Source organism: Podarcis filfolensis (genome assembly GCF_964270895.1).
Source record: "Podarcis filfolensis genome assembly, chromosome: 10".
NCBI classification, from domain to species: Eukaryota; Metazoa; Chordata; class Lepidosauria; order Squamata; family Lacertidae; genus Podarcis; species Podarcis filfolensis.
In genome coordinates this window covers 75128790-75343522 of record NC_139612.1, presented here as the reverse complement: position 1 = coordinate 75343522, position 214733 = coordinate 75128790, and the positions used below count along the sequence as shown (strand labels likewise).

At 46.6% G+C, this 214733-nt stretch overlaps 3 protein-coding genes and 3 long non-coding RNA genes across 10 annotated transcripts; 4 read left to right on the top strand and 2 right to left on the bottom strand.

Moving 5' to 3' along the window:
* The first annotated feature begins 2080 nt into the window (after positions 1–2080).
* Positions 2081–13898, top strand: LOC310743162. The gene is made up of 2 exons (XR_014538838.1): positions 2081–2232; positions 13151–13898. It is a non-coding gene; the product is annotated as an uncharacterized lncRNA (long non-coding RNA).
* Positions 13899–25336: 11438 nt separating this feature from the next.
* Positions 25337–84670, bottom strand: LOC310743140. 3 transcript variants are annotated; one of them, XR_014538803.1, is made up of 3 exons: positions 83499–84661; positions 26004–26416; positions 25337–25951 (listed from the first exon to the last, which is right to left on the bottom strand). It is a non-coding gene; the product is annotated as an uncharacterized lncRNA (long non-coding RNA). The 3 variants fall into 3 exon arrangements; XR_014538804.1 differs by having other exon boundaries at positions 25337–25959; positions 26013–26416; XR_014538802.1 differs by having other exon boundaries at positions 25337–26416; positions 83499–84670.
* On the top strand, positions 49270–137790 carry LOC310742958 (uncharacterized protein). Its single transcript, XM_083572915.1, has 2 exons — positions 49270–49395; positions 135247–137790. The coding sequence occupies exon 2, from the start codon at positions 135428–135430 to the stop codon at positions 137099–137101; it is 1674 nt and encodes a 557-aa protein (XP_083429041.1). The 5' UTR covers positions 49270–49395; positions 135247–135427; the 3' UTR covers positions 137102–137790.
* On the top strand, positions 94956–148037 carry LOC310743014 (uncharacterized protein). Of its 2 annotated transcripts, XM_083573049.1 has the most exons (4): positions 141920–142029; positions 143036–143208; positions 144954–145098; positions 145996–148037. In XM_083573049.1, exon 4 carries the CDS (start codon positions 146146–146148, stop codon positions 147268–147270), a length of 1125 nt encoding a protein of 374 aa, XP_083429175.1. In that variant the 5' UTR covers positions 141920–142029; positions 143036–143208; positions 144954–145098; positions 145996–146145; the 3' UTR covers positions 147271–148037. The 2 variants fall into 2 exon arrangements, with proteins under 2 accessions (XP_083429176.1, XP_083429175.1); XM_083573050.1 differs by lacking the exons at positions 141920–142029; positions 143036–143208 and adding an exon at positions 94956–94993.
* Positions 148038–159220: 11183 nt separating this feature from the next.
* LOC310744093 (uncharacterized protein) lies at positions 159221–161509 on the top strand (the record flags this gene model as incomplete). Its single annotated transcript, XM_083574835.1, has 3 exons — positions 159221–159224; positions 159741–161305; positions 161466–161509. 2 exons carry the CDS (start codon positions 159221–159223, stop codon positions 161015–161017), a joined length of 1281 nt encoding a protein of 426 aa, XP_083430961.1. The 3' UTR covers positions 161018–161305; positions 161466–161509.
* A 20350-nt stretch (positions 161510–181859) lies between these two features.
* LOC310743166 lies at positions 181860–184289 on the bottom strand. 2 transcript variants are annotated; one of them, XR_014538842.1, is made up of 3 exons: positions 184136–184289; positions 183515–183692; positions 181860–182304 (listed from the first exon to the last, which is right to left on the bottom strand). It is a non-coding gene; the product is annotated as an uncharacterized lncRNA (long non-coding RNA). The 2 variants fall into 2 exon arrangements; XR_014538843.1 differs by having other exon boundaries at positions 181862–182304; positions 183520–183692.
* Between the last annotated feature and the right edge of the window lie 30444 nt (positions 184290–214733).

Here is a 214733-nt window from a genome sequence, read left to right as displayed (position 1 = left end):
GCACTGAGTGTGGAACGAGCTTTCGTCATAGTGGAAGCCTTAGACAACATGAACGGACTCACACAGGGGAGAAACCATTTAAATGCATGGAGTGTGGAAAGGACTTCAGTAAAAGTTCACACCTTAGATCACATCAACAGACTCACACAGGGGAGAAACCATATAAATGCATGGAGTGTGGAAAGAGCTTTAATAATAGTGGAAACCTGAGAAGACATCAACGGACTCACACAGGGGAGAAACCATATAAATGCATGGAGTGTGGAAAGAGCTTTGGTGAAAATGGAAGCCTTAGAAGACATCAACAGACTCACACAGGGGAGAAACCATATCAATGTATGGAGTGTGGAAAGGGCTTTGGTGAAAATGGAAGCCTTAGAAGACATCAACGGACTCACACAGGGGAGAAACCATATCAATGTATGGAGTGTGGAAAGAGCTTCAATTTCAATGCAACCCTTAGAATACATCAACGGACTCACACAGGGGAGAAACCATTTAAATGCATGGAGTGTGAAAAGAGCTTTAGTGTTAGTGGAAGCCTTAGATCACATCAACGGACTCACACAGGGGAGAAACCATTTAAATGCATGGAGTGTGGAAGGAGCTTTAGTGATAGTGGAAGCCTTAGAGAACATCAACGGACTCACACAGGGGAGAAACCATTTAAATGTATGGAGTGTGGCAAGGACTTCTGTCGGAGAACACACCTTAGACAACATCAACGGACTCACACAGGGGAGAAACCATTTAAATGCATGGAGTGTGGAAGGAGCTTTAGTGATAGTGGAAGCCTTAGAGAACATCAACGGACTCACACAGGGGAGAAACCATTTAAATGTATGGAGTGTGGCAAGGACTTCAGTCGGAGTACACACCTTAGAAAACATCAACGGACTCACACAGGGGAGAAACCATATAAATGTATCAAGTGTGGAAACAGCTTTAGTAATAGTGGAAACCTTAGAAGACATCAACGGACTCACACAGGGGAGAAACCTTTTTAAATGTATGAAATGGGGAAAGAGCTTCAGTTATAGTGGAAACCTGAGAAGACATCAACATGCTCACATCGGTAAGAAACAATTTAAATGTATGGAGTGTGGAAAGAGCTTTAGTGATAATGGAAAACTTAGAACACATCAACGGACTCAGACGGGAGAAACCATTTAAAGGTATGGACTGTAAAAGGAGCTTCAGTCAGAGTGGAACCCTTGATTTATGTCAACAAACTCAAACAAAAGACAAACCATATAAATATCAGGAAAGTAGATAGAGGTTCACTGTTAGTGGAAGTTCAGAATCAACAGACTTATGGACAGGAAGAACTTTAACAGTTGACGCCCTTCAAACCATCACAAACTCAAAGAGGAGAAGCAGTTTATATGAAAAGACTGCAAAAAGTGCTTTATTTATAAGGAGTATTTAAGGAACATCAAGGGACTCTCACATGAGAGAACCCATTTAGATGTATGGAGTGTGGGACGTCTTCCTCTCAGAGTCCACTCTGATCAATAAACTCAGCCGGAAATCATTCCTAAAAGCATGAGGTATATGTGAAGTTCTGGTGTTTATATGTAAAACTGCATAATAATGAAATAATGAAGGCAACATCTCACAATAGTGAGTATAATTTTAGATGAAAGTACCTTTGGTTTTTGCACCAAACTCTCTCACCCCCCCCCCCACCGCATGATCTCCCAGCACTGCTTCTTCACCAGAACTTTATCGCTGCCTCCTGCCCTGCACGTTCTGAAGAAAACTTGGAATACTGAAATTGAATGGGAGATTTTCCCCCAAGCCTAATTTCAAGAGGGGGAAGGAGGGCCTGCAGGTACCAGGGAAGTCTCCTGGGGGGCTCATCTTCACTCATGAACCCCATGGGGCAACCCCAGAGCTCCTGCTCATTCTGGGGTTTGAGGAAGATAGTATTTTTCCATAGTCCCAGAAGTTTTGATTCAATCATGCTACTCAGGAGTTTTCCTACCAGAGGACCACAGTGCTGTGGCTGTTGTTGTTGTCATGGACTGGTTGGTGAGGGGGGGGAGGCACCAGTTGGGGGACCCACAAGGGCAGAAGGCTCAGAGCCCAGGGACGGGTGGGGGGATGAGCCGAAAGAGGGAGAAAGGGGAGCAGATCGGAAGGGGAGATGTTGCAAGCTGAGGAGGAAACAGGGTTTGGTGAGCTGGAAGAGTCTGTGGCAGAGAGCAGTTCAGACTCAGAGGGAGGAGAGTGTTAGGATATTTCCGTTCCACCTTAAAAGGGAGCAGGGTGTTTGTATAACAGCCTGCGCATGTCCTGTCTCACAGGATGTTTATGTTGTCTGTTCCTTTCGTTTTCGGCTGTTTGCCTGAGCAGTTGGAGCAGACGGTCATGTCTTCTTTTGTTCTGACCTACGCTGAATAAACTGTAAATATGCTGTCCTGCTGTGCAACTTTTGCTGTGTGAATTCTGCTGTTAGAGTGTGCACAAAGCCTGAGGCTTTGTGTTGCTAAATTGCTGGTACTGCGTGACTACGGGAGGTCGATGGATCGTCCGGCAAGGAGCTCGGGGGCTCAGATGGACTTTATCTCCCTGGCAGTATCCCAATATTGGGAGACCCAGAGAAGGCCGTCAGCTGAGGCATCCATAGAGATTCCCCCTCCTGCTGCAACCAGCTCCCCTCTCCCCTGGTCTAGAGCACACAGGGAAATCCACTTCAGACCCCATGAGCCTGTACATGATATTAACAGGTGTTTGGTTTTTTGTCCCAACATGCATCCCTTTAATCTTATTGATAATGAACTGTATTTTCTGCCCATTCACCCTGTATGGAGAAGGCCCTTTGGAGCTCCTTGCAATCTCTCTTTGTTTGAACAACCCTGGACAATTTGCTGCCATCAGCAAACTTTGCCCCCTCCCTGCTCCCTCCTAAGTCTAGATCATTTATGAACAAGTTGAAAAGCCACAGGTCCCAATACTGATCTTGAGGGGACTCCGCTTTCTGCTCCTCTCCATTCAGAGAACTGTCAGTTTACTCTCGGTGTTTCAGAAGGAGGGCTGCCTTCCTGGTGGTGGGATGGTGATGAGCCGAAAGAGGGAGAAAGGGGAGCAGAATGGGAGGGGAAGTGTTGCAAGCTGAGGAGGAAACAGGGTTTGGGGAGCAGGAAGAGTCTGGGGCAGAGAGCAGTTCAGGCTCAGAGGGAGGAGAGGAGGGGGCCAGGAGACCCAGAGGAGGCCGGCTGCTGAAGCATCCAGGGAGACTCCCCCTCCTGCTGCGACCAGCACATGCCTCTGAGTCTGGCGGTTAGAACTCTTAGAATGTGGGGATCCCATTTTTCAACCAAAGCCAAAACCCGCCAGCCTTTTCCCAGGTCTTTCCTGACCTGACAGTCGTTCGTCTTCTCTACGAAGGACGCTACAAAGTCCTTCTCCCTCCCTTTACTTACCATGGGGTCCCAGCAACCTTTTCTGCCTCTTACACTCTAGGGAAGAGAGTCCCTTTCCATTGGACGCCTGGCAGCCCAGTGCCAAATCCGGCTGCTCCAGAGAGAACGGAAAGGAACTGTAAACGCCCTTGCGCTCTGACGCACACCAGTCACTTCCTCCCGGATCTTGGTGCTGTGGGTGCAGCTGCATTTACGAGAAAAAGAGAAATTGGAAAGTGAGCCCAAGTCCCTTGCTATCCAAAGTGGCCACTTGGACGAGCATTGGGGTATCTTCCTTGGGAAAAAGGGAAAGTTTCAAATCTCAGGTTCCCCGACAGGGAATGAGAGCTTTGATTGGCGTTCTCCCCTTGCAGTTAATTGCCCCTCTAATTGCAGAACCCCAATTCTCCCGTTCTCCCCTCCCCCTCCTCGCTACCTCTTGCCAGGAAGGCTGGGAGTGAAGACCGTAAGCAAAAGAGACAGCAAAGGATGAGAATCTGGGTTGTTGGGTGTTTCAGAGAAATAACAGAGGCCAACCAGAGACTATTGAGAAGCAAAGCAGCTAGTAAGCCTGATCTTTATTGATCTGCTGCAGCAGGGTGCTCCCCTGAGGAGGATCCCAAACGAAGGCGTGCCTGCCCTTATATAGACATTTTAAACTCCCTGCCCTGGAGCTGAAGACCACCCCTCCATACATCACACATACATCACAGAAGGGGTGTAACCCCAGACCACCCCCCACAAACATCATACCTGCATCACAGAAAAGGCGGTCTGCAACAGAAATGTGGATGTTGTCATTTTTCCTGTCTGCCCGGTTATCTGATAATGCCTTATCTGATTCCCTTTCCTGGTAGTCTGGCCATTCCTTTGAGATGGTGATTTCCCAATTCCTGAGACAATGGGAAGGTTCCTTCACCCCCTCCCTCCTTGCAGAGAAAACATTTGGTCAGATTGGGAGTCAAAATGGTTTCAGGACGGTCTTCCTGAGCTGCTCCAGACATGTGGTCGACATATCTATGTATGTTCTTTGTTGGTACATTTATGAACATTTATTATATATATAAGACCTTAATTTTTTTATTACATGATTCATCCAGTCCAGCCTTTTGCATGATGAATTCTGTATTTACGTTAAATAAGGAGGGAGAGAATATACAGCCTTGGCGTCCTCCTTTCCCAATTTTGAACCAATCAGTTGTTCCATATCCAGTTCTAACTGTAGCTTCTTGTACACAAAGAGATTTCTCAGGAGACAGATGAGGTGATCAGGCACTCCCATTTCTTTAAGAACTTGATATAGTTTGCTGTGGTTGACACAGTCAAAGTTTGTTGTATAGTCAATGAAGCAGAGGTAAATGTTTTCTAGCTTTCTCCAAAATCCAGCGCATGTTTGCAATTTGGTCTCTGGTACCTCTGAGCCTTCGAAATCCAGCTTGCACTTCTGGGAGTTCTCGGTCCACATACTGCTTAAGCCTGCCTTGTAGCATTTTAAGCATAACCTTGCTAGTGTGTGAAATGAGTGCAATTGTGCGGTAGGTGGAGCATTCTTTGGCACTGCCCTTCTTTGGGATTGGGATTCATGTGTGGCAGGAACCCCCCCCCCCCAATTATTCAGTTTGTACAAACCCGACACACACACACAACACACGCAACACTTCTGTTATAAATGCATAGAAAATCAGCCGTACATTGGATCTTAATATACTGTAAATGAATGGGAGATTTCCCGCCAAGCCTAATTTCAAGAGGTGGAATGAGGGGCTGCAGGTACCAGGGAAATCTCCGGGGGGGGGGCATCTTCACTCATGAACCCCTGGGGCAACCCCAGAGCTCCTGCTCATTCTGGGGTTTGAGGAAGATAGTATTTTTCCATAGTCCCAGAAGTTTTGCTTCAATCATGCTACTCGGGAGTTTTCCTACCAGAGGACCACAGTGCTGTGGCTGCTGCTGTTGTCATGGACTGGCTGGTGGGGGGGGGGAGGCACCAGCTGGGGACCCACAAGGGAAGAAGGCTCAGATCCTGGGGACTGGTGGTTGGATGAGCTGAAATAGGGAGAAAAGGGAGCAGACCGGAAGGGGAGATGTTGTAAGCTGAGGAGGAAACAGGGTTTGATGAGCGGGAAGAGGCTGGGGCAGAGAGCATTTCAGGCTCAGAGGGAGGAGAGGAGGGGGCCAGGAGACCCAGAGGAGGCCGGATGCTGAAGCTTCCAGGGAGACTCCCCCCCCCCTGCTGCGACCAGCACATGGATTCATGTAATGAATCCTCCCCAGAATGATTTTCTTATTCCAAACAATGCCCATTTTAGGAGAAATGAATTGTTTTAAGGAATGGAAAAGGGAAATATCTACATTTATATGGAGTGGAAAGAAACGGAGAACTAAACACCCGTTATTAACAGATAAAAAGGAGAGAGGAGGTTTTGCATTGCCAGATTTGCAATTCTATCATGCGGAGGCAGGATTGGTTCGAATAAAAGACCTTACATTTTTTATTACAGGATTCATCCAGCCCAGCCTTTCGCATGATGAATTCTGCATTTACGTTAAATAAGCAAGGGGACAATATACCGTCCTCCTTCTTGTTCCACATAAAGATTTCTCAGGAGACAGATGAGGTGATCAGGCACTCCCATTTCTTTAAGAACTCGCCATAGTTTGCTGTGCCCAACACAGTCTAAGGATGTTCTGTAGTCTCCATAATCCAGCGCATGTTTGCAATTTGGTCTCTGGTACCTCTGAGCCTTCGAAATCCAGCTTGCACTTCTGGGAGTTCTCGGTCCACATACTGCTTAAGTATTCTTTGGCACTGCCCTTCTTTGGGATTGGGATTCATATGTGGCAGGAAACCCCCCCCCCCTCAATCACTCAGTTTGTACGAACACAACACACACACACTCACACTCACACACAACCTGTTGGTTTCTATTTCCCTGTTCTATTTCCAGCAACTGCAGTCACAAGACAATTGTGTACAGAGTTACTGTTGGGTTCCCACGTGAATGGGAGACTGGATGTGACGTACACTGGTTTCCTGTTTTTCACTGTTCTCTCGGTTTCTTTGTGTCGAGAGAGTTGCTTCTCTGCTCTCACAGAGGCAGGATGCATGTTTGTATGCTCTCAGCATAGCTTGTAAATAAAGTCAGCATGTGGCACATTACCTGCTTATCCTTCTGCTGTGTGACGACGCTCTGCTTGGGCTCAAGATAAGACGAGCCTGTATCAGCTTCAGATGGGCCGAAGCTGGTCAAAATCTCACACGACATACGCAATGCTTCTGTTATAAATTCATAGAAAATCAGCCGTACATCGGATCTGCACCGTTCCACTTTTATTTTGCACCATGAGCGAAGGACTATCAAAGGGGGGAGACTTGGCACAAGGCAGCCAACACGTCCGCAGCGAGCCCGTCCCAGTTGGCATGCCAACCTTGATGGTCCTGGACAGAAGATCATTCCACTCACAAAGGACCTGCAAATGGAAGTGGATTCAGTACGGACTGAAACACAGGACAGTGACCAGCCCTTCCCTCCGGGGGCAGGAAACAGTGAACTCCCCTTTGTCCTCAGGAATGTAATCATGGGGGAGGGGAAAGAAGGAACCGGACAGGTGAGAAGACCCTCAGGTTACCACCACAACTCCTCCTCCTTCAGAGAAGTCACACTTCTCTGAGGTCTCTCAGCCCCACTCACCTCACAGAGTGTTTGTTGGGGGGGAGGAAGGGAAAGGAGAATGTTAGCCGCTTTGAGACTCCTGAAGGGGAGTGATAAAGCGGGATACCAAATTCAAACTCTTCTTCTTCTCCCTGAGCCCCTCCTCTTTGTGATGTGTCATTGATGTGGTCATGATGTAGTCCTGGGGGTGTAGCATGGGGGATTAGCAGCTAATAAAAGTTGAGGTCTTCTTTTGTTCGGAGCTTCCATCTTGTTCCACCTGGTGGCAGGTGGGAGTCCTGTGGCGACAGTCTTCAATCAAGACCTACTGGCTGCTCTTTTGCTCTGCTCTTCCTGGCTGGTCTCCTTGTTTCTTGTCCAAGGGATCCCTCAGATTTTGGAATCCGCTTCTGGCTCCAATTGTATCGGCTGCTTTTCTGAGCCTCTTGGCTGTTGTGCATGGACGGGGCCTGTGTCCACGGTCATTGTCCTGGCCTTAGTCAGAGGTTGGGGTGGGGAGTTGGGATTTGGGGGGAGTCGTTTAGCTGCCCCCCCCGTTCCTGCTTTGAACAGCACCAAGACCTAAAACACGGAGGGATCTAAGCTCGTGAGGTGGGGGAGGGGAGGATGTTGCAATGCAAACCTTGTAGGAGGGACGGGACCCACTTTGCAGCTGGATCTCCGGGATCAGCCCCTCCCCCACTCTCCTGATCCCAGAAGGAAGAGGGGAGGGGGGAACCTTCTCCTCCCCCCTCAATTCTTTCCCTCCCCTCCCGGCACCTCCTCCTCTCACCCCGCCCCCACAACCCCAGATCCCGCCCCCAAACATCCCACCCCTTCCTCCTCCTCCTCCAATCCGGCTTCTGCTCCGGGAATGGGGGGGGAGCCCCCCTCCCAACCTCCCTTCTTCTCCCGCAAGTGGAGCTTCCACTCCGGATTGCTGCTCCGCCCCACAGCTCTAGGGGAGCGCTTTCGGAAAGGGGAGGGAGGAGGCAGAGGACCCCCCCCCCCCGTGGATGTTGCAGGAAAGGAGAATCGGGAGCGAGGACAAAGAGGTAAATGGGTCACGGGGGGGGAAGGGGGAGAAAAGGACCCAGAGACCCCTCCAGCTCCCCCAAGCGCCTTCCGTGGGGCCTGGATCCTGCACGCGTGCTGCCAAGGGGCGGAGATGCGGCGCCCACCCACGAGGACTCCCTGGCCCCGTTTCCCCCGCGCAGGCATCCCTGGGGCGCGGAGAGAAGCCAGGATAGAGACCCCCCTGTCCCCCCTTGCTCGTCTTGGGGGGCTAAAGGGGCGGAGAGATGGGGGGCGCCTGGCGAGGGGTGAGCCAAGGGGGCGTCTGGATGCAGGGGAGACTCCGGGAGAGACGAAGGGGACCAAGGGGGGGGAGAGCATCCCTGGGGCAAAGAAGCACAGCATGGGGGGGAGATAGGAGGACCAGTCTTTGGAGAAAAGTCTCCATCGTGGCTTCCTTGGGAAATCTCGGGGTGGGCGCCTTGGCTTCTCCCTCCCGCCCAGGAATCGACCCCCCCCCTTCAAGGCGACCAGGGAGGGATCCCTGGAAAGTGGGGGGTCCAGTCCCCCCACCCCTCCTTCCTGCAAGCTCCATCCTCTTCCCACCCCATGAGCCCCCATAAGCCCCTGCCCAGTCCAGCCATTGGTCCCCTGGAGAGGAGAGGAAATCCCGAGAGGAAGAGGGGAGGGGGGAGGCCTTCTCAGAAGCGGCTCTTGGTTTCCGCAATCCCACCCAGGAAGCAGCCAGAAACCTTTTCCTCTCCCTCAGGATTCCATCTTTATTGTCTTTTCCACTGTGTATGAGGATAATGTACACCTGTCATCAGAAACAGGGGTGCAGAGTCCATGGAATGGCTCTCAGGATCGATACAGAAGTTGCACCTCAAAAGCATTTCTGTTCCTCTTACTCTTTGTAGGCAATGTCAGAGTGACTGACAAGCTGAGATACAATCCATCATCATCCGATGACAGTGACTGCCTGAATCTTCCCAGTCAAAGGATCCATTTTCAGGATAGACAGTGCCTGTGGCTGGAGGCTCTACACACCGGGTGTGCCTGTGCGGTCCCAAGACTGCCAGTATTAGCACAGGTGAGGTGTGTGACCTCCCCAAATTTACAGACTGTATGTGAATGAGAGTTTGTGGGTGGGATTATAGTTTACGGCAACCCTGTGATTTTCTCCACCCATAACATTTCGTGAGCTGATATTGCAGTACAAATTCCAAATTAACAGCAAAAAATCACATGATAAAAATAATAGTGCAGTGGTACCTCGGGTTAAGAACTGAATTCTTTCTGGAGGTCCATTCTTAACCTGAAACTGTTCTTAACCTGTGGTACCACTTTAGCTAATGGGGCCTCCTGCTGCCACCATGCGATTTCTGTTCTCATCCTGAAACAAAGTTCTTAACAAAAGGTACTATTTCTGGGTTAGCAGAGTCTGTAACCTTCTAACTGGGTTAGAAGTGTCTGTAACACAAGGTACCACTGTAGAAGTTCTAGTATTAGTATCTTCCCCCAGCCACTCTGGGCAGCTTACAGTACATAAAGGTAAAGGGACCCCTGACCATTAGGTCCAGTCGTGGCCGACTCTGGGGTTACGGCGCTCATCTCGCTTTATTGCCCAAGGGAGGCAGCGTACAGCTTCCGGGTCATGTGGCCAGCATGACTAAGCTGCTTCTGGCGAACCAGAGCAGCTCACGGAAAGGCCGTTTACCTTCCTGACAGTACAGTACATATACAAGACAGTAAAACATCCAACATTAAAAACCTCCTGATACAGCTGTCTTCTAAATGTCAGATGGTTGCCTACGTCCTTGCCCTCGGAAGGGAGGGCATTCCATGGGGCAGGAGGCCCTCTGCCTGGTTCCCTGGAACTTCACTTCTAACAGCAAGGGAACCAGCAGAAGACCCTCAGAGGCGGACCTCCCTGTCCGGACTGAGCGATGGGGGTGAAGATGCTCCTTGAGGTCCACAGGGCCGAGGCTGTTGAGGGCTTGAAGTTGCAGATCTTGCTCCTCCATAATGATCGATGTATAGTTAGCAGAGTAGGAACAAACACAGAGGCAGCAAAAAAATAATTCAGCTGAGAAATTTATTACTGAAGACAGATAAGCATAACAGGATCCAAAAAATAGCAAAAATGTAACTCACAGTAAAATCCTGACTTAGCATACCAAAACAGCACTCAAGTAGGAAACACACAAGCAGAGTAGAGTAATATCAGAATATGAAGTGGGAGCAGGCGCATTTCAATACTGCAATTTATATATAATTCAATGTCAGAAATTATGCTGTGTTATTAAAGATGATTGAGCATTATGAAAGGTTCCTGATGCATTACTACCATTTGACATACCATTTTCATTTCCTAAAAATTGGGAACACGGGGAGGACATGGGAGAACGTAGCAGATGTTGAAATAAGAGAAGGTGCTAATGGCGGTTGATGTGTCCTTTTTTCCCTGTGTTCTCTTTCCTGAAACCCAAACAGGATTTCCTTTATGCCCACTCTGAAAAAGGTGATGGAGAAGACAGAATTGCAGGGGACAGGACCCCTTTTGTTTCATTAGGAATAGCCATTAAAATGTGTGAAATGTGGAATATGCTTCACTGAATGAGCACACATAGTTCACATCAACGAACACAAAAAGGAAAGAACCCATTTAAAAGGTATGGAGTGCGGAAACAGCTTCTCTTTCAATGCAAAACTTAGAACACACCAGCGGACTCACAGAGAGAGAAAACATTTTAAGTACAGGGAGTGCGGGAAGAACTTCAGTCAGAGTGGAAACCTGAAATTGCACAAACGGACTCACACAGGGGAGAAACCATATGAATGTATGGAGTGTGGAAAGAACTTTAATAATAGTGGAAGCCTTAGTAAACATCAACAGACTCACACAGGTGAGAAACCATTTAAATGTATGGAGTGTGGAAAGGACTTCAGTCAGAATGGAAATCTTAGATCCCATCAACGGACTCACACAGGGGAGAAACCATTTAAATGCATGGAGTGTGGAAAGAGCTTCAGTCAGAATGGACACCTTAGATCCCATCAAAGGACTCACACAGGTGAGAAACCATTTAAATGTATGGAGTGTGGAAAGGACTTCAGTCGGAATGGATTCCTTAGATCCCATCAACGGACTCACACAGGGGAGAAACCATTTAAATGTATGGAGTGTGGAAAGGACTTCAGTCAGAATGGACACCTTAGATCCCATCAACGGACTCACACAGGGGAGAAACCATTTAAATGCATGGAGTGTGGAAAGAGCTTCAGTCAGAATGGACACCTTAGATCCCATCAAAGGACTCACACAGGTGAGAAACCATTTAAATGTATGGAGTGTGGAAAGGACTTCAGTCAGAATGGATTCCTTAGATCCCATCAACGGACTCACACAGGGGAGAAACCATTTCAATGTATGGAGTGTGGAAAGAGCTTTAGTGAAAATGGAAGCCTTAGGAACCATCAACGGACTCACACAGGTGAGAAACCATTTAAATGTATGGAGTGTGGAAAGGACTTCAGTCGGAATGGAAACCTTAGATCCCATCAACGGACTCACACAGGGGAGAAACCATTTAAATGCGTGGAGTGTGGAAAGAGCTTCAGTTTCAGTGAAAGCCTTAGACAACATCAACGGACTCACACAGGGGAGAAACCATATAAATGTATCGAGTGTGGAAAGAGCTTTAGTAATAGTGGAAGCCTTAGACAACATCAACGGACTCACACAGGGGTGAAACCATTTAAATGTATGGAGTGTGGAAAGAGCTTCCGTTTTAGTGGAAACCTGAGAAGACATCAACAGGCTCACATCGGTATGAAATGATTTAAATGTATGGATTGTGGAAATAGCTTCAATCGGAGTGCACACCTTAGAAATCATCAACGGACTCACACAGGGGAGAAACCATATAAATGTATCGAGTGTGGGAAGAGCTTTAGTGAAAATGGAAGCCTTAGAAATCATCAATGGACTCACACAGGGGAGAAACCATTTAAATGCATGGAGTGTGGAAAGAGCTTCAGTCCGAGTGGAACCCTTGATTTTTGTCAACAAACTCACACAAAAGACAAACCATTTAAATATCAGGAAAGTAGATAGAGGTTCACTCTTAGTGGAAGTTCAAAATCAACAGACATATGGACAGAAAGAACTTTAAGAGTTGAAACCCTTCAAACCATCAACAACCTCAAAGAGGAGAAGCAGTTTAAATGAAAAGACTGCAAAAAGTGCTTTATTTATAACGGAGTTATCAAGGAACATCCAGGGACTCTCACCTGGGAGAACCCATTTAGATGTATGGAGTGTGGGACGTCTTCCTCTCAAAGTCCCCTCTGAGCAATGAACTCAGCAGGAAATCATTCCTAAAATCATGAGGTCTATGTGAAGTTCTGGTGTTTATATGTAAAACTGTATAATAATGAAATAATGCAGGCAACATCTCACAATAGTGAGTATAATTTTAGATGAAAGTACCTTTGGTTTTTGCACCAAACTCTGTCACCCCCCCCCACCGCATGATCTCCCAGCACTGCTTCTTCACCAGAACTTCATCGCTGCCTCCTGCCCTGCGCGTTCTGAAGAAATCTTGAAATACTGAAATTGAATGGGAGATTTCCCCCCCAGCCTAATTTCAAGAGGGGGAATGAGGGGCTGCAGGTACCAGGGAAGTCTCCTGGGGGGCTCATCTTCACTCATGAACCCCATGGGGCAACCCCAGAGCTCCTGCTCATTCTGGGGTTTGAGGAAGATAGTATTTTTCCATAGTCCCAGAATTTTTGATTCAGTCATGTACTCAGGAGTTTTCCCACCAGAGGACCACAGTGCTGTAGCTGCTGCTGTTGTCATGGACTGGCTGGTGAGGGGGGGGAGGCACCAGTTGGGGGACCCACAAGGGAAGAAGGCTCAGAGCCTGGGGACTGGTGGGGGGATGAGCCAAAAGAGGGAGAAAGGGGAGCAGACTGGAAGGGGAGATTTTGCAAGCTGAGGAGGAAACAGGGTTTGGTGAGCGGGAAGAGTCTGGGGCAGAGAGCAGTTCAGACTCAGAGGGAGGGGAGGAGGGGGCCAGGAGACCCAGAGGAGGCCATCAGCTGAAGCATCCATAGAGATTCCCCCTCCTGCTGCGACCAGCTCCCCTCTCCCCTGGTCTAGAGCACACAGGGAAATCCAGTTCAGACCCCATGAGCCTGTACATGATATTAACAGGTGTTTGGTTTTTTGTACCAACATGCATCACTTTAATCTTATTGATAATGAACTGTATTTTCTGCCCATTCACCCCGTTTGGAGAAGTCCCTTTGGAGCTCCTTGCAATCTTTCTTTGTTTGAACAACCCTGGACAATCTTCTGCCATCAGTAAACTGCCCCCTCCCTGCTCCCTCATAAGTTTAGATCATTTATGAACAAGTTGAAAAGCCACAGGTCCCAATACTGATCTTGAGGGGACTCCGCTTTCTGCTCCTCTCCATTCAAAGAACTGTCTGTTTACTCTCTTGGTGTTTCAGAAGGAGGGCTGCCTTCCTGGTGGTGGGATGGCGATGAGCCGAAAGAGGGAGAAAAGGGAGCAGACCAGAAGGGGAGATATTGCAAGCTGAGGAGGAAACAGGGTTTGGTGAGCAGGAAGAGTCTGGGGCAGAGAGCAGTTCAGGCTTGGAGGGAGCAGAGGAGGGGGCCAGGAGACCCAGAGGAGGCCGGCTGCTGAAGCATCCGGGGAGACTCCCCCTCCTGCTGTGACCAGCACATGCCTTTGAGTCTGGCGGTTAGAACTCTTAGAATGTGGGGATCCCATTTTTCAACCAAAACCAAAACCCGCTCGCCTTTTCCCAGGTCTTTTCTGACCTGACAGTCGTTCGTCTTCTCTACGAAGGACTCTACAAAGCCCTTCTCCCTCTTTATCCCATGGGGTTCCAGCAACCTTTTCTGCTTCTAGGGAAAAGAGTCCCTTTCCATTGGACGCCTGGCAGCCCAGTGCCAAATCCGGCTGCTCCAGAGAGAACGGAAGGGAACTGTAAACGCCCTTGCGCTCTGACGCACACCAGTCACTTCCTTCCGGATCTTGGTGCTGCCGGTGCAGCTGCATTTACGATAAAAAGAGAAATTGGAAACCGAGCCGAAGTCCCTTGCTATCCAAACTGGCCAAAAAGGTAAAGTTTCAGATCTCAGGTTCCCCGACAGGGAATGAGAGCTTTGATTGGGGTTCTTCCCTTGCAGTTCATTGCCTCTCTAATTGCAGAACCCCAATTCTCCCGTTCTCCCCTCCCCCTCCTCGCTACCTCTTGCCAGGAAGACTGGGAGTGAAGACCGTAAGCAAAAGAGACAGCAAAGGATGAGAATCTGGGTTGCTGGGTGTTTCAGAGAATCCCTCCCACAATCTTCTCCATTCCTAGACTCACGTCCGCATGCGCTGCTCCTGGCCATCCCAGGGTCTTTTGCTAGATTAATTTATGGCCTGGGGCTGAAAATAAACTACCAAAAAACCAAATTACTGACAAAAAGCCTCACAATGGAATAAAAAAAAGAACTTCAAGGAGAAACAGGCCTGGAAATTAAAAATAAGGTTAACTACCTACTGATCTGGATTTCAAATAAAAGTTTAAATTTATATGAGGATAACTCTAGTAAAGTATGGAAAGAATTTTTTTAAAAAAATATGGAAACCTGGACCAAACTCCACCTCTTGGTTGTGAAAATGAATATCCTCCCCAAAATGATTTTCTTATTCCAAACAATGCCCATTTTAGGAGGAATGAATTGTTTTAAGGAGTGGAAAAAGGAAATATCTAGATTAATATGGAGTGGAAAGAAACCAAGAATTAAACATCAGTTATTAACAGATAAAAAGGAGAAGGGTGGTTTTGCATTGCCAGATTTGGAATTCTACCATGCGGCGGCAGGATTGGTTTGGATAAAATACTGGATTACACTAAAAGATACGGACCTATTAGACTTGGAAGGCCACGAGAATCGGTCTGGATTCCATGCTTCTTTAATATACGAAAAAGTGAAGGGGATTTTTGAGCCATGTGATAAGAAAATCGTGATATAAAATCGGGAGTAAATATAAAGGAATACTTGAGCCAAAAATACCCTTGTGGACATCAACAAGAGAAGCCATATACTCTTATTAGAATAGTTACAACTAGCAAAACTGATGGGAAGAGTCAGAGGAGTATTGAACCAGAAAATATTGGGAGAATGGAGAATATTTGAGGATTCTATAAGATCATATTGTGCCAACCACACCATATTAGCAGAACTTGAGTGATACTTGTAAACACAACAAATACTGTTTGTGGAGTAGACCGGAACAACATTAAAGAATATAAAACTTGGTGGGGGGGGGGACAACGGCAGTATAAACAGTACAATGAGAATGAACGGAAGCCTCATTTTGTCACAAGTCTTTTTTATTTAATTAGGAAGTTTAAGTTTTTTTATGCACTTAAATCTGCTATTTCTTCTTTGTTTTTCTGTATTTTCTTCTTTCCTTTTTTCTTCATTGTTTTTTCTTTAATTTTCTTTTTTTGCAGTATGAGATGGCAAATTCTTTATATATGTGTGTAATTTAAATCAATAAAGATTATATTAAAAAATAAGTCAACTTGTGGCTGGCCTGATCAAGCGTTGCTTCCTCTGGTTAGCCCCGCTGAAACTCCAGTTCTTTCCAGACCCTGGGGTCACTAGAGGACTGGTGGCTCCTCCTGGCAAATGGTCTGGTGCGCGCTGGATCACCAGTCCTTCCTTGTCCCCAGAATCGGGCAACCAAAGGTCCCATCTGGGGTGCCATCTGTTGTAAACAAAAGCTGCCCTTCTTCCCTTATGGGTGACACAAGAGCCCTTTATAGAGTCCCTTGTAGGTTCTCCATCGGTAGGAGAAAACAACAGAGGCAACCAGAGACTATTGAGAAGCAAAGTAGCTAGTAAGCCTGATCTTGATTGATCTGCTGCAACAGGGTGCTCCCCTGAGGAGAACCCCCAACTAAGGTGTGCCTGCCCTTATATAGACATTTTAAATTCCCTGCCCTGGAGCTCCAGACCACCCCTCCATACATCGTACAGACATCACAGAAGGGGTGTAACCCCAGACCACCCCCCACAAACATCATACCTACGTCACAGAAAAGGCGGTCTGCAACAGAATAGTGAATGTTGTTGTTTTTCCTGTCTGCCAGGTTATCTGATAATGCCTTATCTGATTCCCTTTCCTGGTAGTCTGGCCATTCCTTTGAGATGGTGATTTCCCAATTCCTGAGACAATGGGAAGGTTCCCTCACCCGCTCCCTCCTTGCAGAGAAAACATTTGGTCAGTTTGGGAGTCAGAATGGTTTCAGGACTGTCTTCCTGAGCTGCTCCAGACATGTGGTCCACATATCTATGTATGTGCTTGGTTGGTACATTTATGAACATTTATTATATATACAAGACATTGTTAAGGAAAATCTAGGTGCGAGGCTGCTCTGCCACCCATCTCGTCGGACTGAGTCCGCGGTTCCCTGCAGAACAAAAGGAGCGCAGCCAGAGACCGGAGCAAGTTGGAGAAGATCCACATTTATTGCGCAACATGTTCAAGGCAAGATTGAACCCCGAGGATGGGGTGACATGAACTTTTAAAACTTCCCACCATTACCCCAGATACAGTTCAAAGGCATCATCACTACATCATTGCTACATCACAATTACATCAGAAAAGGGGTGGGTTACACGGGATTAACATATGGAGGAGGGAGGGGGAAACATGCAGAGTTGGAACATGTATTGAAAGGCACGTTCTGAGTACCGGTGGTAAGAGAACAATGGGGTCTTAGTTTGCATAGTCTGTCACCCGGCCGAGCCTGGAGGAAGGGCTAGACTGGGTGATTTGGCATCAATGAGGTCTTTCCTGGGTGTACGTGACCGTGACCTCCCGCTTGAGGGATTATGGAAGGTACTGGGCAGTCTTGAAGTCCTGAGGAAATGGAGCAGTTTGGCATTGAAAGCAAGAGAATCGGTGGTACGGGTGATTTTGTATGAATTTTTTTTTTTTTTAGCCCTTTGAAACAGTGGCAGCTCATTTGGGAAACGAATTGCTACATTGTATCAATTTTGATGGGCTTAGCAAGGATACGAGGTGTCAGTCCATTCTTCTCAGAGCAGGGAGCTGTCAACAGCTTGTCAGAAGGTAAAGGAGGCCTGCAAGAGCTGACGCTGCAGACCAAATGCATTGTGCTGATTGGCTGGAGGCTGCGTTGGGTGCAGGCTGATTGGTCAGGACGCTCCCGTAGGCAAATAGTCTGTTCATTCATAAAATACGCTACTCGCTCCTCTGGTCTACCCAGGGAAAGGGCACTTTATTTTGGGGCTTGGGTTTTGCGTGGTGCTTAGTGCAAAACAGTGAGGGGGCTGAGGGGTCCTTGTAGGGCCGGGCGCCCTTGAGGTCATCGCCTCGAACTGATACGGAAGGGGGGGCATATCTTCTTCACCTTCTTCTTCGCTACAATATATAAATTTATTTCCAATTGTCAATGTCAAAAGGGACTAAAATCTATAAAAGTCATAGAAAATCAACGTGCCAATTTGCTCAATTTCTCTAGGACTCCATCCCACCTCCCCTGTCCTCCATAATCCCTCAAGCAAGGTGTCAAGACCCTAATCCTGTCTGCCAAGCCTTTCCTCCAGGAAATGCCAGTACATGGACCATTGTCTTCTCATCAGGATGTGCTTATCTGCGCATATCTCCAGCTCTGCATATTCCCCCCTCCCTCCTCCATGTGTTAATCCTGTGTAACCCAACCTCTTCTTAATGTATTCATGATGTAATCTGTGTAACCCACCTCTCTTTAATGTATTCATGATGTAACTGGGATGTATTTTGCACTGTATTCTGGGACATGGAGGGAAGTTTCAAAAGTTTATGTCAACCCTTTCTCGCTGTTCAATCTCGCCTTGAACCTGTTGCGCAATAAACGTGGATCTTCTGCAGCTTACTCCTGTCTCCGGCTGAGCTCATTTTCCTCCGCAGGGACCCGCGGACTTAGTCCGACGAGCTGGGTGGCTGAGCAGCCTCGCACCCAGATTTTTACGGTAACAGATGGCGCCCCACGTGGGGCTTTGCGGTTCTCCTTTGTTGCTGACCGGGGGCCCTGAAATCATAGAATCATAGAATCATAGAATCATAGAATCATAGAATCATAGAGTTGGAAGAGACCACAAGGGCCATCGAGTCCAACCCCCTGCCAAGCAGGAAACACCATAAGAGCACTCCTGACATATGGTTGTCAAGCCTCTGCTTAAAGACCTCCAAAGAAGGAGACTCCACCACACTCCTTGGCAGCAAATTCCACTGTCGAAGAGCTCTTACTGTCAGGAAGTTCTTCCTAATGTTTAGGTGGAATCTTCTTTCTTGTAGTTTGGAACCATTGCTCCGTGTCCGCTTCTCTGGAGCAGCAGAAAACAACCTTTCTCCCTCCTCTATGTGACATCCTTTTATATATTTGAACATGGCTATCATATCACCCCTTAACCTCCTCTTCTCCAGGCTAAACATGCCCAGCTCCCTTAGCCGTTCCTCATAAGGCATCGTTTCCAGGCCTTTGACCATTTTGGTTGCCCTCCTCTGGACATGTTCCAGTTTGTCAGTGTCCTTCTTGAACTGTGGTGCCCAGAACTGGACACAGTACTCCAGGTGAGTCTGACCAGAGCAGAATACAGTGGCACTATTACTTCCCTTGATCTAGATGCTATACTCCTATTGATGCAGCCCAGAATTGCATTGGCTTTTTTAGCTGTCGCGTCACACTGTTGGCTCATGTCAAGTTTGTGGTCAACCAAGACTCCTAGATCCTTTTCACATGTACTGCTCTCAAGCCAGGTGTCACCCATCTTGTATTTGTGCCTCTCATTTTTTTTGCCCAAGTGCAATACTTTACATTTCTCCCTGTTAAAATTCATCTTGTTTGTTTTGGCCCAGTTCTCTAATCTGTCAAGGTCGTTTTGAAGTGTGATCCTGTCCTCTGGGGTGTTAGCCACCCCTCCCAGTTTGGTGTCATCTGCAAATTTGATCAGGATGCCCTTGAGTCCATCATCCAAGTCGTTGATAAAGATGTTGAATAAGACCGGGCCCAAGACAGAACCCTGTGGCACCCCATTAGTCACTCTTCTCCAGGATGAAGAGGAACCATTGATGAGCACCCTTTGGGTTCGGTCAGTCAGCCAGTTACAAATCCACTGCGTGGTAGCATAGTCAAGACCGCATTTTACCAACTTCTTTACAAGAATATCATGGGGCACCTTGTCAAATGCCTTGCTGAAATCAAGGTAGGCTACATCCACTGCGTTCCCTTCATCTACCAGGCTTGTAATTCTGTCAAAAAACGAGATCAGGTTAGTCTGACATGACTTATTTTTCAGAAATCCATGCTGACTATTGGTGATCACAACATTCCTTTCTAGGTGCTCACAGACTGCTTGCTTAATGATCCGCTCCAGAATCTTCCCTGGTATTGATGTCAGACTGACTGGGCGGTAATTATTTGGGTCCTCTCTTTTCCCCTTTTTGAAAATAGGGACAACATTTGCCCTCCTCCAGTCTGCCGGGACTTCGCCTGTTCTCCAGGAATTCTCAAAGATGACTGCCAGTGGTTCTGAAATCACATCTGCCAGTTCTTTTAATACTCTTGGATGCAGTTCATCTGGCCCTGGAGACTTGAATACATCTAGACTAGCCAAGTATTCTTGTACTATCTCCTTAGTTATTCTGGGCTGTGTTTCCTCTGCTGAATCATTTGCTCTAAATTCTTCAGGTCGGGCATTGTTTTCTTTATCGGAGAAGACTGAGGCAAAGAAGGCATTGAGGAGTTCAGCCCTTTCTGTGTCCCCTGTTTGCATTTCACCATCTTCTCCTCTGAGTGACCCCACTGTTTCTTTGTTCTTCCTTTTGCTACGAACATACCCATAAAAGCCTTTTTTGTTGCTTTTAACCTCTCTAGCAAGCCTGAGTTCATTCTGTGCTTTAGCTTTTCTGACTTTGTGTCTACACATGCTGGCTATTTGGTTGAATTCCTCTTTGGTGGTTTCCCCCCTTTTCCATTTTTTGTACACATCCTTTTTTAATCTTAACTCAGTTAAAAGTTCTTTAGATAGCCACCCTGGCTTCTTTAGGCACCTTCCATGTTTCCGTCTCATTGGTATTGCCTGAAGTTGTGCTTTTACTATCTCCCTCTTAACAAACTCCCAGCCATCATGAATTCCCTTTCCTTTTAGTATTACTGTCCATGGGATCTCACCCAGCACTTCCCTAAGTTTTATGAAGTCGGCTTTCTTAAAGTCGAGAAATTGAGTCCTAGTATGCTTGGCTGCTCCTTTCCGCTGTATAGTAAACTTCAGAAGAGCATGATCACTCGCACCTAATGATCCTTCCACTTCTACCCCACTAACCAGGTCATCAACATTGGTTAGGACCAGATCTAAAATGGCTGTTCCTCTTGTTGCTTCTCCCACTTTCTGGACAATGAAGTTGTCTGCAAGGCCAGTGAGGAATCTGTTTGACCTTATGCTCTTGGCTGAGTTTGACCTCCAACAAATATCCGGGTAATTGAAGTCCCCCATTACTACTATCTCCCTTCCTTTTGCATGCTTGGCCATCTGTTCCAGGAAGGCATCATCTATGTCCTCCGTTTGGTTTGGGGATCTATAGTAAACTCCCACAATGAGGTCACTGTTATTCTTCTCTCCCTTAATTTTGACCCAAATGCTCTCACTTTGGCTTTGACGTTCTAAATCTTGGATCTCTTCACAGGTATACACATCCCTGACATATAACGCCACTCCTCCTCCTTTCTTGTCTGGTCTGTTTCTCTGAAATAGATTGTATCCCTCCATTATTACATTCCAATCGTGGGACTTATCCCACCAGGTTTCAGTGATTCCTATTATGTCATATTTAGTTTGCTGTACCAAGAGCTCAAGCTCATCTTGTTTATTTCCCATGCTTTGCGCATTAGTGTACAGACATTGAAGTCCATTAATCATTCCCCCGTGTCTCTTATTTAAGGATTTTTTCCTCCCACCACTAGGTCTGCGTGCTGTTTGCTCCATTCGGTCTATGACATTTGGATGATCATCTTCATCAATTGATAGACTCCTACCTTCAGGAGCACTGTCTCCCTCCCCCACATTAGTCAGTTTAAAGCCCTCCTGATGAGGTTTCTGAGATTTTTTGCAAAAACATTGCTCCCAACCGTTGTGAGGTGCAGCCCATCGCTTGCCAGAAGTCCATCTTCAAGAAACTGCACTCCGTGATCTAAGAATCCAAACCGTTCCTGTTTACACCATTTGCGAAGCCAGTTGTTCACTTCCACTAATTTTCCCTCTCTCCCTGGGCCACGTCGTTCAACTGGGAGGACAGATGAGATGACAATTTGTGCATTTAATTGCTTCAATTTCCTGCCCAGAGCCTCGTAATCTCTTTTGATCTTCTGGAGGCTATTGCTTGCAGTGTCATTGGTTCCCACATGAACCAAGAGGAAGGGGTATTTGTCAGTGGGTTTTATGATTCCTTGCAGTCGTTCAGTTACATCTTGGATCTTAGCCCCGGGGAGACAGCACACTTCCCGAGACATCTTGTCAGGCCCACAGATCACTGCTTCTGTTCCCCTCAGTAGGGAATCCCCTATCACCACTACACGCCTCCTCTTAGGTCTGGTCGGGGTTCTTCCGTGAGCTGTCTGTTCCAAGGTCGCCTGCACATTCCCTGAGGACTGACTTTGCTGCTCGTCTTCATATACCTGATCGACTGTAATGAGGGAGAGATCCTCAAATGGAGTCTGCTCTTCGTCTTCCATGCCAGGGAAAAGGACCTCAAAGCGATTGCGTATTTCTAAACAATTGGAGCGAACCCTGGGCCTCCTACTTCTTTGAGTCACGTTTCTCCATATATCTGGCTCCTGTATTGGTGAACTAGCCTCCTTCTCAGGGGAGTCTCCTGTCTCCTCTTTGGTGGAGATCTTCAGCCGGCACTGGGCCATTTTGCCTGGGAAGATCCTTTGGACCCCCGGCCATCTTCCGGGCGGTAATCGAAAGCCCCAGGAGTTCAGCCGGGGAGCAAAGAGGGATCCAGCCGGCTTATTCATCGATCCCGGGATCATCATAGAAGACACGTGAGTATAAGGAAAAGGAAAAATCCAGTGCACTGGTGGGAAGGGGGTGGAAATCTCCTGGCAACTGAATTCTCTGCCCTCCTCTCTATCGCTCCTTCTTACCTTTCTCTCGGTCCGGTTAGTGAGAGAGACCGTGGACCACTGCTCGACCCGAAAGGGGGGTTCTGAGCTCTATCTCTTAACTCTTAAAACCCTCCAGCCAGCCGCACCAATTGGGAGTCCGAAAGTAAGACGGAGAGAGCCGGCTTGAAAGGACAGCCGACTCTCCGCAACGGACATCTCAGTTGAAAGCAAGGGGTTGGAGTTCTTCTTCCAAACTTCCCTAGCGCCCGGCAAGGGGGCGGGAAGGGGTCTTGCTTTCTATCACCAATCCCAGCCGCACTGGTCGGTGCCACGTAACACGTGTATCGTGCGTGAGCCCGCTTCCAAAAGCAAGGGGGATTTTCGGTTCAAAACTCTATCCAGGGACTACCCGATCTGGCACCGCACGGCGCGGGCGTTCAGTAGGGCCCCTTTTCCTGAGATTGTGATGATAGGTAGGAGGTTGCCAGGAGGGATAGCCCATGAGGAATTGGGCGGGATCGGCAGAGTGGAAAGGAACCCCAGGTTATTAAATAGGAAATAGGAAAGGAATAGAAAAAGGAACCGAGTGGGTGGAGCTCGTTAAACCGCTAGGAAGTTGCCAAGCAACAAGGAAAAGGAAAACCCTAAATAGCCCCCTGTACAAGTTACCCAAATCCTAATCAACCCCTCTCTTTCTCCCTTCTCTATCCCAGACACCCCCTCAAAAAAAGAAAAACAACAAAAAAGCAACAACAGCAATGCATGCATATATAAAGGGGTACCCAGTCAACCAAGCGTTGTGAGCCCTGCCAGTTTGATTAACTGGTGGTGTGTTTGAAGAGGCAAGGAAGCTCATAAAACCATGTGGGACCTTCCTACTAATTTCACTTAATGAAGCCAAAGGAAGCGGCCCAACTCCTTGCGATAACCAACTAAAGAATGAGAATATATATGTTTACATGTTGTCTGTTATGTGTGTTGTCTGTTAATACATATATGAGAATATGTATGTTTACATGTTGTCTGTTATGTGTGTTGTCTGTTCCTTCTGTCTCTGACAGACTGCCTTTCTTAAGTGTGCATAGTTTAAACTACAAGCTTGCTTCAAAATTTAAATCTAGGGAAGCCATGCTGGACCTTATCAATCTTAAAACAGAAAAAACAAAAACAAAATAAGAATGAAGGGTGCAAATGTTTGTTATTTGAGAGAGGCTCCAAAGAGTCTTCCTCCGAGTAGCTTAAGTGAGGAGTATGATTTTAAGTTGATGATAGATAATGTTATGTTGCAACCTTTGAGTTTGTGATTCTACATCCGTGTTCCAGTCTTTTTTCCAGTATTTTGAAATGTGCTGTGAAGAAACTAATGTTTCTGCTGCAAAAGCCTAGTTGAGCCAACTGCTCTCTCAAGCTAAAATGCAGTGTATGTATTTCATTAAGCACATGCCTATGAAAATAGGTGTTCCTTCTAAGAAAATTGTTAATAAAAGGTAGAAGCTTTGATAGACAACAATTGTCTATCTATAGAGTCCAGTCCTGATATCAGTCTCTAAGATCAGCCAGGGTTTCCTGGCTCCTTATTGGAAAATGCCTCCCCCACTTGTTTCAGTCTCTTTCAGGTCCCCCCCCCCTTCTTACTTCTGTGCCAAGTGAATTTACTCCTGAGTAAGCTTCCTTCAACAAGGGAGGGGGGCACATTCTTTGCTAAAAGTACCCGACATCTCACTTTCCTATGTATCGTTAGTTTTAAAAAAAATAATCTTAATTAGGCATACTATTCCTATGCAAGTTCAGAAACATTATTAACTTTTGTATCCCTTTTAAATCAAATCCAGGACATCATTTCTCTAGGAACTTGCACTCTTAGTCTAAGGAAGTAAACTCTCACTCAAACTAGCTTCAAGATCTGCTAAAAGGGTTCTGTATAAAGCTGGGTACTTTTATTTTCCTCTTCCTTAGTACATGATAGGAGCATTGATTGTGCTCTCTTCCCCAGTAGTGCCTGTGTACATAAGTATGTGTGTGTCTCTTTGGTAGTACAAATCTTGCTGTGAAATCTTGCTGTGAACCCTATATTTTGGAGGGTTGCACTAGATGACCCCAGGGTCCCTTTCAACTCTCCCAATTTGTGGCTGTGTGGAAGGACATGTGTCCGCAAGCATTGGAGGGTAATTCTTAAATTCTGGTGTGGTGATGGAGTTGAAATTCAGCCTAGCTTTGCTCTTTAGTTTTAAAAGGTGAGAGGTGAAGCTGTGATGTTTTGAAGCACAACTGGTAATATCAAGCATTTGAGTGATTACAGTGTTTATCATTTTGTCTACTATTTAAAAATCAGACTTCAAAGTCAATTCAAAGTTTAAGCACATACAAATACATATGGGCCTTGACCAATCCTGTAAATAAAGGGCAGGAAAAAATTTTTGTCTGCAAATGGTAAGGCTGAAATGTTAAAAAATCCTATGAATTCTGACTCTCTGGCCATTTTTTCCCATATATAAGGGCGTGGCATTGTTCCGCGAATGACCAGAGGGAAATCACACAAAATGATAGCCCTTTCCTGTAAATAAAGGAAGGAAACATGATCCCTTAGAAAATTTCTAGCTTTGGTAAATGCTTGAATTGCAGAGTTTCTTGTTTTGTTTTAAATCTAACCCTATTTTTAAAAATCTACTCCTTACCCTTCATTTCCTTTATTCAAATGGTAATTTAGCCAAAAGATTCAACATTTTCAATAGTATAAAAGGTTTGCTGAGACATGAACTCTGCACATGCACAGAGGCTAGATCAGCTAAAAAAAGGAAAAGAAAAAGAGAGAGAGAGGAAGGAGGGGGGAGAGGAGGTTTGGAGAGCTTGGGCTGCAGGGAGAAACTTACCCAAATTTCCTTATGTAAAACTTGGAACCATTGAGGGAAATCACCCTTAATGTGTCCTTTGCTCCAGGGGCTACGTAAGACAAAAGAGTTAAGTACTGGACCGTCAAAGTCAGGAGGTTGCCAAGTTTCAAATCTTAACATGCCAAATTCTTTTCACAGGTAAATATCAAAGCATTCCCTCCCCTCAATGGGATTTAAATCACAGACTTTGTTTGTGTGCATTTTAGGAACAGCATTTCCTGACAGGCTTCTCACATGAAATAATTTTCCCTTTTAACAGGATATGTGAACCCCGATAACAAAGTGTTTGTCCCTTCTTTTCTCCCACAGCAACTTTCTTTCTGTTCTGTGAAACAAGTCTGAATCCCTGCTATATTAGTGACTTCCATCTCTTTGCGGCTTTGACACTTTTAAGTTACAAATAATCTGTTTTCATTTATTTATGTCTATGAAATTAATCGAAGCACAACCAAACATTGTTTGTGGAATGGTATTTGTTTACCTTTTGCCTGAGCATTTCTTATTAATTCTGTCATTTTGGCTAGTTCAAGGTACTTGCACAACTTTAAATTGCCATTCATTTTTCTTGGTATTAAGTCATTTCCCAGTATTTTGCTATTAACATCCTAGCCGATATTGTCACATCAAGAAACACTCTTTTATTTTCATTGTTACTTCAGATTTCTTAAAATTGTGTGTCTTAGCATTTATTTATGGTTCCTCACAGGTCATTGTGTGTGTGTGTGTGTGTGTGTGTGTTTTATTATTATTTTAACCTTGTATTTTTTTTACAGTTCTCTTTCTCTACATATGGAGTAATTTTTTATTTAATAATATGGGAGGGAGACGATAAAAACCAAAGTGAAGGAAAGCAAACAAACTTAGCAGGTAATAACAGTAATTATATGGAAATGTGATAATAATATTGAAATGAATAAAATGCTTAATCCGCTAAGATTTTTATTATTTGCAGCTTCCCACGGAAACTGAAGGACATCCTTTTTGCCTTTCGCCCCTTCCCTTTTCTAACTCTGTCTTTTAAGTCCCCAAAACCCTGCCCCTTACAGGATATCACTTCTACAAATGTGTTGCTACAGATCCAATGAAAAGCTTCGCCACCACAAGACCTGCAACAACAACAGACACCAAAGTTTTCAAAGTGGCCACAGCTATCTCTTTCAAAGGATATAGACTGCCAGGGGAGTGGGGCTGACAAAGGGGGGAGGAGTTGAATTGCAAGGACATTTTCTCACTTTTGAACCTCAAGACTGCTCCGGCATTGAGAAGATACATGCGTAAAAATATCACAATTGTCTCAAGATATGCAACTGATACTTAATTAGTTTGTTTTGTATTATGTGTTATTACGTAGGAATGTTGAAATGTGTCTGACAGTGCGTTATTTCCACAAATGGGGGGGGGGCTATTTTTGTGGCTATTTTTTGTGTGTAGTTGTTTTTATGTTTAATGTCTTATTCCTTACACCCCAGTGGAGGATTCTCATACATTTTATGCCTTTTAACAGATCAGGCTATTATGTAGTCCAATGTTTAGAATTAGATAAATTTATAACCACATTTCGTTGTTTCACCTGGCACTCTGCCAACTTCCCTAACCATTTTAAAATGTGCTAAAACTCACTTTACCAAGGAGGAGCTTCAGGAAGGTGTATATGCTTTGGTTTAGCAGGAATAATCCCTTATAGAGTTAAATTGACTTATTTGGACAAGTGTCCCTTAAGAATGGTTTTGCTTTAACAGATTGGTTTGAAAAGTTGAGAACCATGGGGCAAGATAAATTCAAATTGGACTCAGTTTGAATTGGGCAAGTGTATCCAGGCTGCAATTAGCTTTTTGGTCCTTAAAGTGCAAGTGAGCAACTTCCCATGACTGCAAGACCAGAGCCTATAATAATAAAATCCCATAGAATGGCCAAGGCAAAGACATTTCTCTTATGATGTGTCCAAACCTGTGCCAGCTGTGGTGAGTGCCAGGCAACATGGTTAATATGAAAGCCCTAAGTGGATTCACCAGGGATTGCCACTACTGTGACACCATGCCGGTGGGAGACCACAGAAGAGCTACCTTCGCACCTGAGAACACAAAAACGGTGGAGCAAAAAAATCAAACTGCATTTTTTTCCCAGTCATTAGTGGACCTTCCTGCTAAATGTAAAGCATAGACCACTATTGAACAAAATACAACAGGTGTTTTTTTATGTGATATCCTATATCCAGCTATCTGCACTACTATACTTGCAAATGACCTTAAGAGGCATGGCTTGCAAGTCCCCTTCAGGTTTGCACAAACCCACACATCTGGTACGGTGGATACCAAGTTATTATTTAGTGCATATCTATATAACATACACGTACATTGTATTGGTCCGTGTTGCTCCCTACTTTGCTGCCCTGCTCAACCCACCTCCTTTTCCATTAGAGCCTATTCCCACTCACAGGGCACCCCTACCTTCACCAAGATTTAGGGTGCGGAGAAAAGATTTGCAAGTTCTTACAGAACTTTAATGCAAATCTATCTCCGAATGGGGGACTGATACGGAAGGGGGGGCATGTCTTCTTCACCTTCTTCTTCACTACAATATATCAATTTATTTCCAATTGTCAATGTCAAAAGGGACTAAAATCTATAAAATTCATAGAAAATCAACGTGCCAATTTGCTCAATTTCTCTAGGACTCCATCACACCTCCCCTGTCCTCCATAATCCCTCAAGCAAGGTGTCAAGACCCTAATCCTGTCTGCCAAGCCTTTCCTCCAGGAAATGCCAGTACATGGACCATTGTCTTCTCATCAGGATGTGCTTATCTACGCATATCTCCAGCTCTGCATATTCCCCCCTCCCTCCTCCATATGTTAATCCTGTGTAACCCAACCTCTCTTTAATGTATTCATGATGTAACTGGGATGTATTTTGCACTGTATTCTGGGACATGGAGGGGAGTTTCAAAAGTTTATGTCACCCCTTTCTTGCTGTTCAATCTCGCCTTGAACCTGTTGCGCAATAAACTTGGATCTTCTGCAGCTTGCTCCTGTCTCCGGCTGAGCTCATTTTTCCTCCGCAGGGACCCGCGGACTTAGTCCGACGAGCTGGGTGGCTGAGCAGCCTCGCACCCAGATTTTTACGGTAACAGAACCCTCTGAAGGCTTCTGGGAAGGGGGTTGACAAACATGCCCCCCCTTCCGTATCAACCTTAATTTTTTTATTACAGGATTCATCCAGTCCAGCCTTTCGCATGATGAATTCTGCATCAACGTTAAATAAGCAGGGAGACAATATACAGCCTTGCCGTACGCCTTTCCCAATTTTGAACCAATCAGTTGTTCCATATCCAGTTCTAACTGTAGCTTCTTGTCCCACATAGAGATTTCTCAGGAGACAGATGAGGTGATCAGGCACTCCCATTTCTTTAAGAACTTGCCATCGTTTGCTGTGGTCGACACAGTCAAAGGCTTTTGCATAGTCAATGAAGCAGAAGTAGATGTCTTTCTGGAACTCTCTAGCTTTCTCCATAATCCAGCGCATGTTTGCAATTTGGTCTCTGGTTCCTCTGCCTCTTCTAAATCCAGCTTGCACTTCTGGGAGTTCTCGGTCCACATACTGCTTAAACCTGCCTTGTAGTATTTTAAGCATAACCTTGCTAGTGTGTGAAATGGGCGCAATTGGACGATAGGTGGAGCATTCTTTGGCACTGCCCTTCTTTGGGATTGGGATTCATGTGTTGCAGGAAACACATGAACTCCTCTTTGTCCTCAGGAATGTAATCATGGGGAGAGGAAAGGAGCAACCAGGCAGGTGACAAGAAGAAGAAGAAGAAGAGGAAGAGGAGGGGTTTGGATTTGATATCCCGCTTTATCACTCCCCTCCAGGAGTCTCAAAGCGGCTAGCATTCTCCTTTCCCTTCCTTCCCCCCCCCCAACAAGCACTCTGTGAGGTGAGTGGGGCTGAGAGACTTCAGAGAAGTGTGACTGGCCCAAGGTCACCCAGCAGCTGCAGGTGGAGGAGCGGAGACGCAAACCCGGTTCCCCAGATTACGAGACTACCGCTCTTAACCACTACACCCCACTGGCTCTCAACCAGACACTCAGGTTACCACCACAACTCCTCCCTCAACCCCTCCTCTTTGTGATGTGTCAATGATGTAGTCATGATGTAGTCTTGGGGGTGTAGCATGGGGGATTTGTTGTTGTTGTTTAGTCCTGTCCGACTTTTCGTGACCCCATGGACCAGAGCACGCCAGGCACTCCTGTCTTCCACTGCCTCCGCAGTTTGGTCAGGGGATTAGCAGCTAATAAAAGTTGGGGTCTTCTTTTGTTGGGGGCTTCCATCTTGTTCCACCTGGGGGCAGGTGGGAGTCCTGTGGCAACAGTCTTCAATCAAGACCAAGCCTACTGGCTGCTCTTTTGCTCTGCTCTTCCTGGCTGGTCTCCTTGTTTCTTGTCCAAGGGATCCCTCAGATTTTGGAATCCGCTTCTGGCTCCAATTGTATCGGCTGCTTTTCTGAGCCTCTTGGCTGTTGTGCCTGGACGGGGCCTGTGTCCACAGTCATTGTCCTGGCCTGAGTCAGAGGCTGGGGTGGGGAGCTGGGATTTGGGGGGAGTCGTTTAGCTGCCCCCCTCCATTTCTGGTTTGAACAGCACCAAGACCTAAAACACGGAGGGATCTAAGCTCGTGGGGTGGGGTGGGGGAGGATGTTGCACTTGTGGGGGGGGGACCCCTCTTTGCAGCTGGATCTCCAGGATCAGCCCCTCCCCCGCTCTTCTGATCCAGAAGGAAGACGGTAGAGGGGAAACCTTCCTCTCCCCCCTCAATTCTTTCCCTCCCCTCCCGGCACCTCCTCCTCTCACCCCGCCCCCACAAGCCCAGATCCCGCCCCCAAACGTCCCACCCCTTCCTCCTCCTCCTCCAATCCGGCTCTTCTGTCCCAGGAATGGGGGGGGTGAGCCCCCTCCCACCCTGCCTTCTTCTCCAGGACGTGGAGCTTCCACTCCGGATTGCTGCTCCGCCCCGTAGATCTAGGGGGGGCGGCTTTCAATGCTGCAGGAAAGGAAAGGAGAATCGGGAGCGAGGACAAAGAGGTAAAGGGGTCGCGGGGGGGGGGAGAGGGGAGAAAAGGACCCAGAGACCCCTCCAGCTCCCCCAAGCGCCTTCCGTGGGGCCTGGATCCTGCACGCGTGCTGCGAAGGAGGCTTTCCTCGCAGGGCGGACCCCTCACCCGTTTCCCAAGGCTCCGCGCGGGCCATGAAAAGGTTAAGGGGCGCGAGAGACGCCTGGATAGAGACCCCCCTGTCCCTCCCTTGCTCCTGTCGGGGGGGCTGCGAATGGAGAGGTGTGGCGCGCAGGGCGTGGGGTGACCCGAGCCAAGGGGGCCTTTGGGTGCAGGGGAGACTCCGGGAGAGATGGAGGGGGTCAAGGACGTGGGGGGAGAAGGGAGGGGGCATCCCCGAGGCAGGGAAGCGCAGCATTGGCAGGGTGGGTGGGGGGGAGATAGGAAGACCAGTCTTGCGGGGGGGGGGCGTCTCCATCGTGGCTTCTTCGGGGAATCTCTGGAGGGGCCGCCTTGGCTTCTCCCTCCCACCCAGGAATCGGCCCCCCTTCAAGGCGACCAGAGAAGGATCCCTGGAAAGTGGAGGGTCCTGTCCCCCCACCCCTCCTTCCTGCAAGCTCCATCCTCTTCCCACCCCATAAGTCCCTGCCCTGTCCAGACACAGCGGTTCTGCCCAGTCCAGCCATTGGTCCCCTGGAGAGGAGAGGAAATCCCCAGAGGAAGAGGGGAGGGGGGAGGCCTTCTCAGAAGCGGCTCTTGGTTTCCGCAATCCCACCCAGGAAGCAGCCAGAATCCTTTTCCTCTCCCTCAGGCTTCCATCTTTAATGTCTTTTCCACTGAGGATGAGGATAATGTACACCTGTCATCAGAAACAGGGGTGCAGAGTCCATGGAATGGCTCTCAGGATTGATATGGAAGTTGCACCTCAAAAGCATTTCTGTTCCTCTTACTCTTTGTAGGCAATGTCAGAGTGACTGACAAGCTGAGATACAATCCATCATCATCTGATGACAGTGACTGCCTGAATCTTCCCAGTCAAAGGACCCATTTTCAGGATAGACAGTGCCTGTGGCTGGAGGCTCTACACATCGGGTGTGCCTGTGCAGGCCAAAGACTGCCAGTATTAGCACAGGTGAGGTGTGTGACCTCCCCAAATTTACAGACTGTGTGGGAATGAGAGTTTGTGGGTGGGATTCTCTTTTACGGCAACCTGTGATTTTCTCCACCCACAACATTTCCTGAGCTGATATTGCAGTAAAAATTCCAAAATAACTACAAAAAATCACACGATAATAATAATAGTGCAGTGGTACCTCAGGTTAAGAACTGAATCCGTTCTGGAGGTCCATTCTTAACCTGAAACTGTTCTTAACCTGTGGTACCACTTTAGCTAATGGGGCCTCCTGCTGCCGCCGCGCGATTTCTGTTCTCATCCTGAAGCAAAGTTCTTAACCCAAGGTACTATTTCTGGGTTAGCAGAGTCTGTAACCTGAAGTGTCTGTAACCTGAGGTAACACTCTAGAAGTTCTAGTATTAGTATTTTCCCCCAGCCACTCTGGGCAGCTTACAGTACATATAGGTAAAGGTAAAGGGACCCCTATGGGATGCAGGTGGCGCTGTGGGTAAAACCTCAGTGCCTAGGGCTTGCCGATCACATGGTCGGCGGTTCGAATCCCCGCGGCGGGGTGAGCTCCCGTCTTCGGTCCCAGCTCCTGCCCACCTAGCAGTTCGAAAGCACCCTTAAGTGCAAGTAGATAAATAGGTACCGCTTTATAGCGGGAAGGTAAACGGCGTTTCCGTGTGCTGCGCTGGTGCTGGCTCACCAGAGCAGCTTCGTCACGCTGGCCACGTGATCCGGAAGTGTCTCCGGACAGCGCTGGCCCCCGGCCTCTTGAGTGAGATGGGCGCAAAACCCTAGAGTCGGACACAACTGGCCCGTACGGGCAGGGGTACCTTTACCTTTACTAAAGGGACCCCTTACCATTAGGTCCAGTCGTGGCCGACTCTGGGGTTGCGGCGCTCATCTCGCTTTATTGGCCGAGGGAGCCGGTGTACAACTTCCAGGTCATGTGGCCAGCATGACTAAGTCGCTTCTGGCGAAACAGAGCAACGCACAGAAACACCATTTACCTTCCCGCCGGAGCAGGACCTATATATCTACTTGCACTTTGACGTGATTTCAAACTGCTAGGTTGGCAGGAGCAGGGACCGAGCAACGGGAGCTCACCCTGTTGTGGGGATTCGAACTGCCGGCCTTCTGAATGGCAAGGCCTATGCTCTGTGGTTTAACCCACAATGCCACCCGCGTCCCTACAGTACATATACAAGACAGTAAAACATCAAACATTAAAAACCTCCTGATACAGCTGTCTTCTAAATGTCAGATGGTTGCCTACTTCCTTGCCCTCTGAAGGGAGGGCATTCCATGGGGCAGGAGGCCCTCTGCCTGGTTCTCTGGAACTTCACTTCTGACAGCAAGGGAACCAGCAGAAGACCCTCGGAGGCGGACCTCCCTGTCCGGACTGAACGATGGGGGTGAAGATGCTCCGTCAGGTCCACAGGGCCGAGGCTGTTGAGGGCTTGAGGTTGCAGATCTTGCTCCTCCATAATGATCGATGTATAGTTAGGAGAGTCAGAGAAAACACTCAGAGGCAGCAAAGCTTAGAAATTTATTACTGAAGACACATAAGCATAACAGGATCCCAAAAATAGCAAAAATGTAACTCACAGTAAAACCCTGACTTAGCATTCCAAAACAGCACTCAAGTAAGAAACAGACAAGCAGAGTAGAGTAATATCAGAATAGGAAGTGGGAGCAGGCGCATTTCAATACTGTAATTTATATATAATTCAAGGTCAGAGTAACCCTGGGACTAGATAACAAGCCTCCAGGTGGACGTGCCCCACCTGCCCTTCACGTTCCTCTTCCACACGGGCAGAATCTGCCTTCTGGACTGTGGGATTCACGGTTGTTCTCCTCCTCTCTATCCACCAGGGCTTGACTTCAGGTGCAGCAGAATTCCCCAGCCCCCCAAGGATTTGAGACCCATCAGCTTTCCTCACCTGGTTTAGCCGGCCGGTTGCAGCCCTTGCTTGAAGCCCTGTTGCATGCTGACAGCTTCTGGAAGCCACAGGTGAGAGCTGAGTGCAGGGTGGGGACCAAGGGTGGAAAAATGACCCCAGAAAGTGCAGGACATGTTCCACACCAAAGGAACTACTGCTCCCCAACAGCCTATGACATCTAGATTCAGGTAGGTAGCCGTATTGGTCTGACACAGTTGAAATAAAAAATTTAAAAAGAGTCCAATAGCACCTTAGGGACCAGCTAATTTTGTTCTAGGTATAAGCTTTCGTGTGCATGCACACTTCTTCAGATCCACTGACACAAATGTCACCAGACCCTTGTATATCGTGGGAGGGTGGAGTGGGGTTTTTCTCAGAAGGGTACTCCTACTACGATCTCCCACTACCCTTCACTATATGAAGAAGTGTGCATGCACATGAAAGCTTATACCTAGAACAAAATTAGTTGCTCTCTAAGGTGCTGCTGCTGTTGTTGTTTAGTCGTTTAATCGTGACCGACTCTTTGTGACCCCATGGACCAGAGCACGCCAGGCACTCCTGTCTTCCACTGCCTCCCTCATGCTGGTAGCTTCGAGAACACTGTCCAACCATCTCGTCCTCTGTCGTCCCCTTCTCCTTGTGCCCTCAATCTTTCCCAGCATCAGGGTCTTTTCCAGGGAGTCTTCTCTTCTCTTGAGGTGGCCAAAGTATTGGAGCCTCAGCTTCAGGATCTGTCCTTCCAGTGAGCACTCAGGGCTGATTTCCTTCAGAATGGAAAGGTTTGATCTTCTTGCAGTCCATGGGACTCTCAAGAATCTCATCCAGCACCAGAATTCAAAAGCACCAATTATTCAGTGATCAGCCTTCTTTATGGTCTAGCTCTCACTTCCATACATCACTACTGGGAAATCCATAGCTTTAACTATACGGACGTTTGCCGGCAAGGTGATGTCTCTGCATTTTAACATGCTGTCTAGGTTTCTCATTGCTTTTCTCCCAAGATCCTAAGGTGCTGCTGGACTATTTTTATTATTTTTTTACTTCAGCTGTGTCAGACCAATATGGCTACCTACCATGAAGTACAGTTATCTCCTTGCCTTGAATATCCTGCTTTTCAGTGCGAGATTAGGATAGTCCTCTGTCAGAAGACAAGCAGAGGATCAGGCAGCACATCATTATTATAAGGAGCAATGGGGGTGGGTGTTTCCGCCTGGGATTCCCATGTGCCAGCTGCTTTCCTTCTGCTTCTCCTGCTCTCTCCATGCAATGTGAGGCATGTAGACAGAGGTCCATCTCCAAGAACAGGAGCTTCCCTGAGCACCCATTCAGCTGACCCCAAGCACCAAGCCTTGTCACTAGTTCTCTGACTGACCCAGACCACAGTCCCTAGAAAAGATGAAGGCCTGGGTCTCCCAAAATGATCTATATGGACCTCCTGAGGTCAGCGGGACTGTGCAGGTGATTCATGAAGATCTAGAGGTGGAAATGGGGGCAACCACTTGATTTGAAATGCAGTCCCACAGGACAACGGTATTCCAAGATCATGCTGTGTTATTAAAGATGATTTAGGGTTATGAAAGGTTGCTGATGCATTACTATCATTCGACATCATACCATTTTCATTTCCTAAAAAGTGGGAACATGGGGAGGACATGGGAGAATGTAGGAGATGTTGAAATAAGAGAAGGTGCTAATGGTGGTTGATGTGTCCTTTTCCCCCTATGTTCTCTTTCCTGAAACCCAAACAGGATTTCCTTTCTGCCCACTCTGAAAAAGGTGATGGAGAAGACAGAATTGCAGGGGACAAGGCACCTTTCGTTTCATTAGGAATAGCCATTAAAATGTGTGAAATGTGGAATATGCTTCACTGAATGAGCACACATAGTTCACATCAACGAACACAAAAAGGAAAGAAACCATTTAAAGGTATGGAGTGCGGAAAGAGCTTGTGTTTCAATGCAAAACTTAGAACACACCAGCGGACTCACACAGAGAGAAAATGTTTTACATGCAGGGAGTGTGGGAAGAACTTCAGTCAGAGTGGACACCTTAAATTGCACAAACTGACTCACACCGGGGAGAAACCATTTAAATGTATCGAGTGTGGAAAGAGCTTCCGTTGTAATACAAGCCTTAGATCACATCAACGGACCCACACAGGGGAGAAACCATATAAATGTATTGAGTGTGAAAAGAGTTTTAGCAATAGTGGAAACCTAAGAAGACATCAACGGACCCACACAGGGGAGAAACCATTTAAATGCATGGAGTGTGGAAAGAGCTTTAGTCATAGTGAAAGCCTTAGATCACATCAACGGAATCACACAGGAGAGAAACCATTTAAATGCATAGAGTGTGGAAAGAGCTTTAGTCAGAGTGGACACCTTAAAATACATCAACGGACACACACAGGGGAGAAACCATTTGAATGCATGGAGTGCGGAAAGAGCTTTAATGAAAGTGGAAGCCTTAGAAGACATCAACGGACTCATACAGGGGAGAAACCATATAAATGTATCGAGTGTGGAAACAGCTTTAGTAAAAGTGGACACCTTAGGAAACATCAACGGACTCACACAGGGGAGAAACCATTTAAATGCATAGAGTGTGGAAAGAGCTTTAATCAGAGTGGACACCTTAAAATACATCAACGGACACACACAGGGGAGAAACCATTTGAATGCATGGAGTGCGGAAAAAGCTTTAATGAAAGTGGAAGCCTTAGAAGACATCAACGGACTCATACAGGGGAGAAACCATATAAATGTATCGAGTGTGGAAACAGCTTTAGTGATAGTGGAAGCCTTAGACAACATCAACGGACTCATACAGGGGAGAAACCATTTAAATGTGTGGAGTGTGGAAAAAGCTTTAGTGATAGTGGAAGCCTTAGACAACATCAACGGACTCACACAGGGATGAAACCATATAAATGTATCGAGTGTGGAAAGAGCTTCAGTCAGAGTGGAGACCTTAGGAACCATCAACGGACTCACACAGGGGAGAAACCATTTAAATGTGTGGAGTGTGGGAAGTGCTTCAGTCAGAGTAGAAATCTTAGAAAACATCAGCGGACACACACAGGGGAGAAACCATTTAAATGTATGGAATGTGGAAAGAGCTTCAGTCACAGTGGAAATCTTAGAAAACATCAGCGGACACACACGGGAGAAACCATTTAAAGGTATGGACTGTGGAAGGAGCTTCAGTCAGAGTGGAATCCTTGATTTATGTCAACAAACTCACACAAAGGAGAAACCATATAAATATCAGGAAAGTAGATAGAGGTTCACTCTTAGTGGAAGTTCAGAATCAACAGACTCATGGACAGGAAGAACTTTAAGAATTGAAACCCTTCAAAACAGCAACAAACTCAGGAGAAGCAGTTTGAATGAAAAGACTGCAGAAAGTGCTTTCTTTATAATGGAGTATTTAAGGAACAGGGACGCGGGTGGCGCTGTGGGTTAAACCACAGAGCCTAGGACTTGCCGGTCAGAAGGTCGGCGGTTCGAATCCCCACGACGGGGTGAGCTCCCGTTGCTCAGTCCCAGCTCCTGCCAACCTAGCAGTTCAAAAGCACGTCAAAGTGCAAATAGATAAATAGGTACCGCTCCAGCGGGAAGGTAAACGGTGTTTCCGTGCGCTGCTCTGGTTCACAAGAAGCGGCTTACTCATGCTGGCCACATGACTCGGAAGCTGTGCGCCGGCTCCCTCGGCCAGTAAAGCAAGATGAGCGCCGCAATCCCAGAGTCTGTCACGACTGGACCTAATGGTCAGGGGTCCCTTTACCTTTACCTTTATTTAAGGAACATCTAGGGACTCTCACATGGGAGAACCCATTTAGATGTATGGAGTGTGGGACGTCTTCCTCTCAGAGTCCACTCTGAGCAATGAACTCAGCAGGAAATCATTCCTACAAGCATGAGGTATATGTGAAGTTCTGGTGTTTATATGTAAAACTGTATAATAATGAAATAATGAAGGCAGCATCTCATAATGGTGAGTATAATTTTAGATGAAAGTACCTTTGGTTTTTGCACCAAACTCAGTCACCCCCCCCCCCACCGCATGATCTCCCAGCACTGCTTCTTCACCAGAACTTCATCGCTGCCTCCTGCCCTGCGCGTTCTGAAGAAAACTTGAAATACTGAAATTGAATGGGAGATTTCCCCCCCAAGCCTAATTTCAAGAGGGGGAAGGAGGGGCTGCAGGGACCAGGGAAGTCTCCTGGGGGGCCATCTTCACTCATGAACCCCATGGGGCAACCCCAGAGTTCCTGCTTATTCTAGGGTTTGGGAAAGAGAGTATTTTTCCATAGTCCCAGAAGTTTTTATTCACTCATGCTACTCGGGAGTTTTCCTACCAGAGGACCACAGTGCTGTGGCTGCTGTTGTTGTCATGGACTGGCTGGTGAGGGGGGGGGAGGCACCAGTTGGGGGACCCACAAGGGAAGAAGGCTCAGAGCCTGGGGACTGGTGGGGGGATGAGCCGAAAGAGGGAGAAAGGGGAGCAGACCGGAAAGGGAGATTTTGCAAGCTGAGGAGGAAACAGGGTTTGGTGAGCCAGAAGAGTCTGTGGCAGAGAGCAGTTCAGACTCAGAGGGAGGAGAGGAGGGGGCCAGGAGACCCAGAAGAGGCCGTCAGCTGAAGCATCCATAGAGATTCCCCCTCCTGCTGCGACCAGCTCCCCTCTCCCCTGGTCTAGAGCACACAGGGAAATCCAGTTCAGACCCCATGAGCCTGTACATGATATTAACAGGTGTTTGGTTTTTTGTCCCAACATGCATCCCTTTAATCTCATTGACAATGAGCTGTATTTTCTGTCCATTCACTCCCTTTGAAGAAGTCCTTTTGGAGCTCCTTGCATTCTCTCTCTGTTTGAACAACCCTGGACATTTTGCTGCCATCAGCAAACTTTGCCCCCTCCCTGCTCTCTCATAAGTTTAGATCATTTATGAACAAGTTGAAAAGCCACAGGTCCCAATACTGATCTTGAGGGGACTCCGCTTTCTGCTCCTCTCCATTCAGAGAACTGTCTGTTTACTCTCTTGGTGTTTCAGAAGGAGGGCTGCCTTCCTGGTGGTGCGATGGCAATGAGCCGAAAGAGGGAGAAAAGGGAGCAGACCAGAAGGGGAGATATTGCAAGCTGAGGAGGAAACAGGGTTTGGTGAGCAGGAAGAGTCTGGGGCAGAGAGCAGTTCAGGCTTGGAGGGAGGAGAGGAGGGGGCCAGGAGACCCAGAGGAGGCCGGCTGCTGAAGCATCCAGGGAGACTCCCCCCCCCTGCTGCGACCAGCACATGCCTCTGAGTCTGGCAGTTAGAACTCTTAGAATGTGGGGATCCCATTTTTCAACCAAAGCCAAAACCCGCCAGCCTTTTCCCAGGTCTTTCCTGTCCTGACAGTCGTTCGTCTTCTCTACGAAGGATGCTACAAAGTCCTTCTCCCTCCCTTTATTTACCATGGGGTCCCAGCAACCTTTTCTGCCTCTTACACTCTAGGGAAAAGAGTCCCTTTCCATTGGACGCCTGGCAGCCCAGTGCCCAATCCGGCTGCTCCAGAGAGAAAGGAAAGGAACTGTAAATGCTCTTGCGCTCTGACGCGCACCAGTCACTTCCTTCCGGATCTTGGTGCTGCTGGTGCAGCTGCATTTACAAGAAAAAGAGAAATTGGAAACCGAGCCCAAGTCCCTTGCTATCCAAACTGGCCATTGGACCAGCCTTGGTGCGTCTTCCTTGGGAAAAAGGAAAAGTTTCAGATCTCAGGTTCCCTGACAGGGAATGAGAGCTTTGATTGGGGTTCTCCCCTTGCAGTTCATTGCCTCTCTAATTGCAGAACCCCAATTCTCCCGTTCTCCCCTCCCCCTCCTCGCTACCTCTTGCCAGGAAGACTGGGAGTGAAGACCGTAAGCAAAAGAGACAGCAAAGGATGAGAATCTGGGTTGCTGGGTGTTTCAGAGAATCCCGCCCACAATCTTCTCCATTCCTAGACTCACGTCCGCATGCGCTGCTCCTGGCCATCGCAGGGTCTTTTACTAGATTAATTTATGGCCGGCCTGGGGCTGAAAATAAACTACCAAAAAACTAAATTACTGACAAAAAGCCTCACAATGGAATAAAAAAAAGAACTTCAAGAAGAAACAGGCCTGGAAATTAAAAATAAGGTTAACTGCCTACTGATCTGGATTTCAAATAAAAGTTTAAATTTATATGAGGACAATTCTAGTAAAGTATGGAAAGAATTTTTTTAAAAAAATATGGAAACCTGGACCAAACTCCACCTCTTGGTTGTGAAAATGAATATCCTCCCCAAAATGATTTTCTTATTCCAAACAATGCCCATTTTAGGAGGAATGAATTGTTTTAAGGAGTGGAAAAAGGAAATATCTAGATTAATATGGAGTGGAAAGAAACCGAGAATTAAACACCAGTTATTAAGAGATAAAAAGGAGAAGGGTGGTTTTGCATTGCCAGATTTGGAATTCTACCATGCGGCGGCAGGATTGGTTTGGATAAAAGACTGGATTACACTAAACGATACGGACCTATTAGACTTGGAAGGCCACGAGAATCGGTCTGGATTCCATGCTTCTTTAATATACGAAAAAGTGAAGGTCCACAGGGGATTTTTGAGCCACGTGATAAGAAAAGTGATATAAAATCTGGAATAAATATAAAGGACTACTTGAGCCAAAAATACCCTGGTGGACATCAACAAGAGAAGCCATATACGCATGTTAGAATAGTTACAGCTAGCAAAACTGACGGGAAGAGTTAGAGGAGTATTGAACCAGAAAATACTTGGAGAATGGAGAATATTTAAGGATTCTATAAGATCATATTGTGCCAACCACACCATATTAGCAGAACTTGAGTGATACCTGTAAACACAACAAATACTGTTTGTGGAGTAGACGGGAACAACATTAAAGAATATAAAACGTGGGGGGGGGGGACAACGGCAGTATAAACAGTACAATGAGAATGAACGGAAGCCTCATTTTGTCACAAGTCTTTTTTATTTAATTAGGAAGTTTAAGTTTTTTATGCACTTAAATCTGCTTTTTCTTCTTTGTTTTTCTGTATTTTCTTCTTTCCTTTTTTCTTCATTGTTTTTTCTTTAATTTTCTTTTTTTGCAGTATGAGATGGCAAATTCTTTATATATGTGTGTAATTTAAATCAATAAAGATTATATTAAAAAATAAGTCAACTTGTGGCTGGCCTGATCAAGCGTTGCTTCCTCTGGTTAGCCCCGCTGGAACTCCAGTTCTTTCCAGACCCTGGGGTCACTAGAGGACTGGTGGCTCCTCCTGGCAAATGGCCTGGTGCGCGCTGGATCACCAGTCCTTCCTTGCCCCCCTTGAATCCCATCTGGGGTGCCATCTGTTGTAAACAAAAGCTGCCCTTCTTCCCTTATGGGGGACACAAGAGCCCTTTATAGAGTCCCTTGTAGGTTCTCCATCGGTAGGAGAAAACAACAGAGGCAACCAGAGACTATTGAGAAGCAAAGTAGCTAGTAAGCCTGATCTTGATTGATCTGCTGCAACAGGAGGAAAATTGGCTTCCAGGTGGAGAGGTCAAAATTAGAAACAGAGCTTTTGGAACCCAATACTAAGAATTTGTCAAGAATGTATAACTTGCTGCTGAAATGGAATACACAGGATGAGATGGTTAAATCAGCTATGATTAAATGGGCACAAGACATTGGCCATGACATTATGCTTGCTGACTGGGAACGGTTATGGACTACCGGTATAAAGTTTACGGCATGTAATGCCTTAAGAGAGAACATCATGAAAATGATCTATAGGTGGTACATGACCCCAGTCAAGCTAGCAAAAATTTATCACATGCCCGATAATAAATGTTGGAAATGTAAGGAAACTGAAGGTACTTTCTACCACCTTTGGTGGACGTGCCCAAGGATCAAGGTTTTCTGGGAAATGATTTATAATGAAATGAAAAAGGTGCTTAAATGCACGTTCGTGAAGAAACCAGAAGCCTTCCTCCTGGGTATGGTAGGCCAATTGGTGTCAAGGAAAGACAGGACGTTTTTTATGTACGCTACAACAGCAGCAAGAGTATTATTAGCAAAGTATTGGAAGACACAAGAACTACCCACACTGGAAGAATGGCAGACTAAGGTAATAGACTATATGGGACTGGCTGAGATGACCGGCAGAATCCGCGACCAAGGGAAAGAGACGGTGGAAGAAGATTGGAAGAAGTTTAAAATCTATCTTAAGAACTGTTGTAAAATTAATGATTGCTAAAATGTTTTGGGTAATGCAAAACAGAATTGCAGCGACTAGCAATTGGATATGAGAAATAAGATCTAAAGAAAGTCTTATATGGAAATTAGGGGATGCTGAAAAGATTGATAACAGGGATGCAGAAAGGGGAGGTATGGGGAAGTCGCCGAAAGAAGGTTAAGGAAAAAATGTTAAGAAAGTATACGTGTTTATATGTTTGTTTGTTTATGTATTGTCTTGTATTGTCTTTTATTATGTGTTTAAAACCTAATAAAAATTTTATAAAAAAAAAAAGATCTGCTGCAACAGGGTGCTCCCCTGAGGAGAACCCCCAACTAAGGTGTGCCTGCCGTTATATAGACATTTTAAATTCCCTGCCCTGGAGCTCCAGACCACCCCTCCATACATCATACATACATCACAGAAGGGGTGTAACCCCAGACCACCCCCCACAAACATCATACCTACATCACAGAAAAGGAGGTCTGCAACAGAAATGTGAATGTTGTCGTTTTTCCTGTCTGCCAGGTTATCTGATAATGCCTTATCTGATTCCCTTTCCTGGTAGTCTGGCCCTTCCTTTGAGATGTTGATTTCCCAATTCCTGAGACAATGGGAAGGTTCCCTCACCCGCTCCCTCCTTGCAGAGAAAACATTTGGTCAGTTTGGGAGTCTAAATGGTTTCAGGGCGGTCTTCCTGAGCTGCTCCAGACATGTGGTCGACATATCTATGTATGTGCTTGGTTGGTACATTTATGAACATTTATTATATATACAAGACATTGTTATGGAAAATCTAGGTGCGAGGCTGCTCTGCCACCCAGCTCATCGGACTGAGTCCGCGGTTCCCTGCGGAACAAAAGGAGCACAGCCAGAGACTGCAGCAAGTTGGAGAAGATCCACGTTTATTGCGCAACAGGTTCAAGGCAAGATTGAACCCCGAGGATGGCGTGACATGAACTTTTAAAACTTCCCACCATTACCCCAGATACAGTTCAAAGGCATCATCACTACATCATTGATACATCAGAATTACATCAGAAAAGGGGTGGGTTACACGGGATTAACATATGGAGGAGGGAGGGGGAAACATGCAGAGTTGGAACATGTATTGAAAGGCACGTTCTGAGTACCGGTGGTAAGAGAACAATGGGGTCTTAGTTTGCATAGTCTGTCACCCGGCCGAGCCTGGAGGAAGGGCTAGACTGGGTGATTTGGCATCAATGAGGTCTTTCCTGGGTGTACGTGACCGTGACCTCCCGCTTGAGGGATTATGGAAGGTACTGGGCAGTCTTGAAGTCCTGAGGAAATGGAGCAGTTTGGCATTGAAAGCAAGAGAATCGGTGGTACGGGTGATTTTGTATGAATTTTTATATTTTTTTAGCCCTTTGAAACAGTGGCAGCTCATTTGGGAAACGAATTGCTACATTGTATCAATTTTGATGGGCTTAGCAAGGATACGAGGTGTCAGTCCATTCTTCTCAGAGCAGGGAGCTGTCAACAGCTTGTCAGAAGGTAAAGGAGGCCTGCAAGAGCTGACGCTGCAGACCAAATGCATTGTGCTGATTGGCTGGAGGCTGCGTTGGGTGCAGGCTGATTGGTCAGGACGCTCCCGTAGGCAAATAGTCTGTTCATTCATAAAATACGCTCCTCGTTCCTCTGGTCTACCCAGGGAAAGGGCACTTTATTTTGGGGCTTGGGTTTTGCGTGGTGCTTAGTGCAAAACAGTGAGGGGGCTGAGGGGTCCTTGTAGGGCCGGGCGCCCTTGAGGTCATCGCCTCGAACCCTCTGAAGGCTTCTGGGAAGGGGGTTGACAAACATGCCCCCCCTTCCGTATCAACCTTAATTATTTTATTGCAGGATTCATCCATTCCAGCCTTTCGCATGATGAATTCTGCATCTACGTTAAATAAGCAGGGAGACAATTTAAAGCCTTGTCATACTCCTTTCCCAATTTTGAACCAATCAGTTGTTCCATATCCAGTTCTAACTGTAGCTTCTTGTCCCACATAGAGACTTTTCAAGAGACAGATGAGGTGATCAGGCACTCCCATTCCTTTAAGAACTTGCCATAGTTTGCTGTGGTCGACACAGTCAAAGGCTTTTGCATAGTCAATGAAGCAGAAGTAGATGTCTTTCTGGAACTCTCTAGCTTTCTCCATAATCCAGCACATGTTTGCAATTTGGTCTCTGGTTCCTCTGCCCCTTCGAAATCCAGCTTGCACTTCTGGGAGTTCTTGGTCCACATACTGCTTAAGCCTGCCTTGTAGCATTTTAAGCATAACCTTGCTAGTGTGTGAAATGGGCGCAATTGGACGATAGGTGGAGCATTCTTTGGCACTGCCCTTCTTTGGGATTGGGATTCATGTGTTGCAGGAAACACATGAACTCCTCTTTGTCCTCAGGAATATAATCATGGGGAGAGGAAAGGAGCAACCGGGCAGGTGACAAGAAGAAGAAGAAGAAGAAGAAGAGTTCAGATTTGATATCCCGCTTTATCACTACCCGAAGGAGTCTCAAAGCGGCTAGCATTCGCCTTTCCCTTCCTCCCCCACAGCAAACACTCTGTGAGGTGAGTGGGGCTGAGAGACTTCAGAGAAGTGTGACTGGCCCAAGGTCACCCATCAGCTGCATGTTGATACGGAAGGAAGGGGGGGCATGCATCTCTTTTCCCTCCGCAGGTCACCAGAGGGTCCGAGGCGATGACCTCAAGGGCACCCAGCCCTATACAGACCCCTCAGCCCCCACACTGTTCCACAAGCACCACACTCTACCCCAAGCCCCATAAATAAAGCGCCTTTCCCTTCCTATGCGGGCAAAATAAGCCGAACTCTTAGGCTTCCTTGCCGCCCTATCTTTACTGTGGGTAGACCGTACAAAGTTATATCCCCATTCATTTCAATGGCTGCGTTCTATCCAAACAGAACCATGCATTCGTTTTGCAGAGCTAGCTCAGCGAGCTCCTGCACGCCTCATTTAACCTCTTGACAAGCTGCTGATGGCTCCCCGCTGGGAGAACAATGGAACCGAAACTGGTGAACTCTAAAAGTGTCAAATCTTGCAACAATGTATCCATTTTGTTTCCAACTTCAATTACCAATATAGAATGAACTAAAAATCCTTAAAAATTCGTATAAAATCAACGGTAACTCCGATCTCCTTGGTTTTGGTGTCGATCGACTCAGTCTCTTCAGGACTCCATGACACCTCCCCTGCCTCCATAATCCCTCAAGCGAAATGTCACGTACTCAGGAAGACCCTAATCCGGTCAAATCGCTCTGCCCGGCCTTTCCTCCGGGCAGTGCCAGGTGGCAGACTTTACATATTCGAACTATTGTCTTCTCATCACTGGTACTCAGGAAATGTTTATCTGCGCATATCTCCAGCTCTGCATATTCCCCCTCCCTCCTCTGTATGTTAATCCAGTGTAACCCAACCTCTCTTTAATGTATTCATGATGTCATCTGTGTAACCCAACCTCTCTTTAATGTATTCATGATGTCATCTGTGTAACCCAACCTCTCTTTAATGTATTCATGTTGTAGCTATGATGTATTTTGCACTGCATTATGGGACATGGAGGGAAGTTTCAAAAGCTCATGTCACCCCTTTCTCGCTGTTCAGTCTCGCCTTGAACCTGTTGTGCAATAAACGTGGATCTTCTGCAGCTTGCTCCTGTCTCCAGCTGAGCTCATTTTTCCTCCGCAGGGACCCGCGGACTTAGTCCGACGAGCTGGGTGGCTGAGCAGCCTCGCACCCAGATTTTACTGTAACAATGTGGAGGAGCAAAGACGCAAACCCGGTTCCCCAGATTACGAGTCCACCGCTCTTAACCACTACACCCCACTGGCTCTCGACAAGACACTCAGGTTACCACCACAACTCCTCCCTCAACCCCTCCTCTTTGTGATGTGTCAATGATGTAGTCATGATGTAGTATTGGGGGTGTTGCATGGGGGATTAGCAGCTAATAAAAGTTGGGGTCTTCTTTTGTTGGGGGCTTCCATCTTGTTCCACCTGGGGGCAGGTGGGAGTCCTGTGGCAACAGTCTTCAATCAAGACCAAGCCTACTGGCTGCTCTTTTGCTCTGCTCTTCCTGGCTGGTCTCCTTCTTTCTTGTCCAAGGGATCCCTCAAATTTTGGAATCCGCTTCTGGCTACAATTGTATCGGCTGCTTTTCTGAGCCTCTTGGCTGTTGTGCCTGGACGGGGCCTGTGTCCACAGTCATTGTCCTGGCCTGAGTCAGAGGCTGGGGTGGGGAGCTGGGATTTGGGGGGAGTCGTTTAGCTGCCCCCCTCCATTTCTGGTTTGAACAGCACCAAGACCTAAAACACGGAGGGATCTAAGCTCGTGGGGTGGGGTGGGGGAGGATGTTGCACTTGTGAGGGGGGACCTCTCTTTGCAGCTGGATCTCCAGGATCAGCCCCTCCCCCGCTCTTCTGATCCAGAAGGAAGACGGTAGAGGGGAAACCTTCCTCTCCCCCCTCAATTCTTTCCCTCCCCTCCCGGCACCTCCTCCTCTCACCCCGCCCCCACAAACCCAGATCCCGCCCCCAAACGTCCCACCCCTTCCTCCTCCTCCTCCAATCCGGCTCTTCTGTCCCAGGAATGGGGGGGTGAGCCCCCTCCCACCCTGCCTTCTTCTCCAGGACGTGGAGCTTCCACTCCGGATTGCTGCTCTGCCCCGTAGATCTAGGGGGGGGCGGCTTTCGATGCTGCAGGAAAGGAAAGGAGAATCGGGAGCGAGGACAAAGAGGTAAAGGGGTCGCGGGGGGGGAGAGGGGAGAAAAGGACCCAGAGACCCCTCCAGCTCCCCCAAGCGCCTTCCGTGGGGCCTGGATCCCGGCACGCGTGCTGCGAAGGGGGCTTTCCTCGCAGGGCGGACCCCTCACCCGTTTCCCAAGGCTCCGCGCGGGCCATGAAAAGGTTAAGGGGCGCGAGAGACGCCTGGATAGAGACCCCCCTGTCCCTCCCTTGCTCCTGTCGGGGGGGCTGCGAATGGAGAGGTGTGGCGCGCAGGGCGTGGGGTGATCCGAGCCAAGGGGGCCTTTGGGTGCAGGGGAGACTCCGGGAGAGAGGGAGGGGGTCAAGGACGTGGGGGGAGAAGGGAGGGGGCATCCCCGAGGCAGGGAAGCGCAGCATTGGCAGGGTGGGTGGGGGGGGGAGATAGGAAGACCAGTCTTGCGGGGGCGGGGCGTCTCCATCGTGGCTTCTTCGGGGAATCTCTGGAGGGGCCGCCTTGGCTTCTCCCTCCCACCCAGGAATCGGCCCCCCTTCAAGGCGACCAGAGAAGGATCCCTGGAAAGTGGGGGGTCCAGTCCCCCCACCCCTTCCTTCCTGCAAGCTCCATCCTCTTCCCACCCCATGAGCCCCCATAAGCCCCTGCCCTGTCCAGACACAGCGGTTCTGCCATGTCCAGCCATTGGTCCACTGGAGAGGAGAGGAAAGAGGAAGAGGAAGAGGGGAGGGGAGAAGCCTTCTCAGAAGCAGCTCTTGGTTTCCGCAATCCCACCCAGGAAGCAGCCGGAAGCCTTTTCCTCTCTCTCAGGCTTCCATCTTTAATGTCTTTTCCACTGAGGATGAGGATAATGTACACCTGTCATCAGAAACAGGGGTGCAGAGTCCATGGAATGGCTCTCAGGATTGATACGGAAGTTGCACCTCAAAAGCATTTCTGTTCCTCTTATTCTTTGTAGGCAGTGTCAGAGTGACTGACAAGCTGAGATACAATCCTTCAGCATCTGATGACAGCGACTCCATGAATCTTCCCAGTCAAAGGACCCATTTTCATGATAGACAGTGCCTGGGGCTGGAGGCTCTACACGCAGGGTGTGCCTGTGCAGGCCAAAGACTGCCAGTATTAGCACAGGCAAAGTGTGTGACCTCCCCAAATTTACAGACTGTGTGGGAATGAGAGTTTGTGGGTGGGATTCTCTTTTACGGCAACCTGTGATTTTCTCCACCCACAACATTTCCTGAGCTGATATTGCAGTAAAAATTCCAAAATAACTACAAAAAATCACACGATAATAATAATAGTACTGTGGTACCTCAGGTTAAGAACTGAATCCATTCTGGAGGTCCATTCTTAACCTGAAACTGTTCTTAACCTGTGGTACCACTTTAGCTAATGGGGCCTCCTGCTGCCGCCGCGCGATTTCTGTTCTCATCCTGAAGCAAAGTTCTTAACCCAAGGTACTATTTCTGGGTTAGCAGAGTCTGTAACCTGAAGTGTCTGTAACCTGAGGTACCACTCTAGAAGTTCTAGTATTAGTATTTTCCCTCAGCCACTCTGGGCAGCTTACAGTACATAAAGGTAAAGGGACCCCTATGGGATGCAGGTGGCGCTGTGGGTAAAACCTCAGTGCCTAGGGCTTGCCGATCACATGGTCGGCGGTTCGAATCCCCGCGGCGGGGTGAGCTCCCGTCTTCGGTCCCAGCTCCTGCCCACCTAGCAGTTCGAAAGCACCCTTAAGTGCAAGTAGATAAATAGGTACCGCTTTATAGATGGAAGGTAAATGGCGTTTCCGTGTGCTGCGCTGGTGCTGGCTCACCAGAGCAGCTTCGTCACGCTGGCCACGTGACCCGGAAGTGTCTCCGGACAGCGCTGGCCCCCGGCCTCTTGAGTGAGATGGGCGCACAACCCTAGAGTTGGACACGACTGGCCCGTACGGGCAGGGGTACCTTTACCTTTACTAAAGGGAACCCTTACCATTAGGTCCAGTCGTGGCCGACTCTGGGGTTGCGGCGCTCATCTCGCTTTATTGGCCGAGGGAGCCGGTGTACAACTTCCAGGTCATGTGGCCAGCATGACTAAGTCGCTTCTGGCGAAACAGAGCAACGCACAGAAACACCATTTACCTTCCCGCCGGAGCGGGACCTATTTATCTACTTGCACTTTGACGTGATTTCAAACTGCTAGGTTGGCAGGAGCAGGGACCGAGCAACGGGAGCTCACCCCGTTGTGGGGATTCGAACTGCCAGCCTTCTGAATGGCAAGGCCTATGCTCTGTGGTTTAACCCACAATGCCACCCGCGTCCCTACAGTACATATACAAGACAGTAAAACATCAAACATTAAAAACCTCCTGATACAGCTGTCTTCTAAATGTCAGATGGTTGCCTACTTCCTTGCCCTCTGAAGGGAGGGCATTCCATGGGGCAGGAGGCCCTCTGCCTGGTTCTCTGGAACTTCACTTCTGACAGCAAGGGAACCAGCAGAAGACCCTCGGAGGCGGACCTCCCTGTCCGGACTGAACGATGGGGGTGAAGATGCTCCGTCAGGTCCACAGGGCCGAGGCTGTTGAGGGCTTGAGGTTGCAGATCTTGCTCCTCCATAATGATCGATGTATAGTTAGGAGAGTCAGAGAAAACACTCAGAGGCAGCAAAGCTTAGAAATTTATTACTGAAGACACATAAGCATAACAGGATCCCAAAAATAGCAAAAATGTAACTCACAGTAAAACCCTGACTTAGCATTCCAAAACAGCACTCAAGTAAGAAACAGACAAGCAGAGTAGAGTAATATCAGAATAGGAAGTGGGAGCAGGCGCATTTCAATACTGTAATTTATATATAATTCAAGGTCAGAGTAACCCTGGGACTAGATAACAAGCCTCCAGGTGGACGTGCCCCACCTGCCCTTCACGTTCCTCTTCCACACGGGCAGAATCTGCCTTCTGGACTGTGGGATTCACGGTTGTTCTCCTCCTCTCTATCCACCAGGGCTTGACTTCAGGTGCAGCAGAATTTTCCAGCCCCCCAAGGATTTGAGACCCATCAGCTTTCCTCACCTGGTTTAGCCGGCCGGTTGAAGCCGTTGCTTGAAGCCCTGTTGCATGCTGACAGCTTCTGGAAGCCACAGGTGAGAGCTGAGTGCAGGGGGGGGACCAAGGGTGGAAAAATGACCCCAGAAAGTGCAGGACATGTTCCACACCAAAGGAACTACTTATCCCCAACACCCCATGACATCTAGATTCAGGTAGGTAGCCGTATTGGTCTGACGCACTTGAAATAAAAAATTTAAAAATAGTCCCGTAGCACCTTAGGGACCAGCTAATTTTGTTCTAGGTATAAGCTTTCGTGTGCATGCACACTTCTTAAGATCCACTGACACAAATGTCACCAGACCCTTGTATATCGTGGGAGGGTGGGCTGGGGTTTTTCTCAGAAGGGTACTCCTACTACGATCTCCCACTACCCTTCACTATATGAAGAAGTGTGCATGCACATGAAAGCTTATACCTAGAACAAAATTAGTTGCTCCCTAAGGTGCTGCTGCTGTTGTTGTTTAGTCGTTTAATCGTGACCGACTCTTTGTGACCCCATGGACCAGAGCACGCCAGGCACTCCTGTCTTCCACTGCCTCCCTCATGCTGGTAGCTTCGAGAACACTGTCCAACCATCTCGTCCTCTGTCGTCCCCTTCTCCTTGTGCCCTCAATCTTTCCCAGCATCAGGGTCTTTTCCAGGGAGTCTTCTCTTCTCTTGAGGTGGCCAAAGTATTGGAGCCTCAGCTTCAGGATCTGTCCTTCCAGTGAGCACTCAGGGCTGATTTCCTTAAGAATGGAGAGGTTTGATCTTCTTGCAGTCCATGGGACTCTCAAGAATCTCATCCAGCACCAGAATTCAAAAGCACCAATTATTCAGTGATCAGCCTTCTTTATGGTCCAGCTCTCACTTCCATACATCACTACTGGGAAATCCATAGCTTTAACTATACGGACGTTTGCCGGCAAGGTGATGTCTCTGCATTTTAAGATGCTGTCTAGGTTCCTCATTGCTTTTCTCCCAAGATCCTAAGGTGCTGCTGGACTATTTTTATTATTTTTTTACTTCAGCTGTGTCAGACCAATATGGCTACCTACCATGAAGTACAGTTATCTCCTTGCCTTGAATATCCTGCTTTTCAGTGCGAGATTAGGATAGTCCTCTGTCAGAAGACAAGCAGAGGATCAGGCAGCGCATCATTATTATAAGGAGCAATGGGGGTGGGTGTTTCCGCCTGGGATTCCCATGTGCCAGCTGCTTTCCTTCTGCTTCTCCTGCTCTCTCCATGCAATCTGAGGCATGTAGACAGAGGTCCATCTCCAAGAACAGGAGCTTCCCTGAGCACCCATTCAGCTGACCCCAAGCACCAAGCCTTAGTTCTCTGACTGACCCAGACCACAGTCCCTAGAAAAGATGAAGGCCTGGGTCTCCCAAAATGGTCTATATGGACCTCCTGAGGTCAGCGGGACTGTGCAGGTGATTCATGAAGATCTAGAGGTGGAAATGGGGGCAACCACTTGATTTGAAAGGCAGTCCCACAGGACAACGGTATTCCAAGATCATGCTGTGTTATTAAAGATGATTTAGGGTTATGAAAGGTTGCTGATGCATTACTATCATTCGACATCATACCATTTTCATTTCCTAAAAAGTGGGAACATGGGGAGGACATGGGAGAATGTAGGAGATGTTGAAATAAGAGAAGGTGCTAATGGTGGTTGATGTGTCCTTTTCCCCCTATGTTCTCTTTCCTGAAACCCAAACTGAAAAAGGTGATGGAGAAGACAGAATTGCAGGGGACAAGGCACCTTTCATTTCATTAGGAATAGCATTAAAATGTGTGAAATGTGGAATATGCTTCACTGAATGAGCACACATAGTTCACATCAACGAACACAAAAAGGAAAGAAACCATTTAAAGGTATGGAGTGCGGAAAGAGCTTCTGTTTCAATGCAAAACTTAGAACACACCAGCGGACTCACACAGAGAGAAAATGTTTTACATGCAGGGAGTGTGGGAAGAACTTCAGTCAGAGTGGACACCTTAAATTGCACAAACTGACTCACACCAGGGAGAAACCATTTAAATGTATCGAGTATGGAAAGAGCTTCCGTTGTAATACAAGCCTTAGATCACATCAACGGACTCATACAGGGGAGAAACCATATAAATGTATTGAGTGTGAAAAGAGTTTTAGCAATAGTGGAAACCTAAGAAGACATCAACGGACCCACACAGGGGAGAAACCATATAAATGTATTGAGTGTGAAAAGAGTTTTAGCAATAGTGGAAACCTAAGAAGACATCAACGGACCCACACAGGGGAGAAACCATTTAAATGCATGGAGTGTGGAAAGAGCTTTAGTCATAGTGAAAGCCTTAGATCACATCAACGGAATCACACAGGAGAGAAACCATTTAAATGCATAGAGTGTGGAAAGAGCTTTAGTCAGAGTGGACACCTTAAAATACATCAACGGACACACACAGGGGAGAAACCATTTGAATGCATGGAGTGCGGAAAGAGCTTTAATGAAAGTGGAAGCCTTAGAAGACATCAACGGACTCATACAGGGGAGAAACCATATAAATGTATCGAGTGTGGAAACAGCTTTAGTAAATGTGGAAGCCTTAGACAACATCAACGGACTCATACAGGGGAGAAACCATATAAATGTATCGAGTGTGGAAAGAGCTTTAGTGATAATGGACACCTTAGGAAACATCAACGGACTCACACAGGGGAGAAACCATATAAATGTATCGAGTGTGGAAACAGCTTTAGTCAAAGTGGAAGCCTTAGACAACATCAACGGACTCACACAGGGGAGAAACCATATAAATGTATCGAGTGTGGAAAGAGCTTTAGTGATAATGGACACCTTAGGAAACATCAACGGACTCATACAGGGGAGAAACCATATAAATGTATCGAGTGTGGAAACAGCTTTAGTCAAAGTGGAAGCCTTAGACAACATCAACGGACTCACACAGGGGAGAAACCATATAAATGTATCGAGTGTGGAAAGAGCTTTAGTGATAATGGACACCTTAGGAAACATCAACGGACTCACACAGGGGAGAAACCATTTAAATGTGTGGAGTGTGGAAAAAGCTTTAGTGATAGTGGAAGCCTTAGAAAACATCAACGGACTCATACAGGGGAGAAACCATATGAATGTATCGAGTGTGGAAACAGCTTTAGTAGAAGTGGAAACCTTAGACAACATCAACGGACTCACACAGGGATGAAACCATATAAATGTATCGAGTGTGGAAAGAGCTTCAGTCAGAGTGGAGACCTTAGGAACCATCAACGGACTCACACAGGGGAGAAACCATTTAAATGTGTGGAGTGTGGGAAGTGCTTCAGTCAGAGTAGAAATCTTAGAAAACATCAGCGGACACACACAGGGGAGAAACCATTTAAATGTATGGAATGCGGAAAGAGCTTCAGTCACAGTGGAAATCTTAGAAAACATCAGCGGACACACACGGGAGAAACCATTTAAAGGTATGGACTGTGGAAGGAGCTTCAGTCAGAGTGGAATCCTTGATTTATGTCAACAAACTCACACAAAGGAGAAACCATATAAATATCAGGAAAGTAGATGGAGGTTCACTCTTAGTGGAAGTTCAGAATCAACAGACTCATGGACAGGAAGAACTTTAAGAATTGAAACCCTTCAAACCATCAACAAACTCAGGAGAATCAGTTTGAATGAAAAGACTGCAGAAAGTGTTTTATTTATAATGGAGTATTTAAGGAACAGGGACGCGGGTGGCGCTGTGGGTTAAACCACAGAGCCTAGGACTTGCCGGTCAGAAGGTCGGCGGTTCGAATCCCCACGACGGGGTGAGCTCCCGTTGCTCAGTCCCAGCTCCTGCCAACCTAGCAGTTCAAAAGCACGTCAAAGTGCAAATAGATAAATAGGTACCGCTCCAGCGGGAAGGTAAACGGTGTTTCCGTGCGCTGCTCTGGTTCACAAGAAGCGGCTTACTCATGCTGGCCACATGACTCGGAAGCTGTGCGCCGGCTCCCTCGGCCAGTAAAGCAAGATGAGCGCCGCAATCCCAGAGTCTGTCACGACTGGACCTAATGGTCAGGGGTCCCTTTACCTTTACCTTTATTTAAGGAACATCTAGGGACTCTCACATGGGAGAACCCATTTAGATGTATGGAGTGTGGGACGTCTTCCTCTCAGAGTCCACTCTGAGCAATGAACTCAGCAGGAAATCATTCCTAAAAGCATGAGGTATATGTGAAGTTCTGGTGTTTATATGTAAAACTGTATAATAATGAAATAATGAAGGCAGCATCTCATAATGGTGAGTATAATTTTAGATGAAAGTACTTTTGGTTTTTGCACCAAACTCTGTCACCCCCCCCACCGCATGATCTCCCAGCACTGCTTCTTCACCAGAACTTCATCGCTGCCTCCTGCCCTGCGCGTTCTGAAGAAAACTTGAAATACTGAAATTGAATGGGAGATTTCCCCCAAGCCTAATTTCAAGAGGGGGAAGGAGGGGCTGCAGGGTCCAGGGAAGTCTCCTGGGGGGGCTATCTTCACTCATGAACCCCATGGGGCAACCCCAGAGTTCCTGCTTATTCTAGGGTTTGGGAAAGAGAGTATTTTTCCATAGTCCCAGAAGCTTTTATTCACTCATGCTACTCGGGAGTTTTCCTACCAGAGGACCACAGTGCTGTGGCTGCTGTTGTTGTCATGGACTGGCTGGTGAGGGGGGGGGAGGCACCAGCTGGGGGATCCACAAGGGAAGAAGGCTCAGAGCCCAGGGACTGGTGGTTGGATGAGCCGAAAGAGGGAGAAAATGGAGCAGACCGGAAGGGGAGATGTTGCAAGCTGAGGAGGAAACAGGGTTTAGTGAGCGGGAAGAGTCTGGGGCAGAGAGCAGTTCAGGCTCAGAGGGAGGAGAGGAGAGGGCCAGGAGACCCAGAGGAGGCCGGCTGCTGAAGCATCCAGGGAGACTCCCCCTCTTGCTGCGACCAGCTCCCCTCTCCCCTGGTCTAGAGCACACAGGGAAATCCAGTTCAGACCCCATGACCCTGTACATGATATTGAGATGGTGTTCCCCCCCCCCCACACATACACATGCACCACTTTAATCTCATTGACAATGAGCTGTATTTTCTGTCCATTCACTCCCTTTGAAGAAGTCCTTTTGGAGCTCCTTGCATTCTCTCTCTGTTTGAACAACCCTGGACATTTTGCTGCCATCAGCAAACTTTGCCCCCTCCCTGCTCCCTCCTAAGTCTAGATCATTTATGAACAAGTTGAAAAGCCACAGCTCCCAATACTGATCTTGAGGGACTCCGCTTTCTGCTCCTCTCCATTCAGAGAACTGTCTGTTTACTCTCTTGGTGTTTCAGAAGGAGGGCTGCCTTCCTGGTGGTGGGGTGGCGATGAGCCGAAAGAGGGAGAAAAGGGAGCAGACCAGAAGGGGAGATATTGCAAGCTGAGGAGGAAACAGGGTTTGGTGAGCAGGAAGAGTCTGGGGCAGAGAGCAGTTCAGGCTTGGAGGGAGGAGAGGAGGGGGCCAGGAGACCCAGAGGAGGCCGGCTGCTGAAGCATCCAGGGAGACTCCCCCTCCTGCTGCGACCAGCGCATGCCTCTGAGTCTGGCAGTTAGAACTCTTAGAATGTGGGGATCCCATTTTTCAACCAAAGCAAAAACCCGCCAGCCTTTTCCCAGGTCTTTCCTCTCCTGACAGTCGTTCGTCTTCTCTACGAAGGTCTCTACAAAGCCTTTCTCCCTCCCTTTATTTACCATGGGGTCCCAGCAACCTTTTCTGCCTCTTACACTCTAGGGAAAAGAGTCCCTTTCCATTGGACGCCTGGCAGCCCAGTGCCCAATCCGGCTGCTCCAGAGAGAAAGGAAAGGAACTGTAAATGCTCTTGCGCTCTGACGCACAACAGTCACTTTCTTCCGGATCTTGGTGCTTCTGGTGCAGCTGCATTTACAAGAAAAAGAGAAATTGGAAACCGAGCCCAAGTCCCTTGCTATCCAAACTGGCCATTGGACCAGCCTTGGGGCATCTTCCTTGGGAAAAGGGAAAAGTTTCAGATCTCAGGTTCCCTGACAGGGAATGAGAGCTTTGATTGGGGTTCTCCCCTTGCAGTTAATTGCCTCTCTAATTGCAGAACCCCAATTCTCCCGTTCTCCCCTCCCCCTCCTCGCTACCTCTTGCCAGGAAGACTGGGAGTGAAGACCGTAAGCAAAAGAGACAGCAAAGGATGAGAATCTGGGTTGCTGGGTGTTTCAGAGAATCCCTCCCGCAATCTTCTCCATTCCTAGACTCACGTCCGCATGCGCTGCTCCTGGCCATCCCAGGGTCTTTTGCCAGATTAATTTATGGCCGGCCTGGGGCTGAAAATAAACTACCAAAAAACTAAATTACTGACAAAAAGCCTCACAATGGAAGAAAAAAAAGAACTTCAAGAAGAAACAGGCCTGGAAATTAAAAATAAGGTTAACTACCTAGGGATCTGGATTTCAAATAAAAGTTTAAATTTATATGAGGACAATTCTAGTAAAGTATGGAAAGAATTTTTTTTAAAAAATATGGAAACCTGGACCAAACTCCACCTCTTGGTTGTGAAAATGAATATCCTCCCCAAAATGATTTTCTTATTCCAAACAATGCCCATTTTAGGAGGAATGAATTGTTTTAAGGAGTGGAAAAAGGAAATATCTAGATTAATATGGAGTGGAAAGAAACCGAGAATTAAACACCAGTTATTAATTTTTTTTTTAATAATATTTTTATTCAAAAAATTTTTCCATATAAACACAGACATACAAAAACAAAACAAAACAAAAAACATGTACCATTTCATATCCTAATTTCTTATACCTTCCTTCCCCGACTTCCTCATACCTCCCATTTCTGTATTCCAAATTCTTATCAATTGTTCAGCAAATCTTCCCTTATTTTAATTAAAATTTAGACTAATCTTCCTTATTCTCCTTGTCTTAACCATTGCTAATAGTAACCATTTACTTTCTAATCCAACATCATTCTAACTTTCATTAACTTTATAATATTTCTTTAAATAGTCCTTGAATTTTTTCCATTCTTCTTGCGCTGTTTCTCTTCCCTGGTTTCGGATTCTGCTCGTCATTTCTGCCAGACCCATGTAGTCTATCACCTTCATCTGCCATTCTTCCAGTGTGGGTAGTTCTTGCGTCTTCCAGTACTTCGCGATGAGTATTCTAGCTGCTGTTGTAGCATACATGAAAAAAGTTATATCTTTCTTTAACACCCCTTGGCCGACAATACCCAAGAGAAAGGCCTCTGGTTTCTTGGTGAAAGTATATTTAAATACCTTTTTAAGTTCATTATAGATCATTTCCCAGAATGCCTTGATCTTTGGGCACGTCCACCAAAGGTGAAAAAATGTACCTTCCTTTTCTTTACATTTCCAACATTTATTATCAGGCAAATGGTAAATCTTTGCAAGCTTGACTGGGGTTATGTACCACCTGTAGATCATTTTCATAATATTTTCTCTTAAGGCATTACATGCCGTGAATTTCATCCCGGTGGTCCACAACTTTTCCCAATCAGCAAACAAAATATTATGACCAATGTCCTGAGCCCATTTAATCATAGCTGATTTAACCGTTTCATCTTTTGTATTCCATTTCAACAGCAAATTGTACATTTTTGACAAGTTCTTCGTACTGGGTTCTAACAGTTCTGTCTCCAATTTTGATTTTTCCACCTGGAAGCCAATTTTACTGTCCAATTTAAACGCTTCATTTATTTGATGATAGTGCAGCCAATCTCTCACCTTCCCTTTTAATTTCTCAAAACTCTGCAATCTCAGTTTGTCCCCTTCCTTTTCTAAAATTTCCCAATATTTTGGCCACTTAGGCTCCATGTTTAGCTTTTTAACTGCCTTAGCTTCCATTGGCGACAGCCACCTTGGAGTTTTATTTTCCAGCAAGTCTTTATATCTGACCCAAACATTTAATAGTGCTTTTCTGACAATATGATTTTTAAAGCTTTTATGTGCTTTAACCTTGTCATACCACAGATATGCATGCCACCCAAAAATGTTATTAAAACCTTCCAAATCCAAAATGTCTGTGTTTTCAAGAAGCAGCCATTCTTTCAGCCAGCAGAAAGCTGCCGCTTCATAATAAAGTTTGAAGTCTGGCAGGGCAAACCCTCCTCTTTCCTTTGAATCCGTTAATATCTTAAATTTAATTCTGGGCTTTTTGCCCTGCCAGACAAATTTAGATATATCTTTTTGCCACTTCTTGAAACAATCCATTTTATCCATTATTTGCAATGCTTGAAACAAAAACAACATTCTTGGCAATACATTCATCTTTATAACTGCAATTCGACCTAACAAGGAAAGCTTTAAACTTGACCAAATCTCCAAGTCTTTTTTCACTTCTGTCCAAGTTTTTTCATAATTATCTTTAAATAAATTCACATTCTTAGCTGTCATATTTATACCCAAATATTTGACTTTTTTAACCACAGTCAACCCTGTCTCATTCTGAAACCTTTCTTTTTCCACCTGTGTTAGATTTTTCTCCAATACCTTTGTTTTAGACTTATTCAATTTGAATCCCGCCAATTGACCAAACTCTTGGATTATTTCCAGAACTCTTTTCGTACTAGCTTCTGGCTCTTGCAATGTAAGTACTAGGTCATCTGCAAATGCTCTCAGTTTGTATTGTTTAGCTCCGACCTGAATCCCTTTAACCAACTGGTCCCTCCTAATTATATTAAGCAAAACCTCCAGGACCGATATAAAAAGTAATGGGGAGATAGGGCACCCCTGTCGTGTCCCTTTTTCTATCTTGAACTCTTCTGTAACCACATTATTTACAATTAATTTTGCTTTCTGTTCAGAATAGATTGCACCTATACCATTCTCAAACCCTTGGCCTACCCCCATCCCCCGGAGGCTCTTCAACATAAAACTCCAAGAAATGTTGTCAAAGGCTTTCTCGGCGTCCACAAATATCAAAACAGCCTTAGTGTTTATGTTCACTTCCAACTTCTCCAAAATGTCAATTATATTCCTTACATTATCCGACAAATGCCTTTTTGGGAGAAAGCCCGCTTGGTCCCCATGAATCTCCTCCATCAAAACTCTTTTCAATCTCCTTGCTAAAACATCAGCAAAGATTTTGTAATCCACATTTAATAACGAGATGGGTCGGTTGTTCTTAAGTTGAGTCTTTTCAGTCTCTGTCTTTGGTATAAGTGTGATATAGGCCTCTCTCCACGTATCGGGTGCCTTCCTCCCCTCCATGATCTCATTGCAGACTTCCTTCAAGGGTTGTATAAGCCCTGCCTTTAAAACTTTATAATATTTGGAAGTCAGTCCATCCGGTCCAGGTGATTTGCCCAACGTCATGTTTTGAATGGCATCTTCTATTTCCTGTGCTGATATCTCCTGATTCAAAATTGTCTTACTTTCCTGCGGAATCTTTTTCAGCCCATTTTTCTCGAGGAATTGTTGTATAGCTGTTTCTTTTTGCGGCCCTTGTGTGTAAAGTTGTCTAAAGTAGTTCTGAAAACAGTTTCAAATTTCAGCTGGGTTGCTTATATTTTTTCCTTCCACTTCTATATTTGTTACCGTGTTGAGTTTTTGTCTCTTCTTTATTTGCCAAGCCAATAACTTGCCACATTTATCAGCCGATTCAAAAGTCTTTTGTCTCATTTGCTTAATTTTCCACTCTAGTTCTTGGTTCGTCAGTTCCATATATTGTGTTTGATAAAGTTTGATTTCTCTTAAAATCTCTTGTGATTTTGGCTTCGATCTTAGTTTCTTTTCCCCTTCTTTTATTTTTTCCAGAATTTTTTCCTTCCTCTCATTTTGTTTCCTTTTCTTTAATGTATTTTGTTGTATCAAAAACCCTCTCATCACGGCTTTGCTTGCGTCCCATATTATTCTTTTTTCTACTTTAGTCCTTAGTGCTCGCTTCGGCAGCACATATACTAAAATTAAACACCAGTTATTAAGAGATAAAAAGGAGAAGGGTGGTTTTGCATTGCCAGATTTGGAATTCTACCATGCGGCGGCAGGATTGGTTTGGATAAAAGACTGGATTACACTAAAAGATACGGACCTATTAGACTTGGAAGGCCACGAGAATCGGTCTGGATTCCATGCTTCCTTAATATACAAAAAAGTGAAGGTCCACAGGGGATTTTTGAGCCATGTGATAAGAAAATCGTGATATAAAATCTGGAATAAATATAAAGGACTACTTGAGCCAAAAATACCCTGGTGGACATCAACAAGAGAAGCCATATACGCATGTTAGAATATTTACAGCTAGCAAAACTGACAGGAAGAGTTAGAGGAGTATTGAACCAGAAAATACTTGGAGAATGGAGAATATTTAAGGATTCTATAAGATCATATTGTGCCAACCACACCATATTAGCAGAACTTGAGTGATACCTGTAAACACAACAAATACTGTTTGTGGAGTAGACCGGAACAACATTAAAGAATATAAAACTTGGTGGGGGGGGGGACAACGGCAGTATAAACAGTACAATGAGAATGAACGGAAGCCTCATTTTGTCACAAGTCTTTTTTATTTAATTAGGAAGTTTAAGTTTTTTTATGCACTTAAATCTGCTTTTTCTTCTTTGTTTTTCTGTATTTTCTTCTTTCCTTTTTTCTTCATTGTTTTTTCTTTAATTTTCTTTTTTTGCAGTATGAGATTGCAAATTCTTTATATATGTGTGTAATTTAAATCAATAAAGATTATATTAAAAAATAAGTCAACTTGTGGCTGGCCTGATCAAGCGTTGCTTCCTCTGGTTAGCCCCGCTGGAACTCCAGTTCTTTCCAGACCCTGGGGTCACTAGAGGACTGGTGGCTCCTCCTGGCAAATGGCCTGGTGCGCGCTGGATCACCAGTCCTTCCTTGCCCCCCTTGAATCCCATCTGGGGTGCCATCTGTTGTAAACAAAAGCTGCCCTTCTTCCCTTATGGGGGACACAAGAGCCCTTTATAGAGTCCCTTGTAGGTTCTCCATCGGTAGGAGAAAACAACAGAGGCAACCAGAGACTATTGAGAAGCAAAGTAGCTAGTAAGCCTGATCTTGATTGATCTGCTGCAACAGGGTGCTCCCCTGAGGAGAACCCCCAACTAAGGTGTGCCTGCCCTTATATAGACATTTTAAATTCCCTGCCCTGGAGCTCCAGACCACCCCTCCATACATCGTACATACATCACAGAAGGGGTGTAACCCCAGACCACCCCCCACAAACATCATACCTACATCACAGAAAAGGCGGTCTGCAACAGAAATGTGAATGTTGTTGTTTTTCCTGTCTGCCAGGTTATCTGATAATGCCTTATCTGATTCCCTTTCCTGGTAGTCTGGCCCTTCCTTGGAGATGGTGATTTCCCAATTCCTGAGACAATGGGAAGGTTCCCTCACCCGCTCCCTCCTTGCAGAGAAAACATTTGGTCAGTTTGGGAGTCTAAATGGTTTCAGGACTGTCTTCCTGAGCTGCTCCAGACATGTGGTCCACATATCTATGTATGTGCTTGGTTGGTACATTTATGAACATTTATTATATATACAAGACATTGTTATGGAAAATCTAGGTGCGAGGCTGCTCTGCCACCCAGCTCATCGGACTGAGTCCGCGGTTCCCTGCGGAACAAAAGGAGCGCAGCCAGAGACTGGAGCAAGTTGGAGAAGATCCACGTTTATTGCGCAACAGGTTCAAGGCAAGATTGAACCCCGAGGATGGGGTGACATGAACTTTTAAAACTTCCCACCATTACCCAAGATACAGTTCAAAGGCATCATCACTACATCATTGCTACATCACAATTACATCAGAAAAGGGGTGGGTTACACGGGATTAACATATGGAGGAGGGAGGGGGAAACATGCAGAGTTGGAACATGTATTGAAAGGCACGTTCTGAGTACCGGTGGTAAGAGAACAATGGGGTCTTAGTTTGCATAGTCTGTCACCCGGCCGAGCCTGGAGGAAGGGCTAGACTGGGTGATTTGGCATCAATGAGGTCTTTCCTGGGTGTACGTGACCGTGACCTCCCGCTTGAGGGATTATGGAAGGTACTGGGCAGTCTTGAAGTGCTGAGGAAATGGAGCAGTTTGGCATTGAAAGCAAGAGAATCGGTGGTACGGGTGATTTTGTATGAATTTTTATATTTTTTTAGCCCTTTGAAACAGTGGCAGCTCATTTGCGAAACGAATTGCTACATTGTATCAATTTTGATGGGCTTAGCAAGGATACGAGGTGTCAGTCCATTCTTCTCAGAGCAGGGAGCTGTCAACAGCTTGTCAGAAGGTAAAGGAGGCCTGCAAGAGCTGACGCTGCAGACCAAATGCATTGTGCTGATTGGCTGGAGGCTGCGTTGGGTGCAGGCTGATTGGTCAGGACGCTCCCGTAGGCAAATAGTCTGTTCATTCATAAAATACGCTCCTCGCTCCTCTGGTCTACCCAGGGAAAGGGAAAGGGCACTTTATTTTGGGGCTTGGGTTTTGCGTGGTGCTTAGTGCAAAACAGTGAGGGGGCTGAGGGGTCCTTGTAGGGCCGGGCGCCCTTGAGGCCATCGCCTCGAACCCTCTGAAGGCTTCTGGGAAGGGGGTTGACAAACATGCCCCCCCTTCTGTATCAACCTTAATTTTTTTATTGCAGGATTCATCCATTCCAGCCTTTCGCATGATGAATTCTGCATCTACGTTAAATAAGCAGGGAGACAATTTAAAGCCTTGTCATACTCCTATCTCAATTTTGAACCAATCAGTTATTCCATATCCAGTTCTAACTGTAGCTTCTTGTCCCACAAAGAGATTTCTCAGGAGACAGATGAGGTGATCAGGCACTCCCATTCCTTTAAGAACTTGCCATAGTTTGCTGTGGTCGACACAGTCAAAGGCTTTTGACTGTGCACAATTCAAAGTGTTGGTGCTGACCTTTAAAGCCCTAAACGGCCTCAGTCCAGTATACCTGAAGGAGCGTCTCCACCCCCATCATTCTGCCCGGACGCTGAGGTCCAGCTCCGAGGGCCTTCTGGCGGTTCCCTCATTGCGAGAAGCAAAGCTACAGGGAACCAGGCAGAGGGCCTTCTCGGTAGTGGCGCCCGCCCTGTGGAACGCCCTCCCAGCAGATGTCAAAGCGATAAACAACTACCTGACATTCAGAATACATCTTAAGGCAGCCCTGTTCAGGAAAGTTTTTAACGTGTGATATTTTACTGTATTTTTGGTTTTAATGGAAGCCGCCCAGAGTGGCTGGGGAGGCCCAGCCAGATGGGCGGGGTATAAATAATAAATTATTATTATTATTATTATTATTTTGCATGAAGCAGAAGTAGATGTCTTTCTGGAACTCTCTAGCTTTCTCCATATATATTTTTTTTATAATATATTTATTAAAGTTTAGGAATTTATATAAAACAGAATAAACAGAACAATAAAAACAAAGACAATAACAATACATACAATGCAAAAAAGAAAAAACACACATACAAAACAGGTATAGTTTCCATCCCTTATATTCATAAAACTTACTTTCCCGACCTCCTCATACCTCCCCTTTCTGTATTCCATTCTCTAATTAAGTCAATTCAACAAATCCTTTCCCTAATTTCTATGTACTTTTTAACCTTTCTTTTCTTAATCACATAATCGTTACAGCTTTTAACTCCTTAGTTTCTGAATCAACATCGTTCTAGCCTTCAATAATTTTGCAATGTTTCTTAAGATAGTCCTTAAATTTCTTCCAATCTTCTTCCACCGTCTCTTTTCCCTGGTCTCGGATTCTGCCGGTCATTTCTGCCAGTCCCATATACTCTATCACTTTCATCTGCCATTCTTCCAAGGTGGGTAGATCTTGTGTCTTCTAATACTTTGCGACGAGAATTCTTGCTGCTGTTGTAGCATACATAAAAAAAGTTCTGTCCTTCTTTGACACCAATTGGCCGACCATACCCAGGAGAAAGGCCTCTGGTTTCTTCAAGAAGGTATATTTAAATACCTTTTTCATTTCATTATAAATCATTTCCCAGAAAGCCTTAATCCTTGGGCAATTCCACCAAAGGTGAAAGAATGTGCTCTCTAGCTTTCTCCATAATCCAGCGCATGTTTGCAATTTGGTCTCTGGTTCCTCTGCCCCTTCGAAATCCAGCTTACACTTCTGGGAGTTCTCGGTCCACATACTGCTTGAGCCTTCCTTGTAGAATTTTAAGCATAACCTTGCTAGTGTGTGAAATGAGTGCAATTGTGCGGTAGTTGCAGCATTCTTTGGCACTGCCCTTCTTTGGGATTGGGATTCATGTGTTGCAGGAAACACATGAACTCCTCTTTGTCCTCAGGAATGTAATCATGGGGAGAGGAAAGGAGGAACCAGACAGGTGACAAGAAGAAGAAGAAGAAGAGGAGTTTGGATTTGATATCCCGCTTTATCACTCCCCTTCAGGAGTCTCAAAGCGGCCAACAATCTCCTTTCCCTTCCTCCCCCACAGCAAACACTCTGTGAGGTGAGTGGGGCTGAGAGACTTCAGAGAAGTGTGACTGGCCCAAGGTCACCCAGCAGCTGAATGTGGAGGAGTGGGGAAGCGAACCCGGTTCCCCAGATTACGAGACTACCGCTCTTAACCACTACACCCCACTGGCTCTCAACAAGACTCTCAGGTTACCACCACAACTCCTCCCTCAACCCCTCCTCTTTGTGATGTGTCAATGATGTAGTCATGATGTAGTTTTGGGGGTGTAGCATGGGGGATTTGTTGTTGTTGTTTAGTCCTGTCCGACTTTTCGTGACCCCATGGACCAGAGCACTCCTGTCTTCCACTGCCTCCGCAGTTTGGTCAGCGGATTAGCAGCTAATAAAAGTTGGGGTCTTCTTTTGTTGGGGGCTTCCATCTTGTTCCACCTGGGGGCAGGTGGGAGTTCTGTGGCGACAGTCTTCAATCAAGACCTACTGGCTGCTCTTTTGATCTGCTCTTCCTGGCTGGTCTCCTTGTTTCTTGTCCAAGGGATCCCTCAGATTTTGGAATCCGCTTCTGGCTCCAATTGTATCGGCTGCTTTTCTGAGCCTCTTGGCTCTTGTGCCTGGACGGGGCCTGTGTCCACGGACCTTGTCCTGGCCTGAGTCAGAGCTGGGATTTGGGGGGAGTCGTTTAGCTGCCCCCCTCCATTTCTGGTTTGAACAGCACCAAGACCTAAAACACGGAGGGATCTAAGCTCGTGGGGTGGGGGAGGGGAGGATGCTGCACTTTTGGGGGGGGACCTCTCTTTGCAGCTGGATCTCCGGGATCAGCCCCTCCCCCGCTCTCCTGATCCCAGAAGGAAGAGGGGAGGGGGGAACCTTCCTCTCCCCCCTCAATTCTTTCCCTCCCCTCCCGGCACATCCTCCTCTCACCCCGCCCCCACAAACCCAGATCCCGCCCCCAAACGTCCCACCCCTTCCTCCTCCTCCTCCAATCCGGCTCTTCTGTCCCAGGAATGGGGGGGTGAGCCCCCTCCCACCCTGCCTTCTTCTCCAGGACGTGGAGCTTCCACTCCGGATTGCTGCTCTGCCCCGTAGATCTAGGGGGGGCGGCTTTCGATGCTGCAGGAAAGGAAAGGAGAATCGGGAGCGAGGACAAAGAGGTAAAGGGGTCGCGGGGGGAGAGGGGAGAAAAGGACCCAGAGACCCCTCCAGCTCCCCCAAGCGCCTTCCGTGGGGCCTGGATCCCGGCACGCGTGCTGCGAAGAGGCGGACATGGGGCGCGCACCCACGAGGACTCCCTGGGGCGCGGAGAAGCGGGCCAGGAAGGGGTTAAGGGGTGCAGGAAACGCCTGGATAGAGACCCCCCTGTCCCTCTCCGGCTCGTCTTGGGGGGCAATGGGGACGGAGAGATGGGGGGCGCACGGCGAGGGGTGAGCCAAGGGCGCCTCTGGGTGCAGAGGAGACTCCAGGAGAGAGGAAGGGGGCCAAGGGGGGGGGGGGAGAGGAGGAGACAAGGACCCAGAGACCCCTCCAGCTCCCCCAAGCGCCTTCCGTGGGGCCCGGATCCCGGCACGCGTGCTGCGAAGGGGGCTTTCCTCGCAGGGCGGACCCCTCACCCGTTTCCCAAGGCTCCGCGCGGCCCATGAAAAGGTTAAGGGGCGCTAGAGACGCCTGGATAGAGACCCCCCTGTCCCTCCCTTGCTCCTGTCGGGGGGGGGGCTGCGAATGGAGAGATGGGGCGCGCAGGGCGTGGGGTGACCCGAGCCAAGGGCGCCTCTGGGTGCAGAGGAGACTCCGGGAGAGACGAAGGGGGCCAAGGGTGGGGAGAGGAGGAGACAAGGACCCAGAGACCCCTCCAGCCAGCGGCGTAGCGTGGGTTGTCAGCACCCGGGGCAAGGCAAGTAATTTGCGCCCCCTAACCCGGGGCAAGGCAAGTAATTTGCGCCCCCTAACCCTACAAATCTATGCCTATGAATGATGGTCCCTCTCTCTCTTTCTCATATTCCAATTGATTCCCATTTCCGCCGATCGATCCCCGAAGCTCTCACCCAGCGAAATTCGTGCGTAATTACGCTTCGCCATCCCTAATTCTGCCGCTTCCACCAGGAAATCATGACGGTGCGTTTCTCCTCTCCAAACTTTCCCCGGCCCTTTGCCGGCCGGCGCAGCCCTTTTGGCTACGAGCTCCCCTCCTTCTCTGCCCGCTTCCGACCCCACCTCCCCGTCCAGCCTCCCTACCTCCTGAAAAAAGGCGCCGGCGCCGAGCAGGACACCCCCGCGGCCATCGGAGAGAGGCGGGGCCGAGGGAGGCAAGCCAATGGGCGAGGCGGGGGTAGGTGGCCACGGGGGCGGGCGCTGCCGCAGTCCTCGGGTGGGCAAGGTAGGAGCAGGCGGAGGCTGGCCGGCCGCTCTGACAATAGGGGCGGGCCGAGGGCACGACGCGGCTGGGCCCTCTGGACTCGCGCCCCCCCCAGATGTTGCGCCCGGTGCGGCTGGCACCCCTGGCACCCCCCACGCTACGCCACTGCCTCCAGCTCCCCCAAGCGCCTTCCGTGGGGCCTGGATCCTGCACGCGTGCTGCGAAGGGGGCTTTCCTCGCAGGGCGGACCCCTCACCCGTTTCCCAAGGCTCCGCGCGGCCCATGAAAAGGTTAAGGGGCGCTAGAGACGCCTGGATAGAGACCCCCCTGTCCCTCCCTTGCTCCTGTCGGGGGGGGGGGCTGCGAATGGAGAGATGGGGCGCGCAGGGCGTGGGGTGACCCGAGCCAAGGGGGCCTTTGGGTGCAGGGGAGACTCCGGGAGAGAGGGAGGGGGTCAAGGACGTGGGGGGAGAAGGGAGGGGGCATCCCCGAGGCAGGGAAGCGCAGCATTGACAGGGTGGGTGGGGGGGAGATAGGAAGACCAGTCTTGCGGGGGGGGGGGCGTCTCCATCGTGGCTTCTTCGGGGAATCTCTGGAGGGGCCGCCTTGGCTTCTCCCTCCCACCCAGGAATCTCTCAGGCTTCCATCTTTATTGTCTTTTCCACTGAGGATGAGGATAATGTACACCTGTCATCAGAAACAGGGGTGCAGAGTCCATGGAATGGCTCTCAGGATTGATACGGAAGTTGCACCTCAAAAGCATTTCTGTTCCTCTTACTCTTTGTAGGCAATGTCAGAGTGACTGACAAGCTGAGATACAATCCTTCAGCATCTGATGACAGCGACTCCATGAATCTTCCCAGTCAAAGGACCCATTTTCATGATAGACAGTGCCTGGGGCTGGAGGCTCTACACGCAGGGTGTGCCTGTGCAGGCCAAAGACTGCCAGTATTAGCACAGGCAAAGTGTGTGACCTCCCCAAATTTACAGACTGTGTGGGAATGAGAGTTTGTGGGTGGGATTCTCTTTTACGGCAACCTGTGATTTTTTCCACCCACAACATTTCCTGAGCTGATATTGCAGTAAAAATTCCAAAATAACTACAAAAAATCACACGATAATAATAATAGTACAGTGGTACCTCAGGTTAAGAACTGAATCCGTTCTGGAGGTCCATTCTTAACCTGAAACTGTTCTTAACCTGTGGTACCACTTTAGCTAATGGGGCCTCCTGCTGCCGCCGCGCGATTTCTGTTCTCATCCTGAAGCAAAGTTCTTAACCCAAGGTACTATTTCTGGGTTAGCAGACTCTGTAACCTGAAGCGTCTGTAACCTGAGGTACCACTCTAGAAGTTCTAGTATTAGTATTTTCCCCCAGCCACTCTGGGCAGTTTACAGTACATATAGGTAAAGGTTATCTTTACCTATCTTTACCACCTGCATCCCCCTATGGGATGCAGGTGGCGCTGTGGGTAAAACCTCAGTGCCTAGGGCTTGCCGATCACATGGTCGGCGGTTCGAATCCCCGCGGCGGGGTGAGCTCCCGTCTTCGGTCCCAGCTCCTGCCCACCTAGTAGTTCGAAAGCACCCTTAAGTGCAAGTAGATAAATAGGTACCTCTTTATAGCTGGAAGGTAAATGGCGTTTCCGTGTGCTGCGCTGGTGCTGGCTCACCAGAGCAGCTTCGTCACGCTGGCCACGTGACCCGGAAGTGTCTGCGGACAGCGCTGGCCACCGGGCTCTTGAGTGAGATGGGCGCACAACCCTAGAGTTGGACACGACTGGCCCGTACGGGCAGGGGTACCTTTACCTTTACTAAAGGGACCCCTTACCATTAGGTCCAGTCATGGCCGACTCTGGGGTTGCGGCGCTCATCTCGCTTTATTGGCCGAGGGAGCCGGTGTACAACTTCCAGGTCATGTGGCCAGCATGACTAAGTCGCTTCTGGCGAAACAGAGCAACGCACAGAAACACCATTTACCTTCCCGCCGGAGCGGGACCTATTTATCTACTTGCACTTTGACGTGATTTCAAACTGCTAGGTTGGCAGGAGCAGGGACCGAGCAACGGGAGCTCACCCCGTTGTGGGGATTCGAACTGCCAGCCTTCTGAATGGCAAGGCCTATGCTCTGTGGTTTAACCCACAATGCCACCCGCGTCCCTACAGTACATATACAAGACAGTAAAACATCAAACATTAAAAACCTCCTGATACAGCTGTCTTCTAAATGTCAGATGGTTGCCTACTTCCTTGCCCTCTGAAGGGAGGGCATTCCATGGGGCAGGAGGCCCTCTGCCTGGTTCTCTGGAACTTCACTTGTGACAGCAAGGGAACCAGCAGAAGACCCTCGGAGGCGGACCTCCCTGTCCGGACTGAACGATGGGGGTGAAGATGCTCCATCAGGTCCACAGGGCCGAGGCTGTTGAGGGCTTGAGGTTGCAGATCTTGCTCCTCCATAATGATCGATGTATAGTTAGCAGAGTAGGAGAAAACACAGAGGCAAAAGCTTAGAAATTTATTACTGAAGACACATAAGCATAACAGGATCCCAAAAATAGCAAAAATGTAACTCACAGTAAAACCCTGACTTAGCATTCCAAAACAGCACTCAAGTAAGAAACAGACAAGCAGAGTAGAGTAATATCAGAATAGGAAGTGGGAGCAGGCGCATTTCAATACTGTAATTTATATATAATTCAAGGTCAGAGTAACCCTGGGACTAGATAACAAGCCTCCAGGTGGACGTGCCCCACCTGCCCTTCACGTTCCTCTTCCACACGGGCATAATCTGCCTTCTGGACTGTGGGATTCACGGTTGTTCTCCTCCTCTCTATCCACCAGGGCTTGACTTCAGGTGCAGCAGAATTCCCCAGCCCCCCAAGGATTTGAGACCCATCAGCTTTCCTCACCTGGTTTAGCCGGCCGGTTGCAGCCCTTGCTTGAAGCCCTGTTGCATGCTGACAGCTTCTGGGAGCCACAGGTGAGAGCTAAGTGCAGGGTGGGCATCAAGGGTGGAAAAATGACCCCAGAAGGTGCAGGACATGTCCCCCACCCAAGGAACTACTGCTCCCCAACACCCCATGACATCTAGATTCAGGTAGGTAGCCGTATTGGTCTGACACAGTTGAAATAAAAAATTTAAAAAGAGTCCAATAGCACCTTAGAGACCAACTAGGTTTGTTCTAGGTATAAGCTTTCGTCTGCATGCACACTTCTTCAGATACACTGACACAGATGTCACCAGACCCATGTATATCGTGGGAGGGTGGAGTGGGGTTTTTCTCAGAAGGGTACTCCTACTACCATCTCCTACTACCCTTCACTATATGAAGAAGTGTGCATGCACATGAAAGCTTATACCTAGAACAAAATTAGTTGCTCCCTAAGGTGCTGCTGCTGTTGTTGTTTAGTCGTTTAATCGTGACCGACTCTTTGTGACCCCATGGACCAGAGCACGCCAGGCACTCCTGTCTTCCACTGCCTCCCTCATGCTGGTAGCTTCGAGAACACTGTCCAACCATCTCGTCCTCTGTCGTCCCCTTCTCCTTGTGCCCTCAATCTTTCCCAGCATCAGGGTCTTTTCCAGGGAGTCTTCTCTTCTCTTGAGGTGGCCAAAGTATTGGAGCCTCAGCTTCAGGATCTGTCCTTCCAGTGAGCACTCAGGGCTGATTTCCTTCAGAATGGAGAGGTTTGATCTTCTTCCAGTCCATGGGACTCTCAAGAGTCTCCTCCAGCACCACAATTCAAAAGCATCCATTCTTCGGCAATCAGCCTTCTTTATGGTCCAGCTCTCACTTCCATACATCACTACTGGGAAATCCATAGCTTTAACTATACGGACGTTTGCCGGCAAGGTGATGTCGCTGCATTTTAAGATGCTGTCTAGGTTTCTCATTGCTTTTCTCCCAAGATCCTAAGGTGCTGCTGGACTATTTTTATTATTTTTTTACTTCAGCTGTGTCAGACCAATATGGCTACCTACCATGAAGTACAGTTATCTCCTTGCCTTGAATATCCTGCTTTTCACTGCGAGATTAGGATAGTCCTCTGTCAGAAGACAAGCACAGGATCAAGCAGCGCATCATTATTATAAGGAGCAATGGGGGTGGGTGTTTCCGCCTGGGATTCCCATGTGCCAGCTGCTTTCCTTCTGCTTCTCCTGCTCTCTCCATGCAATCTGAGGCATGTAGACAGAGGTCCATCTCCAAGAACAGGAGCTTCCCTGAGCACCCATTCAGCTGACCCCAAGCACCAAGCCTTGTCACTAGTTCTCTGACTGACCCAGACCACAGTCCCTAGAAAAGATGAAGGCCTGGGTCTCCCAAAATGGTCTATATGGACCTCCTGAGGTCAGCGGGACTGTGCAGGTGATTCATGAAGATCTAGAGGTGGAAACGGGGGCAACCACTTGATTTGAAATGCAGTCCCACAGGACAACGGTATTCCAAGATCATGCTGTGTTATTAAAGATGATTTAGGGTTATGAAAGTTTGCTGATGCATTACTATCATTCGACATCATACCATTTTCATTTCCTAAAAAGTGGGAACATGGGGAGGACATGGGAGAATGTAGGAGATGTTCAAATAAGAGAAGGTGCTAATGGCGATTGATGTGTCCTTTCCCACCATGTTCTCTTTCCTGAAACCCAAACAGGATTTCCTTTCTGCCCACTCTGAAAAAGGTGATGGAGAAGACAGAATTGCGGGGGACAGGGCACCTTTTGTTTCATTAGGAATAGCCATTAAAATGTGTGAAATGTGGAATATGCTTCACTGAATGAGCACACATAGTTCACATCAACGAACACAAAAAGGAAAGAAACCATTTAAAAGTATGGAGTGCGGAAAGAGCTTCTGTTTCAATGCAAAACTTAGAACACACCAGCGGACTCACACAGAGAGAAAATGTTTTACGTGCAGGGAGTGTGGGAAGAACTTCAGTCAGAGTGGACACCTTAAATTGCACAAACTGACTCACACCGGGGAGAAACCATTTAAATGTATCGAGTGTGGAAAGAGCTTCCGTTGTAATACAAGCCTTAGATCACATCAACGGACTCATACAGGGGAGAAACCATATAAATGTATTGAGTGTGAAAAGAGTTTTAGCAATAGTGGAAACCTAAGAAGACATCAACGGACCCACACAGGGGAGAAACCATTTAAATGCATGGAGTGTGGAAAGAGCTTTAGTCATAGTGGAAGCCTTAGATCACATCAACGGACTCATACAGGGGAGAAACCACATAAATGTATCGAGTGTGGAAACAGCTTTAGTAAAAGTGGAAACCTTAGACAATATCAACGGACCAACACAGGGGAGAAACCATATAAATGTATCGAGTGTGGAAACAGCTTTAGTAAAAGTGGAAACCTTAGACAACATCAACGGACTCACACAAGGGAGAAACCATATAAATGTATCGAGTGTGGAAAGAGCTTTAGTGATAATGGAAACCTTAGGAAACATCAACGGACTCACACAGGGGAGAAACCATATAAATGTATCGAGTGTGGAAACAGCTTTAGTAAAAGTGGAAGCCTTAGACAACATCAACGGACTCATACAGGGGAGAAACCATATGAATGTATCGAGTGTGAAAACAGCTTTAGTAGAAGTGCAAGCCTTAGAGAACATCAACGGACTCATACAGGGGAGAAACCATATAAATGTATCGAGTGTGGAAACAGCTTTAGTAGAAGTGCAAGCCTTAGACAACATCAACGGACTCACACAGGGATGAAACCATATAAATGTATCGAGTGTGGAAAGAGCTTCAGTCAGAGTGGAGACCTTAGGAAGCATCAACGGACTCACACAGGGGAGAAACCATTTAAATGTGTGGAGTGTGGAAAGAGCTTCAGTCAGAGTGGAGACCTTAGGAAGCATCAACGGAATCACACACGGGAGAAACCATTTAAAGGTATGGACTGTGGAAGGAGCTTCAGTCAGAGTGGAATCCTTGGTTTATGTCAACAAACTCACACAAAGGAGAAACCATATAAATATCAGGAAAGTAGATAGAGGTTCACTCTTAGTGGAAGTTCAGAATCAACAGACTCATGGACAGGAAGAACTTTAAGAATTGAAACCCTTCAAACCATCAACAAACTCAGGAGAAGCAGTTTGAATGAAAAGACTGCAGAAAGTGCTTTATTTATAATGGAGTATTTAAGGAACAGGGACGCGGGTGGCGCTGTGGGTTAAACCACAGAGCCTAGGACTTGCCGGTCAGAAGGTCGGCGGTTTGAATCCCCACGACGGGGTGAGCTCCCGTTGCTCAGTCCCAGCTCCTGCCAACCTAGCAGTTCAAAAGCACGTCAAACTGCAAATAGATAAATAGGTACCGCTCCAGCGGGAAGGTAAACGGTGTTTCCGTGCGCTGCTCTGGTTCACCAGAAGCGGCTTACTCATGCTGGCCACATGACTCGGAAGCTGTGCGCCGGCTCCCTCGGCCAGTAAAGCGAGATGAGCGCCGCAATCCCAGAGTCGGTCACGACTGGACCTAATGGTCAGGGGTCCCTTTACCTTTACCTTTATTTAAGGAACATCTAGGGACTCTCACATGGGAGAACCCATTTAGATGTATGGAGTGTGGGACGTCTTCCTCTCAGAGTCCACTCTGAGCAATGAACTCAGCAGGAAATCATTCCTACAAGCATGAGGCATATGTGAAGTTCTGGTGTTTATATGTAAAACTGTATAATAATGAAATAATGAAGGCAGCATCTCACAATGGTGAGTATAATTTTAGATGAAAGTACCTTTGGTTTTTGCACCAAACTCTGTCACCCCCCCCCCACCGCATGATCTCCCAGCACTGCTTCTTCACCAGAACTTCATCGCTGCCTCCTGCCCTGCGCGTTCTGAAGAAAACTTGAAATACTGAAATTGAATGGGAGATTTCCCCCCAAGCCTAATTTCAAGAGGGGGAAGGAGCGGCTGCAGGGACCAGGGAGGTCTCCTGGGGGGCCATCTTCACTCATGAACCCCATGGGCAACCCCAGAGTTCCTGCTTATTCTAGGGTTTGGGAAAGAGAGTATTTTTCCATAGTCCCAGAAGTTTTTATTCACTCATGCTACTCGGGAGTTTTCCTACCAGAGGACCACAGTGCTGTGGCTGCTGTTGTTGTCATGGACTGGCTGGTGAGGGGGGGGAGGCACCAGTTGGGGGACCCACAAGGGAAGAAGGCTCAGAGCCCAGGGACTGGTGGTTGGATGAGCCGAAAGAGGGAGAAAATGGAGCAGACCGGAAGGGGAGATGTTGCAAGCTGAGGAGGAAACAGGGTTTAGTGAGCGGGAAGAGTCTGGGGCAGAGAGCAGTTCAGGCTCAGAGGGAGGAGAGGAGGGGGCCAGGAGACCCAGAGGAGGCTGGCTGCTGAAGCATCCAGGGAGACTCCCCCTCTTGCTGCGACCAGCTCCCCTCTCCCCTGGTCTAGAGCACACAGGGAAATCCAGTTCAGACCCCATGAGCCTGTACATGATATTAAGATGGTGTCCCCCACACACACATACACATGCACCACTTTAATCTCATTGACAATGAGCTGTATTTTCTGTCCATTCACTCCCTTTGAAGAAGTCCTTTTGGAGCTCCTTGCATTCTCTCTCTGTTTGAACAACCCTGGACAATTTGCTGCCATCAGCAAACTTTGCCCCCTCCCTGCTCCCTTCTACGTCTAGATCATTTATGAACAAGTTGAAAAGCCACAAGTCCCAAGACTGATCTTGAGGGGACTCCACTTTCTGCTCCTCTCCATTCAGAGAACTGTCCATTTACTCTCTTGCTGTTTCAGAAGGAGGGCTGCCTTCCTGGTGGTGGGATGGCGATGAGCCGGAAGAGGGAGAAAAGGGAGCAGAATGGGAGGGGAGGTGTTGCAAGCTGAGGAGGAAACAGGGTTTTGTGAGGTGGAAGAGTCTGGGGTAGAGAGCAGTTCAGGCTCAGAGGGAGGAGAGGAGGGGGCCAGGAGACCCAGAGGAGGCCGGCTGCTGAAGCATCCAGGGAGATTCCCCCTCCTGCTGCGACCAGCGCATGCCTTTGCATCTGGCGGTTAGAACTCTTAGAATGTGCGGATCCCATTTTTCAACCAAAGCAAAAACCCGCCAGCCTTTTCCCAGGTCTTTCCTGTCCTGACAGTCGTTCGTCTTCTCTACGAAGGTCTCTACAAAGTCTTTCTCCCTCCCTTTATTTACCATGGGGTCCCAGCAACCTTTTCTGCCTCTTACACTCTAGGGAAGAGAGTCCCTTTCCATTGGACGCCTGGCAGCCCAGTGCCAAATCCGGCTGCTCCAGAGAGAACGGAAGGGAACTGTAAACGCCCTTGCGCTCTGACGCACACCAGTCACTTCCTTCCGGATCTTGGTGCTGCCGGTGCAGCTGCATTTACGAGAAAAAGAGAATTTGGAAACCGAGCCCAAGTCCCTTGCTATCCAAACTGGCCACTTGGACCAGCCTTGGGGCATCTTCCTTGGGAAAAAGGTAAAGTTTCAGATCTCAGGTTCCCCGACAGGGAATGAGAGCTTTGATTGGGGTTCTTCCCTTGCAGTTCATTGCCTCTCTAATTGCAGAACCCCAATTCTCCCGTCCTCCCCTCCCCCTCCTCGCTACCTCTTGCCAGGAAGACTGGGAGTGAAGACCGTAAGCAAAAGAGACAGCAAAGGATGAGAATCTGGGTTGCTGGGTGTTTCAGAGAATCCCTCCCACAATCTTCTCCATTCCTAGACTCACGTCCGCATGCTCTGCTCCTGGCCATCCCAGGGTCTTTTGCCAGATTAATTTATGGCCGGCCTGGGGCTGAAAATAAACTACCAAAAAACTAAATTACTGACAAAAAGCCTCACAATGGAAGAAAAAAAAGAACTTCAAGAAGAAACAGGCCTGGAAATAAAAAATAAGGTTAACTACCTAGGGATCTGGATTTCAAATAAAAGTTTAAATGTATATGAGGATAATTCTAGTAAAGTATGAAAAGATTTTTTTTTTAAAAAAATGGAAACCTGCACCAAACTCGGTTGTGAAAATGAATATCCTCCCCAAAATGATTTTCTTATTCCAAACAATGCCCATTTTAGGAGGAATGAATTGTTTTAAGGAGTGGAAAAAGGAAATATCTAGATTAATATGGAGTGGAAAGAAACCGAGAATTAAACACCAGTTATTAACAGATAAAAAGGAGAAGGGTGGTTTTGCATTGCCAGATTTGGAATTCTACCATGCGGCGGCAGGATTGGTTTGGATAAAAGACTGGATTACACTAAAAGATACGGACCTATTAGACTTGGAAGGCCACGAGAATCGGTCTGGATTCCATGCTTCCTTAATATACAAAAAAGTGAAGGTCCACAGGGGATTTTTGAGCCATGTGATAAGAAAATCGTGATATAAAATCTGGAATAAATATAAAGGACTACTTGAGCCAAAAATACCCTGGTGGACATCAACAAGAGAAGCCATATACGCATGTTAGAATATTTACAGCTAGCAAAACTGACAGGAAGAGTTAGAGGAGTATTGAACCAGAAAATACTTGGAGAATGGAGAATATTTAAGGATTCTATAAGATCATATTGTGCCAACCACACCATATTAGCAGAACTTGAGTGACACCTGTAAACACAACAAATACTGTTTGTGGAGTAGACCGGAACAACATTAAAGAATATAAAACTTGGTGGGGGGGGGGACAACGGCAGTATAAACAGTACAATGAGAATGAACGGAAGCCTCATTTTGTCACAAGTCTTTTTTATTTAATAGGAAGTTTAAGTTTTTTATGCACTTAAATCTGCTTTTTCTTCTTTGTTTTTCTGTATTTTCTTCTTTCCTTTTTTCTTCATTGTTTTTTCTTTAAATTTCTTTTTTTGCAGTATGAGATGGCAAATTCTTTATATATGTGTGTAATTTAAATCAATAAAGATTATATTAAAAAATAAGTCAACTTGTGGCTGGCCTGATCAAGCGTTGCTTCCTCTGGTTAGCCCCACTGGAACTCCAGTTCTTTCCAGACCCTGGGGTCACTAGAGGACTGGTGGCTCCTCCTGGCAAATGGCCTGGTGCGCGCTGGATCACCAGTCCTTCCTTGTCCCCAGAATCGGGCAACCAAAGGTCCCATCTGGGGTGCCATCTGTTGTAAACAAAAGCTGCCCTTCTTCCCTTATGGGGGACACAAGAGCCCTTTATAGAGTCCCTTGTTGGTTCTCCATCGGTAGAAGAAAAGAGCAGAGGCAACCAGAGACTCTTGAGAAGCAAAGCAGCTAGTAAGCCTGATCTTGATTGATCTGCTGCAACAGGGTGCTCCCCTGAGGAGAACCCCCAACTAAGGTGTGCCTGCCCTTATATAGACATTTTAAATTCCCTGCCCTGGAGCTCCAGACCACCCCTCCATACATCGTACATACATCACAGAAGGGGTGTAACCCCAGACCACCCCCCACAAATATCATACCTACATCACAGAAAAGGCGGTCTGCAACAGAAATGTGAATGTTGTTGTTTTTCCTGTCTGCCTGGTTATCTGATAATGCCTTATCTGATTCCCTTTCCTGGTAGTCTGGCCCTTCCTTTGAGATGGTGATTTCCCAATTCCTGAGACAATGGGAAGGTTCCCTCACCCGCTCCCTCCTTGCAGAGAAAACATTTGGTCAGATTGGGAGTCAAAATGGTTTCAGGACTGTCTTCCTGAGCTGCTCCAGACATGTGGTCCACATATCTATGTATGTGCTTGGTTGGTACATTTATGAACATTTATTATATATATAAGACCTTAAATTTTTTATTACATGATTCATCCAGCCCAGCCTTTCGCATGATGAATTCTGCATTTACGTTAAATAAGCAGGGAGACAATATACAGCCTTGTCATATTCCTTTCCCAATTTTGAACCAATCAGTTGTTCCATGTCCAGTTCTAACTGTAGCTTCTTGTCCCACAAAGAGATTTCTCAAGAGACAGATGTGATCAGGCACTCCCATTTCTTTAAGAACTCACCATAGTTTGCTGCGGTGGCCACAGTCAAAGGATTTTGTGTAGTCAATGAAGCAGAAGTAAATGTTTTCTAGCTTTCTCCATAATTCAGCACACTTGCAATTTGGTCTCTGGTTCCTCTGTCCCTCTGAAATCCAGCTTGCCCTTCTGGAAGTTCTCGGTCCACATACTGCTTAAGCCTGCCTTGTAGCATTTTAAGCATAACCTTGCTAGTGTGTGAAATGGGCGCAATTGTACGGTAGGTGGAGCATTCTTTGACACTGCCCTTCTTTGGGATTGGGATTCAGGTGTTGCAGGAAACACATGAACTCCTCTTTGTCCGCAGGAATGTAATCATGGGGAGAGGAAAGGAGGAACCGGGCAGGTGAGAAGAAAAAGAAGAAGAAGAAGAGGAGTTTGGATTTGATATCCTGCTTTATCACTACCCGAAGGAGTCTCAAAGCGGCTAACATTCTCCTTTCCCTTCCTCCCCCCCAACAAACACTCTGTGAGGTGAGTGGGGCTGAGAGACTTCAGAGCAGTTTGACTGGCCCAATGTCACCCAGCAGCTGCAGGTGGAGGAGCGGAGACGCGAACCCGGTTCCCCAGATTACGAGACTACCGCTCTTAACCACTACACTACACTGGCTCTCAACCAGACACTCAGGTTACCACCACAACTCCTCCCTCAACCCCTCCTCTTTGTGATGTGTCAATGATGTAGTCATGATGTAATCATGATGTAGTCTTGGGGGTGTAGCATGGGGGATTAGGAGCTAATAAAAGTTGGGGTCTTCTTTTGTTGGGGGCTTCCATCTTGTTCCACCTGGTGGCAGGTGGGAGTCCTGTGGCGACAGTCTTCAATCAAGACCTACTGGCTGCTCTTTTGCTCTGCTTTTCCTGGCTGGTCTCCTTGTTTCTCGTCCAAGGGAGCCCTCAGATTTTGGAATCCGCTTCTGGCTACAATTGTATCGGCTTGTTACGGAAATTACAGGGAGGGGCACATCTTTAAAGTTAAATATTACAAATATTATGCCTGAATATATCCTTCCAACCTGACAGCTCAGAGAAGTCACCTAACTTTAAAAATAATGTAAAATCATCTCCTTTCCCAGTTCCCCCCATTCCAAAGCTATTTCCCCCTGGCAAAAGGACTCCAGGAAGTTCTCAGAGGTGACAATTGCTGGGCTCATTGTTAGCCAAAGGAAGCCAAATCTCATCACCTGACTCGCCTCAGGCTCCAGACATGCAAAGGAACTCCTTTTGTTTTTTTTATAAATTTTTATTGATTTTCCAACATGAATTAAAACACATTACAACTAACAATACATAGACAAACAAAAATATAAACACGTATAATTTCGTAACCTCTTTTTCTTAAGCCTTATTTCAACCACTTCCCCATACCTCCCTTTTCTGCATCCCTGTTTTGCAAAGGAACTCCTATTGCACTTTTGGGTGGTGGGTACTTAAGACACATTTGTCTATGCTAATCTTATACCTGAGTCTTGTCCTGCCATGTCTGCTTATGCTAATCTTGTACCAAGGACTTGTCTGCACATGTTTGCCAAGGTTAACCCCTCCCCTTCGAACTGTATTCTGGGATGTGGTGGGAAAGTTTCAAAAGTCTTTGTCACTGTTACGGAAAGGGGGGGGGCATGTCTTCTTCACCTTCTTCTTCGCTACAATATATCAATTTATTTCCAATTGTCAATGTCAAAAGGGACTAAAATTTATAAAATTCATAGAAAATCAACGTGCCAATTTGCTCAATTTCTCTAGGACTCCATCACACCTCCCCTGTCCTCCATAATCCCTCAAGCAAGGTGTCAAGACCCTAATCCTGTCAAATCACTCTGCCAAGCCTTTCCTCCGGGCAATGCCAGGTGGCAGACTATGCATACATGGACCATTGTCTTCCCATCACCGGCACTCAGGATGTGCTTATCTGCGCATATCTCCAGCTCTGCATATTCCCCCCTCCCTCCTCCATATGTTAATCCGGTGTAACCCAACCTCTCCTTAATGTATTCATGATGTAACTGGGATGTGTTTTGCACTGTATTCTGGGACATGGGGGGAGTTTCAAAAGTTCATGCCACCCCTTTCTCGCTGTTCAATCTTGCCTTGAACCTGTTGCGCAATAAACTTGGATCTTCTGCAATTTGCTCCTGTCCGGCTGAGCTCATTTTCTTCCGCAGGGACCCACGGACTTAGTCCGATGAGCTGGGTGGCAGAGTAGCCCCGCACCCAGATTTTAGCCGTAACAGTTGGCCGCCCAACGTGGGGCATGCGGTTCTCCCGCGTTGCTGACCGGGGGCCCCGAAATCTTCAGCCGGCACCGGGCCATTTTGCCTGGGAAGATCCTTTGGACCCTCGGCCATCCTCCGGGCGGTAATCAAAAGCCCCAGGAGTTCAGCCGGGGAGCAAAGAGGGATCCAGCCGGCTTATTCATCGATCCCGGGATCATCATAGAAGACACGTGAGTATAAGGAAAAGGAAAAAACCCAGTGCACTGGTGGGAAGGGGGTGGAATCTCCTGGCAACTGAATTCTCTGCCCTCCTCTCTATCGCTCCTTCTCGCCTGTCTCTTGGTCCAATTGGTGAGAGAGACCGTGGACTGCTGCTCGACCCAAAGGGGGGGTTCTGAGCTCTATCTCTTTCTCCTCTCAAACCCTCCAGTCAGCTGCACCAATTGAGAGTCCGAAAGTAAGACGGAGAGACCCGGCTTGGAAAGACAGCCGACTCCCCGCAACGGACAGCTCAGTCGAAAGCAAGGGGCTGGAGTTCTTCTTCCGAACTTCCCGAGCGCCCTTACGGAGGGGGCAGGAAGGGGTCTTGCTTTCTGTCTCAATCCCAGCCGCACTGGTCGGTGCCACGTAACACGTGTATCGTGCGTGAGCCCGCTTCCAAAAGCAAGGGGGATTTTCGGTTCAAAACTCTATCCAGGGATCACCCAATCTGGCACCGCACGGCGCGGGCGTTCAGTAGGGCCCCTTTTCCTGAGATTGTGACGATAGGTAGGAGGTTGCCAGGAGGGATAGCCCATGAGGAATTGGGCGGGATCGGCAGAGTGGAAAAGGACCCCAGGTTATTAAATAGGAAATAGGAAAGGAATAGAAAAGGAACCGAGTGGGTGAAGCTCGTTAAATTGTTAGGAAGTTGCCAAGCAACAAGGAAAAGAAAAACCCTAAATAGCCCCCTGTACAAGTTACCCAGATCCAAATCAACCCCTCTCTTTCTCCCTTCTCTATCCCAGAAAAAAGAGAAAAAACAACAAAAAAGCAACAACAACAACGCATGCATATATAAAGGGGTACCCAGTCAACTAAGCATTGTGAGCCCTGCCAGTTTGGTTAACTGGTGGTGTGTTTGAAGAGGCAAGGAGGCTCATAAAACCATGTGGGACCTTCCTACTAATTTCACTTAATGAAGCCAAAGGAAGCGGCCCAACTCCTTGCAATAACCAACTACAGAATGAGAATATATATGTTTACATGTTGTCTATTATGTGTGTTGTCTGTTAATACATGTTTATATGTTGTCTGTTATGTGTGTTGTCTGTTCCTTCTGTCTCTGACAGACTGCCTTTCTTAAGTGTGCATAGTTTAAACTACAAGCTTGCTTCAAAATTTAAATCTAGGGAAGCCATGCTGGACCTTATCAATCTTAAAACAGGGAAAAAAAACAAAACAAAACAAAAAAAACAACAAAATGAGAATGAAGGGTGCAGATGTTTGTTATTTGAGAGAGGCTCCAAAGAGTCTTCCTCCGAGTAGCTTAAGTGAGGAGTATGATTTTAAACTGATGGTAGATAATGTTATGTTGAGTTTGTGATTCTACATCCGTGTTCCAGTCTTTTTTCCAGTATTTTGAAATGTGCTGTGAAGAAACTAATGTTTCTGCTGCAAAAGCCTAGTCGAGCACAGTTGCTCTCTCTAGCTAAAATGCAGCGTATGTATTTCACTAAGCATATGCCTATGAAAGTACGGTGTTCCTTCTAAGAAAATATGTGAGTCCAGTTTTAACTTTGATTTGGTTGGACAGAAGAGTTATTGTAAGGCTCCTGATATCAGTCTCTATAAGACTTCCTGGCCTCTTTTCTCAGAAAATGCCCCCCCCCCTTGTTTCATTCTGTCTCTTTCAGTTTTTGTTTTTTTTCCTCCCTTCTTACTTCTGTGCCAGGTAAATTTACTCCCGAGTAAGCTTCCTTTAAGGGAAACTGCAAAGAGGGGGGAGCAATCTTTCCTAAGGTACCCTGCATCTCACTTTCCTATGTGTAGTTATTAAAAATAATAGTAGTAATAATAATAATAATCTAAATTAGGCTTACTATTCCTCTGCAAGTTCAGGAAAAATTGTTCACTTTTGTATTCCCTTTAAATCAAATCTATGGCTGTTTTAATTATGCTTAATAAAAGATCCTCTCCCTATCTATCTTCCTTAGTACATGATAGGAGCATTGATTATGCTCTCTTCCCCAGTAGTGCCTGTGTACATAAGTATGTGTGTGTCTCTTTGGTAGTACAAATCTTGCTGTGAAATCTTGCTGTGAATCCTATATTTTGGAGGGTTGGACTAGATGACCCCAGGGTCCCTTTCAACTCTCCCAATTTGTGGCTGTGTGGAAGGACATGTGTCCGCAAGCATTGGAGGGTAATTCTTAAATTCTGGTGTGGTGATGGAGTTGAAATTCAGCCTAGCTTTGCTCTTTAGTTTTAAAAGGTGAGAGGTGAAGCTGTGATGTTTTGAAGCACAACTGGTAATATCAAGCATTTGAGTGACTACAGTGTTTATCATTTTGTCTACTATTTAAAAATCAGACTTCAAAGTCAATTCAAAGTCAATACAAATACATATGGGCCTTGACCAATCCTGTAAATAAAGGGCAGGAAAATTTTTGTCTGCAAATGGTAAGGCTGAAATGACTTAGAATGTTAAAAATCCTATGAATTCTGACTCTCTGGCCATTTTCCCCATATATAAGGGCGTGGCATTGTTCCGCGAATGACCAGAGGGAAATCACACAAAATGATAGCCCCTTCCTGTAAATAAAGGAAGCACTCCCTTGCTTGGGCTACAGGAAACATGATCCCTTAGAAAATTTCTAACTTTGGTAAATGCTTGAATTGCGGAGTTTCTTGTTTTGTTTTAAATCTAACCCTATTTTTAAAAATCTACTCCTTATCCTTCATTTCCTTTATTCAAATGGTAATTTAGCCAAAAGATTCAACATTTTCAATAGTATAAAAGGTTTGCTGAGACATGAACTCTGCACATGCACAGAGGCTAGATCAGCTAAAAAAAAAAGGAAAAGAGAGAGAGAGAGAGAGAGAGAGAGGAAGGAGGGGGAACTGAAGGAGGGGGGAGAGGAGGTTTGGAGAGCTTGGGCTGCAGGGAGAAACTTATCCAAATTTCCTTATGTAAAACTTGGAACCATTGAGGGAAATCACCCTCAATGAACCCTTAGGTACTGGACCATCAAAGTCAAGAGGTTGCCAAATTTCAAATCTTAACATGCCAAATTCTTTTCACAGGTAAATATCAAAGCATTCCCCCCTCAATGGGATTTAAATCACAGACTTTGTGTGCATTTTAGGAACAGCATTTCCTGACAGGCTTCTCACATGAAATAATTTTCCCTTTTAACAGGATATGTGAACCCCGATAACAAAGTGTTTGTCCCTTCTTTTCTCCCACAGCAACTTTCTTTCTGTTCTGTGAAACAAGTCTGAATCCCTGCTATATTAGTGACTTCCATCTCTTTGTGGCTTTGACACTTTTAAGTTACAAATAATCTGTTTTCATTTATTTAATCCATTTTTCCATGATGTCTATGAAATTAATCGAAGCACAAGCAAACATTATTTGTGGAATGGTATTTGTTTACCTTTTGCCTGAGCATTTCTTATTGATTCTGTCATTTTGGCTAGTTCAAGGTACTTGCAGAACTTTAAATTGTCATTCATTTTTTCTTGGTATTAAGTCATTTCCCAGTATTTTGCTATTAACATCCTAGCCGATATTGTCACATCAAGAAACACTCTTTTATTTTCATTGTTACTGCAGGTTTCTTAAAATTGTGTGTCTTAGCATTTATTTATTTTTGGTTCCTCATAGGTCATTGTGTGTGTGTGTGTGTGTGTGTGTGTGTGTTTTATTATTATTTTAACCTTGTATTTTTACAGTTCTCTTTTTTAAGTTCCCAAAACCCTGCCCCCTACAGGATATCACTTCTACAAATGTGTTACTACAGATCCAATGAAAAGCTTCGCCACCACAAGACCTGCAGCAACAACAACAGACACCAAAGTTTTCAAAGTGGCCACAGCAATTCCTTTCAAAGGGGGGTGGAGTAGAATTGTAAGGACATCTTCTCACTTTTGAACCTCAAGACTGTGCTCCAGGATTCAAAAGATACATACATAAAATATCACAATTGTCTCAAGATATGCAACTGATACTTAATTAGTTTGTTTTGTATTATGTGTTATTATGTAGGAATGTTGAAATGTGTCTGACAGTGTGTTATTTCCACAAATGGGGGGGGGGGCTATTTTTGTGGCTATTTTTGTGTGTAATTGTTTTTATGTTTAATGTCTTATTCCTTACAACCCAGTGGAGGATTCTCATACATTTTATGCTTTTAACAGACCAGGCTATTATGTAGTCCAATGTTTAGAACTAGATAAATTTATAACCACATTTAGTTGTTTCACCTGGCACTCTGCCAACTTCCCTACCCATTTTAAAATGTGCTAAAAACTCGCTTAACCAAAGAGAAGCTGATAAGATACATGAAAGTGCATATGCTTTGGTTTAGCAGGAATAATCCCTTATATAGTTAAATTGACTTATTTGGACAAATGCCCTCTAAGAATGGTTTTATTCTAACAGATTGGTTTGAGAAGTTGGGAACCATGGGGCAAGATAAATTCAAATTGGACTCATTTTGAATTGGGCAAGTGTATCCAGGCTGCAATTAGCTTTTTGGTCCTTAAAGTGCAAGTGAGCAACTTCCCATGACTGCAAGACCAGAGCCTATAATAATAAAATCCCATAGAATGGCCAAGGCAAGGACATTTCCCTCATGACGTGCCCAAACCTGTGCCAGCTGGGGTGAGTGCCAGGCAACATGGTTAATATGAAAGCCCTAAGTGGATTCACCAGGGATTGCCACTACTGTGACACCATGCCGGTGTGAGACCACAGAAGAGCTACCTTTGCACCTGAGAACACAAAAACAGTGGAGCTAAAAAACCAAACTGCATTTTTTTCAGTCAGTAGCGGACCTTCCTGCTAAATGTAAAGCATAGACCACTATTGAACAAAATACAACAGGTGTTCTTTTATGTGATATCCTATATCCAGCTATCTGCACTACTATACTTGCAAATGACCTTAAGAGGCATGGCTTGCAAGTCCCCTTCAGGTTTGCACAAACCCACACATCTGGTACGGTGGATACCAAGTTATTATTTAGTGCATATCTATATAACATACACGTACATTGTATTGGTCCGTGTTGCTCCCTACTTTGCTGCCCTGCTCAACCCACCTCCTTTCCCATTAAAGCCTATTCCCGCTCACAGGGCACCCCTACCTTCACCAAGATTTAGGGTGCGGAGAAAAGATTTGCAAGTTCTTACAGAACTTTAATGCAAATCTATCTCCGAATGGGGGACTGTTACAGAAAGGGGGGGGGCATGTCTTCTTCACCTTCTTCTTCGCTACAATATATCAATTTATTTCCAATTGTCAATGTCAAAAGGGACTAATATTTATAAAATTCATAGAAAATCAACGTGCCAATTTGCTCAATTTCTCTAGGACTCCATCACACCTCCCCTGTCCTCCATAATCCCTCAAGCAAGGTGTCAAGACCCTAATCCTGTCAAATCACTCTGCCAAGCCTTTCCTCCGGGCAATGCCAGGTGGCAGACTATGCATACATGGACCATTGTCTTCTCATCACCGGCACTCAGGATGTGCTTATCTGCGCATATCTCCAGCTCTGCATATTCCCCCCTCCCTCCTCCATATGTTAATCCGGTGTAACCCAACCTCTCCTTAATGTATTCATGATGTAATCTGTGTAACCCAACCTTTCCTTAATGTATTCATGATGTCACTGGGATGTATTTTGCACTGTATTCTGGGACATGGAGGGAGTTTCAAAAGTTCATGTCACCCCTTTCTCGCTGTTCAATCTTGCCTTGAACCTGTTGCGCAATAAACTTGGATCTTCTGCAATTTGCTCCTGTCCGGCTGAGCTCATTTTCTTCCGCAGGGACCCACGGACTTAGTCCGATGAGCTGGGTGGCAGAGTAGCCCCGCACCCAGATTTTAGCCGTAACAAGTGTAAACATTGTAGGGGGGGGCGCACTTTGCAGCTGGATTGCCGGGATCAGCCCCTTCCCCGCTCTCCTCATCCCCAGAAGGGGTTCATCCCCAGAAGGTCTTCCTCTCCTTCGCCCCCCTCAATTCCTCCCCTCCCTGGGGGGGCGGCTCTGCGCGCAAACAGATCAACAGCTGCCTTGCTTTCTTCCTGGCCTCATTGTGTTACCTCTGACGGAGACACAAGGGAAGAATTGTGTTGGGGGGGGGTGTGCAAAAGCCCAAGCCCTATTTTTTCCGTAACACAGGAGTCACAGAGTCCAACCCACTGCTCAATGTGCACAAATACCAAAAACCTGGAATGGATCTAAGATCATGGCGTGGGTGGGGGGGAGGGAAGGATTTTGCAATGTAAACATTGTAGGGGGTGTTACGGTAAAATTCCGGGTGCGAGTCTGCTCAGCCTCCCGGCTCGTCGGACTAAGTCCGCGGGTCCTAGCGGAAAAATGAGCTCAGCCGGACACAGGAGCAAGATGCGGAGATCCAAGGTTTATTGCGCAACAGGTTCAAGGCAAGATTGAACAGCCAGAAATGGGTGACATGAACTTTTAAAAGTTCCCTCCAAGTCCCAGAATACAGTGCAATAAACGTCATGAATACATTATGGGAAGGTTGGGTTTCACAGCTTACATCATGAATATGTTACAGAAAGGTGGGGTTACACACATTAGCATTTCAGGGAAGGGAGGGGGCAGTGTGCGGAGTGAGAGATATGCATAGATAAGCACTTCTTGAGCACCGGTGGTGATAGAACAATAGTCCAGATATGCATCGTCTGCCACCTGGCATTGCCCGGAGGAAGGGCTTGGCAGAACGATCTGACAGGATTAGGGTCTTCCTGAGTACGTGACCTGTCGCTTAGGAGATTATGGAGGGAAATAGGGTATCGTAGAGTCCGAAGGGAGCTGAGCTGATTGACACCAGAACGAAGGAAATCGGTGCTAGGGTTGATTTTATATGAATTTTAGAAGTTTCAGCTTATTTCAAGTTCACTCTCATATTGCTAATCAAAGTCGGAAGTGAATGGATACATTGTTGCAGTCTTTGATACATTCAGGGGTCCAGGAGTTTCGATTCCATTGTTCTCCCAGCAGGGGAGCTGTCAACAACCTGTCAGGAGGTTAAATGAGGCGTGCAAAGCTAGCTGAGCTACCTCTGCAAGGCGAATGCACGGTTCTGATTGGCCAAAGCGCGGCCATTATAGTCAATGGGAATACATTTTGACACGGTCCACTCACGTTAAGAATGGAGCGAGAGGGAAACGAAGGAAAGATGGTGGGCTTATTCCGCCCGTATAGGGAGAGGGAAAGAGAAGTCCTTTATTTACAGGACTAGGGTGCAGAGGGTGCAGTGTGGTGCTTGTGCGACAGTGTGGGGTTTAGGGAGCTGTCGAGGTCATCGCCTCGAGTCCCCTGGAGCTGGTGGAGGGGCCGAAGATGGTACCCCCCCCCTTTCCGTATCAGTCCCCCATTCGGAGATAGATTTGCATTAAAGTTCTGTAAGAACTTGCAAATCCTTTCTCCGCACCCTATATTTCTGTGATCTCATACTCCCCTTCTCCTAGATGTCTCATCTGCACATATTCAGGGAAGACAGGGGCACTGTGTGAACGGGAATAGGCTCGGAAGGAAAGAGGGGCAGATTGTTTAGGACAGCGAAAGAGAGAACAGCAAGGAGTCACACAGTGGATAGTACAGCAGAACATTGAGACGCAAAGGACAACAGCAAGGACAGTAACAAGCATAACCTTAAGTAATTGTCGAAGCCATCCGAGCTTCGGTAGCCATCCCCACAGGTCTAGATCGGATAGTCCCTCATGCTGTATGTCGCTTAGTTTTCCTGCTAGTTCATGGATATTATTTAAATGTCCGGTGATATTTAGAGATTGGTCAGTCACATAGGTGCAGCATTCGGTACCTATTAAGGCACACGTTCCTCCCTGACTGGACAGCAGGAAATCTGTCGCAATTCGGGTTTGTAAACTTAATTGCCTTACCTCGGACAGTTCCGACATGAGGGAATCGGTAATTTGGGTGGCTTCCTGCATGAATTTAAGTAGGATGTCAGTGAGCCGGAGGATGTCCACATGGTTGGATCCTGCTCCATAAGCGGGGAAGAGGGCTCTGCCTACCGTCTCCCCATTGGCAGCGACATCTGACAGGTCTGACAGCCCCTTCTGTTCTCTCCTGTTCCTCTGTCACTGTCTAGGCGGCGGGGAATGCCAAACCGAGGAATGATGTCTTGTAGGAGGGCTCTGGCTACTACAGAAGCGGTGGGTTTCCTACAGGGGAATCCCTCTACCCAGGAGGAGAGCTTATCTACTATGATCAAGGCATGTTTGAAGCCCTGGCAGTGTGGTAGGTCGATAAAGTCCAATTGTAGGCTTTCAAAGGGGACGAATGCCCATGGCCTGGCTCCCGGTGGCTTTCGGGGTTGTCGCTTGGGGTTAAAGGAGTTGCAAGTGGTACAGTTCTTTGATGCGGTTGTGGCTGCGACTGCAAGTCCCGGAGCGTACCAGGACCTCTTAACATGCTCTACCAGCCTCCCCTTTCCCCAGTGTGTTCGTTGGTGGAGGACCCTCACCAATTTTGGAACCCAGGATTTTGGAAGGACGGTCCTGCCATCTGGGAGGACCCACACGCCATCTTGCTCGAATGCACCCACAGAGCGCCAGAGGCTTTTTTCCTCTTCAGGGGTTTCTTTGTAAATTTGTGTGGGATCTATGTTGGCTGGGATTTGTACGGCCTGAAATTCTGACTCGTTGTTCGGGGGGCGGAGTGCTGCTGATTGAGCTGCCTTGTCAGCTCGTCTGTTACCCTTTGATACTGGGTCCCTACCCCGGGTGTGTGCTTTGCAATGCACAACTGCGATCGCGGCCGGTAGGTGGATGGCAGTCAGGAGCCTTTCTACTAAGGCAGCGTGTGAAATTTTAGAGCCGGCTGCCGTCAGGAAGCCCCTTTGTAGCCAGATTTGACCGGTAGTATGTACCAATCCAAAGCAGTATTTACTGTCGGTATAGATGGTAGCCCGCTTGCCTTCGCTGATCTCACAGGCACGTATGAGTGCTATTAATTCTGCAGCTTGGGCACTATATTGGGGGTTAATTGGGTTGGATTCTAAGATTTCAAAATCAGTGACCACGGCGTATCCTGTTTTCCTCTCCCCCTCCACAACCTTTGAGCTACCGTCTGTGTAAAGTATTAGGTCCGGGTTCTCCAAAGGTAGATGATCTAAGTCTTCCCTGGGTCTTTCTGCCTGTCGAACTATGGTGGCACAGTCGTGGTGTGGGGTTCCGTCCTCAGGGAGAGGCAGAAGGGTAGCTGGGTTAAGGGAGTTGACTCGTTTGATAGTAACGTTTGATGGTGTTAATAGGAGGGCTTCATACTTGTTTAGTCGGGAATTTGAAAAATGATGGCAGCCTCTCAAAGTTAGGAGGGTGGAGACGGAGTGGGGAACATGAATGATGATTTCGTGTCCTAGGACCGTCTCTTGGGCTTTTTCAAGGAGGATTGCTGCGGCGGCTATGGCCCTTAGGCAACTTACTGCCCCTTTCGCGGTGGTGTCTAATTGCAGACTATAGTATGCTACCGGTCTCTCTTGGTCTCGGAAAGGCTGAGTCAGTACCCCTGAGGCTACCCCCATGTGTTCATGGACGAACAAGTTGAAGGGGATTCTGTAGTCGGGTAAACCTAGAGCTGGGGCAGACCTTAGTTCCCGCTTTAGCCGCTCAAAAGATTTATAGGCTCTTTCCTCCCATATTAGGATGTCCGGATGGTCTTGGCGGGTCATGGCGGACAGGGGTTTTGTTATTTCACTGTAACCTGGGATCCAGGCTCTACAGAAGCCAGCCATGCCCAGAAAACCCCGCAATTGCCGCTTAGTTTTTGGAAGGGGAATTTTTGTCACTGCTTCTATTCTGTCAGTGGCTAAGCTTCGGGTGCCCACTCCTAGGATGTGCCCGAGGTACTTTACTTCTTGCCTGCAGTATTGTAGTTTTTTTGGTGAGACCTTATGTCCCTTCCGGGCTAGTTCAGCAAGAAGATGTTTGGTGTCGGTTTTACATGCTTCCTCACTAGTAGAACAGAGGAGCAGATCGTCTACATAAAGCAAGAGGGAGGAGCCAGCCGGGAGGTGTACATCCTGCAGATCTTGATGCAGTATGGCTGAGAAGATCGCGGGTGACTCCACATACCCCTGGGGTAACCTAGTCCAGGTTAGCTGACTAGGGCCCCATGTGAAGGCGAAGAGGAATTGGCTGGCAGGGTCTAGGGGTATGCTAAAGAAGGCAGAGCATAGATCCGCAGCTGTATACCATTCAGTCTCTGCCGGTATGGCGTTCAAGAGGGAATTTGGGTTGCCCACCACTGGGTGGCGGGGTATCACAAATTGGTTCACCAGTCTGAGATCTTGGACAAAGCGGTATCGGACTGGGGCTCCTTCTACGGACGGTTTCTTAACTGGGAGCACTGGGGTATTGCATGGTGATGCACAAGGAACCAGGATCCCTTTTTCAAGGAAGTCCTCTATCATGGGTGTTAGTCCTTCGATGGCTTCCTTGGGCAAAGGATATTGTTTTGTGCACGGGAAAGGTAGGTCAGTTTTGTAGGTGATTTTTACGGGAGTTGCTGAGAGTAGGAGGCCCACTGATGTTGACTCGGTGCCCCATAGGGAGGAGGGTAAGTCCTTCAACTCTGGAGGGAGCTCTGGAGATTGCCTGTCTGCTTTCTCTTCCGCTATTATTCCCTGGAATGCGGGGATAGATTCCTCGGGCATGTGTAGGTAGATGCCCTCCTTGGAACATTTAATTGTCGCATTTAATTTACAAAGTAAGTCTCTTCCGAGGAGGTTTACAGGGCTGCTGGTTAAGAGGAAGGTATGTTCAGCGAGCAGGGGTCCGAGGGTAACTTTAGATGGGCGTGAAAGTGGACAAGTACGGGGTATCCCATCCAGTCCCATAACTTTTCTGGTCTCTGAGCCTGGTTCCAAATGGCTATTCGTTAGGGTAGAATATGTGGCTCCGGTATCTAAGAGGCATTGATAAGGATGGCCGTCAATCTCTATGGTGCAAAACGGGTCTTCTGGAGATAAGGTTAGGATCGGACAGATAGTTTGAGTTTGGTTGGGATCCCCTTTTAATTGTCAGTAGGTTTCTATATCGTCCGGGGGAGGTTGGTTAGGTGGGTGCAAGGGTGGTGCGGTGGCGTTTGTCCAAGGGTGAGTAGGTGGGATTATTGCGGGCATCTGAGTCCTCGGTCCTGGTAGGGGTCTTTGGGTTTGAGCAGGTACACTTGGAGGCGTCGGTTGGTTAAAGGGGGCCGAGGGGTTTGTATGAGGGGTATAGGTGGTGGGTGTGGGGTTTCCATACCCGTGGGCCATATTAGGTTGCGGTACGCCGTAGGCCATATTATTGAGGTAGGGGCAAAACCTTTTTATGTGCCCGTCTTCTTGACAGTAAAAGCATCCCCCAGTAGTGGGTCCCCACGGTCTATGAGGGTTCGGAGGTCCTCCTCCCCGGACCCCCCTTCCTCGACTGAAACCTCTGCCTCTGGTGGAGTGTGGTTCCATACTAAGGGCTAGAATCTGCTCAGTTTCAGGTTTGGGGTCTTTTCTTTTCCTCTCATCTCGAGAGTTAAAAACAGATTTTGCAATAGAGAGGATTTCACTGACGCTTTTTCCATCATACCCTATTTGTAGATTCAGAGCCTTTCTAATGTCAGGGCACGCTTGGTCTTTAAAGAAGCCCTTCACTATAACTTCGTGCTGGGGGTTATCTGGATCAATCCCCCCCCAGGTCTTGATGGCTGATACCAGCCTGGTGTAATAGTCGGACGGATGTTCGTTGGTCCCTTGTAACACGGTCTGGACCTTCGTCCAGTTAACAGTACGTTGTCCAGCAGCCTTAATGCCGTCTAGGATCGCTTTCTTGAATAACTTTAAACACCAAATCCCATCTGTAGTATTATAATCCCAGGCCGGTTCGACGCGCAGGCATTGAGCCGTGAGTGCTTCTACCCCTTCTGGGCGTCCCGTTTGATAATCCGGGAGTTCAATTGCTTCTGCAGCCTTGGCTAAAATATCTGCCTTCTCGGCTTCGTTAAAAAGGGCGTTCAGGAGAACATGGACGTCCGGCCAAGTTGGGTTATGGGTTGAAAAAATGGCGCTGACCTGGCGGTGGCATTTGTCCGGGTCATCTCTTAAGGATGGCATTTGATTTGACCAGGTTACCAGGTCTGCCGTGTAGAATGGGTGGTGGGTGTATATCATCCGAGGGGGTCCGTCCGGCTGCAAGGGTGGGATCGGTAGGGCCCTTAAGGGCATCTGGGTGACTACCGGACCCGTGTCCCTAGACGTCCCCGGGGTCTCTTTGGATTTCTCTGCATGATTAGAGTCTCCTGTGGTAACATTCCTTTTATCTCTAGCTCGCAATCTCTGTTTTATGCCCCCTTGTGCTCCTGGTTCTCCTGTCCCTTCATCGCTGTCTGAATTCTCATCTAGAGCGGGTCGAGTAGTTCCCCTATAATAGAAGGGGATGAGTGTCTGTTCCGTATGGTCATCTGTAGAATATCCTTCATACGGGGGGGGTAGAGATTGCCTTGCAGGACTTAAGATTGGCAATTGATAGTTCGTAGCCTCCTTCGGAACTTGGAACATTCCTCTGACCGTCTCGAAGGCGGCTAGGTATTCTAACTGACGGGGCTTCTCCTCCATCAGATACTTTTTGAGGTATCGTAGGCGGTCTTCATTAAAAGAGCCTCCTTTTGGCCAGCGTAGCTCAGGTCTCGCGGAGGCTGTGCCTGTAGGCCAGGTTTCTTTGCAAAGGTCTTCTAGCTTCTGTCTCGATAGTACCTTATGCCCGGGAATAGCCTTCCAATAAGAGATGACAACCTCGAGAGGGGAGTCGGGGTCTCTCTGGGATTCGGATGGCTTTCTGGAAGCCTTCCTCCCGGAGTGAGTCCGCTCGTATTTGGAAGCTTGGGTACCCATTTTAAATTCACGCGTGTCTGGGGTAAAAGAAGAGAGGTTTATTGAAAGGGGGGGCTGGGGTTTATCAGGGAATGCTATCCTCAGTTGCTTGGCAACTTCCTAACAGGGTTTCTTTTTAGAGAGCTCTTCTACCTATTTCCTAAAATTCTTTCCTTTCTCACTTATTCCTTCTTCCTTACTTATCTATTTCCTGGGGTTTTCCTTTCCACTCTGCCAAATCCCGCCCAATTCCTCTTGAGCTATCCCTCCTGGCAACCTCCTACCTATCGTTACAATCTCAGGAAAAGGGGCCCTACTGGACGCCCGCGCCGTGCGGTGCCAGATCGGGTAGTCCCTTGATAGAGTTTTTTTGTTTGTTGACGGAAAATCCCCCTTGCTTTCGGAAGCGGGCTCACGCACGATACACGTGTTACGTGGCCCGACCGGTGCGGCTGGGATTATTGATAGAAAGCAAGACCCCTTCCTGCCCCCTCCGTAAGGGCGCTCGGGAAGTTCGGAAGAAGAACTCCAGCCCCTTGCTTTCAACTGAGATGTCCGTTGCAGAGAGTCGGCTGTCTTTCCAAGCCGGGTCTCTCCGTCTTACTTTCGGACTCTCAATTGGTGCGGCTGACTGGAGGGTTTGAGAGGAAAAGAGATAGAGCTCAGAACCCCCCTTTCGGGTCGAGCAGCAGTCCACGGTCTCTCTCAGCAACTGGACCAAGAGACAGGCGAGAAAGAGCGATAGAGAGGAGGGCAGAGAATTCAGTTGCCAGGAGATTCCACCCCCTTCCCACCAGTGCACTGGGTTTTCCTTTTCCTTATACTCACGTGTCTTCTATGATGATCCCGGGATCGAAGAAGCCGGCTGGATGTCCTTTGCTCCCCGGCTGAACCCTGGGACGTTTGATTACCGCCCGGAGGATGGCCGGGGGTCCAAAAGGTCTTCCCGGGCAAAGCGGCCCGGAGCCGGCTGAAGATTTCGGGGCCCCCGGTCAGCAGCACGGGAGAACCGCCCGCCCCACGTTGGGCGCCAAATGTTACGGTAAAATTCCGGGTGCGAGTCTGCTCAGCCTCCCGGCTCGTCGGACTAAGTCCGCGGGTCCTAGCGGAAAAATGAGCTCAGCCGGACACAGGAGCAAGATGCGGAGATCCAAGGTTTATTGCGCAACAGGTTCAAGGCAAGATTGAACAGCCAGAAATGGGTGACATGAACTTTTAAAAGTTCCCTCCAAGTCCCAGAATACAGTGCAATAAACGTCATGAATACATTATGGGAAGGTTGGGTTTCACAGCTTACATCATGAATATGTTACAGAAAGGTGGGGTTACACACATTAGCATTTCAGGGAAGGGAGGGGGCAGTGTGCGGAGTGAGAGATATGCATAGATAAGCACTTCTTGAGCACCGGTGGTGATAGAACAATAGTCCAGATATGCATCGTCTGCCACCTGGCATTGCCCGGAGGAAGGGCTTGGCAGAACGATCTGACAGGATTAGGGTCTTCCTGAGTACGTGACCTGTCGCTTAGGAGATTATGGAGGGAAATAGGGTATCGTAGAGTCCGAAGGGAGCTGAGCTGATTGACACCAGAACGAAGGAAATCGGTGCTAGGGTTGATTTTATATGAATTTTAGAAGTTTCAGCTTATTTCAAGTTCACTCTCATATTGCTAATCAAAGTCGGAAGTGAATGGATACATTGTTGCAGTCTTTGATACATTCAGGGGTCCAGGAGTTTCGATTCCATTGTTCTCCCAGCAGGGGAGCTGTCAACAACCTGTCAGGAGGTTAAATGAGGCGTGCAAAGCTAGCTGAGCTACCTCTGCAAGGCGAATGCACGGTTCTGATTGGCCAAAGCGCGGCCATTATAGTCAATGGGAATACATTTTGACACGGTCCACTCACGTTAAGAATGGAGCGAGAGGGAAACGAAGGAAAGATGGTGGGCTTATTCCGCCCGTATAGGGAGAGGGAAAGAGAAGTCCTTTATTTACAGGACTAGGGTGCAGAGGGTGCAGTGTGGTGCTTGTGCGACAGTGTGGGGTTTAGGGAGCTGTCGAGGTCATCGCCTCGAGTCCCCTGGAGCTGGTGGAGGGGCCGAAGATGGTACCCCCCCCCTTTCCGTATCAGGGGGGACCCCACTTTGCAGCGGGATTACCAGGATCAGCCCCTCCCGCGCTCTCCTAGTAAGAGGGGAGGGGAAAAACAATTCTTTCCCTCTCTTCCCGGCACAACCTGCTTTCACGCCGCCCCCAAACCCTCAACCCCCCCCCCCCGGTATGTCGCACCTTTTCCTTCTGCTCCTCCTCCCCGCAATCCGGCTTCTGTTTCTGGAATGAGGGGAGAGAGCCCCCCCTCTCAAACTGCTTGCTTCGTCCGCAAGTGGAGCTTCTACGCCGGATTGCTGCTCTGCTCCATAGCTCTAGGGGCGCGCGCTTTTGGAAAGGGAAGGAGGGGCGGCAGGACCCCCCGCTCCGTGGATGTTGCAGGAAAGGAAAGGAGAATCGGGAGCGAGGACAAAGAGGTAAAGGGGTCGCGGGGGGAGGGGAGAGAAGGACCCAGAGACCCCCTCCAGCTCCCCCAAGCGCCTTCCGTGGGGCCTGGATCCCTGCGCGCGTGCTGCGAAGGGGGCTTTCCTTGGCCCCTTGGGTGCCTTGGCGGGGGGGGCATGCACCGCCCACCCAGGGGATTCCCAGCAAAGAGCCCTCGCCCCGTTTCCCCCACGCAGGCATCCCTGGGGTGCTGTGGGTTCCGCGCAGAGAGAGGTGGGCCATGAAAGGGTTAATGGGAGCAGCGGCGTAGCGTGGGTTGTCAGCACCCGGGGCAAGGCAAGTAATTTGCGCCCCCTAACCCGGGGCAAGGCAAGTAATTTGCGCCCCCTAACCCTACAAATCTATGCCTATGAATGATGGTCCCTCTCTCTCTTTCTCATATTCCAATTGATTCCCATTTCCGCCGATCGATCCCCGAAGCTCTCACCCAGCGAAATTCGTGCGTAATTACGCTTCGCCATCCCTAATTCTGCCGCTTCCACCAGGAAATCATGACGGTGCGTTTCTCCTCTCCAAACTTTCCCCGGCCCTTTGCCGGCCGGCGCAGCCCTTTTGGCTACGAGCTCCCCTCCTTCTCTGCCCGCTTCCGACCCCACCTCCCCGTCCAGCCTCCCTACCTCCTGAAAAAAGGCGCCGGCGCCGAGCAGGACACCCCCGCGGCCATCGGAGAGAGGCGGGGCCGAGGGAGGCAAGCCAATGGGCGAGGCGGGGGTAGGTGGCCACGGGGGCGGGCGCTGCCGCAGTCCTCGGGTGGGCAAGGTAGGAGCAGGCGGAGGCTGGCCGGCCGCTCTGACAATAGGGGCGGGCCGAGGGCACGACGCGGCTGGGCCCTCTGGACTCGCGCCCCCCCCAGATGTTGCGCCCGGTGCGGCTGGCACCCCTGGCACCCCCCACGCTACGCCACTGAATGGGAGTGAGGGACGCCTGGATAGAGACCCCCCGTCCCTCCCCTGCTCGTCTTGGGGGGTCCTTCTGGACGGAGAAATGGGGGTCGCAGGGCAAGGGGTGAGCCGCGCCAAGGGGTGCGGGGCCTCTGGGTGCAGGGGAGACTCTGGGACAGAGGGAGAGAATCGAGGAAGTGGGGAGGGGGAGCATCCCTGGGGCAGGGAAGTGCAGCATTGGGGGAGGGAGAGATAGGAAACCAGTCTTTGGGGAGACTTTTCCATGGTGGCGCCCACTGGGGATCTCCGGAGGGGCCGCCTTGTCTTCTCCCTCCCGCCCAAGAATTGGCCATCCCATCAAGGCAACGAGAGGGATCCCTGGAAAGTGGGGAGTCCAGTCCCCCCACCCCTTCCTGCAATCTCCATCCTCTTCCCACCCCATAAGCCCCTGCCCTGTCCAGACACAGCGATTCTGCCCAGTCCAACCATTGGTCCCCTGGAGAGGAGAGGAAATCCCGAGAGGAAGAGGGGAGGGGAGAGGCCTTCTCAGAAATGGCTCTTGGTTTCCGCAATCCCACCCAGGAAGCAGCCAGAAACCTTTTCCTCTCTCTCAGGCTTCCATCTTTAATGTCTTTTCCGCTGAGGGTGAAGATAATGTACACCTGTCCTCAGAAACAGGGGTGCAGAGTCCATGGAATGGCTCTCAGGGCTGATATAGAAGTTGCACCTCGAAAACATTTCTGTTCCTCTTATTCTTTGAAGGCAGTGTGACTGACAAGCTGAGATACAACCCATCAGCATCTGATGACAGCGACTCCATGAATCTTCCCAGTCAAAGGACCCATTTTCAGGATAGACAGTGCCTGTGGCTGGAGGCTCTACACACAGGGTGTGCCTGTGCAGGCCAAAGACTGCCAGTATTAGCACAGGTGAGGTGTGTGACCCCCCCTCCAAATTGACAGACTGTGTGTGAATGAGAGTTTGTGGGTGGGATTATCGTTTATGGTAACTCTGTGATTTTCTCCACCCATAACATTTCGAGAGCTGATATTGCAGTACGAATTCCAAAATAACTACAAAAAAATCACAAGATGATAAGAATGATGGTAGTATTTATATCCTGCCCATCTGGTCGGGTTTCTGCAGCCCCTCTGGGCAGGTTACGGCACATATAAAAGACAGTAAAACATCAAACATTAAAATCCTCCCGATACAGGGCTGCCTTCAGCTGTCTTCCAAATGTCAGGTAGTTGCTCATTTCCTTGACCTCTGCCTGGTTCCCTGTAACTTCGCTTCTCGCAGGGAAGGAACCAGCAGAAGACCCTCAGAAGAGGACCTCAGTGTCCAGACTCAGCCATGGGGGTGGAGACGCTCCTTCAGGTCTACAGGGCCGAGGCTGTTGGGGGCTTTAGGTTGTAGATCTTGCTCCTCCATAATGACCTCCAGATAATTAGCAGAGTAGGAAGGTGACTTAGCAGAGTAGGAAAAAACCCTCAGAGGCAGCAAAAATTTTATTCAGCAAATAAATTTATTACTGAATGCAAAGAAGCATAACAGCATCTAAAACATAGCAAAAACCTAACTTAAATAAAAACCTAACTTGGCATACCAAAACAGCACTCAAGTAAATAAAAAGAATTGCCCAGTAGCTCCTTAGAGACCAACTAAGATTTCTTGGGTATAACCTTTGATGTGCATGCAAACTTCTTCAGATACACTGAAAGAGAAGTCCCCAGACCCTTATATATAGTGGGAGGGTGGGGTGGGGTTTTTATCAGAAGGGTAGTAGGAGATGGGTATGGTAAAGCTGTTGGCAACTGTTAATTACTGCAATTAGTCCTACAGGAAAAAGCATGGGATAGTATGCAGATGACCAAAAATAGCTTTAGTATGTGTAATGAGACAAGAATCCAATATCTCTATTCAGACCAGGTCTCTCCATAGTTTTCAGTTTAGTAATAAGTTTTAATTCAGCAACTTCTCTTTCAAGTCTATTTCTGAAATTCTTTTTTCATTAATTTTGACTGCGTCAGACAACACGGCTACCTGCCTGAATCTAGCACTCAAGTAAGACGCACACAAGCAGAGTATTGAAATAGCAGAATAGGAAGTGGGTCCAGGCGCCTTTCAATACTGTAATTTATAAACAATTCAGTGTCAGAGTAACGTTGGGACGGGATAACAAGCCTGGCTCACTCCAGTTTAACCAGCTTCATCTGGTTCCCAAAATCAAGGAAGGTTCAGCATAATCTCATTACAACTTATTCCACCACCTGCTCTCAGCAGAAAGGAAACTCCCTTATCAGCTAAAATATTCCAGCTAGAGAAAACACCAGCTTTGACTCACACAGAGCAAAACCACCAGAACCTTCTTGATTCAATAGACCAGGAATGATTGATCTCTCTACATTAGATCAATACTTTTCTATGCCTGAAAAATGCAACTATGACACTTTAAAGGTCAGCACCAACAGTGTGAATTGTGCTTGGAAATGCGCTGGGAGCCAGGGAAGATCCTTTAGGACAAGTGATATGTGGTTTCCGCGGCTGCTCTCAGTTACTAGTCCAGCTGCCGCATTCTGGATTAGTTGCAGTTTCTGAGTCACCTTCATAGAATCATAGAATCATAGAGTTGGAAGAGACCAGAAGGGCCATCGAGTCCAACCCCCTGCCAAGCAGGAAACACCATCAGAGCACTCCTGACATATGGTTGTCAAGCTTCTGCTTAAAGACCTCCAAAGAAGGAGACTCCACCACACTCCTTGGCAGCAAATTCCACTGTCCAACAGCTCTTACTGTCAGGAAGTTCTTCCTAATGTTTAGGTGGAATCTTCTTTCTTGTAGTTTGGATCCATTGCTCCGTGTCCACTTCTCTGGAGCAGCAGAAAACAACCTTTCTCCCTCCTCTATGTGACATCCTTTTATATATTTGAACATGGCTATCATATCACCCCTTAACCTCCTCTTCTCCAGGCTAAACATGCCCAGCTCCCTTAGCCGTTCCTCATAAGGCATCATTTCCAGGCCTTTGACCATTTTGGTTGCCCTCCTCTGGACACGTTCCAGTTTGTCAATGTCCTTCTTGAACTGTGGTGCCCAGAACTGGACACAGTACTCCAGGGGAGGTCTGACCAGAGCAGAATACAGTGGCACTATTACTTCCCTTGATCCAGATGCTATACTCCTATTGATGCAGCCCAGAATTGCATTGGCTTTTTTAGCTGCCGCGTCACACTGTTGGCTCATGTCAAGTTTGTGGTCAACCAAGACTCCTAGATCCTTTTCACATGTACTGCTCTCAAGCCAGGTGTCACCCATCTTGTATTTGTGCCTCTCATTTTTTTTGCCCAAGTGCAATACTTTACATTTCTCCCTGTTAAAATTCATCTTGTTTGTTTTGGCCCAGTTCTCTAATCTGTCAAGGTCGTTTTGAAGTGTGATCCTGTCCTCTGGGGTGTTAGCCACCCCTCCCAGTTTGGTGTCATCTGCAAATTTGATCAGGATGCCCTTGAGTCCATCATCCAAGTCGTTGATAAAGATGTTGAATAAGACCGGGCCCAAGACAGAACCTTCAAAGGTAGCCCCATGTACAACACATGGCAGTAGTCCAAACTGGAGATAACCACAGCATGTGCCACTCTGGTGAGACAGTCCGAGGGCAGGGAGGGTCTCATCTGGCATACCAGATGGAGCTGGCAGACAGCTGCCCTGGACACAGAACTGACCTGTGCCTCCATGGACAGCTGTGAGTCCAAAATGACCCACAGGCTGTGCCCCTGGTCCTTTAGGGCAACAGTTACCCCATTCAGGACCAGGGACAGTACTTCTGTCTTGTCAGGATTCAACCTCAATCTGTTAGCTGCCACCCATCCTCAAACCACCTCCAGGCACCAACACAGGGCATTCACCACCTTCACTGGCTCCGATTTAAATGAGAAGAAGAGCTGGGTATCACCCACATACTGGTGATCACCCAGCCCAAAACCCCTGATGATCCTTCCCAGCAGTGTTGTATAAATCTTAAAAAGCATGGGGGAGAGGATGGAGTCTTGAGGCTCCCCACAAGTGAGATCCCAGGGGTCTGAACACTCATCCCCCAACACCACTTTCTGGACATGGCCCAGGAGGAAGGAGAGGAACCACTGCACAGCAGTTCCCCCATCTCCCCTAGAGGGTCCAGAAGGATACCATGGCCAAAGGTCTCCAAAGCCACTGAGAGATCTAGCAGAAACAGGAAACAGCTTCCCCCTCAGACTCTAGACCATTTTGAGATCATCAGTCACAGCAACCAGGGCAGTGTGAGTTCCATGATGAGGCCTGAATCCCAATTGGAAGGTTAATGGTTGCAGAAGCTTTCCTGGTCCTGCACCCCCAAAAGCTCCAGGCACAAGACTTTTATAAGTTTTCAAGGGGCCACCTGATACATGGTGGTCTTTTCTTCAAAAAACAAATATTTTGAATACTTTTACAGTTCCATATGATGTAAGTAGCATTTCTGTTTCCCTTGCTCCACATCGGAGAGACTTTGATACACAGGTCTGAGTTGATTTCTCCACCTGAAACTGCTGTGTTAGCAGCACTGCAAGCCTGGGCAGTGTGTTTGGGGGTCCTGGGCTGCCTAGACAACAAGACCCCCTTCTCAGCAGAGCAGTATGTTAGGCACCAGCTTGGCTGCAGGAGTTGATGGCAGGAGGTGTGCAGGGCACTATCCAACCATCTTAGAGACTCCACTCTGGATTTGTGTAGGTTTTCCTCCATAGCCTTTTCTTCTCCTGAAGATAACTCAAGAGGCAGTGAAGGTTTAGGACCAGAGTTTTCCTTCTTGATGGGCTCCCTTCCTGGGTTGACGATCCCATCTGCCCTTCACTTTCCTCTACAGCATGGGCAGAATCTGCCTTCTTGACTGTGGGATTCACTGTTCTTCTCATCCTCTCCTTCCACCAGGTCCTGCCTTCACCGGCAGCAGAATTCCCCAACCCACCAAGGATTTGAGACCCATCAGCTATCCTCACCTGGTTTAGCCGGGCAGTTGAAGCTGTTCCTGGGATTGTGGCCCCTGTTGCATGCTGACAGCTTCTGGAAGCCACAGGTGAGAGCTGAGTGCAGGGTGGGGACCAATGGTGGATAGATTACCCAAGAAGGTGCATGACATTTCCCCCACCAAATGTACTGCCTCTCCTCTAACACTCCAAGACATCCTATAATTATGATACTTAAGACAAATGAGGAATAAATTCTTGTCTCCAGAGATAACACAACTTCAGACCATCAATGAATCAATACCATATATTCAAGGCTGAAGTTTCCACTAAGTACAGTTATTTCTTTGCCTTTAATATCCAGGTTTTTTAATGCCAGATTAGGATAGTCCTGCGTCAGAAGAGGGGCATGAGATCAGGCAGCACGTCATCATTAAAAAGAATGATTAGGGTGGGTGTTTCCGTCTGGGATTCCCATTTGCCAGCTGCTTTCCTTCCGCTTCTCCTGCTCTCTCCATGCAATGTGAGGCATGTAGACAGAGGTCCATCTCCAAGAACAGGAGCTTCCCTGAGCACCCATTCAGCTGACGCCAAGCACCAAGCCTTGTCACTAGTTCTCTGACTGACCCAGACCACAGACCAATGGATAAGACATAGACCTGGGTCTCACATAATGGTCCACATGGACCTCCTGAGGCCAATGGGACTGTGCAGGTGATTCATTAAGAGATTGAGGTGGATGGGGGCTTCCGGTTGAGCTGCGATCAGGGAAAGAAGCGCGAGGCAACCCTCAGGGGTGTCTCGAGCAGTGCGGGGGCTTTAGAGGGGCTACGAAGGCTACGTGGACCTCCATACCCTGAGAGGAGTATCTTGGGGGGCAGAGTACCTGGCAGAGACTGGGCGTTCTCTCCTGTTTCATAGGCTTTAAAGCTAAACTGAAGCTTGGGGACGGGATTGAGCTGCAGGCACTGAGGGGAAGCAGCAGACCCCGCGCTCTGCAGTCTCAAGCTTCGACTGAAAGCGGCCAGCTTCCCAACAAAGAAAACAAATCTGGACTAAAACTAAAGCAGTTATTATCTGCGGATTTTAAAAAAGAAAATTAACAAGATTTGGAGTGCTGAGGGCAAAAAAAGGGAGTCCGTCCCAGCGGTAAGGAGAAAATGGCGTATGGCAGAAGACTGAGAGAGGACTGAAAGTAAGAAAGCAGCCGCCAAGGGACGTTCGCAGAAAATCCTTGGCTTCTATGTTCCGAGGTAAAGATTTGTGGGGAAACAACAGAGAGGCATAGAAGGGGAGGAAAAACTTCTTGGTATCGTCTTGGTTGAAGCGTCCTGTGCCAGTGGTCGGAGAGTGAGCTTAAAATGCCCACCAGTGAACACCCGTGAACTCTGCTTTTTTCCTGCCGTTTGTAAAGAGGTTGGGCAGAAGTCTGTGTTGGAGTAACAGTTGGTACGTTTGCAGGAGCAAGAAAGAAGAGACTTGGGGATTGCTGTGAATTGCTGTGAATATCTCCTGAAGTTCTATCTGAGCCTCTCCTTTGCTTTTTCGCCCTCTCTGTGGGGGAGGAGATAAATGGTACGCTTTATAATGCTTGATTATCGGTCTTGAGTGGAGAATTTATGGATTAAGCTGATAAGGAACCGGAAAAAGAAGATTTTGTATTTGGAGTACAACACGAAGAATAAGTCTTTGACTTTTGTTTTTATCTTTACTTCTTACTCCTGTTTTTCCCCCTCTCCCCCCTTCTTCTTTCCTGATCTTTTTTCCTCCCTTTCCTTACTCTATCGCCCCTCATGTATCCCCTTCCCCCACCCTTATTTCCCCCCTTCTCTCTTTTTATCTGCTCTCCCTTCCTCCCTCACTTTCTGCTCTCTCCGTGTTTTGGAGGTTTCATTCCCTTCTTTTTGTGCCTTTCTTCCTGACACTCTATGGCAGTCTCCCCATCTGGTCCTCCAGCCATGTGAAAGGGGAAATTCCATTTGAAGAACAAAGAAACGGAAAGTAACTTTACTTAAGGAAGGATTTTTATTGAATTTACGGGAACTGCTGCCACTGTGTGGGGAAAGAGGGGAACTGCAATTGGGAAATTTGAAAAACAGTATACATTAATTTCCCCTTCATGGATCACTGCCTTGCCGTGGCGAAGGGGCTTGAAGAACTCAGAGAAGCTATGAACTACGCCGAGCAGGGCACACAAGATGAACAGGTCATAGTGGAGAGTTTTGACCAAACGTGATCCACCTGGAGGAGGAACCGGCAAGCCACTCCAGTATCCTTGCCAAGAAAACTCCATGGACAAAGACAACAGGCATATAAAAGTTATGACGCTGGAAGATGAGCCCCTCAGGTCGGAAGGCGTCCAACATGCTACTGGGGAAGAGCGGAGGGCAAGTACAAGTAGATCCAGAGCTAATGAAGCGGCTGGGCCAAAGCCGAAAGGACGCTCAGTTGAGGATATGCCTGGAAGCGAAAGGAAAGTCCAATGCTGTAAAGAAAAATATTGCATAGGAACCTGGAATGTAAGAACCATGAACCTGGGTAAGTTGGAGGTGGTCAAAAATGAGATGGCAAGAATAAATATTGACATCCTGGGCATCAGTGAACTAAAATGGACGGGAATTGGCAAATTCAGTTCGGATGACCATCACATCTACTACTATGGGCAAGAAACCCGTAAAAGAAATGGAGTGGCCCTCATAGTCAACAAAAGAGTGGCGAAAGCTGTACTGGGATGCAATCTCAAAAATGATAGAATGATCTCGATATGAATCCAAGGCAGACCTTTTAACATCACAGTAATCCAAGTTTATGCACCAACCACTGGTGCTGAAGAAACTGAAATTGACCAATTCTATGAAGACTTACAACACCTTATAGAAGTGACACCAAAGAAGGATGTTCTTCTCATTATAGGGGATTGGAATGCTAAAGTAGGGAGGCAAGAGATAAAAGGAACAACTGGCAAGTTTGGCCTTGGAGATCAAAACGAAGCAGGGCAAAGGCTAACAGAGTTCTGTCAAGAGAACAAGCTGGTCATCACAAACACGCTTTTCCAACAACACAAGAGACGACTCTACACATGGACATCACCAGATGGGCAGCATCGAAATCAGATTGATTATATTCTCTGCAGCCAAAGATGGAGAAGCTCTATACAGTCAGCAAAAACAAGACCTGGAGCTGACTGTGGCTCAGATCATCAGCTTCTTATAGCAAAATTCAAGCTTAAACTGAAGAAAGTAGGAAAAAACAATGGGCCGTTAAGATACAATCTAAGTCAAATCCCTTATGAATACACAGTGGAAGTGAGGAACAGGTTTAAGGATTTAGATTTGCTGGACAGAGTGCCTGAAGAACTATGGATGGAGGCTCGTAACATTGTACAGGAGGCAGCAACGAAAACCATCCCAATGAAAAGGAAATGCAAGAAAGCAAAGTGGCTGTCCAACGAGGCCTTACAAATAGCGGAGGAGAGAAGGCAAGCAAAATGCGAGGGAGATAGTGAAAGATACAGGAAATTGAATGCAGATTTCCAAAGAATAGCAAGGAGAGACAAGAAGGCCTTCTTAAACAAGCAATGCAAACTAATAGAGGGAAAAAACAGAATGGGAAGAACCAGAGATCTGTTCAAGAAAATTGGAGATATGAAAGGAACATTTCGTACAAAGATTTACATAATAAAGGACAAAAGTGGTAAGGAACTAACAGAAGCAGAAGACATCAAGAAGAGGTGGCAAGAATACACAGAGGAATTATACCAGAAAGATATGGATGTCTCGTACACCCCAGGTAGTGTGGTTGCTGACCTTGAGCCAGACATCCTGGAAAGTGAAGTCAAATGGGCCTTAGAAAGCACTGCAAATAACAAGGCCAGTGGAAGTGATGATATTCCAGCTGAACTATTTAAAATTTTAAAAGATGATGCTCTTAAGGTGCTACACTCAATATGCCAGCAAATTTGGTAAACTCAGCAGTGGCCAGAAGATTGGAGAAGATCAGTCTACATCCCAATCCCAAAGAAGGGCAGTGCCAAAGAATGCTCCAACTACCGCACAATTGCACTCATTTCACACGCTAGCAAGGTTATGCTTAAAATTCTACAAGGAAGGCTCAAGCAGTATGTGGATCGAGAACTCCCAGAAGTGCAAGCTGGATTTAGAAGAGGCAGAGGAACCAGAGACCAAATTGCAAACATGCGCTGGATTATGGAGAAAGCTAGAGAGTTCCAGAAAGACATCTACTTCTGCTTCATTGACTATGCAAAAGCCTTTGACTGTGTCGACCACAGCAAACTATGGCAAGTTCTTAAAGGAATGGGAGTGCCTGATCACCTCATTTGTCTCCTGAGAAATCTCTATGTGGGACAAAAAGCTACAGTTAGAACTGGATATGGAACAACTGATTGGTTCAAAATTGGGAAAGGAGTACGACAAGGCTGTATTTTGTCTCCCTGCTTATTTAATTTATACGCAGAATACATCATGCGAAAGGCTGGGCTGGATGAATCCCAAGCTGGAATTAAGATTGCTGGAAGAAATATCAACAACCTCAGATATGCAGATGACACAACCTTGATGGCAGAAAGTGAGGAGGAATTAAAGAACCTTTTAATGAGGGTGAAAGAGGAGAGCGCAAAATATGGTCTGAAGCTCAACATCAAAAAAACGAAGATCATGGCCACTGGTCCCATCACCTCCTGGCAAATAGAAGGGGAAGAAATGGAGGCAGTGAGAGATTTTACTTTCTTGGGCTCCATGATCACTGCAGATGGTGACAGCAGCCACGAAATTAAAAGACGCCTGCTTCTTGGGAGAAGGGCAATGACAGGCCTAGACAGCATCTTGAGAAGTAGAGACGTCACCTTGACAACAAAGGTCCGTATAGTTAAAGCCATGGTTTTCCCAGTAGTGATGTATGGAAGTGAGAGCTGGACCATAAAGAAGGCTGATCGCCGAAGAATTGATGCTTTTGAATTTTGGTGCTGGAGGAGACTCTTGAGAGTCCCATGGACTGCAAGAAGATCAAACGCATCCATTCTCAAGGAAATCAGCCCTGAGTGCTCACTGGAAGGACAGATCATGAAGCTGAGGCTCCAGTACTTTGGCCACCTCATGAGAAGAGAAGACTCCCTGGAGAAGATACTGATGCTGGGAAAGATGGAGGGCACAAGGAGAAGGGGGCGACAGAGGACGAGATGGTTGGAGAGTGTTTTCGAGGTTACCAGCATGAGTCTGACCAAACTGCGGGAGGTAGTGGAGGACAGAGGTGCCTGGCGTGCTCTGGTCCATGGGGTCACGAAGAGTCGGACACGACTAAACGACTAAACAACAACAACAACACATTAATTTGCGACCCCTAGGGGTGGAAATTAGAATAACATTAGTAAATAAATATCTGATTAAGCAATTGTGACAGAATGAAGAAAGGAGTGGGAACACCAGGAGAAAGAAGACCATCTAGACAGGAGAATGGCAAGAATGGGAAAGAGATAAAGGACTATGATGCGTTGATGGTTGAAATAAGAAAGGAGTTTAAACAAAACGAACAATATATTGAGAAAAAAATGTTCGAAGTTCAGGATACATTAGATAAGAAACTGGAGGGGGTGGTGGGAGAGCTGACAGGTATAGTAAAGGACTTAACGGTAAGATCGAAAGTGTTGGAAGAGTCAATGAAAAGGGCTCAGAAAGATCTAAAGGAAAGTAAAAAGGAGACAGATAGGATCAGAGGAGAAATAAAGGACATAAGTAAAACACAAGAAGAACTACTGGATAATATGTCAATGCTAGAAATGAGGCAGAAACAGTTGAATTTGAAATTCAGAGGTACTCCTGAGGGGATAAACGAAAATATAAGAGCTACATTAATTAAAGAATTAGCAAGCTGGCTGGACACGAGGAAAGAGGAGATAGGCTATACATTAGCAAATGCATTTCGAATAAAGGTAAAATCTGCCAGAGCGAGAGGGAAGAAATTGCTGGGGGATGTACTGGTTATGTTCAACTCTATGGACATGAGGAATGAGATATTGATATTAAATTATAATAAAAACTTATGCATTGATGGGAAGGCAATTATTGTATTCAAGGAGGTTCCAGCCAGATTTCTTTGACGTAGTGTCAGGGAACTGCCATCTGAGACGCAGGAGGTGAAAGGGCTCACGGAGGGTGAGAGAGACCATTCAGCTGGGGAGGGAACCAGCAGGGGGAGAAGTGGAGTTCCAAGGGAAAGTGAGTCGGAGGGAGGGCTCAGAGATACTTCAAGCGAGAACAGTGGGGAGGTTTCAGGACCTCCTGTAGGGACACCCACTCCTCGCCAGAAACTGTCACGCCGAGAGTCCAGAAGACGCGTTTCCGTTAAGGAGCTTTTATGCTGGAAGAAGTTCCGTAAACGCCCACTGTCCGATTCAACGAGTGACTGATGGAGCCATGCTTAAGCAGCTCCGTCACAGACAGAGGTTTGTGGACTTAGCCAAACTCTGAGGGACTAGGATTTTACGCACAAGCAGCTCACCATCCCATCACAGCAATCGGACAGTCCCTGAAAGCAGCTTGTGCAGAGAGGCATCATGAGCAACCCAGCCGGAGCCGTGGGAGCAGGAGGAGCTGGAGAGGGTCCAAGCCTGGAAGAAAGGTACAGGGTGTTGGAAGTCCAGCTAGCACTGCAAACGGCGAGGCTAGAGGAAAGGAGGGCGCAGGATGCAGAAAAGGCAAAAGGAGCTACACTAGCAAGAAAGATGCCAGGATTGGTGCAGAAGTTTGGGGGGGACCCCAGGAACTACCAAGCCTTTAGGACAGAGATGCAGTATGCTCTCGAACTGCAGTTTAACGACTTTCCCGACGAGGCATCGCGAGTGGCGTTTGTGATTGGCCATCTCGAAGGGGGGGCGAGAGACTGGGTTAGACCCCTGATGGCAGGGCACAATGAAGTATTGAAAGACGCACGGAAGTTTTTTCGCGCCATGGATTTGATGTTTTCCAGCGAGATTGAACAGGGACTGGTGCGCAGACAATTGATGGCTTGCAAACAGGGTAGCCGATCGGTTCGTGAGTACTGGACTGAGTTTACAATGTTGATACATAAATTGGGGTGGGACCTATCGGCGGAACCCATTCACATGCTCTTTGAAGAGGGGCTTTCTTCAGAGGTGAAAGACGAACTTTCCCGGGCGCCCAGGGCGGAGTCTATGGACCAGCTGACCAAATCAGCGCTGACCATTGGAGCGCGCCAGGAGGCAAGAGCCTTGGAGAAGCGGGAGGGGAAAGGAGAGCGTTGGAGGGATTTCCGCATTCCAGAGATTCCAGAGCCAAGTTTCCCGCCAGGAGAGCCGATGGAAGTTGGAACAGCGCGCGCGCGCGCAGTTTCAAATCCCAGTGAAGGGAGGAAGAAGGAGGGAAAGAGCGCCAAGAAATGTTATCTCTGCCAGCAGCCAGGTCACTTTGCCAGAGTCTGCCCGCAAAGAAAGGAATGGCAAGGGATGGCGGGAGCTGTTGGGGGGAAGGAGGAGGGAGTCCAGGAGCCAGTAAAAGCCAACGCCTGGCTGCCTCTGTCAGGGCACTGCAGACAGGCCAAGGAGCAGTAAAAGTGCCCACTCCGGAACCTCCAAGACCAGCCCTAGTAATAGAGGTGTTGCTAGAGCTGGCAAACGGATACCCACTAAAGACAAAGGCGCTGTTGGACTCAGGCAGCTCCTGTAATTTTATGAGTAAGGAGTTTGCAGCTGAACACCAGATACAGATACTCCCTTTAAGCAACCCCCTGCAGGTGACCACGATCGATGGGAGGGAGCTGTTGGGAGGAGAAGTTAGCCTACAGACCGTCCCAATGCTTATGAGGGTGGCCAGGCACACTGAAAGGATAGCGTTCAATGTGGCCACCCTGGGAGGGGCTCCTGTCATTTTGGGAATGAGCTGGCTAGCGTTGCATGACCCGCTAGTGGGCTGGCATCAGAGAGTGGTCTCCTTTGGGTCAGCACATTGCCTGGAACACTGCAGAGAAGGAAAGGTGCCAGAAGGGGCAAAGGCCTTTCTAGCAGGGACGGAAGTGGCGGACAAAGGGAAGGTGCCCAAACAATACGCTGACCTGAGCAAGGTCTTCAGCGAAAGGGAAGCAGATAAACTACCACCGCATAGAGACTTTGACTGCCAAATTAACCTGGTCCCTGGGGCCCAGCTCCCCGTGGGCAAGCTGTACGCCATGTCAGACAGGGAAATGCAGGAGTTAAGGGAGTTTATTGATAAAAACCTGAAGAGAGGCTTCATCAGAGAGTCCAGAGCGGTGGGGGGGAGCCCAGTGTTTTTTGTGGACAAAAAAAACACGGATAAACCCAGGCTTGTAGTGGACTACCGGCGGCTAAATGCCGTGTCAGAACCAGTGACTTTCCCCATGCCGAGGATTGATGACATTTTGACCAGGGTGAGGAAGGGAAAGATATTCACGAAACTGGACCTGAGAGGGGCATACAATCTGATACGAATAAGGAAAGGGGATGAATGGAAAACCACCATGTTCACCCCTTTGGGGGCTTTTGAATATTTAGTTATGCCATTCGGATTGCAATCAGGCTCCGCCTGTTTTCAATCGCTCATGAACCATGTCCTGGGACCTTTGCTCTACAAGAATTGCGTGGCCTTCCTCGATGACGTGCTGATATATTCAGAGAATGAGGAGCAGCATGTAAAGGATGTCAGGGAAGTGCTGAGCCAGCTGCAAGCAAACCAGCTGTGGGTGAAATTGGAGAAGTGTCAGTTTCACACCAAGGAGGTGGAATTCCTGGGGTACCGCTTATCAGACAAGGGATTAGCCATGGATCCAGGCAAGGTCCAGGCGGTGCTGGAATGGAAGACACCGAAAACGAAAAAGGATGTGCAAAGGTTCTTAGGGTTCGGGAACTTTTACCGTAAATTCATCAAGAACTTTGCCCACTTAACGGCTCCCATCACGGACTGTCTAAGCAGCAAGAAGAAATTCGTTTGGACGGCGGAGGCGGAGCAAGCATTTGAGGAATTGAAAAGGGCATTCGCTTCGGAAGAACAGCTCCTGCATGTGGATTTACAAAAACCCATGAGAGTGGAAACGGATGCCTCAGACCGGGCGGTGGGGGCGGTGCTGCTTCAGCCAGGGAGCAATAAGTCGGAATGGAGACCGTGTGCCTTCTTTTCGCGTAAGCTGAACAAATCCGAGAGGAACTACACCGTATATGACCGAGAACTACTCGCCATTCACGAAGCGTTCCGGAGATGGAGACATTTACTAATTGGCGCACAGCATAAGGTGCAAGTGTGTACGGACCACAAGAATTTGGAGTATTGGAGAACGGCACGAGTGCTCAACCAACGACAAGTGAGATGGGCCCAGGAGTTCTCCAAATTCCATTTTGAGATCTGCTATGTGCCAGGTCCAGAAAACATCAGAGCGGACGCTCTCTCTCGCAAACCTGAATATTTGGAGGGGGAGGGAGCGCCAGAAGAGAGACATATTATCCCAGAGGACCACTGGGTGTGTGGTGCGGCCTGGGTGGGGCAAAGAGAACTGGTAGAGGGAACGGTAAATGATGAATACGCCCAGGATAAGCTCAGAGGTTTAAGGAGAGAGGGAGAAGACCCCGGAGGTTTTGAAGAAAGAAACGGGGCATTGTATTACAAAGGGGCACTATATATACCCGAAGGGGAATTGAGGGGGAGAGTACTCAAACAGCTGCACGACAACCCCACAGCGGGGCATTTTGGGCAACACAAGACTATGTGGTTGGTGACCAGGGAGTTTTGGTGGCCCAAGGTGAGGGAGGATGTACGGGAGTATGTGAGAAGGTGTGACCAATGCCAGAGAGCCAAAGGAGAAAGGCGGGCGCCAGCGGGGTTATTAGAACCGTTACCCACACCAGAACGACCATGGGAGGCGGTATCGATAGATTTTATGACTGATCTGCCTAAATCCCAGGGGAAAACCGCCATACTAGTCGTAGTAGACCTGTTAACTAAGATGGGTCACTTTGTAGCTTGCTCACATGCAGTCACGGCGGAAGAGACAGCGAAATTGTTTGTAGAACATATTTTTAGGCTGCATGGCGCCCCCTTGAGGGTGGTCTCCGACAGAGGGAAACAGTTCACGTCCAGGTTCTGGAGGAAACTTATGAGTTTGTTGCACGTAGAGGTCAACTTTTCGACTGCCAGGCACCCTGAGACCAATGGGCAGGCGGAGAGGGCAAACGGTATCCTCCAACAATACCTGAGGTGTTATGTCAATGACAGAGAGAACGATTGGGTCGAAAAGTTGGCGCTAGCGGAATTTGCTTACAATAATGCAGAGAATGTGTCCACCGGGATGAGCCCCTTTTTGGCTAATTATGGGTGCCACCCCAGGGCGTTTCCAGGGGGAGGAGGGGAGAGATGGAGTGTCCCGGCAGCTGAACATTTTGTAGAAGAAATGGAAGCGATCCATCGTCAACTCCAACTCAACTTAGAAAGGGCCAAAGAAGAATATAAGAGGCAGGCAGACAAGAGCAGAAGGGAAGGTGAAACCATTAGGGTGGGGAGTCAGGTCTGGCTATCAACCCAAGGGTTGCCGTTCAAGGGGGGTTGCAAGAAATTGAGACCCAAAAGATTGGGACCATTTGAGGTCATCCAACAGGTCAACCCAGTGGCTTTCAGACTCCGGTTACCGAACCACATGAAACTGCACCCAGTATTCCACAGGTCATTACTGTCACCATATAGGGGGGAAGGTGAAGGGGTATCCACACGGGGGCCAGCCATAGAAGAAAGGGAAAGCAGCAACCATGTGGCGGAAATCATCGACTCCAGGTGGAAGGGTAATCAGGTGGAGTATTTGGTCGCGTGGGAAGGGGAACCGGAGTCGGAAAACACCTGGGTGACGGCAGAGGAGGTCCGTGACGAGATCTTGATCGAAACGTTCCACCAAAGGTTCCCCAGGAAACCTCAGCCAGTAGCGAGGTTCCGGAGGGAGTACTTTGGCACCACCGACGATGAGGAGGAACTGGAAGGATTCAGGGAATCGGAGTTGGAAGAAGGAACACACTCCAATGAGGAGGAGTACCTGAAAACCGGAAACAGCAACAGGTGGAGGGAAGTGTTCGAAACTTCAGAAGATGAGGGAGGTTCCTTCAGGGGTTTTGCTCCCTCGCCTCCTGCAGAGGAGGGGAGGGTGTTGGGATAATGCCAGGGAGATAAGATCCATCTGAGCCCCAAGCTCGGATGCCGGACGATCCATCGACCTCCCGTAGTCAGGCAATATCAGCAATTCAGCGACACTAAGCCTCTGGCTTAGAGCACACTCTTTCAGCAGAATTCACACAACAGAAGTTGCACAGCATGAGAGCAGAACTGCATATTTACAGTTTTATTCAGCGTAGGTCAGAACAAAGAAATCATGACCGTCTCCTCCGACTGCTCAGGCAAGACAGGCAAAATCGAAAGGAACATATAGCATAAACATCCTGTGAGACAGGAACTTACGCAGGCTGTTATATAAACATCCTGCTCCCTTTTAAGGTGGAACGGAAATATCCTAACATCCTCCCCCTTTCCGTGTAACCTGTAGTACCTGTGGTTCAACCCAATTGCAACCTTTGTGCGTAAATCTTAAGTTGTTCTCTGTTAACAACCTTAGACAACAGATCAGCAGGAATTTCATTTCCTGGCATGTAGGACACCTGAATAAGTCCTTTCTGAATACACTCTCTTGCACGATGTAGCTTAATCTGCAAGTACTTGGTTCTTTGCTTGCAACTCTCTGAGTTCAGCAAAGCCAAACAAGATCTATTGTCTTGATACACTTGTATAGGACATTTCACAGAAACCCCAATGTCCTTAAACAGTTGCATCAACCATTCACAATCCATGAGTGAAAATGACAGAGCATTGAGTTCTGCTTCACAGGAACTTAGGCTAACTGTTGTCTGCTTTTTGCACAACCAGTCAAACAGGCAGTGGTTGTACATGTAGCATACTCCAGAAGTGCTTGTGCCATCCGTGGTGTCACTTCCAAAACTTGCATCTGCAAAGATTTCAAGACCTCCAGTCTTCTGACTGGTGAACCTCAGCCTGTAGTGCATAGTCCCTTTCAAATACCGGGCTATGCGCTTCAGAGCTTTCCAATCCTGAACAGTAGGATTGTTAGCATGTCTGCTAAGCAGGTTAGTGCTTACAGCAATGTCAGGTCTTGAACATCTAGCAATGAAATTCAACTTGCCTAGAATGCATCTGTACAGCGTTGTGTCAGAAAACGCTTCAGCAGTACTGTCTACCTGGTAACCTGTCACCATCGGTGTGTCTGCTGGGTTTGCATCAACCAAATTCAACCTGGTTAACACATCAGCAATTTTCTGTGTTTGGTGTACCAGAAAATTACCTGCTTGGTCCCTCTCCACCTGCAGAGAAAGATAGTTGGATACCTCACCAAGATCCTTCATGTCAAAGTGCTCCTTCAGTTGAGCTAGGGTGCTTTGGTAAAAAGCCTGATTCTTCCAAAACATCAGAAGATCATCAACAAAACATAAACAATACAGTTTGTTTTGCCCCTCCTCCTTGACAAACACACACGGATCAGCTTTGCCCTGGTGAAAACCTAGAGAAAGCAACGTTTCAGTGAGTTTTGTGTTCCAACACCTGGCACTCTGCTTGAGACCATACAAGGATTTCCGCAGTTTACAGACCATTCCCTTCTGTATCTGCATCCCGTCAGGTGGAAGCATGTACAGCTCCTCCCCCAAAATCCCGTACAAAAAAGCTGTATTTATGTCATGATGGGAAACATGCAGTTTCTCCTCCGCAGCGATCTTGAGCATCAGCCGAATGCTCTCATATTTGACCGTGGGTGAGTAGGTCTCGTGGTAATCCTGCCCTGGTACCTGTGAAAAACCTCTGGCAACCAATCTGGCTTTGTGTCTGACAACCTTGCCATTCTGGTCTGTCTTGGCCTTGAAGACCCATTTGCTGCCAACCAGTCTCATCCCTGGGACTACCGGTACCAGTTCCCAAGTCTGATTCCTGTTCAAGGAATCAACTTCAGCCTTCATGGCATTAAGCCAAGGCTCAGCATCTTTAGAGGTTAACTTCTGGACCTCTTTGAAGCTAGAAGGTTCCCACACCTTCTCTGAGCTACTAAGAACAGCAGTTGCCGTCTTAGCAAACTCATCAGCAAATCTCTTTGGAGGTTTGCCTTTGGTCGCCCTTTCAGACCTGCGAACCAGACGCAAGTCTTCTGGACTCATCTCCTCTTTCTTAGGAGAAAAATGACCAATGGTGAACAGTGGTTCTTCCAGTTCATTGTCAGACTCATCAGATGGTCTGACTGAGGCCTTTGCGCTCTTGTAGTCTGCTGTGTCATCACTGTCACTGACAGCAGCAGCAGCGCCGCCCACTGAACTGGAATCCGAACTCTGATCATCATCATCATCATCATCATCATCATCCTCAGTTTCCTCAGCTTTCTCAGCATGATCTGCTTTCTTCACATCACCTTCATCCTCCTCTGGGTAACTCTGGAAAATTCCCACATTTTCCCCCCACTTAGGATTGTACTCAACACTCCTTGTGAACTTTATGGATTTAGAGTTAGTCATCCATACCCTGTATGCACCTTTTTCGTACCCCATGAACAAACCATGTGCCCCACGCTTCCCAAGCTTGTTGCTTTGTGGGGTGTGCACCCACATGTCAGAACCAAAGATTCTCAAGTGCTTGGTGTTAGGTTTCTTACCAAACATTTTCTCATAGGGAGTGCAGCCAATAGGTGATGACAGTCTGCGATTAAAAGTGTAAACCAAATTCGAGAGAGCCTCCCCCCAAAACTTCTCAGGGAGGTTGGCATCATGCAACAAGGTTTTTATCCCTTGCAGCAACGTTTGATTTGCTCTCTCCGCAAGCCCATTCATCCATGGCGATCTAGGCGTTGACAAGTCATGCTGGATTCCCTTCTCAGTCAGGAAAGCTTCAAACTGCTGAGAAGTGAACTCCCCGCCCCGATCAGTAAACAGACAGCCAATACGTTTACCGTGAGCATTCTCCAACCAAGCACAGAATGCCTTGAACTTAGGAAATGCTTGCGATTTCTGCTCGAGCATAAACACATGAATGTACCTGGAAAAAGAATCAATTAGAACCATGAAGTACCTTGCTCCTCCCAAAGAGGGCGCTAGAGGACCTACCAGGTCTGCATGAACTAGCTGGTAGGGTTTGGAAGCCTGCCTGCTAGACTCCTTGCCTTTCGGAGCAACCTTCACCTTGTTCTCTGCACAAGATACACATTTCATGTGAAATTTGCAAGGTTTGATGTCCAAACCTTCAACCAACTCAGGCATCTTGGCTAGCGCTTGCCAAGAGAGGTGACAAAATCTTCGATGTGCATCATGAATGCAACCTGCATGAAGAACCTTGTTAGTTTGTGCAACACAACAAGAATCAGCATTAGATATAACAGCATTGTCATCATAAGTTAGACAGAACAAACCATCCATCAACTTTGCATGCAAAATGTCCTCTTTGCCTTTTCTGATGACACAGATAGTCCTCTTGAAGGTAATTTCAAAACCACGCCGATTTAGCTGTGGGACACTAAGCAAATTGTCCGCGGCTCCTGGAACAAAAAGTACATTACTAATGGTCGTATTCAGACTTGCAAGTTTCACAGTTCCAACTCCTGTAGCTTGCAAAGTCCTTCCATCAGCCAGCTGGACCTCTCCATCTTGAGGTGTGAAGGAGATAAACAGATGGCGGTCTTTGCTGAGATGGCGCGTGCAACCTGAGTCAACAATAAACCTGGCCTTCCCCTTCGAAGCAGATTTGCTGGCAAACAAAACCTTGTTTTCCACCAGCGTGGGCTTTTGCAGCTTGCCTTTAGCCTTTGGTGAAGCTGTGCCAGCAAACATAGCCGTGTTTTCCACTGGCGAGGGCTTTAGCAACTTGCCCCCCTGCTCCTGGCCATCAGACTTGCCTTTAGCCTTTGGTGAAGCTGTGCCAGCAAACATAGCCTTGTTTTCCACTGGCGTGGGCTGTTGCAACTTGCCCCCCTGCTCCTGGCCACCTGCAAGCATCTTGCTCTGTTTACGTCCGGTCTTCCGGCCTCTGCAAAGGCTCTGACCTTGGTTCCCACGAGAAACAGAGCTCTCAGCTGCCGACTCCTTGGCTCCCTCTGGAGGCTGGAATGCTGCCTGGGATGACATCACAGTCAGCTCCCCCTGCAGCTTGCAATCGGTGCCCTCAGCATCCCTGCATTCACTAGCATTCTGGGAAACAGCCAGGACCTCCGATGCATTCAAACACTGGGCTGGGATTATTGGCTGGTGGGCCTTTTTCAAAGCATCCCACATGTCACGTGCCGTGAGATTTCCAGCAAGCGTCTTTATTTCCTCCAGAGAGACGGATAAGACAATAACATCCACGGCCCTCAAATTCTGGCCCTGCCATTTCTCTGTCCGAGGAACTGGAGTGGCTTCTGATATAGTATGCCAGACTCCAAACTGACGCAGCAAACTCTCACACCATTTTGCCCAGGTCTCATAATTGTCCCGATTTAACTTTGGACACTCAGCAGCTTCAGAGGCTTGGAAAAACTCCATTCCACCTCTTAACGCCAGCCGTGAGCCTTTATGCCTCCAAAGACTTCTTATCGTGGCAGCTCATAAATCACGATGCCTCTGGCTCGGCTCCCAGGCCAACTAATTGTGCCGGACATCAAAGACCTCTTCCGCGGCAACGAAAAGCCTTTACTTTCGCTTTTCCCACATACCTTTCAGCAGTCTGTCGCTGTTTTACTCTCCTGCAAGTGCCGTGAATCTGGGCCCATAACCTTGTTGTTGGGATAATGCCAGGGGGATAAGATCCATCTGAGCCCCAAGCTCGGATGCCGGACGATCCATCGACCTCCCGTAGTCAGGCAATATCAGCAATTCAGCGACACTAAGCCTCTGGCTTAGAGCACACTCTTTCAGCAGAATTCACACAACAGAAGTTGCACAGCATGAGAGCAGAACTGCATATTTACAGTTTTATTCAGCGTAGGTCAGAACAAAGAAATCATGACCGTCTCCTCCGACTGCTCAGGCAAGACAGGCAAAATCGAAAGGAACATATAGCATAAACATCCTGTGAGACAGGAACTTACGCAGGCTGTTATATAAACATCCTGCTCCCTTTTAAGGTGGAACGGAAATATCCTAACAGAGGGAAGGGGGTGAAGGGGGCCCTGGAGGGGAGGTGGATGTCAGGGAACTGCCATCTGAGACGCAGGAGGTGAAAGGGCTCACGGAGGGTGAGAGAGACCATTCAGCTGGGGAGGGAACCAGCAGGGGGAGAAGTGGAGTTCCAAGGGAAAGTGAGTCGGAGGGAGGGCTCAGAGATACTTCAAGCGAGAACAGTGGGGAGGTTTCAGGACCTCCTGTAGGGACACCCACTCCTCGCCGGAAACTGTCACGCCGAGAGTCCAGAAGACGCGTTTCCGTTAAGGAGCTTTTATGCTGGAAGAAGTTCCGTAAACGCCCACTGTCCGATTCAACGAGTGACTGATGGAGCCATGCTTAAGCAGCTCCGTCACAGACAGAGGTTTGTGGACTTAGCCAAACTCTGAGGGACTAGGATTTTACGCACAAGCAGCTCACCATCCCATCACACGTAGAGACATCAATAAACAACTAGTTGGTCAGTTAAAAAAAAGGAATTCAATACAGGTGGGAATTCCTGGAGGGGATCTCATTTTATTATAAAGATGATGATGATGATGATGATGATGATAATTTTTATTTATACCCCGCCCTCCCCAGCCAAGGCCGGGCTCAGAGCGACTTACAAGCAATAATAAAAACAAGTTGAATGATTACAACTTAAAAACAAAATTAAAATACAACATTAAAATATTGAAACATTAAAATATTAAAATGTAGCCTCATCACAGGAGGAGAAGGAAAAGAAAAAAGAAAGAGAGGGAGGGAATCAAATTGGCTCCAAGCCAAAGGCCAGGCGGAACCACTCTGTCTTACAGGCCCTGCGGAAAGAAATCAGATCCTGCAGGGCCCTGGTCTCATGAGGCAGAGCGTTCCACCAGGCCGGAGCCAGTGTTGAAAAGACCCTGGCTCTGGTTGAAGGCAATCTAACTTCCTTAGGGCCTGGGACCACTAGGGTGTTGCTATTTATCGACCTTGAGGCTCTCCATGGAGCATACTGGGAGAGGCGGTCCCGTAGCTACGAGGGTCGTAGGCCGTGAAGGGCTTTAAAGGTCAAAACCAGCACCTTGAACCTGACCCTGTACTCCACCGGGAGCCAGTGCAGTTTGAAAAGCACTGGGTGAATATGCTCACATGGCAGAGACCCCGTGAGGATCCTCGCTGCAGCATTCTGCACCCGCTGGAGTTTCTGGGACAGCTTCAAGGGCAGCCCCGCATAGAGCGAATTACAGTAGTCAAGCCTGGAGATGACCGTCGCATGGATCACTGTGGCCAATGATAAGATAAGAGATTTAAGCTATTTAACCCCCAGGACCTCGATAAATTTGCCAGAAGATATGAAAAGGAGCTGGGGAAGGTGGAAAAGAAAAGAAGAGAGGAAGAACAACAGGAGAAACAGAGAGGAGAGAGGGAGAAGAGGAGGAGGAGGAGGGGGGAGGGGGAGGAGGAGAGGGACGAGGGGGAGGAGGAGGAAGAAGAAACAGACAGCAAAGAACACCAAGTTTAAAACAGGACTTAATTTTGGTTGGTAATTAAATAAAAATGGCCTTAAAAATATTGTCATGGAATGTGAACCGACTTAATAATAAAAATAAGAGAAATAAAATTGGACATGTGCTGATTAAATGGAATCTTGACATAATCTGCCTGCAAGAAACCCATGTTGCAAGAAAACATAAGAGGATTTTAAGTAATAAAAGATTGGGGAAAGATTTTATTGCCTCTGACAAAAATAAAAAAGAGGAGTTGTGTTCTATATAAAAGAAAAATATGACCCAAAATTAATCTATAAAGATGAAGAAGGAAGAGTGATAATAGTACAAATAACTTTCCAAGGAGAGAGTGTAAACCTAGTTGGAGTCTATGCTCCTAACGATAAAAAAGCAGACTTTTATTTGAAATTAGCAGACATATTGCTTGACCTGCTAGACCAACATCTGATATTAATGGGAGATCTTAATGGTGTGGTCATCCCAGATTTGAATAGATCCATAAGAAAAAGAGATACAAATGAGGGTAAACTACCCAGGTCATTCTTTGACCTGGTGGATACTACGGGACTAATAGATATATGGAGACTTAAAAACCCCACAATGAAACAACCCACCTTTTTCTCGAGTCCAAATCAAAGCTGGGGAAGATTAGACTACATCTGGGTATCAAAAGAATTAGTCCCGAGGTCATTTAAACCAGAAATCCTGCCACGGACTCTATCTGACCATAATCCGGTGTATTTGGAGGTGAGAGGAAAAGACCCTTCATCATTTAGATGGAGAATGAATGAAAGCCTCTTTAATGATCAGAAGATAATAGATAAAGCGAAAGAAACAATTACAGAATATTTTAACTGGAACCTAAATAAAGAAACACCCATAGAAATAGTATGGGATGCAAGCAAAGCCGTTATGAGAGGCTTTTTGATTTAATAAAACAGTCATCAGAGAAGGGGGAGAGAAAAGAAAAAAGAGGAAATCTTAGCATACCTTGTGGAGAATGAGAGACTGCTAACAATTAAACCAAAAGATGAAAAAAAATAAAACAAAATATAAAGATGTTGCAAACTCAGTTTTCCATGGTAGTGAATCAGGAAGTAGAGTGGAGAATTAAAATGATGAGACAAAAGAACTTCAAGTCTGCTAACAAAATAGGAAAATATCTGGCATGGCAATGAAAGGCAAGAAAAAAACAAAATATAATATGTAAAATAAGAGAGGGAGAAAAGATAATAGAAGATCCCAAAGAGATAAGAAGGGCTTTCCAGAAATACTATAAAGAGTTATATAAGAAAGAGAAAGAAGACGATCATAGAATAGGGGAATATCTACAAAAACATCAATTACAACAAATTACAAAAAAAGAAAGAGAACAACTGAACCAGTTAATCACAGAACAAGAAGTCAGAAAGGCAATAAATAAGATGAAGATTGGGAAATCTGCAGGCACAGACGGAATATCGGCTAAATACTACAAAATATTATGTGATCAAATAACACCAGGATTATGTGAGGTTATGAACAATATCTTGAAAAAAGGCAAAATCCCAAATACGTGGAAAGAAGCCTATATAACCCTAATCCCCAAAAAAGATACTGATGGCCTAGAGGTTAGAAATTACAGGCCCATTTCATTACTGAATAATGATTATAAATTATTTGCAGATGTTTTGGCGGAAAGACTGAAAAGGCTTCTAAACAAAGTAATCCATAAAGATCAAGTTGGCTTTTTACCGGGGAGACAGCTGAAAGATAATGTGACAATGGTATTAGATATTATCGAATGTTTAGAAAACAGAATTGATAAACAAGCAGTGTTGATTTTTATCGACACGGAGAAAGCATTTGATAATGTCTCCTGGCAATTTATGAAAAAGAATTTAAAAATAATGGGAATAGGAGAGGAATTTATGAAGGGTGTAGAAGCAATATATCACAATCAAACAGCCAAACTCATTATAAATAATAATGTTTCGGAGATTTTTGATATCTCAAAAGGGACGAGACAGGGGTGTCCTCTATTCCCCCTGTTGTTTTTAACTGTACTAGAGGTACTCAACAAGACCATGAGAGAAAATCCAGAAATTAAAGGGATTAAGGTTGGACATAAAGATTTTAAATTAAAAGTGTTTGCGAATGATATAGTATTTGCTGGGATGCTGGATGCAATAATCCTATACACGACTGTGACATGTTTGGGAAAGTCTTGCTTCTAAGTTTCGCTCCTGCACACAATACTGCACAAACAGTACTAAGACATTCACTCACCAGTTCAGCTCACATTGAGTTCAGGAAAACATTGTACCTGACTTGTTCTTAATGCATAGTTGACCACATCTACGGATGAATGCTATATCAATCACTAGTAAAAGTTTAATAAGGAGGTTTTCATGCCTGTCTATTCTGTGTTCCCTTTCCCACCCTGTAATCCATTGGTGATTAATGTAATCTTTGCTTTGTACTTGTGTTGACCAATCAGCAATAAGCACATATGTGGCAATGCTGTAATATTCAATAAAAGGGACTCCCCGAGACTTGCTCGAGAGATGCCTCCCAGATGACACTCGCTACCTGCTGTCGTTATTTCAACCCAACATCTGGTGACCCCGACGTGATTGCCAGATCCCTTACGCAGCCAAGCCCCTGTACTTCACTCGACTGGAAAAGTCTCAGCGCGCTACTTCGTGAGTATGGGGGGGGAACTGACTAGGTTCCAGCAGGAGCATGCCAAGGAGCTGCTCCATCTCGTTAGACAGCGTGTGGCAGGTGTTCATATTTCTTTAAAGGAGATTGAAAGTTTGTTATGTGAGATTGCTTGCCAGTGCCCTTCTTATCCAGAGGCTGGTTCTTTGGAAGTAGAAACTTGGCAAAAGATCGGAAAAACCCTTTTTGCAGAACCGAGGGCTCCGATTCATTGTCTGCTTACTTGGCAGAAGTGTGCAGACGCCGTCGCTAAATTAGGACCTCAGGCATCTCCGACGGCACCTGCTCTTTTGTCAGTTGCAGACAATCCCCCACCTTACCCCAAGATTTTACCCCCATTGCAACCTTGCCAGCCCCTCCCTATGCCTCAGCCCACATCCACCCCCCCAATCCCTCCTTCGCCTGCCCCAGCCCCTGCGTGCTCTCCTACAGGAGCTGTGCGCGCCGCGCTTTCTTTAGCTAGGCAGAAAGGGCTCCTGTCCTTAGAGGAAGAGTCTGAATGGGCTGGGGAAATGCCATCTGCTTTCCCTATCTCCTATACCAACCCAGGAACTGCTCAACAACAGGTGTTGTATGAGGCACTTCCTTATTCTGTCATGAGGGAACTAAGGAGAGCCATTACTGATTCTGGTTTAAAATCCTCCTATGTGATAGGGATGCTGGAGGGGATAGCAAGCGGTTACACAATGCTACCCCAAGATTGGAAAGATTTGATGCGCATGCTTTTATCTCCAGCGCAATATGTAGTTTTTGAAAGTGAATTTAAGCATAGCGCAGCAGCTCTGGCTGATCCACAGCATTCAGCCGCTCAACTGTTTGGTGCTGGTCTGTATGATACTATACCAGCACAGGCGCAATTAACACCTTTGCATTTTAGTCGCACCGCGACCTGTGTGCAACGCGCCTTTCGGAAAGTCCCTGTCTCAGGGCAACCACTGAGCTCCTTTGTTAATATTAAGCAACAACATTCTGAGCCCTACCATCAATTTATAGATAGGTTGAAAGAATCAGTCACTAGGCAGGTTGATAACACTACAGCCCAAAATGAATTGATGAAAAAATTGGCTTTTGAAAATGCAAACACCGACTGCAAAAAGGCATTGCAGTCAGTTATACATCGCCCTAAATATGACCTGGCCGATATGATTCAAACTTGTGCTGAAATTGGAAGCCAGAGTCATGCGATGTCCTTGCTTGCCGGTGCCATCCAAGCTGGCAATAAGCCAACAGGCAATTGCTTCAACTGCAAGCGCCCAGGTCATTTTGCTAAAGGCTATCATTGGCCAAATCAGTGCTGGAGTTCGGGAAACTCCATGGTGGCCCCACTCTCGGGCCAGGACAAATAGAGAGGAAAACAGAAATAGAGAGCCCTTTGCCGTCAGTTTCTGCTTTTGAAAATTTTCCTAAGGAAACACCTTCTGATTTCACCATTGATTTAATCAATCAGGAAACCAAAGACGCTGTTATTATGGATAGTAATTTGCACCAGCAATTTGCACCCCTTTCTCCACAGCTATTAGCTGTAATCCAGAGGATCGGTGAACAGAAACTTCTTCGTAAGTATAAAATCAATGGCAAAGTTCTGGAAGGCTTGATTGACACAGGCGCAGACATTTCTGTCATATCTAGTAATTGCTGGGACCCCACGTGGCCCCTTGAGTCTGCCTCTGCAGTTTGGGGTGTGGGTGGACCTCAAACCTCTTCTAAAAGCATACAGTGGCTGCCTGTTTCTCTGCCTGATAGCTCTGAAACCATTGCATACATCCAGCCCTGTGTGCTGAAAATCCACCTCAATCTGTGGGGCAGAGATTTGCTACAACAATTGCAAGCTACCATTCAATTTAATGAGTAAGCTTGCACTCCCCCATACTATGTGAATCAAGCCCTCCAGCCTTTCCGTCTTCAGTGGCCAAATAAAATCACTCACTTCAAGCTGAACAGTTTAGAAAGGAACAGCAGCTGGAAGCAAGCCCTGATAATTTGCTTCTGTGCCTCATTTCGTGCCTTAATATAAATTCCATGATAGTGCTTATTTTCAGTGTGTTGTTTTTGCCCCTTTCTGCTTCCGCTCCTAATAGCAGTGATTCCACACCAATTAATGTGTGGGAATCCTTTGCAAAAACCCTCAATGTTTCATCCTTTTGCCTAACTCAGCAGGTATCAATAGGTGAAATCCTTGGGTCTTGCCTTCCATGACCCTCTCGATTTGCAAAATGATACCTGGTTTTATTCATCCTTACCTCAAAATGATTCTCTCCGCACCCTTGGTTATTCTGGTTACCATAACTGGGGTAACCAAGTGCGCAGACGCCCATCTCTAGCCATTGATTTGTTGACCCCATACGTGGCCTCTTTTAATATCACTTGCACCCGTATGGTCAATTGCACAAAACCCAACTGTGTGACAATGGGCAAGGATAATTTCAACTGCTCTGATTATGTAAATATTTCCTATGTATATAAATATACAGAGCTGCCTGAAGGCTGGTTCTGGTCGTGTCCAGGCTACACATTCAATTATATTCCAGCAAATATTAGCCATGGCACACCTTGCTGCTTAAGCCGTTTGTCTATCATATTACCCAAGAAGCATCATTTATCCCGCTCTCGATATCGACGCTCTGTGGAATTGACTAATGATTGTGATGATTCTGTTTCTCTCCCTAGCAGATCTGAATATATTTCTCTAGCTGTCTCTCTTTTAGGAGTCCCTGGATTGGCTGTACAGAATAGCAGGAATATTAACTCTTTAGCTTGCTCCGCAGCAAAAGCCTTGAATTCTACTTCACAAGCTCTTCACCTTTTGAGTAAAGAACAGAGTGAATTGCGTCACGGACTCTTACAGAATCGCGCTGCAATAGATTATTTGCTAATGCTTCATCATTATGGTTGTGAACAAATGGATGGCATGTGCTGTTTTAATATTACGGACAATTCCAAAGCTATTCAAGCACAAATTTCTCATTTGCAAAATCTCACACATCACATCAAACAGGACGTTGGACTTTCTGGCCTCTGGGATTCGTTTACCCAGTGGCTCACCGGCTGGTTACCAAATATGAATTGGCTTCGCAATCTTTTTCAATATGTTATTATCATAATATGTATATTAATTTTGCTATGTTGTTTCATCCAGTGCATCCCTGGTCTCATACGCCTTTGGTCTCAGTGTTTTTCTCCTCCTCAGCCACCCAATAAAATTATTGCTGCCTACTTTGCGAAATGGCAGCACCAACAGTAGACATTAGGGGAGATGTGGGCAGAATTATCTCGGGCATGCGCTGGCAAACCACGTATCCCGAGGTATTTTTTGTCCCATTCACCCTGAACTCACATAACAACATCGGTGGGCGGAATTATTTTGGGCATGCGCTGGCAAACCACGTATCCCGAAGTACTTTTGTCCCACTCACCATTAAATAAATAAAGAAAGGGGGAGATGCTGGGATGCTGGATGCAATAATCCTATACACGACTGTGACATGTTTGGGAAAGTCTTGCTTCTAAGTTTCGCTCCTGCACACAATACTGCACAAACAGTACTAAGACATTCACTCACCAGTTCAGCTCACATTGAGTTCAGGAAAACATTGTACCTGACTTGTTCTTAATGCATAGTTGACCACATCTACGGATGAATGCTATATCAATCACTAGTAAAAGTTTAATAAGGAGGTTTTCATGCCTGTCTATTCTGTGTTCCCTTTCCCACCCTGTAATCCATTGGTGATTAATGTAATCTTTGCTTTGTACTTGTGTTGACCAATCAGCAATAAGCACATATGTGGCAATGCTGTAATATTCAATAAAAGGGATTCCCCGAGACTTGCTCGAGAGATGCCTCCCAGATGACACTCGCTACCTGCTGTCGTTATTTCAACCCAACAAGTATTAACTTTGGAAGATCCAAAGGAAAGCTTAAAAGAGGCTTAGAAAAGCTTAGAAGAATTTGGCAAAGTAGCGGGGTTTAAACTTAATAAGAACAAGACTAAAATGTTAGTGAAAAACATAAGCAAAGAAGAAACAGAAGAACTGCAACAAGAGACAGGAATCACAGCGGCTAACAAAGTCAAATATCTGGGAATATGGTTGACAGCAAAAAACATAAATCTATATAAAGATAACTATGACACCACATGGAGAGAAATTAAGAAAGACTTGGATATCTGGAATAGACTGAGACTCTCTTTTTTTAGGGAGAATATCAGTGATTAAAATGAATGTCTTACCTAGAATGCTATTCTTATTCCAAACAGTACCAGTGATCAAAGGGTTGAAACAATGTAAAGAATGGCAGAAAATATTGGCAAGATTTGTCTGGCAGGGAAAGAGACCAAGAATAAAAAAGAAGATCTTAGTGGACAAAAAAGAAAGAGGTGGCTTTTCCTTGCCAGACATGATTCTTTATTATGAAGCAGCTTGCTTAATATGGATAAGAGATTGGATAAAACTAGAGAATATGGACCTTCTAGATTTAGAAGGATTTGACAACAGGTACGGGTGGCACTCGTACCTGTGGTATGGTAAAGCAAAAGTCCACAGGAGTTTCTTAAATCTTATAATTAGAGGACCCATATATGATGTTTGGGTAAGAAATAAAAATTTGTTAGAAAAGAAAACCCCCTGGTGGATCTCACCAACTGACGTATTGATTACAAAAAAAACTAATATGGAAGGAAAGAGAGCTACTTATGAAGAGTTTGTTATGAAAACGGAGCAGAGGATTAAGTTAAAGACGTATGAAGAAATAAAGAACCTATTGACAGGGTGGTTACAACACCACCAAGTTAATGAGATACTAAAAAAGGATTAAAAAAAGTTGGCATTTGAGGAAAAGAAATCAAAATTTCAAATCAATATTATAGAAGGTAACAACAAACTTTTGTCCAAAATGTATGACTTATTACTGGACTGGTTTACTAAAGATGAGGAGGTAAAAGAAGCCATGATTAAGTGGGCCATGGATTTTGGATATAATATAGAATATAGCATGGCGTGAATTATGGAATGTCAATATGAAGTTTACGGCGTGTACGGCCTTACAGGAAAATATGTGGAAAATGATATATAGGTGGTACCTCACGCCGGTAAAATTGGCAAAGATGTATAGAATAAAAAATAGGAAGTGTTGGAAGTGTGGTGAGGCAGAAGGAGACTTATATCATATGTGGTGGGTTTGTGGGAAAGTGAAGGGTTTTTGGGAATCAATATATAATGAGCTTAAAAAAATCTTTAAGTACGTGGACTTCCTGTTGAGCGCGAACCTGTCGCAAGTGGGAATCTTTCCGGCTGGGAGATTCCGTGCTTTTTGAGGAAAAAAGGGTTGCTACAGGGCGCAGTAGCCCCCCAAAATACCCTCAGTGGAGAACATTGAGGGTCTGGTTTCCGGCAAGCCAATTTGCAAATCGCCTGGCCGTCAGGTAGCCCTGTAAGGGTGAAGAGTATGGCGGAGAGAGAAGCAGGCAGAGGGAAGCCATTAACTATCCTCTAAAAAGCGTAGCCCTGAACTTGCAAGGGAAGCGACCGACACTCAAGCTTAAGAAATTCGGACCTAATTGGGATAGAATTCGGAAGTTCAAGGCTAAAGGAAGGTTTCGGAGCAAAAAGAATTAAATGTGGAGTTCAGCTGTATCTGCAATTGAAAATGGACGCAGAACTGTCAGCAGAGCAGGAGCAAGCTGTGTGAGTAATGGCTAGCGGTCGTTGCCGCTTTCTCCTCTAAAACTTCTAAGCTAAGAAAATAGCTAAGAACTAGCAATAAGATAAAAAAGAAACAGAAGAGGAAGCAGAGGGACGTTTGACTGTTATTTTTGGCAAATCTTCGGTGTGTTGGTGGGGGAAAGAAAGAGACAAGATTAGAAGGAATTCTTAGTTTCACTTTTAATAAAGAACTGTGCAACTGGATGTAAGGACTTCCGTCGCCACTGTTACATTGCTATACTCTGGAAAAATACCAGCAACGTTTTTGGAGAAGTGAATATTTTAACGGATAAAAGGGGAAGTTTTATGCTCTGTAATAGATTATAATAATCTGACTTTTGAAATTGAACAATGCCACAGGTTTTAAGGGTTGATGGTGAGCGTCAAAATTAACTTCTAAAAAAACACTGCCCCCCACTGCCCCTCCCCCCTTCCTTCCCTTGTCGTTGGAGTATAACACCATTGCAGAAGCTTTGTAGAGTGGTTTTAACGAATGGATAAGGCTGGTAACTGATTGAGATCGTTCCTCAGAAGAATCCTGCTCTGGGTATAATTTTTTTCCCCTTTTTCTTTTCTTTCTTTTTTTTTTGTGGGACTTATTTTATGGTTTTCTGCTACTTCTTCTTTACTTCCTTCCTTGGACTAATCTGGGATTGGAGAGTTTGAAGACTACATTGGATTATAATTGGGGTATAATTAAAATCTAAAATAACTGGCAATAACAAAACTGAGAAAATATATTATTTTTTACTATGGTTTGGTCCTTTTCTTCCCCTGTTGCATTTTATTTTCGAAATGACGGATTAGAATTAGCCTAAGTGGTGGCAAGAAGATTTTCGTCTTTCTATCGTCTCTTCATTAATGAAAAGTTTTAAAACCTTGGCAAAAAATTGAAATTTGAGGACTGTGAATTAGTGAATTCTCCTAACAAAAAGGCTAAAAGTAGTATCACGATTATATTCTCTCTTTTGGGATTTTTTAAGATAATAAGAGTATCTCCATTGGGTTATATTTTATTTTTATTCTGGCCATTTATTTTGTGATGTAGGAAATACCTGGGTTGATATATTGATCAGAGGAGTTCGGTGTTAGTTTTTATATGTTATTGGGTTTTGCTAAATATTGTATTGGGCCTTATATACTGGTTGTGCTAATTTTGGTGCATTAATTAACTTTGGTAGGAGTGTGAAGAGACTAAAAGATATGTCGCACCAGCAGAAAAAAACAAGTGAAGGGGGGACACCGGCAGATAGGAGAAGCTCAAAACAAGAGTCAGATTTTAAGGGAGAAATATTGAAAATGTTTGGAGAAATTAAAAATGATATAAAGCAGAGTGAAAAAAAATTAGAGGCCAAATTAGAACAAATGGACAAAAGGATTGGAAAAATGGACAAAAAAATTGATGAAACAGTAAATGAATTAAAGGGACAATTGAAAGATGTGACTAAGAGAACACAAACATTGGAGGAGGGGATGAAGAGGACAAAACAGGAAATGAGGGAAGTGAGGAGAGAAGAGGAGAAAATAAAGGTAGAAATGTCGAAGATTAATAAAACACAAGAAGAAGTCTTGGATGCGATTGCTATGAATGAATTGAGGCAGCGGGAGACTAATTTGAGGTTGAGAGCCGTACTAGAGATGCAGGGTGAAAATATTAAAGAGAGACTGATTGCAGAAATAGCACAATGGTTAGAACTTCAACCAGAGGAGGTAGCTATGACAGTGCAAAATGCATTTAGAATGAAGGCAAGAACAACTAAGACAAGGAAATCTCCGGGAGACTGTCTAATTATATTCAAGGACAGAGAAATGAGAAATATGATCTTGCAGAAGAACAGAGAGAAAAGATTGAATATTGATGGGAATTATATAATTATTTTTAAAGATATACCGATCAGACTGTTGAAACTGAGAGATCCATATAAACCATTGGTGCAAATTTTATAGAAGAACAAAATAGAATACAAGTGGAAATTTCCAGAGGGGATCTCTTTTTTCTATAAAAGTAAGAAACACAAACACACAAGCCCAAAGGAAGCAAGCAAGTTTCTGAGAAGATACAAGGAATTAAGACCAGAAGAGGAAGAAATAAGAGGTGCAGCAGCAGGAGCAGGAGCTACGGGGGAAAGTGGATTGGGAGAGGGGGAAGAAGAAGATGGAAGAAACACAGAAGAAGAAGAAGAAGTACAAGAAGAAAGATTATAAAATTTTAAATAAAATTTAATTAATTAGGATACCAAGATGGCGTTAAAATTATGGAATTGGAATATTAATGGGATGAACGATAGGAAAAAACGGAATAAAATTGAACAATACCTAAAAAAGGAAAATTTGGATATAATATGTTTACAAGAGACACATGTGGCGAGAAGACATAGAAGAGTTTTGATCAACAAAAGACTAGGAAATGAATTTATATCGTCAGACAAAAACAAAAAGAGAGGGGTGGTATTGTATAAAATTGAAATAAAATTGAAGCTCAGCAAATTTTCAAAGATGAAGAAGGAAGAATAATTGCAATCCAGATCAAGTGGCAAGGTGAAAAAATAATAACAGTCGGGATCTATGCACCAAATGGAAACAAGACTGATTTTTATAAAGATTTGGAAGAGAAACTGTTTGATTATATGGACCAAAAGATTATAATAATGGGAGATATAAATGGAGTAGTGTCAATGGAAATGGATAGACTGAGAGCATCAGGAATGAGTAAAGAGGGAAAACTACCCAAGACTTTTTTCTCGATGATTAAGAATTGTAACTTAATAGACATTTGGCGACTGAGACATCCACTTGACAAACTGTTTACGTTTTATTCAGAATCGAATCAGTCAATGTCGCGAATCTATCAAATATGGGTATCTAATGAATTAACTCCAAGAATCATGCAAGTTGAAATTCAACCAAGAGTGATTTCAGATCATAATCCAATCAAATGTGAAATTAGAGGTTATGAAGAAATACTCCATCATTCATATGGAGAATTAATGACAACCTTCTAGATGATCAAAAAATTTTAGAGGGGGCACAAAAGAAGCTGGTGGAGTATTTTATGAACAATTGTAATAAGGGTACAAAAATGAATGTTGTGAGGGATGCCAGCAAGGCGGTGATGAGAGGATTTTTTATCCAACAGAATTCAATAAAAAATAAAAGCAGAGAGAAAGGCAAGAAAGAAATTTTAAGACAAATAATGGACAATGAACAAAAATTAATTGAGAAACCAGACAATTTGAAAATAAAACGGAATATAAAACTCTGCAAACACAATTTGCTATGATAATAAATAAAGAAGTGGAGTGGAATATAAAAAAAGGAACTTTGAATTTGCAAATAAATCAGGCAAATGGCTGGCATGGCAAATTAAGAAAAGAAAGGAACAGAATACAATAAATAAAATCATCATAGAAGGAGAAGAGATAGTTAATCCAAAAGGTATCAGAAAAGGATTCTTGGAATTTTACAGACATTTTTATAATAGTAAAGAGAAAAATAACATGAGAAAAATAGAAAGATTCTTAAAAGAAAAAAAGGTGCAGAAGATCCCGACAGAAAAGAAAGAAAGGCTGAACGCCCCTATAGAAATGGAAGAGATTAAAGAAGCCATAAAAGAGTTGAAAAAAGGGAAAGCTCCAGGACCAGATGGATTTACAGCAAGTTATTATAAAGAAATGAGGCACATCCTGTCTACACCGCTGAGAGAAGTCGTGAACAATATTCTTCAGGATAGAGAAATGCCGGAGACGTGGAAAGAAGCTTTTATTACACTAGTTCCAAAACAAGACTCTGATTTGACTCAAGTTACCGTATTTTTCGCACCATAGGACGCACTTTTTCCCTCCTAAAAAGCAAGGGAAAATGTGTGTGCGTCCTATGGAGCGAATGCAGGGGGGAGGCAGGCGGGAAAAGTCCCCAAGAGCCGCACACAAGCTTCGTGCGCTTTTGCGGGCTTTTCCCCAGGAGGGAGAAGAGACTGACTGGCCGCATCAGTCCCTTCTCCCTCCTCAGGGAAAAGCCCCCAAGAGCGGCGCCCTCTTTAAAGGCTGCGCGGCTCCTGCGGGCTTTTCTACGAGGTGGGGGAATCCTCCCACCTCCCAGAAAAGCCAGGAGAAGCCGCGCAGCCCCGTTAAAGAGCGCGCGGCTTCTGCGGAAGGTGGGGGAAGCTGCAGTAGATTCCCTCCTCCCGGGCTCCCTTTGAAGCGGCAATGTGGGATGGGAGCAGATTACACTCGTGTAAGCAGCTCCTCTCCCACTTTCCTGCTTCAAAACAACTACGGAGGAGGGAAGGAAGGGGACCATGGATCCTCTGCTAGTGAATGCAGCGGATTCCCTCCTCCCGGGCTCCCTTTGAAGCAGCAAAGTGGGAGGGGAGCAGCTTACACTTGTGTAAGCAGCTCCTCTCCTACTTTCCTGCTTCAAAGCAATCACGGAGGAGGGAAGGAAAGGGACCGTGGATCCTCCACTGCTTGCGGCTGCAGCGGATTCCCTCCTCCTGGGCTCCCTTTGAAGCAGGAAAGTTGGAGGGGAGCAGCTTACACTCGTGTAAGCAGCTCCTCTTCCACTTTCCTGCTTCAAAGTGGAGGGAATCCACTGCAGTTGCGAGCAGAGGATCCATGGCTCTGCTTCCTTCCCTCGAAGCAGGGTGTGGGGGTGCAGGGGGAAAGACGGCAGGAAATAGATGCTGGGCAGGAAGACACAACCACACTTTGACCACTGAAAGTCCACCCCAGATTTCCACTGAGACGGCCAGGCTAATCTCGATGGCCATAAGTCAGACTCAGCATTATTAACTGGACTTAGATAAGCCATGGTTCCCCTTCCTACCCTCCTCTGAGGCTCGATTTAAAGCAGCAAAGCGGACAGGAGCCACCTGCTTTGCTGCTTTAAATAGTTTAGTGCAACATTTGATTCAGAATATTTTTTCCCGTATTTTCCTCCTCTAAAAACTAGGTGCGCCCTATGGTCAGGTGCGCCCTATGGAGCGAAAAATACGGTAAAAATTACAGGCCTATCTCATTGCTAAATACAGACTACAAAATTTTTGCAAGTATCTTAGCGAAGAGGTTGAAAAAGATATTACAAGAAATTATTCATAAAGACCAGGCGGGTTTCCTTCCTGGCAGACAGATGAAAGATAATATAAGGAATATAATTAATTTGTTAGAATATCTGACAGCCAAGAATGAGAAACAAGCTGCATTAATATTTGTGGATGCAAAAAAGGCCTTTGATAACATTTCTTTGGACTTTATGTTAAAAAAATTAGAATATATGGAAGTGGGGAAAGAATTCTTTAATGGAATAAAAGCGATATATACTGAACAAAGAACGAAGCTTATTGTAAACAACATGACTACAGAAGAATTAAAAATATCAAAAGGTACGAGACAAGGATGCCCTCTCTCACCATTGTTATTCATAATGGTTCTGGAAATTTTCTTAAATTCAATAAGGAGAAATGAAGCAATAAAAGGTGTGTCAGCAGGCCGGAATGAGTATAAAGTAAAAGCCTTTGCTGATGATCTGGTAATAACAGTGGAAGAACCGCTGGAAAGTGCAAAAGTAGTTTTGGAAGAAGTTGAACAATTTGGTCAAGTGGCAGGGTTTATATTAAATAAGAAAAAAACCAAAATACTTACAAAAAATATGGAACAAGGTATGATAGAAACAATGCAACAACAAATAGGGATAGAAGTGGTGAAAAAAGTTAAATATTTGGGAATCTGGTTAACCCTTAAGAATCTTGATTTGTTTCAGAATAACTATGAGCCAGTGTGGAAGGGAATAAAGAAAGATCTAGAGGTGTGGGGTCGAATGAAGTTATCTTTTTGGGGGAGAATTTCAACGATTAAGATGAGCGTGCTGCCAAAGATGTTGTTTTTGTTTCAGACAATTCCAATAATCAAGGGGACAGTGATCTTTAAAGAATGGCAAAGAGCAATTTCAAGATATATCTGGCAGGGTAAGAAGCCAAGAATTCAGTTTAAGTTATTAACGGATGCGAAAGAAAGAGGAGGCTTCGCCCTGCCAGACTTGAAATTATATTATGAAACTTCATGTCTCTGTTGGTTGAAGGAATGGATAAAGTTAAAAAAGACTGATTTGTTAGATTTAGAAGGTTTTGATAACAGATTTGGCTGGCACCCATATTTATGGTATAAGAAGAAAAAAATCCATAAAGGTTTCGAAAACCACATCTTTAGAAGATCTCTCATAGAAATATGGGAGAGGTATAAAAGTTTATTAGAACCAAGAATTCCCCACTGGCTATCTCCGTTAGAAGTTATGAGTCTTAAGAAAGTCAATTTAAGGTGGAACTGGATTACATATAAAGAATTGATAGTAAAAGAAGGAGGAAAATGGAAAATGAAACCTTATGAAGATGTGAAGGAGCATGTATATGATTGGTTGCATTATTATCAGGTTAATGAAATGTTTAAAAAGGATTTTAAAGAAAGAGGTTTTGATGAAAAAGAATCAAAATTTCAAATGGAAATAATAAATAATGAGTACAAAAATTTATCTAAAATGTATAAAATGTTGCTGGAATGGTATACAAAAGACGAGGAAGTTAAATCGGTTATGATACACTGGGCCAGAGATTTGGGTCATAATATACAGTTCAATGACTGGATAAAATTATGGAATGAAAATATAAAATTTACGGCATGCACTGCGTTAAAGGAAAATGTGATGAAAATGGTTTATAGATGGTATATTACACCCGTAAAATTGGCAAAAATGTATAAAACATGTAATAAGTGTTGGAAATGTAAAGAAAAAGAGGGAACATTTTACCATATGTGGTGGGATTGCAAGAAGGTGAAGGGTTTCTGGGAATTGATATATAATGAGTTGAAAAAGATGTTGAAATATACATTTGTTAAGAAACCAGAGGCTTTTCTTTTAGGAATAGTAGGAAATGAGATAAATAGAAAGGACTGTAAACTTTTCCAATATGCAGTAACTGCAGCAAGAATACTACTGGCTGGCCCAAAAATGGAAACAGGAACAACTACCGACGTTAGAAGAATGGAGAATGAAACTGATGGACTATGCAGAACTAGATAAACTAACGGGGAAGATCAGATATCTACGAGACCAAAAGTTTATTGAAGATTGGGGAAAATTTTCATATTATTTGAAATGTATATGTGATGAGCAAACAACGCTAGTGGGATTTCAAGAAGCTCTGTGAATGTTTGAGGAATATTGTGTAGAAGAAAAATAAGAGGGTGAAGGTATATAAATTGCAATATAAAAATTAGGAAATGTGTAATTAAAAAATTGAATAATGGATGATTGTTAGAGAGGCTGAAGGAAGTCCAAAAGAGAAAATATGTGATAAATTTTGATTGGATATTATAAATGTATGTTGGAAAATCAATAAAAAATATTTATAATAAATAAATAAATAAGTACAAAAAATATTTTCTAAAAAAACCTGAAGATTTTATTGGGATTGAAAGGGAAGGAAATTAAAAAGAAGGATAAAAATCTTTTCTTGTACGCCATGACAGCAACTAGAACTATGTTGGCCCAGAACTGGAAAACTGATACTCTACCTACAATCATGGAATGGCAGACCAAAATGATGAATTACGCAGAATTGGCTAGATTGTCGGGGAAAATACGGGACCAAGATGAAAAGAAGTTTGTTGAAAATTGGAGTAAATATTTGGTATATGTAAGAGAAAATGGTAAAACTTTAAAGACACTGGCAGGGTTGGAGTAACTCTAACGGCATAAGACAAAATAGTATTAAATAGAATACGCGATGTTATAACTATATGATACTTACCGAAGAGATGAAGGGAAGTCCGAAGCTCGGCAGAGCTTAAGGCTTAGGTGGATGAATAAATGTATAATGAGTGTATGTATTCTATTTGTATGTGTAATAATGAAAATCAGTAAAAACTGATTAAAAAAGAGAGAGAGAGATAGAGGTGGATGGAGGATTATGATGCCGAGGATGGGGAATGTCCAAAGGAACGATGAACCAGAAAAAAGGGGGACCTCTTCATGGACAGAGAGCAGCTGCCTTTCCTGTGAGGAAACAATTAATTTGAAAAGGCTGTATTCCAAGATCATGCTGCGCTATTAAAAATGAGTGAGGATTATGAAAGGTGGTGATGCATTACTATCATTTGACATCATTGCATCTTCATTTCCTAAAAACTGGGAACATGGGTAGGAGGTGGGGGAATATAGGAAATGTTGAAATAAGAAAAGCTGCTAATGGCATTTGATGTGTTCTCTTTCCCTTTCTTCTCTTCCTTGAAACCAAAATAGGATTGCCTTTCCGCCCATTCTGAAGGTGATACAGAAGACAGTCAGAATTCTGGGAGATGGGGAACCTTTCGTTTCATTAGGAATAGCCATTAAAAAGTGTGAAATGTGGAATATGCTTCACTGAATGAGCACACATATCTCACATCAATAAACTCAAACAGGGGAGAAACCATTTAAAGGTATGGAGTGTGGAAAGAGCTTCAGTCGAAGTGATGAACTTGGAATACATCAACAGACTCACACAGGGCAGAAATTATTTAAATTCAGGGAGTGTGGGAAGAACTTCAGTCATAGGGGAAACTTAACTTTACATCAACGGACTCACACAGGGGAGAACCCATTTAAATGCCTGGAGTGCGGAAAGAGTTTTAGTGAGAATGGAACACTTAGAAGACATCAACAAACTCACACAGGGGAGAAAACATTTAAATGTATCGAGCGTGGAAAGAGTTTCAATTCCAAGGCAACCCTTAGATCACATCAACAAACTCACACAGGGGAGAAACCATTTAAATGTATGGAGTGTGGAAAGAGCTTCAGTCAGAATAGATATGTTAAAATGCACCAGAGGATTCACACAGGGGAGAAACCATATAAATGTATCGAGTGTCAAAAGAGTTTTAGTGATAGTGGAAGCCTTAGAAGACATCAACGGACTCACATAGGGGAGAAACCATTTCAGTGTATGGAGTGTGAAATGAGCTTTAGTGAAAGTGGAAGCCTTAGAAGACATCAACGGACTCACACAGGGGAGAAACCATTTAAATGCATGGAATGTGGAAAGAGCTTCAGTTTCAATGCAACCCTTAGAAGACATCAACAAACTCACACAGGGGAGAAACCATTTAAATGCATGGAATGTGGAAAGAGCTTCAGTTTCAATGCAACCCTTAGAAGACATCAACTGGCTGACACAGGGGGAAAACCATTTAAATGCATTGAGTGCGGAAAGTGCTTCAGTCAGAATGGAAACCTTAAAACACATCTACAGATTCACACAGGGGAGAAACCATATAAATGTTTGGAGTGTGGAAAGAGCTTCAGTTTCAATGGAAAACTTAGAAGACATCAACAGACTCACACGGGGGAGAAACCATTTAAATGCCTGGAGTGCAGAAAGAGCTTTAGTGATAAGGCAACACTTAGAAGACATCAACGGACTCACACAGGAGAGAAACCATTTAAATGTTTGGAGTGCGGAAAGAGATTTAGTGAAAATGGAACACTTAGAACACATCAACGGACTCACACAGGGGAGAAACCATTTAAATGCCTGGAGTGCGGAAAGAGCTTCAGTCAGAATGGAAGCCTTAAAACACATCTACAGATTCACACAGGGGAGAAACCATATAAATGTTTGGAGTGTGGAAAGAGCTTCAGTTTCAATGGAAACTTTAGAACACATCAACGGACTCACACAGGGGAGAAACCATTTAAATGTATGGAGTGCGGAAAGAGCTTTAGTGATAATGGAAAACTTAGAAGACATCAACAGACTCACACAGGAGAGAAACCATTTAAATGTATGGAGTGTGGAAAGAGCTTCAGTTTCAATGCAGCCCTTCAAAGCCATCAACGGACTCACACAGGGGAGAAACCATTTAAATGTATGGAGTGTGGAAGGAGCTTCAGTCAGAGTGGACAGCTCAATATACATCAACCGATTCACACAGGGGAGAAACCATTTAAATGTTTGGAGTGCGGAAAGAGCTTTAATGATAATGGAACACTTAGAAGACATCAACGGACTCACACAGGGGAGAAACCATATAAATGCATGGAGTGCGGAAAGAGCTTCAGTCAGAATGGAAATCTTAGAAAACATCAGCAGACACACAGGGCAGAAACCATTTAAATGTATGGACTGTGGAAGCAGCTTCAGTCAGAGAGGAACCCTTGATTTATGTCAACAAACTCACACAAAAGACAAACCTTATAAATATGAGGAAAGTAGATAGAGGTTCAGTCCTAGTGGAAATTCTACATCAACAGACTTACGGACAGGAAGAACTTTAGGAGTTGAAACCCTTCAAACCATCAACAACCTCAAAGAGAAGAAGCAGTTTAAATGAAACGATTGCAAAAAGTGCTTTATTTATAAAGGAGTGTTTATCTGGATTTCTGGTGGTCAGTGAGGATTAGGGCCAGGCGATATATTGTTCCAAACTGGTTTCTAGACCACGTCATGATAACCTTTCAAAAACAATTGATACGGCAACATACCAAGAATCACAGTGTGTGTTTCTGTGATGCCCATTTGCCTGGAAGCTTTTCTTCGTGAAGCCCCTGCAGATGCCGAGTTGCTGACTTCCCTCCCAGACGACAGGAAGCGACACACACACATCCATTGCCCTGTGTCGTTCCAGCCTCTTTCCTCCCTTGCTCCCTTCTGCCGGTGTGTGTGCCTGACTTAGGTATCCTGTGTGCTGTATGATTTTACTGCTGAAACTGGATTTGCTCTCAGGCGCTAAGTTTTGTGCCTCACTGGGGACCCAGTGAGAACTGTATGCTTTGAAAGCTCAGTAAACTATTACTGAAGAAGTCCTGCTGCTTCTCTGTGTGTTTTTGACCTGAGTGTGGGACTTGCTCTACACGTGGCCCCTACTCTCCTCCTGCCCTGGAGTTGCTTTACTCAAGCATGCAAGACGGGTGCGTCTGTGTGCACTCAAAAGCAAATAAAGTAGGAGTCGCCTTTCTATGAGAGTACAGTGGTACCTTGGGTTACAGACGCTTCAGGTTACAGACGCTTCAGGTTACAGACACTTCAGGTTACAGACTCTACTAACCCAGAAATAGTACTTTGGGTTAAGAACTTTGCTTCAGGATGAGAACAGAAATCGCACGGTGGCAGCAGGAGGCCCCATTAGCTAAAGTGGTGTCTAGGTTAAGAACAGTTTCAGGTCAAGAACAGACTTCCAGAAGGGATTAAGTTCTTAACCTGAGGTACCACTGTAATGTGTTTTCAACTGTTTTATTGGTTTTTTTAAATTTTGTAATCTGCTCTAGGAGATTTGGATTACAGACAGGGAACTAACAGTAATGATGATGATGATGATGATGATGATGATGATGAAGAAGAAGAAGTTATATTGCTTAACATGCCCCCTCCCCAGTCATGAATACCTGAGGGCACTCCTGGGTCCATCATCCATTGAGGCCCATGTCCAGCTCAGGCTACTTCCCCACCCCACAGACCTTTTGGGACAGAGAGGACATGGCCCTGGTCCTCCCTGCTCTGCACCAGATGGGATGGTTGCAACGCTCCCAGTGTGGAACTGCCCTCGAAGGCGACTCGGGAACTGGCCCAAAATGAGGCAGCCAGATGACTGGCTGGGCTGCCTCTCTTTATGAAAGGCATTTCTCTCCCACCTCCTTGTCCAAGGAGATCAAGGTGGCATCCATGGGTCTACCCCTCCCCACTGAGTCCCCCCACAACAAACACATTGGATTCCTGTTTTAAAACAGTTGCACTGGTTGTTTCCTTTCCAGCAGGACCTCTCCTGCTCTCAATGCCTTGGCTTGTGAGACCTCCAGTGGTGCTTTCATAGAACTATAGAAGTGGATGACACCCCAAGGATCATCTAGCTCAACCCCAAGCAATCTCAGAGGCCACGCTTGCATCTGGACACACACTAAGCACTGGAGGAGAAAATGAGCACTGCAGGATCAGGCCATAGGGCTGCCCCATAGAGCAGAGGAACCCCCCCCATCGCCCTCTCCTCCTCCTCCACGGATTGGTCTCCTCCTCTTTTAAGGCCACCTTGATTGGTGGCCTCCCTGGCTCTTGTGGGAGGCAGTTCCACAGGTTTTACTCTGCCCTGCAAGAGGAAGCGCTTTCTCTTCTCTGCCCCCCTTCCTTCCTTCCTTCCTTCCTTCCTTCCTTCCTTCCTTGCACAGGTGAGTTTTTAGGGACCAGGGTAAATTTCATGTCTGAATGTTTCCATCCGCCTACAACCTCTGTTATAAAAGGGGACAGATCCATACATCCGAATGGGGTTTATTTGCATGCATTTCCCCACTCCTGGACCCAAGGGGTCAGCAGTGCATCCATGCAAAGCAAGAGCAGAGCTGCCGCCCTCCTGCGACCCTCCGCGCCCTGACTTGCCCCCCTCTTGCCATGCAGCGCTGGGACCCCCGCTCTCCCCATGGGCCCTATCCTGGGAGAGAGGAGACTCACCGGATCCCAGCAGGCGCCCCCAGGCAGCCTCTGCAGAGCCGAACCAACGGGACCCCCACACGCCCGACTTCTTGCAGGAAAGGGAGGGGTTAGGCTTTCGCTCTGGAGGACCCTGCCCCCCCTTTTACTTTCCTCTCTAGGAATCTAGCTCGTTTCTGTTTAACCCTTGGCAAGCCGAGCGCACCCAACTCACGCCTCTCCCTCTCTCGAGAGCCGGAGCATCGCGCACCAATAGCATCCCGAGAAGGCGGAGCAGGAGAGGTTTATGGATTACTTCCGGCAAGGGATACCTTCAGTTTTGGACAGCAGCTGAACGGCCCCCTAACAGCTGGCCCCTGAAGACGGGTCCTAAGAAATCTTCACTGGCTCCCGGTCCGTTTCCGAGCGAGCACCATTCAAAGTGCTGGCGCTGACCTTGAAAGCTCTAAATGGTCTCAGCCCAGAAGAAGGGAAGGAGCGTCTCCACGTCCATCGCTCAGCGCGGACACTGAGGTCCAGCTCCGATGGCCTTCTTGTAGCAAGGATTTTAAGGTACCTGTGACCCACTCAAATTGTGTCCAAGAATTGACAGATGCAGCAGTAGAGAAAAAGAAAGTGATATTTATTGCTAAGCAATAATTGACCCAGTTAAATTGTTTCCAGGGACTGGGCGTCTTAGCTCTAGCGCCCTGAGGCTTTATACCTGAGTACATACATCATAGATCATGACATAATCAAATACAATCGCACACGGCAGCAAAAATAAAACCAATGAGCGAATTCAAGCCTTGCCCCCTGATCATGTAAAGAGTTCCCTCCCAACTTCTGTTTTCTTCAGTCTGAACATTAGTCCGACCTTTCCCCTAATAAAAAGGAGACAGGAACTGTATTCGGCCCTTACGCTCTCCTACGCAACATCTGCCAAACAGGGACATTTTGCGGTTAGCATCTTCCTGTTTTTAGCTGCTCAGGACCCTGTCTGGACAGGAGGAAAATGCCAGCACAGCAGATTTATTGCTTCCCCCCTTATGTTAGCGAGACATTGAAAAGAACAAGGGGAGAGAACTGGGGCAGAGTTCATTTTGGATTTTTCAAATCTAAGCATTTTGCCCTAAGCTTTGCAGAAGCCTTCATGATTCAAACATGGTTTATATAAAAAGCATTACGTATAAGGATGTATGGTTATATATGGCTAACTAATTATATGGAAAGCATAAGGGTAAAATTCCTCCAGGTGGTCCTGCTTCATTCTGGCAGGTCCCTCATTGCGAGAAGTGAGGTTACAGAGGGCCTTCTCGGTTGTCATGACTGCCCTGTGGAACGCTCTCCCACCAGATGTCAAGGAGACGAACCTCCATAAACGCCTGAAAGCAGCTCCGTATCGGGAAGCTTTTAATATTTCATGTTGGGTTATCTTTTCTTCTATTCTTTGGGAAGCTGCCCAGAGTGGCTGGAGCAATCCAGTTTGATGGGTGGGGTACAAAAAAAGTTGTTGTTGTTGTTGTTGTTCGACACCCAGCTTTTGATAGGGCTGCTTCGTTCTGTGCTTTTGGACTCCTAGGTGGGCTTATGGTTCTGGTGCTTGTGGATCTCATGGGATTTAATGTCATGCCATTATAAATGCACGGGGATAAGCGCATTTACAGAGACACATTTCCACAAACCACCAAAACTCCGGCATGTAGCCGCAGGTGATACAATAGGAGCCTTTCTTCAAATGGCCTTTGCAACACAACTCACTGGGTGGTTACAAAGTAGACACATTTGCCTCTTTTCAACGTAGCCCCGTTTCCTCAATGAATCCACCCATTTCGTGATGAAATGTAACTTCTGCCAGGAAAACCTGAGCTGAAATAGTAAGGAGAGCAAAACAGCAGCCCTGTCTGACCCCAGTCACGTGGCAGGAGATTCTTCCTGAGCCCCCCCCGCCTCCGTGAGATGGGTATGACATCATGGATGATCCATATGATCCATTGATGATCCAAGCAGACTGGGCCAAAGAGCAGATCTCTAGGCCTGAATGAAACGGGTCTGCGGTGATGGATTCTGGAGTCAAGAAATGCGCCCTTTCCAGTGATCTCTCAGGCTGGCCGGGAAAAGGCAGGGAGCAGGAATCGCCAGGCATCCCGACGGACAGACTTGTAACGTTGCCCAAACACGAACTCGGAGTCTGATCTGATTTCCATGCAGAACTCATTTTGTGACTTCGCTGTTGGATTGTCGGGATCAGCCCCTCCCCCCTCTTCTGATCCCAGAAGGAAGACCGTGCGGGGGGGGATTTCCTCTCCTCCTTTCCCCCCCCCCCACCCGCTCAACACTTTCCCTCCCCTCCCGGCACATCCTTCTCTCATCCCGCCCACACAAGCCCAGATCCCGCCCCCAATACATTGCTCCTCCTCCTCCTCCTCCTCCTCCAATCCGGCTTCGCTCCGGAAATGAGGGGGGAGCCCCCCTCCCAGCCTCCCTTCTTCTCCCGCAAGTGAAGCGTCCACTCCGGATTGCTGCTCTATCCCGTAGATCTAGGGGGGGGGGCGCTTTCGGAAAGGGGAGGAGGATGGGAAGAGGAGGATCCCCGCCCAACGTGGATGTTGCAGGAAAGAAATGAGAATCGGAGCGAGGACAAAGAGGTAAAGGGGTCGCGGGGGGGGAGGGGGAGAAAAGGACCCAGAGACCCCGCCAGCTCCCCAGAGCGCGTTTCGTGGGCCCCGTCGGCAGGGCCTGGATCCCTGCACGCGTGCTGCGAAGGGGGTTTTTCTCGGCCCCTTAGGTGCCTTGACAGGGGCGGGCATGGGACCCCCACCCAGGGAGTCCCCATGAGGACCCCATCGCCCCGTGTCCCCCGCGCAGGCATCCCCGGAGCGCTGGGGGCTCCGTGCAGAGAGAGGTGGGCCACGAAAGGGTTAATCGACACGAGGGATAGAGACCCCCCCGTCCCTCCCCTGCTTGTCTTGGGGGGGCGCCTCCAGCTGGAGAGATGGGGGCGCAGGGTGTGGGGTGAGCAGAGCCAAGGGAGCCTCTGGATGCAGGGGAGACTCAGGAGAGAGGGAGGGGGTCAAGGAAGTGGGGGGAGGGAGGGAGCATCCCTGGGACAGGGAAGGGCAGCATTGGCGGGGGGGGGGAGGGAGAGAGATAGGAAGGACAGTCTGGGTAGGGCGTCTCCATCATGACGCCCACGATGAATCTCCAGAGGTGCCGCCTTGACTTCTCCCTCCTGCCAGGAATGCCCCCCCAAGGCGACCAGAGAGGGATCCCTGGAAAGTGGGGGGTCCAGTCCCCCCACCCCTTCCTTCCTGCAGTCTCCATCCTCTTCCCACCCCATAAGCCCCCATAAGCCCCTGCCCTGTCCAGACAATGATTCTGCCCAGTCCAACCACTGGTCCCCTGGAGAGGAAATCCCGAGAGGAAGAGGGGAGGGGAGAGGCCTTCTCGGAAGTGGCTCTTTGTTTCCACAATCCCACCCAGGAAGCAGCCAGAAACCTTTTCCTCTCTCTCAGGCTTCCATCTTTATTGTCTTTTCCACTGCCTGGTTCACTGAGGATGAGGATAATGTACACCTGTCATCAGAAATGGGTGCAGAGTCCATGAAATAGAAGTTGCACCTCAAAACATTTCTGTTCCTCTTATTCTTTCTAGGCAATGTCAGAGTGACTGACAAGCTGAGATACAATCCTTCAGCATCCGATGACAGCGACTACATGAATCTTCCCAGTCAAAGGACCCATTTTCATGATAGACAGTGCCTGTGGCTGGAGGCTCTACACACCGGGTGTGCCTGTGCAGGCCAAAGACTGCCAGTATTAGCACAGGTGAGGTGTGTGACCTCCCCAAATTTACCGAATGTATATGAATGAGTGTTCCTGGGTGGGATTATAGTTTATGGCAACCCTGTGTTTTTCTCCACCCATAACATTTTATGAGCTGATATAGCAGTACGAGCTCCAAAATAACTTTTAAAAACCCCACAAGACCATCATCATCATCATCGCATTTATACCCCCAGGCCTTAGTTTGCCTCCCCAGGATCTAAAGAAAACACCAGCTTTGAATCATACAGAGTAAAACTACCAGAACCTTCTTGAACAAATAGGTTAGGAATTATCGCTATACATTATATCTGTACTTTTCTATGCCTGAAAAATGCAACCATGACACAGTGGGAATGTTCAGGGATGCAGGAGAGGATATATTGTTTGATTATATCCTTTCCAACTTGTGCTAACAAGTTGTACAATTTAGCAGAGTAACATTCCCCTTTTTAAACTTACAGCGGATGCATTTGCTCAGGCTCGCTAAAGCCTCTAAAATAAGTTTCCTTGGTAATTTCCCCTTTAGCAGAATTGATCTGCGCCTCCATGCACAGCTGGGAGTCCAAAATGACCCCCAGGCTGCACACCTGGTTCTTCGGGGGCACAGTTATCCCATCAGGACCAGGAATGCCCCCATCCTCCCCCAGGGACAGTATTTCTGTCTTGTCAGGATTCAGCCTCAATGTGTTGGCCGCCATCCATCCTCCAACCACCTACAGACAGCCACACATGGCATTCACCATCTTCACTAGTTCCAATTTGAAAGAGAAGAAGAGCTGGGCATCATCTACATACTGGTGAACACCCAACCCAACCCCCCTGATGATCTCTCCCAGTGGCTGCATATAGAGAGTAAAAAGCATGGGGGAGAGGATGGAGCCCTGGGGCACCCCACAAGTAAGCATCCAGGGGTCTGAACACCACTCTCTGGACATGGCCCAGGAGGAAGGAGGGGAACCACTGCATAACAGGGCCCCCAGCTCCCCTAGAGGGTCCAGAAGGACACCATGGCCAAAGGTCTCCAAAGCCGCTAAGAGATCCAGCAGAACCAGGAAACAGCTTTCCTCTCAATATCTATCCCATTGGAGATAATCAGCCAGGGCAGTTCAAGTCCATGATGAGGCCTGAGTCCCCATTGGAAGGATCAGGGTGGCAGGAGCTTTCCTGGTCCTGCACCCCCAAAAGCTTCTGCCACAATACTTTCTTTAGCTTTCAAGGGGCCACCGGATACTTTGTCTTTTCAAATACTTTTACAGGGGTGTATGATGTAAACAGCACTTCTGTTTTCCTTGTTCCACATCGGAGAGACTTTGATAAACAGGTTTGAGCTCGTTTCTGCGCTTGAAACCACTGTGTTAGCAGCACTGCAAGCATAGGCAGTGTGTTTGGGGGTCCTGGGCTGTCTATACAACAAGACCCCCTTCTCAGCCTGGCTGATATGGTCCCAAGGAAAGCAGAGCAGTATGTTTGGCACCAGCTTGGCTGCAGGAGTTGAATGAAGAAGGTGTGCAGGACACCATCCAACCATCTTAGAGACTCCACTCTGGATTTGTGTAGGTTTTCCTCCATAGCCTTTTCTTCCCCTGAACATAGCTCAAGAGGCAGTGAAAGTTTAGGAGCAGAGTTTTCCTTCTCGATGGGATTCCTTCCCCGGTTGACGATCCCATCGGCCCTTCACTTTTCTCTGCAGCATGGGCAGAATCTGGACTGTGGGATTCACTGTTCTCCTCCTCTCCATCCACCAGGGTCTGCCTTCACCTGCAGCAGAAATCCCCAACCCACCAAGGATTTGAGACCCATCAACTATCCTCGCCTGGTTTTGCCGGTCAGTTGAAGCGATTCCTGGGATTGTGGCCCCTGTTGCATGCTGACATCTTCTGGAAGCCACAGGTGAGAGCTGAGTGCAGGGTGGGGACCAATGATGGATAAATTACCCCATAAGGTGCATGACATGACCCCCACCAAAGGTACCCAGATATTTGAGACAGATAAGGAATAAATTCACGTCTCTGGAAATATCACATCAGGCCATCAATGAATCAACACTACATATTCAAGGATGAAGGGATAAGTACAGTTATCCCTTTGCCTTGAATATCCAGCTTTGTCAGTGCCAGATTAGGGTAGTCTTGTGTCAGAAGAGGGGCTTGAGATCAGGCAGCACATCATCATTATAAAGAACCATTGGGATTCCCATTTGCCATCTTCTTTCCTTCTGCTTCTCCTGCTCTCTCAATGCAATGCAAGGCATGTAGAGGGAGGTCCATCTCCAAGAACAGGAGCTTCCCTGAGCACCCATTCAGCTGACCCCAAGCACCAAGTCTTGTCACTAATTCTCTGACTGACCCAGACCACAGTCCCTGGAAAAGATGTAGACCAGGGTCTCACATAATAGTCCACATGGACCTCCTCTGGCCAATGGGACTGTGCAGGTGATTCATAAACATCTAGAGGTGGATGGAGGATTATGATGCAGAGGATGGGGAATGTCCAAAGGAACGATGGAGCGGAGAAAGAGAGGACTGTTTCTTGGACAGAGAGCAGCTGCCTTTCCTGTGAGGAAACAATTGATTTGAAAAGGCTGTATTCCAAGATCATGCTGCTTTATTAACGATGATTGAGGATTATGAAAGGTGGTGATGCATTACTATCATTTGATGACATTGCTTTTTCATTTCCAAAAAATTGGGAACATGGGTAGGAGGCGGGGGAATGTAGGAGATGTTGAAGCTAATGGCGCTTGATGTGTTCTCTTTCCCTTTGTTCTCTTTCTTGTAACCCAAACAGGATTTCCTTTCCTCCCACTCTGAGGAAGGTGATGGAGAAGACATTCAGAATTCCAGGGGATGGGGCACCTTTCATTTCATTAGGAATAGAAATTAAAATGTGTGAAATGTGGGATATGCTTCATTGAATGAGCACACATAGCTCACATCAATGACTCCAAGAGGGGAGAAAACATTTAAAGGTATGGAGAGTGGGAAAAGTTTCACTGATAGTAGAAAACTTAGAACGCATCAGCGGACTCACATGGACAAGAAAGGATTCCAATGCAGGGAGTGTGGGAAGAACTTTAGTCTAAGAGGACTCCTCAATATACACCAGCGGACTCACACAGGGGAAAAACCATTTAAATGCATGGAGTGCGGGAAAAGCTTCCGTCAGAGTGGACACTTAAGTGCACATCTACGGACTCACACGGGTGAAAAACCTTTTAAATGCAGGGAGTGCGGAAAGAGCTTTAGTAAGAGTGGACACTTAAGTTCACATCAACGGACTCACACGGGTGAAAAACCATATAAATGTATGGAGTGTGGAAAGAGCTTCAGTAAGAGTGGGCACCTCAATAAACATCATCAGACTCACACAGGGGAGAAACCATATGAATGCAGGGAGTGTGGGAAGAGCTTCAGTCGGAATGGAGAACTTAAATTACACCAGCGAACTCACACTGGTGAAAAACCATATAAATGTATGGAGTGTGGCAAGAGCTTCAGTCAGAGTGGGCACCGCAATATGCATCAACGGACTCACACAGGGGAGAAACCATTTCAATGCATGGAGTGCGGAAAGAGCTTTAGTGAAAATGGAGCCCTTAGAAGACATCAACGGACTCACACAGGGGAGAAACCATTTAAATGTATTGAGTGCGGAAAGAGCTTCAGTCAGAATGGAGACCTTAAAAAACATCAACGGATTCACACAGGGGAGAAACCATATAAATGTATGGAATGTGGAAGAAGCTTCAGTTACGATGCAGGACTTAGATCACATCAACAGACACACACAGAGGAGAAACCATATGGATGCATGGAGTGCGGAAAGAGCTTTAGTGAAAATGGAGCCCTTAGAATACATCAACAGACTCACACAGGGGGAAAACCATTTAAATGCATTGAGTGTGGAAAGAGCTTCAGTCGAAATGGATACCTTAGAATACATCAACGGACTCACACAGGGGAGAAACCATTTAAATGCTTGGAATGCGGAAAGAGCTTCAGTTACGATTCAGGCCATAGAAGACATCAATTGACTCACACAGGCAGGGGGGAAACCATTTAAATGTATTGAGTGCAGAAAGAGCTTCAGTCAGAATGGAGACCTTAAAACACATCAATGGACACACACAGGAGAGAAACCATATAAATGTATGGAGTGTGGAAAGAGCTTCAGTCAGAGTGGACACCTCAATATACATCAACGGACTCACACAGGGGAGAAACCATATAAATGTGTGGAGTGTGGGAAGTGCTTCAGTTTCAATGCAATGCTTAGAAGACATCAACGGACTCACACAGGGGGGAAACCATTTAAATGCATTGAGTGCAGAAAGAGCTTCAGTCAGAATGGAGACCTTAAATTACACCAGCGGACTCACACAGGGGAGAAACCGTTTAAATGCATGAAGTGCGGAAAAAGCTTCAGTCAAAGTGGAAATCTTAGAAAACATCAGCAGACACACAGGGAAGAAACCATTTAAATGTATGGCATGTGGAAGGAGCTTCAGTCGGAGTGGAACCCTTGATATACATCAACAAACTCACACAAAAGACAAACCACATAAACGTCAGGAAAGTATATTGAGGCTCAGTCCTTGTGGAAGTCCTACATCAACAGACTCGTGGCCAGGAAGAACTTTACCAGTTGACACCCTACATACTATCAATAACTTTAAATGGAAGGATTGCAGAAAGTGCTTTAGCTATAATGTAATGTTTAAGAAACATGAAGGGACCTTCAAAGGGGAGAACCCATTTATATGTATGGAGTGAGGGACGTGTTCCTCTCAGAGTTCACTCTTCTTCACGGCAATGAACTCAGAGGAAATCTGTCTTCCTGATTCAGGGCCAGCTGAGTCTGTTTCTCTTGTCATTTTCTCGTAGCTGGGTAATTCCCCTCTAATCTGCTCCGTGACTGTGTCTCTCCCTCCTTCTGAGACCACTGGAAAAGAAGGGGATGTCTTTCCCCCCTCCAGCTCCTCTTCTGAGGAAAGATGATCGGCCTGAGAATGGATTCCCCCCTTAAGGTGAGGGACCTCAATGGAGTCCCTTCATTAGAAATGGACAGGACAGAAAGGGGCAGAATATCTAGAAAAGGGAGACCACCACATACATTTTTTCAAATGGTGGACAGCTTAAACCTAAGGGATGCATGGAGAGACAAAAATCGACTGGAGAAACAGTTCACACTCTTTTCAGAAGCCTAACAATCGTCAGGGAGAATTTATGCAATCTAGATCTCAAATAATTTAATAATAGAAATTTAAAAAAACAGAGATTCACCCAAATACAATAACAGATCATAATCCAGTGATATTAGAATTAGAAAATAAACAAAAGGGTAAAAAAAGATGGCGATTAAATGAGAATTTATTAAACGATGAAAATCTGGTGATTAAAGCACAAGAATTGTTGAAATAATTCTTTGAAATCAATAAATCACAAGACACTGATATAAGAATAATTTGGGATGCCAGTAAAGCATTTCTTAGAGGCTTCTATATCCAGCAAAATGCAGGGGAAAAGAGAGCTTATGAGAGGAACTTAGAGCAGTTAAGAGAAGAAATAGCAAGCAATGACAAAATACTAGTGAAGGAACCAAAAAATAAAAAGGTAGCACCAAAAATCAAGTTATTACAAACACAATTCTCGTAGTTGTTAAGCATTGAAATCCAAAATAACATAAGATGGATGAAACAGAGATCCTTTGAATTTGCAAATAGGCCCAGCAAAATACTGCCATGGCAACTGAAGAAGAGACAGAGAGATTAATAGATAAAATCAAAGACGGCGAGAAAACGAGAAGAAATAAGTGTTTTATCAACCACTTCAAAAATTTATGTAATATAGGCAAGGAAACAGAAGAAGATATAAAAAATTATCTGCAGGGGAAAGACTTACCCAGAGTGGGAATAGAAAAAAATGCATATCTAAATGCCCCAGTTTCTATGATGGAAGTACAGGAGGCTATTTCCAAAGCGAAGTTGGGGAAGTTGCTGGGCCCGGATGCCCTTACTGCCTTGCATTTTAAAAAAATGGAGGAAGTAGTGGCTACTCCGCTGAAAGTACTCATAAATAAAATAATGGCGGAAGGAAGAATCCCGGAGTCATGGCAATTAGCACATATAACAGTAAACCCTAAACAAGACAAGAACAAAGAGAATATAAATAATGATAGACCAATATCTTTACTTAATAATGACTACAAGATATATGCGGACATATTGGCCCAGAGATTAAAAACAGTGTTGAACGAAGTCATTAGCCAAGATCAGACAGGATTCTTACCGGGAAGGAAGATGAGCAATAATGTGAGACTTGTGATTGATGCTATTGAATATCTTGACTGGAACCCAGGGAAGAAGGCTGCATCTGTTTTTGTGGGTGCTGAGAAAGCCTTTGATAAGGTATCCTGGAGGTTTGTGGAGAAGATAATTGAAAAGATGGAATTGGGAACAAGGATATCAACTGGATTAAGAGCAATTTATCAAGACCAAAAGGTAAATTTAATAATGAATGGGGAGATGACTGAATACTTTAAAATAGAAAGGGGGACAAGACAAGGGTGTCCCCTATCTCCCTTGTTATTTATTTTAATATTGGAGGTACTAAATCAAGTTATCAGGTCAGAGGAGGAGATTAGAGGTATAACACTAGGAAGAGTCGAATATAGAATAAGAGCATTTGCCGATGATATGATTGTAATGGTAGAAGAACCAACAGGAAGTATAAGCAAGTTGCTGAGAAAGATGGAGGAATTTGGCAAGGTGGCAGGATTTAGGATAAAGAAAGAAAAAACTAAGGTGGTGGTTAAGAATATGGACGAACAGAGCAAAAAGAATTTGGAGCAATGAAAAATATCAATTTGTTTGAAGATAATTATAATAAGACCTGGAAAGAAGTTAAAAATCAATTAGAGATTTGGTAAAGGTTAAAGTTATCAATAAGGAGGTGAATTTCAGTGATTAAAATGAATATCCTGCCAAAGTTAATGTTTCTTTTTCAAATGCTAACGATAATAGGCAAAGTTGATTGCTTTGAGAAACGGAGAAAATGATTTAAGATTTCGTTTACCAGAGGCTTTTTGTTAGGCCTAATATCTAATGACATCCCCAGAGAGAAGAAAAATGTATTCCTTTAGGCAACTGCAGCGGCCAGAATACTGATCGCAAAGAATTGGAAGGGGGAGAAAACTCATCATTATTAGAATGGCAAAACAAACTGCGAGTTTGTAGAAATGGGAAAATTGACGGCACTTGTTAGAGGCCACTCAAATCAGAGAATAATCAAGGAGTGGGATGGTGTGAAGGAATACATGGAAAAACATTGTTCCGGAATTGAAATAGGAATAGATAATGGGTAAAACATGCAGGGGTAAGCAAGAAAAGAGCAATAGAATTAATTGAATAATTATTAAACTATAACAACACAACAAGATGGAAGAAGTAAAATACTGAGATCACACATGGGTGAAGGGGAGTGGGGGGCATGTGGGAATCTATAATATTATTTATAATATAATTTTTTTAATTGTGTTTCATTTACATATAGCAAAAGGAAGCCTAGAGTGATTGTGTATATTTTAATTTAGGTAATCTATGTAATAGGTTTAGGGACGCGGGTGGCGCTGTGGGTTAAACCACAGAGACTAGGGCTTGCCGATCAGAAGGTCGGCGGTTCGAATCCCCGCAACGGGATGAGCTCCCGTTTCTCGGTCCCTGCTCCTGCCCACCTAGCAGTTCGAAAGCACGTCAAAGTGCAAGCAGATAAATAGGTACTGCTCTGGCGGGAAGGTAAACGGCGTTTCCGTGCGCTGCTCTGGTTCGCCAGAAGCGGCTTAGTCATGCTGGCCACATGACCCGGAAGCTATACGCCGGCTCCCTCGGCCAATAAAGTGAGATGAGCGCCGCAACCCCAGAGTCATCCACAGCTGGACCTAATGGTCAGGGGTCCCTTTTCCTTTACCTATGTAATAAGCTTATGTTAAAATACGAATATGGATTTTGAATTTGATGCTTGTACTTTGTTTCTTTTTGGGTTTGAGATTAAAAAAAGGAGGAGGAGTGGGGAAAAGGAGAATATTCAGCTTCAGACCATTCCCTGACAAAACACATTGCCCTGTGGCCTTCCTGCCTCTTTCCTCCCTTGCTCCCTTCTGCCGGTGTGTCTGCCTGACTTAGGTATCCTGTGTGCTGTATTTTTTTACGGCTGAAACTGATTCGCTCTCATGAGCAAAGTTTTGTGCCTCACTGGGGACCCAGTGAGAACTGTATGCTTTGAAAGCTCAGTAAACTATTACTGAAGAAGTCCTGCTGCCTCTGTGTGTGTTTTTGACCTCAGTGTGGGACTTGCTCTGCACGTGGCCCCTACTCTGCTGCTACTTGGCTCATGGCCTGGAGTTGCTCTACTCAAGCATGCAAGACGGTGCGTCTGCATGTGACTGTGGTTTTTTGCACTGTTATGGAAATGACAAGTGGGACCCACATCTTTAAAGTTGTTGCAATGTTACAAATCATCAAACCTTTATTGGCATCACTTACAAACATTCAGAATAAGTAGGCCAGTGCGATCTCGTCGCCATTTCAACAGTACAGTCATTTGCCAAAGGGAAGAAGAGGCAAGCAATCTATTTCATCTCTCCAGCAAGGGCAGGATCCTGTAGCCTACTTCGGTGACAAAAAATCAAATAGAGGAACTTAGCTACTGTCTTGGGGAGCTCCTGGTCTCTCCCCTGGAATAAGAAGCGTACAACCTCCTTCTCTGGTTTCCAGGTTGGAATGCATAGGTGGTCTAAAAATTGTTGGCGGAGATCATCATAGATTTTACATTTAAGGGCCATGTGAGCTAGAGTTTCCACCAGGTGGGCATCGCATGGGCAGATCCTATCTCCTTCTGCCAAACCCACAAACCTGCCCCAAAGGAGGTTAGAAGGATTAGACTTGAACCTAGGCAGAGAAAAAGCCCTTTTTTCTTGCGGGTTAAACAAAAATTGTAAATAATTAAGGTTAAATTCCTGCACCCTAGAGAGTCGAAAATAAAGAGGGGACCATGTTTTTTCCGCAGCTGAGATTAGTTCCTGGAGATCTATGTCCCACAGCCTAGTTTTTAACATGGCCTTGGCTACTGGGAAAGCCATGATGACAATGTTGCAAATATTATGCCTGAATGTATCCTTTTGACTTGACAGCTCAGGGAAGATACCTAGCTTTATAAATTTGTAGAAAATCCATACTTTAACTGACTCTCCTCATTCCAATGCCATTTTGATCCTTAAAGAAAGGGGAATTTGGGCTCCACCTCCCTCCGTGAACCAAGAAGCAGAAAATCAGATCGGCAGTGTCAAGCGCTCGTCCTACACTCGAGTAGGATCCTGGTAGAGACACATGCCCGACTGGCATGTTCTCTCCCTCCTGGTCATTCATTTGGGAGCTTCAAAAGCTTCACAGCGACTGATGCCAACAGACATCGGCACACTTAGGGATCTGCAGAGTGTTTGCAGTTTGCGTAACAGAGCTCAGCAACTCAGCATTTTGGCTAATCTACTTTATTTACATATAAACACACACGGAGCACTGCAACATGGCTCCCTCTCTCTCTAGCATCAGACAGCAAAGAGAGAGAACAAAGGACAATAGTCTCACTTCACGGAACACAGGAACACCAACATCCTGTCTCCGTCACTTCCCACTTGGTGGAGTCAAAACATACACCGTCATGTGAAAGACAACAATCCCATGACTGCAATCACGGAGCAGGAATTCTAACAGGCAGCAGGAACAGGGCATCCCGGCATAATCCCCCAAGCGTAAGAGCACAGACACGGCCCCCCACCCAGGGAGTGACCAGGGGGGCAGCAAGAGACATCCGCAGAGGTAGTTGAGCAAGTCAGGTGTTCTGAAAGCCCATCTCCAGACCAGTCCTGAGGGCAAGGAGATGTCAAGAGTTTTATTGTTCTTCCGGTGATGGGGAGTTAAGAGGTGTTGGGGAAGGTGTCTGATAAAGAGACCTAATGTTGGACTTGTGTCACCCTTGTAGACCCCTCCCCCTTTGTGACATGCTAGTGATGTAGTGATGATGTCTCAGTGATGCTGCTCCAAGTGTATTCTGGGGGAAAGAGGGAAGTTTTAAAAGAGGGGGGTCACCCCTTACTCGGGGTTCTTACTCCTGTGGGGACCTGTTGCATAACAATAAGGATCATGGTCTACTGACCGCTGTTTTGTTGGAGCTTCCTTCTTTTACTGACCACATGAACCCGTGGGGGAGCAGCACCCCAACGAGCTTGGCTGTTGAGTCGTCTGTCACCCCAGAATTTTTCATTACCAATAATGATCTTTTAAAATGTTTATATTTTTTGTTGTCTGCCACACTCCAAAAAAATTCACCATCTTTTCTATCCCCAGCTCTGCTATCTGTCTCTACTCATTTTTCTTCTGTTGTCTCATATTTTTACCAACGATTTATTTCAATTTTTATTCAATTTAACACCTGCGACTTGGCCAAATTGATTAATCTTGTTGAACACCGTTGGTATACTTTCCAGTGGGCTTCTACCATTATTACCAGGTTGTTTGCAAATGCCTTAAGTTCATATGATCTTCATCCCACTGTAATAATAATAATAATAATAATAATAATAATAATAATAATATTTATTTGTATCCCACTCTCCCTGGCCAAAGCCGGGCTCAGAGCGGCTAACAACAGGTAAAAATAGCCCAGTGTACAGAAAATTGCACAGTCAATTAATTTAAATACATTCTAGAATCAATTCAGAATCAAATTAATGGCAACCATCGGGTTAGGGTTCTATGAAGATTACAGAAGGAGAGGGGGGGTCGGACTGTGCATTGGCGAAAGGCCAGGCAGAACAGCTCCGTCTTGCAGGCCCTGCAAAAAGATATATTGATGATGCTGTGAGAACTCAATTCCCCGATATGGTGGGAAAGTTTTAAATGTCAATGTCGCCCCCTGCTCTGGTATCACTTGCTGTTGTTGAACCTGTTGCACAACAATAAAGAATCTCAGTCTACTGACTGCTGTTTTGCTCCAAATTGCTTTGCTGGAATTTCCTTCTTTGACTGACCGCACGGACCCGCAGGGGACTTGGACCCTGATGAGCTGAGCTGTTGAGTAGACTCTCAACCCAGAATTTTCCTTATCAAAACCTTTCTGCAAATGGCCTTTGCAACACAACTCCCTGGATGGTTACAAAGTAGACACATTTGCCTCTTTGCAACTGATGCTTTCGCTTAGCCCCGTTTCCTCAATGAATCCACCCATTTCTGGATGAAATAGAACTTCTGCCAGGAAAACCTGAGCTGAAATAGGAAGGAGAGCAAAACAGCAGCCCTGTCTGACCCCCGTCAGCCTCCAGACGCCCCCAGTCACGTGGCAGGAGAATCTTCCTGAGCCCCCCCCCCATCAGTGATGATCCAGATATGATCCACTGATGATCCATATGATCCATTGATGATCCAAGCAGACTGGTCCAAAGAGCAGATCTCTATGTCTGAATGAAACGGGTCTGCGGTGATGGATTCTGGAGTCAAGAAATCCGCCCTTTCCAGTGATCTCTCAGGCTGGCCAGGAAAAGGCAGGGAGCAGGAATCGCCAGGCATCCCGACGGACAGACTTGTCATGTTGCCCAAACACGAACTCGGAGTCTGATCTGATTTCCGTGCAAAACTCATTTTATGACTTCGCTGTTGGATTGCCGGGATCAGCCCCTCCCCCGCTCTCCTGATCCCCAGAAGAAAGACGGGGGGGGGGGATTTCTACGCCTCCTCCTTCTCCCCCCCCACTAGCTCAAAACTTTCCCTCCCCTCCCGGAACATCCTCCTCTCACCCCGCCCCCGCCATCCCAAATCCCTCCCCCAATACATTGCTCCTCCTCTTCCTCCATTCCGGCTTCGCTCCGGAAATGAGGGGGGAGCCCCCCTCCCAACCTGCCTGCTTCTCCCGCAAGTGGAGCTTCCACTCCGGATTGCCGCTCTGCCCCACAGCTCTAGGGGGGGGGCGCTTTCGGAAAGGGGAGGAGGATGGGAAGAGGAGGATCCCCGCCCAACGTGGATGTTGCAGGAAAGAAATGAGAATCGGGAGCGAGGACAAAGAGGTAAAGGGGTCGCGGGGGTAGGAGGGGGAGAAAAGGACCCAGAGACCCCGCCAGCTCCCCAAAGCGCCTTCCGTGGGGCCTGGATCCCGGCACGCCTGCAGCCAAGGGGCGGAGATGGGGCGCCCACCCACGAGGACTCCCTGGGGCGCGGAGAAGCGGGCCAGGAAAGGGTTAAGGGTGCGGGAGGCGCCTGGATAGAGACCCCCTGTCCCTCTCCGGCTCGTCTTGGGGGGCGATAGGGACGGAGAGATGGGGGGGCGCATGGCGAGGGGTGAGCCAAGGGGGCCTCTGGGTGCAGGGGAGACCCCGAGAAAGAGGAAGGGAGTCGGGGAAGTAGGGGGGAGCATTCCCGGGGCAGGGAAGGGCAGCACTGGGGGGGGGGGGAGATAGTCTGGGGGGGCGTCTCCCTCGTGGCTTCCTCGGGGAATCTCTGGAGGGGCCGCCTTGGCTTCTCCCTCCCGCCCAGCAATCGACCCCCCCCCTTCAAGGCGACCAGAGAGGGATCCCTGGAAAGTGGGGGTCCTGTCCCCCCACCCCTTCCTTCCTGCAGTCTCCATCCTCTTCCCACCCCATAAGCCCCTGCCCTGTCCAGACGCAGCGATTCTGCCCAGTCCAACCACTGGTCCCCTGGAGAGGAGAGGAAATCCCGAGAGGAAGAGGGGAGGGGGGAGGCCTTCTCAGAAGCGGCTCTTGGTTTCCGCAATCCCACCCAGGAAGCAGCCAGAAACCTTTTCCTCTCTCTCAGGCTTCCATCTTTATTGTCTTTTTCACTGAGGGTGATGATAATGTACACCTGTCATCAGAAACAGGGGTGCAGAGTCCATGGAATGGCTCTCAGGATCGATACAGAAGTTGCACCTCAAAAGCATTTCTGTTCCTCTTATTCTTTCTAGGCAATGCCAGAGTGACTGACAAGCTGAGATACAACCCATCAGCATCTGATGACAGTGATTGCATGAATCTTCCCAGTCAAAGGACCCATTTTCATGATAGACAGTGCCTGTGGCTGGAGGCTCTACACACCAGGTGTGCCTGTGCAGGCCAAAGACTGCCAGTATTAGCACAGGTGAGATGTATGACACCCCCCCCCCCAGATTTACATACTGTATATAAATGAGAGTTTGTGGGTGGGATTATAGTTTACAGCAACCATGTGATTTTCTCCACCCATGACATTTTGTGAGCTGATATTGCAGTACAAATTCCAAAATAACTACAAAAAATCACATGATAATAATAATAGTACAGTGGTACCTCGGGTTAAGAACTGAATTTGTTCTGCAGGTCCGTTCTTAACCTGAAACTGTTCTTAACCTGAAGCACCACTTTAGCTAATGGGGCCTCCTGCTGCCGCTGTGCGATTTCTGTTTTCATCCTGAAGCAAAGTTCTTAACAAAAGGTACTATTTCTGGGTTAGCAGAGACTGTAACCTGAAGCGTCTGTAACACGAGGTACCACTGTAGAAGTTATAGTATTCGTCTTTTCCCCCAGCCACTCTGGGCAGCTTAGAGTACATATAGGTAAAGGTATAGGGACCCCTGACCCTTAGGTCCAGTCGTGGCCGACTTTGGGGTTACGGCGCTCATTTCGCTTTATTGGACGAGGGAGCCAGCATGATTGAGCTGCTTCTGGCGAACCAGAACAGTGCACGGAAATGCCGTTTACCTTCCCAATAGTACAGTACATATACAAGACAGTAAAACATCAAACATTACAAACCTCCTGATACAGCTGTCTTCTAAATGTCAGATGGTTGCCTGTTTCCTTGCCCTCTGAAGGGAGGGCATTCCATGGGGCAGGAGGCCCTCTGCCTGGTTCCCTGGAACTTCACTTCTAACAGCAAGGGAACCAGCAGAAGACCCTCGGAGGCGGACCTCCCTGTCTGGACTGAACGATGGGGGTCAAGATGCTCCTTTAGGTCCACAGGGCCAAGGCAGGGGCCCAAACAGCACTCAAGTAAGAAACAGACAAGCAGAGTAGAGTAATAGCAGAATATGAAGTGGGAGCAGGCGCATTTCAATACTGTAATTTATATATAATTCAATGTCAGAGTAACCCTGGGACTAGATAACAAGCCTCCAAGTGGACGTGCCCCACCTGCCCTTCACGTTCCTCTTCCGCACGGGCAGAATCTGCCTTCTGGACTGTGGGATTCACGGTTGTTCTCCTCCTCTCCATCCACCAGGGCTTGACTTCAGGTCCAGCAGAATTCCCCAGCCCCCCAAGGATTTGAGACCCATCCGCTTTCCTCACCTGGTTTAGCCGGCCGGTTGAAGCCGTTGCTTGAACCCCTGTTTCATGCTGACAGCTTCTGGAAGCCACAGGTGAGAGCTGAGTGCAGGGTGGGGACCAAGGGTGGAAAAATGACCCCAGAAGGTGCAGGACATGTCCCCCACCAAAGGAACTACTGCTCCCCAACAGCCCATGACATCTAGATTCAGGTAGGTAGCCGTGTTGCTCTGACGCACTTGAAATAAAAAATTAAAAAATAGTCCAGTAGCACCTTAGGGACCAGCTAATTTTGTTCTAGGTATAAGCTTCGGTGTGCATGCACACTTCTTCAGATACACTGACACAGATGTCACCAGACCCTTGTATATCGTGGGAGGGTGGGCTGGGGTTTTTCTCAGAAAGGTACTCCTACTACCATCTCCCACTACCCTTCCCTATATGAAGAAGTGTGCAAGCACATGAAGTGTGCAAGCACTTGGTCCCTAAGGTGCTGTTGCTGTTGTTGTTTTTTTAGTCGATTAGTCGTGTCCGCCTCTTCGTGACCCCCTGGACCAGAGCACGCCAGGCCCTCCTGTCTTCCACTGCCTCCCACAGTTTGGTCAAACTCATGCTGGTAGCTTCGAGAACACTGTCCAACCATCTCATCCTCTGTCATCCCCTTCTCCTTGTGCCCTCCATCTTTCCCAACATCAGGGTCTTTTCCAGGGAGTCTTCTCTTCTCATGAGGTGGCCAAAGTATCAGAGTCTCAGCTTCAGGATCTGTCCTTCCAGTGAGCACTCAGGGCTGATTTCCTTCAGAATGGAGAGGTTTGATCTTCTTGCAGTCCATGGGACTCTCAAGAGTCTCCTCCAGCACCAGAATTCAAAAGCATCAATTCTTTGGCAATCAGCCTTCTTTATGGTCCAGCTCTCACTTCCATACATCACTGCTGGGAAAACCAGAGCTTGAACTATACAGACCTTTGTTAGCAAGGTGATGTCTCTGCTTTTTAAGATGCTGTCTAGGTTTGTCATTACTTTTCACCCAAGAACCTAAGTTGCTACTGGACTATTTTTGTTAATTTTTTACTTCGACTGTGTCAGACCAATATGGCTACGTACTATTAAGTACAGTTATCTCCTTGCCCTGAATATCCTGCTTTTCAGTGCCAGATTAGGATAGTCCTCTGTCAGAAGACAAGCACAGGATCAGGCAGCACATCATCATTATAAAGAACCATTGGGGTGGGTGTTTCCGCCTGGGATTCCCATTTGCCAGCTGCTTTCCTTCTGCTTCTCCTGCTGTCTCCATGCAATGTGAGCCACGTAGACAGAGGTCCATCTCCAAGAACAGGAGCTTCCCTGAGCACCCATTCAGCTGACCCCAAGCACCAAGCCTTGTCACTAGTTCTCTGACTGACCCAGACCACAGTCCCTGGAAGAAATGAAGGCCTGGGTCTCCCAAAATGGTCCATATGGACCTCCTGAGGTCAGTGGGACTGTGGAGGTGATTAATGAAGATCTAGAGGTGGAAATGGGGGCAACCACTTGATTTGAAATGCAGTCCCACAGGACAACGGTATTCCAAGATCATGCTGTGTTATTAAAGATGATTTAGTGTTATGAAAGGTTGCTGATGCATTACTATCATTCGACATCATACCATTTTCAGTTTCTAAAAATTGGGAACATGGGTAGGACACGGGAGAATGTAGGAGATGTTGAAATAGGAGAAGGTGCTAATGGCGGTTGATGTGTCCTTTTTCCCCCTATGCTCTCTTTCCTGAAACCCAAACAGGATTTCCTTTCTGCCCACTCTGAAAAAGGTGATGGAGAAGACAGAATTGCAGGGGACAGGGCACCTTTTGTTTCATTAGGTATAGCCATTAAAATGTGTGAAATGTGGAATATGCTTCACTGAATGAGCACACATAGTTCACATCAACGAACACAAGAAGGAAAGAATACATTTAAAGGTATGGAGTGCGGAAAGAGCTTCTCTTTCAATGCAAAACTTAGAACACACCAGCGGACTCACAGAGAGAGAAAACGTTTTACGTGCAGGGAGTGTGGGAAGAACTTCAGTAAGAGTGGAAACCTTAAATTGCACAAACAGACTCACACAGGGGAGAAACCATTTAAATGTATCGAGTGTGGAAAGAGCTTCAGTCAGAGTGGACACCTTAGACAACATCAACGGACTCACACAGGGGAGAAACCATTCAAATGTGTGCAGTGTGGGAAGTGCTTCAGTTTCAGTGCAAGCCTTAGATCACATCAACGGACTCACACAGGGGTGAAACCATATGAATGTATGGAGTGTGGAAAAGTCTTCACTCAGAGTGGACACCTCAAAACACATCAACGAACACACACAGGGGAGAAAGCATTTGAATGCATGGAGTGCGGAAAAGTCTTCAGTCAGAGTGGAAACCTCAAAATGCATCAACGGACTCACACAGGGGAGAATCCATTTAAATGCATGGAGTGTGGAACGAGCTTTCGTCATAGTGGAAGCCTTAGACAACATGAACGGACTCACACAGGGGAGAAACCATATAGATGCACTGAGTGTGGAACGAGCTTTCGTCATAGTGGAAGCCTTAGACAACATGAACGGACTCACACAGGGGAGAAACCATTTAAATGCATGGAGTGTGGAAAGGACTTCAGTAAAAGTTCACACCTTAGATCACATCAACAGACTCACACAGGGGAGAAACCATATAAATGCATGGAGTGTGGAAAGAGCTTTAATAATAGTGGAAACCTGAGAAGACATCAACGGACTCACACAGGGGAGAAACCATATAAATGCATGGAGTGTGGAAAGAGCTTTGGTGAAAATGGAAGCCTTAGAAGACATCAACGGACTCACACAGGGGAGAAACCATATCAATGTATGGAGTGTGGAAAGAGCTTCAATTTCAATGCAACCCTTAGAATACATCAACGGACTCACACAGGGGAGAAACCATTTAAATGCATGGAGTGTGAAAAGAGCTTTAGTGTTAGTGGAAGCCTTAGATCACATCAACGGACTCACACAGGGGAGAAACCATTTAAATGCATGGAGTGTGGAAGGAGCTTTAGTGATAGTGGAAGCCTTAGAGAACATCAACGGACTCACACAGGGGAGAAACCATTTAAATGTATGGAGTGTGGCAAGGACTTCTGTCGGAGAACACACCTTAGACAACATCAACGGACTCACACAGGGGAGAAACCCTTTAAATGCATGGAGTGTGGAAGGAGCTTTAGTGATAGTGGAAGCCTTAGAGAACATCAACGGACTCACACAGGGGAGAAACCATTTAAATGTATGGAGTGTGGCAAGGACTTCAGTCGGAGTACACACCTTAGAAAACATCAACGGACTCACACAGGGGAGAAACCATATAAATGTATCAAGTGTGGAAACAGCTTTAGTAATAGTGGAAACCTTAGAAGACATCAACGGACTCACACAGGGGAGAAACCTTTTTAAATGTATGAAATGGGGAAAGAGCTTCAGTTATAGTGGAAACCTGAGAAGACATCAACATGCTCACATCGGTAAGAAACAATTTAAATGTATGGAGTGTGGAAAGAGCTTTAGTGATAATGGAAAACTTAGAACACATCAACGGACTCAGACGGGAGAAACCATTTAAAGGTATGGACTGTAAAAGGAGCTTCAGTCAGAGTGGAACCCTTGATTTATGTCAACAAACTCAAACAAAAGACAAACCATATAAATATCAGGAAAGTAGATAGAGGTTCACTGTTAGTGGAAGTTCAGAATCAACAGACTTATGGACAGGAAGAACTTTAACAGTTGACGCCCTTCAAACCATCACAAACTCAAAGAGGAGAAGCAGTTTATATGAAAAGACTGCAAAAAGTGCTTTATTTATAAGGAGTATTTAAGGAACATCAAGGGACTCTCACATGAGAGAACCCATTTAGATGTATGGAGTGTGGGACGTCTTCCTCTCAGAGTCCACTCTGATCAATAAACTCAGCCGGAAATCATTCCTAAAAGCATGAGGTATATGTGAAGTTCTGGTGTTTATATGTAAAACTGCATAATAATGAAATAATGAAGGCAACATCTCACAATAGTGAGTATAATTTTAGATGAAAGTACCTTTGGTTTTTGCACCAAACTCTCTCACCCCCCCCCACCGCATGATCTCCCAGCACTGCTTCTTCACCAGAACTTTATCGCTGCCTCCTGCCCTGCACGTTCTGAAGAAAACTTGGAATACTGAAATTGAATGGGAGATTTTCCCCCAAGCCTAATTTCAAGAGGGGGAAGGAGGGCCTGCAGGTACCAGGGAAGTCTCCTGGGGGGCTCATCTTCACTCATGAACCCCATGGGGCAACCCCAGAGCTCCTGCTCATTCTGGGGTTTGAGGAAGATAGTATTTTTCCATAGTCCCAGAAGTTTTGATTCAATCATGCTACTCAGGAGTTTTCCTACCAGAGGACCACAGTGCTGTGGCTGTTGTTGTTGTCATGGACTGGTTGGTGAGGGGGGGGAGGCACCAGTTGGGGGACCCACAAGGGCAGAAGGCTCAGAGCCCAGGGACGGGTGGGGGGATGAGCCGAAAGAGGGAGAAAGGGGAGCAGACCGGAAGGGGAGATGTTGCAAGCTGAGGAGGAAACAGGGTTTGGTGAGCTGGAAGAGTCTGTGGCAGAGAGCAGTTCAGACTCAGAGGGAGGAGAGTGTTAGGATATTTCCGTTCCACCTTAAAAGGGAGCAGGGTGTTTGTATAACAGCCTGCGCATGTCCTGTCTCACAGGATGTTTATGTTGTCTGTTCCTTTCGTTTTCGGCTGTTTGCCTGAGCAGTTGGAGCAGACGGTCATGTCTTCTTTTGTTCTGACCTACGCTGAATAAACTGTAAATATGCTGTCCTGCTGTGCAACTTTTGCTGTGTGAATTCTGCTGTTAGAGTGTGCACAAAGCCTGAGGCTTTGTGTTGCTAAATTGCTGGTACTGCGTGACTACGGGAGGTCGATGGATCGTCCGGCAAGGAGCTCGGGGGCTCAGATGGACTTTATCTCCCTGGCAGTATCCCAATATTGGGAGACCCAGAGAAGGCCGTCAGCTGAGGCATCCATAGAGATTCCCCCTCCTGCTGCAACCAGCTCCCCTCTCCCCTGGTCTAGAGCACACAGGGAAATCCACTTCAGACCCCATGAGCCTGTACATGATATTAACAGGTGTTTGGTTTTTTGTCCCAACATGCATCCCTTTAATCTTATTGATAATGAACTGTATTTTCTGCCCATTCACCCTGTATGGAGAAGGCCCTTTGGAGCTCCTTGCAATCTCTCTTTGTTTGAACAACCCTGGACAATTTGCTGCCATCAGCAAACTTTGCCCCCTCCCTGCTCCCTCCTAAGTCTAGATCATTTATGAACAAGTTGAAAAGCCACAGGTCCCAATACTGATCTTGAGGGGACTCCGCTTTCTGCTCCTCTCCATTCAGAGAACTGTCAGTTTACTCTCGGTGTTTCAGAAGGAGGGCTGCCTTCCTGGTGGTGGGATGGTGATGAGCCGAAAGAGGGAGAAAGGGGAGCAGAATGGGAGGGGAAGTGTTGCAAGCTGAGGAGGAAACAGGGTTTGGGGAGCAGGAAGAGTCTGGGGCAGAGAGCAGTTCAGGCTCAGAGGGAGGAGAGGAGGGGGCCAGGAGACCCAGAGGAGGCCGGCTGCTGAAGCATCCAGGGAGACTCCCCCCCCCTGCTGCGACCAGCACATGCCTCTGAGTCTGGCGGTTAGAACTCTTAGAATGTGGGGATCCCATTTTTCAACCAAAGCCAAAACCCGCCAGCCTTTTCCCAGGTCTTTCCTGACCTGACAGTCGTTCGTCTTCTCTACGAAGGACGCTACAAAGTCCTTCTCCCTCCCTTTATTTACCATGGGGTCCCAGCAACCTTTTCTGCCTCTTACACTCTAGGGAAGAGAGTCCCTTTCCATTGGACGCCTGGCAGCCCAGTGCCAAATCCGGCTGCTCCAGAGAGAACGGAAAGGAACTGTAAACGCCCTTGCGCTCTGACGCACACCAGTCACTTCCTCCCGGATCTTGGTGCTGTGGGTGCAGCTGCATTTACGAGAAAAAGAGAAATTGGAAAGTGAGCCCAAGTCCCTTGCTATCCAAAGTGGCCACTTGGACGAGCATTGGGGTATCTTCCTTGGGAAAAAGGGAAAGTTTCAAATCTCAGGTTCCCCGACAGGGAATGAGAGCTTTGATTGGCGTTCTCCCCTTGCAGTTAATTGCCCCTCTAATTGCAGAACCCCAATTCTCCCGTTCTCCCCTCCCCCTCCTCGCTACCTCTTGCCAGGAAGGCTGGGAGTGAAGACCGTAAGCAAAAGAGACAGCAAAGGATGAGAATCTGGGTTGTTGGGTGTTTCAGAGAAATAACAGAGGCCAACCAGAGACTATTGAGAAGCAAAGCAGCTAGTAAGCCTGATCTTTATTGATCTGCTGCAGCAGGGTGCTCCCCTGAGGAGGATCCCAAACGAAGGCGTGCCTGCCCTTATATAGACATTTTAAACTCCCTGCCCTGGAGCTGAAGACCACCCCTCCATACATCACACATACATCACAGAAGGGGTGTAACCCCAGACCACCCCCCACAAACATCATACCTGCATCACAGAAAAGGCGGTCTGCAACAGAAATGTGGATGTTGTCATTTTTCCTGTCTGCCCGGTTATCTGATAATGCCTTATCTGATTCCCTTTCCTGGTAGTCTGGCCATTCCTTTGAGATGGTGATTACCCAATTCCTGAGACAATGGGAAGGTTCCTTCACCCCCTCCCTCCTTGCAGAGAAAACATTTGGTCAGATTGGGAGTCAAAATGGTTTCAGGACGGTCTTCCTGAGCTGCTCCAGACATGTGGTCGACATATCTATGTATGTTCTTTGTTGGTACATTTATGAACATTTATTATATATATAAGACCTTAATTTTTTTATTACATGATTCATCCAGTCCAGCCTTTTGCATGATGAATTCTGTATTTACGTTAAATAAGGAGGGAGAGAATATACAGCCTTGGCGTCCTCCTTTCCCAATTTTGAACCAATCAGTTGTTCCATATCCAGTTCTAACTGTAGCTTCTTGTACACAAAGAGATTTCTCAGGAGACAGATGAGGTGATCAGGCACTCCCATTTCTTTAAGAACTTGATATAGTTTGCTGTGGTTGACACAGTCAAAGTTTGTTGTATAGTCAATGAAGCAGAGGTAAATGTTTTCTAGCTTTCTCCAAAATCCAGCGCATGTTTGCAATTTGGTCTCTGGTACCTCTGAGCCTTCGAAATCCAGCTTGCACTTCTGGGAGTTCTCGGTCCACATACTGCTTAAGCCTGCCTTGTAGCATTTTAAGCATAACCTTGCTAGCGTGTGAAATGAGTGCAATTGTGCGGTAGGTGGAGCATTCTTTGGCACTGCCCTTCTTTGGGATTGGGATTCATGTGTGGCAGGAACCCCCCCCCCCAATTATTCAGTTTGTACAAACCCGACACACACACACAACACACGCAACACTTCTGTTATAAATGCATAGAAAATCAGCCGTACATTGGATCTTAATATACTGTAAATGAATGGGAGATTTCCCGCCAAGCCTAATTTCAAGAGGTGGAATGAGGGGCTGCAGGTACCAGGGAAATCTCCGGGGGGGGGGCATCTTCACTCATGAACCCCTGGGGCAACCCCAGAGCTCCTGCTCATTCTGGGGTTTGAGGAAGATAGTATTTTTCCATAGTCCCAGAAGTTTTGCTTCAATCATGCTACTCGGGAGTTTTCCTACCAGAGGACCACAGTGCTGTGGCTGCTGTTGTTGTCATGGACTGGCTGGTGGGGGGGGGAGGCACCAGCTGGGGACCCACAAGGGAAGAAGGCTCAGATCCTGGGGACTGGTGGTTGGATGAGCTGAAATAGGGAGAAAAGGGAGCAGACCGGAAGGGGAGATGTTGTAAGCTGAGGAGGAAACAGGGTTTGATGAGCGGGAAGAGGCTGGGGCAGAGAGCATTTCAGGCTCAGAGGGAGGAGAGGAGGGGGCCAGGAGACCCAGAGGAGGCCGGATGCTGAAGCTTCCAGGGAGACTCCCCCCCCCCTGCTGCGACCAGCACATGGATTCATGTAATGAATCCTCCCCAGAATGATTTTCTTATTCCAAACAATGCCCATTTTAGGAGAAATGAATTGTTTTAAGGAATGGAAAAGGGAAATATCTACATTTATATGGAGTGGAAAGAAACGGAGAACTAAACACCCGTTATTAACAGATAAAAAGGAGAGAGGAGGTTTTGCATTGCCAGATTTGCAATTCTATCATGCGGAGGCAGGATTGGTTCGAATAAAAGACCTTACATTTTTTATTACAGGATTCATCCAGCCCAGCCTTTCGCATGATGAATTCTGCATTTACGTTAAATAAGCAAGGGGACAATATACCGTCCTCCTTCTTGTTCCACATAAAGATTTCTCAGGAGACAGATGAGGTGATCAGGCACTCCCATTTCTTTAAGAACTCGCCATAGTTTGCTGTGCCCAACACAGTCAAAGGATGTTCTGTAGTCTCCATAATCCAGCGCATGTTTGCAATTTGGTCTCTGGTACCTCTGAGCCTTCGAAATCCAGCTTGCACTTCTGGGAGTTCTCGGTCCACATACTGCTTAAGTATTCTTTGGCACTGCCCTTCTTTGGGATTGGGATTCATATGTGGCAGGAAACCCCCCCCCCTCAATCACTCAGTTTGTACGAACACAACACACACACACTCACACTCACACACAACCTGTTGGTTTCTATTTCCCTGTTCTATTTCCAGCAACTGCAGTCACAAGACAATTGTGTACAGAGTTACTGTTGGGTTCCCACGTGAATGGGAGACTGGATGTGACGTACACTGGTTTCCTGTTTTTCACTGTTCTCTCGGTTTCTTTGTGTCGAGAGAGTTGCTTCTCTGCTCTCACAGAAGCAGGATGCATGTTTGTATGCTCTCAGCATAGCTTGTAAATAAAGTCAGCATGTGGCACATTACCTGCTTATCCTTCTGCTGTGTGACGACGCTCTGCTTGGGCTCAAGATAAGACGAGCCTGTATCAGCTTCAGATGGGCCAAAGCTGGTCAAAATCTCACACGACATACGCAATGCTTCTGTTATAAATTCATAGAAAATCAGCCGTACATCGGATCTGCACCGTTCCACTTTTATTTTGCACCATGAGCGAAGGACTATCAAAGGGGGGAGACTTGGCACAAGGCAGCCAACACGTCCGCAGCGAGCCCGTCCCAGTTGGCATGCCAACCTTGATGGTCCTGGACAGAAGATCATTCCACTCACAAAGGACCTGCAAATGGAAGTGGATTCAGTACGGACTGAAACACAGGACAGTGACCAGCCCTTCCCTCCGGGGGCAGAAAACAGTGAACTCCCCTTTGTCCTCAGGAATGTAATCATGGGGAGGCGAAAGAAGGAACCGGACAGGTGAGAAGACCCTCAGGTTACCACCACAACTCCTCCTCCTTCAGAGAAGTCACACGTCTCTGAGGTCTCTCAGCCCCACTCACCTCACAGAGTGTTTGTTGGGGGGGAGGAAGGGAAAGGAGAATGTTAGCCGCTTTGAGACTCCTGAAGGGGAGAGATAAAGCAGGATACCAAATCCAAACTCTTCTTCTCCTCCCTGAACCCCTCCTCTTTGTGATGTGTCAATGATGTAGTCATGATGTAGTCCTGGGGGTGTAGCATGGGGGATTAGCAGCTAATAAAAGTTGAGGTCTTCTTTTGTTCGGAGCTTCCATCTTGTTCCACCTGGTGGCAGGTGGGAGTCCTGTGGCGACAGTCTTCAATCAAGACCAAGCGACAGGCTGCTCTTTTGCTCTGCTCTTCCTGGCTGGTCTCCTTCTTTCTTGTCCAAGGGATCCCTCAGATTTTGGAATCCGCTTCTGGCTCCAATTGTATCGGCTGCTTTTCTGAGCCTCTTGGCTGTTGTGCATGGACGGGGCCTGTGTCCACGGTCATTGTCCTGGCCTTAGTCAGAGGTTGGGGTGGGGAGTTGGGATTTGGGGGGAGTCGTTTAGCTGCCCCCCCCCGTTCCTGCTTTGAACAGCACCAAGACCTAAAACACGGAGGGATCTAAGCTCGTGAGGTGGGGGAGGGGAGGATGTTGCAATGCAAACCTTGTAGGAGGGACGGGACCCACTTTGCAGCTGGATCTCCGGGATCAGCCCCTCCCCCACTCTCCTGATCCCAGAAGGAAGAGGGGAGGGGGGAACCTTCTCCTCCCCCCTCAATTCTTTCCCTCCCCTCCCGGCACCTCCTCCTCTCACCCCGCCCCCACAACCCCAGATCCCGCCCCCAAACATCCCACCCCTTCCTCCTCCTCCTCCAATCCGGCTTCTGCTCCGGGAATGGGGGGGGAGCCCCCCTCCCAACCTCCCTTCTTCTCCCGCAAGTGGAGCTTCCACTCCGGATTGCTGCTCCGCCCCACAGCTCTAGGGGAGCGCTTTCGGAAAGGGGAGGGAGGAGGCAGAGGACCCCCCCCCCGTGGATGTTGCAGGAAAGGAGAATCGGGAGCGAGGACAAAGAGGTAAAAGGGTCACGGGGGGGGGAAGGGGGAGAAAAGGACCCAGAGACCCCTCCAGCTCCCCCAAGCGCCTTCCGTGGGGCCTGGATCCTGCACGCGTCCTGCGAAGGGCGGAGATGGGGCGCCCACCCACGAGGACTCCCTGGCCCCGTTTCCCCCGCGCAGGCATCCCTGGGGCGCGGAGAGAAGCCAGGATAGAGACCCCCCTGTCCCCCCTTGCTCGTCTTGGGGGGCTAAAGGGGCGGAGAGATGGGGGGCGCCTGGCGAGGGGTGAGCCAAGGGGGCGTCTGGATGCAGGGGAGACTCCGGGAGAGACGAAGGGGACCAAGGGGGGGGAGAGCATCCCTGGGGCAAAGAAGCACAGCATGGGGGGGAGATAGGAGGACCAGTCTTTGGAGAAAAGTCTCCATCGTGGCTTCCTTGGGAAATCTCGGGGTGGGCGCCTTGGCTTCTCCCTCCCACCCAGGAATCGGCCCCCCTTCAAGGCGACCAGAGAAGGATCCCTGGAAAGTGGGGGGTCCAGTCCCCCCACCCCTTCCTGCAAGCTCCATCCTCTTCCCACCCCATGAGCCCCCATAAGCCCCTGCCCAGTCCAGCCATTGGTCCCCTGGAGAGGAGAGGAAATCCCGAGAGGAAGAGGGGAGGGGGGAGGCCTTCTCAGAAGCGGCTCTTGGTTTCCGCAATCCCACCCAGGAAGCAGCCAGAAACCTTTTCCTCTCCCTCAGGCTTCCATCTTTATTGTCTTTTCCACTGTGTATGAGGATAATGTACACCTGTCATCAGAAACAGGGGTGCAGAGTCCATGGAATGGCTCTCAGGATAGATACAGAAGTTGCACCTCAAAAGCATTTCTGTTCCTCTTACTCTTTGTAGGCAATGTCAGAGTGACTGACAAGCTGAGATACAATCCATCATCATCCGATGACAGTGACTGCCTGAATCTTCCCAGTCAAAGGACCCATTTTCAGGATAGACAGTGCCTGTGGCTGGAGGCTCTACACACCGGGTGTGCCTGTGCGGTCCCAAGACTGCCAGTATTAGCACAGGTGAGGTGTGTGACCTCCCCAAATTTACAGACTGTATGTGAATGAGAGTTTGTGGGTGGGATTATAGTTTACGGCAACCCTGTGATTTTCTCCACCCATAACATTTCGTGAGCTGATTTTGCAGTACAAATTCCAAATTAACAGCAAAAAATCACATGATAAAAATAATAGTGCAGTGGTACCTCGGGTTAAGAACTGAATTCTTTCTGGAGGTCCATTCTTAACCTGAAACTGTTCTTAACCTGTGGTACCACTTTAGCTAATGGGGCCTCCTGCTGCCACCATGCGATTTCTGTTCTCATCCTGAAACAAAGTTCTTAACAAAAGGTACTATTTCTGGGTTAGCAGAGTCTGTAACCTGAAGTGTCTGTAACACAAGGTACCACTGTAGAAGTTCTAGTATTAGTATCTTCCCCCAGCCACTCTGGGCAGCTTACAGTACATAAAGGTAAAGGGACCCCTGACCATTAGGTCCAGTCGTGGCCGACTCTGGGGTTACGGCGCTCATCTCGCTTTATTGCCCAAGGGAGGCAGCGTACAGCTTCCGGGTCATGTGACCAGCATGACTAAGCTGCTTCTGGCGAACCAGAGCAGCTCACGGAAAGGCCGTTTACCTTCCTGACAGTACAGTACATATACAAGACAGTAAAACATCCAACATTAAAAACCTCCTGATACAGCTGTCTTCTAAATGTCAGATAGTTGCCTGTTTCCTTGCCCTCTGAAGGGAGGGCATTCCATGGGGCAGGAGGCCCTCTGCCTGGTTCCCTGGAACTTCACTTCTAACAGCAAGGGAACCAGCAGAAGACCCTCGGAGGCGGACCTCCCTGTCCGGACTGAGCGATGGGGGTGAAGATGCTCCTTGAGGTCCACAGGGCCGAGGCTGTTGAGGGCTTGAAGTTGCAGATCTTGCTCCTCCATAATGATCAATGTATAGTTAGCAGAGTAGGAGAAAACATTCAGAGGCAGAAAGAAAATAATTCAGCTGATAAATTTATTACTGAAGACAGATAAGCATAACAGGACCCAAAAAATAGCAAAAATGTAACTCACAGTAAAACCCTGACTTAGCAAACCAAAACAGCACTCAAGTAAGAAACACACAAGCAGAGTAGATTAATATCAGAATATGAAGTGGGAGCAGGCGCATTTCAATACTGCAATTTATATATAATTCAATGTCAGAAATCATGCTGTGTTATTAAAGATGATTGAGCATTATGAAAGGTTCCTGATGCATTACTACCATTTGACATCATACCATTTTCATTTCCTAAAAATTGGGAACACGGGGAGGACATGGGAGAACGTAGCAGATGTTGAAATAAGAGAAGGTGCTAATGGCGGTTTTTTCCCCCTGTGTTCTCTTTCCTGAAACCCAAACAGGATTTCCTTTCTGCCCACTCTGAAAAAGGTGATGGAGAAGACAGAATTGCAGGGGACAGGACACCTTTCGTTTCATTAGGAATAGCCATTAAAATGTGTAAAATGTGGAATATGCTTCACTGAATGAGCACACATAGTTCACATCAACAAACACAAAAAGGAAAGAACCCATTTAAAAGGTATGGAGTGCGGAAACAGCTTCTCTTTCAATACAAAACTTAGAACACACCAGCGGACTCACAGAGAGAGAAAACATTTTAAGTACAGGGAGTGTGGGAAGAACTTCAGTCAGAGTGGAAACCTTAAATTGCACAAACGGACTCACACAGGGGAGAAACCATATGAATGTATGGAGTGTGGAAAGAACTTTAAAAATAGTGGAAGCCTTAGTAAACATCAACAGACTCACACAGGTGAGAAACCATTTAAATGTATGGAGTGTGGAAAGGACTTCAGTCAGAATGGAAACCTTAGATCCCATCAACGGACTCACACAGGGGAGAAACCATTTAAATGCATGGAGTGTGGAAAGGACTTCAGTCAGAATGGACACCTTAGATACCATCAAAGGACTCACACAGGTGAGAAACCATTTAAATGTATGGAGTGTGGAAAGGACTTCAGTCGGAATGGATTCCTTAGATCCCATCAACGGACTCACACAGGGGAGAAAGCATTTCAATGTATGGAGTGTGGAAAGGACTTCAGTCAGAATGGACACCTTAGATCCCATCAACGGACTCACACAGGTGAGAAACCATTTAAATGCATGGAGTGTGGAAAGGACTTCAGTCAGAATGGACACCTTAGATCCCATCAAAGGACTCACACAGGTGAGAAACCATTTAAATGTATGGAGTGTGGAAAGGACTTCAGTCAGAATGGATTCCTTAGATCCCATCAACGGACTCACACAGGGGAGAAACCATTTCAATGTATGGAGTGTGGAAAGAGCTTTAGTGAAAATGGAAGCCTTAGGAACCATCAACGGACTCACACAGGTGAGAAACCATTTAAATGTATGGAGTGTGGAAAGGACTTCAGTCGGAATGGAAACCTTAGATCCCATCAACGGACTCACACAGGGGAGAAACCATTTAAATGCATGGAGTGTGGAAAGAGCTTCAGTTTCAGTGAAAGCCTTAGACAACATCAACGGACTCACACAGGGGAGAAACCATATAAATGTATCGAGTGTGGAAAGAGCTTTAGTAATAGTGGAAGCCTTAGACAACATCAACGGACTCACACAGGGGTGAAACCATTTAAATGTATGGAGTGTGGAAAGAGCTTCCGTTTTAGTGGAAACCTGAGAAGACATCAACAGGCTCACATCGGTATGAAATGATTTAAATGTATGGATTGTGGAAATAGCTTCAATCGGAGTGCACACCTTAGACAACATCAACGGACTCACACAGGGGAGAAACCATATAAATGTATCGAGTGTGGGAAGAGCTTTAGTGAAAATGGAAGCCTTAGAAATCATCAATGGACTCACACAGGGGAGAAACCATTTAAATGCATGGAGTGTGGAAAGAGCTTCAGTCAGAGTGAAACCCTTGATTTTTGTCAACAAACTCACACAAAAGACAAACCATATAAATATCAGGAAAGTAGATAGAGGTTCACTCTTAGTGGAAGTTCAAAATCAACAGACATATGGACAGAAAGAACTTTAAGAGTTGAAACCCTTCAAACCATCAACAACCTCAAAGAGGAGAAGCAGTTTAAATGAAAAGACTGCAAAAAGTGCTTTATTTATAACGGAGTTATCAAGGAACACCCATAATTTTTGATTCAGTCATGTACTCAGGAGTTTTCCCACCAGAGGACCACAGTGCTGTAGCTGCTGCTGTTGTCATGGACTGGCTGGTGAGGGGGGGGGGAGGCACCAGCTGGGGGACCCACAAGGGAAGAAGACTCAGAGCCTGGGGACTGGTGGGGGGATGAGCCAAAAGAGGGAGAAAGGGGAGCAGACCGGAAGGGGAGATTTTGCAAGCTGAGGAGGAAACAGGGTTTGGTGAGCAGGAAGAGGCTGGGGCAGAGAGCAGTTCAGACTCAGAGGGAGGAGAGGAGGGGGCCAGGAGACCCAGAGGAGGCCGGCTGCTGAAGCTTCCAGGGAGATTCCCCCTCCTGCTGCGACCAGCTCCCCTCTCCCCTGGTCTAGAGCACACAAGGAAATCCAGTTCAGACCCCATGAGCCTGTACATGATATTAAGAGGTGTTTGGTTTTTTGTCCCAACATGCATCATTTTAATCTTATTGATAATGAACTGTATTTTCTGCCCATTCACCCCGTATGGAGAAGTCTTTATGGAGCTCCTTGCAATCTTTCTTTGTTTGAACAACCCTGGACAATCTGCTGCCATCAGTAAACTGCCCCCTCCCTGCTCCCTCATAAGTTTAGATCATTTATGAACAAGTTGAAAAGCCACAGGTCCCAATACTGATCTTGAGGGGACTCCGCTTTCTGCTCCTCTCCATTCAAAGAACTTTCTGTTTACTCTCTTGGTGTTTCTGAAGGAGGGCTGCCTTCCTGGTGGTGGGATGGCAATGAGCTGAAAGAGGGAGAAAAGGGAGCAGACCAGAAGGGGAGATATTGCAAGCTGAGGAGGAAACAGGGTTTGGTGAGCAGGAAGAGTCTGGGGCAGAGAGCAGTTCAGGCTTGGAGGGAGGAGAGGAGGGGACCAGGAGACCCAGAGGAGGCCGGCTGCTGAAGCATCCATGGAGACTCCCCCCCCCCCCTGCTGCGACCAGCACATGCCTTTGCATCTGGCGGTTAGAACTCTTAGAATGTGCGGATCCCATTTTTCAACCAAAACCAAAACCCGCTAGCCTTTTCCCAGGTCTTTTCTGACCTGGCAGTCGTTCGTCTTCTCTACGAAGGACTCTACAAAGCCCTTCTCCCTCTTTATCCCATGGGGTCCCAGCAACCTTTTCTGCTTCTAGGGAAAAGAGTCCCTTTCCACTGGATGCCTGGCAGCCCAGTGCCAAATCCGGCTGCTCCAGAGAGAACGGAAGGGAACTGTAAACGCCCTTGCGCTCTGACGCACACCAGTCACTTCCTTCCGGATCTTGGTGCTGCTGGTGCAGCTGCATTTACGAGAAAAAGAGAAATTGGAAACCGAGCCCAAGTCCCTTGCTATCCAAACTGGCCATTGGACCAGCCTTGGTGCGTCTTCCTTGGGAAAAAGGAAAAGTTTCAGATCTCAGGTTCCCCGACAGGGAATGAGAGCTTTGATTGGGGTTCTCCCCTTGCAGTTCATTGCCTCTCTAATTGCAGAACCCCAATTCTCCCGTTCTCCCCTCCCCCTCCTCGCTACCTCTTGCCAGGAAGGCTGGGAGTGAAGACCGTAAGCAAAAGAGACAGCAAAGGATGAGAATCTGGGTTGCTGGGTGTTTCAGAGAATCCCGCCCACAATCTTCTCCATTCCTAGACTCACGTCCGCATGCGCTGCTCCTGGCCATCCCAGGGTCTTTTACTAGATTAATTTATGGCCGGCCTGGGGCTGAAAATAAACTTCCTAAAAACTAAATTACTGACAAAAAGCCTCACAATGGAAGAAAAAAAACTTCAAGAAAAAACAGGCCTGGAAATTAAAAATAAGGTTAACTGCCTACTGATCTGGATTTCAAATAAAAGTTTAAATTTATATGAGGATAATTCTAGTAAAGTATGGAAAGAATTTTTTTTAAAAAAATATGGAAACCTGGACCAAACTCCACCTCTTGGTTGTGAAAATGAATATCCTCCCCAAAATGATTTTCTTATTCCAAACAATGCCCATTTTAGGAGGAATGAATTGTTTTAAGGAGTGGAAAAAGGAAATATCTAGATTAATATGGAGTGGAAAGAAACCAAGAATTAAACACCAGTTATTAACAGATAAAAAGGAGAGAGGTGGTTTTGCATTGCCAGATTTGGAATTCTACCATGCGGCGGCAGGATTGGTTTGGATAAAAGACTGGATTACACTAAAAGATACGGACCTATTAGACTTGGAAGGCCACGAGAATCGGTCTGTATTCCATGCTTCTTTAATATACGAAAAAGTGAAGGTCCACAGGGGATTTTTGAGCCATGTGATAAGAAAATCGTGATATAAAATCTGGAATAAATATAAAGGACTACTTGAGCCAAAAATACCCTGGTGGACATCACCAAGAGAAGCCATATACGCATGTTAGAATATTTACAGCTAGCAAAACTGACAGGAAGAGTTAGAGGAGTATTGAACCAGAAAATACTTGGAGAATGGAGAATATTTAAGGATTCTATAAGATCATATTGTGCCAACCACACCATATTAGCAGAACTTGAGTGATACCTGTAAACACAACAAATACTGTTTGTGGAGTAGACCGGAACAACATTAAAGAATATAAAACTTGGGGGGGGGGGGACAACGGCAGTATAAACAGTACAATGAGAATGAATAGAAGCCTCATTTTGTCACAAGTCTTTTTTATTTAATTAGGAAGTTTAAGTTTTTTTATGCACTTAAATCTGCTTTTTCTTCTTTGTTTTTCTGTATTTTCTTCTTTCCTTTTTTCTTCATTGTTTTTTCTTTAATTTTCTTTTTTTGCAGTATGAGATTGCAAATTCTTTATATATGTGTGTAATTTAAATCAATAAAGATTATATTAAAAAATAAGTCAACTTGTGGCTGGCCTGATCAAGCGTTGCTTCCTCTGGTTAGCCCCGCTGGAACTCCAGTTCTTTCCAGACCCTGGGGTCACTAGAGGACTGGTGGCTCCTCCTGGCAAATGGCCTGGTGCGCGCTGGATCACCAGTCCTTCCTTGCCCCCCTTGAATCCCATCTGGGGTGCCATCTGTTGTAAACAAAAGCTGCCCTTCTTCCCTTATGGGGGACACAAGAGCCCTTTATAGAGTCCCTTGTAGGTTCTCCATCGGTAGGAGAAAACAACAGAGGCAACCAGAGACTATTGAGAAGCAAAGTAGCTAGTAAGCCTGATCTTGATTGATCTGCTGCAACAGGGTGCTCCCCTGAGGAGAACCCCCAACTAAGGTGTGCCTGCCCTTATATAGACATTTTAAATTCCCTGCCCTGGAGCTCCAGACCACCCCTCCATACATCATACATACATCACAGAAGGGGTGTAACCCCAGACCACCCCCCACAAACATCATACCTACATCACAGAAAAGGAGGTCTGCAACAGAAATGTGAATGTTGTTGTTTTTCCTGTCTGCCAGGTTATCTGATAATGCCTTATCTGATTCCCTTTCCTGGTAGTCTGGCCCTTCCTTGGAGATGGTGGTTACCCAATTCCTGAGACAATGGGAAGGTTCCCTCACCCGCTCCCTCCTTGCAGAGAAAACATTTGGTCAGTTTGGGAGTCAAAATGGTTTCAGGACTGTCTTCCTGAGCTGCTCCAGACATGTGGTCCACATATCTATGTATGTGCTTGGTTGGTACATTTATGAACATTTATTATATATACAAGACATTGTTATGGAAAATCTAGGTGCGAGGCTGCTCTGCCACCCATCTCGTCGGACTGAGTCCGCGGTTCCCTGCGGAACAAAAGGAGCGCAGCCAGAGACTGGAGCAAGTTGAAGAAGATCCACGTTTATTGCGCAACAGGTTCAAGGCAAGATTGAACCCCGAGGATGGGGTGACATGAACTTTTAAAACTTCCCACTATTACCCCAGATACAGTTCATTTTTTTTAAAGATATTTATTAGAGTTTTACAAAAAACAAAGGTTCACAGAATAAAAGAAAAACCAAGAAAAATAAAAAATTCAAAAATACATAAAGAAGAGAAAAAAGGAAAATACAAAAAACAAATCCATTTTTTGATTTTTTAAGCTCATTTGCTTGTTTCCTTGACCTCCTCACACCTCCCCTTTTTGCATTCCCATTTACATAATCAATTCAGCAAATCCTTACCCTCTTTCATTTATCTTAACTCTATATCCTAACATATTATGACTCTATCTTTTCATCCATTTATCAATTCATTTTTGCATATTCTTATTAACTTTTGTTGCTGAATACCACTTATTGCCAATCCGAACATATTTTTAACATTCATTAATTTTACAATATTTCTGAAGATAGTCTTTAAATTTCTTCCAGTCTTCCTCCACCACCTCTTCTCCCAAGTCTCGGATTCTGCCAGTCATTTCCGCCCCCAGATACAGTTCAAAGGCATCATCACTACATCATTGCTACATCACAATTACATCAGAAAAGGGGTGGGTTACACGGGATTAACATATGGAGGAGGGAGGGGGAAACATGCAGAGTTGGAACATGTATTGAAAGGCACGTTCTGAGTACCGGTGGTAAGAGAACAATGGGGTCTTAGTTTGCATAGTCTGTCACCCGGCCGAGCCTGGAGGAAGGGCTAGACTGGGTGATTTGGCATCAATGAGGTCTTTCCTGGGTGTACGTGACCGTGACCTCCCGCTTGAGGGATTATGGAAGGTACTGGGCAGTCTTGAAGTCCTGAGGAAATGGAGCAGTTTGGCATTGAAAGCAAGAGAATCGGTGGTACGGGTGATTTTGTATGAATTTTTATATTTTTTTAGCCCTTTGAAACAGTGGCAGCTCATTTGGGAAACGAATTGCTACATTGTATCAATTTTGATGGGCTTAGCAAGGATACGAGGTGTCAGTCCATTCTTCTCAGAGCAGGGAGCTGTCAACAGCTTGTCAGAAGGTAAAGGAGGCCTGCAAGACCAAATGCATTGTGCTGATTGGCTGGAGGCTGCGTTGGGTGCAGGCTGATTGGTCAGGACGCTCCCGTAGGCAAATAGTCTGTTCATTCATAAAATACGCTCCTCGCTCCTCTGGTCTACCCAGGGAAAGGACACTTTATTTTGGGGCTTGGGTTTTGCGTGGTGCTTAGTGCAAAACGGTGAGGGGGCTGAGGGGTCCTTGTAGGGCCGGGCGCCCTTGAGGTCATCGCCTCGAACCCTCTGAAGGCTTCTGGGAAGGGGGTTGACAAACATGCCCCCCCTTCCGTATCAACCTTAATTTTTTTATTGCAGGATTCATCCATTCCAGCCTTTCGCATGATGAATTCTGCATCTACGTTAAACAAGCAGGGAGACAATTTAAAGCCTTGTCATACTCCTTTCCCAATTTTGAACCAATCAGTTGTTCCATATCCAGTTCTAACTGTAGCTTCTTGTCCCACATAGAGATTTTTCAAGAGACAGATGAGGTGATCAGGCACTCCCATTCCTTTAAGAACTTGCCATCGTTTGCTGTGGTCGACACAGTCAAAGGCTTTTGCATAGTCAATGAAGCAGAAGTAGATGTCTTTCTGGAACTCTCTAGCTTTCTCCATAATCCAGCGCATGTTTGCAATTTGGTCTCTGGTTCCTTTGCCCCTTCGAAATCCAGCTTGCACTTCTGGGAGTTCTTGGTCCACATACTGCTTAAGCCTGCCTTGTAGCATTTTAAGCATAACCTTGCTAGTGTGTGAAATGGGCGCAATTGGACGATAGGTGGAGCATTCTTTGGCACTGCCCTTCTTTGGGATTGGGATTCATGTGTTGCAGGAAACACATGAACTCCTCTTTGTCCTCAGGAATATAATCATGGGGAGAGGAAAGGAGCAACCGGGCAGGTGACAAGAAGAAGAAGAAGAGTTCGGATTTGATATCCCGCTTTATCACTACCCGAAGGAGTCTCAAAGCGGCTAGCATTCGCCTTTCCCTTCCTCCCCCACAGCAAACACTCTGTGAGGTGAGTGGGGCTGAGAGACTTCAGAGAAGTGTGACTGGCCCAAGGTCACCCATCAGCTGCATGTTGATACGGAAGGAAGGGGGGGCATGCATCTCTTTTCCCTCCGCAGGTCACCAGAGGGTCCGAGGCGATGACCTCAAGGGCACCCAGCCCTATACAGACCCCTCAGCCCCCACACTGTTACACAAGCACCACACTCTACCCCAAGCCCCATAAATAAAGCGCCTTTCCCTTCCTATGCGGGCGAAATAAGCCGAACTCTTAGGCTTCCTTGCCGCCCTATCTTTACTGTGGGTAGACCGCACAAAGTTATATCCCCATTCGTTTCAATGGCCGCGTTCTATCCAAACAGAACCATGCATTCGTTTTGCAGAGCTAGCTCAGCGAGCTCTTGCACGCCTCATTTAACCTCTTGACAGGCTGCTGATGGCTCCCCGCTGGGAGAACAATGGAACCGAAACTGGTGAACTCGTAAAAGTGTCAAATCTTGCAACAATGTATCCATTTTGTTTCCAACTTCAATTACCAATATAGAATGAACTAAAAATCCTTAAAAATTCGTATAAAATCAACGGTAACTCCGATCTCCTTGGTTTTGGTGTCGATCGACTCAGTCTCTTCAGGACTCCATGACACCTCCCCTGCCTCCATAATCCCTCAAGCGAAATGTCACGTACTCAGGAAGACCCTAATCCGGTCAAATCGCTCTGCCCGGCCTTTCCTCCGGGCAGTGCCAGGTGGCAGACTTTACATATTCGAACTATTGTCTTCTCATCACTGGTACTCAGGAAATGTTTATCTGCGCATATCTCCAGCTCTGCATATTCCCCCTCCCTCCTCTGTATGTTAATCCAGTGTAACCCAACCTCTCTTTAATGTATTCATGATGTCATCTGTGTAACCCAACCTCTCTTTAATGTATTCATGATGTCATCTGTGTAACCCAACCTCTCTTTAATGTATTCATGTTGTAGCTATGATGTATTTTGCACTGCATTATGGGACATGGAGGGAAGTTTCAAAAGCTCATGTCACCCCTTTCTCGCTGTTCAGTCTCGCCTTGAACCTGTTGTGCAATAAACTTGGATCTGAGCAGCCTCGCACCCAGATTTTTACGGTAACAGATGGCGCCCCACGTGGGGCTTTGCGGTTCTCCTTTGTTGCTGACCGGGGGCCCTGAAATCATAGAATCATAGAATCATAGAATCATAGAGTTGGAAGAGACCACAAGGGCCATCGAGTCCAACCCCCTGCCAAGCAGGAAACACCATCAGAGCACTCCTGACATATGGTTGTCAAGCCTCTGCTTAAAGACCTCCAAAGAAGGAGACTCCACCACACTCCTTGGCAGCAAATTCCACTGTCAAACAGCTCTTACTGTCAGGAAGTTCTTCCTAATGTTTAGGTGGAATCTTCTTTCTTGTAGTTTGGAACCATTGCTCCGTGTCCGCTTCTCTGGAGCAGCAGAAAACAACCTTTCTCCCTCCTCTATGTGACATCCTTTTATATATTTGAACATGGCTATCATATCACCCCTTAACCTCCTCTTCTCCAGGCTAAACATGCCCAGCTCCCTTAGCCGTTCCTCATAAGGCATCGTTTCCAGGCCTTTGACCATTTTGGTTGCCCTCCTCTGGACACGTTCCAGTTTGTCAGTGTCCTTCTTGAACTGTGGTGCCCAGAACTGGACACAGTACTCCAGGTGAGGTCTGACCAGAGCAGAATACAGTGGCACTATTACTTCCCTTGATCTAGATGCTATACTCCTATTGATGCAGCCCAGAATTGCATTGGCTTTTTTAGCTGCCGCGTCACACTGTTGGCTCATGTCAAGTTTGTGGTCAACCAAGACTCCTAGATCCTTTTCACATGTACTGCTCTCAAGCCAGGTGTCACCCATCTTGTATTTGTGCCTCTCATTTTTTTTGCCCAAGTGCAATACTTTACATTTCTCCCTGTTAAAATTCATCTTGTTTGTTTTGGCCCAGTTCTCTAATCTGTCAAGGTCGTTTTGAAGTGTGATCCTGTCCTCTGGGGTGTTAGCCACCCCTCCCAGTTTGGTGTCATCTGCAAATTTGATCAGGATGCCCTTGAGTCCATCATCCAAGTCGTTGATAAAGATGTTGAATAAGACCGGGCCCAAGACAGAACCCTGTGGCACCCCACTAGTCACTCTTCTCCAGGATGAAGAGGAACCATTGATGAGCACCCTTTGGGTTCGGTCAGTCAGCCAGTTACAAATCCACTGAGTGGTAGCATAGTCAAGACCGCATTTTACCAGCTTCTTTACAAGAATATCATGGGGCACCTTGTCAAATGCCTTGCTGAAATCAAGGTAGGCTACATCCACTGCGTTCCCTTCATCTACCAGGCTTGTAATTCTGTCAAAAAACGAGATCAGGTTAGTCTGACATGACTTATTTTTCAGAAATCCATGCTGACTATTGGTGATCACAGCATTCCTTTCTAGGTGCTCACAGACTGCTTGCTTAATGATCCGCTCCAGAATCTTCCCTGGTATTGATGTCAGACTGACTGGGCGGTAATTATTTGGGTCCTCTCTTTTCCCCTTTTTGAAAATAGGGACAACATTTGCCCTCCTCCAGTCTGCCGGGACTTCGCCTGTTCTCCAGGAATTCTCAAAGATGACTGCCAGTGGTTCTGAAATCACATCTGCCAGTTCTTTTAATACTCTTGGATGCAGTTCATCTGGCCCTGGAGACTTGAATACATCTAGACTAGCCAAGTATTCTTGTACTATCTCCTTAGTTATTCTGGGCTGTGTTTCCTCTGCTGAATCATTTGCTCCAAATTCTTCAGGTCGGGCATTGTTTTCTTTATCGGAGAAGACTGAGGCAAAGAAGGCATTGAGGAGTTCAGCCCTTTCTGTGTCCCCTGTTTGCATTTCACCATCTTCTCCTCTGAGTGACCCCACTGTTTCTTTGTTCTTCCTTTTGCTACGAACATACCCATAAAAGCCTTTTTTGTTGCTTTTAACCTCTCTAGCAAGCCTGAGTTCATTCTGTGCTTTAGCTTTTCTGACTTTGTGTCTACATGTGCTGGCTATTTGTTTGAATTCCTCTTTGGTGGTTTTCCCCCTTTTCCATTTTTTGTACACATCCTTTTTTAATCTTAACTCAGTTAAAAGTTCTTTAGATAGCCACCCTATTTAGATAGCCACTTTAGGCACCTTCCATGTTTCCGTCTCATTGGTATTGCCTGAAGTTGTGCTTTTACTATCTCCCTCCTAACAAACTCCCAGCCATCATGAACTCCCTTTCCTTTTAGTATTACTTTCCTTTTAGTATTACTGTATTTATAATGATGATGTGCTGCCTGATCCTCTGCTTGTCTTCTGACAGAGGACTATCCTAATCTGGCACAGAAAAGCAGGATATTCAAGGCAAGGAGATAACTGTATTTAATGGTAGGTAGCCATATTGGTCTGACACAGTTGAAGTAAAAAAGTAAAAAAATAGTCCAGTAGCCCATTAGAGACCATCTAAGTTTGTTCTAGGTATGAGCTTTCTTGTGCATGCACACTTATTCATATAGTGGAGGGTAGTAGGAGTACCCTTCTGAGAAAAACCCCACCCCACCCTCCCACAATATACAAGGGTCTGGTGACATCTGTGTCAGTGTATCTGAAGAAGTGTGCATGCACACCAAAGCTTATACTCAGGACAATCTTAGTTGGTCTCTAAGGTGCTACTGGACTATTTTTTAATTTTTTATTTCAACTGTGTCAGACCAACACGGCTACCTACCTGAATCTAGATGTCATGGGGTGTTGGGGAGCAGTAGTTCCTTGGGTGGGGGACATGTCCTGCACCTTCTGGGGTCATTTTTCCACCCTTGGTCCCCACCCTGCACTCAGCTCTCACCTGTGGCTTCCAGAAGCTGTCAGCATGCAACAGGGGTTCAAGCAACGGCTTCAACCAGCCAGCAAAACCAGGTGAGGAAAGCTGATGGGTCTCAAATCCTTCGGGGGCTGGGGAATTCTGCTGCACCTGAAGTCAAGCCCTGGTGGATGGAGAGGAGGAGAACAACCGTGAATCCCACAGTACAGAAGGCAGATTCTACCCGTGCGGAAGAGGAAAGTGAAGGGCAGGTGGGGCACGTCCACCTGGAGGCTTGTTATCTAGTCCCAGGGTTACTCTGACATTGAATTATAGATAAATTACAGTATTGAAATGCGCCTGCTCCCACTTCATATTCTGCTATTACTCTACTCTGTTTGTCTGTTTCTTACTTGAGTGCTGTTTTGGTATGCTAAGTCAGGGTTTTACTGTGAGTTACATTTTTGCTAATTTTGGGTCCTGTTATGCTTATCTGTCTTCAGTAATAAATTTCTCAGCTGAATTATTTTCTTTCTGCCTCTGTGTTTTTTCCTACTCTGCTAACTATACATCATGTATATGTACTGTAGGGACGTGGGTGGCATTGTGGGTTAAACCACAGAGCCTAGGCCTTGCCGATCAGAAGGTCGGCGGTTCGAATCCCCCTGACGGGGTGAGCATCCGTTGCGCGGTCCCTGCTCCTGCCAACCTAGCAGTTCAAAAGCACATCAAAGTGCAAGTAGATAAATAGGTACCGCTCTGGCGGGAAGGTAAACGGCGTTTGCGTGTGCTGCTCTGGTTCGCCAGAAGCGGCTTAGTCATGCTGGCCACATGACCCGGAAGCTGTACACCGGTTCCCTCAGCCAATAAAGCGAGATGAGCGCCATAACCCCAGAGTTGGCCATGACTGGACCTAATGGTCAGGGGTCCCTTTACCTTTACCTATATGTACTGTAAGCTGCCCAGAGTGGCCAAGGGAAAAGATTAATACTATAACGTCTTCAGTGGTACCTTGGGTTACAGGCGCTTCAGGTTACAGACTCTGCTAACCCAGAAATAGTACCTTTTGTTAAGAACTTTGCTTCAGGATGAGAACAGAAATCGCGCAGCGGCAGCAGGAGGCCCCATTAGATAAAGTGGTGTCTAGGTTAAGAACAGTTTCAGGTTAATAACGGACCTCCAGAACGAATTCAGTTCTTAATCCAAGGTACCACTGTACTATTATTATTATCATGTGATATTTTTTTTAGTTTTTGTAGATTTTTGGAATTCGTACTGCAATATCAGCTCATGAAATGTTATGGGTGGAGAAAATCACAGGGTTGCCGTAAACTATAATCCCACCCACAAACTCTCATTCACATACAGTCTGTAAATTTGGGGAGGTCACACACCTCACCTGTGCTAATACTGGCAGTCTTTGGCCTGCACAGGGACACCCGGTGTGTAGAGCCTCCAGCCACAGGCACTGTCTATCATGAAAATGGGTCCTTTGACTGGGAAGATTCATGCAGTCGCTGTCATCGGATGATGATGGATTGTATCTCAGCTTGTCAGTCACTCTGACATTGCCTTCGGAGTTTAAGAGGAACAGAAATGCTTTTGAGGTGCAACTTCTGTATCGATCCTGAGAGCCATTCCATGGACTCTGCACCCCTGTTTCCGATGACAGGTGTACATTATCCTCATCCTCAGTGGAAAAGACAATAAAGATGGAAGCCTGAGTCCTTGGCACCACTCACCCCACGCCCTGCGCGCCACACCTCTCCATTCGCAGCCCCCCCGACAGGAGCAAGGGAGGGACAGGGGGGTCTCTATCAAGGCGTCTCTCGCGCCCCTTAACCTTTTCATGGCCCGCGCGGAGCCTTGGGAAACGGGTGAGGGGTCCGCCCTGCGAGGAAAGCCCCCTTCGCAGCACGCGTGCCGGGATCCCGGCCCCACGGAAGGCGCTTGGGGGAGCTGGAGGGGTCTCTGGGTCCTTTTCTCCCCTCTCCCCCCCCCCGCGACCCCTTTACCTCTTTGTCCTCGCTCCCGATTCTCCTTTCCTTTCCTGCAGCATTGAAAGCCGCCCCCCCTAGATCTACGGGGCAGAGCAGCAATCCGGAGTGGAAGCTCCACGTCCTGGAGAAGAAGGCAGGGTGGGAGGGGGCTCACCCCCCCCCATTCCTGGGACAGAAGAGCCGGATTGGAGGAGGAGGAGGAAGGGGTGGGACGTTTGGGGGCGGGATCTGGGCTTGTGGGGGCGGGGTGAGAGGTGGAGGTGCCGGGAGGGGAGGGAAAGAATTGAGGGGGGAGAGGAAGGTTTCCCCTCTACCGTCTTCCTTCTGGATCAGAAGAGCGGGGGAGGGGCTGATCCCGGAGATCCAGTTGCAAAGAGGGGTCCCCCCCCACAAGTGCAACATCCTCCCCCACCCCACCCCACGAGCTTAGATCCCTCCGTGTTTTAGGTCTTGGTGCTGTTCAAACCAGAAATGGAGGGGGGCAGCTAAACGACTCCCCCCAAATCCCAGCTCCCCACCCCAGCCTCTGACTCAGGCCAGGACAAGGACCGTGGACACAGGCCCCATCCAGGCACAAGAGCCAAGAGGCTCAGAAAAGCAGCCGATACAATTGGAGCCAGAAGCGGATTCCAAAATTTGAGGGATCCCTTGGACAAGAAACAAGGAGACCAGCCAGGAAGAGCAGAGCAAAAGAGCAGCCAGTAGGTCTTGATTGAAGACTGTCGCCACAGAACTCCCACCTGCCCCCAGGTGGAACAAGATGGAAGCCCCCAACAAAAGAAGACCCCAACTTTTATTAGCTGCTAATCCCCTGACCAAACTGCGGAGGCAGTGGAAGACAGGAGTGCTCTGGTCCATGGGGTCACGAAAAGTCGGACAGGACTAAACAACAACAACAAATCCCCCATGCTACACCCCCAAGACTACATCATGACGACATCATTGACACATCACAAAGAGGAGGGGTTGAGGGAGGAGTTGTGGTGGTAACCTGAGTGTCTGGTTGAGAGCCAGTGGGGTGTAGTGGTTAAGAGCGGTAGTCTCGTAATCTGGGGAACCGGGTTTGCGTCTCCGCTCCTCCACCTGCAGCTGCTGGGTGACCTTGGGCCAGTCACACTTCTCTGAAGTCTCTCAGCCCCACTCACCTCACAGAGTGTTTGTGGGGGGGGGGGGGAGGAAGGGAAAGGAGAATGTTAGCCGCTTTGAGACTCCTGAAGGGGAGTGATAAAGCGGGATATCAAATCCAAACTCCTCCTCTTCCTCTTCTTCTTCTTCTTCTTGTCACCTGCCCGGTTGCTCCTTTCCTCTCCCCATGATTACATTCCTGAGGACAAAGAGGAGTTCATGTGTTTCCTGCAACACATGAATCCCAATCCCAAAGAAGGGCAGTGCCAAAGAATGCTCCACCTATCGTCCAATTGCGCCCATTTCACACACTAGCAAGGTTATGCTTAAAATACTACAAGGCAGGCTTAAGCAGTATGTGGACCGAGAACTCCCAGAAGTGCAAGCTGGATTTAGAAGAGGCAGAGGAACCAGAGACCAAATTGCAAACATGCGCTGGATTATGGAGAAAGCTAGAGAGTTCCAGAAAGACATCTACTTCTGCTTCATTGACTATGCAAAAGCCTTTGACTGTGTCGACCACAGCAAACAATGGCAAGTTCTTAAAGAAATGGGAGTGCCTGATCACCTCATCTGTCTCCTGAGAAATCTCTATGTGGGACAAGAAGCTACAGTTAGAACTGGATATGGAACAACTGATTGGTTCAAAATTGGGAAAGGCGTACGGCAAGGCTGTATATTGTCTCCCTGCTTATTTAACGTTGATGCAGAATTCATCATGCGAAAGGCTGGACTGGATGAATCCTGTAATAAAAAAATTAAGGTTGATACGGAAGGGGGGGCATGTTTGTCAACCCCCTTCCCAGAAGCCTTCAGAGGGTTCTGTTACCGTAAAAATCTGGGTGCGAGGCTGCTCAGCCACCCAGCTCGTCGGACTAAGTCCGCGGGTCCCTGCGAAGGAAAAATGAGCTCAGCCGGAGACAGGAGCAAGCTGCAGAAGATCCAAGTTTATTGCGCAACAGGTTCAAGGCGAGATTGAACAGCAAGAAAGGGGTGACATAAACTTTTGAAACTCCCCTCCATGTCCCAGAATACAGTGCAAAATACATCCCAGTTACATCATGAATACATTAAAGAGAGGTTGGGTTACACAGGATTAACATATGGAGGAGGGAGGGGGGAATATGCAGAGCTGGAGATATGCGTAGATAAGCACATCCTGATGAGAAGACAATGGTCCATGTACTGGCATTTCCTGGAGGAAAGGCTTGGCAGACAGGATTAGGGTCTTGACACCTTGCTTGAGGGATTATGGAGGACAGGGGAGGTGTGATGGAGTCCTAGAGAAATTGAGCAAATTGGCACGTTGATTTTCTATGAATTTTATAGATTTTAGTCCCTTTTGACATTGACAATTGGAAATAAATTGATATATTGTAGCGAAGAAGAAGGTGAAGAAGACATGCCCCCCCTTCCGTATCAGTCCCCCATTCGGAGATAGATTTGCATTAAAGTTCTGTAAGAACTTGCAAATCTTTTCTCCGCACCCTAAATCTCGGTGAAGGTAGGGGTGCCCTGTGAGTGGGAATAGGCTCTAATGGAAAAGGAGGTGGGTTGAGCAGGGCAGCAAAGGAGGGAGCAACACGGACCAATACAATAATGTACGTGTATGTTATATAGATATGCACTAATAACTTGGTATCCACCGTACTAGATGTGTGGGTTTGTGCAAACCTGAAGGGGACTTGCCAGCCATGCCTCTTAAGGTCATTTGCAAGTATAGTAGTGCAGATAGCTGGATATAGGATATCACATAAAAAAACACCTGTTGTATTTTGTTCAATAGTGGTCTATGCTTTACATTTAGCAGGAAGGTCCACTAATGACTGGGGAAAAAATGCAGTTTGATTTTTTTGCTCCACCGTTTTTGTGTTCTCAGGTGCGAAGGTAGCTCTTCTGTGGTCTCACACCGACATGGTGTCACAGTAGTGGCAATCCCTGGTGAATCCACTTAGGGCTTTCATATTAACCATGTTGCCTGGCACTCACCACAGCTGGCACAGGTTTGGGCACGTCATGAGGGAAATGTCCTTGCCTTGGCCATTCTATGGGATTTTATTATTATAGGCTCTGGTCTTGCAGTCATGGGAAGTTGCTCACTTGCACTTTAAGGACCAAAAGCTAATTGCAGCCTGGATACACTTGCCCAATTCAAACTGAGTCCAATTTGAATTTATCTTGCCCCATGGTTCCCAACTTTTCAAACCAATCTGTTAAAGCAAAACCATTCTTAAGGGACACTTGTCCAAATAAGTCAATTTAACTCTATAAGGGATTATTCCTGCTAAACCAAAGCATATACACCTTCCTGAAGCTCCTCCTTGGTAAAGTGAGTTTTAGCACATTTTAAAATGGTTAGGGAAGTTGGCAGAGTGCCAGGTGAAACAACGAAATGTGGTTATAAATTTATCTAATTCTAAACATTGGACTACATAATAGCCTGATCTGTTAAAAGGCATAAAATGTATGAGAATCCTCCACTGGGGTGTAAGGAATAAGACATTAAACATAAAAACAATTACACACAAAAAATAGCCACAAAAATAGCCCCCCCCATTTGTGGAAATAACGCACTGTCAGACACATTTCAACATTCCTACGTAATAACACATAATACAAAACAAACTAATTAAGTATCAGTTGCATATCTTGAGACAATTGTGATATTTTTACGCATGTATCTTCTCAATGCCGGAGCACAGTCTTGAGGTTCAAAAGTGAGAAAATGTCCTTGCAATTCAACTCCTCCCCCCTTTGTCAGGCCCACTCCCCCGGCAGTCTATATCCTTTGAAAGAGATAGCTGTGGCCACTTTGAAAACTTTGGTGTCTGTTGTTGTTGCAGGTCTTGTGGTGGCAAAGCTTTTCATTGGATCTGTAGTAACACATTTGTAGAAGTGATATCCTGTAAGGGGCAGGGTTTTGGGGACTTAAAAGACAGAGTTAGAAAAGGGAAGGGGCGAAAGGCAAAAGGATGTCCTTCAGTTTCCGTGGGAAGCTGCAAATAATAAAAATCTTAGCGGATTAAGCATTTTATTCATTTCAATATTATTATTACATTTCCATATAATTACTGTTATTATCTGCTAAGTTTGTTTGCTTTCCTTCACTTTGGTTTTTTTTCTTTCCCCTTCCATATTATTAAATAAAAAAAAATTACTCCACATGTAGAGAAAGAGAACTGTAAAAAATACAAGGTTAAAATAATAATAAAACACACACACACACAATGACCTATGAGGAACCAAAAATAAATAAATGCTAAGACACACAATTTTAAGAAACCTGAAGTAACAATGAAAATAAAAGAGTGTTTCTTGATGTGACAATATCGGCTAGGATGTTAATAGCAAAATACTGGGAAATGACTTAATACCAAGAAAAAATGAATGGCAATTTAAAGTTGTGCAAGTACCTTGAACTAGCCAAAATGACAGAATCAATAAGAAATGCTCAGGCAAAAGGTAAACAAATACCATTCCACAAACAATGTTTGCTTGTGCTTCGATTAATTTCATAGACATCATGGAAAAACGGATTAAATAAATGAAAACAGATTATTTGTAACTTAAAAGTGTCAAAGCCACAAAGAGATGGAAGTCACTAATATAGCAGGGATTCAGACTTGTTTCACAGAACAGAAAGAAAGTTGCTGTGGGAGAAAAGAAGGGACAAACACTTTGTTATGGGGGTTCACATATCCTATTAAAAGGGGAAATTATTTCATGTGAGAAGCCTGTCAGGAAATGCTGTTCCTAAAATGCACACAAACAAAGTCTGTGATTTAAATCCCATTGAGAGAGGGGAATGCTTTGATATTTACCTGTGAAAAGAATTTGGCATGTTAAGATTTGAAATTTGGCAACCTCTTGACTTTGACGGTCCAGTACTTAAGGGTACATTAAGGGTGATTTCCCTCAGTGGTTCCAAGTTTTACATAAGGAAATTTGGATAAGTTTCTCCCTGCAGCCCAAGCTCTCGAAACCTCCTCTCCCCCCCTACAGTTCCCCCTCCTTCCTCTCTCTCTCTCTCTCTTTTTTCTTTTCCTTTTTTTTAGCTGATCTAGCCTCTGTGCATGTGCAGAGTTCATGTCTCAGCAAACCTTTTATACTATTGAAAATGTTGAATCTTTTGGCTAAATTACCATTTGAATAAAGGAAATGAAGGGTAAGGAGTAGATTTTTAAAAATAGGGTTAGATTTAAAACAAAACAAGAAACTCTGCAATTCAAGCATTTACCAAAGCTAGAAATTTTCTAAGGGATCATGTTTCCTGCAGCCCAAGCAAGGGAGTGCTTCCTTTATTTACAGGAAAGGGCTATCATTTTGTGTGATTTCCCTCTGGTCATTCGCGGAACAATGCCACGCCCTTATATATGGGGGGAAATGGCCAGAGAGTCAGAATTCATAGGATTTTTTAACATTCTCAGCCTTACCATTTGCAGACAAACATTTTTTTCCTGCCCTTTATTTACAGGATTGGTCAAGGCTCATATGTATTTGTATGTGCTTAAACTTTGAGTAGACTTTGAAGTCTGATTTTTAAATAGTAGACAAAATGATAAACACTGTAATCACTCAAATGCTTGATATTACTAGTTGTGCTTCAAAACATCACAGCTTCACCTCTCACCTTTTAAAACTAAAGAGCAAAGCTAGGCTGAATTTCAACTCCATCACCACACCAGAATTTAAGAATTACTCTCCAATGCTTGCGGACACATGTCCTTCCACACAGCCACAAATTGGGAGAGTTGAAAGGGACCCTGGGGTCATCTAGTCCAACCCTCCAAAATATAGGGTTCACAGCAAGATTTCACAGCAAGATTTGTACTACCAAAGAGACACACACATACTTATGTACACAGGCACTACTGGGGAAGAGAGCACAATCAATGCTCCTATCATGTACTAAGGAAGAGGAAAATAAAAGTATCCAGCTTTATACAGAACCCTTTTAGCAGATCTTGAAGCTAGTTTGAGTGAGAGTTTACTTCCTTAGACTAAAGAGTGCAAGTTCCTAGAGAACTGATCTTAAAGGAAGAACAGTTTTCCTAAGATAAGATTTGAAGAGAATCTGGGAGAGAATATTTTATAAGCATAGGGTTATTTCAGTTGATATAACCACTGACAAATAATAAAAACAGTCCTGGATTTGATTTAAAGGGGATACAAAAGTTAGTAATGTTTCTGAACTTGCATAGGAATAGTACGCCTAATTAAGATTTTTTTAAAAATAACGATACATAGGAAAGTGAGATGTCGGGTACTTTTAGCAAAAAAGTGCCCCCCTCCCTTGTTGAAGGAAGCTTACTCGGGAGTAAATTCACTCGGCATGGAAGTAAGAAGTGGGGGGGGGGGGGACCTGAAAGAGACTGAAACAAGTGGGGGAGGCATTTTCCAATAAGAAGCCAGGAAGCCCTGGCTGATCTTAGAGACTGATATCAGGACTGGACTCTATAGATAGACAATTGTTGTCTATCGAAGCTTCTACCTTTTATTAACAATTTTCTTAGAAGGAACACCTATTTTCATAGGCATGTGCTTAACGAAATACATACACTGCATTTTAGCTTGAGAGAGCAGTTGGCTCAACTAGGCTTTTGCAGCAGAAACATTAGTTTCTTCACAGCACATTTCAAAATACTGGAAAAAAGACTGGAACACGGATGTAGAATCACAAACTCAAAGGTTGCAACATAACATTATCTACCATCAACTTAAAATCATACTCCTCACTTAAGCTACTCGGAGGAAGACTCTTTGGAGCCTCTCTCAAATAACAAACATTTGCACACTTCATTCTCATTTTGTTTTTGTTTTTTTCCTGTTTTAAGATTGGTAAGGTCCAGCATGGCTTCCTTAGATTTGAAATTTTGAAGCAAGCTTGTAGTTTAAACTATGCACACTTGAGAAAGGCAGTCTGTCAGAGACAGAAGGAACAGACAACACACATAACAGACAACATGTAAACATACATATTCTCATATATGTATTAACAGACAACACACATAACAGACAACATGTAAACATATATATTCTCCTCCTTTAGTTGGTTATTGCAAGGAGTTAGGCCGCTTCCTTTGGCTTCGTTAAGTGAAATTAGTAGGAAGGTCCCACATGGTTTTATGAGCCTCCTTGCCTCTTCAAACACACCACCAGTTAATCAAACTGGCAGGGCTCACAACGCTTGGTTGACTGGGTACCCCTTTATATATGCATGTGTTGCTGTTGTTGCTTTTTTGTTGTTTTTCTTTTTTGGGGTATCTGGGATAGAGAAGGGAGAAAGAGAGGGGTTGATTAGGATTTGGGTAACTTGTACAGGGGGCTATTTAGGGTTTTCCTTTTCCTTGTTGCTTGGCAACTTCCTAGTGGTTTATTGAGCTCTAGCTATCCGGTTACCTCTCATTCCTTTCCTTATTTACTATTCCAAATCTTGGGGTTCCTTTCCACTCTGCCAAATCCTGCCCAATTCCTCATGGGCTATCCCTCCTGGCAACCTCCTACCTATCGTCACAATCTCAGGAAAAGGGGCCCTACTGAATGCCCGCGCCGTGCGGTGCCAGATTGGGTGATCCCTGGATAGTTTTGAACCGAAAATCCCCCTTGCTTTTGGAAGCGGGCTCACGCACGATACACGTGTTACGTGGCACCGACCAGTGTGGCTGGGATTGAGACAGAAAGCCAGACCCCTTCCTGCCCCCTTGCCGGGTGCTAGGGAAGTTCGGAAAGAGAGCTCCAACCCCTTGCTTTCAACTGAGATGCCCGTTGCGGAGAGTCGGCTGTCTTTCAAGTTGGCTCTCTCCGTCTTACTTTCGGGCTCCCAATTGGTGCGGCTGGCTGGAGATTTTTAAGAGAAAGAGATAGAGCTCAGAACCCCCCTTTCAGGCTGAGCAGCGGTCCACGGTCTCTCTCACTAACCGGACCAAGAGAAAGGTAAGAAGGAGCGATAGAGAGGAGGGCAGAGAATTCAGTTGCCAGGAGATTTCCACCCCCTTTCCACCAGTGCACTGGATTTTTCCTTTAACTTATACTCACGCGTCTTCTATGATGATCCCGGGATCGATGAATAAGCCGACTGGATCCCTCTTTGCTCCCCAGCTGAACTCCTGGGGCTTTCGATTACCGCCCGGAAGATGGCCGGGGGTCCAAAGGATCTTCCCAGGCAAAATGGCCCGGTTCCGGCTGAAGATTTCAGGGCCGCCGGTCAGCAACACGGGAGAACCCCAAAGCCCCACTTTGGGCGCCATCTGTTACGGCAAAATCTGGGTGCGAGGCTGCTCTGCCACCCAGCTCGTCGGACTAAGTCCGCGGGTCCCTGCGGAGGAAAATGAGCTCAGCCAGAGACAGGAGCAAGCTGCAGAAGATCCACGTTTATTGCGCAACAGTTTCAAGGCGAGATTGAACAGCGAGAAAGGGGTGACATAAACTTTTGAAACTTCCCTCCATGCCCCAGAATACAGGGCAAAACACATCCCAGTTACATCATGAATACATTAACAAGAGGTTGGGTTACACAGATTACATCATGAATACATTAAGAAGAGGTTGGGTTACACAGGATTAACATATGGAGGAGAGAGGGGGGAATATGCAGAGCTGGAGATATGCGCAGATAAGCGCATCCTGAATACCGGTGATGAGAAGACAATGGTCCATGTACTGGCATTACCTGGAGGAAAGGCTTGGCAGAGTGATTTGACAGGATTAGGGTCTTGACACCTTGCTTGAGGGATTATGGAGGATAGGGGAGGTGTCATGGAGTCCTAGAGAAATTGAGCAAATTGGCACGTTGATTTTCTATGAATTTTATAGATTTTAGTCCCTTTTGACATTGACAATTGGAAATAAATGGATATATTATAGCGAAGAAGAAGGTGAAGAAGACATGCCCCCCCCCCTTTCCGTATCACACCTTAACATTAGGAAGAACTTCCTGACAGTAAGAGCTTTTCGACAGTGGAATTTGCTGCCAAGGAGTGTGGTGGAGTCTCCTTCTTTGGAGGTCTATAAGCAGAGGCTTGACAACCATATGTCAGGAGTGCTCTGATGGTGTTTCCTGCTTGGCAGGGGGTTGGACTCGATGGCCCTTGTGGTCTCTTCCGACTCTATGATTCTATGATTCTACCCCACTGGCTCTCAACAAGACTCTCAGGTTACCACCTCAACCCCTCCTCAACCCCTCCTCTTTGTGATGTGTCAATGATGTAGTCATGATGTAGTCTTGGGGGTGTAGCATGGGGGATTTGTTGTTGTTGTTTGGTCGCGTTCGACTCTTCATGACCCCATGGACCAGAGCACGCCAGGCACTCCTGTCTTCCACTGCCTCCACAGTTTGGTCAGGGGATTAGCAGCTAATAAAAGTTGGGGTCTTCTTTTGTTCGGGGCTTCCATCTTGTTCCACCTGGTGGCAGGTGGGAGTCCTGTGGCGACAGTCTTCAATCAAGACCAAGCGACAGGCTGCTCTTTTGCTCTGCTCTTCCTGGCTGGTCTCCTTGTTTCTTGTCCAAGGGATCCCTCAGATTTTGGAATCCGCTTCTGGCTCCAATTGTATCGGCTGCTTTTCTGAGCCTCTTGGCTGCTGTGCATGGACGGTGCCTGTGTCCACGGTCCTTGTCCTGGCCTTAGAGGCTGGGGTGGGGAGCTGGGATTTGGGGGGAGTCATTTAGCTGCCAAGCACCAAGACCTAAAACACGGAGGGATCTAAGCTCGTGGGGTGGGGGAGGGGAGGATGTTGCACTTGTGGGGGGACCCCTCTTTGCAGCTGGATCTCCGGGATCAGCCCCTCCCCCGCTCTCCTGATCCAGAAGGAAGAGGGGAGGGGGAAACCTTCCTCTCCCCCCTCAATTCTTTCCCTCCCCTCCCGGCACATCCTCCTCTCACCCCGCCCCCACAAGCCCAGATCCCGCCCCCAAACGTCCCACCCCTTCCTCCTCCTCCTCCTCCTCCAATCCGGCTCTTCTGTCCCAGGAATGGGGGGGTGAGCCCCCTCCCACCCTGCCTTCTTCCCCAGGACGTGGAGCTTCCACTCCGGATTGCTGCTCTGCCCCGTAGATCTAGGGGGGGCGGCTTTCGATGCTGCAGGAAAGGAAAGGAGAATCGGGAGCGAGGACAAAGAGGTAAAGGGGTCGCGGGGGGGAGAGGGGAGAAAAGGACCCAGAGACCCCTCCAGCTCCCCCAAGCGCCTTCCGTGGGGCCTGGATCCTGCACGCGTGCTGCGAAGGGGGCTTTCCTCGCAGGGCGGACCCCTCACCCGTTTCCCAAGGCTCCGCGTGGCCCATGAAAAGGTTAAGGGGCGCGAGAGACGCCTGGATAGAGACCCCCCTGTCCCTCCCTTGCTCCTGTCGGGGGGGCTGCGAATGGAGAGGTGTGGCGCGCAGGGCGTGGGGTGACCCGAGCCAAGGGGGCCTTTGGGTGCAGGGGAGACTCCGGGAGAGAGGGAGGGGGTCAAGGACGTGGGGGGAGAAGGGAGGGGGCATCCCCGAGGCAGGGAAGCGCAGCATTGGCAGGGTGGGTGGGGGGGGGAGATAGGAAGACCAGTCTTGCGGGGGGGGGAGCGTCTCCATCGTGGCTTCTTCGGGGAATCTCTGGAGGGGCCGCCTTGGCTTCTCCCTCCCGCCCAGGAATCGGCCCCCCTTCAAGGCGACCAGAGAAGGATCCCTGGAAAGTGGGGGTCCTGTCCCCCCACCCCTCCTTCCTGCAAGCTCCATCCTCTTCCCACCCCATGAGCCCCCATAAGCCCCTGCCCTGTCCAGACACAGCGGTTCTGCCATGTCCAGCCATTGGTCCACTGGAGAGGAGAGGAAAGAGGAAGAGGAAGAGGGGAGGGGAGAAGCCTTCTCAGAAGCAGCTCTTGGTTTCCGCAATCCCACCCAGGAAGCAGCCAGAAACCTTTTCCTCTCTCTCAGGCTTCCATCTTTATTGTCTTTTCCACTGAGGATGAGGATAATGTACACCTGTCATCAGAAACAGGGGTGCAGAGTCCATGGAATGGCTCTCAGGATTGATACGGAAGTTGCACCTCAAAAGCATTTCTGTTCCTCTTATTCTTTGTAGGCAGTGTCAGAGTGACTGAAAAGCTGAGATACAATCCTTCAGCATCTGATGACAGTGACTCCATGAATCTTCCCAGTCAAAGGACCCATTTTCATGATAGACAGTGCCTGGGGCTGGAGGCTCTACACACCAGGTGTGCCTGTGCAGGCCAAAGACTGCCAGTATTAGCACAGGTGAGGTGTGTGACCTCCCCAAATTTACAGACTGTGTGGGAATGAGAGTTTGTGGGTGGGATTCTCTTTTACGGCAACCTGTGATTTTCTCCACCCACAACATTTCCTGAGCTGATATTGCAGTAAAAATTCCAAAATAACTACAAAAAATCACACGATAATAATAATAGTACAGTGGTACCTCAGGTTAAGAACTGAATCCGTTCTGGAGGTCCATTCTTAACCTGAAACTGTTCTTAACCTGTGGTACCACTTTAGCTAATGGGGCCTCCTGCTGCCGCCGCGCGATTTCTGTTCTCATCCTGAAGCAAAGTTCTTAACCCAAGGTACTATTTCTGGGTTAGCAGAGTCTGTAACCTGAAGCGTCTGTAACCTGAGGTACCACTCTAGAAGTTCTAGTACTAGTATTTTCCCCCAGCTGCTCTGGGCAGCTTACAGTACATATAGGTAAAGGTAAAGGACCCCTATGGGATGCAGGTGGCGCTGTGGGTAAAACCTCAGTGCCTAGGGCTTGCCGAACACATGGTCGGCGGTTCGAATCCCCGCGGCAGGGTGAGCTCCCGTCTTCGGTCCCAGCTCCTGCCCACCTAGCAGTTCGAAAGCACCCTTAAGTGCAAGTAGATAAATAGGTACCGCTTTATAGCGGGAAGGTAAACGGCGTTTCCGTGTGCTGCGCTGGTGCTGGCTCACCAGAGCAGCTTCGTCACGCTGGCCACGTGACCCGGAAGTGTCTCCGGACAGCGCTGGCCCCCGGCCTCTTGAGTGAGATGGGCGCACAACCCTAGAGTTGGACACGACTGGCCCGTACGGGCAGGGGTACCTTTACCTTTACTAAAGGGACCCCTCACCATTAGGTCCAGTCGTGTCCGACTCTGGGGTTGCGGCGCTCATCTCGCTTTATTGGCCGAGGGAGCCGGTGTACAACTTCCAGGTCATGTGGCCAGCATGACTAAGTCGCTTCTGGCGAAACAGAGCAACGCACAGAAACACCATTTACCTTCCCGCCGGAGCGGGACCTATTTATCTACTTGCACTTTGACGTGATTTCAAACTGCTAGGTTGGCAGGAGCAGGGACCGAGCAACGGGAGCTCACCCCGTTGTGGGGATTCGAACTGCCAGCCTTCTGAATGGCAAGGCCTATGCTCTGTGGTTTAACCCACAATGCCACCCGCGTCCCTACAGTACATATACAAGACAGTAAAACATCAAACATTAAAAACCTCCTGATACAGCTGTCTTCTAAATGTCAGATGGTTGCCTACTTCCTTGCCCTCTGAAGGGAGGGCATTCCATGGGGCAGGAGGCCCTCTGCCTGGTTCTATGGAACTTCACTTCTGACAGCAAGGGAACCAGCAGAAGACCCTCGGAGGCGGACCTCCCTGTCTGGACTGAACGATGGGGGTGAAGATGCTCCGTCAGGTCCACAGGGCCGAGGCTGTTGAGGGCTTGAGGTTGCAGATCTTGCTCCTCCATAATGATCGATGTATAGTTAGCAGAGTAGGAGAAAACACAGAGGCAGCAAAGCTTAGAAATTTATTACTGAAGACACATAAGCATAACAGGATCCCAAAAATAGCAAAAATGTAACTCACAGTAAAACCCTGACTTAGCTTTCCAAAAGAGCACTCAAGTAAGAAGCAGACAAGCAGAGTAGAGTAATATCAGAATAGGAAGTGGGAGCAGGCGCATTTCAATACTGTAATTTATATATAATTCAAGGTCAGAGTAACCCTGGGACTAGATAACAAGCCTCCAGGTGGACGTGCCCCACCTGCCCTTCACGTTCCTCTTCCACACGGGCAGAATCTGCCTTCTGGACTGTGGGATTCACGGTTGTTCTCCTCCTCTCTATCCACCAGGGCTTGACTTCAGGTGCAGCAGAATTCCCCAGCCCCCCAAGGATTTGAGACCCATCAGCTTTCCTCACCTGGTTTAGCCGGCCGGTTGAAGCCGTTGCTTGAAGCCCTGTTGCATGCTGACAGCTTCTGGAAGCCACAGGTGAGAGCTGAGGGCAGGGTGGGGACCAAGGGTGGAAAAATGACCCCAGAAGGTGTAGGACATGTTCCCCACCAAAGGAACTACTTATCCCCAACACCCCATGACATCTAGATTCAGGTAGGTAGCCGTATTGGTCTGACACAGTTGAAATAAAAAATTTAAAAAGAGTCCAATAGCACCTTAGAGACCAACTAGGTTTGTTCTAGGTATAAGCTTTTGTGTGCATGCACACTTCTTCAGATCCACTGACACAGATGTCACCAGACCCTTGTATATCGTGGGAGGGTGGAGTGGGGTTTTTCTCAGAAGGGTACTCCTACTACGATCTCCCACTACCCTTCACTATATGAAGAAGTGTGCATGCACATGAAAGCTTATACCTAGAACAAAATTAGTTGCTCCCTAAGGTGCTGCTGCTGTTGTTGTTTAGTCGTTTAATCGTGACCGACTCTTTGTGACCCCATGGACCAGAGCACGCCAGGCACTCCTGTCTTCCACTGCCTCCCTCATGCTGGTAGCTTCGAGAACACTGTCCAACCATCTCGTCCTCTGTCGTCCCCTTCTCCTTGTGCCCTCAATCTTTCCCAGCATCAGGGTCTTTTCCAGGGAGTCTTCTCTTCTCTTGAGGTGGCCAAAGTATTGGAGCCTCAGCTTCAGGATCTGTCCTTCCAGTGAGCACTCAGGGCTGATTTCCTTAAGAATGCAGAGGTTTGATCTTCTTGCAGCCCATGGGACTCTCAAGAATCTCATCCAGCACCAGAATTCAAAAGCACCAATTATTCAGTGATCAGCCTTCTTTATGGTCTAGCTCTCACTTCCATACATCACTACTGGGAAATCCATAGCTTTAACTATACGGACGTTTGCCGGCAAGGTGATGTCTCTGCATTTTAAGATGCTGTCTAGGTTTCTCATTGCTTTTCTCCCAAGATCCTAAGGTGCTGCTGGACTATTTTTATTATTTTTTTACTTCAGCTGTGTCAGACCAATATGGCTACCTACCATGAAGTACAGTTATCTCCTTGCCTTGAATATCCTGCTTTTCAGTGCGAGATTAGGATAGTCCTCTGTCAGAAGACAAGCACAGGATCAAGCAGCGCATCATCATTATAAGGAGCAATGGGGGTGGGTGTTTCCGCCTGGGATTCCCATGTGCCAGCTGCTTTCCTTCTGCTTCTCCTGCTCTCTCCATGCAATCTGAGGCATGTAGACAGAGGTCCATCTCCAAGAACAGGAGCTTCCCTGAGCACCCATTCAGCTGACCCCAAGCACCAAGCCTTGTCACTAGTTCTCTGACTGACCCAGACCACAGTCCCTAAAAAAGATGAAGGCCTGGGTCTCCCAAAATGGTCTATATGGACCTCCTGAGGTCAGCGGGACTGTGCAGGTGATTCATGAAGATCTAGAGGTGGAAATGGGGGCAACCACTTGATTTGAAAGGCAGTCCCACAGGACAACGGTATTCCAAGATCATGCTGTCTTATTAAAGATGATTTAGGGTTATGAAAGGTTGCTGATGCATTACTATCATTCGACATCATACCATTTTCATTTCCTAAAAAGTGGGAACATGGGGAGGACATGGGAGAATGTAGGAGATGTTGAAATAAGAGAAGGTGCTAATGGTGGTTGATGTGTCCTTTTCCCCCTATGTTCTCTTTCCTGAAACCCAAACTGAAAAAGGTGATGGAGAAGACAGAATTGCAGGGGACAAGGCACCTTTCATTTCATTAGGTATAGCCATTAAAATGTGTGAAATGTGGAATATGCTTCACTGAATGAGCACACATAGTTCACATCAACGAACACAAAAAGGAAAGAAACCATTTAAAGGTATGGAGTGCGGAAAGAGCTTCTGTTTCAATGCAAAACTTAGAACACACCAGCGGACTCACACAGAGAGAAAATGTTTTACATGCAGGGAGTGTGGGAAGAACTTCAGTCAGAGTGGACATCTTAAATTGCACAAACTGACTCACACCGGGGAGAAACCATTTAAATGTATCGAGTGTGGAAAGAGCTTCCGTTGTAATACAAGCCTTAGATCACATCAACGGACTCATACAGGGGAGAAACCATATAAATGTATTGAGTGTGAAAAGAGTTTTAGCGATAGTGGAAACCTAAGAAGACATCAACGGACCCACACAGGGGAGAAACCATTTAAATGCATGGAGTGTGGAAAGAGCTTTAGTCAGAGTGAAAGCCTTAGATCACATCAACGGACTCACACAGGGGAGAAACCATTTAAATGCATAGAGTGTGGAAAGAGCTTTAGTCAGAGTGGACACCTTAAAATACATCAACGGACACACACAGGGGAGAAACCATTTGAATGCATGGAGTGCGGAAAGAGCTTTAATGAAAGTGGAAGCCTTAGAAGACATCAACGGACTCATACAGGGGAGAAACCATATAAATGTATCGAGTGTGGAAACAGCTTTAGTAAATGTGGAAGCCTTAGACAACATCAACGGACTCATACAGGGGAGAAACCATATAAATGTATCGAGTGTGGAAACAGCTTTATTCAAAGTGGAAACCTTAGACAACATCAACGGACTCACACAGGGGAGAAACCATATAAATGTATCGAGTGTGGAAACAGCTTTATTCAAAGTGGAAACCTTAGACAACATCAACGGACTCACACAGGGGAGAAACCATATAAATGTATCAAGTGTGGAAACAGCTTTAGTAATAGTGGAAACCTTAGAAGACATCAACGGACTCACACAGGGGAGAAACCTTTTTAAATGTATGAAATGGGGAAAGAGCTTCAGTTATAGTGGAAACCTGAGAAGACATCAACATGCTCACATCGGTAAGAAACAATTTAAATGTATGGAGTGTGGAAAGAGCTTTAGTGATAATGGAAAACTTAGAACACATCAACGGACTCAGACGGGAGAAACCATTTAAAGGTATGGACTGTGGAAGGAGCTTCAGTCAGAGTGGAATCCTTGATTTATGTCAACAAACTCACACAAAGGAGAAACCATATAAATATCAGGAAAGTAGATGGAGGTTCACTCTTAGTGGAAGTTCAGAATGAACAGACTCATGGACAGGAAGAACTTTAAGAATTGAAACCCTTCAAACCATCAACAAACTCAGGAGAATCAGTTTGAATGAAAAGACTGCAGAAAGTGATTTATTTATAATGGAGTATTTAAGGAACAGGGACGCGGGTGGCGCTGTGGGTTAAACCACAGAGCCTAGGACTTGCCGGTCAGAAGGTCGGCGGTTCGAATCCCCACGACGGGGTGAGCTCCCGTTGCTCAGTCCCAGCTCCTGCCAACCTAGCAGTTCAAAAGCACGTCAAAGTGCAAATAGATAAATAGGTACCGCTCCAGCGGGAAGGTAAACGGTGTTTCCGTGTGCTGCTCTGGTTCACCAGAAGCGGCTTAGTCATGCTGGCCACATGACTCGGAAGCTGTGCGCCGGCTCCCTCGGCCAGTAAAGCAAGATAAGCGCCGCAATCCCAGAGTCGGTCACGACTGGACCTAATGGTCATAGAATCATAGAATCATAGAATCATAGAGTTGGAAGAGGCCACAAGGGCCATCGAGTCCAACCCCCTGCCAAGCAGGAAACACCATCAGAGCACTCCTGACATATGGTTGTCAAGCCTCTGCTTAAAGACCTCCAAAGAAGGAGACTCCACCACACTCCTTGGCAGCAAATTCCACTGTCGAACAGCTCTTACTGTCAGGAAGTTCTTCCTAATGTTTAGGTGGAATCTTCTTTCTTGTAGTTTGGATCCATTGCTCCGTGTCCGCTTCTCTGGAGCAGCAGAAAACAACCTTTCTCCCTCCTCTATGTGACATCCTTTTATATATTTGAACATGGCTATCATATCACCCCTTAACCTCCTCTTCTCCAGGCTAAACATGCCCAGCTCCCTTAGCCGTTCCTCATAAGGCATCGTTTCCAGGCCTTTGACCATGTTGGTTGCCCTCCTCTGGACACGTTCCAGTTTGTCAATCTCCTTCTTGAACTGTGGTGCCCAGAACTGGACACAGTACTCCAGGTGAGGTCTGACCAGAGCAGAATACAGTGGCACTATTACTTCCCTTGATCTAGATGCTATACTCCTATTGATGCAGCCCAGAATTGCATTGGCTTTTTTAGCTGCCGCGTCACACTGTTGGCTCATGTCAAGTTTGTGGTCAACCAAGACTCCTAGATCCTTTTCACATGTACTGCTCTCAAGCCAGGTGTCACCCATCTTGTATTTGTGCCTCTCATTTTTTTTGCCCAAGTGCAATACTTTACATTTCTCCCTGTTAAAATTCATCTTGTTTGTTTTGGCCCAGTTCTCTAATCTGTCAAGGTCGTTTTGAAGTGTGATCCTGTCCTCTGGGGTGTTAGCCACCCCTCCCAGTTTGGTGTCATCTGCAAATTTGATCAGGATGCCCTTGAGTCCATCATCCAAGTCATTGATAAAGATGTTGAATAAGACCGGGCCCAAGAAGAACCCTGTGGCACCCCACTAGTCACTCTTCTCCAGGATGAAGAGGAACCATTGATGAGCACCCTTTGGGTTCGGTCAGTCAGCCAGTTACAAATCCACTGAGTGGTAGCATAGTCAAGACCGCATTTTACCAGCTTCTTTACAAGAATATCATGGGGCACCTTGTCAAATGCCTTGCTGAAATCAAGGTAGGCTACATCCACTGCGTTCCCTTCATCTACCAGGCTTGTAATTCTGTCAAAAAACGAGATCAGGTTAGTCTGACATGACTTATTTTTCAGAAATCCATGCTGACTATTGGTGATCACAGCATTCCTTTCTAGGTGCTCACAGACTGTTTGCTTAATGATCCACTCCAGAATCTTCCCTGGTATTGATGTCAGACTGACTGGGCGGTAATTATTTGGGTCCTCTCTTTTCCCCTTTTTGAAAATAGGGACAACATTTGCCCTCCTCCAGTCTGCCGGGACTTCGCCTGTTCTCCAGGAATTCTCAAAGATGACTACCAGTGGTTCTGAGATCACATCTGCCAGTTCTTTTAATACTCTTGGATGCAGTTCATCTGGCCCTGGAGACTTGAATACATCTAGACTAGCCAAGTATTCTTGTACTATCTCCTTAGTTATTCTGGGCTGTGTTTCCTCTGCTGAATCATTTGCTCCAAATTCTTCAGGTCGGGCATTGTTTTCTTTATCGGAGAAGACTGAGGCAAAGAAGGCATTGAGGAGTTCAGCCCTTTCTGTGTCCCCTGTTTGCATTTCACCATCTTCTCCTCTGAGTGACCCCACTGTTTCTTTGTTCTTCCTTTTGCTACGAACATACCCATAAAAGCCTTTTTTGTTGCTTTTAACCTCTCTAGCAAGCCTGAGTTCATTCTGTGCTTTAGCTTTTCTGACTTTGTGTCTACACGTGCTGGCTATTTGTTTGAATTCCTCTTTGGTGGTTTCCCCCCTTTTCCATTTTTTGTACACATCCTTTTTTAATCTTAACTCAGTTAAAAGTTCTTTAGATAGCCACCCTGGCTTCTTTAGGCACCTTCCATGTTTCCGTCTCATTGGTATTGCCTGAAGTTGTGCTTTTACTATCTCCCTCTTAACAAACTCCCAGCCATCATGAACTCCCTTTCCTTTTAGTATTACTGTCCATGGGATCTCACCAAGCACTTCCCTAAGTTTTATGAAGTCGGCTTTCTTAAAGTCGAGAAATTGAGTCCTAGTATGCTTGGCTGCTCCTTTCCGCTGTATAGTAAACTTCAGAAGAGCATGATCACTCGCGCCTAATGATCCTTCCACTTCTACCCCACTAACCAGGTCATCAACATTGGTTAGGACCAGATCTAAAATGGCTGTTCCTCTTGTTGCTTCTCCCACTTTCTGGACAATGAAGTTGTCTGCAAGGCCAGTGAGGAATCTGTTTGACCTTATGCTCTTGGCTGAGTTTGACATCCAACAAATATCCGGGTAATTGAAGTCCCCCATTACTACTATCTCCCTTCCTTTTGCATGCTTGCCCATCTGTTCCAGGAAGGCATCATCTATGTCCTCCGTTTGGCTTGGGGATCTATAGTAAACTCCCACAATGAGGTCACTGTTATTCTTCTCTCCCTTAATTTTGACCCAAATGCTCTCACATTGGCTTTGAGGTTCTAAATCTTGGATCTCTTCACAGGTATACACATCCCTGACATATAACGCCACTCCTCCTCCTTTCTTGTCTGGTCTGTTTCTCTGAAATAGATTGTATCCCTCCATTATTACATTCCAATCGTGGGACTTATCCCACCAGGTTTCAGTGATTCCTATTATGTCATATTTAGTTTGCTGCACCAAGAGCTCAAGCTCATCTTGTTTATTTCCCATACTTTGCGCATTAGTGTACAGACATTGAAGTCCATTAATCATTCCCCCGTGTCTCTTATTTAAGGATTTTTTCCTCCCACCACTAGGTCTGCGTGCTGTTTGCTCCATTCGATCTATGACATGGTCAGGGGTCCCTTTACCTTTACCTTTATTTAAGGAACATCTAGGGACTCTCACATGGGAGAACCCATTTAGATGTATGGAGTGTGGGACGTCTTCCTCTCAGAGTCCACTCTGAGCAATGAACTCAGCAGGAAATCATTCCTAAAAGCATGAGGTATATGTGAAGTTCTGGTGTTTATATGTAAAACTGTCTAATAATGAAATAATGAAGGCAGCATCTCATAATGGTGAGCATAATTTTAGATGAAAGTACTTTTGGTTTTTGCACCAAACTCTGTCACCCCCCCCCCCCACCGCATGATCTCCCAGCACTGCTTCTTCACCAGAACTTCATCGCTGCCTCCTGCCCTGCGCGTTCTGAAGAAAACTTGAAATACTGAAATTGAATGGGAGATTTCCCCCAAGCCTAATTTCAAGAGGGGGAAGGAGGGGCTGCAGGGTCCAGGGAAGTCTCCTGGGGGGGGGGCTATCTTCACTCATGAACCCCATGGGGCAACCCCAGAGTTCCTGCTTATTCTAGGGTTTGGGAAAGAGAGTATTTTTCCATAGTCCCAGAAGTTTTTATTCACTCATGCTACTCGGGAGTTTTCCTACCAGAGGACCACAGTGCTGTGGCTGCTGTTGTTGTCATGGACTGGCTGGTGAGGGGGGGGGGAGGCACCAGCTGGGGGACCCACAAGGGAAGAAGGCTCAGAGCCCAGGGACTGGTGGTTGGATGAGCCGAAAGAGGGAGAAAATGGAGCAGACCGGAAGGGGAGATGTTGTAAGCTGAGGAGGAAGCAGGGTTTAGTGAGCGGGAAGAGTCTGGGGCAGAGAGCAGTTCAGGCTCAGAGGGAGGAGAGGAGGGGGCCAGGAGACCCAGAGGAGGCCGGCTGCTGAAGCATCCAGGGAGACTCCCCCTCCTGCTGCGACCAGCTCCCCTCTCCCCTGGTCTAGAGCACACAGGGAAATCCAGTTCAGACCCCATGAGCCTGTACATGATATTAAGATGGTGTGTCCCCCACACACATACACATGCACCACTTTAATCTCATTGACAATGAGCTGTATTTTCTGTCCATTCACTCCCTTTGAAGAAGTCCTTTTGGAGCTCCTTGAATTCTCTCTCTGTTTGAACAACCCTGGACATTTTGCTGCCATCAGCAAACTTTGCCCCCTCCCTGCTCCCTCCTAAGTCTAGATCATTTATGAACAAGTTGAAAAGCCACAGGTCCCAATACTGATCTTGAGGGGACTCCGCTTTCTGCTCCTCTCCATTCAGAGAACTGTTCAGGCTTGGAGGGAGGAGAGGAGGGGGCCAGGAGACCCAGAGGAGGCCGGCTGCTGAAGCATCCAGGGAGACGACCCCCCCCTCCTGCTGCGACCAGCGCATGCCTTTGAGTCTGGCGGTTAGAACTCTTAGAATGTGGGGATCCCATTTTTCAACCAAAGCAAAAACCCGCTAGCCTTTTCCCAGGTCTTTCCTGTCCTGACAGTCGTTCGTCTTCTCTACGAAGGTCTCTACAAAGTCTTTCTCCCTCCCTTTATTTACCATGGGGTCCCAGCAACCTTTTCTGCCTCTTACACTCTAGGGAAAAGAGTCCCTTTCCATTGGACGACTGGCAGCCCAGTGCCAAATCCGGCTGCTCCAGAGAGAACGGAAAGGAACTGTAAACGCCCTTGCGCTCTGACGCACACCAGTCACTTCCTTCCGGATCTTGGTGCTTCTGGTGCAGCTGCATTTACGAGAAAAAGAGAAATTGGAAAGTGAGCCCAAGTCCCTTGCTATCCAAAGTGGCCATTGGACCAGCCTTGGGACGTCTTCCTTGGGGAAAAGGAAAAGTTTCAGATCTCAGGTTCCCCGACAGGGAATGAGAGCTTTGATTGGGGTTCTCCCCTTGCAGTTAATTGCCTCTCTAATTGCAGAACCCCAAGTCTCCCGTTCTCCCCTCCCCCTCCTCACTACCTCTTGCCAGGAAGGCTGGGAGTGAAGACCGTAAGCAAAAGAGACAGCAAAGGATGAGAATCTGGGTTGCTGGGTGTTTCAGAGAATCCCGCCCGCAATCTTCTCCATTCCTAGACTCACGTCCGCATGCGCTGCTCCTGGCCACCCCGGGGTCTTTTACTAGATTAATTTATGGCTGGCCTGGGGCTGAAAATAAACTTCCTAAAAACTAAATTACTGACAAAAAGCCTCACAATGGAAGAAAAAAAACTTCAAGAAAAAACAGGCCTGGAAATTAAAAATAAGGTTAAATACCTAGGGATCTGGATTTCAAATAAAAGTTTAAATGTATATGAGGATGATTCTAGTAAAGTATGGAAATAAATTTATTTTAAAATATATGGAAACCTGGACCAAACTCCATCTCTCACTGTGGGGAAGAGTCTTGGTTGTGAAAATGAATATCCTCCCCAAAATGATTTTCTTATTCCAAACAATGCCCATCTTAGGAGAAATGAATTGTTTTAAGGAATGGAAAAGGGAAATATCTAGATTTATATGGAGTGGAAAGAAACCAAGAATTAAACACCCGTTATTAACAGATCAAAAGGAGAGAGGAGGTTTTGCATTGCCAGATTTGCAATTCTATCATGCGGAGGCAGGATTGGTTCGAATAAAAGACCTTAAATTTTTTATTACAGGATTCATCCAGCCCAGCCTTTTGCATGATGAATTCTGCATTTATGTTAAATAAGCAAGGGGACAATATACCGTCCTCCTTCTTGTTCCACATAAAGATTTCTCAGGAGACAGATGAGGTGATCAGGCACTCCCATTTCTTTAAGAACTCGCCATAGTTTGCTGTGCCCAACACAGTCAAAGGATGTTCTGTAGTCTCCATAATCCAGCGCATGTTTGCAATTTGGTCTCTGGTACCTCTGACCCTTCGAAATCCAGCTTGCACTTCTGGGAGTTCTCGGTCCACATACCGCTTAAGCCTGCCTTGTAGCATCTTAAGCATAACCTTGCTAGCGTGTGAAATGAGTGCAATTGTGTGGTAATTGGCGCATTCTTTGCACTGCCCTTCTTTGGGGTTGGGATTCATATGTGGCAGGAACCCCCCCCCAATCACTCAGTTTGTACAAACACAACACACACACACTCACACACGACATGTTGGTTTCTATTTCCCTCACTGAGCAGCAACTGCAGTCACAAGACATTGTTTTGCATTCCACTGTCAGAGTTACTGTTGGGTTCCCACGTGAATGGGAGACTGGATGTGACGTACACTGGTTTCCTGTTTTTCACTGTTCTCTCGGTTTCTTTGTGTCGAGAGAGTTGCTTCTCTGCTCTCACAGAGGCAGGATGCATGTTTGTATGCTCTCAGCATAGCTTGTAAATAAAGTCAGCATGTGGCACATTACCTGTGTTACGGAAAAGGGGGGGCATGTCTTCTTCACCTTCTTCTTCGCTACAATATATCAATTTATTTCCAATTGTCAATGTCAAAAGGGACTAAAATTTATAAAATTCATAGAAAATCAACGTGCCAATTTGCTCAATTTCTCTAGGACTCCATCACACCTCCCCTGTCCTCCATAATCCCTCAAGCAAGGTGTCAAGACCCTAATCCTGTCAAATCACTCTGCCAAGCCTTTCCTCCGGGCAATGCCAGGTGGCAGACTATGCATACATGGACCATTGTCTTCTCATCACCGGCACTCAGGATGTGCTTATCTGCGCATATCTCCAGCTCTGCATATTCCCCCCTCCCTCCTCCATATGTTAATCCGGTGTAACCCAACCTCTCCTTAATGTATTCATGATGTAATCTGTGTAACCCAACCTTTCCTTAATGTATTCATGATGTAACTGGGATGTGTTTTGCACTGTATTCTGGGACATGGGGGGAGTTTCAAAAGTTCATGTCACCCCTTTCTCGCTGTTCAATCTTGCCTTGAACCTGTTGCGCAATAAACTTGGATCTTCTGCAATTTGCTCCTGTCCGGCTGAGCTCATTTTCTTCCGCAGGGACCCACGGACTTAGTCCGATGAGCTGGGTGGCAGAGTAGCCCCGCACCCAGATTTTAGCCGTAACAGTTGGCGCCCAACGTGGGGCATGCGGTTCTCCCGCGTTGCTGACCGGGGGCCCCGAAATCTTCAGCCGGCACCGGGCCATTTTGCCTGGGAAGATCCTTTGGACCCTCGGCCATCCTCCGGGCGGTAATCAAAAGCCCCAGGAGTTCAGCCGGGGAGCAAAGAGGGATCCAGCCGGCTTATTCATCGATCCCGGGATCATCATAGAAGACACGTGAGTATAAGGAAAAGGAAAAAACCCAGTGCACTGGTGGGAAGGGGGTGGAATCTCCTGGCAACTGAATTCTCTGCCCTCCTTTCTATCGCTCCTTCTCGCCTGTCTCTTGGTCCAATTGGTGAGAGAGACCGTGGACTGCTGCTCGACCCAAAAGGGGGGTTCTGAGCTCTATCTCTTTCTCCTCTCAAACCCTCCAGTCAGCCGCACCAATTGAGAGTCCGAAAGTAAGACGGAGAGACCCGGCTTGAAAAGACAGCCGACTCCCCGCAACGGGCATCCCAGTTGAAAGCAAGGGGCTGGAGTTCTTCTTCCGAACTTCCCGAGCGCCCTTACGGAGGGGGCAGGAAGGGGTCTTGCTTTCTATCAATAATCCCAGCCGCACTGGTCGGTGCCACGTAACACGTGTATCGTGCGTGAGCCCGCTTCCAAAAGCAAGGGGGATTTTCGGTTCAAAACTCTATCAAGGGACTACCCGATCTGGCACCGCACGGCGCGGGCGTCCAGTAGGGCCCCTTTTCCTGAGATTGTAACGATAGGTAGGAGGTTGCCAGGAGGGATAGCTCAAGAGGAATTGGGCGGGATTTGGCAGAGTGGAAAGGAAAACCCCAGGAAATAGATAAGTAAGGAAGGAAGAAAATAAGTGAGAAAGGAAGAAATAAGGAATTAGGTAGAAGAGCTCTCTAAAAGGAAACCCTGTTAGGAAGTTGCCAAGCAACAAGGAAAAGGAAAACCCTAAATAGCCCCCTGTACAAGTTACCCAGATCCAAATCAACCCCTCTCTTTCTCCCTTCTCTATCCCAGAAAAAAGAAAAACAACAACAAAAAAGCAACAACAACAACGCATGCATATATAAAGGGGTACCCAGTCAACTAAGCATTGTGAGCCCTGCCAGTTTGATTAACTGGTGGTGTGTTTGAAGAGGCAAGGAGGCTCATAAAACCATGTGGGACCTTCCTACTAATTTCACTTAATGAAGCCAAAGGAAGCGGCCCAACTCCTTGCAATAACCAACTACAGAATGAGAATATATATGTTTACATGTTGTCTATTATGTGTGTTGTCTGTTAATACATGTTTATATGTTGTCTGTTATGTGTGTTGTCTGTTCCTTCTGTCTCTGACAGACTGCCTTTCTTAAGTGTGCATAGTTTAAACTACAAGCTTGCTTCAAAATTTAAATCTAGGGAAGCCATGCTGGACCTTATCAATCTTAAAACAAAAAAAAAACAAACAAAAAAAAAACCAAACAAAATGAGAATGAAGGGTGCAGATGTTTGTTATTTGAGAGAGGCTCCAAAGAGTCTTCCTCCGAGTAGCTTAAGTGAGGAGTATGATTTTAAACTGATAGTAGATAATGTTATGTTGAGTTTGTGATTCTACATCCGTGTTCCAGTCTTTTTTCCAGTATTTTGAAATGTGCTGTGAAGAAACTAATGTTTCTGCTGCAAAAGCCTAGTTGAGCACAGTTGCTCTCTAGCTAAAATGCAGTGTATGTATTTCATCAAGCACATGCCTATGAAAATAGGTGTTCCTTCTAAGAAAATTGTTAATAAAAGGTAGAAGCTTTGATAGACAACAATTGTCTATCTATAGAGTCCAGTCCTGATATCAGTCTCTAAGAACAGCCAGGGTTTCCTGGCTTCTTATTGGAAAATGCCTCCCCCACTTGTTTCAGTCTCTTTCAGGTTCTCCCCCCCCCCTTACTTCTGTGCCAAATGAATTTACTCCTGAGCAAGCTTCCTTCAACAAGGGAGGGGGGCACATTCTTTGCTAAAAGTACCCGACATCTCACTTTCCTATGTATCGTTATTATTTTTTTAAAAAAGTCTTAATTAGGCGTACTATTCCTATGCAAGTTCAGAAACATTATTAACTTTTGTATCTGGGTACTTTTATTTTCCTCTTCCTTAGTACATGATAGGAGCATTGATTGTGCTCTCTTCCCCAGTAGTGCCTGTGTACATAAGTATGTGTGTGTCTCTTTGGTAGTACAAATCTTGCTGCGAAATCTTGCTGTGAACCCTATATTTTGGAGGGTTGGACTAGATGACCCCAGGGTCTCTTTCAACTCTCCCAATTTGTGGCTGTGTGGAAGGACATGTGTCCGCAAGCATTGGAGGGTAATTCTTAAATTCTGGTGTGGTGATGGAGTTGAAATTCAGCCTAGCTTTGCTCTTTAGTTTTAAAAGGTGAGAGGTGAAGCTGTGATGTTTTGAAGCACAACTGGTAATATCAAGCATTTGAGTGATTACAGTGTTTATCATTTTGTCTACTATTTAAAAATCAGACTTCAAAATCAATTCAAAGTTTAAGCACATACAAATACATATGGGCCTTGACCAATCCTGTAAATAAAGGGCAGGAAAATTTTTTTTGTCTGCAAATGGTAAGGCTGAAATGTTAAAAAAAAAAAAATCCTATGAATTCTGACTCTCTGGCCATTTTTTCCCATATATAAGGGCGTGGCATTGTTCCGCGAATGACCAGAGGGAAATCACACAAAATGATAGCCCTTTCCTGTAAATAAAGGAAGGAAACATGATCCCTTAGAAAATTTCTAACTTTGGTAAATGCTTGAATTGCGGAGTTTCTTGTTTTGTTTTAAATCTAACCCTATTTTTAAAAATCTACTCCTTACCCTTCATTTCCTTTATTCAAATGGTAATTTAGCCAAAATATTCAACATTTTCAATAGTATAAAAGGTTTGCTGAGACATGAACTCTGCACATGCACAGAGGCTAGATCAGCTAAAAAAAAAAGGAAAAGAAAAAGAGAGAGAGAGGAAGGAGAGGGGAGAGGAGGTTTGGAGAGCTTGGGCTGCAGGGAGAAACTTATCCAAATTTCCTTATGTAAAACTTGGAACCATTGAGGGAAATCACCCTTAATGTGTCCTTTGCTCCAGGGGCTACGTAAGACAAAAGAGTTAAGTACTGGACCGTCAAAGTCAGGAGGTTGCCAAGTTTCAAATCTTAACATGCCAAATTCTTTTCACAGGTAAATATCAAAGCATTTCCCCCCTCAATGGGATGTAAATCACAGACTTTGTTTGTGTGCATTTTAGGAACAGCATTTCCTGACAGGCTTCTCACATGAAATAATTTTCCCTTTTAACAGGATATGTGGACCCCGATAACAAAGTGTTTGTCCCTTCTTTTCTCCCACAGCAACTTTCTTTCTGTTCTGTGAAACAAGTCTGAATCCCTGCTATATTAGTGACTTCCATCTCTTTGCGGCTTTGACACTTTAAGTTACAAGTAATCTCTTTTCATTTATTTATGTCTATGAAATTAATTGAAGCACAACCAAACATTGTTTGTGGAATGGTATTTGTTTACCTTTTGCCTGAGCATTTCTTATTAATTCTGTCATTTTGGCTAGTTCAAGGTACTTACACAACTTTAAATTGCCATTCATTTTCTGGGTATTAAGTCATTTCCCAGTATTTTGCTATTAACATCCTAGCCGATATTGTCACATCAAGAAACACTCTTTTATTTTCATTGTTACTTCAGATTTCTTAAAATTGTGTGTCTTAGCATTTATTTTTGGTTCCTCATAGGTCATTGTGTGTGTGTGTGTGTGTGTGTGTGTGTGTGTGTGTGTTTTATTATTATTTTAACCTTGTATTTTTTACAGTTCTCTTTTTTAAGTTCCCAAAACCCTGCCCCCTACAGGATATCACTTCTACAAATGTGTTACTACAGATCCAATGAAAAGCTTCGCCACCACAAGACCTGCAGCAACAACAACAGACACCAAAGTTTTCAAAGTGGCCACAGCAATTCCTTTCAAAGGGGGGTGGAGTAGAATTGTAAGGACATCTTCTCACTTTTGAACCTCAAGACTGTGCTCCAGGATTCAAAAGATACATACATAAAATATCACAATTGTCTCAAGATATGCAACTGATACTTAATTAGTTTGTTTTGTATTATGTGTTATTATGTAGGAATGTTGAAATGTGTCTGACAGTGTGTTATTTCCACAAATGGGGGGGGGGCTATTTTGTGGCTATTTTTGTGTGTAATTGTTTTTATGTTTAATGTCTTATTCCTTACAACCCAGTGGAGGATTCTCATACATTTTATGCTTTTAACAGACCAGGCTATTATGTAGTCCAATGTTTAGAACTAGATAAATTTATAACCACATTTAGTTGTTTCACCTGGCACTCTGCCAACTTCCCTACCCATTTTAAAATGTGCTAAAAACTCGCTTAACCAAAGAGAAGCTGATAAGATACATGAAAGTGCATATGCTTTGGTTTAGCAGGAATAATCCCTTATAGAGTTAAATTGACTTATTTGGACAAATGCCCTCTAAGAATGGTTTTATTTTAACAGATTGGTTTGAGAAGTTGGGAACCATGGGGCAAGATAAATTCAAATTGGACTCATTTTGAATTGGGCAAGTGTATTCAGGCCGCAATTAGCTTTTTGGTCCTTAAAGTGCAAGTGAGCAACTTCCCATGACTGCAAGACCAGAGCCTATAATAATAAAATCCCATAGAATGGCCAAGGCAAGGACATTTCCCTCATGACGTGCCCAAACCTGTGCCAGCTGGGGTGAGTGCCAGGCAACATGGTTAATATGAAAGCCCTAAGTGGATTCACCAGGGATTGCCACTACTGTGACACCATGCCGGTGTGAGACCATAGAAGAGCTACCTTCGCACCTGAGAACACAAAAACGGTGGAGCTAAAAAAAAACCAAACTGCATTTTTTTTCAGTCAGTAGCGGACCTTCCTGCTAAATGTAAAGCATAGACCACTATTGAACAAAATACAACAGGTGTTCTTTTATGTGATATCCTATATCCAGCTATCTGCACTACTATACTTGCAAATGACCTTAAGAGGCATGGCTTGCAAGTCCCCTTCAGGTTTGCACAAACCCACACATCTAGTACGGTGGATACCAAGTTATTAGTGCATATCTATATAACATACACGTACATTATTGTATTGGTCCGTGTTGCTCCCTCCTTTGCTGCCCTGCTCAACCCACCTCCTTTTCCATTAAAGCCTATTCCCACTCACAGGGCACCCCTACCTTCACCGAGATTTAGGGTGCGGAGAAAAGATTTGCAAGTTCTTACAGAACTTTAATGCAAATCTATCTCCGAATGGGGGACTGTTACGGAAAAGGGGGGGCATGTCTTCTTCACCTTCTTCTTCGCTACAATATATCAATTTATTTCCAATTGTCAATGTCAAAAGGGACTAAAATTTATAAAATTCATAGAAAATCAACGTGCCAATTTGCTCAATTTCTCTAGGACTCCATCACACCTCCCCTGTCCTCCATAATCCCTCAAGCAAGGTGTCAAGACCCTAATCCTGTCAAATCACTCTGCCAAGCCTTTCCTCCGGGCAATGCCAGGTGGCAGACTATGCATACATGGACCATTGTCTTCTCATCACCGGCACTCAGGATGTGCTTATCTGCGCATATCTCCAGCTCTGCATATTCCCCCCTCCCTCCTCCATATGTTAATCCGGTGTAACCCAACCTCTCCTTAATGTATTCATGATGTAATCTGTGTAACCCAACCTTTCCTTAATGTATTCATGATGTAACTGGGATGTGTTTTGCACTGTATTCTGGGACATGGGGGGAGTTTCAAAAGTTCATGTCACCCCTTTCTCGCTGTTCAATCTTGCCTTGAACCTGTTGCGCAATAAACTTGGATCTTCTGCAATTTGCTCCTGTCCGGCTGAGCTCATTTTCTTCCGCAGGGACCCACGGACTTAGTCCGATGAGCTGGGTGGCAGAGTAGCCCCGCACCCAGATTTTAGCCGTAACACCTGCTTATCCTTCTGCTGTGTGACGACCGAGCCTGTATCAGCTTCAGATGGGCCAAAGCTGGTCAAAATCTCACACGACATACGCAATGCTTCTGTTATAAATTCATAGAAAATCAGCCGTACATCAGATCTGCACCGTTCCACTTTTATTTTGCACCATGAGCGAAGGACTATCAAAGGGGGGAGACTTGGCACAAGGCAGCCAACCTGTCCGCAGCGTACCCTACCCAGTTGGCATGCCAACCTTGATGGTCCTGGACAGAAGATCATTCCACTCACAAAGGACCTGCAAATGGAAGTGGATTCAGTACGGACTGAAACACAGGACAGTGACCAGCCCTTCCCTCCGGGGGCAGGAAACAGTGAACTCCCCTTTGTCCTCAGGAATGGAATCATGGGGAGGGGAAAGAAGGAACCGGACAGGTGAGAAGACCCTCAGGTTACCACCACAACTCCTCCTCCTTCAGAGAAGTCACACTTCTCTGAGGTCTCTCAGCCCCACTCACCTCACAGAGTGTTTGTTGGGGGGGAGGAAGGGAAAGGAGAATGTTAGCCACTTTGAGACTCCTGAAGGGGAGTGATAAAGCAGGATACCAAATCCAAACTCTTCTTCTCCTCCCTGAACCCCTCCTCTTTGTGATGTGTCAATGATGTGGTCATGATGTAGTCCTGGGGGTGTAGCATGGGGGATTAGCAGCTAATAAAAGTTGAGGTCTTCTTTTGTTCGGAGCTTCCATCTTGTTCCACCTGGTGG

What these genes read in the sequence shown, in the direction of transcription:
- LOC310742958 (XM_083572915.1), top strand. Translation starts at nt 135,428, where the DNA reads ATGGAGTGTGGAAAGAGCTTCAGTCGAAGTGATGAACTTGGAATACAT.
- LOC310743014 (XM_083573050.1), top strand. Translation starts at nt 146,146, where the DNA reads ATGACTCCAAGAGGGGAGAAAACATTTAAAGGTATGGAGAGTGGGAAA.